The sequence below is a fragment of the Oenanthe melanoleuca genome, chromosome 9 (assembly GCF_029582105.1).
Source record: "Oenanthe melanoleuca isolate GR-GAL-2019-014 chromosome 9, OMel1.0, whole genome shotgun sequence".
In the NCBI taxonomy this organism is placed as follows: Eukaryota; Metazoa; Chordata; class Aves; order Passeriformes; family Muscicapidae; genus Oenanthe; species Oenanthe melanoleuca.
The window spans coordinates 13,737,571-13,981,170 of NC_079343.1; the positions used below are offsets into that span (position 1 = coordinate 13,737,571).

Sequence of the window (243,600 nt, forward strand, 5' to 3'; positions counted from 1 at the left end):
ACAGTGCGGTCTGGCAGTGCCAGCTGCACACTGGGTTGTGGCAGTGCCAATAGGACACGGGGGTGGCAGTGCCAGTCGGACACGGGTGTGGCAGTGCCAGCTGCACACTGGGATCTGTCAGTGCCAGCCGGACACGGGTGTGGCAGTGCCAGCCGGACACGGGTGTGGCAGTGCCAGCCGGACACGGGTCTGTCAGCGCCAGCCGGACACGGGTCTGTCAGTGCCAGCCGGACACGGGTGTGGCAGTGCCAACAAGACACTGGGGTCTGTCAGCGCCAGCCGGACACGGGTGTGGCAGTGCCAGCCGGACATGGGTGTGGCAGTGCCAGCTGCACACTGGGGTCTGTCAGCGCCAGCCGGACACGGGTGTGGCAGTGCCAGTCGGACACGGGTGTGGCAGCGCCAGCCGGACACGGGTCTGTCAGCGCCAGCCGGACACGGGTGTGGCAGCGCCAGCTGCACACTGGGTTGTGGCAGTGCCAACAGGACACGGGTGTGGCAGTGCCAACAGGACACTGGGGTTTGTCAGTGCCAGCCGGACACGGGTCTGTCAGCGCCAGCCGGACACGGGTGTGGCAGTGCCAATAGGACACGGGGGTGGCAGTGCCAGTCGGACACGGGTGTGGCAGTGCCAGCCGGACACGGGTCTGTCACTGCCAGCCGGACACGGGTGTGGCAGTGCCACCTCCTTGTCCCCGCGCTGTCGCGCTGCCGGCACGCGGCTCTGGCAGCTGTCACAGCCTGATTTAATCTGCGGGAGCCTCGCTGCCTCTGACCACTGCGCCGAGTCATTAACCTTGACTCGCATAATTGAATTCAAGGTTGATTGCCTGTGACCCTCCTCGGCGAGGTCCCCCAAATGTACATATTCATTATGAGGCGCGGGGCTAAATGGATTGCACAGGGAAAGCTGTAGCAATCAGCCTGCTTGGTATGCGAGGGGCGAGGAGGGCACTAATTGCATGTTAGAGCTGAGGATTAGATTATGAAAAGAGTGAGAAAATGAAGATAGATCCCTGTGACACTGTCAGATTAAGGGCAGCCGTGCACAGGAATATGACATTGAAAATTTACAGGGCTGTTAAGGGAGATTTGAAAAGGGGTGGTGGGTGTTTGTTTTTTAAAAAATTTACATTTATTTGCTCGGTTAGGAGCTCTTTAAAAGCACATAAATGCATATTTTGAATCTCAATAAATTAATGAATGCTGGAGTGGTTTAGATGTCTCTGATGGTTGCTGTAGGGAAGAACATTTTGAACATTCATCCCCACAGTCCCTACTTGTTGTTTAATACCACCCTGAGCAACCTGGAGTGGGGAAGGTGTCCCTGCCCACGGCAGGAGTGCAATGGGATGATCCTTCCAATCCAAACTATTCCATAATGATTCTGTCATCCAACATGTCCATTCAGGGACAAATATCCACAGTGTGACAGGCTCAGGATGCTCCAGGAATCCAGCAAAGCTCATCTTGGGAAATGGGGGGAAATGTCTGAGCCCCCAAAACTTTGCCTTGCCCTGATCCCAGCCAAACCTGGCTCTGCCCAGCCCCAGAGGGATGGGGTGAGGGGAGGTGGCCACCAGCAATTTTGGGTTCACATCGATGTTGTTGTGATAGCTGCCTAAAGATTTTCCCATGTTTTGCTGCAACTCCAGCCAGATGGGATTTTTTTTTTTTTCTTGAATTAAACGAAAGTTAAGTACAAAAACATTTTGCCCACAGGGAATTCAGATTCTCAATGTGCTTTTAATAACTGTTTGTGAAACATTTAGGAAAATCTATGGCAACATGTAGGAGGGGAGGGGGGAAATCAAATTATTCTTGCCTGAGGATGTTATTCTGGTATCTAAACTTTATGAATCATCCTGTGTGGCCCAATTTCTAGGCAGTCACACTGTGGAACAGAATGGAAGTGTCTGAATTTAATCCATGTAAAAATTTTTAATAAAGATCTTAATCACAGCCATTGGCTGAAAATCTATTAAGAGCTTTGTACTAATTTAGATGTCCAAACCTCTGCAGTCTAATAAAGCTTTAAGAGCCCAGTTTAAATTGATGTTCTTGTTAGAACTGATTGCAAGGGGTAGGCCCCAATTTTGGGCCACCTCTTTAAGGCTGCTCATATTAAAATCAGGCTTAAAATCACAGCATGGCCTTTACACAGGTGCAACCTGTATCTTTCCTTGGCAGCAATTTCACCTTTCATGTGAAACAAAAAAAAAAAAAACAAAAAACCAAACAAACCTCTTTTCACATTAAAAAAAATCCTGGAAAGCTTCAAACAGCCTGCAGAGCTCCTGGGATCTCTCAGCTGCCCCCATCGAGGAGCAGAGCTCTTCAGCTGGGCTCCAGGTCACTCCTGCTCAGGGCACATCCCTCAACCACCTCTCCAGAGCAGCAGCTCCATTAATTTGATTAAATTCCCAATGTCCAGACCTTGTGCTGTTGTAATAACAACGGGATTGGAGGTGGCAGCACATCCCAAAATTACCAACCTTGTGAATTGCTGGGGGTTTGGGGCTCTGATGTGCTGAGGACATAATTAATGGGATAACTTTGAGCTCTGTCCTGAAAGGAGGGCTCCTCACTAAATGATGTGTCAGGACCACTGCCAGGTGGGTATGAGCAGAATTTTGATGTCCCACTCATTAAATTACCACGGGCTATGACTTTCTAGGCACTGAAAGTCAAGGGGAATCGCTGCTGACTGACAGTCTGGGATTGCAGGTTACCAACAGCTGCCTCAAGTTGAGTAAGGCTGACAAACGAGTGCTCCTTGCTCCTCCTCTAATAAAATCACCCTGAGACGTGGGGGTGTCTGTGGGGGAGGATGGTGGCACCCACAGAAGGGGAAAAGGAAAATTTATTCATGGGGGGAAAAGGGTGAAGTTTCTGAAGTGCTCAGATCCCCCAGCAGCACGTTGGATCTGTGGAGTTACAGGCAGGCAATGAGACAGCTCAAATCCATTTGTCTCCAAAAATCCCTTTGATTTGTTTCAATTTATGAATGAGCTGCAGAGAGCGAGGCAAGTGCCCAAGGAATGTAAATGAAGTGGCTGTGCCATGCTCTGTGAAAAAGGCCCCCAGACATCTGAGAAAGGGAATTTTCCGTGAGGAAAACCCGGTTTGTTGGCATTTTGTGAATCCTAAAAATACCCCAAGACAAATAGTCTAACTCACTACTGCTGAAATTTCATTTACTTACCAACCACACTAATGAGGCACTGCAGAGGGACTTCTAATTAGATCCACTTTATTCCTGTCACTGAAATTAATTTATTTGCTTCAGCTCCTAGAACTAGTTTGATATTACCCTGATTTCCAAGCTGGGCTGCACAAAGCTGGGGCTGGCTCTGATGTGTGCAGGCTGCTCACCCAAGGCTGCAAGTGCAGCGTTTGCTGCTGATTTTGTCCCATCCGGGAGCTCTTTCTCAGCAGGTTTGGAGCATCCCTGTGCTGAGCAGGACACAGGGGGCTGGCTGTCCCCAGAGCCCCGGGCAGGGCTGGAAGGGAGCACAAATCAGCAATATTGTGCCACTTGGCGATTTCCTGCCTCATGCATATTCAAAGAGGGAAGAGGCTGCATGCATAATTCATCAGCCATTACAATTGCATTATACTATTTATACTATTACTTCGGGAGCTGTTTAAATTAAGGGTTACAAATGGCTCGTTTGTTTTTCCACGGCTCCGGCAAGAGGGTTCAGCCCCTCCAGGCTGCTGGGAGGGCTCTGGCCAGGGCCAGGGGCACACGGGGGTCCCCAGCCAGGGCACCCAGGAACTTTGCAAACTTTTTGTGCCGCTGGGATTTGATTTTCCAAGGAATGGAGCTCCCTGGGTGAAAGCCCAGCCCCTCAGGGACCCAGGAGAAGCTTGGTTGGGACACTGGGAATGCTGAATATATCGCAGCTGTGACAGTGAGGCTTGAAATCCTCTTCACACCCCAGAAAAACTCAGAGAAACATGGGAAACCCTCAGCTGGTAACTAATTGTCGACTAACTGCTAAACCCCGGGTCTGGCTGCACAGATTATGACTCTTGGTGCCTTTCCAAACATTATTTTATTAATATGAATAATATATTAACTATTGAACAGTCTGGACTGCATCCAAACCACTCTGTTGTAAGTGCTTTGCTAAGACTTACCAAGGATATTTACTTCTCTAAACAACAGGCAACATTTGTATCGGTTTTGGTTTTATTATTGTTTCACTAAATAGTTGTGAGAGCACCAAGAGGGGGATCTGAAGATTTTTAAAACGGTTTGAAAGATAGTCCATAAAGTGCTTTACATCTTGGTGAGTTTAAAAGGTGAATTACTGTTCTTTAATTATTTAAAGAAAACCCTGCAGAATGCATTTTGAAATGTATTTCCAGCTAAAGACAGGATCCTGTCCTGGGCTCTCATCACCAGGGGATCACGTCAGGATGAATCACAGCCGTGTAATCGAGAGCAGAGCTGCCAAGGGAAGAGCTGCTCCCGGGGGACACCCAGCAGATACCTCTGTTCATTACCCTGTGCCCAGGTCACAGGCCAGGGATGGATCTGATTTAGATATGACTTAAAATTCAATTTCTCAAAGTTTACTTAAAATTACTGCGACCCACAAACGCTTTTATAGAGGGGTGGGGCATGGAAGTGAGAGGGGCTCAGATCAGATGTGGGATTGGAAATCCTTTGTGGTGGAAGGTCCCAATGGAGCTCGGGCATCAGGGGCTGGACTCGATGATCTTTGTGGGTCCCTTCAAACTCAGGTTACTCTGTGATTCTCTGATTCTGTGAATAGGAAGGGATTGTTCCCTGGGAGGGTGTGAGGCCCTGGCAGATTCCCAGAGCAGCTGTGGCTGCCCCTGGATCCCTGGCAGTGCCCAAAGCCAGGCTGGACACTGGGGCTGGAGCAGCCTGGGATGGTGGGAGGTGTCCCTGCCATGGCAGGGGGTGAAATGGGGTGATGTTTAAGGTCCCTTCCAGCCCAAACCATTCTGGGACTAACATCCCTCCCACACCTTGCAGAGCTGCAGGACTCAGGGATCACACAGCAACAGGAGAATATTCCATGAAAACAACTGGATGTGACAGGAATCCCTCTCTGGGTCTGCAGGGTGAGGAACTTTGGGGATGGTCCCCACATCAGTTTGGGGATGGTTCCCACATCAGTTTGGGGATGGTTCCCACATCCCCTCCCCTTCAGAGCTGGAGCAGTTTTGGTGTCCAGCTGCTTCCCTCCCCCGGACTGGCTGTGACACGGGTGTGCCCAGCTCTGAGCATCCCTCGGGGTGACCCTGCTCTCTCTGCTCCCTGCACCCCCATTGATGCTCCATCCCACGGTGAGTTTAACCCTCTCTGAGCTGCACAGACACAAAAGCCACCTATAAACCCTCCAGCTCCCTCAGACTCACATTAACACTTCCCTAAGTGCATTTTTCACCCAGCAGACCCTTCAGGAAGGTGCATTTTGCCCTCCAGCTCCAGTTCCTCTGTTTTCCTGCCTGCTGGGGAGATGCTGTTTCACCCTTCCCGCCGGCTGGGCTGGCAGGGCCGTCCCCCACAGCAGGGTTGAGGCAGGAGCTGCCTGGCCAGCAGCGAGGATCCTCTTCCAGACAGCCCATCATGCACTAATGGGGCTGAAGACATTGCTGCCTCATCGGCAGGAGCGTAATGATCGCTGGGCAGGGAGAGACCCATTATCCATCATCCATCCTTCTCCCCTGGCTGATGATAATGATTTCTTAGCTCAACAGTGGTGCTCTGGGACCTCGGTGCTTTGTGCACGGCTGGGGTTTAATATCCTGATCAAGACAAATACAGATCGTGGCCGGGCCGTGGGGCCACTGCAGAGGACAAAGCCAAGAGGGGCTCCCTGAAAACTCAGAGGATGCACAAGAGCCTGAAAAAACCTGGGAAGTGCCTGGCTGTGTTTTTTATGGTGAGGAGAAAGTCACTCCCTTCCCCCACAGTGCACAACTTTGAGGTGAGGATTTGTGTGTAAAGAACCCAATCAACAGGCCAAGAGAAAACCTGAAAGCTCTGGAAAATGTATTTTTACTTCTCTCCAGTTATTCCCCAACTCAGATCACTCTATAATTGCATTGATTGAATATCGTCATTTCAATAATTACAACTCCTGGATTTAAACCAAAGAGTGTAAATTTAAATTGGGTATGGGAAGGAATTGAGGGTGAGGAGGCCATGGAATGGAATTCCCAGAGCAGCTGTGGCTGCCCCTGGATCCCTGTCCAAGGCCAGGCTGGACACTGGGGCTGGAGCAGCCTGGACAGCGGGAGGTGTCCCCATGGCAGGGGGTGAATGGGATGATTTTAAGGTCCCTTCTCACCCAAACCACCTGGGCATTGCTGGTTCTCAGTGTCACGGTGATGCTGAGCCGCTGTGCCCTGTCCCAGCCCAGGAGCTGCACTCCACCGGCAGGGAGAGGGTGAAACCCTCTCACCTCACCCTCCCTGCCACTCTCAGCAACTTCACCTCCAATAAAGGCGGCTCAGAAGAAACACAATAGCGAGAGCGGAGCCGCCGCTGGAAATTAAATCTGAAAGACGAGTATTTATTCTTGTCGGGGCTCCTCCAGGAGCTCGGGCACACGGGCAGCATGTTAAACACTGCTCAGGTTCAGCCAGACAAATGTCCAGGCAGCTCTGCTGCAATATCCATTTGAAAGGAGCTTAGTGCCACGAGCCTTTCATCTCAATATTCCTGAGGCCGGATTTGAAAGTGCTTAAGGTTAAATATTGCTCACTCTTGGAAAGAACAGCTCCATCTGTCTCATAAAAAAAAAAAAAAAAAAAAAAAAGCTTTCAGTCCTGGAGGTGCTCAGGGAAACTCACCCATAAACATGGTCAGGAGAAGATGCAGAGGGAAAAACTCCTCTAGGCCCTGTCCTGGAGTAATTAGCCCCTCTAATTCAGCAGGGATTAAGCCAAAAAGCCCAATATACAAAATACAAACTGTATTTTCTGTGGGGTGAGTGAGCATGACTCTGCCTGAACCAGTGCTGCACAGCTGGATCCTCACATCTGGGCATCCTGGAGAGTCAGGCAAGGAGAAGAGTTCCAGCAAAGCCATCTGAGCCTGAAAGGTCCCGGAAAGGCACCCCTGCCGTGGCCCCTGGCCTCAGGACAGAGCCTCTGGGTGCTCCTGCCTGGCTGGAAGCTGATCAGAGACACCAAGAGACTCTGGGCTGCTAAATGCCCAATTCACTTTTGAAAACCGGATTTAAGCGGCTGGTTTTGAACATCTGTGGTAAAAGAGAGACCCGAAATAGCATTGTGTGATTTGGGGTGAAGTGCCCCGAGGCCTGGTGATAATAATTGTAGTACTCTTTAAAAAGAAAAATGACATTTTTTTCAAGGCGGTGAAAGCCGCTGACGACATCCCCGGGGAGCTGGGGAAGCTTTGGAGAGGAGGAATTGTGTCTTTTCAGAGGCTGACAAATGACAGCGCTCAGCAGCCTGGAACTGTCTCCTGGAGTCCTGGATCAGAGTGAGGTGACACTGCCCTGGGTGTGGTGTCAGCGACCACGGGACCCTGAGATCCCGTCCAGCAGCTGGAACCAGCTGGGTTTTCCAGGGAAGCTGCTGGGAATCTCTGCTTCAGGAATCACTCCCTGCTCGTCCCCTGGAGGATGAGGTGCAGGATGGGAAGTGGGGCTGGTTCTCCTCCCAGCTGTGAATTTTCCTGAGTTGTCCCAAGCCCAGGAGGGGAGGTCTGAAAGGCCCCAATCCCTGCTGCTGATGGGTCTGTCTCAATAAAACTGATCCCAGCCTTAATCTGTGTTTAAATAACTCCTCATTCTATGAAAAACACTTTATTGTCCAGTTCTCCTTCTTCCCACCACCATCCTCATTCCTGCTGCATTTCCCTGCTCTGCTCAGCCCCCAACATGACCTGGGGTCTTTTGAACCCCCCCAAACTCCAGTGTAATGATTGACTGGGAAGGTGGTGCCACACTGGTCACTCCACGTTGCCAGGAGAGGCTTCCAAGGAAAACTGACTTTTAATGTATTGATCGCTGCTATTTGATTACAGTGGGAAAAAGGTCGGAGGGAAAATGCCAATAATGGTGCAAAACTTGAAAGCAAATTAATGTTTTTCCGTTGTCACCCTCCAGCCCTGCAGAGCAGCAGGAAGGAGAGACTTGCAGAGAGATTTTGTGGTCAGGTGTTCTCCTTCCCACTGCAGGTGAAGCAGGGAGAGATGGGGAGGTCTTGTCCTGATTAAATGGCCCCAATCTGTGCCCCAAGGTCACACCACTGAGATGTGGGTGCTGGGACAGCTCCTCAATCCCATGGAAACAGGAAAAAGGGCGCCAGGAACACAAAACAAAAACACTTTTTCAAAGCACTGGGTTTGAAAGAAGGGCTCTGATGTTTTAAGTGACTCAGGAAGGACAAGAACCCCATAAAACCCAGAGGCACCTACACTGTGGATATCCTTTGGGGGAAAGATTTTCCTGGATATTGGGATGTTCAGGAGCCACTGCCAGCCCACACTTGCCCAAAGGGGCTCTGTGGTGTGGGTGAAAAACAAACCCAGCCAGGAGGACCAATGAGAGATCTCACAGAAACACACAAAAGGGACCCAATCAATACCAATAAACTCCTTCAGATGGTGATTAATTAATAGCAATTAATTTTGAAAAGAAGAGGATATTGACTTAAATTGACAGAGGGGCTAACCTTTGAGCAATTCAGAGAAAATGTCTTTAAAGCACAGTGATTAAGTTGTAGAAAGTAATAAAAGGGCTACACTGCCTCCAGGACGAGCTGAACCCAGCTTGGGAGCAGTGTCAGGAGAGCTCCAATTAGACACTGGAGTTTGATAAGGTAAATTGATTGGCTTGCCTCTGCCAGGTGGGATTTAAAGAGTCACCTCAGCTGGGAATGTGTCCTTCCTACCAAGAGAGCCAAATTCTGGCAGATCATTAAAAAATGCCAGAAGGTTTTCAGGCTGGATGTGCTGCAGCAAGGGAGGTTCCATGGTGTCCCTGCCCAGGGCTGGAATGAGATGGTTCCAACCCAAACTATTCCATGGGCTTATGATCTGTGACACTTCACCTCCTCAGAGGTCACAACTGTTCCAAAACCTCTTTATTAATGAGAGAGCAAATGTCCAAATGTCCAAATGCCTCCAGATCATCCAGGCCCTGCTGCTGGGATAGGGGTTGGTGTTTTTCTGGTGTCCTGGTTTGAAGGGCAGGTGTCTGCCAATAAAGGCAGGAGAATGTAAACCCCCTTCCTCCAAATTATTATAATTGTGAAATTAAGGGGCTCTCAGGCAAAGAGATGGGAATTAGGAATAACAGTTCTTCACTAGGAACATTAAAATAGCAATGCAGTATTACACAGAACAATCCCAGCCCTGCCAGAGTCAGAATCCAAGCTGACACCCGTCAGTCAGTCAGGGTGTTGGCACAGTCCCATTCAATGGTGGCTGCATCCTCCTGCAGGGGCAGATGTGGTTCAGCTGGAGCAGTGCTCCTGGAGAAGGTGCAGTTTCCTCTGAAGCTCCAGGGATGATGTGCAAAGGTCTGGTTTTCCTCTGGAATCCAGTGGAAAGAAGGTTCCTTGGTGTCCCAAATCTCAGTTTTTATCTGGGTAGGAAAGGCTTGGCTGCTCCCCTGGCTGGAGCATCTCCCATGGGATGATGGAATTTTATCAGTCATGCCCTGGGACTCACTGGCCATGAACAGGAGATATCTCCTGGAGGGAGGATGGGCTGTGGGAAGATAAAGATGATTGCCCAGCTGGTTTAAAGATGGCCCATGAGCAGATAATGTGTGCCAGGAGATCAGGGGCACTGCCCCACTGGTTTAACAGATGGGGACAGAATTCACATTTCTGATCACATCCTGCATTGCAGCCCAAGACACCTGGGAAGAATTCAAGCAGTCCTTCCCCCATTCCTCAGAAGGTTTTGGCACCTTTTCCTTCTGATCCAGGCACAGTGAGTGAAGCTCCAGAGTCAAACCTGGGTTAGGCTGGGGGTGAAATAAATTAATTGTGAGCTGATGTTACAGACATGAGGCCTAAACTCCACTCTGACAATTTGCTGATAATTAATTACAGGTAACTGGTTGTTGTGGGGCTGCATGTGGTGATGGCAAGTGGGCAAAGCCCGTGGCCACAGCAGACGTGAGCCAGCCTTGGTTTTTCCTGGGAATGTAAATTATTGGAACACTCCTGGAAACGAGACAGGGACATCTGGTAGCTCTTTGTGGCAGGATCAGGAGACACAACAGCTCAGCAGGTCAAAATTGTCTTCTGAAGGCCTTAATTTCTTCTCCCTTTTCTTCCTCGACATCCTGAAGTCCTGGCAGATCATTTGAAGAGAGTCCTAACCATAATCAAGCAAAACCAATTTCCCAACCTTCAGAAAATGCATCCCCCAGAATGACCCTCCATCACAACAGGATGCTCAGAAATTCCTGAAATCTGCTCCTGCTGGGAGCTCCCCCCGGGCAGGAGAGCCCAGCTGTGGGTTTTCCAAGGAAAAGGCTGTTTCTTTTTTAAATAACTTTGCTCTACCTTTGTTCTTGAGTGGAACAAGGACTCAGGAGCTGAAGGAAATGAGGAATCACATCCCTGTTTGGGATGCAGCACGTGGGCTTGAGAATTACCTGATCACTCTGTTTGGAAAAATCATCTCCTTCCCCAAAATGTGCCATTTTTAGCTGGTTTTTACAGGTCTGGTGAGCATCTTCAGATCAGGCACAGAGCTGTTTACCAACAGTTATTCCCAAACAGATCATCAAAATCTGATTTCAACAAACCCTTAAAAACAGAGGCAATCTAGAAACCTTCTCAGCTCATTCTGAAACAGCTCTTTTAAATGTCAGCAGATGAAAACATCATCCAGCAACAGGGAGCTGGGCCCTGTTTTGAAAAACAAATAGCAGTGATTGGATTCAGCTGTGCAACAATGGGAAAATGCTGGAAAAGCCCAGGCAGGGCTTCACCCCCACGGGAGAGCCCCGTCCCTCCTGCTGGCCCCAAGAGGTGCCAGAGCCTCGTGGGGACCCCCCTTGTCATCCCTGGCCTGGGCAAAATGGGGCCACTGTTGTTGGCAGAGGTTTGGGGAGGTTCCCACGGCGTGATGGAGTTTCTCCCTCCGAGCTGAGAGGTTGAGGACAGCCCTGTCTGCAGCAGCAAATAATTATCCAGGCTCAGGACCTAAAATGACCTTGCAGAAATAAAAAAATTGTTATGGCAAGGGAGAAAAACCCACCCCCAGAGGGTCTATTGTTAGTGGCTGGCACAGTTATAAAGTTCACAATTGGTAACTTATTTAAAGGTTATTTTTCCTCGGATTTTTTGGTGCTTTGTGCAAATCTGACTTGAAAGGAATGCCATTCTCTCCCAACGCTGGTGTTTGCAGCCAGGAGCAGCCCCTCAACTTGTGTTTCAGCACTGAAGACAATTGCAGAAGCAGATCCAGATTCTTGATAGGACTTTTTAAAAACAAATAAACATCCCCCAGTGGGATTTGCAGCCCGTGGCTGCAGGGCCACGCTGATGAGTGGGAGCTGGAAATGCTCATTTCTCAGGGCTCACCAAGGAACCAAACCAGTTCTTGGCTGTTCCAGCAGAGAGTGAGAGAAGAAAACCAAGGAGATGAGATGAGGTTTTTAGATTTCTCTCAGTTATTAATCCTCAATGCTGCCTTTTAGCACTGCTGACCAACATTTTGATAGAATTTTGGCTGGCACTGCTCCCGGCGGCTGGGCAGCGATCACAGGCTGATTTGGGTGTGGGATTTTCACACATTAACGGCTGAGGACAGTGCTGCATCCCCCTGGAGTCAGCCAGGAGGATCCTCCTTGCTTGTAGGGCTGGAGGAACCAGTGAGACCCTTCCAGGGTGGTGGAGCCCTGAGCCGTGAAAATGAAGAAAGAAATAAAAAAAAAAAAAAAAAAAGCCAGTTGGAACAACAGAACATTGGCCTGTTCTAAATGTCAGTTTATCTCTGGTTTAAATATCAGGCTAATTCAGTTTTCAGTGTCAGGGCTGATTCTCCTCCAGGTCACACAGGGCTGGTGTGGGCTCTCCTCCCTGCAGAGCCCAGGGATGCTCAGCCTCGCTCTCCAAGGGCTCAGAGCCTCCCCAAACCAGCCAGCAGCAGCCTGGCTCCCCCTGAAACTGGGGAAAAGGAGATGTCAGATGTGGGGCAGAGTAAAGGATCTCATGGATCCCCTAAGTTGTGACCACAAAGGACAAATCTGCTCCTTTCCAACCACTCTGCTGGCTCCCAGGAACCCTCAGGAGCACTTTGGATAGAAAGCCATGGATTTTTTGGTCAATACTTGCAGCAAAGGGACTTTTATAATAATATTTTACTGGCTGTAGCATGCCTGGTATTACACGGGAAAGAACAAGATAGGAAACACATGTGCAGATATTATTTGCTGCAGAAGTGAAATTCCATCAAAGACCACAGAAATATCTACATTTCTAGTTTGTAATGAAAAACCGAGTTGTAATTATGGATTTGCAGAGGTGGGAGCACAATATCAGCACGGCATTTATTATAAAAAAAATATCAATTCCCAATCCTGAAGCCCCCAGTCAGAGTGAACCTCAGAAATACAGGGACACCTCCCTTCATAAAATCCCTTTTCCTTTATGACCCAACTCATGCATAAAGTTTAATAACGTTGTATTTGCTTTACCAAGGGCACTGAGTGCACAGATGTGGAGGGATGAAGAGAGAATGTCTCAGGAAGGGGGAAGATGCTCAGCTGCACCATGGGGAGGAGGGAGGTGGGATGTGGCTGCCCAGCAAAGCTCCAGAATTAAATCCTTGTGGCAGAGACTCCAGAGATTGAGGCACTCACCTGAGCCCTTGAGAGATGAAATCTTGTCTTGCTGAGGAGTCAGGGTTGGATCCCAGAAATCTGGGATTTTTCAGCTTTCTGTGCTTCCTGGCACTGACCCCCAGGAGAGCACTGCTTTGGACCTGAGGCCTTGGGGAAATGCAGAAATCACTCAAATTTGAGTGATGGAGTTAAAATCATGGGTGTGTAGTTAAATAGAAGTCTGTGATTTCACATGGTGAAGGGTTTGGAATTTAGTGTTTTTAAAATACAGTAATAGGTATGGGACAAGATAGAGGTTCTTGGGCATTGACTTTTTCTTCTTCATAATTTCAGGCAGTAGTTTTTAGTAGTGCTGCACTGCAGGTCAAAAATGTTTAGTTGTTGGGTCATAAGTATAAATAATATCAATGTTAACTTTTAATTAAATAGTTGGTCTTTATAAGACCTTGTAATAAACTCTCCATTTTCACACTTTTGACTTATTAACTAAAAGTACTGAAGAATTTTCTGTACTGTAAATAGGAATTAATAAACAACTAAGCCCAAACACAAAAAAAGAAAACAAGCCACTAATAAAATAATAATGTTGTATCAGGGATGGGTTTGGGAAGAGGCCAAGGGAGCATCCAAGGGATCCCAGCACAGGGACCATGATGGACTCACCATCCCTGGATATTTAATGTTTATTATGTTTAAAAAAAGCCTGGATGTGGCACTGGGTGCCATGGGTTAGTTGAGGTGTTAGGGCTGGGTTGGACTTGATGATCTTGAAGATCTCTTCCAACCCAAAATTCTGTGATTCTGTGAATTCTGGGGTTCTGTGAATTCTGTGATTTGTGATTCTGTGATTCTGTGAATTCTGTGATTTTGTGAATTCTGTGAATTCTGTGAATTCTGTGAATTCTGTGATTTGTGATTCTGTGATTCTGTGGATTCTGTGATTCTGTGGATTCTGTGATTTTGTGAATTCTGTGAATTCTGTTAATTCTGTGGTTCTGTGAATTCTGTGAATTCTGTGATTCTGTAATTCTGGGATTCTGTGAATTCTGTGAATTCTGTGAATTCTCCAAAGCCAGCAAAGTCCAGAGCCCAGGAAGTGGCTGCTGTGGCTGGAAGCTCCTGTTTGGTGACATTCACCCTTCAAACAGCATTTTGCACTCCCTTAGGGATGGAGGGACTCGATGCAGCTGCTCTGGTGGCCGGGGGAGCTCGGGAGCTTCTCCAGCCCTTTGGTGCTTTCTGCTGCCCTGGGAAGGTGCAAACGCCCTCCTGGCATCACCCGGGGGGGTTGGGGTGTTCACACACCTCCCCCATCACCCATTTGGGAGAAATCCCACTGCCTAGGGTGGGCTTTCCTGGGAGAACCTGCCAGCAGTGATCATCCCCAAACCCTGCGTTTGACAGCCCAGACATTATCAGAAATACTTTCAAAAAGGTTAAAATGAAGAGAGATGACTTTTCACTGCTCAGTCCGAGGCAGCACGACTATGAATAACTAAAATAAACTCAACTAATGAGCAAAAAAATCCTTGGCTATGGATGAGTCCAGCAGTGGTGACGACTCTTTATTGATTAGCTTGAACAGGATTGCTCTCTAATTATGTGACCCACTGATGCTCTAAAAATGTTGGCAAAACCTCAAAGTTGGAGCTGTGAGGCTGGTTATTAAACAAGGTTTTAGCCCTGGGTTTCCCTTTAATCAATCACAACAATGTGGTTGAAAGGAGTCACTGAGCACATTTTGTTTTTCCCCCGTTTTGCAGGAGTTGGGTGGCAGAGGAGCTGCCGCAGCCTGCAGACCACCACGGCTGCTCCAGGAATTACAAGGAGCTAAATTTCCAAACTCCAGCCACCTCCTTGAGTGGTGTCACCCTACAGGCGTTAGGGGAGAGCATTTTAATAATGAAAACCTTAAAAATTATAGATCTGTACGGGTCGAATAAGCTGTCACACCTTCAATGAAGATAACAGATCTGTACAAGCACCTAAAATATTCCTGCAGACTTTGGAATTTAGGCTTATGGCATAATAGCATTTGCACAATAATTCAATCTAATTGTGTAGGGAAGCTGTAAAACTGCTCCATCTCTGATGCTTTACTGTGCAGGGGGAAAAAAAAAAGGATGCTGTTCCACCTTTTTCGCTGACATCTAATGTTTCAGGTTTTTAAAAATATTGTATAAAGACTGAGATTTATTTCCTAAGATGTTTCATTAATGGTTGTGGCAGGCAGCTGGCCCGAGGTTTGACACACAATAAAATCCATGTCAAGAATATTAAAGATAGTGCAAAAGATAACTATGAATTTACATTCAAACAGGCTTTTGACAAAGCCATTGCAACAGGCTCCTAATCAGGTCTTGAGACCCAGCCTGCCCTCTCTTTAAACCCGTGATCTTGAAAAGGAGCTTTAAATTGGAAATTATTACACATTAAAACCTCAACATGGAGCGGATCGAAGCGGATCGATATCTTGCCGAGCACAATAAATCAGCTGCTGCTCTGCGGTTACTGTTTGCTGAACATATTTAAATTTTCTTGTAACAAATTAATTCCAACATTTTCTCTTGATTGAATTAGGGCAAGTGTTGGAGCTGTCACAAGTATTTCACTGCTTCAGGGAGACAAATTGCTCGTCTGGACATGGGTAACAAGCCAAAGTGTTGAGTCCCTGATAATCTTTCCACTAATTCTCCATTACAGCAAAATGAAGCCATAAATCACCGTGACAGCTGATCGATGCAAACATTGTTTCCGCCGTGATTGCCAGCGCTCCCCGCGGACCCACTGTCCTCTCACCATTCCCGGGAATTACTCCTGCCCAGGCTCCCCGTGCCACAAGTAACCATCTCATTTTGGGGCTCCAACCCACCCCCCAAACTGGGAATATCAGCTCCCTGCTCGGGGCAATCCCTTAAAACTCAGCACTGTCCCTCCCGCCAGCGCTCTTCCAAAAAATAAAAAAAATGGGATTTTAAACTTTCTGTTTTATCAAATGGTTCTGTGGGTTGTAACAACATCAGGCTCCAGCCTTGTCGCTTCCCCTTAACTAACTGGTGGCAAGTTGGATGAAATTACTTGACCCTTTATCGAGTTCTGCTAATGCCTTCTAAAAAAGAAATTAAAGGCGCCCGCGGCGCGGCCCCCGGCAGCTCTCCCTGCACATTTAATTCCAGGGAAGATGGATTAAGTAGTTCCCAGCACTAATTCACACACTGAGGTGGCTCTGTGGTGTTCCTGGACGAGGAACCCGGGAAGGAACCACAAAACTCTGTGTGGGTTCTGAGCCAGAGTGGGAATTCTGGGCTGAGACAGGGCTGGGCGATGCTCTGAGAGAGGAGGGTTCAGCACCAAGGGGGATGTGGTAAGGGAAAAGTGCTCCCAGGAAAGCCCCAGTCCCATGAAGGAGCTGAGGTAATGGAATAAAAGGGATAAAAGCAATGGAGAAGTGGTTCCAGGAGAGCTCTGGGATTGCTGGTGGAATGTTGTCCCCATGTGTGACCGAGATGTCACAGCCCTGAACTGCCTCAGCCACCAGGGCACCTCTCCATCCTCAAAAATAATTAAAAGCCCTCTCAGATGATCCAGTCCAACCATCCCCAGCTCTGCCAGGGCCACACTGACCATGTCCCCAAGTGCCACCTGCCCAGGGCTGTTAAACCCCTCCAGGCATGGCAGCTCCACAGGACAGCCCCTTTGGTGATGGAATTCCCCAAATACCCAACCTGAACCTGCCCTGGCACAAGCTGAGGCTGCTTCCTTTGTGCTGAGCACGGAGAGAGTGTCCCATGTCACTGGGACTCGAGGAACAACAAATGGGCTCAGTGCAAAGGCATCCTGCAGATCCTGCCAGGGAGCAACAAGATCCTTCCAAATATTAAAGTTTCAGAGCAACAAGATCCTTCCAAATATTAAGGTTTCAGAACAAGATCCTTCCAAATATTAAGTTTTCAGAGCAACAAGATCCTTCCAAATATTAAAGTTTCAGAGCAAGATCCTTCCAAATATTAAGTTTTCAGAACAAAATCCTTCGAAATATTAAAGTTTCAGAGCAACAAGATCCTTCCAAATATTAAGGTTTCAGAGCTGGATTATTTTAGGTATGAATGATGCTGTGTTATCAGCTCTGAAACTCCCTGTCAGGAGCAGGACAGGCACCACCTTCCCCTGGCTGGTTATGGATGAGTAAAAACAGGCAAAGCAGCACGAGGGTAACAAACTCCATTTCCTCACATCAAACACGAGCTGCTTCATCCTGTCAGCCCTGCAGCCTCCCCAGAGAATCCCCTGGAGGTGCTTTGGGATCTCCTGAGTGTGGAGAGCCCCTCCCAAGCAGCCAAAATTCATCCTGTGCCTGCACACAGAGATGCAGGAGCTCAGCCTGGGATTGGATGGGGAGGGGGAGAGGGGTCCAGAGCATCCATCAGTGTCCCCTGGAGCCATTCCCAGCTGGGATCAGTGAGGGATCAGTGAGGGATCAATGAGGGATCCTGAGCCAGGAGGTGACCAGAGAACAAACCCTGGGCTGGTGTTGGGGTGATGGATCAGAGGGTTTAAGGAGAGATTAAAAAAAAAAAAAATTAAGCCACCTCTGCATCACTTCTGCACTTCTGCATCCTTCCTTTCTTTTCCATGCTGCCATTCCACTTTGGAAACTCTTATTATTATTGAAATAAACTTAATTGAGACAATTTAACCGAGGCTAATTGAAATTCTGCTGCCACAGCAGTAAATAAAAAAAAAAAAAGAGGGGACAAGATCAGAAAGGATCTTTTCTTGATGTTGCTAAACTCCAGCTTGTTCTGCTGTTCCAAACTGGAGCGCTGCTAATAAAAAGCTTTGTTCTTTTGCAATAATTGTGCGTTTTCAAATATTGTTTCTAAGAAAAAAGAATCTCTTAAAACCAGAGAAACAATCCCAAAGAAATGCCAGTCAAAGCCATTAAGATGTTTTCACTGATGTGCTGCATGTAAATCTGATTTATGTTGGTTTAAACAGTTAAGAAATCCCCGAAATAACTTCATTTATTATTTTATTGCCTGATTAATGGTTCAGAGGAGCTGATTTGTAGCTGAAGTTTTACAGAACACAAAATTAAAATAAGAGCCTTTTGTAGAAACGTCCCGTATTTGTTCAATTATGGGTTCAAAACTGAAACAAATATAAAAACTTCAATAAATATATTTTCTTCCAAGGAATGACATGCTGTGGGTTTGCTGTTATTGTTGGGTTTGATGTTTTTGCCTCTAAGGAGGTCAGCAATATGGAAACATAAAGGCCAATTTAATTTGTGCATCTGTGGCTGCCAAGTATTTTAATTCCGACAGCTGTGACTGAAGAGTTAATATTTTACTTGTCAAAATCCAAAAGGAGGCCAGTGAATCACTCTAATTCTCATTAAGAGGCTTCCCCCCAGTAGCACCCTAATTCAAAATAATGAAAGTAGAGACTGAGTGCGATTCTAATGCCAGTTGAGACCTATCTTTTAATATTTCTCTGGTGATGGATTAGGGATCGGGGAAATTCATCTCAGATCATAGAGCCTAATTTAATAAGGGATCATTCCAAGAGTATTGCATTTTATAATAATGTCATTTAATGTGTCGTCTTCCATTTTTACTGTCCCATATGGATGCTTACACGATGGTGCCACAGGGATAAACTTTTAAAGAACCAGGCTCGTTTTTTAGGGTTCCCCCAAACGAGGAGGTTTATCAAGGAGATGGTTCATTAGCCAGCTCTGGTAATTGTGGTTGGTTAAAAGCAGCTTTGGAAGCCACCAGAGTGGTGACAGAACCCACTTTCCAACCCTGGAGAGGAGGGGAAGGGAGAACATTTAAAAGTCTGTTAAAATCTGATTTTAGTGCCTAACACAATTGCATGAAAAATGTGGGCACCTGCTTGTTTAAAACACATGGTAATAAAATCATTTCCCCCCATAACATTTCCCATTCCCTTCCTCAGTGTTTTCCTGGGATTATTTAGCTAATTGCTTCTTTGGGGGGTTTCATGCCTATTTCCCAATGTTCTTTTCCCCCCAAAACACAAAGATTTGCCACACAGCGATTTTCAACAACCATTAAAGGATTAGATGTTATTATTCTGCCTAAATATTTGGGCTCTAATATTTAATTCAATTTGTGTTTCTTGGCATTGCATTGAGAGGGAGTTTCTGGGTGATTGCCACCCCAAACCTGAGCTGCTCAAGGTCAAGGAAGAGCCCAAACATCAATAGCTGGTGATTGCCAGGAGCTGTAAAGCTGCAGCCTGAGCTTTGGGTAATCACACAAAGCCTTTAGGAAAAATGGGGCTATAATGAGGATTTTTGTTCCAAATCCATTGGCGTGATTAAGTCTTTATTTTCAGGTAGCAACTCAAGGGCTGCTCTGCAAGGTTTGACAGAATGAGATCAAACACAGCCAGGCTGAGCAGGAGGCAGCTGAGGAATAAATAACCTGCTGTAAACAATAATCTCATTACAGCAGTTTTTCCAGCGTTGGGATGTGGTGTCTGCAAGGGAACACAATTAACACAAAATGAGGGTTTTCATATTTTCTCTTCCCTCCTCAGTATTTTCACAGTTTTGTTGTCTTTAGAACGTTGTAAATCCTGGTATTTCTTCCACTTTTCCTCACCCAGCTCAATTTTTTATTCCTGCCTTGTTGAAATTATTCTTCCTTGGCATTTCTTTTGATTTTCTGCTTTTCTCCTTTGACATTTTGCATTTCTCTTTTAAGTCCCCATTTGTTTTCTGACTCTATTTATTCTTTTCCTTTGCCTCTTTCTTCCATTTTATTCCACTTCTCCCCAGTCCAGTTCTTCCACTCTGTTTCACATTTCATTTTTGAACTGTACCTTTGCTTAAACCAACATTTGTAAAACTCTTTGTACAAACTGAGAAGTTTCATTGAAATTTTACAGATGGATTTTTTTTTCTTCTCACCATGTTATCTCTTCAACTGTCAGTGTCCTGTTTGTCAAACTTGCTGCTTTGGATTCAATATCCAAAGTTCTCCCTGCAGTAGGAATGTTACAAATGTCCATGTCTGGCATCTGGAACCACTTTAGGGGCTCCATCAGTTTGCAGCAAGAAAATTATATTTATAACTGGTTTAAATCAGAAAAAAAAAGGGCTCTGCTTGCATCTAAAATAATTAAAACTGACTAGTTTGCATTAAAGAATTAAAAACAAGCAAACAGAAAGTTAAACAAACAGGGGTTGGGGACTGGTTTTTTAATCAGCTCTGCCTGTGGGAGTGACCTTTTCCCATTTCCACTGCTCATTTTTCCTGTTCCACCTGCACTCCCACCCCTGGAAGGGTCCAGGCCAGGCTGGACAGGGCTTGGAGCAAACTGGGATGGGAGAGGAGCTCCTCTGGAAGGAGCAGGGGGTGTGGAGGGTCCCTGGAGGAGGGGGAGCACCATCAGTCCCTGGAAACTTTTTGGAGCTTCCCTCTGGAAAGGAGATTCCCAAAAGAGATTCCAAAAAGAGATTCCCAAAGGAAAGGAGATTCTCAAAGGAGATTCCCAAAGGAAAGGAGATTCCTAAAGGAGATTCCCAAAAGGAGATTCCCAAAGGAGATTCCCAAAGGAAAGGAGATTCCCAAAGGAGATTCCCAAAAGAGATTCCCAAAGGAGATTCCCAAAGGAAAGGAGATTCCCAAAGGAAAGGAGATTCCCAAAGGAAAGGAGATTCCCAAAGGAGATTCCCAAAGGAGATTCCCAAAGGAAAGGAGATTCCTAAAGGAGATTCCCAAAGGAGGCTGTTCCAGGGCAGCTGATTTCAGGGAAGTTAAGCCTGTCCCAGCTGAGCTGGGTCTGAGCTGGCCCAGCCCATCCATCCCAAGGTGCTATAAATAGAAACATCCCAGTGGGAAAAGCGGGACCAGCCAGGGATGGGCTCCCAGTCAGGAGAAATTCAGAAATTCAGCCCCTGCCAAAGACCATAAACACAGAATGTTTCCAAACTGAGTCATTCCTGCTTCCATCCCTCCCTCAGCCCCCCTCCCTCTTCTCTTCCATCCAGGAGTGCCCATCCCTGCCTCCAGCTCCTCCTGGGGATCTTGTATTTGGGATTTTGCCTCCTGTCACAGAGCTGAGCTGCTGAACCCCCAGTTCCAGCCTTGTGGGCCCTCTCACAGCAGAAATATCTCCAAGAGGACATTTGGGAAGGAACTTTCCACGATGTCTCACTGCAGGTTTGCCCTCCTGCCTTGTCAGCCCTGCCAGGGGATCCAGCTCAGCTCCACCTCGGATCAGAGCTGCTCCCACCCACCTGGAATTGGGACCCCCACCCCTGGGAGTGTCCAGGGGCAGGCTGGAGGGGATTGGAGCAGCCTGGGATGCTGGAAGGCATCCCAAGGCAGATGAGGTTCCCCCAGCCCACTCTGGGATCCCAGGATCTGTTCACACATTTCCAACCAGACCATTCCCATCCATGATGTCATGTAGTAGCTCATGGTTTTCCTTTTGTTTCTTTCTCTTCCTTAAATTAATTAGAATTCATTTTTAATCAGAAATTCACAGTCAGTTCACTACAGGAATTTGAGAGTCAATACTTAGGATAATGGAATTGTGCAGTTAAGTCTTAAGGCATTTTTCTTTAGCTGTCTGGACAGGTATAAATCAGTCTCCAGAAAAAAACCCCAGGCTGCCACAGCAAATATTCTTTATTACAATACAAAACTGATTTTCAACAAATAAAATATGCTGCTGTGGTCAGGACTGCCCCGGATCTCTGCCTGCTAAAGGATTTGCAGACAGCAGGCACGGGGAAAGACAAACACCCCGTGAATTGATGCTTTAAAGATCAACCCCTCGTACACAGCAACTGCCAATAGCTTCACTGGGCAGAAACCAACATCAGCTAAAATCCACCACGTCCTTCAGAAGGTTGGCTTGTTCCTGGAGCTCTTTTTTTTTTTTTTTTTTTTTTTTTTTTATCCAAATGTTGATAAAGTGATGGTAGAAGTGGAACCAGAAATGTAGCCGGAGCACTCACTCTGTTCTCTCTGATACTGAGCTGATATTTTCCCGTTTGCAGATACTTTATTAAATACCATTAATTTTATATCCACTTCTCCAAGGATCTGCCCAGTGGGGAGTGTCTGAACACAATTCTGAGTTCAGAGGCTCTTGCAGCCCTTGGTGCACTGAATTCCAGCACTGCCAGGATTTTGATGCACTTCAATTCCCGTGGATCTCACGGCTGGTTCCCAAGGGATGGGATGAGAAGAATATTCTGGAAGGTCCCTTTGGGCAGCTGCAGCTCTGCTCCCCTCCAGGAGGAGAAGGGCAAGACGCTGGGATTCGTCTCCAGCAGAAAGGAGCTGCTCCAGCACGAGCCTTAAGATCCCAACACGTCCTCCCAGCTGGAATCCTCTTCACATCACTCGAGCAGAGCCTGTCCTGCTGCCCTGCGCTTTGAGAGGGAAATAAAGGCGCTGGGAACGACTGATCCGGGGATGTTCCCCCCTCTGAAATCCCCCACGGAGCCTACAAAGGGCTCCTGGGTGCCCCTGGAGCCCGGGGCTCGCTGTGATTTTTTGGCTGCCGAGCTGTGTTTAAACACAGGCGGTTCAAACAGGGTTTGCACGGCTCTGCCACGGCCACGGGCTGGGAACCCGCTTTGATCTCTGCAAACAAATGTGTTTGGGTTTGCACACAAATAAATGTTAAACCAACAGTTTGTTTTGGGGAGCCAGCGGCTCTGCTGAGAGCTCCAACATAAGTTGTTACTTAGGTTTGAATTTTCCTCAGAACGGATGGCAAAATAAAAATGATCCTTTGTGAAGTTCCACTTACACAGAGCTCCAGCTCAGTGAGTGCTGCTCACGAGACTTCCCATGGAGTCACAACCCATTGGAATATCATCCATGTGCTGCAAATGAGGGAATTCACTTCTAATTACATGGTATTTTGTATTAATTGTGTTTAAACACTCACAGTTTGCTGGTAGCCCGGGTGAGGTTGGCAGTTCCTGTGCCTCTCTGTACAAATCTTGGTGGAGGGAAAAAATATTTATGGAAAGCTTAAAATCTTCTGTCTTCCTTTCCACCACTGCACATCTCCTGTCCAGCCAGGTTTCCATCGCCCTCACTCTTGGAATTGCCTTGCTGGTGATTTGGTGAGGAAGAGGATGATCTCCATGCCCTTCATCAGCTGAGATCCCTCCAGAGAGCCCAAACTCCCCAGTTTTGTTTTCCCTGTCCCTGGGAATGATGGAGTCAGTGGCCATGAGTGGAATATGGATTAATGGAAAACAGGAAGATTTCATTTCCTGGTTGCACTCCATGATTCAGATCCTCCTGTGGGACACAAATGTGTACAAGACAAGGATATTCCAGGGGCAGACTCTGGATGTTCCTTCCCACCTCCTCCTGCTGAATTTCCAGGATCTCTCAGCACTGTCAGCCTGTGGCACACACTGCCCAGGCTCTCTTGGCTTGTTCCATTTGGGAAAAAATCTATGAGTGAACAAAGCATTCCATGAACCCATCAGGGTTTATTTCCAGCCAGGGGACCTGGAAAAGCTCCTGGTTTTGCCCGTGGCTCCCACCCTGCTGGGCAGTGATGACAAACTCCCCATCTGTCCTGGGTTACAATGAAAAGATGTGCCCAAAAGTCCCCATCTGTTAACCCAGGTGGGGCAGTGACCCTGATCTCAGTGGAGATATCTCCTGTTAATGGGCCAGGTGTTAAAAACAGCTGGGCAATCATCTTTATCTTCCCACAGCCCATCCTCCCTCCAGGAGATATCTCCTGTTCATGGCCACTGAGTCCCAGGGCATGACTGATAAAATTCCATCATCCCACTGGGAGATGCTCCAGCCAGGGGAGCAGCCAAGCCTTTCCTACCCAGATAAAAACTGAGATTTTGGACACCAGAGCTGCCCTTACCCACTGGATTCCAGAGGCCAAGAGCTGCCAGACCCTTCTACAGGATCACTGCTTCAACAAGACCCCTTCATCTGCACTGCCAACACCACCCTAGCAGGGTGTCAGGTTCTATTCTGACTCTGTCAGTGGTCTTCCTTTTGTACTATTGCATGTATTTTATTTTCATCTTTTTTCCTATTAAATTGTATTTCTGACTTGGAGTCTCTCACTGGTTTTGCTTTCAGAACCATTACACCATCCCCATTCCCAGCTCCTTCCCTGCTTTCCTGTCCCACACCAGGAGCTGCTCACACCCCCATCCAGGCTCAATCCCAGTTTTTCCCTGTCTGCAGGGATTGGTTTCTGCTGCTTTGGCCCCTCTGTCCCACAGGGAGCTCTGTTGTTCCCTCTCCCATTGCAGCAGAGCTGGGATGTGGCTCCACCACCCTGGGCATGGCTGGGCTGGATCTGCTGCACAGCACACACAGGGCCCCAGATTTTGGGGTGGAATTTGGAGGAATTTGGTGGAATTCACTCATTTTTCATTCCTGAACGTTGTCACTCAAGGATCAACAGCAAGAAGTGTTCTCAGATTGTTTATTTCCAAGGGACACCAAATCCCAGATGAGTTTGGGTGGGGAGTGACCTTAAGAACGATCTCATTCCCCTGCCATGGGCACAGGGACACCTCCCCTGTCCCAGGTGCTCCAGCCCCATGTCCAGCCTGGCCAGGGATGCTCCAGGAGGCTTCTCTGCAGGAGCTGGAGCTGCACTGAACAATTTTACACATTTTTCATCTGAGCCTGCTCTAAAGACTGCTCACGTTTTCTGCCTTCCCTGGTGTCCCAGGGCAAGCACTGGGAATCTCAGAGCAGGAGAGCTGGGATGGGCATTTGGCCTTAAATTATTCCCCAGGACTTCAGCGATAAGAGCCACACTCAGCCACCATCCAAGAGCCTTAGGCTGGAATTTTCTTAGATCTTTGAAGCTAAACAAGGTTGTGCAATTGGAGAGCTGTACAGAAATCAGGAAAAATGCAATTTGTGGGCAGTGTGTTTCTTCTGTGCCCAAATCTGATTTTTTTTTTTTTTTTCTTTTTAAATTTACATTCTGCAGCTCCTTCTCTGGAAAGCCTGGCTGGAGGCCACCCTTCCATCCTCCTCCTCCTCCTCAGAGCTCAGGACCAGGGGGTGCTGCCCACAGAGGGACCCAGTGCAGCCTCGTGCAGAATTCTTGTGGTTCTCTTTGAATCTTTGCAATTTCAATTCCACATTGAAATTGTGACTATCCCAATTTTAAAGGTGTTAAAATACAAAAATCTGAGCATTTTTCAGGTTGGACTGGGCTTGGAGGAACCTGGGATGGTGGAAGGTGTCCCTGTCCTGGCAGGGATGGACTTTGAGATCCTTCCAACCCAAACCATTCTGGGATTCTCTGACTTTTAATTGCAAGTGGCAGAACAAAAATTCTTCTTTCTGCTCCAGTTATTCTCTTGCAGTTGTTGCTCCAGTTATTCTCCAGCATTAATCCACATCTCTGCTCCAAGTTCTCTGAACTTAGCCAAGACCAAACTCACCTTTTCCTCCTTGACAACATCTGAGGTCCATTGAACCCCCAGAGATTTCCCCACATTAATGACCAGTGATTGTATGAGCACACAGGAAACAGTTAAACCCAAATCCTGATCAGAGTTTGTTTTTATTTTCCTGAAAACTGAGCAGGACACTTAAAGAACTTATGCACAACTTGAAAAAAAAAAATCAAATTAATTATTTCTTTAAAGAGCCCTGGAGATAAATCACTCACAGGAACACTTCACACAGAACTCAGCGTGGCCTGGGCCATATCTTGGCTAATAACAATTGGTTTGAAGTATATATGTCCCATTTCTGAGAGGAGGATTGATTCATCTGTCTGCAGGCCCAGAGCAGAGCTGACACCCTGTAAATCTGCCTCTCCATTGTTCCACAGACACAGCTCAGGGCAGATGTTGTGCAAGAGAGCTCAGGGGGAAAATCCACAGGCATTTCCCCAGCCCAGGAAAAGAAGTTCTTGATTACAAGCAAAATGAGTTCATTAGAAATTAATCCAAATTAATTACATCTGAACGTAAAATAATGTATGAATTGCAAATGCTCCTGTTTCCTTCAGCAGTATTAATGTGCTGCAATTAGTTTTGGAATTCATACAGAATCCTTTACCTGGGTAGGAAAACATTGTGAACAGCTTGTGTAATTAAACTGATTACACATGTAACAATTGTCATCTGCCTAACGTTGCAAAGCTCTTTGTCAGCTGCATGGAACAGGGACAAAACCCCCCAAGAGCAAATGGCAGGACAGAATTTCTGTCACTTCTCGTGCTGCTGCAGCTTCCAGCAGGTCAGGAACTGGCCTGAAAAGCATCAGATCCCACCAGGAAATGCTCTCCTGCAGCTCCAGCGTGTGGGAATACCCAGATCCCACAAGGAGCAGGAGCTAAACTGGGCAGGGATCCTGTGGCTCACATCCTGTGCAGGGCAGGGATGGGAGCTGCTGCCACGGGGTCTCTGTGGATTAATGGCTCTTCAAGTGACTGGGGCAATCTAAGCCAGGTATGAGATGGCAAAGGGTAAATGGGATATTGGGAAGGAATTCCTGGCACAGGGTGGGCAGAGCAGCTGTGGCTGCCCCTGGATCCCTGGAGTGCCCAAGGCCAGGCTGGACACTGGGGCAGTGGGAGGGGTCCCTGCCATTGGGGGTGGGATGGGATGGGCACTGAAATCCCTTCCAAACCAGTCTGGGATTCTGTGATTTAAAATCCATCAAACCCAGCTAATTCCTTACCCTGTTGCTTCTTTTTTTTTCCACCAAAGTCACTGGAAGCATCCCTGAGTTCCTGCCCAGGGACAGCAGGAACATTTCCATGTGGTTCCCATTGTCCTGCATTTAACCTCTCCGAGATATTTTTGGGGCAATTCTTTATTTACATTTTCTTTAACAAAGAATATGTTTACCTTCTTCCTAAAGATTACCACATGGCCAAACACTTCCAAATCCAAATATTTCCTAAACGAGAATCTGCATAATAATTAAAATGTGTACATTAAACTGAGGAGTGCTGAAAAAGATGTTCTGAGTGTTCACAGGGATTTTGTAAGGGGATCCAGGCAGGATCTCAGTTTCCAGCAGATTGCCAATCTGGGGAAGTGCAAGCCAAGTTTCCACTGCCTAAATATTTACTCAAAGGACAATGAGAGGGTGGGAAGTGTGTTGTTGTTAATAATAACAGTTTGCACTCTGATGTCTGTGCTGGGGTGCCAAAGCCCCTCCTGGACCCTCTGGCACTCTGGGAGGAACAGGGGAGGCCACCTGGGCCTGCCCTCGTCAGCATTTAGTCACTAAATTAAAATAACTCCCAGGAAAAGTCCTTCTGTCTTCTTCTGGTTGCTTCCAAATTCCAGATGCTTTTTGTTAGAGTGTGTAGAGGCAGGGCAAGGGGGGGGTCAGTGTGACCTCACAGCCACCAGGTTCCCATTTCCCATTGATAGGAAACAACTTTGTGCAAACCCAGGGAGCCAAAAGGCTCAAGTGACAATTCTGGTGCAGGGGACACATGGAACTGGGCACCCCAAACACCAGCAGCTGCATGTGAGCAGCTCCTGACCAGCTCAGCAGATGTGGGTGCTCCTGCCTCCTCCAGGAGATGCAGAACCCAAGGTGGGAGCTCCAAGGAGCTGGCAGAGGGAGGGGGAGTGCAGGAACCAGGGGGCTGCACAGACCTGGGGATGCCCTACAGGACCATGGTGTGACCCCACACACCCTGGGGATGCCCTACAGGATCATGGTGTGACCCCAAGGGACCCCACACACCCAGGGGATGCCCTACAGGATCATGGTGTGACCCCAGGTGACCCCACACACCCAGGGGATGCCCTACAGGACCATGGTGTGACCCTAGGTGACCCCACACACCCTGGGGATGCCCTGCAGGACCATGGTGTGACCCCAAGGGACCCCACACACCCTGGGGATGCCCTACAGGACCATGGTGTGACCCCACACACCCAGGGGATGCCCTGCAGGACCATGGTGTGACCCCACACACCCTGGGGATGCCCTGCAGGACCATGGTGTGACCCCACACACCCAGGGGATGCCCTACAGGACCATGGTGTGACCCCAAGGGACCCCAAGTGACCCCACACACCCAGGGGTGCAGCACCACGGTGGTGTCACCCTGCCATGTGTGTGGTGCAGCTGCACTCCTAAAAGCATTATTAAAACTGTTCTCCATTGCCTAAATGAACTCGAGGAAGATGCTCATAAAGCTCTGGCACTGTATTTTACCAACCCCAGCTTCGTATCCTCGGTGCTTTCAGGGTGGCTGTGGCTGCTGAGGTGGCCAGACTCGTTCCCTTTGTGCATTTTTGCACATTTTGGAATCCTCCCCCAGAACTTTTCCGCGGGTGATTTTTACCTGTGTAAAAGGAGGCTGCAGAAAGCAGGGGGGGTGTTCAACGCGGTGCGTTTGTTAGGAAGGAAAACATTCCCAGACATCTCTCCCTGATCAGAGAAAAGCTTCCCTTCCCTCTGTAGGACAAGTTGAGGCTCTGGAGGGCACGAAGCAGGAGCAGAGGCTGCCCGTGCCTGGAGCTGGGCTGGGCTCAGCCCGGGGATGCTCACAGGCACGGATGATTCTGCAGATTCCCGCAGATCCCGCAGGCAGCAGCGCCGGGCACTCCCAGAACCCAAAATCAGCCTCGCACCGGGAACGGGAGGGGCTCGGGGGCTCCTGACCTTGTCAGAGCAGAGCCGGGGTTAAATGCTGAGGTGTCCCTCAGGATGGGGCTGGTGCTCTGCTGGTTCTGCTGCAGGGATCGGGGCAGCACCAGGTGAGGAGGAGCTGGCACAGCAGCAGAAATGCATCCCAAACCCCAGAGTGTGCCACCGGAGCTCTGGGACTGCTGCCGAAAATTCGGAGCGTTTCCTTCACTCACACCAAGTTAATTGCCCAAAGAACACCTGGAGAGAAGGCTGGGAGCTGGTGTAAAGTGTGAGTAGTGACAGCTGCCGGGGCTGGGAACACTCACTGCATCCTCCAGGAGAAAACCCTGAATGCAGGAAAGGCTAAAAAATGAGCACAACTTTTCCAGCTTCCACAACTCTGCTGCCCACCTCAGAACCACCAGAGTGATCCAGACCTGCTGCTTTTATTCCTTCAACCTGCACAGGACGTGACCTTTGAGGTGCCCCCCAGCGAGGGAAATCAGGCTCAGAAATAGCAAGGGGCTGAGGATTCAAGGGCAAACAGCCACAAAATTGACCAAGTATCAATATTTACCGGGCACAGGGTGTGCTGCTAGCACAACTCATCATTTATTCCGTGGCTACCCAGCCACAGCTCCCTCCTCCAAAGCCTCGGGTGCTTTTCTGATGCTGCTCCTCCAAAAGGCAACTTGGAAAGCTTAGCCTGAGCAGTGAGTGAGCACCGGGTTTGTCGGCAGGATTTTGCACGGGGTTTTCTTCCCTTCTCCTTTCCAGCAGGAATTTGTGGGGTTGGAGCTCCCTGCCCCTCTCTCCTCACTCGTGCTGCTGCAGGGACACAACAAAATGTGGGAATTGCTCCTGCTGGGAGCAGCCTCACCTACAGAAACAGGTGGGTTTTTTTTTTGTTGTTGTTTTTTTTTTTTTTTTTTTTGTTTTTGTTTTTCCTTCCTACAGGATTTCTGGATCCCTTCTCCAAACCCCCTTCTCGGGCCAGCACGTCTCCCTGGCAATCCCACGAAATTTTTCCTGCAAAAATTTTATCTGCAGGAAGCACAGATCGTGAGCACTGGCTGGTTTGTGAAATGTCCATAATTAAATTTGGGGAAATTTACGGGGTTTTAGAGAGGTTCAGACACTCTAAGAAATAAAATAGAAACAGAAGAGTCCTGGCCAACTTCTGTTGGCCTGCAGACTTATTAGGGATTCCAATCCAAGGAAACCAGGAATGTGAGTGTTCCTGTCCAAAAACATCCCGTTAAGAGTATTTTATTTTAATCACAGCTGTGCTAAAAACCACACAGTTCTCTCACACCATCCAATCACCTTCCCTGATAGGGGGAAAACCCATTTTTCCTGACTTTTTATTACAAGAATCTCCAAGACAGACACGCCAAGAGCTGAGGGGGGGTTTGAGGTTCCCGTTGCATCCACCACGTTTGTGTTACACCCCCAAAAACCCGCCCAGGGGTTTTGGGCAGCTCCACCCGAAGCAGCTGTGCTTTAAGCAGAGCAGGTGGGACGTGACAGGTTAATTTGGAGGAGGGAGAGGTGTCTGAGGCCGCGATGCTCTCATGCACATATTAATGAACTGCTCTATTCGGGATCAATCGACACCACCGCTACTTTCATTGACTTTATAATTAGCACTATCTTACTTTTGCTGGAATAAAGCTGGTTTTGCCTAATGTAAAATCTATCATTTCCAGCCCGTTATTAGCATGGGGACGGCCGAGCTGCTTTGACTCTGGGCTTTGCCGGGAGGGCTCTGATTGTCCCTGTCCCTATCCCTGTCCTTATTCCTGTCCTTATTTCTGTCTTCATCCATGTCCCCATCCCAGTCCCCATCCTTATTTCTACCCTTATCCCTGTCCTCGTCCATGTCCTTATTTCCTTCTGTCCCTATTTCTGTCCTTAACCCTGTCCCTATCCCTGTCCTTATTTCTGTCCTTAACCTTGTTCTTATCCCGGTCCTTATTTCTGTCCTTATTTCTTTCTGTCCTTATCCCTGTCCTCATCCCGATCCTTATTTCCGTCCTTATCTCTTTCTGTCCTTAACCCTGTCCCTATCCCTGTCCTTAATCCTGTCCCTATCCCTGTCCTTAATCCTGTCCCTATCCCTGTCCTTATTTCTGTCCCTATCCCTGTCCTTGTTTCTGTCCTTATCCTTGTTCTTATCCCGGTCCTTGTTTCTTTTCTTATCCTTGTCCTCATCTCTGTCCTTAGCCCGGTCCTTATTTCTTTCTGTCCTTATCCCTGTCCTCATCCCGATCCTTATTTCTGCCCCTATCCCTGTTTTTATCCCTGTCCTTATTCCTGTCCCTATCCCTGACCTTACTTCTGTCCTTATCCCGTCCTTATTTCTGTCCTGCCGCAGCCGGCCCGGGGAAACCTTTCCCAGCCCTTCCCAACCCTTCCCAACCTTTCCCAGCCCTTCCCGCCCCTCTCCCCGCGGGGTCTCGGGGGTTGCACATCCCTCTCCATCCCATCCATCGCTGCCCCCGGAGCGGCTCCTCCCGCCGGGATCTGCCGGAGCTCCGGGAGGAGAATCCCGGCTGGGGGAAGCGCGCAGCCCGCAGCGCTCGGGGGTCGCTCCCGATCCCCCCGCATCCCTCCCTGGAAAAGATTCCGAGCCGTTCCGCTTTCCTGGCTTTTATTACCTGAGGGAACCTGACAGAACTCGTAAAGACGCGATCGCTACGGAGCTTCCAGTGCCGCGTCCCGGTTCCGTTCGTGCGGCCGAAACTCGGGAAAAACTCGGAGAAAGTAGGGGGGGAAAAAAAAATAAATAAATTAAAAAGCTGCGCGGAGGCGAGCGGCGCTTCCTCGTCGTGCTGAGCGCTCTCGGCGTGTCGCGATATCTACGGAGCAGAAAGAAACGTGCGAGCTCTACAGGAGGTGAGAACAAGGTAAAGAAAAGAAAAAAGAACATCACCGATGGCTGCACAGCGACAGTCCCGGCACCGTGCCCCAAACCGTCCCCCTTCAGTCAATAGGTCGCAAAGTGTCTTAAATTCATTACTTGGCACTTATTGAAATTCGTGACGTCGAAAATGGATTAAAAAAGGTGAAGCAAACCTGAGTGAAACAAAATATATTGTACTGACAACAAATGCAATGAGATAACAGCATCTTGCTTTCTTTTTTTTTTTTCTTTTTTCTTCTTTTTTTTTTTTTTCTTTTTAAAATAACTTAAAATACACTAGAAAAAATATGGTCAATATAAATAATTTTGTTTTCATGGAGAACAAATAGATACAAAGCCCGTCCATACCAAAGTTCGCGTAGAAGAGCTTTCCCTCTGTCTTGGCAATAAGCATGAGGGTCAGATGGCAAAATCTGGGATAACAATCACTGACTGCAGGGTACCCCAGCTTAAATAGCTATACGTCTCTCAAATAATAATAATAATAACCAAAAAAATCACAAGGTTACGTGAATAGATACACCTTTATGAGATAAAATGTAAATGTTTGACAGTCAACTATCAATTCACAAGTTATAGCCAAAATAAACTTTGTTCGTGTGTATCAACATATTTTACATGTACCCAGTACCTCTTATTGGAATTTGCCGTGGTGTCAAGTAGTGGTTGGGAATTAAATACTCTTTTTTTTTTTTTTTTTTTTTCCTTTTACTTTTTTTTTTTTCATTTACTTTTGCCCTCGGGACAGGAGAGACCCGGCAAAGGGAGGCAAACTCCGCTCTCCTGGCGCTTTCCTTTCCCTTTTATTTCAGAGGTGGGACAGCAAACGACCAACAAAGATGTGAGAGTGGAAAAGGTAGCGCTTGATCTGCCTCTCTCTGCCTGCTTCCCTCCGAGATTAAAGGCGAAAGAACCCAGCCACGTTTGTTTGTTTGGTTTTGTGGTTGTCTTGGTTTTTTTTTGTTTTTTTTTTCCTACTAAAGATGAGGGTGAAGTGCAAGTGAATCAAAGTACTCCATCAATGAAATACAAATACATGCAACCCGGAATGCTGCTGGAGGAAGTATCCCGGACAGTTTCCCATTAGAAATTCGCAGAGAAATTATTGTCTTTTTTTTTTTTTTTTCTGTTCGTTGTCATCTTTCTCTCTTCATTTTTTTTCCTTTTTTTTTCCTTTTTTTTTTTTTTTTTTTTTTTTTGTCGCTATTCCAGACGTGGTTGTTAAACTCAAGTACCTGATGCAACGTGAAAGGAGGCCCGCCTCTCTTATCAAATTTCTTGTATTAAAGTGAACTTCGCAGAAAAAGGTCAGTTTCAAAACCTGTGAACTTCCCAGCTGCGCGTCCTCTAATTCCTTAAATAAGTATATATCTCCTGTCCGTTTCTCCTCTCCCTCGTTTCTTTTTTTAACTCTTTTCCCCCTTTTTTTTTTTTTGCCAAAAAAAAAAAAAAAAAAAAAAAAAACTAAAGTAAAGAAAAGCAAGCAGCAGCGCGGTCACAGCCCCAGGGCAGCAGCGTGTTTCTTGGCCTTCAGGCGGAGGTCGGCGATGCTGGAATTCTTGCTGGTGGTCTTGGCGGCGGCGGCGGCGGCCACCACGGAGGCGGCGGAGGCGGACTCGGCCAGGGTGGCCAGCGGTAGCCCGAAGGGGGGCGCGGGGAACATCATGTAGGGGGCGTGGGCCAGGTGCGGGTGCAGGTGATGGTGAGCGTGGGCCACGGCGCTGTCCAGCTGCAGCTGCGCCTGCACCTGCGGGCGACAAGCGGAGGGTGGCCCGTGTCACCTCCCCTACCCCCCCACCCCAAAAAAAAAAAAGCCACGCGGCCACCCAGCCGCCCACACGTACCTGCTGGAAGGGCATCCTCAGAGCGCCCACGTTCACGTAAGGAGCCACCCGGCAGGCTTCGAACTGCGTGGCGGCTCCGATCAGCACCCCTGGGGAGGGAGCGCGGGTCAGCGTGGGGACAGCGAGGGGACAACGCGGGACCCCCGCACAGCCGCGCCCCCCGCCCCGCTACCTTTGTGCAGCTGGTTCTCCTGCTTCCGACACTTGGCGCGGCGGTTCTGGAACCAAACCTGCGGGCAGGGGGACAGGGGTGGGACAGGGACCCGAGAAACCCGCCCGGAATAACACCAACACCACCAATAACAATAAAAATAATAATAATAATAATAAATTCCCAACGCTCCCAGACAAAGCCGCGGGTGCGCTCCCCCCTCCCGGGCAGCCCCCGCTCCCCAGCTCCGAAAGGGAAAAGAGCCCAAAATCTCCGAAAATCGCCAAGCGCGCAGTGCACGCCCCAGGGAAATGATTTCTCCTCTTTCTGCATCGCGCTCCCAAAAGGCTGAAATCGCCCTTGATGCCCGCTACTAACGGGCGAGAATGGCCTGAGGAGCTCGTGCTCATTAATAAATTCATTAATTAGCTGTATCTTGCAGAAAACCTCAACAACAACCGGGTTTTGTGACTTTTTATCTTATTTTCTTTTTCGGAGGGATGTCGGGGTTGGAGGAGAATTACGGTCCTAAAAGCTTTGCTACAAAAGAAGTTTCGAATTTCTCTGTTCGCTGGAGAGTAGCACAGAAGCGGAATAATTATCTCATTATCATAATAATCTAATTTGCTTGCACCGAAAAGGCTGCCCCGTTAGACAAGAACATACTTTTAATATTGGAAATGGAACCGTTAAAATAAATTCCCAGCCTTAAGTTCTGCTGGTTTGGAGAAAGGAGGGAGGGAAAGGGGGAGAGCCGGGCTTTAAACATCTCCGTTTTAACCCAGGGCTCTGCAGCGCATCCCAGCAGCCACAACGGCCAAGGAATCCTTCCCCCGCCGCCAGAAAAAAAGAAAAAAACGAAGGTAAAAATTGCATTTTTTTTAGGTCTTACTCGAAAAGAAGAATATAAACGGGAATTCCTCCCGCCCTGTCATTTTCTCCAGCCAAGGAAAATCTGCCCAAGAGCCACGTTCGCCCTCAGCCTCCCGTGGAAACAAACGCGCCTTCCATCATTTACAAATTAGAGCAGATACGAGGCAAAATATTATTGAAAAGCGGTTTTTTCTTTTTTTTGTTTTTTTTTTTTCCGGGAGGATTTCTAGGGAATGGGTTTAATCTATGTAAATCTCCAAAAGTTATTATGCACCCTGCGATTTGGCATCATGGGAGCGCGGATTATGCGCCGCCGCCGCCTCCTTTGTCGAGCACCTCCCTGCTCCATTTTCCACAGCCAACAACTTTTTTTGCCTTGGTTTTGTTAAGGTTTGATGAACAGAAATAAAAAATAAATGTAAAAAAAAAAATCTACGAACAAACGCAGTTAAAAACCAACCAACCAAAAACCAACCGAGCAGCCAGGGAAAAAAAAAATAAAACACAAATAACCAACCAAAAAAAAAAAAAAAAAAAAAAAAAAAAAAAGGGGGGGGAGAGGGAAAATGAAGACTTAATTTTTTTTTTTTTTTTTTTTTTTTGGTGGTTCAGGTTCTGACAAAAGCTGCTCATTTTGAGTTTTTTGGTTCCCCGTGCCGGCTCTGCTCTGTCCTCACAACCTTCCACGATGCACGGAAACCCCCCAAGGACTGAGCGCATACTTGGGTGCAGATGGTGCCTGCGAGCACAAAGATTGAGGGGGAGTATCTGTTACAGCGATACTTTCCACCAGCTGCAGATGTTCGGGGCCTAAAACTTCTCCATGTGTTCCAACAAATAATGACCATCATTTTCTCTTCTTTTATTTTCAGAACGGAAATACACCGGAGCAGCTACATTTGTTCTCATTTGAGGGATCCCCTTCCTCCCCGGTCCTCAGCTCATCCCGACAGAACTCGCAGAAAGCAGCTCAGGAACCCGTTTGGAAAAAAACTTTGGGAGGGTGCAAAGCTCAGGTTAAACCCGGAGAAGCCGCGGCTTCCCTGGAGGGGAGAAAGCTCAAAGTATCTCGGGTTAATCCCAGACTTTCTGTATTTCATAAACCCCAACAAAGCACCTCGCTCAATTTTCGTGCCGTTTCAACATTTAAGAACTACGAGGAGAAACGGACTGAAAACAGATCCGATATCATTGTTTCACTTGGCTCTTTCTAATTCAGTTTATGGTCGCGACATCCATGTCGGGAATCGGTGTGTCCATGGATGAGGCGGGCAGCGGGAGCGGCTGCCGAGGCAGGGATGGAATAACAGCGGAGCTGGGATAAAACACGGCAGAACGGAGGGACGGGGACACGGGGGGAGACAAATCCCGGGCAGGCAAAAGCCTGCGAGGCCGTGAAGTTGGCAGAGGCATGGAGCTGCCTCCGCTCCCTGACAGAAGGATGGGGCTCGTCCCCATCATTTTCCCGGCTCTTCCCGAGCTGTCCCTTCCCCCGAGCACCGCACCCCGGCTACCTGCACCCTGGCCTCGGAGAGCCCCAGCCGCTGGCTCAGCTCCTCCCGCATGAACGCGTCGGGGTAGTGGGTCTCGTCGAAAAGCCTTTCCAGCTCGTTCAGCTGCTCCAGGGTGAAATTCGTCCGGCTCCTCCTCTGCTTGATTTTCGTCTGCCCTTCGTCTTCCATCGCTTTCGCATCCTCCTTGCGCTCCTTCAGCTCTGGGGACACTGGGCACGACAGAGCAGTCAGAGCGGCGGGGCCGGGGCACCGGGGCTCTCCCGGTTCCCTCCGCTGCCGGCGGCCGGGGGGATGCGGGGGGATGCGGGGGGAGCCCCCCGGGGCCGGGGCAGCCGAGAGCGGGGCCTGTGCGCCCGGGCCGCGCTAGGCCGCTGCCGTTCCGAGCTCCGCCGCTGCCTCCGGTAACCTCTGCGGGCAAACCGGGGTCCGCACCGAGCCCTCCCCTCCGGCCCGCCGCGCTCCCGGGGGATGCGCAGCAACAGGTCCCGGAGCCTCCGCCGCTCCCTCCGCGCCCCGCGCTCCCCCGGGATTCGGTTCTCCCCGGTCAGCTGGCGGCCGGAGACGCGCCCCGGGCCGGAGAGCGGGGCCCGAGCACCGAACCCCCCGGGGCCGCCCGGCCCGCTCCGGCCGCGGCTCCCCCGCGGTACCGATCGCTTTATTCCAGCATCTCCCGTTCGGGGATGCTCCGGGCGCTCCGCCGGTCCGAACAAAAGGGCGGCAGCGACCCGCGGGTCCCCGCAGCCACGGGCACGGGCCCGGCCGCTTCCCGCAGCGCCCGAGAGCGGCCCCGGCAGCGGAACATCCGCGGGCGGATCCGCTGGAACCCCGGGGCTGAGCGTGGGCAGCGCGGCCCGACCCCACGCGGGTCCGCGCAGCCCGGGGCCGCGGGGAACGAACGGGGCCCGCGGGGCCGGGCTTTCGTTGGCGGCGCGGCTTCCCGTGGGATGCCGAACGGGAACAAGATCGCGTTGTGAGCAAGTTAAATCCGGGTTTAAATATTTTAATCTAAAAACTTCGAGGCTGGCCGCCGATCTCCCACGGATGGGAGAGCCCCGGGCAGCCGCCCATCAGCGCCGGGCGCAGCCTCCCCGCGAACCCCCGTCCACCCGCGACCCCGACGGGGGAAGGGGAAAGGGAACGGGAGAAGGGGGAGCCCGCGGTGCCGCCGTTACCGTCGCTGAGCTTGGGGGTGGCCGCCTCGGCCGCTCTCTCGGCGGCGGCGTCGGGTTCTCGCGGCGGGGAGCGCCCGGCCGGCCGCCCCGCGGGGCTGCCCGTGTCCTCCCGGCCCGGCTCCGCCGCCGCCCCGCCGGGCTCCCGCGGGCCGCCGCCGCCGCGCAGGGGCCCGCTCTCCAGCACCTCGCGGTAGGTGATCAGCTCCTTCTTCTCCTTGGCTTTGGGATCAAACGACTTGGAGACAAACGCCGTCAGCTCCTCCATGGCTCAGGGGCGCGCTGCCCCGGCTCCCCGGGCGGGCATCCACGGGGCGGGGAGGAGGCGGCGGCGGCGCCCCGGGCCGTGCCGAGCCGGGCCGGGCCGTGCCGCCCGACGTGCAGGGCTCCCGGGGTCTGATAGCGACGCCGCGATTGAAGTGGCACTATTTATACTTTGCAAAGCCGGCCCCTTGTTCCCGGCGAATTACCTCCCCTCGGAGCTCTGAATGGACCCCTTCCTTCCTCCCTTTTCCTTCCTCCCGTCCTCGCCGCTCGCCCGCCCGCCGCGGGGCACTGCGGCCACGGCACCGCCCGCCCGCCGCGCGCTGCGCCCTAATTAATTTAATTAGGAGCGGGGACCGTGCGCGAGGTCCCGGGCGAGCGCGGCGCGGAGAGGGGCCGGGGCGGCGGGGGAGTGGCCACCGGGACGCGCGGGGGGGCGGCGGGGGCGCGCAGGCTCCGCGCACCGCCCCGCGGCCCCGGGCACGGCCAACCCGAGCGGCCCCGGCCCCGCGGGAGCCCCGAAAGTTCCTCCGTGGGCGCCCGAGTGCCCCGATGAACGAGGGGATGGATGACAAGCGAGGAACGCGGCCGCGGCAGGAGCGGGCGCGCAGCGAGGCATCAATTACAGCCAAACACGCCAATATCGCTAATATTGTTTTCTCTTTGTATTTTTAAAATCCCACCACGGAGCACTTTTCGTTGACGGAACTCGCCTCTCTCCCACCTTTGCTAAATTCTAATAAATTATTCAGAATTGTTTAACTCTTGCCTGCGTATCGATTTTTCATTGACCTCTGGGGCGATGACTTCACATAACGGAGCGTTCATTTACCGGGGCAGGTTCAGTACCGGGGGTGGTACCGGCGTTTATTCAGAGCCTGTCGCGACAGGCAGCGAGTCCCGATCCCCCGCGCCCGGAGCCGCTCCCACGGGGCATTTTCGATGCCAGGGGCATCGGGCACCGGGGGATTCGGTGACACCGAATTTGGTGACCCTCCCCGGCCCCTCCGCCCTGACATTTCGTTTATCCCCACGCGCGTTTCGCCATTCCCGTGGCGGGGGAGCGCGTGCTGGGGAGCTCGCGTTAAACGAACCAAATTGGGTGAGAAAATCGAACTAAGCGAAGGTATTAAATCGTTCTGTTGTATTTCTGGTCATTGTCCCGGCTCCGTCCGTGCCCACCCGAGCCCGGCGGGCACGGCCGCGGTGCGTAAAACCCCGACCGGGCTTTAACTCTTCGGGACGGAACGAAAACCGCTCCGTGCCGCTGTCACCCGCGGCGGGACGCGGAGCGGGCGGGACTCGCCGGTGGGTCGCCGTGTTGGGCACGGTGCAGACAGCGCTCCGTGGGCTCTGCACCCCCCGTGGGCAGCGGGACCACCCACGCTCCCCTCCTGCCCGTCACCCGCGGCGTGTCCTGCAGGGTGCAGAGAGGGCTCGGTGGGCTCTGCCCCCCCGTGGCAGCGGGATCCCGGTGCCGGTGCCGGTCCCGCGTGGGCGCCGCCGCCGCTGCGATCGATGGCTCGGCGCTCGCCGTGCGGCCTGGCCGCGCTCGGCGCTGCACTGGCGCTGCCTGCCCGCGCCCCGGAAGGCGCTGCGCTCGAACCGGGGCCGCGGCGGCTCCGCCAGGTACGGGGGACAGGGAGGGGGAAAAGGGGACACAGGGGGACACAGGGGACAGCGGGGACACGGCACACGGGGCACGGGGCACGGCAGAGGGATCGGCGGCCGCTGCAGGGCCGGGTGTGCTCAGCGGCAGCGCGGCCTCCGCTGAGGGCGGTGCGGGCCCACAGCGCCGGGCGCGGCCGTGGAGCCCCTCACGGGGAGTCCGGGCTGCACCGGGGATTGCAGTCCTGGGGATTGGAGTCCTGGGGATTGGAGTCCCGGCTCACCGGGGATCGGAGTCCCGGCACACCGGGGATTGGAGTCCTGGGGATTGCACTCCCGGCTCACCGGGGATCGGAGTCCCGGCTGCACTGGGAATTGCAGTCCAGGCTGCACTGAGCATTGCTGCACCGGGGATTGCAGCCCCGGTTTAGGATTACAGTCCCGGCTGCACTGGGAATTGCAGTCCTGGCTGCACTGAGGATTGCTGCACCGGGGACTGCAGCTCCGGCACACCGGGGATCGGAGTCTTGGCTGCATTGGGGATTGCAGTCCCGGGTCTGGTTTGCAGCCCCGGTTGAACCGAGCATTGCAGCCCCGGCTCTGGATTGCAGTCCCGGCTCAGGATTGCAGTCCCGGCTCAGGATTGCAGTCCCTGCTCAGGATTGCAGTCCTAGCTCAGGATTGCAGTCCCGGCTCAGGATTGCAGTCCCTGCTCAGGATTGCAGTCCTAGCTCAGGATTGCAGTCCCGGCTGAGGATTGCAGTCCCGACTCTGGATTGCAGTCCCGGCTCAGAATTGCAGTCCCGGCTCAGGATTGCAGTCCCGGCTCAGGATTGCAGTCCCGGCTCAGAATTGCAGTCCCGGCTCAGGATTGCAGTCCCGGCTGTACCAGGGATTGCAGTCCCGGCTCAGGATTGCAGTCCCTGCTCAGGATTGCAGTCCCGGCTCAGGATTGCAGTCCTAGCTCAGGGTTGCAGTCCTAGCTCAGGGTTGCAGTCCCGGCCCAGGATTGCAGTCCCGGCCCAGGATTGCAGTCCCGGCTCAGGATTGCAGCCCCGGCTCAGGATTGCAGTCCTAGCTCAGGATTGCAGTCCCGGCTCAGGATTGCAGCCCCGGCTCAGGATTGCAGTCCCGGCCCAGGACTGCAGTCCCGGCTCAGGATTGCAGTCCCGGCCCAGGATTGCAGTCCCGGTTCTGGATTGCAGTCCCGGCTCTGGATTGCAGTCCCTGCTCAGGATTGCAGTCCCGGCTCAGGATTGCAGTCCCGGCTCAGGATTGCGGTCCTAGCTCAGGATTGCAGTCCCGGCTCACCAGGTATTGAGGAGAGGCAGGGGAAGGAGCCCCTGGAGCTGCTGGTTGTGGTTGCACCCCCTGAGCAATCTCCGGGAGCTGCCCAGGCAATCCCGGTGTCACCGGCCTGGCCTGGGAGTTCCTGAACGGGAATTCCCCCGGCGCAGATGCCGTGAGCAGAACGGGGAGGATGTTCCTTGAGTCCTGCAGCTCCCGGCAATGCTCCAGGAGTATTTCTGTGTCCTTAATGGTGAATTCTCCTTTGTTCTGCTCCAGGCTCTCCCCGCTGCATCAGGAGGTGCTGCCAAAAAGTGTGAGGAAGGGCAAAAGTTTGGATGGAGGAAATGAGCGAGTTGGACCCGTCTGTGCTGGGAAGAGGAGGAGCAGAGAGGGGATCGGGGCTGGAGAATTCCTGAGGGAACTGGGAAAGGGGCTCAGCCCGGAGAAAAGGAGGCTCAGGGGGGATTTCTGGCTCTGCACAACTCCCTGACAGGCGGGGGCAGCCGGGGAGGTTGGGAACAGGGACAGGAGCACCTGAACCACCTATTTTTATTTTCCTATAAACATAAACAAACACACCGCAGCCAGCAGAGCTGCCAGCTGGGAACGTGTGGGTGTTTTCTAGGTCGAGGATGGGCCGGCGCTCCTCGGACACGGAGGAGGAGAGCAGGAGCAGGAGGAAGAAGAAGCACCGCCGGCGCTCCTCCTCCAGCAGCTCCTCGGGCAGCCGCAGCTACGGCCGCAAGAAGGCGGGCAGGAAATCCAGGTCCAGGTCACGCTCTCGGGATCTCCAGTCCTGGTCCCATTCCTATGAGAAAAGGTGCACTTGTGGGAGTTTTAACAAGCTGGGCTCTTCCACGTTACAGGAAGCTGGAAGGGTTGGGATTTTATGGCACAGAGTGTTCTGAGCAGTAAGAGATGTGAAGAATAAAACCCCCACCACCGTGACCAGAAATACCCACACCTCCCTCCCCACCCGGGAGAATAAAGCAGGGAATGTGCAGATCCAAAGGAAACTTCTGCTTTAAACCAGGGAAACCCCAGGAGATAAAATAACTTTTCCTTTCTTCTCCCAGCAGGGATAATTTCCACTGCCCTAGGGTGTTCCAAGCTCATCCAGCCTGGCCTGGGACACTTCTAGGGATCTAGGGGCAGCCACAGCTTCCATCCCAGCCATTCCTAATTCCCAGTAGCCCATTCCTAATTCCCAATATCCCATCCATCCCTGCCCTCTGGCAGTGGGAATTCATCCCCTGCGTCCTGTCCCTCCCTCCTTTGTCCTCTCCAGCTCTCCTGGAGCCCTTTAGGCTCTGCAAGGGGCTCTGAGCTCTCTCTGGATCCTTCTCTTCTCCAAGTGAACATTCCCAGCTCTCCCATCCTTGGCGCATTTCTGGGGCTCCATCCTGTTTGCCTCAGTCTGGCTTGTGCTAGTGAATTTACTGGGAAGTGGAGCTGGAAAACACTCCTGATATCCTGTAAATCCAGGAGGAAATGCTCCTGCCAAACCTTTCTGGAGTGGCTGCAGGGTGTGCTGAGTTTTATCAGGGTTTTATTCCCAGTCCTTTCTCCTGCTCCTTCTGGGATTTCCATCCTCCCTAGGGTGCCATGGGCTGTGATCCCAGCTATGAGCAGCTTCAATCCCATTATTCCAGCAGAGCCATGGCCAGTTCCCAGGAAAACCAGAGGGGATTTGGGCTGGGATGGACACCAGGACACTCAAACTGCATCCAGGAGAGATCCAAGGCTCTGCTTTTGGGATCTTGGCTTTGCCCTTGGAGCAGGGCATTTGCTCTGGCAGTTCAGGCTGTGTTCCATGTTGGGTTTATCCCTGACCCTCAGGAATCAAGGGCAGCAGTTTCTGGGATTCCTATCCCTCATCCTGCAGGAGCATCTCATTCCCATCACATTCAGGGGATGAACATCACAGGGTGAAGTTCTTCAGGTGTAACTCTGTTCTTCAGCACTCAACCTCTGCATCCCTTCCAGCATTCCAGCTCCTGCACCCCTTTCCCTTATGCTGGATAATCACTGAGCACATCCTGAATTCCAGCAGCTTTTCTGGGGTGTTGTATTTTAATATTAATCTCATGTAAAGGCCAAAAAGTAGGGAGGATTGTAATTGTTAATTAGTTAACTACTGAGGAGATGAAGAGGAAATGTTGATATTTGGATTTTGGGTTTAATATCTTTTCTTTCATCTTTCTCCTTGGTGTAGAAAAATTTATTCTTTGAATAAACAAAACTAAGAGGAAGGGAAGGGACCCTTTGGATTGCTGATTGCACTCAGGAGGGAACTGCCCTTAAATGAACTCAAATGAAATAAATTAACCCTGATTTACTGTTTACTACTGATAGTAGTTAAGGTCCCCACCCAAACTTTACTTTTTGCCTGGGATGTGGAGATTGGAGGACCAGCCTTTTAGGGCAGCAGTGTCCCTGTGTATGTGAGTTACTTGTAGGGGAACAGTGGGACTTGAGGCCTCTGGAGCACCCTACAAACCCCAGGTCTGTACATGTTTAGTCAGGAACTGTTGGGGTTTGTCCTGGGTTTTTGGGAGCAGAGCCACTCTCACCTGTGGCTCTGTTTTGTCAGGCATTGTTGGGTACTTGTTCTTGTGTTTTGGGGTTTTTGGGGAGCAGTGCCAGCCTCACCCCAGCTCTGTTTTCTCAGCAATCACTGGGGGTTTGTCCCTGGTTTTTGGGGGCAGTGCCAGCCTCACCCTGGCTCTATTTTCTCAGGAATTGTTTGGGATTTGTCCCTGTTTTTTGGGGTTTGGGGAGCAGTGTCACTCTCACCTCTGTTTTCTCAGCAGTCACTGGGGGTTTGTCCCTGTTCTTTGGGGTTAGTACCAGCCTCACCCTGGCTGTGTTTTCTCAGCAATCCTTGGGGGTTTATCCCTGCTTTTTGGGGGTTTGTGGGGGCACTGCAGCCTGACCCTGGCTGTGTTTTCTCAGCAATCCTTGGGGGTTTGCTCCTATTTTTGGGGTTTGTGGGGGCACTGCAGCCTGACCCTGGCTGTGTTTTCTCAGCAATCCTTGGGGGTTTGCTCCTATTTTTGGGGTTTGTGGGGGCACTGCAGCCTGACCCTGGCTGTGTTTCCTCAGCAATCGCTGGAGGTTTGCTCCTATTTTTGGGGTTTTTGGGGGCTCTGCAGCCTGACCCTGGCTGTGTTTCCTCAGCAATCCTTGGGGGTTTGCCCCTGTTTTTGGGGTTTTTGGGGGCTCTGCAGCCTGACCCTGGCTCTGTTGCAGGCGCAGACACAGATCCAGCAGCTCCTCCTCCTACGGCTCCCGGAGGAAGCGCAGCCGCTCCAGGGGCAGAGGCAAATCCTACAGATCCCAGAGGTCCAGGTCCAAGAGCAGAGCCAGGAGGTAAGAGACTCCCCAGGAAAAAAAACCAGAGTTATTGCTACTGCAGAAACACTCCTGGAAATCCTGAGCCTGGAATAAATGGAAATCATGGCTGCAGGTGATGTTTAAACCACACATCCCTTGAAATCCCTACTTTGGGATCTCCTGATTGTTTTCCACACATTGAATCTTTTAGTTACCCTGGTGAAATAATCTTGTAGGCAAGATATTTATTTTGCATTTGATTCAAGCAAAAAAAAGGACATAAACAGGGTCTATTGGTGTCATAGAATAATTTGGAAATATCTTGTGAATTTTTTTTGTTCCTGCTTTCCATAATTCCCACACATACCAGTGGCTCCCTGAAATTCAGAATAAACTGATTTTTCTCACCTGTGTTCCTCTTGGAAAAGGATGAGTCTTTAATTATGCAATCTTCTATTAATATTTAAGGATGTCTACAGTGAAAGTTTGCATTCATTGGTTTGTGACAAACAAATATCCCACAATTTAAATATTTAGATCTTAACTAGGAATTGTAACAGGTATTATAAAACCCAATTAAAAGATGCTCAAGTTGTGTTTGTGTGTATTTTTCAATTAAGAGGTTCAGCTGAAGTTTATCCTGGATACCAGCTTTCCCATTAGCATTTTCTGCTGATTTTAAATTAATTATTGAGTGGATCAGGCAGATCAAAGCAGTTTGGGCACATATTTAAAATCTTCAGCCAGGTGATTTTGTGTGCCTGCACTAAGAATTTTTTCAGCCTTTGGTTTCCATATTAAAACTAGGAGATGTTGCCTCTAAATACTGAAAAATTGTTGTTGAAAGATGTGAATATTCCACTTTCTCTTATTTCTGTTTGCCATGATTTATTCCCAGCTGTTCATTGGAAGAGTTGCTTGGATCCTTTATTGCTGCAGTGCCTTTGTAGTAGAAATTTGATTATTTAGATTTAAAAAGAAATGTAGAAATTAAACTGCCTGACCTCTCCTGGAGTATCCTCCCCATCAGAGCTGTGAATATCCACTTCTTTTTGCTAAGAAAATCAGTTTGAACCCACAGAAATGTCAGAAGAATGAGATGAAAAGGAAGATTTTTCAGTGTGTCACATACTCAGTGCTAGGAGCTGTGATAAATTAATTTAAAATGCTTTTTTATTATAATAAAACAATATATACTAAGTCACAGACCTCATTAGCTATGGTTTAGATGATATAAAATAATATTTAATAAATATAAATTGCAGATCTCACTAGCTATGGTTTAATGGTCACTTTTCCAAGGGATTTGATTTTAATCATGGTTACAATATATGGAAATTAAGTGCCTAAAATCTTGAAAAATGTGGCTATTGCTAGAAAATACTGTGTATCAAATATGTGAGGTATCAGGTATTTTATATATCAAATATTTGAGGTACCAGGAATTTTATGCATCAAATATTTTATGTATCAGATATTTGAGGTACCAGATATTTTATGTATCAAATATTTGAAGTACTGGGAATTTTGTGTATCAGATATTTTATGTATCAGGAATTTTGGGCATCAGTTATTTTATGTATCAGATATTTGAGGTACCAGGAATTTTGTGTATCAAATATTTAAGGCATTAGGTATTTTATGTATCAAATATTTGAGGTATAAGGAATTTTAGGTATCAAATATTTGAGGTACCAGGAATTTTGTGTATCAAATATTTAATGTATTAAATATTTCATGCATTGAATGTGCAGCACTAGAAGGGCAGAGCTGCACATTCCTTTAAATGCTTTAAATATTCACACCCACAGAGGGCAAATCTTGATAAATAACATCCTGAATGATCCCACAAGAGTCCAAAAACTTAAAATTGAACCAAACAGAACACTTTCCATCCTTTATGGTGATTTTTTTTTTTTTTTCTGAATCTGCTGTAATGTGGCACTGAGTGACTGTGGATTAATCTGATTTTGGAGAGTTAAATCTTAGTTTTGCACAAAGCTGCTACTCCAGGCCTGTGCTTGTCCTAGTTGTCAGTGATGCCAAAAAATCTCTTTTCTGCCTCCAAATCACTCAACCCAAGGGCTCACCAGCTTCCCAAGGACTTCAGGATTCCTCAGGCTGGAAAAGAGATTGAGGGCAATGTCATGGAAAATGTATAAAAATGTATTTACAGTGCTGGCATGGAGTTTTCATTAATTCCATCTGTAATTCCTAATTTATTTCTTTTGTTCAGGGTGGGAAAATTTATTTTCCTATGATTTTTTTCAAGGTAAATACTGAAGAAAGCACTTGTAAATAATGAATAAAAGGATGCTGAGGAACTCTTGAGTCTGCCTCTAGAAAATGATCTTTCTGTTGGAAGTTAAGGTCTGGTCTCTTTAAATCCCTGGAATTGTTTTGGGTATAAATCATGCAGCTGGCACAGATTCTGTATCCTGGAACATCTTTTCTCCCCACAATCCTCTACCAGCTTTTAATTTGTTTTTCAAGGTAGTGAAGGTGTTAAAAGTAATGTATTTTTTAATAATTTCTCTAACACAGGTGCTTTATTTGAGCAGATGATTTACAGATCTCCAGCACTGCAAAACACAGAGAGATCAAATTTTACTTTGAAAAGTTGGATTTTTATAATGACATGCCTAAAATATTTTAAATAGGTGTTGTTTGTAACCTAAACTGATTTCTGTGCTTTATTGGAGAAGAAAAGTTGTGCATATAATGATTATTTTATTTTCAAGGCATTTTTAGAGTGAAAAAAGTGGAGCTTCCTGCTAATGGTTGTGTTTAATTTGAGAAGCTAAACAAAATTGTGTGTGGACTATTTTATTTTAGATGCAGTTTTTAGGCTTCCCAGTATTGTTTGTATTTTATTTGAGACTATAAGGAAACTTGTGCATATTATAATTATTCTATTATTTTAGATGCTTTTTTAGAGTTTAAAAAATTGAGTTTCCCAGAAGTGGTTGTGTTTTGGTTTGAGAGCATAAGAAAATTTGTGCATATTATAATTATTTTAGATGTATTTTTTGAGTTAAAAAAGTGGAGCTTCCCAGTACTGCTTGTACTTTATTTGAGAAGATAAGAACTTGTGCATATTATCATTATTTTATTTTAGATGCATTTTTTGGGTTAAAAAAGTGAGCCTTCCCAGTGCTGCTTGTACTTTATTTGAAAGCATAAGCAAACTTGTGCATATTATAATTATTTTAGATGCATTTTTAAAGTCAAAAAAGTGGAGCTTCCCAGTAATGCTATAAATTCCAAGCTGTCCTACAGCAGGGGAGTACAATGCAAATAGGACTTAATAAGATCACAAACTGAATTTCAGCAGAAACAACCAAGATTTACATTAAATTAGGAATTTTAAAACCGATTTAGTTTGTTTTACTGAGCATTTGCTTAATAACATTTTGCCTCCTTGCAATCTTTTTAAAGCCAATAATTCCTCTGCGAAGCGTGGGCACATCCTCCCCTGGAAAAAAAATTGGAAGCAACAGCTCCCTCTCTGCAAGCAGGCAGCCAGAGCTGGGAAAAGAAATATTTCAGCTGCACAGAATTTAATAAATCATCCCATTTCCTAATTTGATCATATTAGATGCTGATGTGGAAGGAGCATTTCAAATAGCAGCTCCTCATTAATATACATCAGGCTGGGGAATAGCAGGGAATACTTATGGAGGGATGTCACAGTTCCTGTTCCTTAGTTTACTAAGTGGAACAGGTTGATGTGATCCTGGGTGTGATTTGTCACTGTCTTGCTAAAATGGTTTGGGTCGAGTTATGGAGTCCAGAAAGAGGGAGGCTGATAAATCAAAAGTGGATTGAGTGGACAGCAGGCAGTGATTGATACTGTGACAGGATATGAAGAAAGGAATCTTGATAGGAGCATGCCTGATATTGAATATGAGAAGGAAAATGGCCCTGGAGTATGGATATTATTCAAGGAAATGAGAATAATAATATCATCTTGAAATTATTGCTGGGTGAAGATTAGGAGAGTTCTTATTAGAATATTCTGCTGCTGTGCTGTGCAGGAGCTGGGCTCTCCCAGGATTCTGGGGAGTGCTGGGAGAGTTTCCATTCTGATTGTTCTGGGAGTTAATCACATCTAAAATACTCTGCAGCAGAACTTGCAGCACAAATCTTCTAATTCACGGAGATTTAAATAGAATTAACCAAAAAATGTTGACCTTTATTCTCCATTTCATCCAATCCTGTGATTACAGAGCATTCCACTGGAATTGCCTGTGAATATGCAAGTTTGCTTTATTGTCTGCCAGATGTCTTTGGCTTCTCCCATTATGTTAAACTGCAAACTGCTGCTTTAAAATATCTTTAATGCACTTCAACTTAAAAATTGACACTAAACCAGCAAGTGCATCTGTACATATTGAAGAAAAAAGGATTTTATGGGAAGTAATCCTGCCTGGAGAGCTGATCCTTGGCAGTGTGGCTGAAGGAGGTGCTTGAGCAGGTTTTACATCTTATTTCCTTACCATTCCTCCAGTGTAATTAATTTAATATTGAAATGTTGTTGCATCCAGGGGCAGGGGAGCTCTGCTTGGGGCTGCCTTTGCAATAGGTTTGGGTTTGGGGTGCAGGAGCAGCTGCCATTATCCCAGCAGTGTAACTGGAATTAAAACCTGGGCTCAGCCCTCCCAGCCTGGCAGAATTCTTTGTGTTTAGCCATTAATTTGTACTATTTAAAACTCAAGTGCAGTGTGAGAAGGGTCATTAAATAACTGAGAGTAAAACCCCACTGATTATGGTTTTGTGGGTTCTTTGAGAATTTCCTTTCTTAATACCTTCTTAAAAAATTGCTGTTAGATATTTTATTGCAGGGCTGATAGTGCACAGTTTGTAAGACTTTTTAAAGATGTCACTGAATGCTTTTGTATTTGTGTTACTGGTACCTGACTTCAGTTAATCTCCTTTTTTCCATACAATTATTTCAGTGCTGGAGTCTTTGCACATTAAATCCTGGCCTGTCAGACCTCACAGCTGATAAGAACTAGTGGATCAAAACACAATTTGCAGTAATTTTGTGTTTGTCTGTCCTCAGCACTGGTGGAGATTTTTTTCATGGATTACAGAGCTGGGGCTTTATTATGAAAACTTCAGGAGGGATTTCCTCAAACAGCATCAGCCTAAAAGGAAAATAAAGATTTTTAGGAGAGAGGAAATTAAAAGGGATGGATGTTTTGAGTGGACAGCACATGAATAAAGGATAAAATTGTGATGGGTGAATTTGCTGGAGAGTTTATGGAGGAGCAGGAGGATTTAGAGACTGATTTAAAAAAAGGAATAAAAAGGAATGGAATGTTTCCAGTGGTGGCAAATATCCACTGAAGTTGTGTGGAGTAAGAAGCTGATTTTAGGGGTGTTAAGGTGTGAATTTCAGGGTGATGCAGCTGTGGGACTAAAGCTGGTGATGTTCCAGGTGAGGGACTGAGCATTCTATAGTTTTTATTCTTGTCATTAATTTTTAGAATTTTTTTTTTTTGCCTGTTGTTGCCACTGGAGTTACTATTCCTTTCAAGTATTGATCTGCAGCTTAGGATATTTTTTCACCCCATCCTCCTCAAGTTAACCCACTCTGGTGCAATTATATGAGGAATGAGTGTAAATATTACCTGTTCCTCTCTCTTTTTACTGCTGGGAAAGTTTCAAGCCTTTGGCCCATTAGCAAATAGATGTAATTAAGATATTGCAGCATTTCTTTCATGAAACTTCAAATAAAAGCTTGGGGCAGGAAGGTGGAATTGCCATTGCTGAGTGTGATCCTGCTGATGGTAATGTCAGCTCATGTTTATTTTTCCCCCAATAAATCCAACCTTGCAGTTTTTATTTAGGATCTTGTTGCATTCCAGGTTATATCAGCACCAACCTCTGAAAATATCTTTTTTTTTGTTGTAATAACTGACTTTTTTCAAGAGGAACAATCAGTTTGTTCTTGGCTGTCCAGGAAAGGCCCAGAGGTGGAGCAGGAGCAGTGGAGATATCCTGGAGCACCAAGCACTGCTCAGCTCATTGCCCAGCCCTAATTGATCACTTTGGGAAATTAAACTTCACAAGGCAATGCCCAGGGCCCTGCAGTTATCAATAAGGCCACAGAGCTGCCTGTGACATTTCCTTTGATGCCTTTCATTGGTATAAAACAAAAAAAAAGAGCCTTTAAAAAAGCTCTGAGTGCATCAGTGCTGTTCTGGAGCTCAGGCTCGAGCCTGATGACACAAAAGTTGGTTTTTTGTGCAGCCCAGGTGTTATGTACACACAGGGGGTTTAAAATTAAACCTGCTTATTTCTCTAGAACCTTTCATTGGTTTGGGAAAAGGTGTCTTTGCAGGGTGTTGGGTTTTTTTAGTGCTTCAGTTTTCTGTTTGGAACAGGAACTCAAGAAAACAAAAAAACAACTCCCCTTAGTGGGGAATTGCCTTTTTGATTTCAGTGTATCTACATTCTAAACCAGTATGTATTTTAAGTTTTTTTATTTAATTCTCTTTTTTCTCTGTTACCATGAAATAGAATCTGTTATTTCTTTGCTGATGTTTCTTGAGGCAGCCCTGCAAAAGCAGATGTCTAAAGGATGCCCTGGTGCAACCCAAGGCCCTCTTTGCTCTGAAAATCATTCCAGGGTTCATTTCTAGGAGTGATTTTTCCTGCTGTGAAACACAAAATAATAGAATTTAGCAGTAAAAATGTACTCTTTATTCCCATCTTTCACTTGTTCTGATATGCATGGCAGGAACAGAATCTGGTTAAAATAATGAAGGCAGAAAATGTGGATTTCTGCCACAGAAGGGATGTGGAATGGTTGTGTTGGGTGTGGAGTGATAGAGCCAGGGGGGAATGAATTCCCACTGCCAGGGGCAGGGCTGGGTGGGATTTTGGGAAGGAATTGATCCCTGGGAGGGGCTGGGATGGGATTCCCAGAGCAGCTGTGGCTGCCCCTGGATCCCTGGCAGTGCCCAAGGCAGTGTCCCACTCACCTCAACCCCTGAGCTTTGGATATTCCCAATTTCCAAAATTGAGGCTCCCAAAAATTCCAGAGCAAGGTGTAGAGCTGATAATCCACCTGCTCCTAAAAACCTCAGCCCTGTCCCAGCCATGGCAAAGCTGCACTTGACTTCAGTGATTCCAGAATTTCCTGAACTGGGATGTTCTGGGAAGAAAAGGTTCCCAGAAGAAATGGGATAATTGCAGGAACATGCAGAGCTTTTGTCCTTTTGCTGTTAAAATAGAATGTGAGCAACTGAACAAAATATTTAATGTTAAATAGGTGGTGATGTTAATAAAAAGATGGGAAAACTCAGATTTGTTTTTGCAGAAGACAGGTGTATTAGGTATACAATGTATATTTAAAAAACTAAAATCTAGGAAAATATGGGAATTTAGTATCTATACTGTAATTGTAACTATAAAATATTTTGATTGTACTCTTGTAGAATTTGATTTTAAGTTTTCTTGCAAAAGCCCCCAAATCCTGGGAAATGTTTCAATAGGGAATTTCCTTATCCACAGGTATTATTGTAAGATACTCTCCAGTTGTGTTTTTTATTGGATCATGTCCATATCTCTTAGGAAGGCAGCCTCTCAATGAATTTAAAGGGTCAGGTCATGCTGAGCTCAAACAACTGATGTAAATTCTGGTTGTAATTCTGTGCTATGGATTTATATCCTAGAAATGAAGGCAAGGCCAGCAGTATGGGTTTATTCTCTTTAATTCTGTATAAACTCTTAGGTATCTATTTTTCTTCTGTGGTTTTTGGTTCTCCTCTATGGAAACATGCAGGGATAAATGAATTGTGATAGGATTTAAATTAATCTGTGGCACAGCACTGAAAATCTGTTCCCAGTCTATATCAAAAAGAGATGCTAAAAGTTTTCCTGTTAAAGCTCTGAGCTTCTTGATTGGAGAATGGGTTAAAAAAAAAAAGCAAAGCCTTTTCCTATTTTTCTCCTATATAGTCTTCTTGAAGTTCTTCCAAATTAGATTTTAAATGCCAATTAGGAGGTTGAATATACTAAAATAAAAGCAAATACAACCAAAATGGCCTCACCTTATGGCTAGTTAGGCTTTTTCTCTCAAAAGCAGAACCTTTGCTCTGAGCATGGCTTTGAGAAAGATATTCAGCTTAATGAACACATTAATTAGAACCATAACTATTTATAAGATAATTAGAAACGAAGCACGGTAAACTGGGCTTTTCCTGCAATTAATGGAGGATTAATTACTGGAGGTAATGAAGTGGATTTTTAAATGCATTAAGGTGAAGTACAGAGATGTGCAAGGCTTTGTGATAGTTGCATAATTATTCCAGGCTGTTTGAGCAGAGCTCCTATGAGCTCGCTAATAAGCATCATTGCATCATTATGTATGCACTTAAAAAGACTTACCACCAAAATGACTGCCTAATTATTTCTAATTGGCAGGACTCTGTGTAGTCATTGAGCTGTTTGTAGCCATTTTAAGGTTCATTTAACTATCCTTGGGGCCATGTGAGAGATGGAAAAAAGCTCCCGCTCCGCGCTGGCCTTGGCCGGCGCCGTTAATCAGCCGTGGTGGGCTCCAGTTTGAAATGCATTTGCTCCTGCAGAGGTCAAAACCTGAAGTAGTCCAAGCAAAGTTTGGCTTTTTGAAGCCACTTGACTGTATTCATTAGCAATTAGTAAAATAATTGTGGCTGTGGCTGTGTTTGGATTTCTGTGCTTTCATCGCCGGCCCTTCTTGGGGCACGTGAGCTTCCTGGGAATGCAAACCTTCCTCCTTTTGGAGCTGCAGTGCCATATGTTCACCTGCAGCACCTTTCCTCTGGCATTTGTTCCCTGGAGCAGCTCCCAGCATTTCCCCACCAGCAGGTCCCAAGTGGAAGTTTCTCCCCCAGGACAAGGCTTTGCAGGGAATCTCCGAGGAAAATCAGCCCAGAGCGTGGAGAGAGGCAGCCAGGAGCAGCAAATCCTGCTCTTCCCAGTGCTGGGGAGTTTGGGGCATCCATTTCCAAGCTGTTGACAGCTCTGATATCCAAGGACATCTCCCAGCAGCAGGAATAATCCCAAAAAATCGGTGTTGGCTCAGTGCAGCGCAGCCACCGAGAATTCCATCGGAAACGTGCGAGTCCATTCCCCTCTCCAGTGTCTGGAGAAGTGGGATCAGCCTGGAGGGGTTGGATTTCCACATCTCTGGCAGCTTGAGCACGAGATGCCACAAGGAAAGAGTTGTGGGTGTAATCACAACCATCTGCAGGGTGCTGTGAGCTACAGGAGCCACTCCTGCAAACACTGGCAGCAAATTGCAGCCTGGGAGAAGAAAGGTCAGCTCTGCCATTTTGGCCACAAAAAATGGGGTTTGAGGAATTTAAATTAATGAAGAACCCAAACTGTTATTATGGTTAAAGTGTAAGGTGGATTAAAAAGTGTTATTCACCAAAAAACCAACCAAAATCTCATTTCTTTATGAGATATTGGTTCAAATATGAGATAAAGGATTAAAGCAAATGAGCTGTGGCAGTGGAAACTCAAATAAAAACAAATCCTTAAGGAAAACTTCAGAATTGTTCAGTTTTTTTGAGAACTGGTTTAATTGTGAGACTTCTCTGAAAGTATTTTTTAGAGCACTCTGTAAACAAATATTCAATACAGAAAAATGATGTAAAATACAAATAACTTCTTACTGATTAGGGATTTTATTTTATGGAGTCCTGTCAAACCCAGTGATGGAAATTGCTCTGTAGATTATCAGGACTAGGAAATGCACTACAATTTTAATTACACCCATATCATATGGAAAGTGGGAAGTTAATTTAAATTAGACTTTTTAAAGTCTAAAATATTAAAGTAAATACTATGTGTGGTGTTGAAGTAGTTTATAAAACAGTTTTCTTTAAGAACAACATGGGCTAATAAAGTATCTTTTAATAAGTAAACTACCTGCTTAATTAAATAACATCCAATAAAAACACCTACTACTGATATACCAGTTACCAACACTGACTGTAAAAATTAAAAACCACAGCCCAAATTAAAACTTGTAAAAATAATAAATTAATAAATAAATTAAAACCACACTAAACCACACATTAAAGCAAAAAAACCCCAAATGCTCTAAAATAGCAAACACAAAAAATACCCCTATAAAACAGTTCCTAAAACAGAAAAAATAGTTTATAGAAAAGTTTGAAAGTATATAATTCTATAAATATGCAACAAATTTAAAGAGCAGGTGTGCTCTTAACTGAATAATAACCTTTTGCTTTATTGTTTATCTGGTGTTATCTTTTATTAAACCTTTTAAAATCTACCAGAAATTAAACCTGGTTTTTCACAGGCTGATCCAGGGACTGGTGCCACCCCTGGGGTCCCTCAGTGCTGGGGGGATGGAGCATCCAGGAGTGTCCAGAACAGAAATCCCAGGGACTTGCAGCTTGAGCAGCAGCAGGAACCACCAAGGGAGGGAGAAAAAATTGGAGAAATATGAAAAAATACATCAGTAAAAAAATTAAAAATCCACAGCAGTAACACCTGAGGACAGCAATGACTCCTGGAGGTGTGTCAGACAAATTTCCTGTGGTTTGTACATTGTTAATTCAATTTAAATTACACATTTCAGTTCTAAAATCCTGAAATATCTAAAATATTCCTATTCCCTCCCCTCCAACATCCCCAGGATGGTGTTAATGGTGTTAATTAACATTTGGTGGTGTGAATCTTCCCAGAGTTGTGGGAACAGAATTATTTTTGGAATTCCTCAACTGCCTGGTTTGGGGTAATATTCTCAGTGGTGGAAATAATTCAGTTTTTATTTTAGTTTTTGCCTTCAGGCTGGAAATGGAGGTGAGTGTGGCCACAGCAGAGTCAGGAACCTGTCACTGTTTCCTGGGTTAGCTTTTCTTTTGTGCTTTAAACAAAAAGCAGAGCTTAGAAGGAAGTTCCAGGAGACCCTTTTTTTAACAAAGGGTATGTAGAAATCACATCATAATTCACCTTTATTCCCCTTTTAAATTAGCACTGACACCAGCCAGTTTGTGCTCAGCATCATCAGCTGATCAGAACAGTCAGAACACATTTTGAAATATAATTATTAAGTATTTCTGTTGCTTTATGTATTTTTTTAAAACAATCCAGATTTCTGGTGTGATTTATTTGACAATATTTTATGTAACTACTGCATGTTCCATGAGGAAAACACTAATTTTTAGAAAATAAATGAAATATTCAGAGTTTCTTCCCTGGAGTTTTTAATTAGCCAGAAGAATTGGGCTTTGGGATGGACAGGGTTAGAGGTGGAAATTCCCAATAAAGGAGATTTTTGGGGGTGATAAAGTGGCAGCTCCAGGAATGGAACTGTTCAGTTTTCATCCAGGAGAAAATTAAACCCAACCCCTGCTTTCCTCTGCCTGCTCTGTGTTTGGTACATGCAAAATGTTTAATGGAGAAGCATCCAACTTGTATGGAAATGATAAAATTATATCTGAGATAATGATAATTAATTATATTCATTATATACAATATATGTTATATTATATATAATTATATTAATAATTAATATAATAATTATATTAGTTACATATATTATTTTATTATTAATTATAATAAATTATAGAGGGTGCACTGGAAAACAGACACAAAATACCCAAACTCTTCATGTTGTTCTCTTGTCCCTCCACAAGATTTGGAGTGTGAAATATTTCTGCTTTAATTGTGTGTTTTTAAAGCGTCCTCATGACTTAATTTGTGGAGTCCAGTTACAGCAATTTTCATTAAAAATGTTGAGTTTATTTTGGGTTTTTTTTAGAAAAATTATATATTCTAAAAATATTTCCATATTCTTCATAAACATGAAGATGCTTAAAAGTACAGGTCAAATATCTTATTTTTTTTTTGTTTACATCTCATAAAATTTAAACCTCAACCTGTCTGGTTATCACTGAATTTTAAAAATTTATGTTGTAAAAAATTGTGAGCACAGAGAATGAGTTCATTTGTTTTACTGGGGAAAAAGTAGAGACACAGCTTTTCATCCAGGTGTTATTTATGAATCCAATCAGTCTCAATATTCCCAGTTTGCCAAACTTGGTAGTTATTTTTAGGAAGTGCCTTAATCCTGTCTTTAAGCAGTTTTTGTGGGTTTTGTTTTGTTTTGTTTTGTTTTGGCTTTTTTGTTTTTTGTTTTGTTGTTATTTTTTTGTTGGTTTTTTTTTCCCTTTTAAATAGTGTTGCAGTGTTGAACAATGAGGAATATTTAGATTTTTTCCCTTTTTGTTTCATTTTTGGCTCCATGCTGGTGTCACTTTGAGAGCTCAGTTGCCAGTGCTGGTGCTGCATGACCTAAATTGAGATTTTTTAGGCTTTTTTGCAGTTTCTGAGAGCAGGTAGTGTCCTGATGTGTAAACTGATTTCAGATATTTTTTTGGTTAACTCTATTCAGCTGCCCAATGTCAGTTATGGGATGTAAGGGCACACAAATATTACAAAATCCTTAAGCTCAGACCATCACTGGGGCTCAATCTTGGAGGTTTTATGATCCCAAAACCTGAAATATTGGGTTTGTCCCAGGCAGCCAGAGGAGCAGTGTTTACCTGTAATTAATCTGAGGCACAGGGGACGTGGAAAAGCTCAACCTGAAAATCTCTGTCTGTCCTTTAACATTTTACCATAATATCAGAGGTGTTGTCAAATTTACAACAAATAATTGCCTGGGTGGTGATTCCATCTGGAAAATGAATTTCCATGGCTCTGGGATCCATCCAGGCCCTGCTGCCAGGGCAGAGGCAGAAAGGAATAATCTGGGGTGTTTGTCCAGAGTCCTGCCAAAAAGCTGCACCTTTGTTTTTCCAAATAGATTCCAGCTGTTTGGAGAAGGGATCAACTGCACATGTTTGTGAGAATTAATTACAGGGTCTGATGGATCTGCTTCTGATAGAATATGGTGCTCCTTTCTTCCTGCAGAATTCAAGTTTTCCCCTTTTTTCCTTTTTTTTTTTTTTTTGAGAAAATGTTAAAATTTTTCCTCCAGGATTGCAGCATTTAAACTTCCATTCAGCCCATTGTTTTTTTTCCTGGTTGCTTTTTCCTCAAAACACAGCAAATTCAGTATAAAATAGAATCAAACCTCATCACAGAACAATGGAAATATTATCATACTGATTTAATAATGATAAGCAGTGACAGTTCTGGGATTTTTCTGGCACAGGAAGGAATTTCCCTGCTGTATCTTTGTGTGCCAAATGAAAATCTCTTCTGCCTTTGCCTCACCTTGTGCCTTCATTTTTTTGTACAGCCAGAAAAGTTGGGTGCTCTCAACCCAATTGAGTTTTTTTTGTTTTGTTTTCAGATTATTGGAATATATTTAACATTTATTTCCCTTATCAACCTTAACTTTGGTTTCAGATGGAACTTTCTGTCTAATTCCCTGCAGCTGGGTATTGACATCTTTTAGGGGTGTGTGAGGTTTTTGCCCTTGAACTCCAAGACTTGGAATGAGAAAGGACAAGGAATGGGAGAGACTTTTGGCTGTTTCTTTAATAGGACAATGCACCAATTTCTGTATTAATTTGTCTCTTTATTATTTTATTCCCTGAAGATTATTAGAATTAGATTCCAGATTTTTCTGCTCAGTCATGACATGGCTACAGGAATAGAGGGTCAGAATAAAGTCCTGCTTTGGGACACACTCTGAGAAGGTGTGAGGGGATTTCACATCAGGTAAATCCAGGTGGGTTCTGATCTGATTGTCTCAATTTGAGGTTGAATTTTAGGAAGGAATCTTTATGTAGATTAACGAGGGAAATAAATGGTTTATCTCCCTGATGGATAGCAGCAGGTTATCCATGATTTATCTCTCAGTGATATCTATTTTTGGGTTTAGTTTGGCCTGGATTCCATGGAAAAGCAGGGAATTGTGTCTGGATTCCAGGAAAAGAGGGAATTGTGTCTGGATTCCAGGAAAAGCAGGGAATTGTGCCTGGATTCCATGGAAGAGCAGGGAATTGTGTCTGGATTCCAGGAAAAGCAGGGAATTGTGCCTGGATTCCAGGAAAAGCAGGGAATTGTGCCTGGATTCCAGGAAAAGCAGGGAATTGTGCCTGGATTCCAGGAGAAGCAGGGAATTGTGCCTGGATTCCAGGAAAACAGGGAATTGTGTCTGGATTCCATGGAAGAGCAGGGAATTGTGTCTGGATTCCATGGAAGAGCAGGGAATTGTGCCTGGATTCCAGGAAAAGCAGGGAATTGTGCCTGGATTCCAGGAAAAGAGGGAATTGTGTCTGGATTCCATGGAAAAGCAGGGAATTGTGCCTGGATTCCAGGAAAACAGGGAATTGTGTCTGGATTCCATGGAAGAGCAGGGAATTGTGCCTGGATTCCAGGAAAAGAGGGAATTGTGTCTGGATTCCATGGAAAAGAGGGAATTGTGCCTGGATTCCATGGAAAAGAGGGAATTGTGCCTGGATTCCAGGGAAAAGCAGGGAATTGTGTCTGGATTCCATGGAAAAGCAGGGAATTGTGCCTGGATTCCAGGAAAAGAGGGAATTGTGCCTGGATTCCATGGGAAAACAGGGAATTGTGCCTGGATTCCAGGAAAGGAGGGAATTGTGCCTGGATTCCATGGAAAAGCAGGGAATTGTGTCTGGATTCCATAGAAAACAGGGAATTGTGTCTGGATTCCATAGAAAACAGGGAATTGTGTCTGGATTCCAGGAAAAGCAGGGAATTGTGCCTGGATTCCATAGAAAAGCAGGGAATTGTGCCTGGAATTGTGTCTGGATTCCATGGAAAAGCAGGGAATTGTGCCTGGATTCCCTGGGAAAGCAGGGAATTGTGCCTGGATTCCATGGAAGAGCAGGGAATTGTGCCTGGAATTGTGTCTGGATTCCATGGAAAAGCAGGGAATTGTGCCTGGATTCCCTGGGAAAACAGGGAATTGTGCCTGGATTCCATGGAAAAGCAGGGAATTGTGCCTGGATTCCATGGAAGAGCAGGGAATTGTGCCTGGAATTGTGCCTGGATTCCAGGAAAACAGGGAATTGTGCCTGGATTCCATGGAAAATAGGGAATTGTGCCTGGATTCCCTGGGAACTCAAGTTGTGTCAGAGCAGCTGCTGCAGAATTCCAGGAGTGTCTCCTCCTGGTTCTTCTCTCCATCTCTGCTCTCCACGCTGCTTTTCCAGTAGCTGCATCTTTTCAAAATTACAATTATGGGAATTTTACCTCCTCAAGTGTTTGGTAATGGAATTACCAGAATTTAAAAGTGGAGAATTGCTGGGCTGAGCTGGTGCTGGTGTTTGGTGAATCCATTTCCTCAGCTCTACATTTGGTATAATTTCCCACACGAGGCAAGCAAGGAAATTCCTTCCTCTGCCAGCCAAATCCCAGAATTTCTGAGTGTGTCCCAAAGTAGGACTTTTTTTTCAACCCTCTATTCCTGTGGTTGTGTCATGACTGAGCAGAAAAATCTGGAATCTAATTCTAATAATCTTCAGGGAATAAAATAATAAAGAGACAAATTAATACAGAAATTGGTGCATTGTCCTATTAAATAAACAGCCAAAAGTCTCTCCCATTCCTTGTCCTTTCTCATTCCAAGTCTTGGAGTTCAAGGGCAAAAACCTCACACACCCCTAAAAGATGTCAATACCCACCTGCAGGGACCTTAGAAAGTTCCATCTAAAACCAAAGTTAAGGTTGATAAGGGAAATAAATATTAAATATATTCCAACAATCTAAAAACAAAACAAAAAAAGCTCAATTGGGTTGAGAGCACCCAACTTTTCTGGCTGTACAAAAAGTTGGAAGCACAAGGTGAGGCAAAGGCAGAAGAGTTTTTCATTTGGCACACAAAGATACAGCAAGGAAATTCCTTCCTGTGCCAGAAAAATCCCAGAACTGTCACTGCTTATCATTATTAAATCAATATGATAATATTTCCATAGTTGTGTGGATGATAATTTTTTAAATCTGAAATATTCTCTTATTCTGAAATATGTTTTGTCACTTACCAACTGTCCAAACTGCTGGTTTGAAAGAACTTTTTCCTCCTTTCATTTCAGGTTTAAACTCTGACTCTGCTGCTGCCTGGTTTTGTTATCACTCACCTTATATTGAACAGTAAATTTTAAAAAGTAATATTATGATACATATTTTCTATATTTAACTTCCTCAAAGACATGCATTTTAAAATTGCAAACTAATAGTGAATTGCAATGTTTTATAGGGCCAGCTAAATTTGCTTCATACACACATATTTAATAATTTCTGCACTCTGCCTGCAATTGATACCTGAAATTATTTTACCTTTCCAATAACTCCTACCATGATTTTTTTTTTTTTCCTTGTGGTGAAGTTGAGTTAAACAAGGAACTTTCTCTTAATGTGTTTTGAAGGAGAACATGGCATTTTGCTGCAATAATTACCTGTGTGTTTGCACTCTGGCTTTATTGCCAGTCTGAGCACCCAGCCTTGATGCAGTGCAGTTGTTCCATTGTTCCTTGGATTTATGGCTGAAGAATTCAAGAGCCCTGAATCTGTTGGCTTTTGTTTGTGGCCACTGAGATGAAAATAATCTAATGAGGCTTGTGGCAGGTGAGAGATGCTTAGAAGAATTCCAGGGGAGAAGTTGACATCTCAGCTCTGTTCTTTGGAGTGGGGCTTGCTGTTTGCCTAGAAAACAAAATTATTTTTACAAAACTTTGCCTTTCCTGGAAGAGCTCAAAGGGAAGAAAACAAACCCTGTCTTGGGTTTTGAAAAAGTCTCTTTTTGCAGTTGTAACCTTTTGAAGAGATGAGGTTGGACCTCTAAGATAGAGTTCAGTGCTTTAGTGCAGCATAATTGGGGAAATACTAAACGCCACTGACCTCATTTCCTTCAGAACAATGAGAATTAATAGTTGCACGTTTTATTAGGCTGATATTCCAGATGTAGTGTACATTTAATTAAGTGTAGTTTCCTTTTGCTTATGGTATGTGGCTCTGCTTTTTGTCGCAAATTCTTTCTAGTTTTACAGTTTTCCACATGTTTTCTTTCACCATTTATGATTTTTTCAAAGCAGGGGCTATAAGGATTTAAATCACTTTAGCATGCAGCAAAACAGTTCCCATTCAAACAATAAACGCCATTTTAAAAAGCCTTTAGATCTTCTGTCACTTCATAAATATAAATGTATAAAAACATTATGCAGTTGTAGTGCCCACCTGCTAATTAAATGCAGATTTCCTCAAACTTGTTTTAAAATCCTCTTATTTGTTTCAACTCAGTCTCTGCTCAGAATACATATGGCCCTTGTGAAACTAATTATGCTTATGGAGCAGCTGTTAAATTTAGTGCAACTAATTTTATCCAATATTTTACATTTTAATTGATTACCTGTGAAGAAATTAGCAAATTAACACTTATTGTGCAGTAACTGAATGGGCTTTTATGGAGACTTTCAATTTTTACAAGGGGCCCGAGTGTTGATGGAATAAAGCCATTTCTTAGGGTTTCAGATAGGGAAGTTATTGGTGAGCCTTGATTATCTGGTGTGAGAATTTAGGGATCCTGAGTGATGCCAAGCATCTGTGTGTTCTGCAACTTAGACATGAAAAGCAGATTGGAAAGTAATGGCTTTTCACAGAATTTTGGGAACATATGGGCTTATCTGGATCTAAGAACTCTTTGAAGATCTTTGAACTTGACTAAATGACTTAACCTTTGGCATGGTGGGTGGGTGTTTTGGGTGTTGTTTGGGGGGGAAGGGGATCCATGCTGGAAATCTCCTTTCCAGCTTCATTTTTTGGTGGGTGTTTTTTTTTTTTTTTTTGTTCCCTCTGGTAGTTCCATAATTTGAACATTTGGGGCCTTACTTTAATAGGACTAATTGTGATTCTTGTTATTTTTCAACAGCAGATAAAATAGAAAATCTGTCTTCTCTGCCAGATCTGTGGACTTTTGTTGTGGTTTGGTGATGAGTTGGGGACACAGATGACTTTGGAGAGCTCCATTTCAGGAAGTTTAATCTTGATTTCCTGTCCTGTAGATTTGCAAGGTACTTTAATAGGAATTAAGGAACAGGAGAGAGATGGGAATGGCCTGAAGCTGATGGAAAGGGAAATTTGGGTGAGATTTTGAGAAGAAATTCATCCCTGTGAGGGTGCTGGGACATGGAAGCTGTGCCATCCCAGGGAGCTCCAGTCCCTGCCCAGCCTACCAGGGATGGAGAAAATTGATGCAATAACTCTTTTTAATTTTTAAAAGCTGTTTCCTGTGTATAAATGTCACCTGCCACCAGTTCTGCATAGACATGGGAATGAGCAGGAATTGAGCATCCAGCCTCCCTGAGCTGAATTTGTTATTTGCACCTGCAGAAGGTAGAAGTGAACTCTAGATTTGAGTTGAGGAACTGAAATTCTTTAGCAATCAATATTTTAGATTCCTCAGTTATTCCTGGTGGGAGGACTGTGCCCTTAAGTGAGGATCAATTAAAGGTGATTTGTGTTGCTACAGCGATTGTTTGTTTGGTTGGTTTTTTGTTTTTTTTTTTCTGTTTTGGACTTACCTGCAGAGTTCTGAGAAATCAGGGTTACCTGGGAATCATGGATTTAGGGCAGTGCTCTTTAATTCTCTGCTGCCTCATCATGATCTTTGTAAAAACATCTGTGCCAACCAAAAATTAGATTTTCTTAAGTCAAAACTCCCTCTGCTTGAGGAGTAAGGATGGATGGACACTTTTACATTTGTGATGACACACTAAAAATCCATTTTGAGCCAGCAAATGTTCTCCAGTTAATAACACAGCAGTGCAGTGGTAATTTGATCTATTAATTAATGCTCCTGGAGGGAGCAGGATGGAGAGCTGCTGGTGGAAGGTACCAGCTGCTGAAACAGGAACCCAGCCCTGACCCCTGGAGCTGCTCCTGGCAGGAACAGGGACCTGAACTCCCATGTGCTGGACAAATTCCAGAAATGTAATTTATTGCCTCATCTGGATGGAGGATTTTCCTTTCCTCAGTCTATTGTTGAGTTTTATTAAGCAGTTGTTGTTTCATAAAAGGAGGGATTTTTTTCTGTGTGATTTGACACACTCCAAGAGGTGCTAAAGAAACTTTTTTATACTGTTTTAAAAATTTCCCCATTTCCCTCAGTACTTAATGAAACTTTTGCATGAGGTGCCATCAGAACTTCTGAGGGAATCATGGGATGGTTTGGGAGGGACCTTAAAGCCCATCTCATTGCATCCTCTGGACACATTCCCAAGGCCAGGGTGCTCAGGTGAGAGAACCCAAGGAAAAACTTGACCTGGTTTTTCCTAAATATTCCTTGTCTACTCAGGTAGAATTGATCCATGATAAATTATTAAATAAAAATCAGAAAATCTTCTGCAAGAAACTCAGGAATAATGAAAGCGTTTTGGACACACAAAGAACCAGTCCTAATACTTCTTGATCTTTTTTCCATTTTGCTAATGGATTAATCTTATGTTGTGTTCTTTATTTTACATCTCTTTTTCAGAGCAGGAGCAATGTTTTCTCTCTTTTTTTTTTTTTTTTTTTTTTTTTTTTCTGAATTGTCAGTTTAAAAGTATTGTAAAATGTTACATTGTGAAATGCATTAAAATTTAATAATAAGATTTAACTGTTATAAGGTTGAGGTGCAGTGCTGATGGCAAGGGTTGTTCTGAGGATGAAATTTTGTAACTGTGAAAATAGGGCAGTAAGATCTCTGAGATTTTCACTCTGGACCTTTACAGCATCTAAAAAAAAGTGTTTTTATTCAGGGCTGAGGAGCAAAAGCTTCTAAAACCTGGAGATGAAACTCTTGGTAGCAAACTTGGCTTAGTGATGCCTGAAGTCTGACTTCACCCACTGTGGTTTTTGGAGACAGAAGTGATCTGGATGTCTCTGTGGAGGAATTGCAGGTGGTCTTTTCTAGATTAATTTGGTATTTTACACTTTGGGGGATCCTTTTTGTCTGCCTTGAAGCAGCCCCTTCTCTCTGTAGTGCAGGAGTCTCCTTCCTTCACTACCTGGCTGCTTCTCACAAGAGTTTTGGTGGCTCCTGTTCTGATTATTTAGGTAATCCAATAGATTCTGGAAAAGATAGAACCCTTTTTAATCAGAATCTCTTCCCCAGGTTATTTTTTTCCCTGTCAGTCTACTCAATTAGGATTTAGCTTTTATATTTTTCAGATCCTGTACTTGGTGTATAACTCTAAAACTCCGTGGCCTGTCAGCTCCTGTTCTCTCATTTTATTCAGACAAAACAGTTCCTGTCCAGGCCTGGAGCTCAAGGACACCTCGCTGTCTCAGGTCCTGAAAAATATAAAATAAAAGTGAGTTAGAGGGGAGCAGACTGGGGGTAAAAAACTTCATTACCTAAAGCTGTAACTGGGGAATTAACCCCTGATACGTAAATGGACCAAACTTATAAAAGTGTGAAAAATTCGTGACCATGTGGTGTCCCTCAGGGGTCTGTCCTGGTCAGTATTTTAATTGAGGACATGGATGAGGGGGTTGAGTCTGTAATTTGTAAATCTGCAGATGGTCCCAAGCTGGGAGTGTGAAAGGTTTTAGCCAGGTGGGGTTGGTCTCGTTCTCCAGGCAGAACCAGAGCACAGAGTCTTAGACTGTGCCAGGGAAAATACAGGTTGGATATCAGAAAAAAGTTATTTATGGACAGGGTGATAAAGTACTGGAATGGTCTGCCCAGGGAGGTGGTGGAGTTGAGGTCTTAAGTTTTAGCTTTCATATTTTCCAGATTTTGTACTGCATTAGTGTAGAACTCTGAACTCCACACAAAGTGTCCCAAGTTCTCCTCCCAGCTCAGGCACACACAACAATCCTTGTCCAGCCCAGAACCAAGGACACGCTGCAGCTCCAGCCCCAAAAAGTGCAAACAGAGAAAATTGAGGAGAGAATCTGGGAGGGTGGGACTGCAGAGCCTGGAGCTGGGATTGGACAATAAACCCCTGATGGAAATGGAACAAAACTGATAAAAGTGTGAAACTCATTATCTGGGACTCCCATTTTTGGGCTCCATCTGGGGCCCGTCTTGGGCCTTGCACTGCCCAAGGTGAATCCTTTGAAGGCCTTTTAATAAATTTAACTCTAAAGCCTTTAAATAAAAATTAATAAATTTTATTCCTTTAACTCTGTCCAGCCTCTGTTCCAGGTACCCTCTCCAGGTCACCATCCTGGATGTGTTTAAATCAGACTGGGTGTGGCACTTGTGCCATGGCTGAGTTGAGGTGTTTGGCCGTGGGTTGCTCTCCATGATGCTGAAGTTCTGTTCCATGTTGGTGGAACCTGGAGCTGGAATTGGACAATGAACCTCAAGATGGAAATGGAAAAAAACTTATAAAAGTGTGAAAATAGTGACTCTGGGCCGCCATCTTGGCACCTTGCACTGACCAAGGTGAATCCTTTGAAGGCCTTTTAATAAATTTAAGAAGTTTTAAAAAGAATTAATAAATTTCATTCCTTTAACTCTGTCCAGCCTCTGTTCCAGGTACCTTCTCCAGGTCACCATCCTGGATGTGTTTAAATCAGACTGGGTGTGGCACTCGGTGCCATGGTTGAGTTGAGGTGTTTGGCCATGGGTTGCTCTCCATGCTGCTGCAGTTCTGCCCCAGTTGGTGATCTGGGGTGGTGATCTGGTTTGTGATGCTGCAGTTCTGCCCACATTGGTGATTTGGGGTTGGTGGTGCTGCAGTTCTGCCCCAGTGGGTGATCTGGGGTTGATCTGGTTGGTGGTGCTGCAGTTCTGCCCCAGTGGGTGATCTGGTTTGTGATGCTGCAGTTCTGCCCCAGTTGGTGATTTGGGTTGGTGATCTGGGGTTTGTGATGCTGCAGTTCTGCCCCAGTGGGTGATCTGGGGTTGGTGATCTGGGGTTGGTGGTGCTGCAGTTCTGCCCCAGTGGGTGATCTGGTTGCTGATCTGGGGTTGGTGGTGCTGCAGTTCTGCCCACAGTGGGTGATCTGGTTGGTGATCTGGGGTTGGTGGTGCTGCAGTTCTGCCCACATTGGTGATCTGGTTGGTGGTGCTGCAGTTCTGCCCACATTGGTGATCTGGTTGGTGGTGCTGCAGTTCTGCCCACATTGGTGATCTGGTTGGTGGTGCTGCAGTTCTGCCCCAGTTGGTGATCTGGGGTTGGTGATCTGGTTGGTGATGCTGCAGTTCTGCCCAATTGGTGATTTGGTTGGTGATCTGGTTTTTGGTGCTGCAGTTCTGCCCCAGTGGGTGATCTGGTGGTTGGTGATCTGGTTGGTGGTGCTGCAGTTCTGCCCCAGTGGGTGATCTGGTTGGTGATCTGGTTGGTGGTGCTGCAGTTCTGCCCACATTGGTGACCTGGGCCCTGCTCTGTCCCCGTGCAGGTCCCGGCCGCGCTCCTACAGCCGCAGCAGCGAGAGGAGCAGCCACAGGAGAACCCCCAGCGGCTCCCGGGAGCGCCGCCGGCGGGACAAGGACAAGGACAGAGCCAAGGACAAGGGCAAAGGGAAGGAGAGGGAGACTCATGGCTCCAAGGCTGGGTAAGTGAAACACCAAATTATGGAGCTGGAACAACAACAGCTCCGTGTCTTTTCACTCTTGTATTCATTTCCTTTTTTGCCTTGTGTTTTACTTAAACAAAGTGGGAATTGGAACAAAACCAGTCAACAGCTCAGTGTCTTTTCACTCTTGTGTTAATTTTCCTTTTTGCCTTAAGTTGTGTTTTATGTAAACTGAGTGGGAGTGATTCAGAATGTTTGAAGAGTGGGGGTTTTAGGGTTTTGCAGTTCTGCAGTGTGGCAGTATTTTGCATTTACTGATGGTTTGATTTTCAACCCTTTCCCCCCACTTGGTTTCAGATGGGTTAAAGAGCTTTCTGCAGTTTGTTAGTATAAACATTATTCCTTTGTAATAGCCATAATTCAGGGGAGAAATGAAGAATATTGGAAAGCATGAGAGCTTCTTCCTAGGAGAAGATGGATTTCACTGTTCTCACACACCTGCACCTCCTCCCAGTGGCAGAAGTTCCTCCTGGGCTTTGGTTGTGGCTCAAAAATGCAGTTTCAGCACAAGCCTTGAATGATGGGAACCTTTGAGAACCTGCTGGCAGTCCAGGTTCTGCTTGGAATAACTTAGATTGTTGATTACAGATTTCAGGAAAGGCAGTGTCATTTTTTACATTTTATGGAATTTATGTAATTCCCTCTGCTTTATACACCAGGCTCTTGTGCAGCCTTTCCTGGGCTGTTTGCCTTTTCCCTGTTGGTCTGATCCCTTCCAAAGAAGAAAACACTGAGGTGTCACTTCATGACCTTCCCTTGGGTGGATTCCCACTGAAAAAGTCTCCTGGGGAATTTCTAGAGCAGCATCTTCCACCCACATGTGAACTTCTGTTGGCTTCTGGAATTTTCCCCTTGTTCCCTGAGGCAGCAGGAAAATTCCTGGTTAAGCTGGATCCAGTTTGGGCTCTCCAAGCAGATTAATTTCTAGACCTAGAGTCTAGATCAGCCCTGAAAATCTCATTATTCAGCAGAGCCCTTCCAGAACCTCCAGCATCAGGGAATCTGTGACCTCAGTATTGGAGCAGATCCTTCCTCAAAGGCACCTCAAGGACCAGGTCTGGCTCCCAGTTTAAATTCATGGCTGTTTGGAATGTATTTATTCAAAATAGCTGCTTTGGAGCTGTAATGAAGATCAGCCTGAAGCCAGATTGTGGGAAGCTGCAACATAAATTCTCAGGTGCTGCTTGACTTTATAGTTTAACTTTGCATAAAAGGAGGTATTTCAGCTTGGCAGCACTGCAGCTTATCTGAGAGTTGTTGTATATTTGGGGCTTTACTGCTCCTCCAAAGCTCAGAATCAAAATGCTTTTTTTCACTAATTAAGCTGCAAATTTGTTTGTGGCTCCTAATGATGATTTTCTGTCCTTGGTTTTTGGGGTGTGTTTGTAGATGTGAGGGGGAAACATCTGTGCTTGGGGTTTTTTTGGGGGCAGCTTTAAATTCTTTCAAGGGAGATCTTGTCACAGTAAACGTCTGAAGAGAAATTTCAGAAGTGAAAAATTAAAATTATTAAAAAAAATATTATTCTGGGCATTGTCCTTTGGCATTCCTCGTTTCAGTGGTGATTCTCTAATGTTGAACACAGAATTTCTGGGTTGTTGAAGTACCAGCTGTTCATGAGATGGGCATGAAACAGCTCAACTCTTCTCTTATATCCTGAAATGTTTTAAGGGATGTTCCCCCTGTCCAACCATTATAGAGGGAAATTGTGGCAGGAGCTGCTTGGAATTTGGGCTGGGAGCTCCCAGGAGTTCCCTCCACTCCCAAATCCCACATTTAGACCAGCAGCATCTCCATTCAGCTGTGAGGGCTGCTACAGTACTACAATGTTTTTCCACTATTTTATTTTTTTTTTTAACTAATCATTAATCATTTAACTAAGCATTACATTCATCTTTTATTTATGCTTTTTGAAATTGGCTTGTTTTAAAACAACCTGCACACGTGTCTTCATTGACCTGGTTGGGTGTGCTGTTGAATTTTGATGTTTCAAGTCTTGATCAGCTTCAAAACATGCAAATTCTGTTGTTTTTCATAAGATTCCTTGTTCATTGTTAAATTGAGGGGGGAAAATCTGCTAAAAACTTGTTTGTTTTAAATAACTTCTCCTGGATTTTTTGGGTCTCATTATTATTTGTGTACTAGTTTTTTGGATTACTTCTAACTACTTGGATTACTTCTTACTAATTTTGGATTACTTCTCTAAGTGATTTTGACAATTTTTAATGGAATAAATTAAGAGCAGCTCCTCAGTTCAGAGAAAAGAAGTGGTGAACCATTAAAACCTGACCACTGGTTTAATTGCTGATCCTTAATAAGGTTATTGATACATTTGGGCATTAATGGTTTCACAGCTGCTTAAATACTTTGACAGATCCCAGAATCCTGGAATGGTTTGGGAAATACCTTAAATCTCTTCTCATTCCAGCTCCTGCTGGGCAGGGACACCTTCCACAGTGCCAGGGACCCAGGGGCAGCCACAGCTGCTCTGGAATTCTATTGCAAGCCTCCCCACCCTCCCAGGGAACAATTCCTTCCCCAGATCCCGTCTATCCCTGCCCCTGGCAGAGGGAATCCATCCCCTGAGTCCTGTCAGAGTTACAGAGCTCAGCAGTTTGTTGTTCAAACACAATCTCCACTTTCCACACCTCAGGTCTGTGAGGTTTCACTGAGGTCCCCCTGGCCAGGAGCCCTTTTCCAGTGGCATGTCCCCAAATCCCTTCAGCTGGATCCATGCCATGGATGGGATGTGGCTGTTTGATGGCTGTGGATGAAACTTCTGCCATTTGCAGAAAACATCAGCAGTAAAGTGGGAATATTGGACTTCCCTCAGTCAGACTCTCCTGGAGCTTGGCACACAATTATTTTTCCCTTCCTTCTCTTCCCCCCAGTGCAGTGGGGAGTCATTTCTGGTAATTGGCCCTGGTTTGCAGGGGGTGGTGGAGCTGTGTGGGGCAGAGCACCCCAGACCTGCTGGGGAGCTGTGCTGGATCAAAGGGGCCGTGTGGGAGCTGTGTCTGACACTGAGCTGGGTGTGCTGCTTGCATTAAACATTTATCACCCTCCCAGCCTGCCAGCAGGGAGCTCTGGGCTGGGCTGACACGTTTGCATGCAGAATTCATTGGGGAAGATGAGAGATCTCATTGCCTTTCACCAGTGGAAGTGTTTGACTGGGAGATTCCTCTGGAATCTGGAATATCCCACGTGTTACACCAGGAACTGAAGGCTTGGAAAAGCTGATTTTTGTCTCTCCAAGACCTTTTCCTCAAATTCTTACCTGACAAAACCCATTTCCCAAGGAGCAGAAACGTGCAAATTGATGTTCAGGGTGCCACGACACTTGTTTAATTTGCACTGCTCAGGTCTCAAATTCAGGAGTTCTCTTTGGTTATTTGAATTCTCTTTGGAGTTTATTTCAAAGAGGCTTATGAGGAAAATAGAAAGTACTTTGTGTTTAGCTTGTAGCTCAGGAGTCCAAAAGGAAAATATATTCATTTTGGAAGTTTTGATCCCAAATATAATAAATAAGGATTGCTACTGGGCTGGAGCCTTGCCTGCCATGGTTCAACCTTGATCATGTTCTTGTTGTTGAGTTTCAGCATCCTAGAGGAGGAAACATTTCCTGCTTCCAGAAAAATGGGGGCAGAGCCTGTCCTGCAGTAGAAATGGGCTGGTGGGAATTGCAGATTCTTAAACATTGAAAATCCTAGAAAAACTGGAGATCTTCTTTAAAATCTGTTTAAAATTAGCAACTGCATTTTGAGTGCTGAAACCAAACTACTCCATCCTGTGGTGGAAAGGAGTTTGGAGCTTATAGCAGAAATATCTTTTGTTAGAGGAAAAACCTTTTCCTTAATCCAAGAGGGTTTATTTTGTGTCTGAGGATTTAACAAGAGCTCCAGTTGTGCTGCTGAGAAGTGCTTTACTAAAGTTTAAAGATTCTTGGTTCCAGTGATTTCTCTTGGTTCTTGAAGAGCAGCTTCTAAATTTAATGACAGGTTGATCCCCTTTGTCCATCCTGGGATGCTCCAGTGGCTTCCAGGCACCTGCTGGGACTCCAGGTGGGTTTTCCAGGATCTTTAGGATGTGTTCTCATGGCAGGGGAGTCACTTATCCACAATAAAACCAAAAAGCCTCTTCTGTTGGTTAATTAATTAATTTATTACTTATTTTGCCTTCCCTTCTACCTCCAGAGTCCAAACAGGGGGTGATGGAGAAGTCACCTGGTGGTGTTGGTGAGTGTTGGGTGACCTCAGAGCAGTGAGTTTAACCCCTTGCCTGCCAGGCTCCTGGTGGAGAAGGAGCTGAGCAGGTTGGGGTGCCCAGGGAGGGATCCTGAGTGCCCAGGCAGGGGGATGGATGAGGAGCCCCCAGCTCTGCTGGCAGGCAGCAGGAAGCAGCTGAGAGGCCAAACAAGGACAGTTTCCTGCCAGTAAGTCAGCCAAAGGCTAATGGGAAGCAGAGGAAGGTTTTCCTGAAAAGGACTGAGACCTCCATGTGCCCAGAGCAGCTTGAGGGTCACTTGCCTTTGACCGAGATTTGTTGCTATTGTTGTCTGAGCTGTGTTGGCCTTGTTTTTCTTTTTGTTTGCTAAAAATCCCCTTTTAGGACTCAAAAGACTGGCCATTTATTTAATAGGCAGCAGCATATGGGATGATTTCTTTTCCTTTCACTCCCAGACAGCTGGAAAAGCCAGCGTGGATGGGACACGTGTGTAAGCTGTGGAGCAAAACTGTGCAGGAGGTGCTGGGGAGCCACTGGCTCTGGGAAATAAATAGGTTTTAGTTCAGAGCAACCATTTAATTGTCATTCATTAAGTACTTTCAGTGCCAAGTACAAAAATCTGAGTGTTGTGTTTGAATTCTGTAGCTCAGACTGTCAGTTAGTGATGCCTGTCAAATGAGCTTCCCTGCTAAATTCATGGGCTATGTTGAGGGAATTATATTTCTCCCTATTTCCAGAAATAGGTTTTGGAATGCATTTGAAGGCAGTATCTTCAAAGACACACATTCTTTTAAGCTGTTTAAAATTTTCCAAACTATCTGCTCCTTAAAACTGCCAGCCACCACGATTGTCCCTTTATAACTATATAATTTGCATTATCCTGGCTTTTTAGTGGAATCATTCCTTGAGCAGGGAGTGATCCTGCTGGAAGAAGGTTTTGTTTGCCCTCATGTCCAAACACACACAGGCTCTGAATGTAAACATGGAGTTTTGGGTTGGTTTTTGTTTTTTTTTTTTTTTTTTCCCTGGGACACCTTGTGCTGGGAGAGCAGCTGACTATTGTTTTAATGGCCTGCCTTAATCTGGGCAGGAGGAATCCAAAGTGAATGATCCCGAGCTGTGCAAATCCAGTTAGTGTGAGCTGTAATCTCTTTAGTGGCTTTGAGGAGCTGGAGTGGCACCCAGACACCCTGCAGATACTGAGCAGCAGAGATACAGTAATCACCTCACCCTGCACCCTGCTCCTGCATCCTGCAACTAAAACCACCAGGGAAAACCCAGCCCAAAGAGCAAACTGCTCCTCAGACAGGTCACAAACAGCCCATGGAAAAGATAATGCTGTGGTGAAGTGAACCTGGAATTCACACTACAATATCAAACTCGCTGTTGCACTTCGTATTTTGGATTTTCTGGAATGAGCTTACCTGCTATGGAGATTAGAAACCATCCTTGGCTTTGGTTAGAATGGGAAGGAGAATCTTTGTTTGGACGAGGCATTTCTAATCCTGGTCTAATTTTGGACCTTTCTGTTGTTTGGTGTTATAAAATAACGTGACAAACTTAAATAATCTGAATTGTTGATCAGCGACAGGACACGAGGGAATCTTTTAAATGGAGAGAAGAGGGATGTGGATTGGATATTGGGAAGGAATTCCTGGCTGGGATGGAATTCCCAGAGCAGCTGTGGCTGCCCCTGGATCCCTGGCAGTGTCCAGGTTGGACATTGGGGCTGGAGCCCCTGGGGCAGTGGGAGATGTCCCTGTGCCCATGGCAGGGTGGCACTGGGTGGTTTTAAGGTCCCTTCCAGCCCAAATCTCTCTGTGATTCCATGATTTACTTCCAGGCTCTGGTTCTGTGCAAAGCAGGATGTTCCTACAACCCTACAATAACCTGTGCTTCTTGTCCTGCTTCCACACCCTTTCATTGGAGAAAATTTCCATTGAGCAGGGAAAGTTCTTGGATCTTCTGTGGAGAAGAGGAAAATCCAAATTTTCCAACCCCAATTTTCCATTCTGAGAACTTCTGGGTGGTTCCCATCAGAGATTTCCAGGTGCAGAGGGTGCTCTTGACCTTCATGTCCTTCTCTGTTCATTGAGAATCCCTGATCCCTTCTTGGCATCAAACACCTTCAGTTCCCCAGCAGAACCCATCAGCCCATGGCTTGTGACAGTAATTCAGCATCCTCTTGGCTTTATTCCCTCTTTTCCATGGATTATGGCAACCTGATGTGTTGTACTTTTTCTGGGGGAAAAAATCTAGGAATGACTTCCACTCCAGCCATCAATTTTTACATTATTGGCAGTGTAAAAACCAACATCTTTAAATATCCATGACAGATGGGGCTGGGAAATGCTTTGGGAGACTTCCAGGGGAGGAATGGGGAGACCCAGAGGGAACATCTTGGATTCTCCTGGATCCTGCTCCCAGCAGCTGAAGTTCTTGTAATACAAGGCCCATTTAATGGTGAATTATGTTGGGAATGGAATTATGACTGCAGTGGAAGCAGCAGGATCAGTCCATTCTCTCCAGATGGATTAAGGAATTGATCAGGAACGTCTGCCTGGGCTGCTCAGGTCAGAATCTTTTGAGCTTAATGGGATCATGCTGTGGCCAAGAGGGAAAAGGGGTTTCCATTGATTCCTGTCAGGTGGGCATTGCTTGTGCTTTGGAGAGTATCAGGGAAATACAGACAGTGCATTTCTGGGGAGTGTTCAGCACAGGAGTGAGAAACCTTCATGTGCCTGCCTCTGCCATCTCCATTTTCCTTTGTATTTCCTCCTTTGCTCTGCCTTTATTTCCTGACCATGCTGATCAGGGTTTAAAAAAAACCTGGGTGAAGGTTTGGATCATGTTGCACTGGGATTTTCTGCTGGGAGTTAATTTACAGGTCCCCTGTGAGTCAGGAGCACGAAGATGGAAGAGAAGGAAAGGGTTTATGTGGAGTGGGAGCCACTAAATCTGATTTAAAGGGTCTCAGTGTGTTTTTTATTGAGGAGGACAAAAGATTAAAGTCCATCAATTAATTTATTTTTAAAAAAACCAATCAAGTTTTGGGCCCCAGAGCTTGTTGGAAACTCCTTCCATGAGCTTTAAAGGAAATTTTAATAATTTTGCTGCTTTTCTCTTTTTTTGAACATTCAGGCTACAATAACTCAGTAAATTGATAATAGATAATTAAGTCTTGATGTTGTAGGCTTGAAATGTTACATGCTGTAGGTTTTAGCTATAATTTTTGAAAATTTTACTCTGCACTGTAAAATATTCTGACTCATGGAAGTGCCTTCTCATATTGCTACAGGAGAGAAATTTTCTCCTGACAAAGTTTCCCAGGTTCTGAAATATTTATTTGCTCCAAGCTCCAATGTCCAGCCTGGCCTTGGATGCATCCAGGAGCAGACACAGCTTCTCTGGGAATTCCTAATTCCCAACATCCCATCCATCCCTGCCCTCTCTCCATGTGGAGCCATTCCCTGTGTCCTGTCCCTCCATCCTTGTCCCCAAATCCCTCTCCAGCTCTCCTGTTGCCCCCTGGGGCTCTGCAGAGGGCTCTGAGCTCTCCCTGGATCCTTCCCTTCTCCATGGTTGGTTGGTTCTCTTCCTGCTCTGCAAGTTTTGGAGCAAATTTTGTGGTGGCACCAGAGGAGCAGGCAGGGACTGATCCCAGGAAATTCCCCCTGCCCAGAGAGGCTCCCAGGGAAAATTCCACTCCCTTCCCAGACTTCTGCTCCATCCTGCTGGAGCAGGGAGGTGCCCCAGGTGAGCTCTGGGCTCCCCCCCAGCCTTGCCCCTCCTGAGCCCAGGATGGAGCAGAAATCTGGGAAGAGCTGCAGTGATTCCTCCAAGGGAAGTGAAGGATGTGCAGGGATTGCACTGGAGCTGCTGGGAGCATTGCTGCTCACCACAACTTATGCAAAATTTTAAAAAAAGATTCCCCTTCAGTGCTTTTCACAGCTCTGTCCAAATGGTTTTTTTAGCAATTCTGAAGATTTTACTGGTCTTGGATGAATGATCCTTCCAGTAAGAGCCAGCACTTCTCTTCTGCTCCAAAACACCTTCCCATGGAGAGAGTAAGTGGTGAAATCCCTTTTCCAGCCAGGCTGGGAAGGGCCATTTTGGGAAGTCAGGATCCAGTTTCAGTGTGACACTTTCCACCCATGATCCCAGTGACACTCCTGGCTGCCAGCAGAAATCCAGGGCTCAGTTTTCCAGGCTGCCTTCCCCTGCTCTGCCTTTAATCTCAGGCTGTGTTTATGTAATGCAATAGAAATGTTGCTAACGTGATTATACTTTTCTATCTTATTAGCTCCAATACTGAGCACAATAAAATGGAAAACTGTTTAAATGTTATGTTTAAGTGCTTGAGATAAGAGTTCTTGTAAATGAAATGTGATTACATTTCTGTAATAGATCTTCTCTGTCTGCTCGGACTTTGTTGAGCAATGTAATTCTTTTGGGATTGCTTTTTCTAAGTTTGATTTCTTTTTTTTGTTTTCCTTTTAAATTTTGGTAGAAACAGCCATGTAAAATGTTACACACCAGCAGACAATGCAGAGAAAAGACAAGGTTTCCTGTGTGAGGCACAAAACCACCTCTCCATAGTTTCTCTTTGTGATAACCAATTTGAATTAAACATAATTCCCCAACATCACCTTGAATTTCCATCTGTGTAACCCCCGTGTTCTTAAGGGTTTTGCATTTACCTAATGCTCTGGGCTATTTGTGGATGGCAAACTGTGACTATCTCCAAACTGGAGGTGATATGAATAACAATTGTTGGCTGATCTTCCCCCTGTATCTCCCTGCATAACCTGCAGCCTGCAGAGGCTGAGGAAGTGGCAGATAGCTTTTGTCATCCCTTATCCAGGCTGTACACTTGTAAGGAAGAGCAGGGATAATCACCTAAATCTAATTAGGGGTTAAAAGAGGCCATGACTGTGATGTGGCAGTGAGACACCTTACTGTAGCAATCCTGTTTGCATTAGAAAAATAAGGTTGTCATATTGATTATTCAAATGAGCTTCTGTTGGCCATGGCTCAATGGCTGAGGCAGCTGAAGCACTGGAAGGTCCCAGCTTTGGAGCTTGTATTATGTGATGTCTTGTTTGCTAATTTAAGGCTTTAGAACTGAGGCTGAGGGAGTTTTCATGGTGAGAATTAAGGGTTTAAGTGACCACTGGAAAATGAAGTTGGGTGATGGTTGTGATTGCTCAAAGCCATTCAGTGAAGGCCAATGAATCTGCTTCTCATCTTTTATGGAAAAATCAGTGTTGGAGTTAACAGATCTTGTTTGTGCATTAATTGATGTTTAGTTCAAAGTCAAACTGAGCTGAAAAGAATAAAGTAATTGCATTCAGATCAATTCCACGTCCAAGAGATAGTGAATTCCCCTGGCTCTGGCTTTGGGGGCTGTGTTTTAATTTTTAAAAAAAATATTTATCTGGTGCTGGGCTATTACAGCTTCTCAAATATTTCTCAGCACTTGGATTTTTGTCATTCCCAGTCAGGTCTGTGACATCCTGCAAGTGCAGAAGATGTTTCAGGATGTGCTGATTTCAGCCTTCCTCATTACCTCATGACAGAAATGCCAGATATAGAATGGGAAAAACTGTTTAAAAAATTATCTTTAGCCCTTTTGTAGTACACCAAGTCCCACATGCTTTGCTGTGCTGTATGTACAAAACTGGACATTTTACTGCTGCTTTTACCATTGGTTTGTGCAGCTTCTGTCATTGCAGATTGACAAGGAAAAGCCCACCTTGAATCCAGAGATGAAGCAGAGTTTGCAAATTTTACAGTGCAAAATTTCAAATAGTTGAAATGATTTTACCTGTACTTTGAGCATTGTTGACTCCAGCTGTTGGCTGGGCTGGATTTCTGCTGCTGGGCCAAAAAAAAAAAAAAAATTACATGTAGAGACAACTGAAGTATTTTATCCTCTTGTACACAGGTGCAAAGTTTTCAACTTTATTTTTAAATTTCTTCACTTGATTCTTCCAATTTCTTCCATTCTCTGTGTTTGGTACTGGTGTAAAAGTTTCTCACCCAAATGCTGAGCTGGCTGTTGAAGCCACGATGACCAGAGGAAGGGGATTTTTTAAAAATATATCTATTTTATATATTATTTATTTACATTACCAGAACATCCTGACCAGTTTGAAGGGCCTGAGAGTTTTCAGAAAACATTGATTAACTCTGCAATAAGTTGAGCAGTGCCTTGTGCTGCCCTGCCTTTGTGTGAGAGCTCAGGCCTGAGCTTTGTGCTGTCTTTGCTTGCTTGGAACAGTTCCAGTTCCACTTTCTGGGGACCCCCCTTGGTGGCACTTCTCTGCAAGACACAATAATTTTATATATTGAAATTGCAGCTTTCAGCCCAGACTGAAAATGGGGGGAAAGCCAATATGTGAGGCTTCTTTTTTCCAACAGTAGCAAGGTGCTGTTTGTGCAGGTCAGTCTCTCATTTTGCACGTTCATTCTAAATTATGAAATTATTCATTGAATTTATGAAATTTTTTATTTTCTCTTAATCCCTTTCAGCCACAAGTATTCCAATGTTCCCTGTCACATTCTTCCACCAGCAGTTAGCAAAAAATTCAGATTGTTCTGATTGACATCAGTGAGATTGGATGCATTTCTTACAGAGAGGGAAATAAGACAAATATGAAGAGTGGTGTGATAGAGGGAAATCCTGAATCCTGGGAGCATCACAGGCAGAATTTCTACTATGGGGTTTTGGCTGCTCCTCCTTTCAGAAATGATAAAAACTCAATTCACACACGAGCTCAGCTGACTCTGGGCTGGCTGAGGTCACCACCCTGAAATCTGAGGTAAAAATAAATATTTGGATCTGGACCAGCTGCACTTGGGGCTTGGCTTAGAGCAGCAGTTTGCAGTGCTCAGGAATGGTTCCCTCTGATTTTTGGAGATCTTTTCCAACCTCAGGGGGTCTGTGAGAGCCAGGGGAGGTTCAGGTTGGACTTGGGGAGAATTTATTCCCTGGAGGGTTGGTTAAGCACTGGCAGGGGATTGTTGGATCCCAGAAACTTGGAATTTTTGAATTTCTCTGCTTTCTGGCACTGACCCCCAGGAGAACACTGCTTTTGACCTGGGGTCTTGGAGAAGCTTCCAGATTTGAGTGATGGAGTTAAAATCATGGATATGTAGTTAAATAGAAGTGTGTGATTTCACATGGTGAAGGCTTTTTGGAATTTGAAGGTTTTATAATATAATAATAGTTATGGGACAAGATGGAAGATTTGGGTGTTGTCTCCTTCTGTCTTCTTCTCCATGATTTCAGGTGGTTTTTGGTTGGACAGTCAGTGCTGCACTGCAGGTCACAGATATTTGGTTATTGGGTTAAAAGTATAAATAATACAGGTGTTAATTCTCTATTTAGCTTTAACAGACCTTGTACCCAGCTAAATTCAGCTCCATTTTGCTCACCTTTAGCTGGTAGCTGCAAATGTTGCAGAACTCTCTGTACTTCAGATAAAATTAATAAACAACCAATCCCAAACATGAGAAAATTCATTTTCTTTGTGTTTTTAATCCTGACTCTGAGTGCAGACAGAGAAAATGAAGACAAGCCACTAATGAAGTGATGCACGTTTACAGGGTGGAGTCACCAGCCCAGGAGTGATCCAAAAATTGGATCTTACATTTCCTAATCTAATCTAATTGTGGGGTTTGGTCAAAGGCTGGACTTGATAATCTTTGATAATCCTGGAGGTCTTTTCCAGCCTCACTTATTTCTATGTGTAAATATATCTTTTTAATAGAATATTTCACTTCACCTCCAAGATTTGCAGGTACAACAGGAAGTATTGGTTTTAACCATCAATCTCCAAATTCCTTAAGATCCAAGTTTTCTTGGAGCCTGCCATGTTTATGGTGCTCAATTCCTTCAGGAATCTCTTCACTCTGTACCAAAAAACAACATTTGGAGGAAATCTTGGCTGTAGAACGAGACATGTCTTATATTTTTGTCTTTTTCTGGCCTCATTTTGGTGGTAAATCAATAATGTGCAACACTAATTATTTTGATTTCATTGGAGAAACTCCAGAACACAAAAAATATTTCTGGGAGATGTGTGGGGAAGGTGTCCCTGCCTGTGTGTGTGAGGTGGATTTTGAGCTCCCTTCCAACCCAAACCATGGTCTGGACATTCCCTGGGTTTGTTCCATCCTGCAGAGCCCTTCCTGCCCTGGACACTTCCTCTGGGAAGTGCCAAAGCAAACAGATGGTGCTGGTTTTTCTGGCAGAGAAAGGGTAAAAACAGATTATTAAAGACAAGAGAAAGAAATGAGCAAGAGCACTGTGGTGTGGGAAGAAGTTTAGATTTAATAATTCTGGAAAAGTGGAGCCTGAAGGAGTTCTGTGTAACTCAAGGAGCACAAAGAGCTCAGCCAGCTTTGCTTGGTGGTTTGGGGTTTTGTTTTTTTTTTTTTTTTTAGGCTGTCAGATTTTCTACCAGAAATGCAAACTGTGATTTAGGGGAGCTTGCAGAACTTTGCTTGTTCTCACCAGGCTGTGTTGGGCACCAAACTCTGTGTTTGCTGCCCTGTTGTGTCTGAATCCTGGGAAAACCAAGGTGGGAATTTATGGGATCCCTTTAGTGATCCCAGCCCATCTCCTCTCCTCCATCAGCTCCAATTAGCTGGGTTTGATCTGATTTTTTTCCCTCTATTGTTTTTATTAATTTCAAAGCACTTCCAGGTTATTTCTATCACTGTCTCTTAGGCTTGGGTTTGGTCAGATGTGTTTGAGACATGCAATCAGTTTGTGGTTTTATTTAATTTTGATGAAATATTATTTCTTCCTCTTTATATGTGGCCAAGGAACTTGAGGAATTCCCCCTCAGCTTGAACAACTTCAGCTCTCCCTTTAAAAAATTTTATAAATTTGTCTTGCAGCACAGCCCAGCATGGAAGTTGTTAGAAGATAAAATTTCCTTCCTTACTGGAAGTGAGGCTGGGCTGCTTGGAATGACCATCTTGGAGAAACCAAGAGGATTCCAAAGGTTTTCCTTGGGGCTACATCAAACTGAGATTAAAAACCAAAAAAAATTGCAAAGGAAAGCCTGAAACTCAAATCTCTTCTTACCAAAAAAGGTGAGGTAGTTGAGGAGATGAAATATTCTCAGATCAGTAGATTTGCTCTGGAATAGGGAAATTTTTATTTTGTGTAGGGGTGAAAATCTGTCTGACCCACCTGAGACATTCTGAGATATCAGCCCAGGCTGGGTGGAGAAAAGGAGAGGAATTAAACCAAAGTCTGGGTCAAACCAAACTGGATTTTTATCCCCTCCCAGCAGGAATACCTAGAAAAGCACAAGGTTTCAGGGTGCTAAAATTGGGTCACATGCAGCCCCAGGTGCTGGAATTTCAGCAAATTTGGGGAATTTTTGGGGCTCAGCTGAACCTGACCATGGTTCCCAAAGGGCTGCACTCCTCTCCAGGGATTTTGGAAACCTTTTTTCAGATTTTGGATGCAAGGATAATGCTGGTCCTTCTCCTGAGCTGTGGAAATGAGTTGGTTGTTGGTTCATTGCATTTTTTAATCAATTGTTTATTTTTCAGCAGTGTTGGTGCCATCCTGCTGCTGGCTCAAGGGGAAGGGAGCACATCCCAAATTTCTCCTGGGCTTTTTGGGACTTTATTCATTTTCCTTAAGGTCCTGACCTGCTGTTTGAAATCTCACTTTTTCTTAATTTCTGTTTTAAGTGCAACATCTTGTGCTCTCTCAAAGTCAAAAATTTTAATTGTGTGAACTTTTAATTAAAATTTTTGTTTTAGATTCTTTTTTTTTTTGGGAAGGAGAGGCAGTAGAGCACCAAAACCAGCTGTACCCTGGTACTTCATAGACAGAGGCATTTAGGGTTTGTTAAAGTATTATTTTAATTGTAAGAACATATCTGTGTTTGGAAGCTTTGAAGAACAAAAATAAATCTGTAACTTGTAGTGGTTAGATTTTTCATAAAAGTCTGAATAGAAAGCAGCAATTTGCATGAGGAAGTTGTCTGACTTCTAGTGATGAGCTAGAAAAACAATCAAAAATCTGAGCTCTGCAAATAGAATAAAAGTGATGGCTGAGGTGGGTCCCTGGGTTTGAGGAGAGGGATTTTTACTGATTAATAAAGTAAATTAAATATATGTACAGCTCTGCATTGGTTATAGGTTGGATAAGCTGAGCTCAGTTCAGATATTAAATATAAATTTAGCTTTGTTCTCTGAACTGAGATCTGTGGGGATTAAAGAAAGAAGGAAAAAAATGGGGAAAAAAAAAGACTTAATTTGTTTCTAAAACTTTGTAGAATCCTTGAGGTTGGAAAAGATCTCCCAGATCATCAATGCCAACCTTTAAATACAAATATGCAGTAATAGAAAGAGATCTGTGCAATGGAACCAAGGCTGTGTCTTGTAATGTGAATTTTAAGCACTGAGCAAAAGCTTGAAGAGTTTTATTCACAGGTCTTAGTGGAAAGTGGGGTTGCCAGCAGATAAGTTTAAAATATTTAATAAACTTCTACAAGATTTTCTCCTCTTGGGAAGAAATGATGGCACAGAGTCTTAGAAAAGAATTCCAAATAATGAATTTACATAAACTGGAGGTTGCCTTGTTTCCTAGGCAGAGAGCCTTTAATTGGTAACTTTATTTTTACTGAATATTTAATGAGCAACTGGCAAATGTTTCTCTCAGCACAATTTCCACGAGCATTTCCTATTTTTGAGCAGTTTATAATGAATTTAGAGATGGAGCCATTCACACCTGATGGTGTTTCAGTGTGGTGTGAAGTATTTACCAAAGATTATTGCAGAACTTGTTTAATGAGCACAGATAGTTTAAAAAAAAAACAACAAAAAAACCCAAACTAAACAGGCTTGAGGTTTCCTTGTGGGATTTTTTTTTTTATCACCAGACTGAGGGCCTGAAGGAATAGAGGAAGTGAATGGACACCAATGTATCCAAATATCTCATTTTGCCTAAAAGCAAGTGCCGGCAGATAAATGCCCATAAAGGGATTTCTTTCTTAAGCCCCATGGATTTTTTTTTTTTTTTTTTTTTTTCTTTCCCCTGCAACTTTTTGTGTGAGTTTGAAATGAAAACCATTCATCCAGTGCCCCAAAGAAGGGCCTTATTGAATGGAATAACAGTGTAATGTAGCATTGAAGGCAGGATTGAAAGTGATTATCTTGTTAACTCTTGACAGTTACCGCCAGCTTGAAATAGAACTGGCAGCCTTGATTTGCAAATGAATTAAAGCTTTTTCATTTGGTGCCAGGATCATCTTTTTATATTCTGATATGACAGATGCTATGTTCCATGCTTTTGTTTCTCCTCACTCTCCTACTTGCAAATAAAAAACAAAAGATTATGATAGCGATTTTATTTGCATCTTTTCTCTAGGAGTTGATTCTTTGTCTGGAAGTTTTTAATCTTATATTTTTTTTTTTTCAACTGTTTGTTTAAAGAATAGTATTGTTCCCCCAGAATAAAATTTCATTAGGTTAAGTACAGTAGTAATTGGGTGAATGAGGGGGATTTAGAAGCTTTCAGCAAATGGAAAATTGATTGTACTCAAATTGTTTCAGCGCTTAGAACACTGAAATTTCCTCCTGACTTCCACTTGCATTTCATATTCCTCAGCAGCACGGGCAGAGGAGAAGCTCAGGTCTCAGATATTTCTGCTGCTGGCCCAGGGTGTGATCAGTGCTGCTGTGTTGATATTCTGCAGCCATCCCAGCACAGATGGGGAGGTGTTGGGTATGATAATTACTCTGCTCTCCTTCTATGTTCCTCATTAACCTGTAACACTCTCTACCAGTCCAGGGAGTTTTTCCCAGAGTTGTGCTTCCCAGCACTGCAACTTGCTGGCCTTTGTTTAATATTCAGCCCAGCCTTGTGGGCATTTCCAGTGCTGGGCTGGCTGCTGCTTTTGGGATCTGGTTTGTACCTGCAGCCTAATTAGCAACCTTCACTCCTGTCCATGGTGGAAATAATTTCCTCCACTTTCACCTACAGGATGTGTTTTAATTGAATATCTACTAAATAATATTACAGAGAAGGTAAACCAGGCCAAAGTTGTGTGATTTGTTGGGGGCTGGTTAACAGAGACATTCCTGATGTTTGATTGCTGGCAGTGCAGACAGGGAGGAACGAGGTTTTGCTGCTTGTGAAGGGAACAGGAGGAGAAATCCCACCCAAAAACAGGGAAAAAAACCCAACCAAGCCCAACCCCAAGGACTTGCAGGTGATGGAATCTCCAGGAACCTTGGAATTGCCAGGCTGAGCTGAGGAGGGGCTTTGAGGCAACCAGGGCAGAGGAATCAGAACATTTATGGGATTTCCATACCTGATCTGAGTCCCCCATGTGACAAAACCTGGAGATTTTGGGTGTTATTTTATCTCTTATAATTTATGAGATTTCCATACCTGATCTGAGTCCTCCATGAGACAAAACCTGGAGATTTTGGGTGTTATTTTATCTCTTATAATTTATGGGATTTCCATACCTGATCCAAGTCCCCCATGTGACAAAACCTGGAGATTTTGGGTGTTATTTTATCTCTTGTGGTTTATGGGATTTCCATACCTGACCTGAAGCCTCCATGAGACAAAACCTGGAGATTTTGGGTGTTATTTTCATATCTTGTGGTCATTTTTGTCTCTTGTATTTTATGGGATTTTCATTCCTGGTCTGAATCCTCCATGAAACAAAACCAGGAGATTTTGGGTGTTATTTTTACCTCTTCTGGTTATTTTTCTCTTTTGTTACTTACGAGATTTCCATACCTGACCTTGAAGCCTGCATGGAACCAAACCAGATTTTGGGTGGTTATTTTCCTGTCTTGTGATAATTTTTGTCTCTTGTAATTTCTGAGATTTTCATACCTAACCTGAACTCTCCATGAAACAAAACCTGGAGATTTTGGGTGGTTATTTTCATATCTTGTGGTTATTTTTATCTCTTGTAATTTATGGAACTTTCATACCTGACCTGAAGCCTCCATGGAACAAAACCAAAAGATTTTGGTAGGGTTTTTTTCTCTCCTGTAATTTGTGGGATTTTCATACCTGACCTGAAGCCTCCATGGAACCAAACCAGGAGATTTTGGGTGTTTTGTCTCTTGTTTACCTGAGAAATGCATGCAAAGAAATGCAATATTTTTGTAGGGTCTGTTTGAAAATCCTGCTTTTATCAACACTGTATTTTGGGGTTTTCCCTCTCTGTTTAGTTTCAGCATTGATATTGAATAAAATCTTGGATTTTACTCTCTGAGCCAGGGTTATTACATATTTCCCTCTCTTGAATATTTGATAAGGTCTCTTGGGTACTGGTTTTCCTTCTTTCTAGGATAACAACTTATGGAAATTGTTTCACCTCGTGTCCTGTTTAAAGTCCCTGGTTTTAGCATGATTCAATTTGGTTTGAATTATTTTCCACTGAGTTCTTGGCAGTTCCAAGTTATTCCAGTGTTTGTGTGTTGGGTTACTTTGAAATTTATCAATAATTGGCCAAACTTCTTATTGGTTTTTCCTGAGATAAATTATCTGAATGATTGGGAGTGAGGGATCCACTGGGTTTGGAATCTTTCCACTCCAGGATCAGCTCCAGATCTTACAAAGCTGATACTTGGTAAGAACAAAACAACATTGCACACTTTAAAGGAAAAAAAAAAAAAAAAAAAAAAAAAAAAAAAAAAAAATATATATATATATATATATATAAAATGGGTGTTTTTCCTCTCAGGGTGTGGGATTCCCAATCCATTTGCTCTTCTTGATGAGTTTGTTGTGCAGGAAAGTTTGGAAAGAGCAGCAAAAAATGATAAAATGACAAAAAAAAGTTCAGCAATGTCTCATCTTGGGATATCCTGAGGTAGAAATAAAGTGGTGGGATCACATGGAAACATAATTTTCTCATCAGGAACTCTGCACCCTCCAGGGGCCCTTTGACCTGAATTATGCTGTAATGTCCATAAATATATAATAATAAATAATAATAAATATATAAGTAACCCATAGGATTATCCTGCAGCCTATGTCTTGTAACCCAAAATTTGTGGCAAAGACAATTATTAGCTATTAATTAACTGTGTATTAGTTCTACAGTTCTTGGAACTGCTATAAATTCACTAGAAAATACATGTTGTGTGAATCTGAAGCTGTTTTTAATACCTAAATGGGAATTTTGAGGATAGTTAAATTTTTCAGCTCCCTTGATTAATGATGACTTTGATACAGGGAGTATTTTTAGGACCATGAATATGTTCCAGGTTAAAATCATGATTTCAGCAAGTCTTAGGGAATACTTTTAATTTAATTTACTGGCAAAGGAAGTCACACCAGCTCAGTTAGTTACTGTGGATTTAAGTAATCCCAAACCTGGCAAAACATGGAGAATCCCAGACTGGTTTGGGTTGGAAGGGACCTTAAAGCTCCTCCAGTTCCATGGAAATTCCTTGATTGAATTCCCAGCTTCTTCCTACAGGTCCTTCATGACCAGGATTCAAATGGAGCTGGAATTTTTTCCCCTGGCATCTTGGATGAGCCTGAGTGTGATATTTACTTTAAATATATGCATGTCAAGAAGTGTTTTACTGCAAATCCTTGACTGTAGTGGGGAAAAATTCTGAATTTTCTCTGATAGAAAAAAAAAAAGGAAATCTCAGGAATAAAGTCAAACTTGCCTAATGAACCAAAGAAATTAAGGGTGCTGCACTGGAGATGGTGTGAAAAGCAAAAATACTGAACTGTGGGGTATGAAATGGAGTAAAACATAATTACCTGGCAATTCATACAAATTAATACAGATTTATGGTTTCTTTTATGTTGTGAGCATTGGAATGTTGGGTGTGCACAAAGCTGCTCCTGGCTTTTATTTGTGGTTTTTTAATGGTTTAAAATTCTGCAGGCACTCAGGGCTGTGTGGGAGGCTGAGCTGTGGCCATTGGTGTGACTTTGTCTAAAACAACATATTAAATATCAATGGGAGTCTTATTTATATAATTTGATACAAATACCATAATTAAAATACGTGATTATTTTACATAATTATGCAAACACAACCAATTTGATAATACAATTTCCAGTATGTATTTAAAATACATAATTATTAGCTATACTTCTATAAATACAATTATGTAATGTAATGTATTGCATTGTATATATAATGTAATCCAGACTAGGCTACAGAATATAATTGTATGAGATCTCTAATATAATCTATTGCTTAACTAAAAGATAAAACCCTGCCATAGGCTGGCTGATTGATGCCCAGCAGCCTGGGGCTGGGAAGAGGTTTTCATTGGAAGTGACAGGTGCCCCAAGGTTTATTTAGGACAAGCTCAGCCTTGTCCTGCTTAGTTTGATAATGTTTTCCTTATGGATGTTGCAGCACTGCATTTCCTGTGTTGGGGCCTTGTGTTACACCAATATTCCTGTCTGGGCTGCCTCAACTACAAATTGGCTGAACAGCCCGTGACACTTTTTCAATATTATTACATTAAACCAAGTGGATTTTGATTGATAACCTAATATTCAACTAATGCAAAACATCAATCATGGCAAGTATATTAATTATTTAATATTGCAGCCTAATTCAGGAATCGATGTGCTGCAGGAGGGGAAGGGAAACTCGCTGTTCCCAGAAGGTTTGAGCCAGGGGATGATTAAAAAACAGCCCCACCAAACCCTGCTCTGCTCCCTGTGTTGGTTCGATACAAATCTTTATTCATTTGCCAATAATCTCCTCACATTTTCCACTTCAGGACCTTTTTTATCAGTTTTGAGGCCTGTAATTGAATTAAGGCTGCTTTCAGCACAGGCTGGGCTGAGGTGCACAAATATTGATGGCAGGGACAGGGGGCTCCTCCCAGCCCTGCCCTGCATCCTCTCCCAGAGCATCCCTTCAAATGGCAGGGAGCACCTCCAGAAGGGATCCTGGAACCAGGGAGTGCCTTGGGCTGGAAGGGAGATTAAATCCCACCCATCCCACCTGTCCTGGCTTGAAGGACAGGTCTCTGCCAGTAAAGGCAGGAGCTTCTCTGTGAAATGGAGAATGTAAACCCCCTCCCTCCAAATTATTATAATTGTGACATTAAGGGGCTCTCAGGCAAAGAGATGGGAATTAGGAATAACAGTTCTTTACTAGGAACATTAAAATAGCAATGCAGTATTACACAGAACAATCCCAGCCCTGCCAGAGTCAGAATCCAAGCTGACACCCGTCAGTCAGTCAGGGTGTTGGCACAGTCCCATTCAATGGTGGCTGCATCCTCCTGCAGGGGCAGATGTGGTTCAGCTGGAGCAGTGCTCCTGGAGAAGGTGCAGTTTCCTCTGAAGCTCCAGGGATGATGTGCAAAGGTCTGGCTTTCCTCTGGAATCCAGTGGGAAGAAGGTTCCTTGGTGTCCCAAATGTCAGTTTTTATCTGGGTAGGAAAGGCTTGGCTCCTCCCCTGGCTGGAGCATCTCCCAGTGGGATGATGGAATTTTATCAGTCATGCCCTGGGACTCAGTGGCCATGAACAGGAGATATCTCCTGGAGGGAGGATGGGCTGTGGGAAGATAAAGATGATTGCCCAGCTGGGTTAAAGATGGCCCATGAGCAGATAATGTGTGCCAGGAGATCAGGGGCACTGCCCCACTGGGTTAACAGATGGGGACAGAATTCACATTTCTGATCACACCCTGCATTGCAGCCCAAGACACCTGGGCACAGGGACACCTCCAGCCTGGCCTTGGACACTTCCAGGGATCCAGGGGCAGCTTCTCAGGGAATTCCATCCCAGTCAGAAATTCCTTCCCAACATCCCATCCATCCCTTCCCTCCTCCATTCCCTGTGTCCTGTCCCTCCATCCCTGTCCCCAGTCCCTCCCCAGCTCTCCTGGAGCCCCTTTGAGCTCTGAGCTCTCCCTGGATCCTCCTCCAGGCTCAGCAATTTGGGAGAAATCCTGAAGGGCTGAGAAGAATCAATTCTTCTTTCAATTTCAAACAGCAAAAGTATATTTTTGCCCCCCCCTCCACTTCATTAATGTCATTTAAATATGAAAAAATAGCTGCATAGCAGATTTTTGGTAAAGCTTTAGGAAATTATAAAAAAGTGCCATGGCAGTGACCCCCCTTCCAAGAGGTGATGTTGGACTGAGGTAGAACCTGGAGCTGATGGGAGCAGGAACCATCTCCTTGTTTGATGGGTTGGAATTTGGGGAATTAATTTTTTTTTCCCTTGGATTTCATCTTTTTTTCCATAGTAGGATGTGTTAAGGATAAATTTTCTCTCTGAATTTTTTTCTTTTCAGAGTTTTTACTTGGATTCTTTGGTCCATTTCTCTTTGCAGCTGCCTTTATGTAAAATTCTTCCCATTTTCTTTCTGTACATTTGGAGTTTTTGCAGCTTTCAGGAATTGGATGCTGAGCTCCAGCATGGCTGCCACAAACCATGGAATTAATCACAATTCCTTCTCTCCATCACCCTGGAAAGGGACACAGAATTTCATTGGAATTGGTGGCAAAACAGAACCAGGAGGCACCAAATGTGGATTTGACAAACAGCCCCTGCCCTGGCCTGGCTGGTTCCTTCCAGTGTAAATAGTGGCATAATTAGATTGCAAATGTTGATTTTAAATGTGCATCCTGTGGCATTGCTGCAGCTTGTAGCAATTTCAGGGCAGGTAATATCTGAGGGTTTAATTCTGCCATTGAGCATTAGGGTAATCAATTTTATTTAGGTGTTGCAGGTAAATATTTGTATTAAAATTAAAAATTGTCACACTGGAGAAATTACCCAGCTTTGCCATTTCAGAGTTAAACAGAAATCGTTGCAGACAAGGGTTTAGCAACTATTTAGAACTTTTGTTCTTCTCTTACAGGGACTCTGCAAACATCAAAGCTGGATTAGAACATCTGGTAAGTTTTAATTTTCTCTTGAACATTTGCATCATCTTTGATATCTGCATTCCAAATGAACACTTTTGAATGAGCTTTGAATACCTTGAATTGAGAAAGTCAACCATTTCCCAGAGGGTCAGGCTACTGTTATTATGTGAAGGCACTCACATTTTCATTTATCTCCCCATTTCAAGGGAATTTTAATTTTTTTAAATTACTTTTTTTTGATGTGGAGATGAAATAAACCGGACTACAATCCTTGGATTGATGATTGCCTTAATTATAAACAAAAATTGTTTGGTGTTGGATTTTTGGCATATCCTGATCTGAAAACAACAAACTTGTGATTAAAAAAAGTATAAAAAAAAAAAAAAAAGAGCCAGGGACACAATCAAATATTGCATGCATAAATATGGTGTGTTTGAGTCATTTGGAGGCTTTGAAAGAAGTGCACAGCTTTGTGTTTTCTCTTGTCTTTGCTTTATGAATAATGGATCGACTTAAATTCCATTCAGGGCTGCAGTAGGAAATAATAATTGAGGTGCAAAATATTTCTGGTTTAAGTAAACATATGAAACCCACAAGTGATGGCAAGCCAGGCTTAGCATTAAAAACTCATCAGTTGATCAAGACTGAGGAAAATAAAATCTTGTCACAAGTCAGAAGCTGGTTGGGCCTCACATGTTGGTACCAGCAATCAGTGGAACATTAAATAGTTGATCTAAAGTGATTATTAAATCCCATTAAATGAAAATATTCACTATTAATGGCACATCCATCCTGAGAAGGGTTTGATTTTTTTAATGGAATATATAAATAGTCCCTGCTGTTCCACAGAGCTGTTAAAACCATCATGTGTCATTGGACAGAATTGCTTTTCCTCTTGTTGCTTCCCATTTTGGGAATCACTGGGGAAGGATTGGGAGGAGCTTGGGTGCACCAATATCTCCTTGGAGTGCCTGAGGGATGGAGAGGGTGGGGATCGTGGTGGGGTGGAGAGAATGGAGATCCTGGTGGGGTGGAGAGAATGGAGATCCTGGTGGGGTGGAGAGAATGGAGATCCTGGTGGGGTGGAGAGAATGGAGATCCTGGTGGGGTGGAGAGAATGGAGATCCTGGTGGGGTGGAGAGAATGGAGATCCTGGTGGGGTGGAGAGAATGGAGATCCTGGTGGGGTGGAGAGAATGGAGATCCTGGTGGGGTGGAGAGAATGGAGATCCTGGTGGGGTGGAGAGAATGGAGATCCTGGTGGGGTGGAGATCTTGGTGAGATGGAGAGGATGGAGATCCTGGTGAGATGGAGAGGATGGAGATCCTGGTGAGATGGAGAGGATGGAGATCCTGGTGAGATGGAGAGGATGGAGATCCTGGTGGGATCCAGAGGATGGAGATTGTGGTGGGATGGAAAGGATGGAGATCCTGGTGGGGTGCAGGTCCTGGTGAGATGGAGAGGATGGTTTATCCTGGTGGGGTGGAGATCATGGTGGCATGGAAAGGATGGAGATCCTGCTGGGGTGGAGAGGATGGACATCCTGCTGTGATGGGCAGGATGGAGATCCTGGTGGAATGGAAATCCTGGTGGGATGGATCTCCTGGCACAGCTCTCAGGAGCTCCCCCTTTCTAACAGTGCCCTGTGAAATGTGTTGGGAATCATCAAACAGAATAAAGAGCAGAGTTCCCAGAGCAGCTGGACAATCCATCCTGTTTGCTGCTCCCAGGGGTGTCTCACTGTGGGGTGAATCCTTTCAGTAAATCTGGGGAAGGTTTCATTGCCCTGCTGGTACCAGGCAGTTTTTATCCAGTGGCTTCCCAGGATTTTTATAAAGCTGCTCCCTTCCTGACAGACTGACCATGGCTGGGGCTGGTTCTAAACTGGGGTTTCTGCCACAGCAGGAGCTGCAGGGATGATTTATAACAACAAAAAGTGGGAAGGAAGAGGCTCTGTGGGCTTGGAGTAGCCTGGGGAGGTGGGAAGCAGGAAAATAATTCAGTGGTGTTGAGGGTTTCTCTGGGATTGGGGCAGAAGGTGCTGGAAATGTCCCCTGTGGATGATGGTACCTGAAGTGCTTTATGGGTTACCTCTCAATAATTTGGGATAAAATTATCTCTTCATTAAATAAATTGGCTGATTTGTATTTAGAATCCCAGAATTGAGCAGGAAGGGACCTTAAAGGTCTCATTCCACCCCCTCCTGTGGACAGGGAACCTTTTCCTGAAAGATCTGTCAAACACCTCCAGATCTGAGAATTTTTTCCCCTTTTCCCTTTGATCTTACAAAATCTGTCCTGGGAATGGGGGCTCAAGGAAACAAACAGTTTCCCAAGGCACCCACAGGTAAGAATATTTGTGCTGGCAGTTGCTCCATACCTCAACATTTTGTTCATAAAGACCTTTTGGACTCCAATAAATTATAGGGATATTTCTCCAAAGATTTAAGCCACTATTTCTTTAATTCCTGCATCTCCAAATGCCTGTAAGGAAGTTTTTCCCCCCTTAAGAGTTTTAATCTTGATTTGACAATCTGTTATTGAATCCCTTCTGTAAAAACAGAATGTTTTACAGTTTGGGATTTATGAGAGTCTGGACTGACAGGATACAGGGAATGGCTTCAAAGTGAAAGGAGTAGGTTTAGGTGGAATACTGGGCAGGAATTCCTGGCTGGGAGGGTGGGCAGGCCCTGGATCCCTGGCAGTGCCCAAGGCCAGGTTGGAGCAGCCTGGCACAGTGGAAGGTGTCCCTGCCATGGCTGAGCTTTGAGGTCCATGTCTTTCTTTGATCTGGCCAACCAAAAAAAACCCCAAATCCCAACCAAGAGCCCTTCTCCTTTCTTTGGTGTCAATATTTGATCAGGTATTTATTTAAATTAAATGTCAATATTTATTTCCTGTGGTGTCCCTGCTCCGTGGCCACGGGGCAGCCACGTCTGACAGTCCTTGGCTTCCTAACGAGCTGTGAGCCCAGCAGCCAATTATTTGTGCTCACAAGCAATTAATTAACGCCCTTAATATGAGTAATTATGTTTGTCTTGCTGGCCTGGCAAAATTCCATGCTGGTCAATTATGCTCAGCAGGCTGGACTTGTCTCCTGTGTCTCTCTTGAATTGTTGTCCTGTTCTGAGGGGAGGGGAGTGAGGGTGGGGGTGGAGAGGTTTCCACCCATGGCCAAGGTGACATTTGTGTCCAGGGACTTCCCAAATTTCCCTTTGGATGGGCTGGAGAGCCCAGAGTGCCCAGTGGAGGCACCAAGGTGCTTTTTGAGGAGCAGTGCTGGCTCTGGCTGTGTCCCCCACTGACGGGGGACCCCCAGTGTCCCCAGCTCAACTTTGGCTGTGCCAGGGTTGGCATCCCAAATATTCCTCTGGAAAACCTTTCCTTGGAAATCTTTCCAGCTCCTTCAGGAGCTCTGGGTCAGGTTCAGATCAGGTAATCCCTGCAGAAGATCAATGGCTTATGAATATCCATGGAAAAATGCATCTTGTTTGGCTCTGTTTGCCTGCAGGGGCTGCTCCTGCAGAGGGGCCCCGTGGATCTGGAGGAACTGTGGGGCACTCAACGTGGATTAAATTCATGTGCATACTCCACTTTTATTTGTTCTGGTAGCTGCAGATGTGAATCAAACAACAGTGTGATCAAACCATCAGAGGCAGAACGTTTTCATGGCAGAATATTCAAAGGGTTGCAGCAGTTTGTTGTTCCAGCAGCGGCAAATTTTGTGGAAACTTTGTAAGAGAAGCGAGTTTTTCCCTGTCACTTCCCATTACTGGCAAGCTCTGAAACCAGAGCTGCTCCACATAAAACAACACTTTAATGTCCCTGTGTCTTTATTAAAAAGTAAACTTTGATCACTCTCACTTACCAGGGAGGCAGAGGTGCCCTGTGACCTTTCCTCCCCGTGCCCTTTGTGCCTTTCCTTTGCTTTCCCTCGGTGGCCCCGCTCACATTTACCCCAAAAACACCCTGAATTTGGGAAGGTGATGGAGCATCCCCGTTCCTCAGGCAGCCATCAGCTGGAGCAGACAAGGCTGTAAAGCATCCAGAGTGTGATTTTCCCTGGCACCTGCACGGAACCCCCGGCACGCGCGGGTGTTGTTCCCAATCGCGCCGGCGGTTTGTTCGCAATTCCCGTAATTTGATCGCGCCTGATGAAAAGCTGACAAGATTTCCACAGCGCCCCATTAGATGAAAGCAGCGTGAAACCAGAGGTTAATCTGCAAACAGATTTTCCTGCTTATTACTCTAATGATTCCATCAGATTTGATGTAGCAGGCTGCGAGGCGTCTCTCGGCAGCAACAGTGTGCCGGGGTTTGATCTCGGTGCTCATTAAATGATGGAGTAATTTGGGTGACCTCTGCCCAGGTGCACATCTCCTCATAATTGCACGGCATTCTGATGGGGAAATTACTGGCGAGAACCCCCGGTATTCATCCCGCTTTCCGAGCGGGAAAAACTAACAAAAGAAATATTGCATTAATTTTCAAATGATGATATTACATTTAGTGCCTGGGCCCCATATATCAAAATCTGAGAACTGCTCCAGTTACTCGCTGCTCTTAATCTTAATGGTATCTGTGGATGTCAAGGGCATGGAGGAAATTAAATCGGAAAGTGCAGATAGACCTAAGAAGACATTATCTCTTGATGATTGCAGTTTTGATAGGTATTTCAGTGAATTTCATTTTCGCAGAATGGTGGAAGATGAGTTAGCCACCAGATTTTCTCATTTTTCTTGCCCGTGATTTATGTGAGTTGAGCATAAAACTTTTTATGGGAGTGCAGTTGCGGCGGGTGGGAGGTAAATTAATGCGGCGGTTTCCATCTCGGCCCCGCGCGCCTTTGTCAGGGCTGTACATACGTAATGGGGCCCATCATTATTCAGGGTTGTTTACATTCAAAATATGTAATGAAATCTGTTCAGAATAATGAGGGAAATAAAAGTTTGGAAAATTGTAAAGGTCATGAAGTTTGAGAAATGATGCAATGCTCCCAAAATAACATTTAGGCAATATAAATTACATTATTATGCACCAACTCTGCCTTATAGAGACATGAAGATGAAGTGCTTTCGACGAGTAAAATGCTGTTAGTGCTCTCTGAAGTATGAGAATGTGTAAAATGTTTCTGATTTCATATTCTGGTTTTGTGCATATTGTGGGAAAATATATAAAGGAACTTTATGGAGGGCAGTGGCTGCTTCACCGTGCCCAAGTTTAAATGCATTTCCTGGGAGGGTTTTCTCCAGCAAACAAACATTTAGGCAGGAGGGTAATTGATTTTTAATCTAATTATTGAGGCCACCAGCAAATTTTTAGGGGGTTCTTTCTCCTCTTCTGAGGATTTTGCATGGAAATCTTTTGATCTGAAGGTGTTTTATTGCAGATATTGAAGAGGGATCTTGGCACAATACTGAGATGAAGCATAAATTTGCCCAACTCTCTGTGGTCTGCACCTAAAATACAAATCTCTGCGCCCTGATTTGATGCAGGTGCTCCCCAGAATAATTATGGTTTGCCCTGCAGATTTTATTTTGTATTTATTTGTCAGAAGCAGAGCCAAAAGCACGAAGCACAAGTCATTTTTGGAAAAGTTAAACCAGCAAATCTGTGACAGCCCAAAAAACAAAAATTGGTGCAGAGGGGGTGAGTTCATCATTGAAGCTGAGAGCAGACAGAGAATGTTCTTTTATTCCAAATATCTAATCTTGATTAAGTTCAGGTTAATTCCTGTGTAATTAAGGATGATTTGGGGTAGGTTATCAGATAATTTTGAAACAGATTGCTAATTTAGAACCCACTGGATCCTTGTGATACTTGAAATGCTTTTAATTTTCAATTTTTTTTTCATTATTTTTCAGTTGCTGCATTTCAATGCAAAGATTCCAAAGGGAATGAGATTCCCTTTTTCTGGAAGCTCTGATTTATTTAGAGAAAACTCCTCTCTTAGTGGAAAAAATAAAGCAGAAATTCAAATATTAACTGCTCCTTTTGTCAATTAATCCCTGTTACCTGTTGGTTGTGCTCCTGTTTCTCCAGCCTTGGCAGTTTATGCTGTGTTAATTAAAAATTTTCATTTCAGGACCTGCATTTATCTGCTGCTATTTTTATATTCTTCCACGACTTTGTTGCAACATAATGCAGCAGAAATTTGAAACAGTGATGAAAGATTAAAAAATCCATAATTAAGAGTTAAATATTAATAATTTTACAACTTTTGTAAGCTGTGGGGATCATTCTAACTGTAATTTTTAAAGGTTAAGAAATTGATGAATTTACAGAATAATGACCAGATGATGTTGATGCAGAAATCTCTGTTCTGTCAGCTCTTTATCAGAATGTTGAATTTTTGGGTGATTGTGGCTGTATTTCCATGCAAATGTAAATCTAAGGGATGATATTCCAGAGAGCAAGGAAATAAATAGAGGGGAGGTGATTTTTTAGCTTTTAGTGCAATATTATTTATATTTCCTCTCTTATTAAAGAACTCACACTGAGTTTTTATGGCTGTATAAGTTTAACACTTCCAGGAGTTTTTCCTTTTAAAAATACCTGGATTTACAGATTTTTTTTTTTTTCCAAATCTTATTTACAGCTCTCCCTCTTTCTGCTGAGTGTTTAATCCATTTTGCTGTATCCACTCCCTTTTTCCTTGCTTTTTCTCAGGAATATTCACTGAAATGAATCCACTATTGTTTTCTGCTCCTTTTAAAGGAGCCCTTGCTGCAAAAACTGCTTTGAATTCCCAAAATTTCCAATTTTCATCCATTTTTTAATTTGAAGTTTGATTATTTTCACTAAAAATTGATGTATTTTCTGCAAGTCAAACATGGAATTATAATTTCAGGTAGCAGATTTTCCTGGGAATATTGAGGGATGAGTTGGTTTTTATCAAAGAGGAAAGATTTGTGTCAAAACCCCCCAAAATTAATCACCATCCCCAGAAGTTTGTTGGGCTTTTATCCAGATGTTTTAAGACAGAAAAGTCCTGTAGGTAAATTTTACCCCAGGGATGAGCAGGAGGAGTGGAACCTGTCTAGTTTTAGCACATAGCAGACATTTTCCATATGAAATTCCATAATGATAATAATTCAGGAAGGCAGCATCCCAGCTCAAAATGCTGCAGCATCATGAACTGCTGGAATAAAAAGTTTTCCAGTGCTGCCAAGAGCCACATGCTCTGCCCCACAATATTCCCAGTGGCTGGGATTTCTCCAGCAGAAATTTGGACTCTGTTTATAAACTTGATGTTTCTCAAATAGTTTTCCTCAGTGTTCTCAAATTTTCACTTTAATATTTCCTCTGTCAAGAACTTTTGCCATTCATCCCTAATAGAAGGAATATTTAAAATATTCCTGGATGTATTTAAAAAAGACATTCTAAAGCTGAATTAAAGTGTTGGTTCTAATATATTAATTAATTGTGAAGATGATTCTCCCTTGAAATGGAATATTTGGAAAGCCAACCATGGTCTCCTGGCTTTTCTGGAGCTGCCCATCACATCAGCACTTATTTCCTGGAGCTGTGAGTGACAAGTAACTTGTGTGGGGAATATTACACAAAACCCCCCAAATTTAGAGTTGTCAGGCTGGTTTAGTGTAGTTTTATTAAAATAACTATTTATGAAAGGAGCAGAGATGGAATGCAGAGGATGAACTGCAAAGAAATACAAGTTAAGGATGGGCCACATCTGCATAAATCAGCTGCCATGAAAAACTGAATGATCCAATCCAATTTTTGTTTGAAATGTTAAAAGCAGTTTGGAATCCCAGGGGTGCTTGTGGGTGATGGTGTCCTGTGGTGTCCATCCTTTTCTGAACTGGATTCCAGTCCTCACTGGAATGTAAAATTCATTGCTGGGGATGAGCTCAGTTTGTAGAGTGCTTGTTAAGGAATTTTAGGGAATTCCTCTCCTTTTACATTTAGTGGGCTCCTTCACCAGCTGGCACCAGAAATATTTCTCTTTTTCCTTTTACTCTTTGAATTCTTTTCCTTCTGTGTTATGCTTAAGACCATGAGGGAAGCACAGGGATTTATTTTGCTCAATATCACTCTTGGTAATGTTTCCTCCACCAACCATTTCACCATTTTGAAGTTTCCTGAGGCTCTTGCTGAATTTTTTCCACTTAATGGTCCCCTAGATCAATACTGACCTGGGGTAGCTGTTCTCACACATTGCTCCTGGCTTGTGTGGGGCTCTAATTGTGGTTTTCAGCTGAAATCCTCTCTTTTCTCGAGTGCTGGCCTCACCCACCAGTTGGGGAGATGTTTTCTGGGGCCAAGCCAGTCACCTTTATTTCAGAATTCTCCTTTCACCCCTTGGTTAGGGGTTATTGATTGATAAAAAGGTGCCTGGGCTGAGTTCTCTGATGGGGAAATGATGCCCACGGAGTAATTAACACCTGGGGCAGGGGCAAAGGGGAAGATTCCCCCAGAGCAGCTGCCTGGGCTGCTCTGAGTGAGATATTGCTGAGGAAAAGAAGAATTGGAGTCTTCCCTCCCTTATGAGCAAGACACATCCACGATTCCATGGGAGGAGAGGGAAAAGGTGTTTGATTTGGGGTTGGAGAGTTAGGATTTGGAAGGTTGGAGGGTTGGGATTTGGAAGGTTGGGATTTGAGGTTGGGATTTGGGGTTAGAGGGTTGGGATTTGGGCTTGGAGAGTCAGGATTTGAGGTTGGAGAGTCGGGAATTTGGGGTTGGAGAGTTGGGACTTGGAAGGTTGGGATTTGAGGTTGGAGAGTTGGGATTTGGGGTTGGAGTGTTGGGATTTGGAAGATTGGGATTTGGGGTTGGATGGTTGGGATTTGGGATTTGGAAAGTTGGGATTTGGGATTTGTGGTTGGGTTGGAAGAGTTGGGATTTGGGGTTGGAGTGTTGGGATTTGGAAGGTTGGGATTTGGGGTTGGATGGCTGGGATTTGGGGTTGGATGGCTGGGATTTGGGATTTGGAAGGTTGTGATTTGGGATTGGAAGGTTGGGATTTGGGATTTGGAAGGTTGGGATTTGGGATTGGAAGGTTGTGATTTGGGATTTGGAAGGTTGGGATTTGAGCTGGGCATGGCTTGGTCTCGGTGCCACAGCCACGTTGTGGGATTTGGGGTTTGGGGTCAGTTCTGGAGGTTTCTCTGGTGGAATCTTGCAGGTTCCTGTCTGGGAGTGGCTGTGCTGGGTGGGCAGGAGCTGCAGGTGGGAGCTGATCCATCCTCTCTTGCAGACTCCTGCTGAGCAGGCCAAGGCCAGGCTGCAGCTGGTGCTGGAGGCAGCTGGTGAGTAAAAGAATCCTCAACATTTTCCTTCATTTTTGTGCTCTCAGGTGGGATTTTATCCCTTTGTGCTTGGCAGATGCTGATCCTGTTCTCCATAATTTTCACACTTAAATTTCAGGTTAAGATTAAATTGGTTTGCATTGTTGGCATTTAGAAAAGCCCTTTAAGGAAATTTTTAAAAGCCATTTTTTTACACTAAAACCTCATGTTTATTCTCTGACCCTTGCTGCTACTGAGGCTTTATTCTGTGCTCTCAAATATTTGGTTTTGTTTGTTTGCAATTTTCTTTATTTTTTGGCATTATTCTAAATCAGTATGTTATTTTTTTATTATTTTTTCCCTTTTGGAAACCCTCTGTTTTGAAGAATCTCCTCACATTGCTGATGTACTTTTTTTTCCAAAATCCATCCAGCTTTTTGCATTGTCTCTCTTCCAATACATTCCTTGTTCTCCAGAACTTTTAATAAATCTTTGAAGCATGTAATTATGAAATGGATGTGACAGCCCTGACCTCAAAAGCACAATTTGTGTATTCTGCTGCCATCAATCACATCTCATTTTTTAATTTCACACCTGGGAGATGTACAAAAGATAACTGGGGGTTGTATATCATCGTGACCTGGGCTCCAAAATTTTCCAAAGCTTATCAAAGGTCTGTGACATTGTTAAATTTAAATATCCACCATGGAGGGCTGGATCTTGGATTGAAGCTGCAAGTTGTTCATAAGGAGCAGAAGAGATTTAGTATCTTTGTGTCTCTTACAATCCAAAACACAGAATTAAGTTCCTTCCTGGTTTTATTTAAGTCTTGGTCATGCCAGGCATTGATGGGATCATCCCCCACCTTCTTCCCCAAGTCCATTACATTTAATTTTTATTTAATTGCTGTGAGAAGAGGTTGGAAGTGTTGTTTCAGCATATTTTTGTGTGTTTACTCCTTGCAAAATTAGCACCTTTTTGTCTTCAAATTTAAAAATAAATTTATGCTGAACTATTACCCAGCAGCTTGAGGAGCTGAGGATCAACAGGTTCACTGCTGCTGTGGTGATGTTCTATTTGAGTATAATTGAAATTAATTCTGTATTCCCCTATCTAAATTTCCCTTGTGGAGATATTTAGGATCTTGAGAAAATCTGCTTTTAGAATTTAACCTAGATATCATTTTAGGAAATAGGAACTGCTTTCTCTGAGAGGCAGAAATCAGCAAGTAAGAAAACAGGCTCTTATTATAGAGTTGTTTTTTCTCCTGGTGTATTTGGAGATGGGAATTGTGATTCTGGTCTCTCATTAGGAGAGCAGGTAAAATAAAAACTATTCACCTGTGTCTGTGGGGGAGGAGGGTAAGATGGCCATTTTTATATTTAGGTAATAATTGAGGTAATTAGTGCTGAGAAGGTTTTTCTCCGAGACCTGCATTCATGCTGACTTGGTTAAATAATTTTATTTCTCTTTAAGTGTAGATTAATGCCAGTATTTTATTCTCACTGAGCAGGGCGATATTGGGAGGCACCAAAACACTTTAATTCTCCAGACAGCTGAGTTTTGCTTTCTAAAACCCATCACTCCTCAGCAGTTGTTGCTCCCAGCTACAAATTCATATTTGCACCATTTATTGAATCAGATTTCTTAATTCTGAGGTGCCAGGGAGCCTTTTTAGGCTGCTCTGACACCTCCCACGAGCCGCCGTGCCCGAGCAGATGTTAAGCAGGCAATAGTTGAATGTTAATTTGGGCAGGGTGGGATGTTTAAGCCCATCTGAAGTATGTTCCATGTGGGCCTTCCAGACTGAGCCACAATGCTTTGTCTCTTGGGAGAATTTCCAAGCTAAACCTCTTTCTTTGCCTGGCTCTATATGGACTCTCTCAAGTCAGTATAAAGCAGATCATCCCTGGGCTAAAGCTCTGCAGCTTTTGTTAGCAGGGCTCTGTAGGGCTGTAATTAGGCCTCCTGGCAGGCCCTGCCGGCCAGTTCATGGTCATATGGAGTTTTTCTGAGGCAGCCTGGCTTTGTGTAAATCCTTGCTCACCATCTCCTTCTGGGTCACTTCCTCCCCGGCCGGGGCTTTGTGCCGCTGCCCCGCGGGCGGACGGGGAGCAGCGTCCCCTGACCAGCCCTGCACACCCCTCCTGGATAATCCCCAGTGTCAACAGAGGATTTAGCTCAGCTTCTGTCACTTACAGTTGCCAAACCACTTGGGTGTCTGTGATTTCTTTCCCAGACTTCATTACCGAGGGATGGAGAAGATCCGAGCCGGGCGTTTGTGTCCGCGCCGATTTTAGGGCAGAAGTTTTCAAATCTTCAGTGCCAATCTTAGGGCAAACCTCAGAACCTGAAATCTGCTTAAAGTATCCTGTAAATTATATGGCACCTGTGCTTTCTCTCATCAAGATTAAAATATGGGTGAATAATCCCAAAATGTCAATAAATTCCTATAAAACAGCACACGGATGTCTCGATAGCGCTGCCCCTTCCAAAGAGCTTAGGGCAAACCTCAGAACCTGAAATTTTCTTAAAGCATTCTGTAAATTATATGGCACCTGTGCTTTTTCTTATAAAGATTAAAATATGGGTGAATAATCCCAAAATGTCAATAAATTCCCATAAAACAGCACACAGATGTTTCAAACTGACGACAGCGCTGCCCCTTCCAAAGGGCTCAGGGAGAACCTCAGAACCTGAAATTTGCTTAAAAGTGCTGTAAATTATATGGCACCTGTGCTTTCTCTCATCAAGATTAAAATATAGGTGAATATTCCCAAAATGTCACTAAATTCCTATGAAACAGCACACGGATGTTTCAAACTATCGACACCACTGCCTCTTCCAAAAGGCTCAGGGCAAACCTCAGAACATGAAATCTGCTTAAAGTATCCTGTAAATTATATGGCACTGTGCATTTTCTCATCAAGATTAAAATATGGGTGGATATTCCCAAAATGTCAATAAATTCCCATAAAACAGCACGTGGGTGTTTCAGGCTATCGACAGCGCTGCCCCTTCCAAAGGGCTCCGGGAGCTTTTCCATGGTGCTGAGCAGAAATTTCTTACTCTCCATATAAAGACCATGACAAAAGCCAATTGATCTGGATTTTCAAAGGTCTAGAGTTGAAATAAGTGACTGATCTATTTTTGGGATCTGCATTTCAATCTCTGGCTGAAAGAGCAGTCAAGAATAGGGCGTTTTGTGCCAGGAATTCACTGGAGTTTATTTAAAGGAAACTTCAGGACTGAGGCACCAAATGTGAGGTGATGAAAATGGGGGAAAAAAACCCAAACAAACCCCAAACATTTACCATCTATCAGATCCAATTCTGGATATTTAACTCATTATCTTTGAATTTTGCTATCATGTCGCTGCCTTTAATTTTGTGCCCTGCATTTTTATTTCACTTTACATATTCCTCAAAGAGAAATTCATGGAATGCAACAAACACATCAGCCTTAACCCTGGTAAATACAAATGTTTTATAATTCTGACTGCTTTTTTTTTTTTTTTTTTTTTAATCTACCCATTCTGCCAGGAGTTACTGAGGATAAAAAGCCTGATTTGCACTCAGTGCTGATAAATACAGGCAAATATTCTCTGCTTTTGGGTACCAAAATGGCTCATAACAGATGTGGCTGAAAGGACCACATACGTAGACTGTATGATTTTAGTCTGGTGGAACTAATAGGATCACTTGCTACTTTATAGATCCTTGCTTTTCTTTTACTTTAATAAAAACTGTTTAGTTAAATAGGTTGGCCTCTGTTTTGCTCTTTTCTGGCTATGCAAAGCAGTCGGGTGGGCAGGTGGCAACAAGTATGAAAAATTTCCTTTTATTGGGGCTTCTTTTCAACTGCCAAATTTATCAAATGTGTATGGATTTCTGGTTTTGATGATGGTTTTCTTTCAGTTGTTCTTATTTGTGCTCTTTCTACTGAGAACTCGCTGGTTTGCATTTGAATTTCTAATTATGCAATGAATTTTAGAAGGGTGGATAACATGTGCTGTTATATATGCACAAAGGATGGAATAATATTTAAAATATTTTATTTGTTCTGTAGAAATTTAAAGCAGGTGTTAAAAATAATTCTTGCCCCAGAAACTGCAAGAGTTTGAACTTTTAACAAGCTCAAAAGTTCTGAATATTAAAAAAAAGATTAATTTAGTTGCCATATAAGTTTGATTTAATATAAAATTTTAATTTTTATTGATTTCAATTTTTTTTTTTAATAGTGGCAATTGAGACCTTAGATAAATTAATTTTACTTCTATTTATATAAAAATCTCTGTTTGGAGAGCAAAGGTGTCTTCATGAATCACGTTTTCTCTTTCTGGCAAATGTGGATGGAGATGCTACAAAGGGTTTTGAGGATGTTTTGTGGAGCCTTTCCTGAATTCCCAGTAAGGAGAGGAATTTTCATCCCTGGTGATCTTCACCAGTTTGGGGAGTTTGTTCTGTTCCCTGTGTCAAAGGAAAATGAACTGGAATTGCTCTTGGGAAGCCACAGCAAATCTGGGAATTCCCAGTTCCCAACATCCCACCCAGCCCTGCCCTGTCCATCCCTGTCCCCAGTCCCTCCCCAGCTCTCCTGGATCCTTCTCCTCTCCTGGCCCCACAGATTTATCCTGACCTTGAGCAGCAGCTAATTTAGGGAATCCATCTAATTATGGAGTTAATGAACCCAGTTTTTAGGTCAGCTGCTGATTCCTACTCAGCAGGTTTTGGTGTCAAAACTCATTTCAGTGATGGCATCACTTGAAAAATCTAACAGTAATAACAGAATTAAACAATTAGTTTAAAAATCAGGAGAAGAAGCTACTTTTTATATTATGTATTTGGTGGGGATTTCAGGCATTTTCAGGCTGAATTTCAGAGAATTCAGGAAGTTTTTGAGCTCACCTGGGTGCTCGACACCAATCAGCTTCACAGCCAAGCTGGACACAGACATTTCTTCAGCCATTCCTTGTCCCTGAGCTCTTGGCAAAGCTTCATAATCTCATTAGACTTCCAAAAAAATAACAATTTCTGCACACCAAGTGACAGCTGTAGAAAAAAGTCATTACTCCAATTAATTGCTTTATAAACATATTAATGGTGTTGTCTTTACAAAAGCTGTGATTTCTGAAGTGCAGCTGTTTGTGGTATTGGTGAGCAAAGTAAACACTTGGATAATAGTAATTAATTAAATAATTAATTTTAATTAATTTAAATGAATTTGCAGGATTGCTGAAAAAATACAGGATTTTAATTGAATGTAGGCAGAGAATAAATGTGTTTGAAATGCAGTAATTCACTTTTGCAATGTGTAATATCATTCTGTTGGTGTCTAAAAGCTGCTCACTTCAGGGACTTCTTTTAGGTTCTGACAAGAGACTAAAAAAAATTGCTTTGAACCATTTGTGTAGAATATCAATTTGTTTTTAGAGTAAGAAACCAATGAGGAGTTGTAGGGATGCCATAATATCAACCAGAGCCTATAAGTAGAATTTAGAGGAACTTTATTAGTTAATGAACATTTATTGCCTTCAGAAATCATTCTAAAGCTTTTAGAATTTCTATTTTTCTGTTAGATTTTTTTCCAAGGTCTTTTTTTTTTTTTTTTTTTTGTGTGTGACACCAAAAGTATCTCAGGCTTCCATGGTGCCTAATGGGTTTCAGTAATATTGCAGCATATGGGATCCAGGATTTTGATGCAAATCTCTGCTAATTATGTGCAGATGAATCTTGCAGGCCTGCTATTGATCTGCAGTCAAAGACAATTTTTCAGTTAGCTGAAGTTTTATATCAATTCATATTTAGCAACTTTGCTGTAATTTAATTATCCACTGGTTTGGCTGTGCAAACCATATGTGGTCGTGGGGCTCGTTGGTTTTTTAGCAAGTCTTTGGGGAAATGTTATTTCTTAATATTGATGGGGGAATATTTAATTCTCATGTTTTACATGATCTGTCAGAGCCTCTCTGTGCCCAGCTGCCCTCTCTGGGCTCTGCTCATCCAAGAATCCCAGGAATGGGTGTCCAGGAGCTTTGTTCTTGACAATTCCCCTTGAACATTTTTGGATGTTGAGATTCTCCACAAGTGAAAGTGGAGAATTTTTTTATCCACAGATATAAATTCCAGTGGTGGATGCCCAGAAAAAGGTTTTGAATTGCCCCATCTGCTCTGGCTGGTGCTGTTCTGGTGTTGGGGGCTCTCTAATTTCCACATGGGAAGTGTGCTGGAATCATCTTGCTGAAAGGAATTTATGGATTAGATTAGATTAGATTAGATTAGATTAGATTAGATTAGATTAGATTAGATTAGATTAGATTAGATTAGATTAGATTTAATTATGAATCCCAGTGAGGGCTGTGGCTGCCCCTGGATCCCTGGGAATGTCCCAGGCCAGGTTGGAGCAGCCTGGGGCAGTGGGAGATGTCCCTGCCATGGCACTGGCTGAGCTTTAGAGTCTCTTCCACCCCGAATAATTTCATCATTTTCTTAAAATATTTCACAGGGAGTAGAAATGAAGCCCTGCTGGTTTTGTGCTTTTCCCACCCACCCTTTCAGGAGGACCTGGAATGCCAGCACACCAGTCCAGCCCCTCTTCTGTGCCTGCACAGAGCTCCTAGATATTCATTTTTTCAGGGGCAGTATTTAATATGGGTAATAACCCCCTTGTTTCAGTTATTGAAAGCCCATTTATCACAACTTTATTAAGCAAGGAGAACTAAGTGTGCCATTTTGGCCAAGTGCTTTCGCTCGCTCGTGTTCTCTTTGTTGCCCCAAATGAATGAAATTAGAACAAACAATCTCAGAGTCATTTGTAATCAAGCCCTGATTAATGGACTTTGGTTTCACAGCCATTATTCATTCAAGAACACCTGATATCTCTCCCATAAACAAATCGTGTTTGTCCAAATTAAGAAATGAAATGAAGCATTTGATGAGTTTATGATTGACCCTTGCAGCTCGGAGCCCATTACTCAACGTCGTTATCATGCAAAGCTGCCTGACTAATGTGCTGCCTGAATGTGCTGTGTGGATTTATTGTGATTTCTGATTAATGCCTGCTGCAAGGCAAACCACGGGATTGGAATAATTCCTTGATTTTCATTTGAGTGCTCGCTGCAGATTTTCATCTGTGATGAAATGCATTTGTGTCCCATTAGATTTAGGGATGATTATGAGGTGTTGGCTGAATAAATCTTGGTGTGGAGCAGAGGGGGCTTGGCAAGGACTTTTTCAGTCCTGGTGGGATTTTTATGAGGCTGCTGCCTGTCATTGGCAGGGATTTTTGGGTGGTTCAAGGGGAGTCCTCAGGCTTTTATAAATCTGGGGGGTCATAGAGGCTGATAGAAACAAGATCCCAACATATTTTATAAGTGAAACATTTCTCCTCATAGCGGAAAGACTGATTAGAAAATTTGATTTTATTTTCTTTTTGTTGTTTACACACCTTTATTCTGTCAATATTTAATATCTGTATTTTCTAAAGCATTTTCTTGGGTGTGTTTGCTAACTTTAGTGACTTGGGAAGGATTTTATACAATGTTTTATGCTGAAATAATGCTGTTGAAAAGCAGGTGTCAGACTCCTGTAAATAGTAAGTTTTGCCACTCCTCCAAATGTGAAGCAAGACGAGTTCACACTGAATTAAATCTGCATCAGATGATTTGCTACAAGCCCATTAAAGAATCCACTGGAAAGGGCAGAACAGCATTGTTAGTAAAAGGCAGCAGTAATTGAAACCTGTGTCCTTTGCCAATCTCTCATATTGATCACCCCAGCAAGGAAAAAAAAGTGTTTCAAAACACAGCTTATGTGAAAAATCAAATTAGGTGCCTATAGCAGGTCCTCCCTTTAATTCCAGTTCTGTTTCTCTTCTCTGTGATTTGTTATTGAAGATTTCTCAGCTGCTTTGTTAAAGCCATTATGCTCTTACAACACCCACTAAAACTGTTTAATCAGGGAAGTTTCCCAAAGGTGTTGAGCATTTTGTGCTGCTGATCTTAAGCCCCTGGGGAGTTTTCTCTGAGAAATGTGGATGATTTTATAGTGATGAGCCTCTTCCTCAAAGATTGTGATTCCATTGGGCAGGGCTTGGAGGAGCCTGGGGCAGAGGGAGGTGTCCCTGTCCCCAGGATGGGATGGCACTGGGTGGATTTAGGGTCCCTTTTGGGATTCTCCCTCCCTGCAGCTCTGGGTTTGCCTCCTGTACATTCCCAACTTGAAGCAGTGCTGGATTTGTGGCTGGATTTTCTGCTCTGAAGTGTGGGTAAAGCTAAGGGGGAAAGGAAATAAATAAATTGGGAAGAGTACATGGAATTCCAGGCTGGTTTGGGTTGGGAGGGACCTTAAAGCCCATCTTGGACCTTCCATGGACCAGCTGCTCCTTGGGCTCCTCCAGGCCTGGGCACCCTGTGCCAGTCCAGTCAGAAATACATTATTTTTTATCAATCTCAATATTATCTTTGCACCTGCACCATTCCCAGGTTTCCCTGCATATGGACTGACTTTTTAAAGTTTATTTTCCAACTCATTCCCAAGGTTTTTGTGCCATTTCTCAGCGTGGTTGTCCCCATCCACCCCCTGCCACCTTCTGATGGATGTCCCTGAATCCCTGGCAGTGTCCCAGGCCAGGCTGGATGGGGCTGGAGCCCCTGGGACAGTGGAAAGTGTCCCTGCCATGGCAGGGCTGCCACTGGATGGGGTTTAAGGTCCCTCCCACCCCAAATTTGTTGGCTCTGCCTGGGTGGCTGTGCCTGCTCTGCACCTTTCAGCTGAATTATTGACATTTTATCCCAAAGCTCATCCTGTGCCCCCCAGCAGACAAATGTCCCCATCCAGCTGCTGGGGGTGATTATGTGGGGCTGCCACCAAAGACACCCTAAAGCATCCTATTAGCAGGGCCTGAGCTGGGAATGAAGGCCCCAATTATGACATTAATGGTGTCTTTATAACCTTTTTCACTTCTGCTGCCTCTGACAGAGCTCCACAATCACAGCCACAGCTTTGCCCTTGGCAAGCAAAACCTCATTTGGAGAGGATAATAAGTATTTACTATTTAGATGGCTGGCAATAAAATTTCTCTGAATGAGATTTTACCCACAAAACACAAACTGATTCAATTACTTCCTTTAATGGACTGGGGAGACCTGGAATAACAATTTGTGGAAGCTCCAAGTCTCATGTTCAGCTTTTTTTTTTTTTTCTTCCCTTTTTGTTTGGTTTTCTTTTTTTTTTTTTTTTTTTTTTTTGGTGTGAAAATGCAAACTGGTTCTTTTTCCAGAATTATATCATGGGATTGTGTCGTGAAATTATATCATGGAATCATTAAACTTCAAAAAAATCATCAAGCCAACCCTTTACTCAGCATTTTCACTGAAAAACTTAACCCAACTTTCCCCTGCATGTTCTGTGGATAAAAATCTCAAATGTTGATGTTGTTATGGTAGCAAAGAGTGTTGGGAACCCCTAAATATTTTTAGAAAGAATTCCTGTCACCTGGCCTTAGGGTGGGATGGGATATCAGTTTTGTCTTAAAATTAATATTTCCTGTAAACCCATTGAGCATCCACTCCCTCTCAAAGCTTTGTAAAACACAACTGCTTTAATAGCTGGGGATGTGCCAGCAGAAGGGATTTCCCAGGTGATGTGAAATATTTATGGGATTTAGGAAAAAGTCATTTTAAGGACAGGCATGAGAAATACTTACTGAAAGTTTTCTAATTTCTTGTATTTCTAAGCAAAAAAGCAGCTTGTGAAACTGATCTAAATAATGCAAATATGTATTTATTCTCTACATTATCCTAAGGCCAGCTGTATATTAAATAGGTAAAATCATCCTGATCCATGTTTTTAAAGAGTGTTTTATTTTATGTCTGGATCCTGGATGGATCTGCAGGAGAACCAAGTACAAATTTTGGAAATCTCTGAATGTGTGTCTGTACCAGACCACCAATTCCATTCTTTTCATTTATTCCGAGAATTCCAGATAAAATTAATTGAAATGGGGTGAATCCATATTATCTTATTTTAGTTTAAAATATTTCTGTACATGTGTATCTCACAATTTGCCAATTTTAGTGATTTGCCTCTTTTATCCCCTGGCACTGATGTGGATTTTTCTCTCTGCTTTTTGGAGTTTTTAATAATTTCAGGCAATCTGTGTTTGTAGCACTAGGGAGCACCAGGGACACCCCCAAACTTGGTTAGTGCAGCTCTGGAAGAAGACACAGGATAATATTTCCTTCCCTTTTTAACCATCACTCACTGCACGGGGCCAACAAATTCATAACCTCCTCTGTATTTGATTTGAAAAAAATAAACCCAACCAACTTTTGCTTTCCCCAGTTCAATAACTCCCTAGAAATGTGCTTTTATACAGTGTAGCTCATCCAGCCCTGCACAGGTTTATAAATTGAAATCCCACTTTTTTCGGACGTCCCCGCCTGGATGACTGATGGCTGTGTGTATTTGCCATAAAATTTTAATTATGACAGAGTTATGAATCACTGCTCTGGCTGGTTAAAGTGTTAAAAAATGATGGGTTTGTTGTTTATTAAACCTGGGAGGGTGGAGGGAGGAAATGGGAAAGGTTTGGAGTTGTTGGATCCCGAGCTCAGGTGTTTGCTCAGGAGCTGATTTTGGATGGGATTTTTGGCTGCTGCTGGTGACAAATGCCATGGGTTTGGTGATGAGGGTGACAAATGCCATGGATTTGGTGATCAGGGTGACAAATGCCATGGGTTTGGTGCCCAGGGTGACACATGCCATGGGTTTGGTGATCAGAGTGACACGTGCCATGGGTTTGGTGATCAGGGTGACACGTGCCATGGGTTTGGTGATCAGAGTGACAAATGCCATGGGTTTGGTGATCAGAGTGACAAATGCCATGGGTTTGGTGCCCAGGGTGACAAGTGCCATGGGTTTGGTGATCAGGGTGACAAGTGCCATGGGTTTGGTGATCATGGTGACACGTGCCATGGGTTTGGTGCCCAGGGTGACAAGTGCCATGGGTTTGGTGATCAGGGTGACAAGTGCCATGGGTTTGGTGATCAGGGTGACACATGCCATGGGTTTGGTGCCCAGGGTGACAAGTGCCATGGGTTTGGTGATCAGGGTGACAAATGCCATGGGTTTGGTGATCAGGGTGACACGTGCCATGGGTTTGGTGATCAGGGTGACACGTGCCATGGGTTTGGTGATCAGGGTGACAAATGCCATGGGTTTGGTGATCAGGGTGACACATGCCATGGGTTTGGTGCCCAGGGTGACAAATGCCATGGGTTTGGTGATCAGGGTGACAAGTGCCATGGGTTTGGTGATCAGGGTGACACATGCCATGGGTTTGGTGATCAGGGTGACAAGTGCCATGGGTTTGGTGATCAGGGTGACAAGTGCCATGGGTTTGGTGATCAGGGTGACACATGCCATGGGTTTGGTGCCCAGGGTGACAAGTGCCATGGGTTTGGTGATCAGGGTGACAAATGCCATGGGTTTGGTGATCAGGGTGACACATGCCATGGGTTTGGTGCCCAGGGTGACAAATGCCATGGGTTTGGTGATCAGGGTGACAAGTGCCATGGGTTTGGTGATCAGGGTGACACGTGCCATGGGTTTGGTGCCCAGGGTGACACATGCCATGGGTTTGGTGATCAGAGTGACAAGTGCCATGGGTTTGGTGATCAGGGTGACACATGCCATGGGTTTGGTGCCCAGGGTGACAAGTGCCATGGGTTTGGTGATCAGGGTGACACGTGCCATGGGTTTGGTGATCAGGGTGACAAGTGCCATGGGTTTGGTGATCAGGGTGACACATGCCATGGGTTTGGTGATCAGGGTGACAAGTGCCATGGGTTTGGTGATCAGGGTGACAAGTGCCATGGGTTTGGTGGCTTTAGCCCCCTGTGGGTGGCTGGGCAGGGCTTTGTCATCACCCCAGCCCTGGGATTGTGGCTTTGCACAGTCCTGCTCTTCCCTTGCTGAGCACGGGGATAAAACCAAGGGGATCACACAGAAACACCAAATATTTTAAAAACATTAAGGAGCTAGAACCAGACTTGTGCAGAATTTTCATTGCAATGTGGTTTTTATTAAAGGTGTCAGGTTTTGTTGCCAATTTCAGCACAAATTCCCTTAGAACATCACCACGCTCAGAATTTCCCAATATATTTTTTTTTCTCCCCAAATTTTAGGCAGCAGCACCTGATGTATTTGGCACGTGAGAGGTTGCTTTATGTAGATTATATAAATAATATATGTGCCATATATATTATAATACATTCAGCATATATTATATCATCCATATATTATTAACCACTAATATCTTAATCATACTGTAATATATATATTAGATATAGATACATTAATTATAATGTATATATAAGAATATATATGCAAGCTGAAATGAAATGAAATTATCTGTCCCTGCTCCCTGTCCTCTCTGTCACTGACCCTGTTCCTTTTTCCCAGACCCTGTTCCCTGTCCCTTTCACTGTCACTGACCCTGTCCCTTATCCCAGACCTTGTCCTTTTTCCTGTCCCTGTCCCTTCTCCCTGTCCCTGCTCCTTGTCCCTGTCCCTTTCACTGTCACTGTCCCTCTCCCTTATCCCACACCCTGTTCTTTGTTCCCATCCCTGTCCATTATCCCTGTTCCCTGTCCCTTCTCCCTGTTCCCTGTCCCTTCTCCCTGTTCCCTGTCCCTTCTCCCTGTTCCCTGTCCCTTCTCCCTGTTCCTGTTCCCTATCCCTTATCCCTGTTCCCTGTCTCCTGTCCCTGTTCCCTTCTCCCTGTCCCTGTTCCCTGTCCCTGTTCCCTGTCCCTGTCCCCTGTCCCTGTTCCCTATCCCTTCTCCCTGTTCCCCGTCCCTTCTCCCTGTTCCCTGTCCCTGTTCCCTGTCCCTGTTCCCTATCCCTTCTCCCTGTTCCCTATCCCTTCTCCCTGTTCCCTATCCCTTCTCCCTGTTCCCTATCCCTTCTCCCTGTTCCCTGTTCCCTGTCCCTGTTCCCTGTTCCTGTTCCCTGTCCCTTCTCCCTGTTCCCTGTCCCTGTTCCCTGTTCCTGTTCCCTGTCCCTTCTCCCTGTTCCCTGTCCCTGTTCCCTGTCCCTTCTCCCTGTTCCCCGTCCCTTCTCCCTGTTCCCTATCCCTGTCCCTTCTCCCTGTTCCCTGTTCCCTGTTCCCTGTCCCTTCTCCCCCCTCCCTGTCCCTTCTCCCTGTCCCCCTTACAGCCAGCTTGCCTTGGCTCCCCTCAGGCCAGGCTGGCAGGGCAGGGCTGTTGCAGCCCAGAGCACCTGGAGTTCCTGCAGGCTCTGCTCCCCAGGGATGCTCCAGGCTGGGCTTTTCAGGGCTGTGAGCACAACAGGTCTGTGCCATTTGGGCAGGGCAGGGAGGGCTCCTGGGGAATAGGGGATGAATGGGGAGCTGGGGCCATCAGTGCTGCCAGGCTGGGGGGGCTGGATGAGTTTTAAAGGACAAAGCTGGGGGATTAGAAAATCCTTTATGGTTTGATCCGTGTGGGATTGGGCCTGGTAATAAGGAACTGGAAGCTAAGGGGGAAAATTCCAAAATTTGAAATATTTGTCATTTATATTGTCATTTTAGGAGTAGCATCTTGTTTTTCTTTCTCCTGAATATGAAATGTTGTTTGACAGTACATCATATTTGCAATTATTCATATTTAAATGTTTTAGTCACCTGCTGTTGAAAGAAACTTTTAATAACAACATAAATAATTCTTGGAAGTTGGACTGGATGGCCTTGAAGGTCTTTTCCAACCTCAATGATTCTGTTAGTTTATTTTTAGTAAATTAAGTTTAAAATCAAAACTCAGCTTCATTATTCATTTTTGTTAGTCTCAGTGAAAATAACAGATGTGTGTGTTCATGATACTTTTTTAATTGATTCAGCTGGTAACAAAGTGTTGAATGTTACTGTAACAAAGGAAACTACCAAAATATAAAATATCGAATATTAAAAAAAAATTAAGGAGTCAATGTAAGGAATCAATGTCACTTTTAGGAGTGGGGCAGGATTAAAACCATTAACCTGGCTCGCCTCGACTCCCTCCCTCCGAGCTCAGAGCTTTCCTTTAAAAGGAGGGCTGGGGATCAATATGAAGATCAGTTGATAATGTTATATTAATTAGAGCAATCAAGCCGTGTTTGGAGCAGGGCAGAGCTCCCTGAGCTGCCACGGGGCCGCTCCCAGCTGCAGCAGGGACGTGGCTCTGGGGCACTGGGGTCTCCCCAAAGCTGTGCTCAACGATTGCTGCCAGCAGGGCTGCAATTACAGGCTCTGGCTGCTGGCTGGGGCATTGATCAGCCCAGAGACGGGAGGGGATCGATCAGAGGAGGCAGGAGAGCGGGGAGGGCGCTCGGAACGCGGGGATGGGGATGGGATTGGGAAATGGGGAGTGGGATTGGGAAATGGGGATTGGGAAATGGGGATGTGGGGATGGGAATGGGAAATGGGGATGTGGGGATGGGATTGGGAAATGGGGATGTGGGGATGGGAATGGGAGTGGGAAATGGGGATGTGGGGATGGGAATGGGGATGTGGGGATGGGAATGGGAAATGAGGATGTGGGGATGGGGATGTGGGGATGGGAATTGGGGATGGGGATATGGGGATGGGAATATGGGGATGGGATTGGGGATGGGGATATGGGGATGGGATGGGAATTGGGGATGTGGGGATGGGATTGGGGAATGGGGATGTGGGGATGGGAATTGGGGAGTGGGGATGGGAATTGGGGAGTGGATATGGGGATGGGGATGTGGGGAATGGGAATGTGGGAATGGGATTGGGGAATGGGGATGTTGGGATGGGATTGGGAAATGGGGATGTGGGGATGGGGATGGGAATATGGGGATGGGGATGTGGGGATGGGATTGGGGAATGGGGATGTGGGGATGGGAATTGGGGAGTGGGAATGGGGATGTGGGGATGGGAATGGGATTGGGGAATGGGAATGTGGGAATGGGATTGGGGAATGGGATGTTGGGATGGGATTGGGAATTGGGGATGGGAATTGGGGATGTGTGGATGGGATTGGGAATTGGGGATGTGTGGATGGGAATTGGGGAGTGGGGATGTGGGGATGGGGATGGGAATGGGAATGTGAGGATGGGGCTCAGGCTGGGGCTGACCTGTGCCCAGCACTGCTTCACTGCCTGCTCTTACCACGAGGACTCACACCAGCCTGGCCTGGGTAGTATTGACTGGGAGCTCTTCAAAGCAGTGGGAATCCAATATTGGCAGAAAATAGGGATTAAAGCAGTTAGATGGATTTTTGGAGGTAGTTATCACCCTGCTTTGTAACATTTGTAGAAATTGTAAAAGTAAGCTTTTAATGTTATTTCTGAAAATGTTAAGATGAAAGTTGTCTGAAAAAGGGGATGATTTTTTAAAAATATTTTTTATTAAATTTAAGGATTTAAGTTTCCTCCCAACCCAAACCATTCCACGATTCTGTGCTTGAGTGACTGAGCAGTGCAATTAAAAGTGTGGTTAACACAATCACCTTCATTAAAAAGCACAAATTCCTGAGAAAGGATGCCCAGACATCCCGTGGCTGCACGTCCAAGGTGAGCACCGAGTTCCTCCTGGTGGGTGAAGGATGATGGTGCTCAGCTGGTGCTGCCAGTCCCACACAGTTCTGTGCATTCCCTTTCCTCATGGCTAAAACCATGAAACACCCAATGAGGTTTTAACATTTCAAATTAGAAATGCCCTCTTGAAGTATTTCCCTCTCCCATCCAAAGTCAAAGCTGGCTGGAAATAAAATTGGAGCAGGTCTGTGGGACTTGAGGTGTTGAATAAGGCTGTTTATTTATTACTTTGCTACAGCTTTATACAAATATATGGATGCACGTGTGTCTGAGGGAAATGATGCTGTCCAGACTTATGAGAGCCAGTTGGGATCTCTCAAGGTTGCAGATGAGCTCTGGAAATGCACCTGTGTATTTTCAGTGCCCTTGGCACTGACTTCCTCACTGATGACAAATCTTTCTGCACTCCTCTTCTGGAAATCAGCTTTGGTGGTTTTCCCCTCTTGGATTTGTCTGTTTTCCCACTTGCTCTAATGGGCTCTGGTCGAACTTTTCCAAAACAAGCATTTATTTGAAACACATTAAGAAGCACAGCGCTTCAGAAAAATGCTTGATACCCCAAATTCCTTCCTGAATTATTGACGTGCCTCTGCAGCAAACTGTTTACTCAGGGCTGTGTGTAGTAGGGGTGTAGTTTTCCTTTAATGCAGTTATTGAATTGCAGCCCACAGAGCCTCTGGCAGAGCTCCAGGAGCGCTGTGCTGCGCCCAGCCAAGATAAATTGTTTGTTTTCAGCAGCATTTCTTCATCTTCATCACTTAATCCGCAATGAAATTTTACAGCCAGCCGCTGAATATTTAAGCAATATATTTACCTCTTTTATCCTGGGGGAGTATTTAATGATGCTGAGCACAGTAAATGATTAGGGGAGTTAAGGGTACAAGCTGGGAACTGGAGTTTCCCATCTTTTCTTCCCGCCGGGATGAGCTCGGCGTTCAGGGCTGGAATTCAGAGTGTGCTGGCATCGCCTCCAAGGATCTCAGATCTTTCCTGGACACTCACTCCCCCTTTTGGTGCCAGATGTCAGCTTCTTTTGGCTGCCTGCCTCCTGATTCCTCAGTAAATCCTTGGAGTTCACAGCATCTTCACCCCCGAGTTTTCCACCTCGTCCTTTCCTGATTTTCCAGTGCCCCGTTCAGCATCTTTGGGAGTTAACACTCCTTGGTGCTAATATTCTTTCTATTTAAATTCTTTAATTTCTTTTTCTTGGTGCTTACAAACTTTGAGGTTTTAATGAAAAACTTTCAAAAGAGCTTTTTGATCTTTTTTTGTGTTTTGTCGCTTCACAAAGGTTTTTTATTAACATCGTGGTCAAAATGGGGAAGGATCACACAAAAGGGTCAACAAATTCCCTCATTTCTTAAAAAAAATCCTCTAAAATGCTTCCTTGCACCACAATCTGCATGTTAATTGTGCTCCATTTTTTTTTAAATATGCTGGAACAGGAGCCATTACACATCTTTATTCCTTATGTTTTCACTCCTGATGTTTTTATTCAGTTGGGAACAGGAGCTGGAAATTCCCAGAGCCCCCCAAGGTGCTGGGGCTGCTTTGGCTCCTCTCAGGGCTGTTCCTACAATCTCCCTGCTTTATTGCTGCCTTCCCACAGCCACACCACTTGTCATCTGCTTGATTTCCACCTAACGTTGGGAAACTGGCAGATGAAAGAAGGGCTCGTTTGGAATCGAAGTTTTGGGAGTGAATTTTTCAAGTTTGCTGACAAGCTGTCAGGCTGAATTCTGCCCTTACCCCAGAAAGAAAAGCTGACTGTCATTGCCAATCTACAGCCTGCAATGACAATTGTATTTGAGGCACTGTGCCATTTTTTTCCCCCCAGAAATCATTTAAATAATTTGTCTCAGTGGTTATGTTTAAGTGAGGAAGTGTTTTTTGAATTGAAATGATTATTTGTGGAGTTAAATGGAGGAGCTGATAGGTTTTCATGTTGAGGTGAGTGGATAGTCCAAGATCAAGGTGATTTCTTGTGCAGATGCAGTGGGTGGCAGATCCCATGAGGATTTGAGTGTTTTTGGGGTGAGGGATGGGACACAATCCCTGGAGCTCAGCAGGGTGCAGAACCAGGGTCGTGGTTTGGGCTGAGGAAAGAGAGCACTGAAGTCACTGAGGGGGATAAAAGCAGCCTCAGTTTATCCTTCAGAATTTGTCTGAAAGCATTTGTTGTTCCATGGAGGCTGCAGGCCCTGGGCAGGGACAGCTCCCACCAAAAACCCAAAATCCATCCTTCCTCCTGCTCACCAAAGCACAGCCCTGTGCTGTGTCCTCTCCTCTCCCCACCCGTGGGTGCCAGGGGGAAAGAAACAACTCTGGCACAAATACTGGCTTAAGGACAATTTAAATAAATAAATGGAATCCAATTGGAGTTTTTCATAGGGACTGCTGCTTGGTTTTCTGGTTGAGCTGGGAATTGTTCCTGAAGGATACAGCACTAAGAGCACTTTTACTCCATCAGTTTTTATATATGGCCTGTATTTTTTTGTTCCTAAATGTTGCTGCTTCTTTTATCTCAGTAGTTTAAGGGAAAGTTTAACTCCAGCCCATCCTTTTACTTTCCCTAACTCTTCATTCCTTGAGGAAGAGGAAACTTTTCCTTCCTTATCCACTGCAGGAAATGGCCTCAAGCTGCTCTGGATTAGATTTGATGAAAATTTCTTCCTGGAAAAGGTGGTCAGGCTTTGGAAGGAGGTGCCAGGGCAGTGGTGGAGTGTTCAGAAAATGTGGATGTGGCACCTGGGGACAGGGTTGGGGGGACCTGGCAGTGCTGGACTGGATGATCTCAGAGAGCTTTTCCAGCCTTAATGATCTGATTCCCTGATTCCCCTCTCCCCCTAAAGAAACTCACCTGGAAGACTTCTGTTGGAGTTCTTATTGAATTATTGAACTGGAGTTTTTATTGAATTTATTTACTGAATTATTCTGAGAACTGATTTCCTCCCCAAGACTAAATACCTGAGGTGACAAGAGTCACATCCAGTTTTTTCTGCTGTTTTCCTGAGCTGGGAGAGCAGATCTGAAGTGAAACAAGGTTTGGTTAGGAGATGTCCAGGTGGATCAGGTACAACCTTTTCTGGGATGGAAACAAATCCTTGGAATATTTAAAAGCAGCCCCTGCAATGAGTCAGGAGCCACAGAAACCAATTAATCCTCCAGTGTTAAACCCTATTTATTTGGATTTTTCCTCCAGTGTGTGTTGGGGGGAAAACTGTAGGAGCAAGAAAGAAATTAGGGATGCACTAAATAATGGATGAAAGTACCTAGCCAAGATCTGCTGATTAAGTCTTCTTTAGGATTAATATTATAAATAGGGAGTGCCAGATCCTCAGCTGGAGTAAATGGGCTTGGCTCAGCCCATGTCAGTTGTGCCAGCTTGAATTCACTGAGGATCTGGCCCTTAATTCTGGAAAAGGAGAATATTTGGGGAGGAGAATGCTGGGGGCTGTGAAGTTTGGCGATGAGAACACTGTTTTCCTAATAATATCAGGGAAAAAAATGTAAATGACTATTCTTTTGAATTCTGTAATGAGATTCAAGGAACTACTTGATGTGATTTCATTAGATGGAAATGACTTTTCCTCCAAGTAGCTTCATCTTAACCCCCTGCATGTAGGAAGGGAATGTGCCTGGAAAAAGTGGATGATTGTCTCTTGCACCAGCATTTCTGCCATTCCTACCTAAAAATTGCCATCACATGTTCATTGGAAGGAAACAGGGATAAACAGAGTTGTTTGTGGAAATCTGTTTCCCACTCTGCTCTTGCACCAGGAGTGGGCTGGAGTTTTCAATTTCAAACCCAGCCTGGGGTCTTGTCTGGCTGCATTTTAGAAAGATTTCAACAAATCACATTGCAAAGCTGCTCATTTGGTAACTGCTGAAAAAAACCCAACCAACAATCCATTTCCATAGCAAGGGAAATGCACGTGGTGCAACAAACCTTAAAATTCAGTGTTTGACCCTCTAGAGTGGGCTAAAAAAATCCAGTTCTGAAATAACACTTTTTAAAGTGGAATATCTTGGAAGGCCTAAAAATAACATCATGGACCAAGTTTGTTATATTCCTAATTGTTCTGATCACAGAATTAATTTCTCATTCAGAGAGGGGCACAGATTTTACATCACTCTCCAGTGCCATAAAATGATAAAATCCAGAATTTGGAGTGGCCACATCTATGCTTTAAAAATAAAAAAAAAACCAAACAAAAAAAACCTTTTAAAGGGGGATTTTTTGGAAGGCCTAAAAATAACACAATGGAACAAGTTTGTTATATTCCTAATTGTTCTGACCACAGAATTAATTTCCTATTCATAGGGGGGCACAGATTTTTTGTCAATCTCCAGTACCATAAAATGATAAAATCCAGAATTTGGAGTGGCCATGTTTATGCTTAAAAAACAAAAAAACATTTTTTAAAGGGGGATTTCTTGGAAAGCCTAAAAATAATATCATGGACCAAATTTGTTATATTCCTAATTGTTGTGACCACAGAATGAATTTCTCATTCAGAGAGGGGCAGGGCTTTTTCATCATTCTCCAGTACCAGCATTTGACCATTTGGAGTGGCCACATCTATGCTTAAAAAACAAAAATAAAACCACTTTTTAAAGGGGGATTTTTTTGGAAGGCCTAAAAATAATATCATGGACCAAGTTTGTTATATTCCTAATTGTTGTGACCACAGAATGAATTTGCCAGCCAAAGGAGGGGCAGGGCTTTTTCATCAGTGCCAGGCAGGAATATTCAGCGTGTCACAGATGTTCATGAATAATGTCCATTTAGAAGGGCTGGCAGCGAGCTGGCGAGATGAATGAAATGTTGGGGGGATCTGACAGGCAGCACGCTGCTTTGTGATCATTCCAAAGTTCTAATAATCTCCCTCACCTTCCCTGCCTGCCTCTAATGAAAGAGAATAGGTGATTGCACCTCGGGCTATGTTCTGTGCCTAATGACTCCTCCAAAGGCGGATTTATGGAGGAAAAATTAACTTTGAATGAGGATTGAATTGGCCCTGACAGGCTGATAGACTGTGACACAGATTCTGTGGCAAAACAGACGTAGCCCTAATTGATTATCAATATTTTAAGCAAAGTGATGAAAATAAGCATTAAGTGATGAGAAAGGCAGTCTTAATACAGGAGGCAGTCACCAGGATCCGGGGAGTCTTTGGGGAGGTCGGGGAAAAGGGATTTTAACTGTTAAAAAATGGGATTTTGGGCTGCCCAGCACCCCCTGTCCCTCTGCAGCCTCCTCCCCTCCCAGATTTCTGCCCATGTTGATATTCCAGCCAGGGATGAAGTGCTGGTTTCACGTTGGGACTCCAGAGGGGCTCTGGCTGCTGGTTTTGGATGTTCTCTCTCTCCTGCTGGGCTTTGTGCCAGCCCTGTGCCATTTCCAGCAGGTGATCCCCAAACTGCTTCCTGACAATGGCAGCACTGGGGGGAAGTTGCCTGGTTGGTGGGAAAGGGTTTATCTTCATTATTATCTTGGTTGGGCTTGATATAAACAAATATCTTGGTTGCACAGAATAACTACAAATGTCTCTGTTGGAATAAGGCAACATTTGGGTTTTGCCTGTGTTTGTTCAGCTGGGTTGAGCATGGCTGGATGTATCCTCAAGCAAAAATTTCATATTTGGGAAAAAACCCTCATGGCTGTGAGCCTCGTGCTCCTTAGCTGTGCCATAATGGGACTTCTATCCCAAAATAAAGGATTATTTTCCAAAATGAGGAATCAGTGGGACAACATCACCCAAACACTGTGTTCCATCAGGAATTTGGAGAAGCTTAAAATAACCAGATTTGGGTTTCTGGGGAATTTTTAAGTGTGATTGGCAGAGCTGGGGAGGGGCAGTGAGCTCCTCCCTCATGCTCAGGCCTCCAATATCTAATTAGAGTCTGGTGTAATTAAATTATGGGGCAGCAAGGGCAGAGCTTCCCATGTTTGGGATTTTCACATTTAATTTTTGGGGAGTTTCATGTGTCATTTTAGGGGAGTTTCACGTGTAATTTAGGGGAGTTTCACACGAAATTTTTAGGAGTTTCACATTTAATTTTTAGGAGTTTCACATGTAATTTTTGGGAAGTTTCACATGTCATTTTGGGGAGCTTCACATTTAATTTTTGGGAGTTTCATGTGTAATTTTGGGAGTCTCATATTTAATTTTGGGGAGTTTCACATGTCATTTTTGGAGTTTCATGTGTAATTTTTGGGAGTTTCATATGTAATTTTTTGAGTTTCACGTGTCATTTTTGGTAATTTTTGGGAGGACAGGGCTGGTGGGAGCTCTCGTGGCACTGGGATCTCCATGGCCATGGACATGATGGGCTGGACAGGATTTAGGGAATCACAGAATTCCCTGGATTTATGGGATCATGGATTAATAGAATCATTTAGGCTGGAAAAACCCTCCAAGAATGTTGGTGATGTTTAAATTTTGGGTGAAGCGTTACCAAAGGCAAAAATACAGAAAATCAGCTTAAATCTGGGGTGACTTAAATTAAAAATTTAAATTTTTAAAAATTGTGTGGTGGTGTCAGCCTTTCCTCTGGAACTCAGAATTCCTGGACTCTGCTCCTGTCAGAGGAATTCTCTGAGCAAGTGGTTGTTTGGAGTTTGTGCTGGAATTTGTCAGGTGGGTAACAGATAATTTTCCACGTCAGCTTATGAATATTCAGCAGAGAGGATTTCCACCAGCCTCGATAAATTTAATATACCAGAGAAAAATAGCATGTAAATTAAACAGGGCCTTGTAAATTAATAATGGATTCCACTTGTATTTTTATATGTGAGCTGACTGAATATTTTATAAGTGCAAAAATGTTTGTGTTTAAAAAAAAAAAAAAAAAGGTGAAGTCTTTCTGATGAGCACTGTGGATGGTTGGCTGCATTTTAAATGGGATGTCCATGTGTGTTTTTACACTTTCTGGGCTTTTTTTCCCTCAAACACATCTTGTATTTTCAGCTTTGAGCAGTTGGAAAGTCCACAGTTATGTTAAATTAGTTTTTTTTCCCAGACCCCTGGTGGTTTGCAGTTGTGGGTGTTCTGACACTCCTCTCTTTTTAATTTTGACAGAAAATGAAATCTTAGTGAAGGGCTGAGTCTTTTCCCAAATCTCCCTTTCCATCCCCAGAACATGCCTTGTTCCTGCCTTGGGATAATTGATGGTTTTCCAGATTTCTCCTAATGAGCAGCTTTGCCTGGAATAATTTCAGCATCACCCACCCATCAGGGAGTGACTCTGCTTCCCAAACCTCCAGCACTTCCAGGGAATCCTGGAATTGTTCAGGCTGGAAAAGCCCTCCCAGGTCCAGCCCTCAGGTTGTGAAGATCTTTTAATGTTGTTTAATTGCAGCTTGGTTTGAGAAAAGTGAATCTCTTTTAAATGCTTTTAATGGTGCTTGGGCAGTGAGCAACAGTACAGTCACTAAATAATAATAATAATAATAATAATAATAATAATAATAATAATAGCAGCATTGAGGAGGAGAAGAAGAGAGAGGAGGAGGAGAAGATGAAGAAGAAAAGGAGAAGGATGAGAAGAAGGAAGAGGAGGAGGGAGACAAAAGAGAAGAAAAGGAGAAGGAGAAGAAGAGAAGGAGAATAAGAAAATGAGAAGGAGGAGAAGAAAGGAAGAAGAAAGAGAAAAATGAGAAGAAGGAGAAAAAAATGAGAAGAAGAAGAAAAGAAGAGGAGGAGGAGAAGGAGAATGAATTAGAAGAAAAGAAGAGGAAGAAGAAGAAGAAGAAAAGGAGAAGGAGAAGAAGAGGAGAAGGGAGGAAGAGAATAAAAGAAGAGGAAGGAGAATAAAAGGAGAAGGAGAAGAAGAAAAGGAGATGGAAGAGAATAGAAGAGGAAGAAGAAAAGGAGAAGGGAGAAGAAAAGGAGAAGGAAGAGAAGAAGGCAGGAGGAGAATAAAAGATAAGGAAGGAGAAGAGAAGAAGGAGAAGAAAAGGAGGAGGAGAAAAAGAAAATGAGAAAAGGAGAAGGAGGAGAAGAAAAGAAGAAAAACGAGAAGAAAAGGAGAAGGAGGAGAAGAAGAAAAGGAAGAGAAAAAGAAAAGAAGCAGGAGAAGAGAAGGAGAAGAGGAAGAATGGCCACACTCCTGTGCTGTTCCCCAGGATGACCCTGCTGGAGCAGGGAGGTTGAACCACCCTGACCACTGTGGTTCCTCCCAGCCTGGCCCATGCTGGGTTCTGCAGAAATGACAGAAAATGTGAAATGTTTGCAGAGAGCCCGTGGAGTTAAAGCCTGAGAGCAGCTCAGAGTTTCCAAGCCTGTGTTGGTCAGGGTGGACAGAGCCCTGTGAGCTCCAGGACTGACTGCTCTGGAGATTTATGGGCTGAGTTAAATTGTTGTTAATGAGCAATTTTGTGGGGAGAATTGTCCTCGTGATACTTCCCAAATTGCCCCATTGTCCCTCTAATGAACCAGGCCCTGCCAGGCCAAGCTCTGCCTGGGCAGCAGTTTAAACCTGACTTACAAGGGCTGGAAATCAGCGATCTCAAGTTAACAAAGACAAGCTAAAAATGTATTCATTGACCAGCACCATCTTTCCTGTGTGTTTTAATATCTTTTTGCCACTGAGATACCCAATGAATTGTTCCTGTGCAGCAACAAATCGGGCAGGAAGAACAAAGTAGCTCAGTGGAATAGATAAATCAAATTTAGGCCTGGTAGTTTATTGAATCTAAATTGTGCCCAGTTGGCCCACGAGCTATATGAGCAATCCATCTTGTGCTGATAATGGAGGGTCTTGAAATCCACCTGATGTTTGCATTATTAAATTCCAGCCTAATGAGCTCTGCTAATACATATTGAAGACAGTTGTAAGGAGCAGAATGGGAATGGGAGAGGGATAATTTGAGAGAAACATAAGCTGAGCATTTTACATGACTCAAGGGGTAGATCTACAATTACACACATCACCCAAATTGAATTGAAATGGAATTTCTATTATCCCTGTCCTCTTACCAAGGAGAATAAAGTGTAAATGAAGTAAAAGTCTTTAGAGTTACTCGTGGTTTGGTTTTATTATGGGATTTAATAGATTCTTGTAACCATCTTCAGTGGCAGAAAAGTTTTAATATTTCATGGCTTTAAATGTTGTGTAAATATGTATAAAAGTGTGGAGAGGGAAGCAGCTGTCTGTGCAGTCACTGGATCACAGCCTGTTCAGGTTGTGCATTTTAAGGTGGACTCCAAAAAGCAACGACCCCTTCACCCCTCCTGAGCTGAATTTGGTTTTCATAAATTGCTGCTCAATTCAGGAGGTGCTGGGATTAAATATTTTGACTCAGCTCTGACCATCCAGACCACAGTTCATGGTGAGTTTCCTCCCTGGGAAGGCCTGGTTTAAATGCTGCAATCCTGGTCCTTGTTGGTTCTTTTCTTTCTGGCCTGGTGATACTTTTGAAAACTTAATATTTCATCAAGTATAATGTTATTAGAGACTTATTCTCACTTAGTTCACTCATCAGGCAGTGAGATGGCAATAAAAGAGAATGGCTCCTTTGAGACATTAATGCTTTGGAATAAATGATGTGCTAGAACAGAAATTTAATTAATTTACAGAGTATATTGATAGTCCCTTGTTACTGTGCTGTATATTTTTAATCTTCTTTAACATCTGTAGGAAAGTGTTTGAAAACCCCTGCAGTTGAGCAACTGGTAGATAATTAAGTAATAAGGGAAGAGGTTTCTAGAGGGAAAAAGATTCTTTTTAAAGAAGATTGTTGTAACATGGATTAAGTGCTGCTGCTGTGATTTGGAGTGAAGAGAAAATTGTGTACTGCCTAATAAAGTCCTGTCTGACTCCCACTCTGAACAGAGTCTGCAGGAATATTGTTTTGTTTCTGTTTTATCCTCAGAATAGCTCTGATGGATTTCTCAGTGTGGCAGCAAATCTGACACTTTATGAATGTTCCACCTTTGGGTTGTTGAGGTTCAGTCTGGGGGCAGCTGGGCTGGGGAAATTGGGGTTTAGAGAAAGAAAACCTCTTAAAAGTCTCTTTAGGGCTTTGCTTAACACAAAATGAACGTGGGAATTTGTGTTGGATTAATGTTGCCTCTGATATTGACCTCCATGATCCCATTTATGTCATTCTTTAACTGTGGGATTGACTTTAAATTAAATAAATGAAGAAGCAAGTTGTGGTCTGCCATGCACGTGGATTTCATGGTGGGGCTGCAGAAAGGAACATGAAATTGGGTTGAAAGCCCAGGAAATATTTTTTTGGCAATAAAGTTGTTGCCAGCCCATTTTTGGGAGTGTCCCAGGCTTGGAGCAGTCCATGGAGGTGTCCCCATGGCAGGGCTGGCACTGGCTGGGATTTAAGGACCTTCCAACCAAAACCTTTCCAGGATTTGATAGGATAATTGAATTAATTCCAGCTCTTGTTCATTCTTTTTAGCTAAAGCAGATGAAGCCTTGAAAGCCAAGGAGAGAAGTGAAGAAGAAGCCAAGAGGAGAAAGGAAGAAGGTGAGGAATTCTCTTTTCTTTCATAACAAACTAACACCCAGGAATCAGAAATGATTATTTGTGAGTGTCCAACTCCAGTGGAGCTGATGATGGAATTGGGTGCCCTGAGCTCCTTTGCAGGTGGAATAATGAAACCAAAATGGGCTGAAGTGTCAGGGAGTGATGGGAAGGGACATTTCCAACTCCAGACACCCCCAGGAGCTTCAGGGTCCCTTCCAGCCCAAACCCTTCTGAGATTCCATGATTTACTTCCAGGAGGGTGCTTGGGGAAATTCCTCATTTTTGAAACCACAGCTGCTGAGAATTTCACTGAAAATCAAAATGTTTTAATGCTTAATTTATTTTTTTTTTTTACCTGGGGGGAATTAATTGGTGCTCCCAGTTAATTCAGCTTGGAGAAGGTTCTTGTGATACCAAAGAAGGAAATTTGAGTGGGAAAGTGGGATGGCCCAGATGTGGCAGGAGAGGGAGGGGACACTTCCAAATCTGACTGGAAAAGGGACCAAACCAACCCTGTTGTGATTCCTGGATTTTGGAACCATATTAAATTAAATCTTTAAAAAAAAAAAATCTAAATTACAGTTTTAAAAGAATTTTTATTTCTGGAATATTCTTTATTTCATTTCCCTAACTAAAACCCACCAAAAGGAAATTCCAGCCTGTGTAGGCAGCCCAGGAGCTGCAATAAAAATAATTCTACAAATAAACCAATCCTTTCCCAACTCATAAAAACTGGTTATTGCCCACCCCACAGCAAGGCTGTCTTAACATTCCTTTTATTGCCATTTTATTGCCAAATCAGGTGTGAGATTAGACCTTGGATGTTCCATGTAATCTGCTCAGAAATCAAATTATTTGACCTGCCAGGCCAGCGCTGCCCCTTCCTGCTGGTTTCCTGTTAAATATGCAGCATTTCCCCAGCATGAATAAAAAATTGAGGACAAATTAGAATTTACAGACAGCTGACCCCAGCTCCAGATTAGAGACTGGGGGCTTGTGCTGGTTTAAATGTTTTAATTACCACAGTCCCTCCAGCCTGGTGAAGGACACACAGCAAAATGCTGATTTTTTTTTTTTTTTTTTTTTTTTTTTAAGTGACTAAAAAGCAAAGAAAGAAAAAAGCTGCCCCCTGCCTCATTTGAATTTTTCAGTTTGATTACATTTGCACTTCCATTGGAGCTATGCTAATTTTCTGCATGAAATTAGGGCTATTAGCAAAAAAAAACCCACTGTTTTTCCAGGAGTATTTGCAGAGTTTGGTTTTTGTTTACTTGCTTTGAGACTGCCTGAAAAGTGACAAAATCCCAAGGGGATTTTGCCACCAAACTGGGTTTTTACTCCAGCCAAATTCCAAAGAGGTGGAAAAGAGGAAAAATGGGAAAAAAAAAAAAAAAGGAAAAATTGGAACACGTTGGATGATATTGGGGAGGTTTGGGGCTTGTTTCTCTTAATCTACCACAAATAATAATATTTTAAAATAAAATATTGAGTTTTAAATAGATCATGGCAGGGCCACATGTGGGGGGGAGGAGCTGGGGATCAATCAGAAAAGCAGGAAGAGAAGTTCTAAAATACAGCAGAATAGAAAAGATGGATTTTGGCAGTCAATCATTCCATAGGTGGATGGGATGGGCATTTTCCCAGTGCCTTTATACTGAAATTTGCATTTCCTGGTTCTTTTAACCTGAAATTTGCATTTCCCAGTGCCTTTATCCTGGAATTTGCATTTCCTGGTTCTTTTAACCTGAAATTTGCATTTCCCAGTGTCTTTATCCTGAAATTTGCATTTCCTTGTTCCTTTTTCCTGAAATTTGCATTTCCTGATGCCTTTATCCTGGAATTTGCATTTCCTGCTGCCTTTATTCCAGAATTTACATTTCCTTGTGCCTTTATCCTGGAATCTACATTTCCTTGTGCCTTTACCCTGAAATTTGCATTTCCTGGTTGCTTTATCCCAGAATTTGCATTTCCTGGTTGCTTTATCCCAGAATTCGCATTTCCCAATACCTTTATCCCAGAATTTACATTTCCTGGTGCCTTTATCCAGAATTTGCATTTCCTGGTTGCTTTATCCTGCAATCTGCATTTCCTGGTTGCTTTATCCCAGAATTTACATTTCCCAATCCCTTTATCCCAGAATTTGCATTTCCAGTGCCAGCTGCTGAATTGATTCATTCTGCCCCCCCCCCCCAGTAAACACTCCTACATTTTGATATACTCATGGGAAATAAATTTGGCAGCAAATCAGCACGAGTAGATTCAATTATCACTCCCAGAACCTTTCCCTTTTGTGGTTACTGATCCCTCAAACTCCTCTCCTGTCCTGGAACCTGCTCCCCGCTCCATCCCCTCCATGCCAAGCAATTAGTGATAAGCCAAGCAATTAATGCTTTATTGATTTTTCATCAGGGCAAATTCCAAGTTGATTTTTCCCCCCTGCAGAGGAAGGGCTGATTAAGTGTTTCCCGTGGGTTTGGTCCCGCAGAGCCCCGTGGCAGAATCCAATATCCTGAGGTCAACCTCTGAGGGAGATAATTCTGTGTGAGGGAGAGGAACCAGGGCTGCAGATGCAAGGGGAAATCTGTGCAGACACTTGAATTTGTTCCATTTATATGAACGAGTCGTGTGGCACATGCTTGGGAAATATCATTTGGGAATGGGCTTGGAAATGAGGGAGGGATGTGCCTGGGAGGGAGCTGGAATTGAGCAGGGAATGAACCCCATCCCTGAGGGGCATTCCTGGGCTTTACTGAGCTCTCTGTGCTCTGGGGTCACTCTGAAATTCTTCAGGTCCCACCAAACCATTCCATGGTTCTGTGATTTTGACTGATGGAGATGTCATGGAACTTAGAAACCTTAAATATTCAACTTTTAGAAAATCCCTTCATTATAAATTCTATAAACCCAAATTAAAACTTTCAGTTCTTTTAAAAATACTCAACTTTAACCTGCTGGCCAGGAGTTCTCACATGAAGAATCTCATCCATGGCCACCACAGAATATCCTGAGCTGGCAGAGACCCACAGGGATCGTGAGTCCAACCCAACCCACTGATTTCCCTTCCCACTTCCTCTGGAGGGAGTTAAAAGCCTTTCCCTGGGTGTAATGGATATTAAACCACAGCTTGCACGTGCCAGGAGAAGATTTGCTGGGGTGAGGTCAGTCTGTAATAAGTTAAAGTGCTTTACTCAGCCCTAGATTGGGATGCCCTTAAGTTCATCAGTTACTGCCTGAGCTCCTCGTTTATCTTCAGTAAATTTTCTGCAGTTCATTGTGGTGGCAAAGACCAAACTCAATCTGTTTAACCCCCCCAAATTATTTAATAATTTGGGTCTGCCTGAAAAGTGACAAAATCCCAAGGGGATTTTGCCACCAAACTGGTTTTTTACTCCAGCCAAATTCCAAATAGGTGAAGTGGACAAGAGAAGAAATGGAAAAAAAAAAAAGCAAAGGAAAAATTGGAACACGTTGGATGATATTGGAGAGGTTTTGGGCTCGTTTCTCTTAATCTATCACGAATAATAATATTTTTAAATATTGAGTTTTAAATAGATCATGGCAGGGCCACGTGTGGGGGGGAGGAGCTGGGGATCAATCAGAAAAGCAGGAAGAGAAGTTCTAAAATACAGCAGAATAGAAAAGATGGATTTTGGCAGTCAGTCATTCCATAGGTGGATAATACATTTCTATGAAGACACAGATTATTTTTTCAGCCTCCTCCAAGCTGGAATTTCCAGTGTTGCTGATTTTTGCAGGTTGGGAGCCCCGCCCTGGGTGTCCCTGGTGTGCCAGTGTCACTTCACGAGCTGACACCAACACCTGGTGCTGAGCTGCTGCTCCCAGGGGGCTGCTCCAGCACCTGGCACACACTGTCATCTCCTTTTATCTCTGTTTCATCTCTAGATTGCTGGGCTGGGATTGAAAAGGGGGCAGGAACGGATCAAGGGGAAAATCAAAAATGCCAAGTTTTGGTGCAGAGTGTGGCTTGTCAGGAGGAGCAGCCACGTGATGATGATGAGAGAGGGGAAGGGGAACTGGAATTTGGGGTCTTTGTGTGTCCAGAGCTGAGGGAAAGGGAGTTGGGAATTGATGGGTGCCCCCCATGGATAATGGCTGCTGCAGGAATCAATTCCTGGCTTTTTATTAAAGCTGCTGTAATTAATAATCACTTCCTTAAATTTCACCCTGCTTTGTGCCTGCCCATCCCCTCCTGTCCCTTTGTATTCCAGACTTGCCTCTTTTGCTTCCCTGAAGAGCCCCTGATCCCAAAGTGCAGGCTGGGAAATCTGGGAATGCTCCCCTGGAGAGGAGAAGGATCCAGGGAGAGCTCAGAGACCTGCCAGGACCTGAGGGGGCTCCAGGGGAGCTGGGGAGGGACTGGGGACAGGGATGGAGGGACAGGACACAGGGAATGAATTCCCACTGCCACAGGCAGGGATGGGTGGGATTTTGGGAATTAGGAATTCCCAGATTTGCTGTGGCTGCCTCTGGATCCCTGGAGTGCCCAAGGTTGGACATTGGGATTTGGAGCAGCCTGTGGGAGGTGTCCCTGCCATGGCAGGGGTGGGAATTAAATGGTCTTTAAGTTTTTTCCCACCCAAACCATCCCATGAATCTTTAAAAATATCAAAGTATATTTGAAGCTGATATTTGAGTGATTTTATTTTAGCAATCACAGCTTGGTGTCATTAAAGTTTTACTGTTCTACAAGTGAAACAGAAAAATTCATGATCTCCCGAACAGAGAAATTTATAATTTATTTTTACAAATTCAAAGTCTTGAAATAGTCTTCAAATTTCAAGATGGGAAAGAAATGAGATTTCTGTACTTCATTAATGTTGTGTGTTTCCCTGTCATCTCCATGGCATTTATTTGTGCTAAAGGAGAAGTCACTTAAGGGAATGGGGTTGTAAAAACCATCATGGAATTGGTTATTGGACTTCAGTCAGTTGAAACACAAATTTATAGCTGTGAATTGAAAAGCTGTTTCTAAAGGGCAAATAAACAGGGGTGTATGGGAAATAAACAGGGGCTTATGGGGAAAATAGGGGTGTGTGGGGAAAATAAACATGGATATATGGGAAATAAACAGGTGTATATGGGGAAAATTAATAGGGATGTATGGGGAAAATGAACATGGATTTCTAGGAAATAAACAGGGATGTGTAGGGAAAATGAACATGGATATATGGGAAATAAACAGGGATGTATGGAGAAAATGAACATGGATTTCTGGGAAATAAACAGGGATGTATGGAGAAAATGAACATGGATGTATGGGAAATAAACAGGGATGTATGGGAAAAATAAATGGGGTGTATGAGGAAAAGAAATATGGGTGTATGGGGAATAAATAGGGGTGTATGGGGAAAATAAACAGGGGTATATGGGGAAGATAAATAGGGGTGTATGGGAAATAAACAGGGGTATATGGGGAAGATAAATAGGGGTGTATGGGGAAAATAAACAGGGGTATATGGGGAAGATAAATAGGGGTGTATGGGAAATAAACAGGGGTGTATGGGGAATATAAATAGGGGATGTATGGGAAATAAATTGGGGCATATGAGGAAAATAAATAGGGGTGTATGGGGAAAAATAAATATGGATTTATGGGGAAACAGAATTCACATTTCTGGTGGCATCAACCCAAGACAGGTCAGCACACACTGCCAGGGGAGGAAGGAGCACTGGGCACCTGCCAGCAGCACCTTTTGAAGTGACAACACAAAGTGATCCCTGGAAAAGCTGGACCAATTCTCCCCCTGTGTCCATTGCTCAATCCCATTTTCCTGACATTTCTCTGCTGTTGGATCCAGCAGCAAAATCAGGAATTCTTGCCCTGCCTGTGTGGACAGATTGCTGTGCTGTGGGATCCCCACTGGTGAGCCTGCACCCCCAGCACAGAGGTTATTTGGAATGGGGCTGTGGAAAAGACAGGAGCAGGCAGTAATTGCCTTTAGGATCAGAGCACAAAGCATTACCTTGGATTTTACAAGGCCAGCGAGCAACAAAAGAGCAGTAATTTATGAGCTCAGCGTAAAAGAAGAGCATAATTGCATTAAAAATTAATGCTAATGAACACTAAAATGGGGAAGGTGGTTATGATGAAAGTTTGGATTCATCTTCCCCGGGTTGAATGATGGCTGGTGCCTTGATTAATGGCTTAATTTCTATCAATTAGCGGGGAGAAATCTCCACTGAGACAAGGGTAAATTGAGCATTGAATTACAGCCCTGGCCCTGTGTGCCCAGGAAGGAGCAGGGCAGTGACAAACCTGGGCTGGCCACAGATCCAGAAAATTTACTGAGCCGGGGCTGTCCCCACCCCTCTGCTGGCTGGGCTCAAAAGCACCCCAAAAACCCCCAAAAAAACACCAAAAAACACCAAAACCCCCCAAAAAACTCCAAAAAACCCCCCAAAAAAGCCCCCAAAATACCCCCAAAAACCCCAAAAATACCTCAAAAAACCCCCAAAAATACCCCAAAAAACTCCAAAAAAATACCCCAAAAAACCCCCAAAAGTACCCCCCAAAAGCCCCAAAAATACCCCAAAAAACTCCAAAAAATACCCCAAAAAAGCCCCAAAAATAACTCCAAAAAGCCCCAAAACTACCCCAAAAAGGGGGTGCAGGAGCAAGCAGGGCTGTGAGGAGGGCAGTGCTGAAGGAGACCTGCAGGCAGAAATTTCAGCTTCTTAAATTCCAAGTTCTTAAATTCAGAGTTCTTTAAACTGTGTTTTCTTCAGTTTAAGGTTCTTAAATTCACAACTCGCTTGCTGAACTTTCCCCTCCTGTTTTCTGCTGTGGTTTATTCCTAATTTCCCAGGTTTTTTAGTGTCCAGACTTGTTTAAAATCCTATAAAAATGAGGTTATTATCACTATAATGTATAAAAAAGTGCAAACTTAGGTACTCTCTGTAGTATTCTCTCCAGTAGGTACCACAGTGTTCACAAAATGTGATTTTTTAATACATTTTAATGGTAACCTCACTTTGACAGGATTTTAAAACAAGCCTGGAGAAAGTTTTTCTCATTAATTTGCATTTTTCAGCTGTAAATCCTGTGTAAATAATTACAGGGGTACTCCCAGCTTGCTCATTTACTAAATTTAATTGTATTTTTCAAGTGCTGGCAGTGGAGTTGGGAGCAGAGAAATGAACAGGCAAAGATTTCTCTGCCCAGTTTCTGGTTTTGGAGTTTGAAAAGTTCCTTCCCTGGAAATGCCAACAGATGGGAAAGAGTGAGGAGCTCAGGAATGGGAAATGGGAATGGGGAACATTGTCCTGGATCCCGAAATCTGGGATGGGTCCTGGAAGGGATGGATGGATGATGGATGGATGATGGGTGGATGGATGGATGGATGGATGGATGATGGATGGATGGATGGATGGATGATGGATGATGGATGGATAGATGATGGATGGATGGATGATGGATGGATGATGGATGGATGGATGGATGGATGATGGATGGATGATGGATGGATGATGGATGGATGATGGATGGATGGATGGATGGATGGATGATGGATGGATGATGGATGATGGATGGTGGATGGATGGATGATGGATGGATGATGGATGGATGGATGATGGATGATGGATGGTGGATGGATGGATGATGGATGATGGATGGATGATGGATGGATGGATAGATGATGGATGATGGATGATGGATGATGGATGATGGATGGATGATGGATGGATGGATGGATAGATGATGGATGGATGGATGATGGATGGATGGATGGATAGATGATGGATGGATGGATGGATGATGGATGGATGATGGATGGATGGATGATGGATGGATGATGGATGGATGGATGATGGATGGATGGATAGATGATGGATGGATGGATGATGGATGGATGGATGGATGGATGATGGATGGATGATGGATGGATGGATGATGGATGGATGGATGATGGATGGATGATGGATGGATGATGGATGGATGGATGATGGAGGATGGATGGATGATGGATGGATGGATGGTGGATGATGGATGGATGGATGATGGATGGATGATGGATGGATGATGGATGGATGGATGATGGATGGATGGATGATGGATGGATGATGGATGGATGGATGGATGATGGATGGATGGATGATGGATGGATGGATGGGTCCTGGCAGGATGGATAGATGGGTCCTGGCAGGGATAGATGGGTGGGTCCTGGCAGGATGGATGGGTGGGTCCTGGCAGGATGGATGGGTGGGTCCTGGCAGGATGGATAGATGGGTCCTGGCAGGATGGATGGGTGGGTCCTGGCAGGATGGATGGGTGGGTCCTGGCAGGATGGATGGGTTCTGGCAGGATGGATAGATGGGTCCTGGCAGGATGGATAGGTGGGTCCTGGCAGGGATGGATGGGTGGGTCCTGGCAGGGATAGATGGGTCCTGGCAGGATGGATGGGTGGGTCCTGGCAGGATGGATGGGTGGGTCCTGGCAGGATGGATGGGTGGGTCCTGGCAGGGATAGATGGGTTCTGGCAGGATGGATAGATGGGTCCTGGCAGGATGGGTGGGTCCTGGCAGGATGGATAGATGGGTTCTAGCAGGATGGATAGATGGGTCCTGGCAGGATGGATGGGTCCTGGCAGGATGGATAGATGGGTCCTGGCAGGATGGATGGATGGGTCCTGGCAGGATGGATGGATGGGTCCTGGCAGGGTGCTGCGCTCGCAGCATCCTCGGGCTCGGCCCCGCGGCTCCAGCGCTGATGAGTGAGGCGGTGCCTCCCTCTAACGGCGGGATCAGCTGCGGGAGATCCCGGGAAATCTCCCGGGAAATGTCCCGGGACAGCCCCGCTCCCGCTGGGCAGGGCAGCGGGGCCGGGAGTGCCGGGAATGCCGAGCCCAGAGTGCGGGACTGGGAATTCCTGGGCTGATTCCCTCGGTTTGCTCCGGTGTTTGGGAGGTCTCACCTCTGGAGCGGCTGCTGGGGCTCCAGGGAGGATTTCCAGGGGAGATTCCCAGGAATGATCCCCAGGGAGTTTTTCTAGGGAGGATCTCCAGGGAGGATTTCCAGGGATGATCTCTAGGGTTGGTCTTTCAGGGAGATTTTCCAGGGGGATCTCCAGGGAAGATTTCTAGGAGGGATCTCCAGGGATAATTTCCAGGGATGATCTCCAGAGATGATTTCCAGGGAGGATTTCTAGGGATTATCTCCAGGGTTGATCTTTCAGGGAAGTTTTCCAGGGGGAATCTCCAAGGAAGATTTCCAGGAATGATCCCCAGGGATGATCTCCAGGGATTTTTTCTAGAGAGGATCTCCAGGGAGGTTTTCTAGGGATGATTTCCAGGGATGGTTTCCAGGGATCATCCGCAGGGATGGTTTTCCAGGGATGATCTCCAGGGTTGGTATTTCAGGGAAGATTTCCAGGGGTGATTTCCAGGAATGATCCCTAGGGATGATTTCCAGGGGTGATTTCCAGGGTTGGTATTTCAGGGAAGATTTCCAGGGGTGATTTCCAGGGATGGTTTTTCAGGGATGATTTCTAGGGATGATCTCCAGGGATGGTTTTTCAGGGAGGATTTCCAGGGATGATCTCCAGGAAGGATTTCCAGGCAGCTCCCAGTGGAATTCCAGCCCTGGGGCTGGGAAGGGGATCAGGACCCTGTGGGATCAGGTTTGGGACAGCTGATCCTCCCAGACAGAAAGGGTTTGAGGCAGGAGCATTCCCTGAAAACCAGAGCTCCATTTTTTCCAGATTTTTCCTCCTTTTCCCTTCTGCTTAGTGCAGGATCCAGGATTTCCCACAGCTTTTTGTGTCATCACTTCAAGTTATCCAGGGAAAACTTGGTTTTTCTTTCATTTGTCAGTTTGTGCAGCTTGAGTCAAACTGGGATCAATTAAAAACCATGGGATGTGTGAAAACCCAGTTCTGTTGGAAAACACACAGCTGGATAAAAATATCACTTCCAATAGCCCCAAATAAAATGGGATCAAAGGGGAAATATTTTCTGCTGTAGCTGTTTGTTTAGTCTGGGATCTGGGGGTGTTTCTTTTAATCCTCAACTCAAAAGAGCAAGAAAAAATAGCAGCTTTTTTCTGTATTTCAAAGGTTTTTGTGTAAAATGTGTTATATTTTAAAATTAAATTAACCCCTTAAATCTAATTAGTAAAATAGGAAAAAAACCAGATTCTGGGGAATATTTGAGGTTTATTGTCATTGCTTTGATTCTGGAGTTAGGCCTGCTTGAAAAAATCTCTTTAAGTTCATGTTCATGGTCAGGATTATGGATAAGCAATGAATCCATAAAAATTTGCACTCAAAGATTATCCAAGAAATATTTAAAACATGTTTTTGCTTAATGGATCATTCACAAGATGTTATTGGTCATTTAATGCTTCTATTTCAGTGATTTTAAAACTCTTAGAGGAATAAATTTTGTCTTTAAGAAAAAAAAAAAAAAAAGAGAATATTTTGGGCTGAGCTCACAGGGAAGTTTTTTTTTCACCTGATTTGTAGAATCATAGAATTTTCTGGTTTTACTTTTAGCTGATTCTCTGCTGTTTCTAATTATTGTGTGTGTAGGGTTTCAGAAGAAGTTCTCAGGTGACATTCCAGATTATTGCTGATAAATTCCACAGGAATTTCCAGCTCAATGGATGGAAATAGAGAATTTGGATTATCCCTGCAGGATGTGATGATCCCAGTTAAACTGGGAAGCTCCCCCTGCCAAGGTGACAGGGCTGGAAATTGTTCCTGCTGCTGGAATCACCTTTTTATTAAACCCAGCTCTAATCCAAGATTTAGTTCCTTGTTTCCCACCCTGACAGGGTAAAAGGACTCACCATGCACTGAGTTAGTATTGATTTTTTTTTTATTATTTTTTTTTTTTGTCTGAAGCCTCGGAGCTTTCTGACTCCATTATTTTTGATTTTCCTATGAAATACAAATCCCTGGCCCTGACAGCTGACAAACAACAGCTGGAAGTCGTTTTATCTCCCAATAATGTGTTTGTCAGACCCCCCTGCACTAATGGGCTCCATTTCCCTCCTAATGTCACTGATGTCATTGGCAGCACTGAGGCATTTCTGCCCTTTCCTGATTTGTCATTCCCATCACTCTGTGCAGGATCTGGGTGGGATTCTGTGGGTTTGAAATCTGCTTCTCCTGCCTTTCCATCCCTTTCTTCTTTAATCAGGATCCCTTATTTACCCTCAGACCAGGTTTATCCAAACCCTCAGTGAATTCTGATTTCCTCTCCCCAGCAGGCATTGGGGTATTTGATTTATCCCAAAAAATCCTTGGCAATCTGTTTTAAGGATTGCAGCACCGAGGCAGCAGGACTTGCAAACACAAGTTTAAATGTAGAAAATTCCTTTTTTTTTTCCTTCCAAATCCCCCCCAAAAAATTGATGGACTTTGCTGTGGTGCAGCTCTTGTCAGATTAGAATTATGGAATGGTTTGGGATGGAAGGACCTTAAATCCCACCCAGGGGCAGGGCAGGGACACTGCCAGGGATCCACAGCAAATCTGGGAATTCCTGAATCCCAAAATCCCATCCAGCCCTGCCCTTCTCCATTCCCTGTGTCCTGTCCCTCCATCCCTGTCCCCAGTCCCTCCCCAGCTCTCCTGGAGCCCTTTAGGTCCTGGAAGATCTCTGAGCTCTCCTGGAGCCCTTTAGGTCCTGGCAGGTGTCCCTGGATCCTTCCCCTCTCCATTTACCCCACAAATCCTCAGGGAGCATTGGGAATGTTCCCACCTTCCCTGGTGTTATTTTTACTCAGTTTTCCCTTGTCAAAGAACATTTGGGGCATTTTTGTGTCCCAAAATCCCCTCCAGGCGTGGCTGGGGCAGGTCCTGGCTGGAGGATTTCACTAATCCCATAAAAAAATCCCATAAATAAATCTTATAAATAAATCCCATCAATCAATCCCATCAATCAATCCCATAAATGAATAAATAAACCCTGTCACTGTCCCCTGCCCTGTGCAGACCAGGCCACCCTCCTGGACCAGGTGAGGAGAGTGAAGGAAATCGAGGCCATCGAGAGCGACGCCTTCGTGCCGCAGAGCTTCCGCTCCAGCAAGGAGGGAAAAAAGGTAAAACTTCATCTCCAAAAAGGGAAATTTCATCTCCAAAAAGGTAAAATTTAATCTCCAAAAAGGTAAAATTCCATCTCCAAAAAGGGAAAATTCCATCTCCAAAAAGGTAAAACTTCATCTCCAAAAAGGGAAATTTCACCTCCAAAAAGGGAAAATTCCATCTCCAAAAAGGTAAAACTTCATCTCCAAAAAGGGAAATTTCACCTCCAAAAAGGTAAAACTTCATCTCCAAAAAGGGAAATTTCACCTCCAAAAAGGGAAAATTTAATCTCCAAAAATGTAAAATTTCACCTCCAAAAATGTAAAATTTAACTCCGAAAAGGGAAATTTTCATCTCCAAAAAGGGAAAACTTCATCTCCAAAAAGGGAAAATTCCACCTCCAAAAAGGGAAAACTTCATCTCCAAAAAGGTAAAATTTCATCTCCAAAAAGGGAAAACTTCATCTCCAAAAAGGGAAATTTCACCTCCAAAAAGGGAAAACTTCATCTCCAAAAAGGGAAAACTTCATCTCCAAAAAGGGAAAACTTCATCTCCAAAAAGGTAAAATTTCATCTCCAAAAAGGGAAAACTTCATCTCCAAAAAGGGAAATTTCACCTCCAAAAAGGGAAAACTTCATCTCCAAAAAGGGAAAACTTCATCTCCAAAAAGGGAAAATTCCATCTCCAAAAAGGGAAATTTCACCTCCAAAAAGGGAAATTTTCATCTCCAAAAAGGGAAATTTCACCTCCAAAAAGGGAAAATTCCATCTCCAAAAAGGGAAATTTCACCTCCAAAAAGGGAAAATTTCATCTCCAAAAAGGGAAAACTTCAGCTCCAAAAAGGGAAAGCTTCATCTCCAAAAAGGGAAATTTTCATTTAAAAAAAAGGATATTTTCATTTACAAAAAGGTAAAATTTCATCTCCAAAAAGGTAAAATTTCATCTCCAAAAAGGTAAAATTTCACCTCCAAAAAGGAAAATTTCATTTAAAAAAAAGGGAAATTTTCATCTCCAAAAAGGTAAAACTTCATCTCCAAAAAGGTAAAATTCCATCTCCAAAAAGGGAAAATTCCATCTCCAAAAAGGGAAAACTTCATGTCCAAAAATGTAAAATTTAATCTCCAAAAAGGGAAAACTTCATCTCCAAAAAGGTAAAACTTCATTTCCAAAAAGGGAAAACTTCATTTTAAAAAAAGGGAAATTTTCATCTCCAAAAAGGGAAAACTTCATCTCCAAAAAGGTAAAACTTCATTTCCAAAAAGGGAAAACTTCATCTCCAAAAAGGTAAAATTTCATCTCCAAAAAGGTAAAATTTCATCTCCAAAAAGGAAACTGTTCATTTCCAAAAAGGGACATTTTCATTAAAAAAAAATAAAAAAGGATATTTTAATTTCCAAAAAGGTACATTTTCATTTCCAAAAGGGACATTTCATTTAAAAAAAAAAAAAAAAAAAAAAAAAAAAAGGTGCATTTTCCTTTCAAAAATGGACATTTTGATTTAAAAAAAAAAAGGATATTTTCATTTCAAAAAAGGTACATTTTCATTTCAAAAAGTGACATTTTCCTCCCAAAAAGTGACATTTCCATCCCCTTCTTGCTGCACTATCCCCTCACAGGCAGGTGGGGGCTGCACTGTTGAGGATTTTCCATCTCTGGACGAGCTCTGCCCACCTTAAATCCACTGAATTCCCACCAGGGGCTCCCTGATGGGCTCAGGGAATTTAAATGGGGCAGAATTTAAGGAAATCACTCCCAGACTTTTTTTTAGGAGAAGAATTAAAATCCCAAAGTAATCAGATATTGACTTTGTAATTAGAGTGGAGATGATTCTGTATTTATTCCCTGGCAAGAAGCAGTTTGGTTTTTAATCAGCTTTCCAGAAACCCAGCAGGACACATCCACGTCCCAGAATTTCCCTGAATTTTGGCCACCAGCTCTTGCAGGGCTTGGGATTTTTTTTTTTTTTTTTTTTTTAATTTTGTTTTTTTTTTTTTTGTCAATTCATATCCTTTGTCCTGCTGAGGATGCTGAGAAATCTTTCCATGAGCATCCTTTCAAGGATGGGTTATAATATTTTTTATTTTAAGTTTTGTTTGGCCACATTTGGGAGTTTTTGGGGATGAAACCCATCCAGTTTTGTGTGTTTGTTCCTTTTCCAGTCAGCAGAAGCTGCTGAGCTCCAGCAGGAGCCTGTGAATGTGGGAGCAGGAACCACTGAGGCAGAAAAGGAGAAAGAGCCTCCAGCTGCCAACATCCCCACTGCCATCAAATACCAGGATGACAATTCCTTAGCACATCCAAATGTGAGTGTTTATCCATTTTTTAATTATTTTTTTTAGCCAGAATGGATCCCATCTTTAGCTTGAGAGCAGAGCTGTGTGACCCCCCAGTGCTGCTCCTCACCAAATCCCTGCTCTGGGACACAGCAGAACAATCCCTCAGGGAGCTCACCAGGAGTTTGGGAGTTATAAATTAATTTTATAGCAAAAAATATAATTATTGTTAGAATTAACAGTGGGGGATTAATGTTGTAATCACTGGGGAATGGTGTAATCACTGGGGAATTGAAGAGAAATAAAAATTCAGGACAAATTGGTTTCTGTAATTTGAAACCTGGTGGAAAACTCAGAACTTGTCCATTTTGCCAACTTGCCAAGTTTTGAACATGGGACAGACTTGAGATAATTTAAAATCCTTGTGGCTAAACTTGAGCAAATCCCTTTGGGAGAGCTTGAGTTGGAAATAAAAGGATTTTTAAGAATTAGCAAGTTAAAGATGCCTTGCAGTGAAGAACTGAGTGTGAGTTCTGCAGAATGCACAGAGAGCAGAGACCAGGACCTGCCCATGAATTCACTGAGCTTTGCCTTTCCCGTCATTATCATCTTTAAGACCCTCCCAAGCCAAATTATTTCAGGACTCCCTGAAAAGTCTCAGCTTTTATGGCTGGTTTTGGATGCCCTTTGCCTGTAGCCCCTGACTTTGCTGCGGGCTCTGGGGCAGCGGTGGCTGCTGCAGGAGGGTCCCAGGGCTGACTGTCCCTTTGTCCCCGCAGCTGTTCCTGGAGAAGGCGGAGGCAGAGGAGAGGTGGTTCCAGAGGCTGCTGGCGCTGCGCCAGGAGAGGCTGATGGGGAGCCCCGTGGCCTGAGGCTCCAGCCCCTCCCCAGCCCCTCCCCAGGCCATTCCTGCTCTTTTTGGGCTCTTCTTGTCTCCCAGGGATTTGGATGAGCAGGGCAGGTAGGGAGGGGTTCAGCTGGATAACCAGGAGTGTTCTGTCCTGTATCCATTCCTGGAAAACCAGAAATGTCCTGTCCTGTTCCACCTGGATAACCAGGAATGTCCTGTCCTGGTTCTCCTGAATAACCAGGAGTGTTCTATCCTGTTCCACCTGGATAACCAGAGATTTCTGTCCTGGTTCTCCTGAATAACCAGAGATTTCTGCCCTGTTCCACCTGAATAAACAGGAATGTCCTGTCTTGTTCTACCTGAAAAACCAGAAATATTCTGTCCTGTTCCACCTGGATAATCAGGAATTTCCTGTCCTGTTCCACCTGGATAATCAGGAATTTCCTGTCCTGTTCCACCTGGATAACCAGGAATGTCCTGCCCTGGTTCCCCTGAATAACCAGAGATTTCTGCCCTGTTCCACCTGGATAATCAGAAATGTTCTATCCTGTTCCACCATTCCTGTATCCATTCCTGGATAACCAGAAATGTTCTGCCCTGTTCCACCTGGATAACCAGGAATGTTCTATCCTGTATCCATTCCTGGATATCCATGGATGTTCTATCCTGAGTCCATTCCTGGATATCCATGGCTGTCCTGCCCTGTTCCACCTTTCCTGTGTCCATTCCTGGATATCCATGGATGTTTTATCCTGTATCCATTCCTGGATATCCATGGATGTTCTATCCTGAGTCCATTCCTGGGTATCCATGGATGTTCTATCCTGTATCCATTCCTGGATATCCATGGATGTTCTATCCTGTATCCATTCCTGGATATCCATGGATGTTCTATCCTGTATCCATTCATGCATATCCATGGATGTTTTATCCTGTGTCCATTCCTGGATATCCATGGATGTTTTATCCTGAGTCCATTCCTGGATATCCATGGATGTTTTATCCTGTGCCCATTCCTGGATATCCATGGATGGTCTATCCTGTGTCCATTCCTGGATATCCATGGATGTTCTATCCTGTGTCCATTCCTGGGTATCCATGGATGTTCTATCCTGTGCCCATTCCTGGATATCCATGGATGGTCTATCCTGTGTCCATTCCTGGATATCCATGGATGTTCTATCCTATATCCATTCCTGGATATCCATGGATGTTCTATCCTGTGTCCATTCCTGGATATCCATGGATGTTCTATCCTGTGCCCATTCCTGGGTATCCATGGATGTTCTATCCTGTGCCCATTCCTGGATATCCATGGATGTTCTATCCTGTGTCCATTCCTGGGTATCCATGGATGGTCTATCCTGTGTCCATTCCTGGATATCCATGGATGTTCTATCCTATATCCATTCCTGGATATCCATGGATGTTCTATCCTGTGTCCATTCCTGGATATCCATGGATGTTCTATCCTGTGCCCATTCCTGGATATCCATGGATGTTCTATCCTGTGTCCATTCCTGGATATCCATGGATGTTCTATCCTGTGTCCATTCCTGGATATCCATGGATGTTTTATCCTGTGTCCATTCCTGGATATCCATGGATGTTTTATCCTGTATCCATTCCTGGGTATCCATGGATGTTCTATCCTGTGTCCATTCCTGGATATCCATGGATGTTCTATCCTGTGTCCATTCCTGGATATCCATGGATGTTCTATCCTGTGTCCATTCCTGGGTATCCATGGATGGTCTATCCTGTGTCCATTCCTGGATATCCATGGCTGTCCTGCCCTGGTTCTCTCCAGGCTCAGTGCTGCAGATGGACAGGGCAGCACAGCCAGGGGCATTTCCTTTTTTTTTTTTTTTTTTTTTTTTTTTTATTTTTGGAGGGAATTCCTCAGGTGCAGAACACCTGGCAGCCCATGAAACATCACTGAATCCCTCCTAATCCAAAATATTGTATAGAGCCAGGTGGGGGCTGGGAGATGAATGGGAAACTGAGGCTCAGGGCTGGGACAGCCAGGGGTGAGTTACCAAATTATGGAATTCTCTCACAGCTGGCTCTGGGCTGTGGCTGTTCCCAGTTCCCTTTGGTCAGGTGGGACTTCCAAATAACGAAAATTTAGTCTGAACATCTGAATTTAGCCTGGATAAACTTCCACAGAAATCTGCCCATCATCCATCTCAGTGCAGGAAATCAAGCAAATCAAATCAGTTGAATGCAGAAGTATTTCTGCAGCAGCTGGAGGGAATTGTCACATCAGGAGAGAGAACTGAGCCCCACCTCTGGCTGTGCCTCCATCAGCATCCCCTGGGGATGGTTTTTTGGGATGGTTTCTCCTGGTTCTCAGGTCTGTGGTGATAAAAAAGTGGAGGCTGACTCTGGAAATGGACTTTGGTTGTTTTATTTTTTGTTTTAGATCCCAGATATAAAAGGCAAATGTATTGAATTTGCATTCTGACACATTTTTACTTCCTTTATGAAGTGTTACTTTGACTTTATGCTGCATCAAAATATTCCAAGACCTTGTCTGCAGGAAAAAGTGGGAAAAAATTTGTTTCCCTTGTTTCATTTCAGCATTTTCAGATGGTAAATATTTGTCATTGCTGTGTTTTCTAATCACCTTTTATGTTTTTTTCTTAGAAAATAAAATCTGTTTGATGTCCATGGAATGTCCAGGTGTAAATTCCTCTTTTCACACATTGTGTTGGATAATTTTGGTGATTTTATTGGATGTGAAGTGATTCCTTTTATTTGCAGCCCTGTAGAATGTTAGAAAATTTTACAATATGCTGTGAGTAGATTTAAGGTACAGTTTGTTTATTTATTATTTATTGTTTATTAATCAGCATCTAAATTTGCTGGACTAGAGTTGGGAGCAAGAACTGGAAAGAAAATGAAAATAACATTTAGATAATCCCAGCTGAATGGAAAATATACTGAAATTTTCCAAACACCCCAGAAAACGTGGAGCAAACCAGGATAAAGTTGATTTTTATAGTTCCAGTAGCAGCTGCATGATCAGAATATCCATCAACCCCTCAGGATTCTGCACTTTTCTTGGAATAATAACTTGGGAATTGCCTCAGATTCCAAACTTTGCTGTTCCTTGAGCAGCATCCTGGCATCACTTATTCATTTGATCAATTTTCAATTATTAGAGGAGTTGGAATAGCAGGAATGGGACAGGGGAGGAGGCAGCAGCAGAATCAGCTCTGCTCTGTGTGACCCTGGGGTTTGGAAGTTGATTTTGGAATTTTTACCCTGCTCTGTGAGACCCTGGGGGGTTTGGAAGTTGATTTTGGAATTTTTACCCTGCTCTGTGAGACCCTGGGGGTTTGGAAGTTGATTTTGGAATTTTTATCATTGGACACATTAGAAAGGGATTGTGTCCAAGGCAATGTGCCCTCCACCATTCCATGAGGAATTCCATTCCTCCTTTTTCCCTCACCTCATCAGGCAGGTCCAGATGAATTCATTAATTAATGTCAGCACCTGGCCATAAACCCCATCAATGTGTAAAATCATCCCCACCAGCCCTGCTGGCTCCAGCCCACACTTCTGATCCAATAATCCCACTCCTCCTAATCTCCTAAATCTTAACCTGTGACAATAATCCTGTGATTTTCAGCTCTGATGTTCTCACATTTTAGGACTCTTTCCTACAGAAAGTTCATCCTTTTTTTTGTATTTTCCACTTTGCTGCTGGAATTGTTTTATCTTGCTCTGTGAGACCCTGGGGGTTTGGAAGTTGCTGCTGGAATTTTTACAAGGGAAGAAGCAGCTGGGTGAGTTTTCCCTGGAAAAACCAGGATTTCAGCTGTGCTTTGCAGCCTGCAGTGCTGTGGCTTTGTCACTCAGCACTCTGATGCACAGATTTCCAAACTGCCTGGAGTGCAGGAGGGGGACAAAGTGTAACTGGAGCTTTTCTGCCTGCTGGGAATCAGCAGAGCCCTTTCCCCAGGAATTCCAGCAGCAAACCCATCCCTGAGGCTGCAGAGCAGCCTCCATTCCCATCAAACAGGGGATGGTCCCTGCACTCTGCTGTGGGCCTGCCAGGAGCTGGGGCTGGTTTTTCAGTGATTTTTGTACAATATTTTGCAAGATTTTGCTGCTGCAGTGGTGCTGTCACAGGGAACTCTCCCAGCCAGGAGATCAAGTGTTGCTCCTGCTGCTGCAGTCACTCCAGCAGGGCAGCACTGGCTGATCCCAAAGCTCTGTCCCTGCAGGAACCCAAAACCAGCCCCTCCTCATGGTGGCAGTTTCCATTTGTCAGGTTACAGGCAGGGAGTTATTTATAGTGGGGATCCTTGAACTCCAGAAACCTTTGGGAGCTGGAACTGGGGCTGAACCCAGGGCTGGGAGACTCCTCAGTGATACAAAACCCTAAAACCACAATTAACCAGCACTGAAAATGGAAATGAAAATGGAAAACCTTTCCATGATTCTCTGGGTCTGTGGATTTAATAGCATTTTTTATAAATTCTTGTAGTCTTTATTTCAGGCCTTGTACAAATTCCTGAACTGGGCAACTGGGACTTGGAGAGATATTTAAATCAAATATTAATTTCCATGTTCTTACACATCTCCCTCCAGTCCTTGCTTTTATCTGACATTTACCAAGAATTTATCATCAAGTGCCTTGGCAGAAGCTGATGCCACCTGTGGAACAGCACAGCCCAAAATGACAGAAAATGCACTTCAGCCCCTGGGAATGGCAGAGCAGCCCTGAGCCCACCTGGAAAGGAGCCCTGCAGGGAGGAACTGAGGACACCCAACTCTGCCATCCATGGGAAATGGAAATAGGAGCTGCTGGGATGGAGCCTCTCAGGTTTCCTTCAGCTGTGCTCCTGACATTGCTGGGCAGAGAACAGAGCAGGGCCCCCAGGTGCTCCCATTTTGCCCAAAATTGTTGGAAAACCCCTATTTTTACTAAATCTGCTGTTTCTCACTAGCTGGGTAAGCAGAGTTAAATGTTTAGAAGTTTGGGGCTGCAAGAAATGTAATTAAGAAGTAATTGTGTAATAAAAGCTGGGTTTGTTTTTTTTTTTTTCTCAAGTGAGCAGTGAAACCTCTCCTGGCTGATGAGAAGTGACAATTAATCCCTGCCCTCCTGTGAAATCAGCCAGAACCTGAGCTGGTAACTCGATGTTGTGATAACTTGTGCACTGAGTACACTCAGTTTGTCCAGGGCTAATTGGAACATGGAATTAATGAGATCTGCTGAAGGAGCAGGAGGCATTTTTAGCTGCAGCCTGAGGCAGGAGAGCCTTTGGAACAAACAGCTTGGCCTGAACTGGGACAGGTTTTGAACAGGGGCTGGAAGTGCCTTCACCTGGTGCCAGTCCCAGGAAAACTTGGATTTGGATCCCCATGGAAAAGGGCTCCTGGAGCCCTAAATAAACCAAGCAGCTCCTGCTGCCCAGGTCAGATTTTTTTTCAATTTTTTATTTTAATCTGATTTTCCAGCTTGAGGCTGTGCCAAACCTGGGCTCAGTTTTGATCACCTTCACCATTAACCTGAGACAGATTTTCCCTGGGCAAAACCTCCAAAATGCCCCAAAAATCCCAAATTTCTGCTGCTGTCTCTCTCCAGCTTTGGAGAGGAATCTGTGCCTTCCCACAGGTGTTGCTGTGCTGCTGAAGGAGGCACCAAAATCCAGGTGGGTTTTCCCTCCTCACCCCCTGCTGGAGCTGAGGCTGGAGCAGGAATTTTTTTTTTCTCCTCCCTTCCAGAGGCACAGAGAAGTTTCCAGGATTTCAGGAATAACTCTTGTCATCCCACAGATCTTCAAGCACCTTCAGTGGGTATTTTTGGGGGGTTTTTTTTTTGGGTTTTTTTTGTGGTTTTTTACTTTACTTTATTGTAATTTTTGGTATTTTTTGGTGACTTGGGAATGAGCTGCAGCTTCCAAAGGTTTATCCATCACCAGCTGCTGCCCATGATGGCAGCAGAGCCCATTTCAATAAATCTCAGTTTGGATCAAATCCTGGAGTCAGGGATGGAGCTCCCATTGAGCCAGCTCTTGGTCACAATGGTTTTAAAGAATATTTCTGTGCCTCAGTTTTCACTCTGCTAAACAAAACCAAGAGGAGAAGATAAAGGTCACAAAATCAGGGCTGATTAAAGGAAATGCTGGAAATTCAAGTCAGGAATTCATTAAAGCCCAAACCTTGGGAATTCTCCAATGGAACATTGCTGTAGAGATGATTTGAAAAGCAACATCCCAAAAAAATTCAAAGGGTTTTAAAAACCCCCAAAGTTTGTTCTGGCTGCTTTGGGCATGGGTTGGGATGGCAGTGATGTGCCAGGCTCTGTGTCACACCAGCTCTTGGGGACACTCTGGCAGTTCCTCACCAAAACCCAGCCTGGGTAAATCCCAAAGGAAACATCCCAGCTGATCCAGTTCCTGGTATTTTGAGCTCAGATTGGTGTTTCACATTGGGATTTCTCACCAATTCCCAGCTCCTTCAAAGAAACACAGCAAAAAATCCAATTTTCCCACTTTGCTGAGATGTTCTGGACACAGAAATCTCAGAACACCCAAAACAACCCCAGGATTGCTCTCAGAGGGCATTTGCTGCCCTGCCAGCATTAATTATTAGCTCATCCCTAATTGATAATCTCTAATTTGGGTGGGCTGGAGGAAGCTGGCCTGCAGGGAGCTATAAAAGGAAAATCAGCAGCAGCCTGCAGGAGTTGGTGACAGCTCTATTTATAGCCCAGCCCAGGCCCCAAAATGTGTTTCTTCCCCTTTTTTGGTGCTGCAAGTTCAGGGTTAGGAGTTCCTCCTGCAGCCTCTGAGTGACTCCTTTTATCAGCTGCAGACACACAAGGGTAATTTTTAGGGATATTCCCTAATTATACACAGAGAGAGGACATGGGGAGGTTTTCTGTCACAAGTTGTTGGGTGGGAATGGAAAAAGTTGAATAATAGTAAAAAGAAATGGAATTTTTTCCTCGGGAAAGGAGGAATTGTCTTTCCCTGGTTTGCACCTTATATAAAATAGGGTTCAGTTTATCCAGGTAAGGCTGGCAGCAGAATTCTGAGCAGGTATTTGCTATTTCATCAACAAAACCACCTCTGCCCAACAGCTGGCTCTGATTGCTCCATCTCCCTCATTAGGGTAATTAATTACCCAACTTTTCAACCTTGTCAGACCCAACATCTTCAGAGGAGACTCAGAAGATTCAGATTGGAGTTCAACAGGAAAATCTGCTGATAATGAGCTAAGGAGAATTCATTCTTTCTTTTCTCTTGGTTTCTTTGTGTGTACAAACCAGGTATTTCCTTTGAAATTCACTGTTTAATTTCCATCTGTATTTGTGTTTAAAAGGAGAGAACCTTGTTCTCTTGTTGTTTAATTAATTAATTCATTAATTGAAATCTGGCCAGCAGCATTGTGCTCATGCTCAGGAAGGGTTCTGGCTCCAGTTCTCCCAGCCCAGTTTGGCACTTTGCCCATTCAAACACACGTGCAGGAATGCAATTTTCACCTCCAAGTGTTAAAGCATCCCTGCTGCTTCCAAGTAATCCTTGGAGAGGAGTTGGAGTGGGTGATTTCCCAGAAAGGCAGAAATATTCCAGTGTCTTTTAGCAGCTGCACCAATGTTTCCCCCAGATTTTAGTGTGTTTTATATAAAAAGTTGATCACAATCAGAGACTTTTTCAGTACCACCAGAATGGATTTTTACTCTGGAGGGAACAGAAAACACAAATCCAAAGGGAAATGGCTGTGGAAATAAAAAGTCTCAGTTCAGAGAACTCAGGGGTTGGAAGGAAATGTTTGGGGCAGGAACCTGAACAGGGATCTTTGGAATGGAGAGAGAACAAGGGAATTACAAATACCAACAAAACATCAATGTGGCAAAATGACCTTTTGTTCTGGCTCAATGTGCTCAACAAAGCTCTGAAGTCTGGAGCAGATTTAAATAGTCCTATCACCAAAATGAATAAGAATTAAGAAGGTAAATTAATTCCTAAGGGAAATCACTGTAGATCTCATTAGCTCAGGAACAAGATACCTTAAAACTTTTAATTAAAGATAATATTTACTGCAAATGAATAAGAGTTGGCAGGTTTCAGCAGAAGCCATAATCTCATTTATGCAAAGTTTTCTTCTATTAAGGCAGACATCATTAATCTCATTGGAGATGCCCTCCAGCCTGGCAGAGCTGCAGCACGAGGAGTTCCTTCCAGAACTCTTTTCATCTGCACAAAGGAGCTGCAGCTGCACAGCCCCAGCCCTGGAGAAGGGCTGAGCAATTAAAGAGATCCCTGTGCAAACACAGCCCTGCATCCCTGGCACCCAGCATCCCATAATGAGCTCCTGCCAACAGCTGCCACAGGAGCAGGAGCTGCAGCCCTCATCCCTGGGTTCCTGCACAGCATCCAAAAAATGGGAGAGGAGCAGGAACTGCAGCCCTCACTCCTCAAATCTGCACAGGATCCAAAAAAAAAAAAAAAAAATTGGAAAAGGAACAAGCACTGACACCTCATCCCTGGGTTCCTGCACAGGATCAAAAAAATGGGAGAGGAACAAGCACTGCAGCCCTCACTCCTTAGATCCTGCACAGGATCCAGGAAAAATGGAAAAGGAACAACCACTGACATCTCATCCCTGGGTTTCTACACAAGATCCAGGAAAATGGGAAAGTGTAAAATCACTGCAGCCCTCATCCCTCAGATCCTGCTCAGGATCCAGGAAAATGGAAAGTGAAAAACCAGTGCAGCCCTCACTCCTCAAATCCTGCACAGGATCAAAAAGAAAAAGAAAAAAAAAAAATTGGGAAAGGAACAAGTACTGACATCTCATCCCTGGGTTCCTGCACAGGAGCCAGGAAAATGGGAAATGAAAAATCACTGCAGCCCTCATCCCTCAGATCCTGCACAGGATTCAGGAAAAATGGAAAGGAAAAAACCATTGCAGCTCTCATCCCTCAGATCCTGAACAGGATCAAAAAAAATGAGAAAGCAACAAGCACTGCAGCCCTCACTCCTTAAATCCCACACAGGATCCAGGAAAAATGAAAAAGTGGAAAACCATTGCAGCCTTCATCCCTGGGTTCCTGCACAGGATCAAAAAAAAAAGGGAAAGGAACAACCACTGGCATCTCATCCCTCAGATCCTGCTCAGGATCCAAAAAAATGGGAAAGTGAGAAATCATTGCAGCCCTCATCCTGCACAGGATCCAGCTGCTCTGGCTGGCAGATTTCATCCTTGGGCACAAAATGCTCCAGGGAAGTGTGGGTGATGTGGGGAAGTTCTGCATCCCTGTCCCAGGGTTAGAAATCATTTTTTTTACAGGGAATCACAGAATGGTTTGGGACTCATTCCCTGAGTCCTGTCCCTCCTTAGATTCCCTAAAGAAAACCTGCCTGGGATGTTTCCAGGGCAGCCAGGAGAGGAGACCCCTGATCCATCAGGATCCATCATCTCCACGGTGGTTTGGCCCAGGGTGGAGAAGAGACATCCAAGAGGAACAAACTGAGGCTGCAGCTTTGTGCAGATCCCAGTAATCAGGTGAGCATTGATTCTGCTCTCAGCTGCTGGAATTCCCTCAGATCCCTGGAATGTTTCTGGGGAGTGACTCCAGCTCTGCCTCTGCTGGGCTGTGCACAACCAGATCTCCTGCTTGGGATGGGTTTTATTGCTCACACACAGAATATCACCAATATTTGAGTAATCTCAACCTCTGCACTGCACTTAAAAGATTTTAGAACTGTTTAAAACTGCTCTGAAGGTAAAGTCTATTCACACTAAAAACACAAGCAGTGTGTTTAGTGTAGTGATTAAATCATTTACAGTGGTCATTTATTAATTACTTGTCAATATTCTGATGAGCAGAGATGCTCTGGTTGGTTTTAGGGCAGCCATTCCAGGCTGGAATGTTCACTTGGCACAAACCAGCCAGGTGGATTTTCTTTAACACAATTCCTGTATCAAACAGAAAATCCTGCCAATTCTCCTGCTCCTGAAACATCATCTTCCCAAAATGTTCCATGAGATAAAGGCTGGGAAAGATCTCCCAAATCTATGATTTTACTGAAACCTCCCTCTGATGATTATTCCAAACGTTTGCTGGGGGTTTTCCCATTATTTGCTTCTTCCTGCTAAAATGAAGAGTTCTTTTTTCCTTTTCCCAACCCAGAGCAGGCCAGGGAAGCTGCCACAGAGTCTTGGGAAGGGGATGTGCCCTGGAATCCTGATCCTGCAGCTGGAGCATCCCTGTCCTTCTCCATCCCTGTCCCTGCTCCATCCCTGTCCCTGTTCCCTGTCCCTGCTCCATCCCTGTCCCTGTTCCCTGTCCCTGCTCCATCCCTGTCCCATCCCTGTCCCTGTTCCCTGTCCCTGCTCCATCCCTGTCCCTGTTCCCTGTTCCTGCTCCATCCCTGTCCCTGTTCCCTGTCCCTGTTCCCTGTCCCATCCCTGTCCCTTTTCCATCCCTGTCCCTGTTCCATCCCTGTCCCATCCCTGTCCCTGTTCCCTGTCCCTGTTCCCTGTCCCTTCCCTGTCCCTGTCCCATCCCTGTTCCCTTTTCCATCCCTGTTCCCTATCCCTGTTCCATCCCTGTCCCTTTTCCATCCCTGTCCCTGTCCCTGCTCCATCCCTGTCCTATCCCTGTCCCTGCTCCCTCGCTCCGTCTCTGCTGTTTCCCAGCAATAGCTGGTCACGGATACTTCCCTCCAGCCTCTCGCTGCTTTTCCACGTTCCGCCAGTTCCCGGGGAGAAGCCGCAGCTTTATTTTACTGCCATCTACTGACAAAAAACCAGAATTATTTCTAAAATCGCCGAGCAGCGGGACGCGCCGGGGCTGTCCCCGCCTCACGCTGCCCAGCACCGGGGCGCAGAGCGGGGCCAAGGGAGGGGCAGCGGGGCCGCAATTCCCGAATTCCCGAATTCCCAAATTCCCGGAGTTTCCCGATTCCCGGGAACCTTCTGGAGCGGCGGCCCCGCGGTCGCCATGGCAACGGCGGCGCTCGGGAAGCCCCGCCCCTCGCGGCGCGCCAGCCAATGGGAGCGGGCGGAGGTGGTCACGTGCGCGGGCGGGGCGCGCGGCGCGGTGAGGAGGGGCCGTGCGGGGCCGGGGGCGCGCAGAGCGCAGCAGCTGCCGCCATGTTCGGGGGGTTCGGGAGGTGCTTTGAGGACGATCCCTTCTTCAGGTGAGGGGCGGGAGGCTGCGGGGAGCGGCGGGGAGGCGGAGGGGGATCGGCTGAAGGGGCGCTGAGGCGGCGGTGGGCTGCAATGGGCCGGGGCTGTGAACGGACGGGCGGGCGGGCGGGGTGCGTGTGGGGAGCGGCCGTTGGCTGAGGGGGGTCCGGATGTGGGTGGGAGGAGATGGGGCCGGTGGTGGTTAAAGGGATCGGTGCAGGAGGAAGGACTGTGTTGGACTAAAGGGATCGGTGCAGGTGCCATTACCGGGACTGGGCCAGGTTAAAGGGATCGGTGCAAGTGTCAGGGCCGGGTTAAAGGACTCGATGTAGGAGCGAGGAGCGCGTTCAGTGAGGGTTGAAGGGATCGGTGCCGGCGCAGGAGGAAGGAGCGGGGTCAGTGAGGGTTAAAGGGGTAGGTGCGGGTTAAAGGGACCGGGACCGGGTTAACGGGCTCGGTGCCGGTGTCAGGACCAGGACCGGGGCTGACCCGGGTTAAAGGGCTCGGTGCCGGTGTCAGGACCAGGACCGGGACTGACCCGGGTTAAAGGGCTCGGTGCCGGTGTCAGGACCGGGACTGACCCGGGTTAAAGGGCTCGGTGCCCTTTGGGGCCGTTTAAACGCCCCTGTGTCCGCACCCAGCCCCTCCCGAGCCCCCAAAGCCGTGCAGGTTAAACATCCTCAGCCAGGTTCAGTAGCGGAGACTGAGTCTGCCTCCCCTCTCAGCAGGGAGGAGTTTAATCCACGTTTCATACAGAGCAGAGCTTCACCTCCTTGGCTGCAGACTCTTGAGTTCGTTTGCACTTCAGTTTCCTAAGTGCAGGTTCTGAGCAGTGTAACTCCTCTGGCTTTATGTGTTTAATTCATCACTCAGCCACAGGCTGGCTCTGAACTTCTCCATGCCAGCCCTCCTTAGAACACCGGCTGTTCTTCAGTTAAGACTTTGCTGATGTGTGTGTGAGAGCACTGATGGCACATTGTCTCCCTGTGCTCATTTCCCGAGGGGACGGTGCTGCTTTAGCTCAGCTTGTCCAGGGGAGCTGTGGCTGCCACATCCCTGGAATTGTTCAGGGTTGGAGCAGCCTGGGCTGGGGGAAGGTGGAACAGGCTCATCTTTAAGGTCCTTCTCAGCCCAAACCATTCTGTGATTCTATTTCCACAGCACAGTGGTGGCTCCTGTTTGTGTATTCGAGTCTGAGCCCAGTTTATTTATTATTTGCCACTGGGATCTAAATTTAAGCAATGAGTGGTGCAAAGGCTTCTCACCTCAGCCAGAGCTGCTGAATTACCTGGTCTGGCCCCATTTCGTGTCTTTGGTCAGAAACTGTAATTTGTAGTGGATGAAAATAGGATCAGAGCACTCTTAGGAGCCTTGATTATTATTTTAAATCTTTGTAAAAACTCCCAGGGATTTAATTAGCAGCCAAGATAAGGGGTGGGTGAGGAAGGGAGCAGCAGGCCCTGTGATGTGGTTTGTTGTCTGCATCTCCTGGTTACCAGGAGCTCTGGCTGAGGCTGCTTAAAGGAGAATCTGCTGCTGAGCCCCAGCACATTCCAGGAGAATTCCCAAAGCTGGGCCACATCCATTAGCACTCTTGGTTTCTAGGAATATTCTTGCTTTTATAACATCTTGGGAGTTCTGTGCAGGAAACTCCCTGTGCAGATCCTCTGCATGAAATTAAAGTAGTAGAAATTAGAACTTGTTTGAATTAACAATTGCTTATTTATTAATTTATCCCTTGTTATTGTAGCCAGTGGTGTAGGGAAAAAAGGATTGCAGGAGGTGGGGGCAGGGAGTGTGTGTGAAAGATGAGCTGGAAATTGAGACACTTTTTCTCAGCACTGTCCTGTCAGTCTGCTTTGCATATAGAGAAAGAGATGAGCTGATTACCTCAGATAAGATTAGCTTCCAAAATAGTGTCATAATAGGCTCCAGCTGCCTCATAAGGACAGGGTTTGGTGCTGGACTGGAAATAGTGCCTGGGCTGGGGCCTGAGTGAGCAGCTGTCCCAGGGAAGCAGCAGTCACTCACCCAAAGGTGCTGGGATCCATCCCTGCAGTTGTGATTCCTGCCAGCTGCACACTCTGACTGAATTCTCTTAGTTTATGTGCCAGGTGTTCTCTCCAGCTGTAGCATTACATAACTTCCTGAGTGGGGAAAAAAAATCTAATAATTCCATCTAATATCTAATCAAAAGAATCACATCTAATACAAAGTACAGCTTACAAAGTAATAAGTGGAATTTATTGTTCTAGGACTGATTTTTCATGCATTGAAGTGAGCATTAACATTATACTTGCATGTTTAATGTCAGATTAATACATGTTAGACAATATTCTGTTACTGCAGAGTTCTGGAACAATAAATGTATAAATTGTTTGTCTCCATCCAGAATTTAGTTTTAAAAATAATTTCGTGTTTAACACGTGAAGGGCACAGATTTGGTGTGCAAACCCTCTCTTTCTCCTCATCACTTTTATGCTGTAACAGAAATCACATCCTTCTCACCAAAAGTATCTTCCCTCCCAAAAAAGGTCATATTTTAAGTCAATAATTGTTAAATTAGAGTGTCCTACACCTGCTGGCATCCCATAAAATGTGTGCTTGGAGCAAGGATCTTAAAATCCTGCAGGGATTGAAAATGCCCTGCAGAGACTTTGCCTTGTTCAGTACATGTGTGTTTGTCAGGGTGAGCTCCTCCTCCTGGAATTCTGGTTTGAATTCAGTCATTGGAGCCATCAAGGTTTAATTCCTTGGGAACTTTGTCTTCCAAATGGATTTTCTGTTCCCTTTCCATTGGTTTTACCCTGCTCCAGATCATACCAAAATTGGGATGTTTCTTTTGAGGCTTGGCAGCATTAGTTCTTTTTATTAATTACTCCCTAAAATTGGGAACTGGGAGCCTTCCCTTCTGTTCCTAAGCTGGAATTCCACAGTTTGGATCTGATTTCCCTGTCCCTGGTACTGAGGAGCTCAAAGAGGGACAAATTCTTGTTTGATACCCAGACTCTGGGGTTTGGGTTCTGCTGGGATTGTGCACATCCTGAGCTGGTGCCAGTGTGATTCCCTGCCCTTGGCTCCTGCCAGGACTTTTTCCATCTGCTCTTCATCCTGCAGAGAGGGAACACAGCTCCTTATCACCCCAGGGCTGCAGCCATCACTAAAATACTTCAAAAGTCTCTTTTGGGCTGAGTTTAAGTCTGGGCACAGCTTAAAGGCATTTTTCTGTGTTAAAAAAAATCTTGTTTCAAGATGAATACAACCTCATGTTTGTATTTTTCACTTGAAAAGGAAATAAATGTTAAGTCAGACTTTTGGCACAAGATCAAAGTGGCCACGTGATGTGGGGCTGCAGATAAGGTGGGGAGCAGAAAAGCTGGGCAGAGATAACTGGGCAGGGAAAAGTCAGGAAGAGCCTGAAGCTTTTCCCCTGAGATGTCCTGGGAATGGCTCAGGTGTCCTGGAGGGTGTGGGGAGGGCAGGAATTGGGAGGAAGGAGGATGAGGTGTATTAAACCTAAATAACATAGCTGGGAAATGAGTGTTCACAGTAATGAAGTGGTTTTCAGTGGGATGGCAAAGAGGAAAATGAGATGGAAGGAAATGAACCAGGGGAATTTGGGGGGGAAGTGTTCCTTTTGTGGGGAAGTGTTTTGATTTTTTTTTTGGATGGGGGAAGTGTTCCTTTTGTGGGTGGGAAGTGTTTGGTTTTTTTTTTGTGGGGGAAGTATTCCTTTGCAGCTTGGCCCTTGGGCAGCAGCACTGCTCATACCCTGTACTTCTGAAAAATTCCTGCTTTGCTCCTCTTTTGGCCTTAATTGAGAAATATCAAGTCTTGTCCAACTTGGAGAGTTGGGAAGTTGAGCAATGTTTTCCTTGCAGGCCAAGCTTTGGGAATACCAATGGAGTTCTGTAGGTTTTTGGCAGAAGAGAGGAGGGGAAAAATAAGAGGAAAACAAAAATCCAGGGAGAATCTCCTTCCTAAGCACAACTCCACTACAGCAGATGGAACTGGCCTGAATTTACAGGATAATGGGTATTTTTAAGCATTGGGACAGGGAGAAGGAAAAGTAGGATGGGAACTGCCAGCAGAATAAATTGGAGGGATGAAGAAGGATCCAGTGGGACACGAGGAGTTCAGTGAATAGGGCTGTGCTAAGCTTTGGAAGATAGAGGGGGAAAATTTAAAATAAATTATTTTGATGTCAGGTGGTGGAGGTGGAAATAGTGATAAATAAAATATGGGTCAGTTTATGGTTCTGGCAGGTATGAAACACAGGCTGGAGTGAAAGGTGCAGCCAAGGAAGGATAAGGATATTTCTGGGGAAGATGAGGAAAAGGAATAGGGACACCCAGGAGAGCAGTGAGGGCAGCTGAGAGAAAATAGATCTCAAACACCCAACCTGAGAGATGGGAAGGGAAAAGAAAATCCAAGTTTATGGGAGATTGCCCAGCTGGGTCCTATTAAAGTAAAAATTTTAGCTGAAGAACCTTACAGAATATTAAAACCTGGAGTTTGCTGTCCATGAGCTGCAGTAACCCGGAGTCTCTCTGAACGCAGGGATCCCTTTGCTGCCCACCATGAGCACATGAGGCAGATGATGAGGAGCTTCTCGGAGCCTTTTGGGCGGGACCCGTTCCTGAGCCTGCCCGAGGGAAGGGAGAGACCCAGAGCGGAGGGCAGAGCCCAGCAGGGATCCCAGGTGGCGCTGCGGGGCCCTGGCAGGGTGAGTGTCCCTGGGCCCAGGGCTGCTCCAGCTGGGGCCATTTCCTCCCGTCTCTGTCCCGTCTCTTTCCCGTCTCTTTCCCATGTCTCTCTTTCCATTCCATTCTGTTTTTGGCTTTTCACAGATATTCAGATGAATGCTGTATGTATAACATTGGGAAACTTTGCTGTATAAATACAGTTTCTTTGAGTTCTGCTATTTACAAAACAGAAAAGTAGTGTGATAAATATATATTTTTGGACTGTAATAATGTGGTGTAAAAAGCTTTTGTTCATGTAGCTGACTCAGAGAATAGTAAAAAGTTAATCAGGAAATTTTTCACATTCTTGGATTCTCCTATCTGGATGAAGACAGGGGTGACAGCAGAACTCCAGGGAAAGGATTTATTGATCTCTGTTATCACTGACAAAAAGGAGCCACAAGGAAAAAAAAAAGAAGTAAAAATGTTGATTTACAGGTTTTTTGAATACTACATGAAAGGTCTATGAATGTACAACAGGTTGATGCACTTAAGGAAGGGTTCTCTGAGTTAAGGAGTGCTCTTGGTGGAAGGCCCTTGTAACCTTTTGCTGTATTATTCTCTTTTATTAAACTTTTTTAAATCTACCAGGAAACTGAACAGTTTTCCACACTGGGAACCAGCTTGGCTCTGCTCTTGAACCTCCTTCCAGCTGTTTCCTCACTCAGGAGAAGAGGAATGATTCCTCTGTTGGTTCCTGGCACATTCCTTATCTCTGCTGAACATCTGTCAGGGCTGCTCAGAGCCTGGGTGTTACTGATCACTGAACAGATAATATTTAATGAACAAACTGATCACTTACCCAATGCTTGCTGCCATAAATATCCTACCTTTAATGTGTCTGTTAGAGAAAGGCACTGAAAATGTCCCACCTTCTCTGCACATGTATTTCCTTTTTATGTTCACTTGACTTTAAAAGGAGCCTGGATGTGGCTGCCCTATCCCCCTTCCAACCCATTCCAAAATCCCATGATGTATTTGTGCCCTCCCTGTGCACTTCATTCCCTTGTGTGCAGCTGTTTCAGTTTGATTTCCACATGCCTGGCTTTCACCACCTCAGGAATATCCATCCTTGGGTTTTAAACCCTGTGTCAGCTTTGCAGCTGGGAATAAACACTTCATGCTCTAAATTTGGGCTGATTGTTAATATTCTCTTAGATACAAACCTGTAAGAATTAAAGCTCAGGGAAATTGGTGTGAAATGTAGTATTTCTATGTGTTACCAAGTGAAACTGATGATCTGTGTTTAATTAAAGTGTTTTTTCAGCTCTGGGCATGCAGGACAATCATATCTCTCCCTTATCTAGAGCTGTATTTATAGAGGGCAAACGTTGGGAGCTCCTTTCCCTGCTGATACTGAGCAGCTGCTTTAGTGAATCCCCCTGGATTTTCAGAGGCAGGTGACAGGGGCTGGTGGCCAGGCCAGAGCTGGAACAGAGCTGTCACCTGCATCTGCAGAGGGGAACTGGCACATTCCTTCCCCTGCTCATCCAATTCTGCCAAGGACAGAAACTGCATCCAGTTGGGGCAGGAGCTTCCCTCTGCTGGTCCTTAGGCCTGCATCAGTGCTGCCTGAAGCCAGACCAGTTTTTCCCTTTAGAAGAAGAACCTGTCAAAGCTCACCTTTAAAGCACAGGGGTTGTGTCCCTGTTCCTGCAGTGAGGGACAAATGTGAGGCCCAAACTCTTTATCTGTGGCTGCAGCAACAGTTCAAGGTGCAGGAGCTCTGTGTTAGCCTGGCAGGCACAAAAGAATTCCACAGCTGCCAAAGCCCTGCCAGGATCTGCTGCTGCTGCACTGAAGAGCTGTCAGGTGTCACACCAGACTCAGCACTGACTGCTTTGCCTTGTCATCTCAAACTGCTGCTCCACCAAGGATTTAAACCCCTAAAATTGTATTTTTGTGTAGGAAAAGGTGGAGCTTTGCCACCATGTCAAATACACTTCCTTCACATTACTCACACTGATGACTAGTGCTGAAATTCTGTGTTTAATTAAATTGCAGCAGGTCTAAAACTGCTTTAAAAGGAACCAGAGTAGCTGGGACAACTCCATGAGTGCCACTGAGGATTCAAATTTAAAACTGCTTTTCATTTCTCCAGCAGGTTTGCAGTTCAGTTTATAAGGAAGGAGGAATGAGCTAAAATATATTAAGAGATACTGTTAATTGGCTTTTTTTTGGATATCTGATTAGCCTGTATATCAGGCAAATGTTTAACAGCTTTTAGTCTCTTTTTAGTGTTATAAAACAGAGTATGCCTAATAATTCTTACTGGTGAGGACTTGATTCTGAGAGAAAAAATATATATTATTATTTGCAGTTCTGCCTAATCTGTCCTGACAGAAACCTGAAGAGTCCCTAAAGCTGTTCCAGAATTGGAGAATTCTTTCTTTTTCCATTAAAGTTCCTGCAGAGGGTTTGGTCTTACCTGGCTCTGAGTCTGGCTTTCCTGGAAACACCTCTGTGTTTCCCAGCACCTCAGTGCCCTGCCATGCAGGAATACTCCATCTCCTGGGATAATTGGTTGATTTGTTGATTGGAATCAGCTTTCAGTGCTGCCTGACTGGAATGGAGCATTGCAGGGTGGGGCCTGAAGTGTGGAATCAGCAAAAGGTTCTTGTGGGGTTCAGATGTTTGCCAAGCTCCAAGTGCTTTTCACACACACTTATCAATGTTTATTAGATGTGGTGGCAGTTGGCACTTTCTCATATCATCAGTACAAATATATTAGTTCCACATACCCAGGGATTAATTAATGAACTATCAAGTCCCTCCTGAGTGATTTTGATTAGATGGGAAATGTTTCATGTAATCTGCTGCGTATAAAAATAATTTCTGCTGTGCTTGATAATAATTCCAGATGTTGCTCCTTTTTTTCCAGGCCACCAGCTTTTCCCTCATGCCCTTTGCAGGTTTTGGGAGAGGGGTTAGTATCCCTGGAGTAGCTCCTGTGTAAGCTGTGTGTAACCAAAGCATGGCAGAGGCTGAGTCTGGGCTTGCATTGCTTTTGGTGCTCTTTGCAATGTTTCCCATTCTTTGGGAATGAGAAAATCCAGGAAAAAATCCTTCCTGGGGCATTAATCTCTGGATATGGATGGGATAATCCCTGGGGAAACTGTAAACTTTGAGAATGTTTTTGTGGGGGTGACACAAAACCACTGCTCCCATTAAGGCAGAACAGCCCCTAAAAATAAAATTACCCTAAAAATGGGATTGAAGTGGTTTCACCTGTGCTTTGGGAATATCCTGTAAAATACCCATCATCTGTCCAGAGTTCTTCCAGGAAGATTCCAATTTCTTGTACTGCAAAAATAACTTGAAGATTTTCTGTCCTTTAATTTGACTTCATTTTCAGCTTAAATGCAGCTTTAAGTTTGCAATGCTGAAAAACATAACTGTGGAAATTAATTTATATAGATTTAAACCCTGAAGGATCATGCAGAACTCTCAGAGCAGAAGCTGGTGAGGTCAGAAGGTTTATGAACACATTTGTGAAATAATTGGATATTTGAATATCCAGTGAATATTTTGGTTAAATAAATTCATTTTGTGGCCAGTGTGACATCTGAGTGACAAATCTTCCACTTTCATCTTCCCAATATCTCCATCTTAATCAGCTCCCTAAATTCCCTTTTGAAAAGATGCATTTTGGCATGTCTGTTTGTGAAGTGCAGTCTGAAAAGCTTTTTGAGTAAAAAATGCATGTGGAAACCAACTTCAGGACTGGGAGAGTTGAGACTGGTTTAATCATAGGGGTTTTTTTTCCCTTTTTAGCAGGATGTAGATTTTGGGGATCCATTTTCTGCAATGGACAGGATGATGTCAAACATGAGGAACAGCATGCTGGAAATGCACAGGAAATTTGTGAGTTCTTTTTAAAATTGTTTTCAAATTTATCACACTAGAGAGTGCCAGTTATTTCAAATATTCCTCAGAAAATAATGCCAAGAAAAATGGGATTAATCTCAAGGAGATGGTAAGAACTGAGGGGTTTTTGCCCAGATTATTTTTTTTTTTTTTATTCTTTGAAGATAAAACTGAAGTTTGACATGGTGCCAGGAGGGTTAATTTTGTGAAGGGATTTTTCCATAATAAAACAATAAGGAAATAACTCTTAGCCACAAGTTTTAAGTTGCATTACTGAGCCTGCCTTGCTTTGTAGGATGACCTGTCCATGCAGCCCAATGGAGGACACAGTTTCAGCTCCTCCTCCATGATGTCCTATTCCAAAGTGGGGGATGAACCCCCCAAAATTTTCCAAGCCTCGGCCCAGACACGCATGGCTCCAGGAGGGGTGAGTGATGCTGGACCCAGCACAGGAGCCACACCCAGCAGTGTCCCCAGCAGTGTCCCCAGCCACACCCCAGCCACACCCAGCAGTGTGTGCCCCAGCAGTGTCCCCAGCACTGCCCCCAGCCACACCCAGCAGTGTCCCCAGCAGTGTGTGCCCCAGCAGTGTCCCCAGCAGTGTCCCCAGCCCTGTCCCCAGCCACACCCCAGCAGTGTCCCCAGCACTGCCCCCAGCCACACCCAGCCATGTCCCCAGCCGTGTCCCCAGCCGTGTCCCCAGCCGTGTCCCCAGCCGTGTCCCCAGCAGTGTCCCCAGCAGTGTCCCCAGCAGTGTCCCCAGCCACACCCCAGCAGTGTCCCCAGCAGTGTCCCCAGGCACACCCAGCCGTGTCCCCAGCAGTGTCCCAGCAGTGTCCCAGCAGTGTCCCCAGCAGTGTCCCAGCAGTGTCCCCAGCAGTGTCCCCAGCAGTGTCCCCAGCAGTGTCCCCAGCAGTGTCCCCAGCCTCATCCCTGCAGTGCCCCCAGCAGTGTCCCCAGCCTCATCCCTGCAGTGCCCCCAGCACTGTCCCCAGCTGGTTACTGCAGTCACTGCTGGGATTTACACAATCCTGGCATTGCTGGGGTTGGATTGAGTCCAGGCTGTGCCCAAACCCCACATTGGCACATCCAGGAATTCCTTGGACACCTCCAGGGACACCTCCAGACCTCCCTGGGAGCCCCTTCCAGTGTTTAATAACCCTTTCCATGGCCAAATTCCTGCTGTTGTCCTCCCCTGGCCCAGCCTGAGGCTGTTCCCTCTCCTCCTGTCCCTGTTCCCTGGGAGCAGATCCCAGCCCCCCTGACTGCACAAAGAGAATTTAGGAGTTGAGGAAAACACAGGGCTCTCAACCCCTGCTCTGTATTAAAGGTCTGATTTCCTCTCTGTCATTTTGTGCTTTAAGTACACCCCAGAATAAATTAGAGGCCCGTCCAAGGCTGGGAAAATGGAGCACAGAGCAGCAATTTTCCAATGCCCTTCTCTTTGCTGTAATGAATCCTTTTCCTGTCCACTCAAACTGCAGGAGAGGCTCTGATTTATGCAACCCCTGCCTTCAGAGCACCCTTTGGCCAGGCACTTACATAACCCTGAGCTGGAGCTGCCTTGCAGCTGTTGTGTCTAATCCTGCTGGGAACTGGGAGTGGGAATGTGAACCTGGCATGGGCCATGAAAGCCTAGACAGGATCCTGAAGGCCAGGGCAGGATTGGCTGGGAATGTGTCCCAGCTCCAGCACACCCTGTTATCACAGGGTTCTAAAAATACCCCAGCACACTGATAAGGGGCAGCCTGCCATCCAAGCCACTCAACACCACAGCCAAGAATTGGTTGTTCCTCACTCTGGGAATTTTGGCAAGGAGAATATTGGAAACTTGGCTCTGCAGCATTTTCAAACTGAGGGGTTTTCCCCCAATAATTAATACCCAGTTTAAAAACTTCAAGTGTTGTTTAATCTTCCTCACTGGTGGCTAAAAACAAACAGGCTTGATTTGTGTTCTGTTGGTTTGTTTGCAGCCAACACAGGAAATGAGAGAACTGGGAAAGCCTGGAAAACCTGCCTTTTTTTAAAGGAAAGATACAAAACTCTTAGGGGAGGAAATAACCCTTTGCAGGGGCCTGGAGTGCCAGGACAAGGGGGAATGGCTTCCCACTGCAGAGGCAGGGTAGGATGGGATACTGGAAGGAAATCCTTCCCAGAGCAGCTGTGGCTGCCCCTGGATCCCTGGAAGTGCCCCAGGCCAGGCTGGACAGGGCTTGGGGCAGCCTGGGACAGTGGGAGGTGTCCCTGTGCCCATGGCACTGCTTGGGCTTTAATTCCTTCCAACCCAAACCATCCTGGCATTCTGTGAGCTTTTACCTCATTTTTACTTGGAAGGACACTCAGTTCCCTTTTTTTTTAACAGATTAAGGAAACAAGAAGAGCACTGAAGGATTCTGAAAGTGGTGTGGAGAAAATAGCCATTGGTCACCACATTCAGGATCGGGCTCATGTCGTCAAAAAATCCAGGAACTCCAAGACTGGGGATGAGGAGATGAACCAAGAATTCATCAACCTGGATGAATGTAGGTCTTTTCAGGCAGTTAATGGGCTTTATATGTTTCACACTCTTGATTTGGAAGTTCCAGCTTGAGATCTTAAAATGCACTTTTAGACTGAAAGTCTCTAAATGCAAATTCGTTTTCACAGATTCCCCAAAAAACAGTTACAGGACATGTGGAGGGTTGTGGACCACAAAGTTTAAAACCATTGCTCAACCCCCTAAGATTCATTAAATGTTTTTTCCTCTCTTTATTAACATTTCAAATAAATGAATCTGTTTTTCAGCTGAGGCTGACACCTTTGATGAGGAGTGGCAGAAAGAGATCATGAAGTTCAGGCCTTGCCGAAGCAGGGAAACTGTGGAAAACCCAAGACAAAATCCAAGAAGTATCCAATACAGCCCCAGGGAAAGTGGATCAAGAAGGTAAAAATGCAGGATGAGGAAACTGCAGCAGCAGAAGAAAAATCCAGTTCTGGAGCAAAGTTGCAAGGGGAACTGCAGGTTTTATTCCTCCTTTTTTCATGGAGATTGTGATCGTTGTTGTTCTTTTTCCAGAGAGAAGCCACTTGGAGCTCCAGGATCCAGAATGCCCAGGGATTCCTTGGAGACTCTCAATGTGAAAGGAACACAGCTCCCCCTGAAGGGCTCCAAGAAATAACTGTCCCATTGCCTGGGATGGAGGTTGCCTGGAGCAGTGCTGGTGCTCAGTGCTCGTGTCCGTACAAATACACCTGGATTTGTGACCAATCTCTGTTCTGTGTTGTGCCTTTGCTCCTCCTGCTTCTGAATGTCCTTCAGGCCTCAGCTCCCCACTCAGTTCAAACCCAACAACTTTCTGCCTAAAAGCACTTTATGGAATGTCTAATCCTGGTAAAACCAGCTTGGATTTGCAGAGTTGTTCTGCTCCAGCTGCACCAATCTCAGGCTTTACCAAGCCTGGTACTGCAGCTCCTCCTTCCCACTCTGAGTTGCACAGAAAGTAAATTTCCTTTATTTTGGGTTGCTGAAATAATTACTGATTTTCTAGGACTTAAATACACTATAAAGCACTATTATCTATACCTCTAAAATCATACTATAAATTGTTACAGAACCCCCACACTCACCTTGGAGAGGAAATGCTGAAATAGGGCAATACTTAAAATTTATCAGAGTTTTTATGTTGATAAGCTGTGCTTGCACCTCATTTCCTGTGCCTGAACTGTCAACCTTGCATTCCTGATCCTTTGTTTGTTTTCTGTGGAGTTGGCCCATCATTTTTCATTTTGAGCCTTGTCTGTAGTATTTAATTACTTTAATTATCCTGCAGTAATAACAGTGTCCTGAGATCAGCTGCAACTAGGAATTCCTCATGGGAAAAATTTGTGGGAGAAATTAGTTAAACTGGAATGATTTCACCATTTCTTGTGTTCTGAAGAGCCCTGGATACAGGAGCCCCTCTCCTTTCTGTGTTCTTTGTGTTTTACTGAGGGTAGAATGACCCCAAATCTAGTAGTTTGCTAGTAGTTTAGAAGAGCCAGCAGTGTCTGAGAGCAGGAAAATCCTGGGATTGCAGGTGTTCAGAATTATCCCTGTGGTGTAGCAGAAAGAATTTCTGTAAATTAAGTAATATTAAATAATATAAATTAATAACATTAAAGCATTATATAAATCAAGGCTCCATTATAATGTAGTCTTTAAAAGTACTGTTTGTATGATAAAATAGGGTTTAGTCAGTTGAGAGTAATACTTGTTTAGCCAAAAAGCCTCTAAATCATATTTAATCTTCCTGCAGTTTCCCAGAATATTTAATTTTGATGAATGAATGTTCATTAATGTGCAAAACCAATTAGCAGCACTTTTGTTGAGCTCTGAAAAGGGAAGGACAATTATTTGCTTCTGGTCTCTTCCTGAATTAGAGAAGTATCAGTGGCAATAAGTTGATGTGATCAATATTAATGGCAATAATTGAACCATTTAATGAGCAGTGAAGGTCAGGGGGGTTTGGACACCCCTTAAAGTCAGAGCTCAACCCTGGGCTTATCTTTCATCCACCATGGATTCTGCAATTAATTTATTAGATAATCTCAGTAATTAACAGCAGCAGTGTTTGCTATGCTGAAATTGGAGCAGGGATCTTGGAGAGCTGCTGCTGCTAAATGGAAAATTCACCTGACAACTCGGATTTTTGTGAGAAATAAAACAAGGGTTTTGAAATGACAGTGGGAAGAGATGAATATTCCCTCCTGATCCCTTTGCTACACCAAGACTGTTCAGTGTAAGGCACAAGTTGTGCTCTGTGAAAGCATCTGGAACTGCAGTTCTTTAATAAAGTTATTTATTATTTATGAGGTTTCTTGGTTTATTCTACACCACAGAGGGACTCGTGTATTATTTAGTTTGGGTTGCTTTGAAACAGCTCAGTGAAGGAAACCTGGGAGGTGTCCCTGCCCAGGGAGGGGTGGAATGGGATGAGGTTTAGCAGAACCACTCTGGGATTCTCTGGAAATCCCTCCGTTTCTGGAGGTAAGCATGTGTTTTCCACAAAAAATAAAGTTTGATGGAACCAAACAGAGCATGGAGAGGGCCTTTTTATTTCAGAGCCGTTCCTGGGGCCTTTGCAGCTCCCGGGGAATAATTTTATATCGAGAATATATTTTAACACTTAACCGCTTGTTCCAAACGGGGCCCTGTGTGCCACCCTGTCCCTGGGCCAGTTGTTTGTAATTCCTCATCATTCCCAAACTCCGGGGATGTGACCAGCCGCCGATCCCGGGCTCCGTGCTTTGGCTGAAACGGGAGAATTCCGTGTGAGCAGCCCGGGACTCCCCGCGGGGGGACCCGCATCGCCCCGGCAGGGCCCGGCCAGGGAGCTCCGGGATGGGCTCGGGGGAAGCCTCCTGTCCCTCATTCCTGCACGGGGCTCCTGCCGGTGCTGCTGCTCCGTGAGGGGCCGGGATGGGCTCGGGGGGAGCCTCCTGTCCCTCATTCCTGCACGGGGCTCCTGCCGGTGCTGCTGCTCCGTGAGGGGCCGGGATGGGCTCGGGGGGAGCCTCCTGTCCCTCACTCCTTCCCCGGGGCTCCTGCCGGTGCTGCTGCTCCGTGAGGGGCTGTGAGGGGCCGGGATGGGCTCGGGGGGAGCCTTCTGTCCCTCATTCCTGCACGGGGCTCCTGCCGGTGCCGCTGCTCCGTGAGGGGCCGGGATGGGCTCGGTAGGCAGCTCCTGTCCCTCATTCCTGCACGGGGCTCCTGCCGGTGCCGCTGCTCCGTGAGGGGCCGGAATGGGCTCGGGGGGAGCCTTCCCTCCCTCACTCCTTCCCCGGCACTCCTGCCCGGCGCTGCCGCTCCGTGAGGGGCCGGGCGGGACCGCGGCGCCTGCGCGGGGCCCCGGAAGAGGCGGGAGTGACCCGGGGCTGGACCGGAGCCGGAGCGGGGCCGCAGCCGCAGCCATGCTCAGCGTGTTACGGGCCGGGCTGGCCCCGGGCCGCCCGCGGCACATCCAGGTACCGGCGGCGGCACCGCCCCGCCCTGAGGGGACGGCGCTGAGGGAGGGCGGGGAGCGGGGAGCGGTGGCGGGCGGAGGGACAGCCCGGACGGGCCGCAGCAGCTGCGGCAGCGAGCAGACAGCGGTCACATGGATGGGGACAGGGAAACCGGGAGCGAGCAGCGGGCCGGGCGTGGGGCGGGCTGTGCCGGGAGCTCCGAGGTGACCCTGCAGAGTTCGCTCGGATTGAGGTGAGCGGGTCGCTCAGATTGACAGGAAGCCGTAGGGAAGCGGTTTGGCAGCTTAGCCATGGGCACTGTGAATGCCGGGATAACTCACCTTGGAAAAGCCCTCCAACACCATCGAGTCCAAGCCGTGCCCGATCCTCACCTTGTCCCCAGCCCTGAGTGCCACGTCTAGGAATTCCTTGGACACCTCCAGGGATGGGCGCTCCAAACCTCCCTGGGCAGCCGCTTCCAGAGCCTGAGCACCGTTTCCATGGGGAAATTCCATGGGGTAATTCCATGGGGTGTCCAAGCTGAGCCTCCCGTGGCACAGCCCGAGGCCATTTCTCCTTGTCCCATTCCTCATGTTGGATCCACCCCCGGCTGAGCCAGTGCCCTTCTCCTCCTTGCAGCTCCTGCTGACCTCCTGCAGGCGCTGCTCCTCGGGGATCCTTCCCAACGAGAGGATCAGGAACATCGGCATCTCGGCCCACATCGACTCCGGCAAGACGACGCTGACGGAGCGGATCCTGTTCTACACGGGCAGGATCGCTCAGATGCACGAGGTCAGCCTGAGCCCCTGCAAGGACTTTGCACCTCCACACTGTGCTGCCTTTCCTCTCTGCAGCAGGGATGATGCTCAGTCCATAAACATCACTCCTGCTCGTAGATTCACAGAACTGTGGAATGGGTTGGGTGGGAAGAGAATTAAAGCTCACCCATCTCACCCCTGCCATGGTTGGAGCAACCTTCCATAGATCAGGTTGCTCCAAGCCCCATCCAGAGACACTTCCAGGGATGCGATATGAATTCTTAGCAAACTCCTTGAACTAACTTTTTTTTTTCTTCTGCTAAGGTGAAAGGTAAGGATGGAGTTGGAGCTGTCATGGATTCCATGGAGCTGGAGCGACAGAGGGGCATCACCATCCAGTCTGCAGCCACCTACACCATGTGGAAGGACACCAACATCAACATCATCGACACACCAGGTCAGGGCAGGGCAGGGAACCCCTGGGAGGGCTGTTCTCATGGCCACAGGGCATGTGGGGCATCTCTGTGTCCCTGCTTGGAACAGAACATGGAGGGATGGGTTCAAACTGAGGGTTGGATGGGATACTGGGAAGGGAACACAGAGCAGCTGTGGTTGCCCCTGGATCCCTGGCAGTGTCCAAGGCCAGGCTGGATGGGGCTTGGAGCACCCTGGAACAGTGGGAGATGTCCCTGCCCATGACAGGGGTGGGATGGGGTTTAAGGTCCCTTCCCAAACCATTCCATGATTCCATCCTCCATCACTTGAGCTGATGGGACTCAGTGTGATTCTCTTGGCTGTTGCTCCTTTCCAATGCATTCATCATTTTAATTTGTATTTGTTATCCAGGCCATGTGGACTTCACCATTGAAGTGGAGAGGTCTCTGAGGGTGCTGGATGGAGCCATCCTGGTTCTCTGTGCTGTGGGAGGTGTCCAGTGCCAGACCATCACTGTCAACAGGCAGATGAAGCGTTACAACGTCCCCTTCCTCACCTTCATCAACAAACTGGACAGGATGGGCTCCAACCCGGCCAGGGCAGTGCAGCAGCTCAGGTTTTTGGCATTTACAACAATTCCTGAAATTCCATTCTCATGGCAGGTTGTTAGGAGCAATATTGGAAAGGCTGCTCTTGGGAGCTGCAGTTTGGAGAATTCCTGACTAGAAATTAAATCCTGATCTGACCCAGGACAAATCCCCATTGTCCCAAAAACCCCCAAATACTGGTGCCAGCCAAGACTTGCAGTGACCAAGGGCTGGGCTTTGATCTTTATTTTGCTGCTTTGAGAGCAGCCTCAGCTTTCCCTAGATCCTGGTGCTGCTGGAATTCCAGCAGGGAGCTGACATGGGGTGGTTTGGATTCCTGGAGGTCCTGTTTACTCCCTGCCTAATTAGATCCATGAGATAAACTATTAATACTCATTAAGGGAGAAGCTACTCCCTAATTAAGCAATCAGTCTCAAACTGGTTTCCCCTGCTGCCTTTCCCATGGGAGTTGCTCCCTGGGCCTGCTGGGATACAAAAGGTGGGATACAAAACCCTAAACCACAGCTGGGTGGTTTTTATCCATATTGGCAGATTTGGGCACATCCAAAGGACAAGACAGGGATTTGGTGGGAGGGAGATGTTGCTCAAAGACCATCTGGAGCACACACACAGAAATAACTTTTTTCTACAGTAATTCCTGTTTTCCCCTTTTTCAGATCCAAGTTGAAACACAATGCAGCTTTTGTTCAGATTCCAATTGGGCTGGAGGGAAACTTTAAAGGAATTATAGATCTCATTGAAGAAAAAGCAATCTATTTTGATGGGGAACTTGGGTAAGTCCTGGAAATTGCTTCTTTTCTAGCTGGAACTGGTTAAGTCCTGGAAATTGCTTCTTTTCTAGCTGAAGCTGCTCTTTGCAGGAGGAATTCCTGCAGTTCCTCTTCAGGGATGAAACCCAGCTCTTCTGGAAATTTGGGAATGGGCTTGTGCTGGGGCTGAGGGTCCTGCACTGGGTGGGGTGGCTGCAGCAGGACTTGGCTGCTGTGAAGGGGTGGTGGCTACACTTCCCACCTGCTCCATGATGGGATCCTGCAGTGTGTGTGGCTCCCTGGGATGCAGATAAGCTGTGGGTGAGGCTGTTGGGAGTTTTCCTGATCCCAGGAGTGGGAAGGACTCCAGGACTCCCCCGCAGCAGAGTGAACATGCTGATGTTGGCAGGGTTTTTCCCAGGGTGCAGGTGAAGGGGGCTGTTCTCAGTCTGGCTGGTGCTGTGGCACTCCTGGCAGTCCCTGTGTCACTGCTCTCAGGCAGCTGGTGCTGTGGCACTCCTGGCAGTCCCTGTGTCACTGCTCTCAGGCAGGCTGGTGCTGGGCACTCCTGGCAGTCCCTGTGTCACTGCTCTCAGGCTGCTCTCAGGCAGGCTGGTGCTGGGCACTCCTGGCAGTCCCTGTGTCACTGCTCTCAGGCAGGCTGGTGCTGGGCACTCCTGGCAGTCCCTGTGTCACTGCTCTCAGGCAGGCTGGTGCTGGGCACTCCTGGCAGTCCCTGTGTCACTGCTCTCAGGCAGGCTGGTGCTGGGCACTCCTGGCAGTCCCTGTGTCACTGCTCTCAGGCAGGCTGGTGCTGGGCACTCCTGGCAGTCCCTGTGTCACTGCTCTCAGGCAGGCTGGTGCTGGGCACTCCTGGCAGTCCCTGTGTCACTGCTCTCAGGCAGCTGGTGCTGGGCACTCCTGGCAGTCCCTGTGTCACTGCTCTCAGGCAGCTGGTGCTGGGCACTCCTGGCAGTCCCTGTGTCACTGCTCTCAGGCAGCTGGTGCTGGGCACTCCTGGCAGTCCCTGTGTCACTGCTCTCAGGCAGACCCTGAGGCTGGAGGAGATCCCAGCCGAGCTGCGGGCCGAGGCTGCGGAGCGGCGCCGGGAGCTCATCGAGTGCGTGGCCAACGCTGACGAGCTGCTGGGGGAGCTCTTCCTGGAGGAGAAGGTTCCCACAGCTGCACAGTTAAAGGTACCCTCCTTGTGCTGCCTGCTCCCTCACCTGTGGCTCTGTCCCCTCAATAAATGTATCAGGAATTCTGTTTGCTGGGGTTGTGTCACCTCAGCTGAACTCCAGTTCCCCCCATTCCCAATCCGGTTTTGCTCTGAATTGGAAAGAATTCTGGTTTTATGGAAAGCCCTTGTGTTGGGGGTGTCCAGGGGGCTGTGGGAGCAGCTCTTTGCTGCCCAGGAAAGCCAGGGAGTGAATTGGGCTGTGCTGCAGCAGGAGCTCACAGGGATGTTTTTCAGCTGGCCATCCGAAGGGCAACGCTGCAGAAATCCTTCACCCCTGTCCTCGTGGGGAGTGCTCTGAAGAACAAAGGGGTGCAGCCACTGCTGGATGCTGTCCTGGAATACCTTCCCAATCCTTCTGAGGTGGAGAACTATGCTCTCCTCAACCAGGGGTGAGTGCAGCAGCAGGAGTGACCCTGCCCATGGAACTGCACTGGACCCAAACCAGTCTGAGATTTCATGGAATAGTTTCAAAGCAGGAAGCATTCCTAACAAGATCCACAATCCTTTACCACTGGCATCAAACAATGCCACCAGAATTTGGCACAGAGTCCCAAAGCTCCTCTCTCATTCAAGTGTTACTCTCTGGACTGGTATTTTACCCATTCCATGTTATATTTGGACAGTGATTGTCAGATAATTCTTTAGAACTGATGGCAGCCCTTAAAGCCAGGCTTGCCTGGAGGAGGGAGCACATCCCAAGTGTGTAAATAGTGTTTTATTCTTCTGGACATGAATCCCTGAGGCTGGAAAAGAGCTCCAGGATCATTGAGTCCAAGCTGTGCCCAATTCTCCCTTTGTCACCCAGCCCAGAGGACTGAGTGCCATATCCAGGAATTCCTTGGACACCTCCAGGGATGAGCACACCAAACCTCCCTGGGCAGCCCCTTCCAAGACCTCACACCCTTTCCATGGAGAAATTCCTCCTGATTCCAACCTGACCTTCCCTGGCTCAGCCTGAGGCTGTTCCCTCTCCTGCTGTCCCTGTTCCCAGGGAGCAGAGCCCACCCAGACATGTGAACCCCAACAGCAGAGCCTGTAAATGTTTAGAGGAGACTCCTGTGTTGGTTCCTAACCTCTCCTCCCTCTGATCCTTGTTTTTAAGGGATTCTCAGGACCAGACCAAGTTCCTGTTGAACTCTGCTCGTGATAATTCTCACCCTTTTATTGGCCTGGCCTTCAAACTGGAGGTGAGTCACTCTGCTCCTTCCCACAGCTCATGGAGACAGTCCAGGTGGTGCTACCAAAACTTACCTACAGCAGACTTTGAAATCACTTTATACTGAAAATCGGTTTGTATTTGACTTCAATTGAAATTTAATTTACATTTTTAAAAAAGGCTTCAACCATAAAATGCACAAACACTGCCAATTTGGAACTTTAGGGTGGGTTCTGGACCTCAAGTATTTCCTGATTTTCTTGGTTAAACCTTGAACATCTGGGGGGTCGTTGGCTTAATTGAAATATTTTCAGGGGAAAATCCTGTGTCTGGAAACAATGGGATGTGAGAGAGTCAGAGAGGAAAAAATGCAGAGATTTAAGCAAATAAATTGCTATTTAGAGAATACTTCAGGATTTGTTTGGAATGTGGAAAACGGCTGGTAATTCCATGGTAATGTGTGTCTCTGTTGGGAATGTTTGGCAGTGAAAAACTGGTTCAGAAAACTGCCAAATTCCATCACAGAGCCAATGAAAAAAAACCTCCATTTCCATTTGTAGCAGTGCAGCTGGTGCTTGGAGTTGGTGCTGGTTCCCAGAATGAGATTTTGGTGGATTTTGCTTGCAGGCTGGCAGGTTTGGGCAGTTAACCTATGTCAGGGTGTACCAGGGGATGCTGAAGAAGTCAGATTACATCTACAACACCCGCACAGGGAAGAAGGTCAGGGTGCAGAGACTGGTCAGGATGCACTCGGACAACATGGAGGTGAGGGCAGCCCTGGGGAGGGGTCAGCTCTGCCTGAGCCCCTGGGTCATCCTTGGTGGGTCAGCAGTGCCCCTGGGTCATCCTTGGTGGGTCAGCAGTGCCCCTGGGTCATCCTTGGTGGGTCAGCAGTGCCCCTGGCTGGGTCAGCAGTGCCCCTGGGTCATCCTGGCTGGGTCAGCAGTGTCCCTGGATGGGTCAGCAGTGTCCCTGGGTCATCCTGGCTGGGTCAGCAGTGTCCCTAGATGGGTCAGCCCAATCCTGGCTGGGTCAGCCCTGCCTGAAGCACAGGATGGTGTTTCTTTCTTAACACCTTTGCTTCTTGTTTGATCCTGAATTAATCCAAGCTGAGCCCTGCCTTTTGTCCTTTGAATCAAAAGGGAGATTGGCAGGGGTTTTTATCCAGGCTGGGGTTTTCAAAGGAGCTCAGTGCCAAGCTTTAACACACTGTTTATGGATCTTTTATAATCCAGTGGAGTTTGGATGTGAGGGAAAGGCAGAATCGACCCTGGAATGGTTTGGGACTTTAAGGATCCTCCAGTGGCTTGGGCAGGGACACCTTCCACTGTGCCAGGGTGGTCCAGGGCCTGTCCAGCCTGGCCCTGGACACTTGCAGGGGCAGCCACAGCTCCTCTTCCCCCAGCCCTGTCTGAGCAGCAGTTTTCCTCCCCTCAGGATGTCAGTGAAGTTTGTGCAGGAGACATCTGTGCCCTGTTTGGGATCGACTGTGCCAGCGGGGACACGTTCACAGACAAAACCAGCACTGCCATCTCCATGGTGAGCCCCTGCCCTGGCTGCTCAGGCACTGGCAGTCACCAGTGGATCAGTCCAGGATTTGCTGGAATTTGTAATCATCCCCCTCTCCTTGGCACAGGAATCCATCCACGTCCCTGATCCTGTCATTTCTGTGGCTATGAAGCCTTCCAACAAGGTAGGAGCCTCTTCTCCCTGAGCTCCCTCCCTTTGTTGCTTTGTGATTTTATGGAACAGTCCAAGCACTGACTGGAAGTGTTTTATCCCAAATATCCAAGATTTTACCTCTGGATGCTGTCACTCAGCCAGAAACATGAAAATAAAAAATCCATAAAATAACCCCAAAGAGCAGAAATGCTCAGCAGTAGATGGGAAAACTTGAGGCTTTTTTCTTGGAATGACTCCTGGATGTTGAGTAAATGTTGCCTTGTGTTTCAGAATGACCTGGATAAGTTTTCCAAGGGCCTGGGTCGCTTCACCAGGGAAGATCCCACCTTCAGGATCCACTTTGATGAGGAGAGCAAGGAGACCATTGTCTCTGGGATGGGGGAGCTGCACCTGGAAATCTATGCCCAGGTAATTTGGGAAGCACATTCCATGGACTCTGCTTCTCCCATCTCCTCTTCCCCCTCCCTGTTCCTTCCTGCTGCTTTGGGAAAAGTTGAATTTTTAAATTAACTTTTGAAGGTTCTTTCTCTCCAGTGGTGCCATTCTGAAGGCTTCTAAAAGGAAATTTTGCCTGGAATATTTTTAAGATTTGGTTCAAATCCATAAAAACAGATTAAACACTGCACTTTGCTTTAGCAGCCTTTGCTTATAATAATTAATAATACCTAATTATAATTAATTTCTACAGAAAAAATCTCTGTTTCTGTGGTTTTAAATGTATCATTCCCTAATAAAAGGTGGTGTAGGGAGAAAGGAGTGTTTACAGGGATTTGTTTAATTCCAGTTGGTGTCGGTATTTTAATCTTGACACAAAAGATGTATCTTAAATATTGACAGAATAAAGAAAAAGGGATTTTTTTGCCTTGAAAAACCTGAATTTTAATAATACAATTAATGCTGTTTCCTTTTTCTGCATCTGAAGTTTCAGGTCTTGATGTAGAATAATTTGTTAATTTAAAAATAACAACAAAAAGCTCCCAAATCAATCAAACCCCCAACCAAAAAAGTGATGAATCCTGATGAAGTCAGTAAATAATTCCCAGTGGAATCACCCTAATCACTGTGTTTTTTTTCCTGCAGAGAATGGAGAGGGAATATGGTTGTCCTTGCACCATGGGGAAACCCAAAGTTGCCTTCAGGGAGAACATCTCTGCCCCTGTGCCGTGAGTATTCACTGCAGAAGTTCTTTGGAGTTCTCAGGAACACCCAGCCAGGTTTCATTTCATGTCTTGCACCGTGGTAGATCCTCTCTGCCATCCCCTCCTGTGCCTCCTGCAGGGCTGGCAGCTCTGGGGTGCTCAGGTGTCCCCTGCTGCTGGCCCCTGGCACTGGGACACCCTGGGGCCACGCTGGGGGTGCCACAGCAGGGTCACCTCCCAGGGCAGCACCTCCTGTGGGACACACAGCACATCAACAACCCCCCTCCACCCAGCCTGGAGCTCCCTCCATGGAAAACTGGGAATTAACCCAGGGCAGTGCTGGGCATCAGGAGCAGCAGAGCTGGGACTGGGAGGGAGATCCTGCATTGTTACAGTCAACAGCTTCTCTTCCCAATTTTCTGGGGTTTTCCTGTGAAAACACCTGCTCAGACCCCAAAATTCTGATGGAGAGTAGCCCAGGGTGTAAATGCTGTTCTGGGAGCCAGTTCCTGCTGGGGTTACTGGGATTGCTGAGGTCTCTGTGCTGGGCCATGGAGGCATCCAGAGCCCAGCTGGAACTCAGCTGAGCATCCAGGATTTTCCTTCCCTTTAGCCCTGCCCACTCTGGCACTGGGATCTGCCAAGGGAGAGCTGTGAGGGACCAGTTTTGAACCTCAGCCATTCCCAAGAAAGCCCCAAACCAGCTGGGAATTGCTGCTGCTGTTCCTGGGATGCTGAGACAGGCAGGGATGGGGACCTGAGCTCACCCTGCAGGATCAGATCTCTGTCTGAGCTGGTTCAAACACCCAAAAAAGGCTTTTTAGGAATAAAATTATTTACCTGGGACACCATTTCATGGAGTAGAACCACATAGTCAAACTGAAGGTCTTCATCACTTCTTTTCTGGAAAGACAGGATGCAAAGGAATGGATCTGGGGATTCTCCCACCTCAGAAAAGTGATTCAGTTCTCTGTGGTTATCACAAAAATTCCCTGATGGATTTCAGATAAGTCAGGATCACAAATGAAGCAAGTGGAGCTCAGGCACTGTAACAGAATTACAGCTCCTGGTTTGAATTCCTGTGCACTCCAAAACTGCACTGGAGGCACTGAATGTAAACTTTAAACTTCTAATTCCTGCCTTACAGAGACAGATCTGCCAGGAATTCTTTGGGATGGGAACACCTCATTCTAGAAGGTGTCAGTTTAACCCAAATAATCCCAAATAAAATTGTCAAGAGGATCAGGACACTCCAGAGGCCTTACAGTGAGTGACAGTCAGGGGTTCTGAGTGACAAAACAAACCCTTTGGAAGAGACTCTTTTCCTGTGTTTTTCAGAGAAAAGGGGACAAAATTACCCAGGAGAGATGGCAGCTGGGCTAGTTAATAGCTATTTGTCTCCTTTATCCTTAAATTTGTTAGAGAGGGATTGAAAATCATTAAATTTCTGCTGCAGCAGCTGTAAGTTCTCTAAAACACCATCAGAGGGAGCAAAACACTCACAAATCCTGCTCCCACAAGGAATTCCTGTCTTTGCTTCAGACCCAGAACCTCCTGGGAATTCACTGTCTGTCCAGAGGGGCAAAACTTTGGGAGCTTTTGGTTTTCTAAATCCTAAATCCTGCTGCTTTTTTCCTGGTTCCTGTGGGAAATTGCCTTGAATTTGAAGCTGATGATCACTCTAAGTTTATTTATAATTCAGATTTCTCTAATAGAACACAGCAAAACTGGGAGGATCTGTAGAATTCTGTTAATTTAATGAATTCTCCCTGCCACAACTGCTTGTGGCAACAGGTTGGATGGGCCTGGAGCAGCCTGGGCTGTGGAAGGTGTTCCTGCCCATGCAGGGGGGAAATGGGATGAGATTTAAGGTCCCTGCAGCCCAAACCAGTCTGGGATTCTGTTCCTGCTGGGAACTCACCACTTGCTTCACGTGTTTCACTTGGGCAAGGTGGAACTTGGTGTTTTCAGTGGAATTCTGCCAGATGACATAGCCAGAGGCTGCCCAGGCCAGCAGGTGGATGGGCTCCAGCTCTGGGGGAATGTTCCCATGGCTGTCTGCAACCAAAATAAACACTGGATGTTAAAGACAGCCCTTAACACAACATTATCACCTCACACAGGCCTTGTGCTAAATCACATCAAAGAATTTTCCTCCCACTTCACACAATCCTGGGATGGTTTGGGGTGGAAATGACCTTAAATCCCTGCCATGGGCAGGGGCACCTGCCACTGTCCCAGGCTGCTGCAAGCTCCATCCAGCCTGGCCTGGGACACTGCCAGGGTGATCTCCTCCACCTTTTTCTCTTGATATAAATCCCAGGTCTCAAAGGCAGGGCTTGCTCTGAGGTGAGAGCAGCCCCTGGCTGTGCATTTGGGGTGTTGGGTGTGCTGTGCCAGGACACAGAGGGAGCAGGAAGAGCTGGCAGTGCCAGCTGCTTTTCCAGAGCACTCAGAATCAGGAATAAATGCAGTGGCTGTGACTGCAGAGCCCCAGAAAGGGAAAGGGAGGCAGCAGGGGGAGGCCTGAGCCCTCTCCCAGCCCTGGGATGTACCTGGGATGTTCTCAGCCACCAGCTCCTTTTCCAGGCTCCTGATCCGAGTGTAGAACTCCTTGTCTGCTTCCTCTGTGCTCCTGAGCTCTCCTTGCACTGTGAGCTGCACATCTGGAGCAGAGCTTTTGCTGCCCAGGGGATAGAGAACCTCAGCAGTGCAGGTCACAGTCCTGTCCTGTTGCAGAGTTAATGGTGTGCATTATTATCTGATGGGATATGTGTATACCAGGGTAATCTGCTCTTCTGAAAATGGGATTTTTATGTAGTTGCTGTTTTCTCTGAGTCTGGCCCTGGAGAGATTTGTGATTATTTAAGACATGGTTAAACTCCTGGCATTCCTGTGAATGTTTAAGGGGGGGATTTGCTTTCTGCAGTGATGGAAGGGGCAGTGGTTGGGGTGCAGAATGTCCCTTGTGCTGTTGAAATGTCCTTGTCACCCCTGCAGCACTGTCTGCTGGTGTAGTGCAAGGTACACGTGCTCAGTGGGTTCCTCTGGGTTAAAATTCAGCCTTTTTGGGGCCTGACTGCCAGTACAGAAAAATCAGGAGCATGATTGAAGTATGAAGTGCTGTGTCCAGAGTGTGGAATTAAAGCAGTCTGACTCACTTTGTCCAGCACATCTTCCAGCTCCAGCTCCAGGTAGTACTTGTGCCCAACATCATCAATGTCCTAAAAAAGGGAAAATATTAATAACATTTATTTTTGGCTAATGTTGAATGGCTGCAGGGACATCTCCCACTAACCCAGGCTGCTCCAGGCCTGGGACACTTCCTGGGATGGGCTCTCTGTGCCAGGGCCTGCCCACCCTCACTTCTGTCCTTGGACCCCTGAATTGCCAATTTTGGGCTCCTGGCTGATTCTATCCCTGAATTTGCTGCTTGGTTAAATACTCACCTGAAAGCCTCCAGCACTTCCTTCTATTAATTCCATTTTGCAGGTTATTATGAATTGGATCATGCCATGTATTTTTCTGGCTATGAAAAAGGAAGCAGCTGGGGTTTGCTGTGCCCTTCTTGTACCAGATTTGCTGTGTCCCTGCAGTGCCATGATTGCTGTGCCCCTGTTTTGGGAGGGAGGTTGTTGTGCCCTTCTTGTGTCAGGTTTGCAATGTCCCTTCAGTGCCAGGTGTCCCTGTTTTGGGAGGGGTTTGCAGTGTCCCTGCAGTGCCAGGTTTGCTGTGTCCCTGTTTTAGGAGGGGTTTGCAGTGTCCCTGCAGTGCCAGGTTTGCTGTGTCCCTGTTTTGGGAGGGGTTTGCAGTGTCCCTGCAGTGCCAGGTTTGCTGTGTCCCTGTTTTGGGAGGGGTTTGCTGTGTCCCTGCAGTGCCAGGTTTGCTGTGTCCCTGTTTTGGGAGGGGTTTGCTGTGTCCCTGTTTTGGGAGGGGTTTGCAGTGTCCCTGCAGTGCCAGGTTTGCTGTGTCCCTGTTTTGGGAGGGGTTTGCTGTGTCCCTGCAGTGCCAGCTGTCCCTGCAGACCCGGGGCAGGCTTTGCTGTGTCCTGGCACCCACAGGAGCACCCAGCCTCCTCCTCCTGCCTGGGAGGTTCCCCCTGGCCCGGAGCCGGTGCCGTGCCCGGGCAGGGCTCTCTCTGCCCCGCTGTCACCAGGTGACACACACGGGGTGTGTCTGACATCGCTGACCCGCCCATGGTGACACCGAGCTCCTGCCAGGACCCCCAAAGGGACACGGCCTGGAAAGGACCTTGGGACATCACCCAGCCCAGGCGGGGTCACCTGGAGCACCCGGGTGGCTTTGGGATGTCCCAGAGGGGACACCCCAAACTCTGCGCGGCTCCCTGTGCTCTGCCCTCTCCGTGCGACAAAGCCGGGGCTGGGTCCCGGTTCTGTGCTGGGTTCTGCTTCCCGTGCTGGGTCCCGTCCCGGTTCCCGTGCTGGGCCCCAGTTCCTGTGCTGGATCCCGGTCCCGGTTCCAGTTCCTGTGCTGGGTTCTGGTCCCGGTCCCGGTTCCTGTTCTGGGTTCTGTTCCCATCCCGGTCCCGATGCCAGTTCCCGTGCTGGGTCCCGGTCCCGCTGCCGGTTCCCGTGCCGGGTCCCGGTTCCCTTCCCGGTTCCTTTCCCGGTAACCCATGCCGGGTCCCGGTTCCATTCCCGGTTCCCCGTGCCGGTTCACGTTCCCGGTTCCATTCCCGGTTCCCCATGGCGGGTCCCGGTGCCGGTTCCCGTTCCCGTCCCGGTTCCTTTCCCGGTTCCCCGGTGCCGGTGCCGGTTCCCGTGCCGGTCCCGCTCACCTGGCGCCGGGCGCTCCGCAGCTCCCGCAGCTGCAGCCCGCGGCCGGGGCCGCCCCGCAGGTACCGCAGGTAGCCCATGGCCACGGCCGCGGCCCGGGCGGCGGGGAAGTGGCTCGGGGGCAGCTCCATGGCCCGGGCAGCCGGGAGGTGGCTCGGGGGCAGCTCCATGGCCCGGGCAGCCGGGAGGTGGCTCGGGGGCAGCTCCATGGCCCGGGCAGCCGGGAGGTGGCTCGGGGGCAGCTCCGTGGCCCGGGAGCCGCTTCCTCCTCCTGCAGGAAGCGCCCGGGCGGGGCCGGGGCGGCGGGGCGGGATCCGAGCCCAGGGACGGGCAGCGCATCCCTCCCGGCGGCGCTCGGAACTGCGCTGGGTTATATCATATAGACAGATATTGTATTGATATATAGATTATATTGGCAATAAATATTGGAACAGGGCAGCACATCCCTCCCGGCGGCGCTCGGAACTGCGCTGGGTTATATCATATAGACAGATATTGTATTGATATATAGATTATATTGGCAATAAATATTGGAACAGGGCAGCACATGCCTCCTGGCAGCGCTCGGAACTGCGCTGGGTTACATCATATGGATAGATATTATTTGTTATATTGATATATAGGTTCTATTGGTAATACATCCTTCCCCGGAGGGTGGGCAGGCCGTGGCACAGGTTTTCCAGGAAATTTGTGGCTGCCCCATGCCTGGAAGTGTCCGGGTTGGACGAGGCAACCTCGGATAGAAGGAAGTGTCCCTGCCCTTGGAATTGTAAATTTAAATTCCCTTCCAGCCCAAGCCAGCCTGTGGTTGTCTGAAATGCAGCATGGGTTTCTGTGGTTGTCTGAAATGCAGAATGGGATGTTTTCCGTGGAAAGCTGTGCTTTGTGTCAGCAGTAACGTGGTGCTTGGGCATTGCTGGCTTTAGGTTTGAGTTCACCCACAAGAAGCAGTCGGGAGGAGCAGGCCAGTACGGCAAAGTGATCGGAGTGCTGGAGCCCCTGGAGCCAGAGAACTTCACCAAACTGGAATTTGAGGACAGAACCATTGGCACAAATATTCCCAAGCAGTTTGTGCCCGCTGTGGAAAAGGTACAGACCTTTCTCTGTGACACAGAAAATCCTGATTCCTGTTCTTTTCCTGCAGTGCCACCCGTTTGCTGTGCCTGCCTTGCCCCAGCAAAGGAGGCTTCTCCTGTAGCTCCAGTGGCAGCAGGATCACAGCTGTGTGGTTTTATTCCATGTCTTGCATTCCTGGGGTTTCCAGTTAATTCAGGAGCTGCTGTTTCTTTGGTGGTGTGTGTTGGTTCTGTTCCCTTGTCAGAGCCTCCTTCTCAAGCTGCTTTTTCCTGGCCTCTTCTGCTTCTGCTTGTGGCCCCACAGTTCTTCTCCCAACCCCAAAATATGTAACTTCTCTGAGGCCAGTTATGGAGGAAACTGTAATTAAGCTGCATTTCCTGCCTCAGTTCCCAAATTCTCTTCCTTTATCTCCTCTGTGACTGCCTCACTGTATAATTTATCACACACAGCTTTAATTAACCTCCCAACATCTTGGAATTCCTGTAATAACCTGTAATAATTCCTTCATTTTTCCATGGTGCAGCACTTAAATCCTAAAAAAAACCATATTCTTAAAGGAATCTTGTTCTCCAGGCAAGAGCTCTTTCCACACTGAGCATTCTTTTGAGGTTTGGCCATGGAATCCCTTAAAAAGGCAAATCCTGAGGCCAGGACTTTTCCTTGTTCTGTGATTTTTGTTTGTGAAATCAAACTGAGGGGCCAAGGGCTGGCAGTGCAGAGGCTGCAGATTCTGGAGGTGACCCTGGGGTGTGTTTCAGGGGTTCAGAGATGCCTGTGAGAAGGGCCTGCTGTCAGGGCACCGCATCTCCGGGGTGCGCTTCGTGCTGGAGGACGGCGCCCATCACATGGTGGACTCCAACGAGATCTCCTTCATCAGGGCAGGAGAGGGGGCCCTGAAACAAGGTACAGCTCCTCCCTGGGGGGTTCTGCTGCCTGGTTTCCCTTCCCCTTCCCCTTCCCCTTCCCCTTCCCCTTCCCCTTCCCCTTCCCCTTCCCCTTCCCCTTCCCCTTCCCCTTCCCCTTCCCTTCATTTTTATAAAGCAGAACATGTACAAGAGCTTCCAGAATTCCTGAGGGAGGCACAATAATTCCTGTGGCTGTATGAAGGAAATCCCCTTTTCCTAGAATTCAGTACAGCAACACCACCAGCTTCATCCTTACAGGGGCACATTTGGTCAAATTGAGCCTTTTTTAGGAAAAATTCCTTCACTGAAGGAGAGGTTAAACATGGAAGGGGCTGCCTTGGAAGTGGTGGGGTCACAATCCCTGAGATAATGTCTGGATGTGATATTTCACATTAGGGTTTAGTGAGCACAGTGCCATCAGCCAAAGGCTGATCTTGATGATCCTGGAGGTCCTTTCCACCCTTAATGATTCCGTGGCGATGGCTCCAGGAGCTGGAATTCCATGTGCTGCTCATGGTTTTTCCCTGGCATTAACCATTAACCACTGTAACATCAACTGGTGCCAGGTCTGAGACAGAGACACAGCACTCTGATCCATGTGACAAAAACCCCTTTATTGTTCTCAACTCCACCTTAAATATCTTTTTTAATGTTTGTCCTGGTTTGAAGGAGAGGTGTCTGCCAATAAAGGCAGGAGCTTCTCTTTGAAATGGAGAATGTAAACCCCCTCCCTCCAAATTATTATGATTTTGAAGTTAAGGGGCTCTCAGGCAAAGATATGGGAGTTCTTGACTAGAAAAATGTTGCTGAACTGGTTAGAAGTTGAGGCTGACCAACAGCTCCTGCAGCTGAGGCTGGAACTCAGTGGGTGAAATGCCTGTGTGGCTCCAGCTCTGTCCCATCCCGTTCCCTGTCTGTCAGACCAGGCAGCTCTCCAGCCTGCACTGTGACAATCCCTGTGCTGTGGGAGCAGCTTGCCCAGGCTCTGTCTGACGCTGGCTGTGTGCTCCTCCCCAGCCATGGAGAACGCTGCCGTGCGCATCCTGGAGCCCGTCATGGCCGTGGAGGTGACGGCTCCCGCCGAGTTCCAGGGCGCCGTGATCGCGGGGATCAACCGGCGCCGCGGGCTCATCACGGGCCAGGACGGCTCCGAGGGCTACTTCACTCTCTATGCTGAGGTCTGTGCACTGCCTGGCCTGGCTTGAGGGCAGGTGTCTGCCTGTAAAGCCAGGAGCTTCTCTGTGAAATGGAGAATGTAAACCCCCTTCCTCCAAATCATTATTATGATTTTGAAATTAAGGGGCTCTCAGGCAAAGAGATGGGAATTAGGAATAACATTTCTTTACTAGGAACATTAAAATAGCAATGCAGTATTACACAGAACAATCCCAGCCCTGCCAGAGTCAGAATCCAAGCTGACACCCGTCAGTCAGTCAGGGTGTTGGCACAGTCCCATTCAATGGTGGCTGCATCCTCCTGCAGGGGCAGATGTGGTTCAGCTGGAGCAGTGCTCCTGGAGAAGGTGCAGTTTCCTCTGAAGCTCCAGGGATGATGTGCAAAGGTCTGGATTTCCTCTGGAATCCAGGGGAAAGAAGGTTCCTTGGTGTCCCAAATCTCAGTTTTTCTCTGGGTAGGAAAGGCTTGGCTCCTCCCCTGGCTGGAGCATCTCCCAGTGGGATGATGGAATTTTATCAGTCATGCCCTGGGACTCAGTGGCCATGAACAGGAGATATCTCCTGGAGGGAGGATGGGCTGTGGGAAGATAAAGATGATTGCCCAGCTGGTTTAAAGATGGCCCATGAGCAGATAATGTGTGCCAGGAGATCAGGGTCACTGCCCCACTGGTTTAACAGATGGGGACGGAATTCACATTTCTGATCACATCAGCCCAACTCACTGCTCCTCACTGTCCTTCCCCTGGGTTGTGTCCTGCTTTAGGGCAAATTTGGGTGGAAACCTCAGAATGGGATCTCTTTAGGACAAACAGATTCAAGCAGTCCCTCCCTCAGCACTTTGGAGAAATATTTCCTCAGAGAGAAGTGGAAAAAAACCTGTTTATTTAATAGGCAAAGCAATTCCCAGCACAAGAATGAACAAGACTAAACAGAAAAACCTCTCTCTGCTCTGAAGAGATGACAAATTCAGGAGAGTCCCTTCTGTGGGTCACAGCCCAGCTCACTCAGGCTGTTTTTAGTTTCTTTGGCCCTGGGAAATGTCACAGCCCAGGCCAGGCCTGGTGGGCCACAGGTGTGAGCTCCCTGTGCTCTCTGGGTTTTCAGTCCAGAGCAGGTTCCAACAATCCCAAGAAAAAGGAAAAAATCACAGTCCAGGAGTTTCTTTGCCTCAGCTAGTTCAAAACTAACCAAGAGCAAAGGAGAGCTGTGTCCTGCTGCCCAGTGCAGACAGCACAGGCTGTGGGAAGGGTGTGGGGGAGCAAGTGCAGCCTCTGATAACAAACTCTGCACCTCTGCTCTCCCCCTTCACTCCTGGAACCAGGCTGAAAGCTGAAATTCAACATTCAGCACCAGCAGAACAGACCATGGGGGATACAAGCATCAGAAAGTCACCCCAAGGAATTTGATTCCCTTGTTTCCCTCAGTTTTTTTGGATACAGTTGTAGGTGATTCAATGTTCCTTCTTTTATCTCCCTCCTAAAAATGATTGGAAAGGATCACTGGGTGTTTTCCTGCTGGGTGGGGGGCTCAGGACAACCACACCCCTCTGCTTCCAAAATTATCCTTGGAGGAATGTCTGGAGATACCTCAAACCTTGCTGGTTGGCTCATCACTGAATTTAGGATATCCCAGTTCCTGGTGCACTCAAACTTTTTGAGGTTCCCTGCTGAAAACACACTGCAGATATAAACTAATTAAAATAACAGATACCTTATAACAGCAGACCATTAAATCAGAGCTGTTTATAGACAGAACTGACTCTTTATGTCATAATTAGGATTAATTAGCTGATAGCCCAAAAGGGATGGAAAAACCTCATCATGAGCAAATCTGTTTGGATTTTAGGTGCCACTGAATGACATGTTTGGATATGCCACTGAGCTGAGGTCTTGCACAGAGGTGAGTCCTGGTCCTTTTTGCTAAAATGTGTTTAATTCTGTAAGTTTGGGCTCATTGAATCATCCTACCCATGGCAGCTGCAGCAGGGAATGAGATCAAACAAACCAGAGCTGTGCAATTCTGGCCAAACAATTCTTCCACACCTGAGTTTTGTGTGGGTGGGATTGGAGAGGATCCCTGGGTGTTGTTACCTCACAGACAGGAGGTTGCCCATGGCCCATCCTCACTTTGTTTTTGCAGGGAAAAGGGGAATACACCATGGAATACTCCAAATACCAGCCCTGTTCAGCCAGCACTCAGGAGGAAATCATCAACAAATACCTGGAAGCAACAGGGAGACTTCCAGCCAAAAAGGGCAAAGCCAAGAACTGAAGGCATTCCTCTGAACAGTTTGTCCCAGGCTTCTCCAAGCCATGGGAGCAGCCCAGGCTGCCTGGGTAAGGTGGGATTTGGACTTGGGATTTTAGCATCAAAGTCTCCTCTGGCTGGCAGCAGCACCAGGGGATCACCAGGGATTGCTCACTGTACATGCTCTGTAACAAAGGTGTTCAAACACAGCTGATGATGTGCTTGAGATTTGTCTTAATTGATATATTAAAGTAATATTATTTTTTACTTGATACATCTTTATTTGGAAGTGTTAAACCAGGAGGCTGAGGTAAGAGCTGCTGGACAGGTATGGAGAGTGGGACATCACTGGAGCTTCCCTCCAGGGAACAGATGGGATTTTCCCTCCAAATCCTTTGGAAATGGCACAGGATCCCCTAAAGGCTGAAGCTACTGGGCAAGGCCATCACTCAGTGCTTGTCACCAAATCCATTTTCACTGGTGGCACAAGGATGGAGCTGAGTTGCCTCTTCCCAAAGCTGGGAACAAGATGGAATTACTGTGTATGGCTTGGGGATGGACTTTAATGGGCTTGGGCAGTGGATCCATGGTATGGACTTGGCTTTTGGCTCTTGGTTAGAAATCCAAACCAAGGATCCCTTTTCCCAGAATTTCACAGTCCAGAGGGTGTTAGAAATCCAAAGATCCCTTTTCCCAGAATCTCACAGTCCAGAGGCTGAGCTGCAGCTGATGTTCAGTCAGGAATCTCTTGACTTTGCTGACTCCAAGCAGAGATAAAACAAAGGGATTAGGTGAGAAGATACTCCCATAATTCTGTATTTTTAATTATTCCCAGAATGTCCACGTTGAATTTTCTTCCCTCCTTCCTGCCCTACTCAGCTGAAAAGTGTTTTTGCAGATTCCAGTAAACAGGGAGTGAAGTTCAGTTCAAACCCAGCAACATTCCTGGCACTGCACTGGGGCTGCTGCTTCCCAGACAGAAACAACTGGAGCAGCCAGGCTGCTCCTCCTCACAGGAGGATGGAAAATGATTTCTGGAAACCTTGGGAAAGGATTTTTCAGGGCCTGGAGCTGCTCAGGGATCCCAGGAGAGATGTGGGGTGTCCATGTGGTGCTGCCCTGGGACAAATCCATGATTCCTGCACATCCATGGCTTTGTTTTTGGAAATGCTCAGCTGGAATTCATTTCCAGAAAAGCCCTGCAGGTTCTCAGACATTTGGACGTTTGCTAAAACAAGCAAATGTAGCACTTTTCCCAAAATTTGGAGATGTCTGATAAAAGCAGTGTGAACACAGGACAAGAAACAGGGTGGGTATGATTTTATTTGTATTTCTGGGGTTTTTATTTGTGTTTCTGGGGTTGATATTTGTATCTCTGAAGTTTATATTTGTATTTCTGGGGTTTATTGCTGTTGATGGGGTTTATATTTATATTTATGGGGTTTATATTATGTTTAGAGCAGTTGTGATGTGAATTCCTGGCTGATGAGTTCTGCCAGATGTGCTGGTTCTCCACAAACCTGGAAAAGAAACAAACCCCAAGAATTTTCTGTATGATTTGAGGTTTTAGGCTGAAACTTTGGCCTAAAAGCAGCTGGGGGAGACTTTGCCTTAGAATTCCAACAGCTTTGTTACTTATCCAGAAGTTCCTGGTGAGTTCTTTACTGCTGTGAGTTTGTGAGCAGCCTGGTGCCTGGGAAGTGCCAGATGCAGGAATAGAGCAGGTGGCAAAAACAAGGTAAGGAGACAAAAGCAGAGCCCCCAAATGCCAAACCCATATTTCCTTGGCTTAATTAAAAAAAAAAAAAAAAAATCACCAGCTTCTTTAAGGAATGTTGGAGTTTTTCTGGTGGTGAGAAACGTTCTCCCAGCAGGAGGGTGGGGAATGCTCCTTCCCTGGGTTTATTGGGTGCTGAGGGAAAAGCTTCAGTCAGGAAGTCAGACTTGTGTAAAATGCTGGAATTTGGGAAGCTGACATCACCCAGCCCAAAAACATCCAGGGAAAGCTGTTGTGTGAAATCCTTGAGTTGTTGTTCCCAATTACAGCTCAAGGGTTGTGAAAACCACCCCAAATTAAACAGAGCAGCCACCCCAGAGCCTCTGTTCCTCTGGAACACGGTGTTCTTGGGAAGGATTTATTTATCCTGCCACCAGCTGGCTAGTGGGGAAAAAAGCTGAGTTTGGGCCAGTCTGGCACAACCCAGTGAGCAGAGGTGAGACAGTGGTGGGGCTGCTGGGAACCCAGCTGGGGAATCTGGACAAAGCCATGAGTGTGGTGGGACAGGAATAACACAGCAGCTGTTCCCAAATGGGGATTCCTCCTCAGAGAGCCCCCCTGGCTCTGCAGGTGTGTCTGGGCTTGAGGTGACAGAGAAATTTGGAAATTTGGGCTCCACAGCAGTAGAAAGAAAACCCAGCCTCGACCCTGAGTGATGGCATTTGGTTTATTGGAGATGTGAGTTAAAAATCAGCAGGATTCTAGCCCAAAACATGACAAAAAATTAGCAGGCAGATCTTTCCTAGTGACAGATTAAGACTTTGCTCACGATTTTTATCCAAATATATTAATTTTGTTTACAAACTCTTAAGTAACAGTTAATCAGTGACATCAACTGCTGTGTGTTCATCTGTGTATATATGGAGTAGCAGAGGGCTGAGGCAGAGTGCAGAACTTGAATCTTGCAGTTGAAGAAGTGACAGGAATGAATTTTGGCACAGAACAGATCAGTGGAACCACTCCCATTCACTGACTTGCATGGAAGGATGATCCCAGCTCCAGGTCTGGCAGCACAAGGATTTGCTGACTGGATCCATATCCACAAAACTGAGGATTTCACTTAAAAAATTGCTCCTTTTTCAGCTGCAGGCCCAGCAGCTGATCCAGATCCTGCCCCAGACCCCTCATCCCCAGGGTGGCTCTGGGCAGCACAGACATGTTTCACTTTCAGGGGGTGCCCAGGGAGCCACGTCAGGCGCATGTGGCAGGAAATGATTTCCTGCAGAAAGGATGGAAACAGATTTTATCACTTGTGCAGTTCATCTCTACTGCCAGGAGGGGCTGTTCACCTGCACTTACCTGGGTTGGGATTTCATGCAGTAGCACAGTGTAGTCAAACTCAACAAAATCATCTTTCCTAATCTGGGCAGGTGTAAAAAAAAGAAAAGAATTATCAGGAACACAGGTTAGTGTTGAAATTCCTGCTGTGATTTACTGGAGCTCAGGGAGGGAGGTGAGCAGGGCCCTGTGGCTGCAGTGAGAGGGGGTTTGATTGTGGAAGGATGGAACTGGGAGCACTTCCTGCATGCAATGTTTGAGGACACCAAGAGCTGTGTAGCTCTGCAGCCTATCTGCACTGAAACCAGGTGCTTATTACTGAATTTAACCCTCAGTTAAACCTGACAATTCTCTGACCCTCTCCTTCAGAGAGATGCTGAATGGCTGAGGGCCTCAGGGCTCTGCAAGTGCTGCTGGATGTGCTGCAGGAGCTGCAGCTGCTCCCCAGCCAGGGGCACAGGCTGCAGCAGCCACTCCTGCAGATCCAGCTAAGGACAATTTTCCCAGCCAAACCAAGTGCTGGTGCAGAGGTGCAGCTGCTGCTGAGGAGCAGCCCTGGGGTGTGGGGAATGTCCCTCAGAGCAGGGCTCTGTGCTGCCCCTGCCCCACTCACCCACTGCCTCACGGACTTCACTTGGGCCAGGAAGTATCCCAAGGTCTCTGTGGACTTCTGCCACATGATGGAGCTGCTGCCAGCCACAGCCAGAGCCCACACTGGCTCCAGGGCAGGCTCAATGTTGCCATAGCTGTCTGCAAGGCAAGGAGAAAGAGAAAATAATATTAATTCTGGCTGGCCAGCAGAAAAATGATGAAGCTCAGAGAGTTTTGCCTGGATGGGGCTCTTCCCTCTGACGTGTCACAGGGAGGAGGGAGGGGAATGATGCTGAACCTGCAGCTCCAGGGAAGTGTGAAGTGTGACAGAGGCATCCCCACGAGGAGGTGAGACACTCAAAAACCCACAACAATGGAGTCCTTACCTAGCTGGGAGAAAAGATGGGATTTTTCCAGGATGGAAAAACTGTGTTGGTCATTCTCAGTGAACATGTGTGGGTTTGGGCACTTGTCATTCCTGGAGGAATCTGCACTGACTGCCCTTAGAAGTGGTGCAGAGCTGCTTGTAAACCCAAACCACCCTCACAGGATGTGCTGAGTGCCTCTGGAAACACAGAGGGGCTCTGCTCTCCCAAAGGCCCTGGGAGCTGGGATGGCTCTGGGAGCTGCTGTCAGTGATGTGGCTCCTTTGCAAATGTCCTTCATCCCCTGGAGACCAAATGGATTTGGGAATACCTGGAATGTTGTTTCCAGTTATTGGCTTGCTTTGGTGCCTGATCCTTTGGTAAAGTCTGTTGTCCTCTTCCTGGATTTCCTTCTGGTCTTTGGTGTGGGAGCACCTGATGGTGACAACAGGAGGAGACTTTTTCTTTGGATACAGCACTGTAGCCAAGCAGTTCCCAGCATCTTCCTGTCAAGGGGGAGTTTAAAACTGTTATTTGTAAATCAAGGTTTTATTTACCAGCAACTCACTCTTTGCATGAAGCTGTTCAGGGGTTAGGAAATTGTCAAGAAGGATTTTATTTTTCTCTTTTTCCAGGAAAGAGGTTAAAACCACAAGGCTAGAGGGATTTAACAGAAGGTTTTAATTAATGCTTGTCCTGCTTTCAGGACATGACAATGCTCTAAGTCATCCTGGAAACATGTGAGAGCTCAAGAAACATTAATTGATAACAGGGACCTTCACTGTGCCAGCCTTGAAACAAAAATAATCTTAAGGCTTCACAGTAAGTTCTGAAAATCATTTGAATTCCACAAAATGTGTGTGAAGGAAGAGCACAGCAAAATGCTGCTGACAGCTGGGACAGGGCCAGTGGAGAGGGGTGGGATTGGAAAGAACAGGGAGCTGTCAACTCCTGATTGCCAGTTTGGGGTGGGGACAGCAGAAGGGGGAGCACAGAAGGGGAATGGGGAGCAGAGAGGGGGAATGGGGAGCACAGAGGTCTTTCCACTGTGGCAGATCCATCCAGGACACAAATGTCCCACTCTTGGAGCTGCTGAGGAGCTGATTCAATGCCCAGGGTGGGGAGGAAGAGCAGGAACTCACCCCAGTCCTGTAGTCCTCAGTGCTGAACTGCAGGTAATACTTGTGGCCAGACTCTGGGATGTTCTGGAAGAGAGAAGATGGTGCCAGCACTGGAATTAGAGCCAAAATTACAGTTTTTCTTGGGTTTTAGTTACAATTCTGGCTGTTTTCAGGACCCAAAGCAAACCTTTGTGTGTTATTTATCCAACCCTGAGCCCTCCTGTTCCCAGCACACTTTTTCCAGGAAATTTTGAATGGTATAAGGTGAGTGGAGTTTCACACCCACAGCAGATCCTCAGCTCAGCACCTGCCTGCCTGGAAAATGCAGGTAAAAAGTTGCTTTAGTCCCTCTGTTTTTATAAAATTCCCTCCTGGAACTTTAGGATGAGGCAAGTCCAGTGTGGAGCCAAATCCCACCAGGAAGGAGGTGCAGGAAACAAAGGATGAGCTCAGACTTTTTAATAATTTCTTTCTTCTCTGCATCCTCCTTCTCCCCTTCTGCCCTTTTTGTGCCTCAAATGGGGTATGGGCAGAGCAGTGAAAAGTGACTTTCTGAAATGCAGGATCACCAAAGGAGGAGTGAGTGCAATGAAATTCAGTTTAAAGGGTCTCATCTCGTGCAATAACCACATTTGAAGTTTAAGATTCTAAAGCCACCCAAGAGGTGCTATTGCTGTGGTTTACAACAGCCTTAATCTGATTAAATTTGGGAATTTTTACAGGGACTCCTGCATATCCTCAGTCCTGCAGGTGAGAGAAGCTGCAGTAGTCAGCAGGACTTTTAAAAGAGCACAGGATTCTGTGTTTCTGGGCCTTTTGAAGCAGATATTCCCTCACAGTACTGCTAGGAGGTACCACCACCCTCCTCCTGCTGCCTGGACAGCTTTCAAATGATGCTAAAACAAATATTTAGTCTGGTGTGAACACCTGAGGCTTCCTCAGCTCACCAGGGACAAGGGAGAAGCTCTGTTGGGCACTAAATAATTGTACAAAACTTTTATTTCCACTGTTTTTTCCCCACTCTCATCTCAAAATTGTTACCCAATCCCAGAGTGTGAGCTGAGCAGAGCTCAGGGATGTCTGGCAACCCCCAGGGAAGCAGCCAAAGATAAAAGTGTCCAAAAAGAGAAGAAAACAAGTGAGTAATTCATTTTTCCACTGGATATCTGGGTCACTGGATTCTTTTACTGCTGGGCTCCAAATTACTGCAACTTTCCTGACAGATTTTTAGTCAGAAAAACCAATTTCAGGTCCCCAGGGAATTAGTTTAAATCAGTTTAAATCAGTTTGCACTTCCCTCACTCCCCAAGGCACAGAAAGGGAGGATCCCTCTCTCCCCACATCCTGAAGCTTTTCATCTCTTCCCCTCTGTTTTCCCACCAGGATTTCCCCCCTGGAATCCGATTTGAGCAGGGAGAGAAGCTCAAGGGAAGGGAAAAGGAGTCAGAGCTGCTCCTGCCATGGGTTCTGCCTTTCCCACCTGCTGGAAATCAACAGAACATTTTTAATTGACTTCCAGTATCAGGGAGCAGAGCTGTGGTGTTGCACTGTTGGTGTGCAAATGTCCACGTGGGAATTTAAAAATGGCATTTTCCAGTCCAATTTAAGCAATGCTGCACGAGGTCACCTGGCTTTTCCCTTTCCCCTTCACCTCCCTACTCCTAAATTAGGATTTCCACAACAGCTTGGGATGGGAAACTGCTCCCAGAAGCTTCCCTTTAAATTCTGGGATCTTCAGCTGGCACAAACCAATGCTTCATTAGCAAAAGTGGATTTTAAAGTGCAGGACAACACCTCCAGGAGCTGCTGCTTCCTAGAAGATCATCAGTCAAGAAAAAATAAAGGACAACAAAAACCATCTGCATCCAACAGCAAGGTAAGGATTATTCCAGGTTTGGTTTTTTGTTGCCAGGAAAGAAAGTCTCATTTTACCTGAACTTGAAAGGTCTTTCCCATCTAAGAGATTTCACCAGCTCTTGGGCTAATAAAATTAATATTAAATCACAAAGCTCATTATTAAAAAAATTATCCTGATTTGATGAGATCCAGTAATAGAGTAACTAATAGGAAAATAGCCCACTTTCAAAAATAGTTAAAAACCAGACAAACCTGAAAAAAAAATCAATCCAAACATTTCTGCCCTTGCCTTCACATAATACAGCAAATTCCTTCCAGGAAATTCTTTTCATTTTTTTCCAGGGGAGGACAGGAAAGAAGGAAGTGCCCACTTTTAGTGCATTTCTCCTCTTGTTTTCTCAGAGTGTGCAAAAACAAAAGGGAAATGAACTGCAGAAAGTGGTTCCAGGGAGCTCACAGCACCCAGCACTAAGGAAATAAGGAGCAATTTCACTTCTCTATAATGAGCCAAATATTTTCCTTCCTGTATCAGGAGGCAGGTGGCTGATAGAGGGTGGAAAAACCCCTTTCCCTCCCCACAAATATTCACTTTTTCTTCAGCCAGGAACAGGTGTTTATATATGGAAATATTTACATGTAGACATATGCAAAGTGCCCAGGAAATACAGAAGGAGCAGTTTTGGAGAGTATTAAATAACAGGATTTCTGTCATAGGTGTTTGTAAGAAAACTTGAATTTCACAGGAAAACTTGAATATCCCAGGAGCCCTTCCATGCTCAGCACCCAGTGATCTCTGTAACACAAGGCTGCATTAATTAATGCACCCCAGATATTTCTTGGTTTGGAACACCTTTTTTTGAAAGGGGAGATTTAACACTACACCCTCTGACTCATTTTTAGGAGTTGCACAGGAGAAGTAGTGGAAGATCTCCAGATCCTGGAAAGGATCCAGTGGAATCCAGTGCTGCCTTTGGCACCTCAGACTGGGAACTCAGAACAAGCAGCCCTTGCTCTCAGGAGCAGCCCAGCAGAATCTAGAGTTTATTCTGGGAATTCAGAACAAGCAGCCCTTGCTCTCAGGGGATGCCCAGTAAAATCCAGGATCCAGAATTTATTCTGGGAATTCAGAACCACCAGCCCTTGCTCTCAGGAGCTGCTCAGCAGAATTCAGGATCCAGAATTTGTTCTGGGAATTCAGAACCACCAGCCCTTGCTCTCAGGAGCTGCCCAGCAGCAGCACACAGGGCAGGATTTAAATCCCATCCCTCAGCTCTGCAGGAAGGTGATGCATTCCTTCCAGGATCTACAGCACGGGACAAACATTCCCCACAAGTTTTTGCCTGATCCTGTACTTTCAGAAAAACTGAATAAGCTGTAAAAAAACCCCCAAATCTGGAGGAGGAGAAGGGCTGAACCCGAGCACCACCTCAGGCATCCCCGTGATGGGCAGGCTCCTCTCTGGGACTCCTGTCCCCTCAGTTCCATGTGGTTTGTGGAAGATGAAGGTATATTTCTTTTCTGATGGGAACTGCATCACTTTTCGATTAAGTTCGTGGTATGAGGGAGGGATTGCGGGGCAGCAGCTCCTGAGGAGAGGCAGAGGAAGGGAGATGGGACAGCGGTCCCTGAGGAGATCCAGGTGTCCCTGAGGAGGTGGGACAGCGGTCCCTGAGGAGATCCAGGTGTCACCGAGGGAGATGGGACAGCGGTCCCTGAGGACAGCCAGGTGTCCCTGAGGACAGCCAGGGTCCCTGAGGAGGTGGGACAGCGGTCCCTGAGGACAGCCAGGGTCCCTGAGGAGGTGGGACAGCGGTCCCTGAGGACAGCCAGGTGTCACCGAGGGAGATGGGACAGCGGTCCCTGAGGACAGCCAGGGTCCCTGAGGGAGGTGGGACAGCGGTCCCTGAGGACAGCCAGGTGTCCCTGAGGAGGTGGGACAGCGGTCCCTGAGGACAGCCAGGGTCCCTGAGGGAGGTGGGACAGCGGTCCCTGAGGACAGCCAGGTGTCCCTGAGGAGGTGGGACAGCGGTCCCTGAGGACAGCCAGGTGTCCCTGAGGACAGCCAGGTGTCACCGAGGGAGATGGGACAGCGGTCCCTGAGGACAGCCAGGGTCCCTGAGGAGGTGGGACAGCGGTCCCGGCTGTACCCCAGGATGGGGCAGCGGCTCCCGGGGGACGCCGGCAGGCGCCCGGAGCCCTGCGTGGGAACGCTCTAAACTCAGCTCCGTATAACACCACTAATGTAATAATTACTGTTAATTACACTTTCCCAGCGTCCCTCCACACCCCGCCGCTCCCCGCTTACCTTCAGCGTAGCCTTGCGGACTTGCCCGAGCGCCCTGAGCCCGCCGGGGGATCCCGCCTGGAAGTTGCGGTACTGCAGGGCCAGGCGCGCCGCCGCCGCGGCCGAGCGGCTGCCGGGCTCCAGCGGCTGCGCGGCGGGGCAGCCGCGGGGGAACAGCAGCACCGACAGCAGCAGCAGGGCGGGCGGCGAGGCGCGGAGCCCCGGCACGGCACGGAGCCGCGGCATGCTGCGGGCAGCGCGGGCACTGGGGCGGGCTCGGCCCCGCCGCCCTACAAATAGCGGCGCCCGGCCCGCTGCTCCCGCCCGCCCTCCGCCCGCTGGCAGCGCCCGGCCCGGCCCGGGAGCGGCTCCCGGCCCTCAGCACGGCCCCCGCGGGGCTGAGGGGAACCGGGGGCTTGAGGGGAGCCAGGACGTTATGGGGGACCCGGAGGCTTGTAGATGCTGGGGGGATTTGAGAGGGACCCAGGTATGGAGGGGAGCCAAGGGGGTTTGAGGAGGTTTGAGGCTTTTGAGGAGTGTCAGGAACTGAGGGGAGCCAGGGGCACTTGATGGGGACCGGGGGTTCTGAGAGGAACCAGGAGGATTTGAGGGTGACCAGGGGTTTGAGAGGAACCAGGAGGATTTGAGGGGGACTGAGGACTCGAAGAGCAGCCAGGGGGACTTTGGAGGGATTTTAAGGGGAGCTAGGGGGAATTGAAGGGAGCAGAGAAGTTTGAGGGAGACCAGGGATTTTTGGGGATCGGAGGGATTTGAGGGAAGCCAGGGGGGCTCAAGGGGGACCAGGGGTTCTGAGAGGAGGGGACTGGGGATACTCGAGTAGGGCTGGGAGCCAGGGGGACTCGAAAGATGCTGGAGCTTGAGCAGGACTGGGGGTTCTGAGGGGAGCCAGGGACACGGAGGGTCACAGGATTTGTCTGAAGGGAGCTTGCAGCTGGAGCCAGATGTGTAATCCTGACACAGCTCACAGCAAACACAGGTAATGGTTGGAAAAACGCAGTTAGCTCCTTCTCAGTGTTACCACAACTCAACACCTCCCAAACCCCAGAGCCTCGCTCACACCATGACACTGCGTGGGACACAGCTGAAATATTCCAAATATAATGCAGAAGAAGCATTCATCTCTGGAATAAATCTCAGTGAAGTTTTTGGAACCAGTACAGTCATGTCTTGGTAACATGAAGAAAATAGAGAAAGCAGCCAGATTTCCTTAAAATTATTTTTGGGATATGTGGACTTGTTGCCTTGCTCTTCCTGGAAGCATCTGTTTTGGAGAGACTGAATGTGGTAAAATGTAAAAGGCTGCAGCACTTCCTGTGTTAAAAAAGCTGATTTTTAATGACCTGCTCTATTGACTTCCAAGCAGACAGGGGTTTGTATGTGCAGCTGGGAATCTGTTTTTGTGCTCTGCATGAGTATTGGGGCAGGTTTCTGGGCTGGGACCTCAGAGAAGTAAATCAAAACTCTGGTTAAGGACTCAAACTGTCTCCTGTGAAGCTTTAAGTCTCTTTTTATTACTGAAATGGTTTTTCACAGAACTGAAAATTCAGTATTTCAGAGGCATTCCTAAGTGAGGGAAAGCATTATTACAGTAAAGGTATAATACCATTCTTTGTTAGTTTTTTATACCACCCAGCTAATTTCCCTGAATTTGTTGATTTTTTTTTTTTCCTCCTGAAATAGACTCTGTAATTAACAATTTGTATCTCTACATTCACATTTCACACAGGGTGGGCTGGAGGGGGCTTGGAGCAGCCTGGACTGGTGGAAGATGTCCCTGCTTGGTGTCAAGGTTAGCTGAAAAATCCTTTTTTCCTTATTGGGACACGTGTCAGGTTTGTCTCCAATATTTTTCTGGAAGAAGCCAACATTTTCTCATGGTGACAGCGCTGATGTCCCTTTCCAACTGAAATCCCCAGGCTGATTGCCCTGGGCTGGTACTGGGGGGGTTTGGGCAGTGCCAGCTGTCCCTGCTGTCCCTGCTGTCCCCTCCCTGCCCTTCCCTGGCTGTGGGATGAGTCCCATGGGAGCGCAGGAAGCGCAGATCCTTGGAAAGGCGAGCAGGGATGGCCGGGGAGGGACTTTGGGGCAGGATGTCCTTTGGGGCAGGGTGGGGTGAGCTGGGAGGGAGCGGCTGCTGCTGCTCGGGGAAGGAGTGAAACCCACCCTGAGCAGGGGTTTCACACTCTGTGATGCTCGGGGAAGCAGTGAAACCCACCCTGAGCAGGGGTTTCACACTTTGTGATGCTCGGGGAAGGAATGAAACCCACCCTGAGCAGGGGTTTCACACTCTGTGATGCTCGGGGAAGCAGTGAAACCCACCCTGAGCAGGGGTTTCACACTCTGTGATGCTCAGGGAAGGAGTGAAACCCACCCTGAGCAGGGATTTCACACTCTGTGATGCTCAGGGAAGCAGTGAAACCCACCCTGAGCAGGGGTTTCACACTCTGTGATGCTCAGGGAAGGAATGAAACCCACCCTGGGCAGGGATTTCACACTCTGTGATGCTCAGGGAAGCAGTGAAACCCACCCTGAGCAGGGGTTTCACACTCTGTGATGCTCGGGGAAGGAGTGAAACCCACCCTGAGCAGGGATTTCACACTCTGTGATGCTCGGGGAAGCAGTGAAACCCACCCTGAGCAGGGGTTTCACACTCTGTGATGCTCGGGGAAGCAGTGAAACCCACCCTGAGCAGCGGTTTCACACTTTCAGCTTCGGTGCCTTGGATGGGGGAGTTCCTTAAACAGAGGTGAAAGCCTCTAAACGCGGCTTTGTCACGAAAAGCCGAGCCCTGAGCGCTGCCCCATCCCTGACTTTGGATTCATTTCCTTTCCCCTGGCGTTCTCCTCCTTTTCCTGCTGTCCCGGGGACAGGGCAGTGTCCTTCCTCCCGGGGCTGTGAGTAACCCAGTCAGTGTGACAGGGGCTCTGAACCCCTGCGACAGAGCAGGGACAATCCCAGGGCAGCTCCCTACACTTCGCTGCTGGAATTTGCTGTTGATCTGAATTTACAAAACAATTTGACTTGGAAAAAAACCAAAAGCTCAGATGCTGAACAGGTCCAGGTCAAGGCTGGGGGATGTTTGTAAATGTGCACTAGCACGAGGTTTTGTGCTTCCACAACATTTAGGAAATGTATTTATTTTAAGCTCTGAGGGTTTTGTGCCCTTAAAAGCTGGAAGGGCATCCTCCAAGAGCCAAGGTTCCTTCAGGCTGTTTGGTGAGGGTGAGATGGAGCTCTGCAGTGTCAGAGCTGAATGACCTGACCTGAAGGGATGCAGCCACTGCTGCAGTGTGTCCAGAGGAGGCACCAGGATGGTCAGAGGGATGGAGCAGCTCTGGGAGGAGAGGCTGGAGAATGGGATTGCTCAGCCTGGAGAAGCTTTGGGGTGACCTCATCTGAAGGGGCTACAGTAAAGAATAAGGGGAACTATTGACAAGGGATGGGGGGACAGGACACAGGGAATGGCTTCCCACTGCCAGAGAGCAGGGATGGGTGGGATACTGGGAAGGAATTCCTGGCTGGGAGGGGCTGGGATGGAATTCCCAGAGCAGCTGTGGCTGTCCCTGGATCCCTGGCAGTGTCCAGGTTGGACATTGGGGTTTGGAGCAGCCTGGGACAGTGGGAGGTGTCCTGCCCTGGCAGGGGTGGGGCTGGATGGGCTTTAAGGTCCTTTCCAACCCCAACCATTCCCTAATCCCATGATTCTGTATATTCTGGTTAATTGGAAGGTGCTGCAGGGAGGTTTTGTCCTTTCCAGTATTTTTCCTGACCCTGCTGGTGTCAGCTCCAGCTCAGAGCCTCTCTCCCTCTCCCCTTCTCTGTTCCCCTTCAGGAACCAGGACATTCTGGGAAACTCCTCTGTGATTTGCACCACACTTGTGCCACAGCTGACTTGGACCCTTTGGATCTGGAAATGAGGCTTGGTTCAGGCAGTGGCTCTAAAAATCATTCTGAGGTTTGCATTTTCCTTCTTCATACATCAAGTGCTTGTTTAGAGGCCAATTATTCCTAATTAGTTTCATATTTGGAGGTGATTTCTATCCCCTGTATGCACCAGACCTCACTGGCTCACAATCATTACCAGCTGGCTGCAATTTAGTAAAGTGAATTTGGACAAAATTCACTTCATTTGGTTGTGCAACTTTTCCAGTTTTAACTTCACCATCTTGATGTAATTAAGAACAAGTTCTGTTTCTTGATTTTAACTGATTTGGGATTTATTCTCAATAATTAATCCAAATAATTTATTTTTAATTAGTCTCCAAATATTTTGCTGGATAAACCAAGGATGGGTCACCTTTTAATGCATTTCTTGACTGACCTTACCTATAGGAATAAAATATGGGTACTGATTTAGAGTGGCTCACTTTTTCCAGAAAAATTTGGGTTTGAAGGCTCCTGATTATTTTTAAATCACGGATAGGATTTTTTTTTTTAAAGAAATATTTGTATTTTGTGTCAGCAGCAGTTCTCTCACTCCAGGACCTCAGGACCTTACAAATTGTTTCTCCCCATCTTTCTTGTATTGGAAGGCCTTAATTAGGTCACCCCAGCACTTGACTTTTAAGGGATAATATTTAAATCAGCCAGGAAGGTCTGACTTAGCCTTCTGACCAAAACCAAAGCTCATTGATGCTGTTTCCATTATTTTGTGTATTTTCATGTTGGGTTTCAAATGTGTGCCAAGGTCCTGTACAATTGAGATGGCACCAGGGAGTGTCAGAGCTCCCTTAGCTGCTGCTCCCAGTGAATTTTCCTGCAGCACTTCTGCTCCTGCTGCTTGAGGCTCCTCCAGCCTGAAGGATGTTGGTGTAAAGTCACCTTTAATGCCCCATTTCACCCAATTTGGTGTTTTTTTACTGTATCAAATCAAAGCTTTTGCAGTGTCAGACATTCCCAGGCAGAACTAACCCCTTGTGAACCCAGAGAAACAGAGAAGCACAGAAACTCCCAAGCATGTGAGCATTTACAGGATCCTCTTTGACTGCACTTCCCCAAATGTTGTTTTGCAAGGAAATTGGAACCAATCTGCCATGATCTAATCCCAGGAAAGTGAAAGGACATGGATTATAAACAGGGAGTCAATCACTGCAGATGATCACTGTGATTCTGACAGTTGGGCAGAGACACAGAACATTTGGCAAACTTCTTTTGGATCCTTTCCTTTTCATTCTGGAGCTGCTATGGAACAGAGAAACCTTCCCAGACAAACAAATCCCTTCCATGGCCAGGGAGATCCCAACACCCAGAGCCTGGAATAAACACAGGCAGGAAATAATCCCTGTTAATTACCTGAAATCACCTCGTGAAGCTGTAACAAATGCATGTGGGATCATGCTCAGGCCTGTTTAAAAACAAACAGCAATTCCAGCAGCCCTTTGGAGCTGAGCTGTGAGGGCAATGTTTGCTTTTTGCAGTGCCTGATGGCTGTCACAGGGAGCTCAGCTGGGATCTTGGGTTGTTGGACAGCTCTTGCAGCAGTTCTGCCTCTCCAGAGATGTTTGGGCAGATCCCTAAGAGATGGGAGTGTGAAATGAAACCTCTGAGCAGATCATGGATGTGCAGCCACAGCCCCTCACCCCACAAAGCTTTCATTTGTTTGATGCTAACATTTACTTACCTGAAAGCAATAAAAACCCCCTTGTAAAGGTGACTTTTTGACACTGATTCTGTAATTAAATGAAAAAGATTCAGTGCATGTTCCTGGGAAATGAAGGTTACAACAGCACAATAACTTGGGAGGTGTTTGGTTGCACAATGTTTGGAGAAGACATTAAATATTTGCACAACCAGGGGGTGATGGCTCAGGGATGTTTGAAATAAGGTGAGGACAGGAGAGGGTTTCTCACCAAAATTCCTCAGCATTGTCTCACCTCACTTCTCTCTGCCAGGTGCAGTGGCCCCTCAGAGAGGAAGCAATTTTCCATGTCCTGCTCACTGGATCCCCTCCCTGTGCCCTTTTCCAGGATGGGGATGCTGAGCCCTGAGGTTGCTGAGGACAGAAAGCCCTGTGGGGACAGCCCTGCACTGCCACTGCTCCAGGCACCCCTCAAAGGTGATCCAACATCATTTATTCCATCATTTTTAACATCTCTTAGACAAACCACTAAAATACTCCTCACTGAGACCTTCCTTGAGTAGCTGGGGATGATATTTAGAGTGGGAAACAGGTAGAATTTATTGTTAATTCTGTTCTATGAAGAATTTGTGTTGCAGGGAGATTAATTCACTTAAATGCAGGGTTTTATCTTCACACATGAATTTTGTACTTAGGTTTTTTAAAGGTTTGCTCAAAGTTGCACACTTATAGCCTGTATTTATGTCAGTAGATACATAAATTACTCATGGAATTATTCATTGAACTTGATGATGTTGGAGATCTTTTCCAGCCTTAGTGATTCTAGGATTCTATTTCCCAATTTTCAGCTCACCCTGTGAAATGTGTGATGACAATTTGCAGGTTTTCAATTTTACTCTTCTGGAGGGTTTCCAGTAACCAGGTGATTGAAACAGATTGAGCACCCTGGCAGCAGGAAATGCAGGTTAATCTTCAGCAACTCCTACAGTTATTTCAAAGAACAAATCAAAATCCACATTGTGATCTGTTTGTATTTCAAAGTTCATGTCTGGTTCCTGTAGGCACCTCTTGGACTTAAAAATAACTAGGATTGCACTTTAATCTGAGTATTAGATGGACATGGAATTAAAACATCAGAGCAGCCATGTCCAGCTCTTTAAATAATTAATGTATATAAAATCTCATTTCTATACTGATAAATGGTTTGGTTATCTCATCTCTCATTGGTCAGTGAATTATCTCAAATAATCTCGTTTTCTTGGTTGTGAACTGCAAGAACTGCTCCTTTGTTCTCTTCTGCATCACTGTGTGTTCCCAGAACTTGTGAGAAAATGATCTTTTTCCCCTGGATTAGTCACGGTGTTTGACAAGCTGGCCTTCTTTCCTCCTGAAATGTATCAGCACCTCCGTGTTTATTTCTCCAGGGCTTTAACCAGCAGGAGGAGGGGGGAGTCCAGCTCAACATTTGGGTTTAAAAATCTGGTGGAACACCAGCTTTCCCAAAGTTCAGTGTGGTGCTTTTCGTGGGTAGTGCAGTGCCTGAGCTGTGTTTATCCTGTCCCAGCTCCAGGGACAGAGCTGTGAGCTCAGCCCAAAGGACTTGCAGCCACTGGAGCTCCAGGAGCAGCTCAAGGAGAGCAGCAGAGGGGCTCAGCCATCCCCAGCAGCCTGGATCCACCTGGAGGGTACAAGGTGAAAACTCTTCCACTTTCATCCCTGGGACAGGGGAGGAGTTGGTGTGACCTGGCAGAGCTCCCCCACATCCACACTCCCACCCCAGAGGGATTCCCTGGTTCCACTGGGAAAATGGATCTGAAGTGCTGGGATGACTCTAATGATCAGGTTTTCCTAAAGACTGAGGGTTTTCAGGAGAAATAGGGAAAAGTTTCATGTCTAAATGGCTATTTAATGTCTAAATGGTGCTTCTGGCTTGGAAAAGGAACCTTTGGCTCCTCACAGAACCATGGAATTCCAGACTGGATGGGCTGGAAGAAACCTTAAATCTCTCATTGCATGGGCAGGGACAGCTCCCACTGTCCCAGGGATCCAGGGGCAGCCACAGCTGCTCTGGCAATTCCATCCCAGCCCCTCCCAGGGAGGAATTTGGGTTATAAAATTTGGGTTTGGCTTAGAACATAAAACCATGTCCAGGATGGGTTTGTTCATTTATTTTTTTCCAAAGAAAAAATGCCTTCAGAGTTGTAGAATTTTATTCTCCCAGGTATTGGTGTTCTAGAATGTGCTGAACTATTTCTATGGATGAAATGAATGAAATTATCCCAGATTTAATAATTTGCTGTCAGTTAAGAGCCTGGTGCTATAATTTTTATAAGTATAGATCTCTTTAGATTGGTGATGTGTTCACAAAGAGCACAGTGCCACATGTATATAAATTATAAATAAATATATATATAGTGAGAGAGGTGTAACCCATGATTGAAGTGATTTTTGTGGCTGATCCCTGATATCATCCACCTTTCCCTCTGAAAGGATTTTTAACTGAGTATTTAATCCAAACAAATACAGAAAGTTTAAGGGAAATTCTTACATTGAGGAAAAAGGGAGAACTTTCCCTTTTTTCTGTGTAAGCCATTGCAGTTTCCCTGCAGAAAGCTCCAACCTGTATTGACATTTTGGTTTCCTTTTTCTCCCTAACCCTGGCTGCCCTTGATCCCAGAGGAGAACAATGGGAGGGGAGTGAGTGCTGAGGGTATTTCAAGCACAATCATGGGAAATGCTCCCATCACCTTTTCCTTCCCTGGTCAATCCTCAGGCTGTGCTCCAGCCAGATCCACAAGCCTGATCCTGAGGGAATTGCTAACAACAGGGAAAAGCTCCTGTGTTCCAGTGGGATCCTGTTCTGAGGGAATTGTTAACATAAAAAACTCCTGTATTCCAGAGGGATTCTGTTTTGAGGGATTTGTTATAATAAAAAAACTCCTGTGTTCCAGAGGGATCCTGTTCTGAGGGAATAGTTATAATAAAAAACTCCTGTGTTCCAGTGGGATTCTGTTCCTGAAGGAATAGTTATAATAAAAAACTCCTGTATTCCAGTGGGATCCTGTTCCTGAGGGAATTGTTACCCTAAAAATCTCCTGTATTCCAGTGGAAATCTGTTCTGAGGGAATAGTTACCATAAAAACTCCTGTATTCCAGTGGGGTTCTGTTCCTGAGGGAATTGTTAACAACATAAAATCTCCTGTATTCCAGTGACAGCCTTGGAATGGCACAAGGAGGCCTCATCCAGGGCCCAGGATCCTCTCCTGCTGCATTCAGAATGGAGGAATTACACTGATCTGAACAGCTCAAAAGGTCAGAGATTTATTTTTAATGAATTATTTTTCCCAGCTTTCTTAAATCTAATTATCAACTTTCCATATTTGTAGTGGTTGCAGGGTTTGAGAGGCAGCAGAGTAAACTTGGTTTAGGTATAAATTGCCATATTTTAACAAGACAGTTAAATGGAGGGAAGTGATATTAATATTTCACTTGACTGGGAGAGGAAAGGCCTGGAATTCCCAGGGGAAGAGTCACAGCACCTGTGCTGAACTCACCCAGATTTTTGGCAGGAATGATGCAATTGCTCATCATGAATGGAACAGAAAACAATTCTGATCCCAAGCAAGAGAAGCCTGGCTCAGGAGGTGCCATCACTGCAATCAGAGAAGGTTTCAGTGAGCTGGAGAAGGTAACAAATTGGTTGTGTGTTAAAAGAAATCTGAGGGGGTAGAAGATCACTCCAAAAACCAAAACAAATTAATTCCTTCTTTTATTTTTGCTGTGTTTCCATCTTTCCCTTTGCTGTGTTTCCTTTCCAAAGCAAGGAAGGGGCAGGAGTTTAGGAGAGTCTGGTTCAGGTCAGTCTTGCTGGAAAAGCAATTTGGGTGTCCCTGATCAATCTGTTTAATTAACTAAAAATGCAGAATTGAAGAAGTTGTTGGATATTTTTGCATTTTTCTGCAGTTGGCTGCAGGAGACTTTTCTCAGACTATTGGCTGAGGGTTGGGGTGTCCAGCCTGGAGAAGAGAAAGATCTGGAGAGATTTAATTGAGGCTTTGCAAGACCTGAAAGGAGTCAGAAAGAGCTGGAGAGGGACCTGGACAAGGAGCTGGAGTGCCAGGACAAGGGGAATGGTTTGAACTAAAGGAGGAGAGATTTAACTGGGATATTGGGAAGGAATTCCTGGCTGGGATGGAATTCCCAGAGCAGCTGTGGATCCCTGGATCCCTGGCAGTGTCCCAGGCCAGGCTGCAGCAGCTGGCACAGTGGGAGGTGTCCCTGCCATGGCAGGGGAGGCACTGGTGGGATTTAAGGTCCTTCCATCCCAAACCATTCCACAATTCCAGCCCAAAGAGAACCTGGTTATGGGGCCAGCAGTGTCTGGGGCTAAAGCACCTTCCCAGCTGTTGATCAGAACAGAACTTCAGACATTTTATCCCTGGTTTTTCTTGCTCATCTCTTAGCTGAGAGGTGATGGGAACAAGCAGCAGGAGCATCCCCAAGCCCTGGCAGTGGGACATTTTGGGAGTGGCACTTTTATAACCATCACTGGCTTTGTGGTTTATCCTGAGACAACAGCACCAGCAGTAAATTGTCCCTTCAGGGCCAGCATTTAGTGCCAGCTCAGAGAAGTGCAGGATGGCTGTGGCAGGTGAATAAATCCTGCAGGAGGATCCCAGGGGAACAATGCCTGCTTGCCAAATCTGTTTGCAGAGTGCACAAAGCAAGGAGGGAAACATTGCAAGAGCACAAAGGTTTTCTGACAGACCCAGCCCAGGCTGCTGCCTCAGCAAAGCTCTTTGTTGGTGCTTTTCTTCCAGCCCCAAACTGGGATTGAGCCAGCACTGCATCCACTGGGACTGGGATGCTGTGGCTGTAGGATAAACCCCAGTTATGCTCGTGGAACCCATTTCTTTTTCCTCATTTCCTTGAAGATGGGTGTGGGGAGCAGTGATTCATCCACTCCTATGGGATGTGTGTTTTTTTCCCATTTCCTGGAAGCACTCTGTGTTTGGGGAAGGTTGCTGGGCACAATCCACAGCCACTATCAGGCATTTTCTGCTGGGTGCAACTGCCTGAAAATCCCTTCAGCTTTGTAAGGAAATCACTTTTCCTATGGGACAAGCAGGGTGTGAGGCTGGCTCTGGGAAATATTCCCAGGGAAGAAAGGCTGGGAATGTGCTGACAGCAGCACTGCTCTTTCAGGTGTCAGTGTAAGAAGCTTATAAAAAGCTCTGGTTTTGCTTGGTGAGCAGAAAGTGCAGGAAAATGGGCTGGGAATGTGTGGAGCAGAAGCTGCAATGATGTTGGGACAGGAATGCTCAGCAGGGAAGGCACAGGCAGCCTTAAAAGGAAGAGAAAACTCCAGCATGTGAATTCTAGAGAAACAAATTACACAAAGCTGATGAATTATGACCAATTTGTGGCCTGACTTTGATGAAGTGACTTTGGAAAAGAAGGGTTTGGACTCCTGAGGATGCAGATTTGCCCCTGACTATCAGAGCTGTGATCTGAATTTTGGTGTTGGTGCCAGCCCTCCCCCCCAGCAGCCCCAGAGCAGGGCTCAGATGTGCCTGTCCCTCCCCTTATCTGCAGTGCCTCTGCTGGCTCTGATCCCCTGCACTGATCAGATTTGAAGGAGTTCTAAAAGCCTCCTCAGCTGTTTCTCCTCTTTTGGTGGGGATGCAAAGTCAGAGAAGCCAAGTACAACAGCCCAGTGGCTGCCAGGCCTTGGCCAGAGCTGGGCTGCATTCCCCCAGGAATGAGGAGAGTTCCCCAGCAGCTCCATGGGAACTGGATCCAGGGAATTCAGCTGCAGACCTGCAGCCAAGGCCTGCCCAGAGCTCTTATTGTTGGAGTGGAACACAAGAAGTGTGAGCTCATGCTTTGCCAGCAAACTCAGAGAAGGAAGCAAACACTCCAGCTGCAGGATGGGATGTTCTTCCTTGGCATGGCTCCCCAAAGCAGGGTTGTTATCTGTTCCCTTTCCTCAGTTCAGTTTCTCTCCCCATTTTCCATTCCTTATCACTTTCCAGAGCCCTGCCCCTGGCACTTCTTGTCAGATGTCAGATATTTAAACTTGGAGCTGTATTTTCTATGAGTGCTTTGTGGTTGTGGATCTCAAATTTCCAGAAAAAAAAAAAAAAAAATTGTATTTGCCTTCCAGATAAGAGGAAAAAAAAACAAAACTTAATTTAGTTTCTCTTCAATTTCTTCTAATCTGATTTCATCTCCTGGTTACCATGCAGGGAGTGGTAGAGTCCCCATCCCTGGAAGAGTTTAAAAATCCTCAGGATGGGGTTTAGTGCTGGGTTAACAGCTGGACTGATGCTCCTGGAGGTCTTTTCCAACTTTAGGCTTCTGGGATGTTTCTAAAAGGACAAAGAACTTGTGGTTCAAAAGGGTTTTCAGCTCCTCTGGGTGTCACCAAAGCAGATTCCACAGGAGATGTCCATGGCCAGGACAGCATGGTGGGATTTCCTTCCCCATCCAAGGAGAAATGGGTTTGTATGTGCAATTAATCATTTAAATATTAATAAAACTGGGAATGTTGCTCCCAGTGGAAGCAGGGAGAGGTAAAATCCCACATGGCCTTCCCATGTCTCTGGCATCCATTCCCTGGGATGGAATTAAGGATTTGCCTACAGGAAGAGGAAAATACAGAAATAAACCAAGTTGTGAGGGAAAGCACAGCACAGTTCCCACTGAAACCACCTGAGAACTTGCTTTACTCATTTCCTCCTGCTCCAACCAAAGAATTCTGTTCTTTTCTTCTTTTTCAAGGACCATGTGGAGCCCAGGCCCAGCTCTGACTCAGGTGGTGAAGGCACAGCACCATTTTTCCTTTGTGGCAAGAAGGTGAGTCTTGGAGGTTCCCAAAAAATGTCAAAATTTTCCAAGCCAAGGAAGCTGGAATGACCTTTCCTTGAAATCTTGGCTAGGAATAATTCCTTTCACATTTCCTGAGTGGGGATGAGCTGGCTGTGGTGCCAGGAAAGGGGAGGGGAATATTTCAGTTCTTCATCTGTAGGATTTGTATTTATTCACTTGTCATTTATGGGGAACAAGGTGAACCCACTCATTTCCTTCTCTCAGGCCATGAATAATATTGAGGAAATTGTTTGCACTTGGAAAGCACCAGGTGGGGAGCTCAGGGATATAAAAATGCAAAGAATTGTAATCTGAAGCTGTGACATCAAGTGTTGAGCAAGATGCTTCTAAAGGAAACAATATATTTTCAGAATTAGATTACAAATTATTTTTTTTCTGTGCAGAATAATTTCTCATTCACTCTTTGAAGGAAGTAAAAGGGAAGTTTGCATTTCATCTCTCTCTCCAGCCCCTCACTTGAACAAATGCTTAGGCAGAATTTCTTGTCCTCTAATTTGAATTATCAGTTTGTGAAATGGTTTTTCCTTCCCTCTCCAGCTTGTTTCCAATTCTTTGCCTATAAGAAAATTATTATGCTCCCCCTTTCCCACCCTTTTCTCTTTTCCTCAAAATCAGAGCTTTTTGTAATTTTTTTCCCCCATGGTATCACTTTCTTGGGTTATGAAGTAAAGCCTCATACTCTGAGATAAAGCTGGATATGTGGAGATGACTCAGGATTACTGGAATAATTCTGATTTTTCATTTTTGGTTTGTTTTAAATGATTTCAACCCAATGAGAATATTAAACAGAACCATGTCAACTGCAGGGCTAGAATTTAATTGAATTTCCTCAGATCCAAGGCATGGGAGAGCTGGTGAGAAGGAATTCCAGAGAGGGGAGGAATTAATCTGCAAGTGAGGGATCAGGTGTATCAGCAAAGGAATTCCAGCTCAGGGAACAACAGGACCACTGAGTCAAGTTGTTTGCTTGGAAAGTTCTCCAGGCTGCAGCAGAGAGAAGGAAAGAAATCCACCCCACCTCAGGCAGGTTTTGGAAGGTGTCCAGCAAAGTTCAGCACTCCAGGGCAGAGGAAATGCCTGAGGAGGAACTGCTGGGTGTGCAGCAAATGCTCAGGGCAGGAGAACTTTGGGATAGAGGAGCAGAGGGAGGGCACAGGGAGCTGAGAGGGGCAGCAGGAGCAGCTGCTGGATCCTTGGAGTGTCCAACAGGCTGGGAGCAGCCCTGCACTTGGGAACAGGCTCCCAAATCCCAACATTTCTGCTCACAGGGACACCACGGGGACAGCCCTGGCATGGGGTCAGAGGGAAGCAGTTCCCTCTCCCACCCATTTCTCCCTCTGCAGAGGGTGAGGAGCCCTGGTGACAATGAGTGACAATGAGTGACAATGAGTGACTGTGAGCTCTCCTGGCCCTCAGCCAGAGCAGGGAAGCAGAGCCCTTGTCCAGGGTGGGAACTTCCTTCATTCCCAGGGCACTGAGGTTGCATGGCACCAACCTCCAGCATCTGCTTCAGCATCAGAGCTTCCTGCTGAAATTCCAGGGCTGAGCTGGGAAATCCTTCATGTCCATCCTGCTGGAAGAAGCAGGAGAGTTTTAAGAAGTTTGAATGTTTTGGAAATGCATCTTTTCAAAGATGAACCAGGAAATGCTTTGCTTCAGTGCCTCTCAGGCTGCTGCTGTTGTTCAGTATTTCCACCAAATAACTTGAGGATTTTTAAAACTTAGCACTGGTAAGATCCACCAGGAGTTTGTGCATCCTGAGGAAAAGAGGCACAAAGGGAAAGTCGTGCATGGAGCCAAGTTCAAGTGTTACCTACAAATTCATTGCCACTTGAGGGAGCTCAAAGATAATTGACTTTGCAGAGCCACCTCCAGTTCCCTCATTCCAGGGAGACAATCTCTACCCACAGATAAAAGTGATAACTTTGGGAAGCAAAGCTAAAACGAGCCTGGGGTTGTATTTATCCTACTCTGTGGAACACCAGGATCTTTAGGATCTTTGCTCTCAGGCAGATTTATGGGGCAGAAAAGTTTCCTCAGCCTCTTCCCAGCACTTTGAAGAAATCAAACTTGCCTTGGGATGGTGCATAAACAGCCAACAGCATTTGAGTGAGACAGAGAGGTTTGTAATCAGCCATTCCTCAGCACATGGAGTGGTTAAAAACTGGTTGCATGCCTGTGTGTGACAGATCCTTCATCCTCTGGGGGGAAAAGGAGGAGATTTTCCTTCAGAAAGTGGATAATGGGGTAGTGATGGTGGAGCCAATTTAATCATGTGAAATACAATGGGATCATGTGAATAATTTGATCATGTGAATAATTTATTCATGTGAATTACATTGAGATCATGTGAATAATTTAATCATGTGAAATACATTGAGATCATGTGAACAATTTGATCATGTGAATAATTTATTCATGTGAATTACATTGAGATCATGTGAATAATTTAATCATGTGAATTACATTGAGATCATGTGAACAATTTAATCATGTGAATTACATTGAGATCATGTGAATAATTTATTCATGTGAATAACAGCTCTTGCTTTGTTGCAGTTTTGAAGCATCTTCCCAGAGACAGCAGTAACTGTGAGGAGCTGAACCTGAAGCTCATCCTTGTTTCCTGGGAGTGTTTATTGTCCTGAGCACTCCCTGATTGATCTGGGCAGTGCAGGGAGGGGAGGCCACAGGCACAAGGATTTTATGGCCCCTATAAAAGCTGCACACAGCTTTTCCTCCTTTTGCTGCTGTTAAATGCAGCATTTGGGATCATATGGCACTTTGAGTGCTCTGATTTATGGGGAGGCAGCAACTGCATCTGTAATAAACATTCTAAAGGCTGAGTTGAAGAGCAATCCACTGCATTTATTTGGGATATAAACACTTCCTGCAATGCATGTGGGAATCAGCCCGGGCTGAACTCACAGCCAGAGCTTCAAGGTCAAAGCCAAGGTGGAGGTGAGTGGAGAGAAAGGTAAATATTGGGAATTAGCAAATGGAAAACTGTCTTTTTGTCCTGTTAAATACTCTGGATGCATGGCTGTAATTTCTTACTCTCTGATAAAGAGCCTGGTGTTCCACAGAATAGGATAAATACAGTCCCAGGCTCCATTTAGCTTTGCTTCCCAAAGTTATCAGTTTTATCTGGATAGAAATTGTCTCCCTGGAATTAGGGAACTGGAGGTGGCTCAATTATCTTTGAGCTCCCTCAAGTGGCAATGAAACCTTGGAGTTTGGCACAGGAACCCTGGAATATGGAATAGAAATCCTTGAGTTTTTTACAAAACCCCTGGAGTTTGTCACTGAAATCCTGGAATTGGTCACAGAAATCCTCGAGTTTGTCACTGCAATCCTTGGGTTTGTCACTGAAATAATCGAGTTTATTATGAAACCCCTGGAAATTGTCACTGAAATTCTTTAATTTCTCACTGAAACCCTCGAGTTTGTAATAGAAATCCTCGAGTTTGTCACTCGACTTTGTCACAGAATCCCTCGAGCTTTTCACAAAACCCCTTGAGTTTGTCGCTGAAACTCTCGATTTTTTTACAAAAACACTGGATTTTGTCACTGAAATCCTTGAGTTTGCCACTGAAAGTTTCCAATTTGTTGCAAACTGCTTTTCCCAGGAAGCTGTGTAACTTGAGCCCGTGTTTTTCTCAGGGGCTGTAGTAAACTGAGATGTTCAGATTTCAAGGAATCGACACCAGCTCAGTGAACACGACTCGTTTAGTCACAGCATTTCTTTTGGCAGGTCTCTGAAAAGACGAGTGTCAAGTGAAATGAAGCGTTTGATGCAAGAGGAGTTTGCAGCTGATCCACAACATGATACCTGCATGTTTTCAGAAGTTGTTTTGACTTTCTTCTATGGTTCCTTATCAAATTCATGGCAAAGTGAATGTGGTAAAACTCAGCCCTTTGCTTTCTAACCTTGAAAAGGTAAATAAATCCTTTGGCTTGAGTCACAAGTGGTTTTGCCTCATTAAGAGCATATTTTATTCAAAAAGAGTATATTTGAATCAGAAAGCAATTGATGTGCACACAGGATTTGGGTCATTTTTGGTGCAAGAAGGTGAAATTTGATGGAAGACTGGAGCTTTTGACAGTAAAAAAGCAGCTTTTTACATCACCACGTTATAGTCCAAAAATATATTTATCACACTACTATTGCTAAATTTTGTTAATAGCAGAATTCAAACTCTATTCATACAGCACAGTCTTCCAACATTCTACATCCAGCATTCATTTGAATATTTGCATAAAGCCAGTAATATAATATATAGTTATAAGAGCAAGATAACAACAGTTATAACAACAGAAGTTATAAAAACAGTGATAACAACAATTATAACAACAGTTATAAAAACAGCTGACTGCGGGCTGCTTGCAGCCTGGCCCTCAAACTTCATTTACACTTATATTTACATTTACACTTACACTTACATTTACATTTACACTTGCATATTACTTAAAATTACATTTACACTTAGACTTGCACTCACATTTACACTTACATTTACACTTACATTTACACTTACATTTACACTTACATTTACATTTATACTTACAGGTGCATTTTACTTACAATTACATTTACACTTACATTTACATTTGCACTTACACTTTTTACACTTCTTTTTACACTTTTTACACTTTTTACACATTTTACTCTTACACTTACATTTACACTACACTTATATTTACATTTTTTCTATTATTTCACGTTCCCCTTTGCCCGGGCCCCTCGCAGGCCGCAGCCCAGCGCTGCCATGGCAACGCGGTCACGTGCTCGCCCCGTGACCGACCGCCCACGTGCGGGGCCGGTCACGTGCCCGGCCTCACGTGAGGCGGGCGCGATGGCGGACGAGGAGCGCGCCCTGCTCGGCGCTGAGGGCGGCGATGGCGGCGGCGGCTCCCCGGGCCCTCCCCGCGGCCTGGCCGCCGCCTGCGACCCGCGGCGCCTCCCGCACCGGCTGCTGGTGCTGGCGCTGATGTGCTTCCTGGGATTCGGTGCGGGCCGGGCCCGCGGGGCTGCGGGGGGGAGGTGCGGGTGCGGGGGGCGCTGCCGGGCAGAGCGTGAGGCCTCCCCTTCTCCCCGCAGGCAGCTACTTCTGCTACGACAACCCCGCCGCTCTGCAGACCCAGGTTCAGCGGGTGAGTGTGCGAGGCACGAGAGTGACCTTTGCTGTGGGCAGGGACATTCCCTGGGGTGGCAGAGCCTGGCACAGGCTGCCAGAGCAGCTGGAATTGGCCTGGGTCCCTGAAGTGTCCGTTTGGGGTGGGGGAAGGCGTCCCTGGGCTTGGAACGAAACGGGCTTTGAATCCACCCAACCCATCTAGGAATTCTGTGATTTACAGAAAATTGTTTCTACTTGATTCTTCCTGAGTATTTATTCAATGTCTCTGCAATAAGCTCAGGAATATTCATTTCTTATAATTCCCCTGTGTGTGTAGCACATGAAGGTGAACACAGCCCAGTTCTTGGGCTTGGAACAAAAATGGGCTTTAAATCCTTTCCACCCACCCCATCTAGGAACTCTGTGAATTACAAAAAATGCATTTGTTTCTACTCAGTTCTTCCTGAATACTCAGGAATAATCATTTTTTACAATTTCACATGTGCTGTGTAGGACATGAAGGTGAACACAACCCAGTTCTTGGGCTTGGAACAAAAATGAGCTTTAAGTCTTTTCCATCCCAACCCATCTAGGAATTCTGTGAATCACAGAAAATTGTTTCTACCCAGTTCTTCCTGAATACTTATGTCCCTGCAATTAGCTCAGGAATAATCCCTTTTTCCAATTCCCTGTGCTGTGCAGGACATGAAGGTGAACACAGCCCAGTTCATGGCTCTCTATGCCTGGTACTCCTGGCCCAACGTGGTGCTGTGCTTCTTTGGAGGTTTCCTGATAGACAGAGTGTTTGGAATCCGGTGAGTTCCATGTTTGTGTGCAAGGAATGATGAGCTCAACCTGCAGGTGAAGTTTAGACTTTATTATTATAAAGTTTTCAAGGTTGTAATCAGCTTTTTCAGTACTTTTCCTCCATGCAGTTTAGGATTTTTAAAAGCTTCCTTTCCTTTACAATTTAAATGAATTTATTTCAGAAACACCACTTTGCTTTCTATGGGAATTGTTGAGCTGCACAATTTAAAGGAGACCTTTTAATTGCCCATCCCCTCCCCTTGTTTCCCTATAATAATAATATTCCTGTAATAATGAAAACCCCATTCTGCAGGTCTAAAATATTGTTTTGTAGGGGGGAAAAAAATATTTTGGTTATGCATGAAGTGATTTTATTTTCTTTCCAGGTTGGGCACTATCATATTCAGCATCTTTGTGTGTGCTGGGCAGGTGAGTGCAGGGCAGGGAGTGAGGGATGGTCTGGGTCTGCAGTTTGTGTTTCACCTCACACAGCTGAGAAGTGGAACAGGAGAACCCTGGGTTGTATTGGGAAAGGGAACCTTGGAATGTGACTGGAACTGTGGGAAAGATCCACTTTTTTAATGTGTTTGATGTGAAATTGGTTGAGGATGACACAGTCCCAGATGAACAGCAGAAAGAGCAGGAATTGGATGTGAAGTATTTCTGGGGAGGGAAAAGCATTTTTGTTGCTGTTTTTCAGTCAGTTTGCTCTGTTCTGCACCTGAAATCACAATTCTCATTTCCCTTCACTCTGTTGGCAGGTGGTGTTTGCTCTGGGAGCTCTGTTCAACACCTTCTGGCTGATGGAACTGGGCAGGTTCATATTTGGGTGAGTCTGGAAGGGCACATTGTGCTCTTGGAGGTAAGGCCATCTAGAAAACTACAAAAACTAACCCCAGAAAAGTCTCCTAGCAAAGTGCTGCCACTTGGAGCCAAAATTGGTGGATTCTGAGATCTCTGAAGGTGTGGAATGCAAAATCACTTCTCCTTGTGTAACTTGGAAAACAGAAAACAGGATTTTGTAGGTGTTAATGCAAGATCTCCACTTTTCCTTGTGTAGCTTAGAAAACAAAAACCAGGACTTTGCAGGTGTTGCTGAATCAAAAACTGTGGCACCACAAATTCTTCTTCAATCACTGCAGTTCCATTTTTGAATCTTTGCTTTCTATTGCTTTGCATATATAAATATGTATTCAATCTGCCTGTCCACAGCCAGATTTCTCTGAAACTCTGCTCTTGCTCTTTGCCTGCTGCATTTGGGATGTTGTGTTTTACCTGCAGGATTGGTGGTGAGTCCTTGGCTGTGGCCCAGAACACCTATGCAGTGAGCTGGTTCAAGGGCAAGGAGTTAAACCTGGTGTTTGGATTGCAGCTCAGCATGGCCAGAATTGTGAGTTTGCAGCTGGGCATGGACAGAGGAGCTGTGCTCCCCTTTCAGGGCTCCTTTGGGGTGTTTAACACTGCAGCTGTTTCCTGCTGGGGCTGCTCACTGTGGTGGCAGCCCTGGGATTGCAGCCATGGATCCTTCTCAATTAACAGCTGGGAATCCTGCTGGATCAATAGATTTAATATCAATCAAACAGCTGGGAATCCTGCTGGATCAATAGATTTAATATCAGTTAAACAGCTGGGAATCCTGCTGGATCAATAGATTTAATATCAGTTAAACAGCTGGGAATCCTGCTGGATCAATAGATTTAATATCAGTTAAACAGCTGGGAATCCTGCTGGATCAATAGATATAATATCATTAAATGGTTGGGAATCCTGCTGGATCAAATAGATTTAATATCAATCAAACAGCTGGGAATCCTGTTTGATTAAACAGATTCAGTATCAGTTAAACAGCTGGGAATCCTGTTTGATTAAACAGATTCAATATCAATTAAACAGCTGGGAATCCTGCTGGATCAAATAGATTTAATATCAGTTAAACAGCTGGGAATCCTGTTTGATTAAACAGATTCAATATCAATTAAACAGCTGGGAATCCTGCTGGATCAAATAGATTTAATATCAGTTAAACAGATGGGAATCCTGTTTGATTAAATAGGTTCAATATCAATTAAACACTTGAGAATCCTGTTTGATCAAACAGATTAAATTCAGCTCAGTGTATGAGCTCCTGCACTTGGGTTTATTCACTGCTCAGATTTGTATAAAATTCCAATTAGTGATGTTATTTTTTTGATTAATGATTTTCAGTGATTAATTTGTTCCCAAATTTGGATCCTTTTCCCTGCTGGTTTAAGTTCCCTGGGTAACATTTTAATTACAAACACTCCTGCCTGATGTTGCTGGTGAATTCCTGGGGCTGGGAAATGCTGGGTTCTTCACATGGCTCTGTTGTGCCTAGGGGAGCACAGTGAACATGAACATTATGGGATGGATCTACTCCAGAGTTCAGGATCTCCTGGGCTCTGCTGGTCCCAGCACCCTCGGCCTGGCTCTGCTCATAGGTCAGTGATGTTTTGGGTTGGTGTCACCTGTGTGTGTTCATGATTTATTAACCACTTAAGAACATTTATTAGCCACTTTAGACCACTTATTAACCACTTTAGAGCATTTATTCACCATTAAAGAACATTTATTAACCACTTCAGAGCATTTATTAACCACTTTAGAACACTTATTCACTACTTTAGAGCATTTATTCATCATTAAAGAACATTTATTCATCATTAAAGAACATTTATTAGCCACTTTAGAGGGTTTGTGTATCACTTAAAAGCAGCACCAATCTGTTTGAGCCTGGGAGGAGCAATTCCAACACTTTTTGTATCATATTCTCATTTTCTTTCAGCTCACTGCAATTTCTGAAATGCTGTGGCATTTTTGGGGTTGCCCAATTAAAGTTTGTTTTTTGTGGAGATGAAATATTTCACATCCTGTGAGCAAAGGACAGGCTTGAAAATTTTTTCTAAGGAGGGTCAAAGCTTGCCTGTGGTTATGTGATTGTAAAAGTGAAATTTGAACAATTTTGGGGTGTGTTCCCTCAGAGCCATGGCTGTGAGATTTTGGTGTTGGGAATAAATTCAGGTTTGTTTCTGTTCCTGCAAGGTGCAGATGAGGAGCTGGGCTGTGCTGAGGGAGATGTTTTAAATAAAATAAATTCATGTACATGGTTGTGCTGCAAGGCAGGTGAAAAACCAAATTACTGCTGGAGCTTTCAGCTGAACATGTGGTGTTGCCTTCTTCAGGTGGAGTCACTTGTGTGTTCTCACTGAGCTGTGCTTTAATCCTGGCTTACCTGGACAGGAGAGCAGAGAAACTGCTTTGTAAGGAGCAGGGGAAAGCAGGTGAGTGCTGGGCTGGGCTGGGACACACTGCACTGGGCTTTGCCTTGATTCACTAATTCACTAATTCAGTAATTCAGTGCCTGCTGCTCAGCATCTTCACTGCTCCAGGCAGAATTTAGCTCATTTTTACACAGAGATTTACCTTTAATCACAGGCAGATGCACTGTCACCTGCTTTATTTATAACAATAAATAAATAAATAAATAAATAAATAATGTCTGCACCAGTTTGTGCTGTTGCCTCTGGTTCTGTAGTTTCCTGATTTCCTTCAGGAAATTGGCAAATTTAGCAGAACCAGGGAGCTCTTCCCTCTCAGTGTGGGGGGGTTGAGTTTTCCATGTGGGAGAACTCCAACCAATTAAAAACAAACTACTACATTAAAATTAATTTAAAATGTTATTAAATTTAGTTTTATTAAAATTCAACTATCTGAGATGCAGTGGAATCCCAGCCTGGTTTGATCTGTATGATCTGTGAGCAGTGCTTTAGGAGGGATTTGGGATGTTCTCCATGGGAATAAATCCCAGATTTTTATCCTGCCTGATTCCTGTGTCTCACCCCTGCAGGAGAAGTGATCAAGCTGACAGATGTGAAGGATTTCTCCTTGTCCTTGTGGCTCATCTTTGTCATCTGTGTCTGTTACTATGCTGCAGTTTTCCCTTTCATTGGCCTGGGCAAGTAAGTGCCCCTCACTTCTCCAGCAGTTCCCTTGGAATCTGGCCAAGCTTTTCACCAAAAGGTTTAAAATCTTCACATTTATCAACTGAGCCTTGTGGGAATTGCCACTCTGATTTCCTGGTTCAAACTGGGCACAGGTTAAAACACAGGGTTGGATTTGGTGTCCTGGAGGATTCCTTCTGTATTTACAGCCCAGTATCTCATCATTTGGGATAAATGTTGCTTATGGACTTTCCATGTTTTCCCCAAAGTATAGCTTGAATTATTTAAATTAAAACCTGTAGAGTCTGATAACAAGCTCCTAAATTAATTACAAAGGAGAATCTGGGATATTTATGTCAAGGCTCTATTTTTTTTTTTTTTTTTTTTTTTTGGTAAATGAGATTCTCATGTCTCTGTCTAACTTAATTTTGATTTAATGTCTTTCAACTCTACATTTTCCTAAATGTTTTTTTTCCTTCCCTCAGGGTTTTCTTTATTGAAAAATTCAGATTTTCCCCTCAAGAAGCTAGTGCAATTAACAGGTACCTTGTGATTAATTAAATAAGGAACATTGCCAGGTTTTAGGATCTATTTTTGGGCTTTGGGCAGGTGGGAAAAGATTTGGGATCTCCTGTGAGCTGCATGTAAATGAAGAAGTAATTTCACATAACCCAAGGAATAACTGGGAAACATGGATGTGTTTTTTATTGAAAACAGATGTTCACACTGGAAGGAAAAAGCTCTGAAGGGGTTTTATTTTAGTAGTTAGTTTTATTTTAGTATTCAGTTTTATTTTAGTATTTAGTATTTAGCTTTATTTTATTTTAGTGTTTAATGTTTTTTTTTTCTGAGTGATAAAAGCAGTTTATGCACAACACTAAAGGAGCTCAGTTTTGGTAGTTTGAGGATGAATTTGGGATGTGGCCAAAGCCCAGAGCAATAAAACCCCACAAGAAAAAACCTGCTGGGCTCTGTCACTGCTTCAGCCCTTTTGGGAATTCTGAATTATTGGGATTTTCTGGGGATTGTTTTTATTTCCTCTGGCCTCAGAGTTCCCAGAGGACTCTGGGAGTGCTGAATCTTGGATTTCCCTCTGTGCAGCATTGTGTACATCATCTCAGCCCCCATGTCCCCAGTGTTTGGCCTCCTGGTGGATAAAGTTGGCAAGAACATCATCTGGGTGCTGTGTGCTGTGCTCACCACACTGGGATCACACATCCTGCTGGCCTTCACCTTCTGGAACCCCTGGATAGCCATGGTAACATCTGGAACCCCTGGGTAGCCATGGGAGCCAGATATCAAACATCTGGAACCCCTGGGTAGCCATGGGAACCTCTGCTAAATAATCACCTTATCTAATTATAAAAGTACCACTTAGACCTATGAAGAGGAAGGTAAAGAAACCTCATCCCCAAAACCTTAATTTTGATGTTTATATATTTATTTATTATATATTATTTTATTTGTATATTAATATTCTGTCTATATATTATTTTTATTTTTATATATACATAATTTATATATTTATATAATTATATATTTTAATTAACATTACATATATTTTTATTTATTTGTTTTTATATATGTATATATATTTAGTATATTCTAAAACTTGAAATTCTAGCTTTTCCACCATGTGATGACACACTTCTATTCAAACTGCACACTTGTAATTCCAGTTTTATTATTCAGTTTTGGAATCCTTCTCCACATCCTCATGTTAAAAGCAGTGGTTTTTGGGGGTTCAGCACAGAAACTCAGAGTTTCCAGGAATGAATATCTGCACTCCTTTGGGTTGTGGCTGAGGTGGCTGTGCTGTGACCCTGTGTGTGTGTCCCTTGTCCCCAGTGCCTGCTGGGTGTGGCCTATTCCCTGCTGGCCTGTGCCCTGTGGCCCATGGTGGCCTTTGTTGTCCCTGAGCACCAGCTGGGAACTGCCTATGGCTTGTGAGTGTGGCTGGGCTGGGGGTCCTGGGGAGCAGAGGGGGGGGACAGCACCAGGGGTGGCTGCACAGGGACAGGGGCAGAGGTGGGGGGTACTGGGGTGTTGGGGTAACGGGATATTGGGGTGTTGGGGTATTTGGGTATTGGGATGTTGGGGTACTGGGGTATTGGGATATTGGGGTGTTGGGATGTTGGGGTATTTGGATGTTGGGATATTGGGATGTTGGGGTATTGGGATGAAATTCCTGGCTGGGATGGGATTCCAATGAAGTGAGCCTCAAAGAGCAGCAGTGGATGGGATGTTGAGGTATTGGATATTGAGGTGTTGGGATATTGGGTTGTTGGAGTATTGTGATATTGGGATGTTGGGGTACTGGGGTATTGGGATATTGGGATGAAATTCCTGGCTGGGATGGGGTTCCAATGAAGTAACCTCAAAGAGCAGGAGTGGATGGGATATTGGGGTGTTGGGATGTTGGGGTATTTGGATATTGGGATGTTGGGGTATTTGGATGTTGGGATGTTGGGGTATTTGGATGTTGGGATGTTGGGGTATTGGGATGTTGGGATGTTGGGGTATTTGGATGTTGGGATGTTGGGGTATTTGGATGTTGGGGTATTTGGATGTTGGGGTATTTGGATGTTGGGGTATTTGGATGTTGGGATGTTGGGGTATTTGGATGTTGGGATGTTGGGGTATTGGGATGTTGGGGTATTTGGATGTTGGGATGTTGGGGTATTGGGAGGAATTCCTGGCTGGGATGGGATTCCAATGAAGTGAGCCTCAAGGAGCAGGAGTGGATGGGATTTTGGGCTGTTGGGGTGTTGGATTGTTGGAGTATTGGGATATTGGGATGGAATTCCTGGCTGGGATGGGATTCCAATGGAAGGAGCCCCCAAGAGCTGCAGAGGGCCCTTGGCCAAGGAGCAAGGGGCAGTGGTTTAAAGTAAAGCAGGAGAGGTTTGGCTGGGACATTGGGAAGGAGTTCCTCCCTGGGGGGCTGGGATGGAATTCCCAGAGCAGCTGTGGATCCCTGGATCCCTGGCAGTGCCTAAGGCCAGGCTGGAGCAGCTGACACAGTGGGGGAGCTCTAAGGTCCTTTCCACCCTCATTCCCTGGTTGCTGGCACCCCTGAGGCACTGGGCAGATCCAGCCCATTCCTGGCCAGCTCCTCCAGGTCTGGGGCAGGAATTCCTGCCTGCTTTGGGGTCTGGGTTTGGGACTGAGGCTTGGGGGAGGCACAGGGGGGCAAGGTGCATCTCCCATGGCTCAAGTGCCACTGAGGAGTTTTTTTTGGGAGGAAATCAAAATGCATTGTGCTGAGCAAAGAGCTGAGTGCTGTTGCTGCTGTCCCAGCATGCAGTCCATCCAGAACCTGGGCCTGGCAGTGATTGCCATAGCAGCTGGCATGATCCTGGACACCAGGGGCTACCTGTTCCTCGAGGTCTTCTTCAGTGCCTGTGTCTGCTGTGAGTGTGGGACACTGGGGGTGCCTTCAGCAAACTTCAGGGGGGTTTGGCCTCATGTTTCCTGGGAAACAGAAATCATTCCTCTTCTAGAGGTGTCAGTGGTGGGGTGAGCTCACAGCCTTGAAGTGTGAAGAGTTTCAGTTTAAAAATGCAGTGAAAGTAGACAGATAATGCTTTTCAAGTGTAAATTACAAGTTTAAAATGAAAATCCTTTCTGAATTCCCATGTGCTGTGAGCACAGGGAGGTTCACAAAAGCAGAAAACTGCTCTGAGTCACAACTACCACAAAAATCTTGGCTTTGAGTTAAACCTGTTCATTTATTTCTAAATGTACAAGTGTCCCTTTCCTTTTGCAGTGTCACTCATAGCTGTGGTCATGCTGTACTTTGTGAATCACCTCTCAGGTGAGTCTCTGCAGCTTCTCTGTACCTCAGTTTCTCCTTGTGTAAAATCATTCTCATTTCTCAGTGCTCTGAGAGCTCCTGTGGGGGGTTCTGATCCCAAAGGCACAAAAATCCCAGTTTAAAGATCTCCCATTGCTGCTTTACAGGTGGTGACCTCAACTGGTCTGCAAAGAAAAGGGCAAAACTGCAAAAAGCAGCTGCTTCAGAGTAAGTACAGAGCAGGGAATGTCAGCCCTGGGAAATGTCCTGCAGGGATTCAGGAGATCATTTCCCAGTCTGCTTTCTATTGGATTTATTTTCTTCCCAGTCCGTTTGAGGATTTCACATCCCTGCCTCCAGTGAATCAATATTTGAGGCAGCATTAGCCAGGTGTCCTTTCCTGGCTCTTCCCTCTCTGTTTGCCTTCATTTCAGTGGCCTCACAGCTGAAATGGGGTAGAAAATCACAATTTGGGGTCAGATCTGTCACAAATGCTCCTGGTGACAGCCAGAAGTTTTGATTTTTAATAAGAAAATGGGGCAGGATTTCTAAAAAAAATGAGATTCACTTCCTTAAAAAGGAAAGGAGCACTTGAGGTGGCAGGAGTGGTTGGAATAAGGAAATTTTGGCTGTTCATGGAATAATTTGGGTTGGGAGAGACTTTAAAGTTCATCAGGTTGGTTCATCCAATTAAAATCTGGTTAGTTATTAATTTAACATTTTTCTGTGGAAAAAATAAATCCAAGTGTGGCAAATCACAGCTTTCCAAACCACACAGCAGAATTCCAGCTGCTGCTGTGTGAAGAACAGGGAATTTTCCCTTTGGAATGTTCTGACCTAACTCAGCTCAGCAGCTCCCTCACATCTGGGAGGGATTGAATTTTCCTTTAATTGTGTTGGAATTCTTGATTTTTGAATAGGTAATTACATCTCACCTGTACATCATGCACCTTATATATAGAATTTATAGAATTCTATAAATTTGTAGAATTATATATTGTATAATATGTTTGATGCAGGGAAATCACTTCTAATAAGATATTTCTTACAAATGGATTTATTTTCCTGTAAAACTGAACTGTCTCCATATGGTGCCTACTTAAATTAAAATCCCAAGGCACCTGTGAGCAGAATATCCAGTGACTTGTGGGGTTTAATATGATTTTTTTGTTTTTTGTTATTTCCATACATTAATCTTCAGGAAAACTCAAGGAAATCAAAACCTGACTTAATTGTGATGAGTCTCCTTGAGCCAAAAGGATTTTTAATCATTTTTTTTTAATACAAACACCCCAAACCTCAGAATTCTGTGTCCAGACAGAGCTGCTTCTCTTCCAATTCCTGTGGGGTTTGGGATATCCCAGTCCCATTTTTGTCACTCCTGTGGAACAATTCAGGAATTCCATGGATTCTGTGGGGTTTGGGATGCCCAGTCCCATATTTGTCACCCCTGTGTAACAATTCCAGGGTTCCTCTGGGGTTTGGGATATCCCAGCCCTGTGTTTGTCACTCCTGTGTAACAATTCAGGAATTCCATGGATTCTGTGGGGTTTGGGATGTCCCAGTCCCATTTTTGTCACCCCTGTGTAACAATTCCAGGGTTCCTGTGGGGTTTGGGATGTCCCAGCCCAGTGTTTGCAGTAATTCTTGTCCCCTGTTTCTTTCAGAAAGGAAAGTTGAGTAGCAAAGCCCATCCTGAGGTGGGACCTTCAGCACCTCCCAGCAGCTCCAAGGAGAGTTTGGCTTTCTCTGCCATTCCCTGCAAGATCCATTCCCTGGGCTCAGCTCCTGCTTTGTTTTACCATCACCAAAATTCCATTTTTTTGCTGGGGTGAGGGCCCTGCCTGAGCTCTGCCCACAGAGCCCTGGACTAAAGCCTGACTCAGACCTGCTCACAGGGTGGAACTTTCTGATCCAAAATCATTTTTCTGTTCTCACCCAGAGCTCACTGCTGCTGCTTCTGTCACTGTCTTCATGCAAAAAAAAAACCACTTTTTAAATGTATTTCCAGCTTTGGGTTTGTTTCCTTTCAACACAATGGAAAAAGAGCCAGAGGTGCTCAAATGGACTTTTTTTTTTTTTTTGTAGGAGATTTCTGAATTCTGAGACTGCTGAGCAGTCTTTTATTGCCTTCTCCATTCTCTTTGTATTGTGATGGTTATTTTAAGGGATGAAATTTGTTTAATAGATATCAAAGCTGTTACAGGAGCTCCCTGAGCACGTTGTAATCTGCACAACCAAAAGGTTTCTCTTTCTGAAATCTTGGAATGAAATAAAAGGAACCTGCAGAAATCAGCCTCTCTCTTTCTTTACACTCAATTATTGATCCCTGCACAGCTCAGGGTCACTCACCTGATACCCCACAGCATTTCCTGGCTATTAAAACAATATTAAAATACTAAATAATATTCAAAAGCAATAATCCCCTGCTTGGCAGGTTTCCCTCAGGGCAAACAGCTTTTGCCACTTTTCTTTTGCAGAGCAGAAGAGCAGGAGAGGCTCAGAAGGCAGAATGAAGATGATTTGGCAAAATTGCTGCCAAAAGCTGATGCCTTTAGTTTAAGGAATAAATACCTGTCCAAACTTGGAGCTCAGGTATCACTCACAGGGGTTCTTAGTTAAAAACCAGAATAATGAGGGGTTTGTTTAAATAATTTGGCTGTTTTTAACAGCTCCACCTCTGAGTGAAACTCCTGGGATTTGTTCTCAGAGAGAAATCTCTCATTAATTAAAAATCTAATGAAGGAAAAGAACCAAAGGCTGGCCCAGCTCAGAAGTTGAGGAATGTCTTAATTTTATTTTTTTTGCAGCTCCCAGCTCATTACTGCTCCTGTTTCTCAACCCTGGCTCACAGAAGTGTGTTGAAATAGCAGCTTGGCCCTGTGGAAAAGCAGGAATACTCTGAATTTCAGCATAGCAGATGCTGCATGCTTAGCTGCAAGCCTAGATCCTAGATTTAAATATTGCCTGAAACTCCTCCCTGGGCAGCTCAGAGATGCTGGTGGGGAATTCTGGTCTGGTGGAACCTCTGAGTGCTGCTCCTGCCTCCTCTCTGAGTCAGGGCCAGGATCTGATCCGGGAAAATCCAACAGAGAAATTGCTGGGATGAGCCTGGATGGAGGTGAAGCTCTTCCAGCCTCTCCTCTTGGACACTTTTCTGGGAGAAAAAGGTGAGGAAAAGCTCCCAAGTGAATATTTCAGAGGGATCTCCAATTTCAGAACACAAAAAGTGCTCAGCTGGGATTTATCCCACTCAGGAACAGCAATAACCTCTCCAAGCCTGAATAATGTGAAAACTGATTTATTTTTTAACACTTAGTGACTAAAAACTGTAAAAAGAGTTAAAGCAAGAACTGAATTTTGCTTCCAGAGGGAAATCCTTGAATTCCATGGTGGAACTCATCATTTTCTCATTGTTTCAGTTCCCAGAGCTCCTGCAGAGGGCATTTTGCTTTGGTTTAATTACTCCTCGAGGTAATTGGATAAATCATCCCTGCACTGAGCTTTAAATGAGGTTTTGGAGCCCCAGGAGCTGGGGAAGGTTCCTGGGATGGCTCCAGGGAATCCTCAAAAAGCTCAGGAGCCTCTGAAGTGTTTGGCTGCAGAGAGGGGAATCTGTTAAATCAAATATTACATTTGATGTAGAATATTCCTAATTTAATGTTTTTAATTCAAGCAGAACTCACAAAGTTGGTTTGAAAAAGAGACTTTGCAGTGGAGATTTCTTTGATTCCTGGAAAACTCTGACCTTCCTGAAGGACCTTTGGGGTGAGAGTTGTGGGTTCTGAAGGACAAGGTGGGAAAGCCAAGCAGCACTTTGGGAGCTCTGCTGGTTTTTGTTGCTCCTTTCTGGGCTCAGAACCAGCACTGGGGCTTTCCTTGTAGAATTGTGAATTTGGGGTGTTTTTAAATAAAACCTTCTGTTGGACACTGGCACCTGTGGTTTTTGAGGGTTCTGGGGTTGCCTGTGGGGGTTGTTGGGGTGTTTTTTATTCCCTGAGAAGGGTGGAGAATTTGGGGGAAGTTTCTCTTTGAGGATCCAAAGACAAAGCTGCCCCCACTGCTGGGTTGATGATTTTTTTCCTTGGGGAGGGAGATAATTAAATTAAATTTTGCTCTTCACCTTCTGCTTCCCTTGAACTCTGACACATTTTGGTTGAGAAGCTCCTGTGCTGTTCCCCCATTTCTTGTGTGAAAAACATGAAACCAACCCTGCAGTTCCTCTTTCCCTGAGCTGGAGTTTCAGTTCTGAATTCTCTGCACCCTGCAGGATCCTGCTGCAGTCACTGGGTGATGGATTTACTGAAAATCTCTCCAAATCAGGAATTTACTGGGCCCAGTTCCTCAGAATCTGCTTTGTGCCACTGCCTGAGGATGTTGGTCATCACAAAATGAGAGAGCTCAAGTCCTGTAGGATTTCTCCCATGAAATTCTGAATTGTCAACTCAGGGTTTGTATGTCTAAGGGAAAGCTGAGGGTTTTTGACAATTTTTAGAGTTTGAAAATGTTGATTTTATTACAGTAAAGCTTCAGGTTCTTAAAACTATTTCCAACAAACTGCAACTTGTTTAATAGTTATGTGAACCAGAAACTACTCAGTTTGTCATTAATTCCTCAAACCTAACACAGACTAGGAGGAGGGGCAGGGGATGAAAAGGAGCAGGGGGAGGGGATTTTCCCCCCAGAAATCCTCCCTTTCCCAGGGATCTCTCACTAGAGGTCAGCACTGCCACGCTGCTGCCTCGGGAATGTTGGAAAATGGGGATAAAATCCTGCCAGGCTGCAGCTGGGCTCGGTTTGGTGCCTGACTGACACCCTGGGGTGGTGGAGGAGTCCTGCCCACGGCTGGGGGATTTCGTAAGGTGCTTTGGCTCCATGGAACAGAGTCCAACCTTTGGGAAAAGCACCTCAGTCCCTCACTTCTCCTCAACTGGATTTATGTCCAAGGTGGGTAAAGTCTCAGTTTGGTTTTAGCAGGGGAAGTTCAGGTGGAATCAGGAGGAATTTCCTCATGGAAAGGATGGGAGGGGCTGGAATTCCTGGGTGTGTCCCCAGGGCTCTGGGGTTCTGTGGTTATTCCAGAGTTCCTGAGGGGCCCTGGGCAGGTTTTGGTGGGTGAGCTTTGTCTGATGGATCTGGACCTGACCTTTGGAAGAAAACTTCCTCATCCCTTTGGGATTTGGGGCTGGAATCTCTCTGTCCTTCAAGACTGAGGTGGGGCCTCCCAGGAAACAGAAATAAAAAATTCCTGCTGTGATTCCCCTGCCCAAGCTGCTCTTCCTGGGATTTTGATTTTGCAGCTGTGGATCTCTAAAGGAGGGGCTGCTCCTCAAATGATCCCAATCAAGGTCAGCCCTTAATTAATGAGGTGTTGAGGTGCTCCCAGAGCTGGGAATGGCAGGGATGGAGCCCTGGTGGAGCTGGCACATCCCAAATTCCTGCTGGCAGCTGAATGGGGAGGGAACATCAAATAATCGGTTTAGGGCTGGGGCAAACCCAGAGGGACATCTCAGGTGTCTCCTGAATCCTGATGGAAATTTCCTTCAGCTGCAGACTTCAGGACTTTGTAAAGATCTGACTTTCTTCCCAGAACATCTGCAGGTGAGCATTACATGGATTTCTAACATGATTTGCTATTTTTAGATATTCCTTTGGGGTTTATTTCATAGTGCAGCAGTAGGAACCAGTCAGCTTTGATTTGCTGGACCAGAGGAGGTTTTTGGGGTGTCTCTCATTGCCCATCCTGCACTCCAGAGCCCCATTCATGAAGATGAAATCCAGAGCAAACCTTGATTTTCCACTCCAGCAGAAAATGCATTGCTTAGAAGAGCTCCTAAAGCAAATTCCCCAGGACCTGAGATCAAACAAATCCCTCCAAGCAGTTTGTGGTGAGACTGGAGGTGAGATCCCAGCTGATGGAGACACAGCTGGAGGGGAAATGTGCCATTCCACATCCACATTCCCAACATCTGCATGGGTGGTTTCCCTGCCAGGACCGACATGAGCACATCAGGGATTGGCCATCATGTCAATATTATTTTAGAGCTGACTCAGGAAGAATCTCTCACTGCTGGAATTTGGGATTCCAGGCTTTGTTCTGCAGGGGAAGCAAACCCCTTTCCTTTGGTAAAGGCTCTTTAAATGAGGGCTGAGGGCAGAGTGAGCTGGCTCAGGGCATTCCCTGCCTGGAATTGTTCCTGGGATGTTCAGGGCAGTAGAGGCAGAGCAGGGAGCACCTCCTGTGTTTGCAGCCCTTGGGTTGGAGCAGGGGCAGGGCTGGATGGGATTTTGGGCAGGATCTTCCCTGGGAGGGGCTGGGATAATTTCCCAGGGTGTCCTGGATCCCAAGGCCAGGCTGGACACTGGGAGGGGTCCCTGCCATGCAGGGGTGGGGCTGGATGAGCTCTGAGCCCCCCCCAACCCACACCCATCATTTCTGTGCCATTTCTGCTCCCACTGATCTTTTAAAAGTGTCACATGAAGAGCACAACACACAGACTCCAATTTTTCCCCTTTGCACGGATATTTTTTTTTCCCTTCTCCTTTCCTGCTGCATTTCCTGCTCTCCCTTTGGCCAGGGTTTGCTCATGAGTTTAACCCAATTACTGCCCTCAAGCAGAGGCTGATTGCCCTGCACATCCTCCTGCCATCCATCACTGCAGCCTTGCTGACACAGTTTGCAATTGGCCTCCCAGTGAACCACAAGGATTCATTCCAGCCAGGAATGTTTCACATCCTCAGAGTGGCTTTTCTGGGGGTTAATCTGCATTTTTCTGTCTTTAGTAGAAAACACAGTTTGGATTCAATGCAGCAGCTCCAGAATTGCTGCTGTGACCCTGTCTGAGCTTTTTCTGGACACCTCAGAGAAATTCCCTCTGAGGAGCTGCGGGAATCAGGAGCTCAAATGCATTCCTGGAGCTGCAGGGCTGGAAGGCAGGAACCTGGGGGGAACAAAGCTGGTTTTTCAGGGAAGCAGAGCTCCCCAAGCTGAGCTTTAACCCAGATCCCAGATGGATGGATGGATGGATGGATGGATGGATGGATGGATGGATGGATGGATGGATGGATGGAGCCTGGTCCTGGCCAAGCCTTGGGCTCAGGCACCTCCCAGGATCCCAGGGCTTGCAAGAGTTTTATAGAATCATGGAATGGCAGAGTTGTTAAAGCTGGAAAAGTTCTCTGAAATCATCAAGTCCAACTTTCAACTCAGCAGCTCCATCCTCCCATAAACCTCAGGTGTCACTTCCTCGTGTTTTGAACGATTCCAGGGATGGGGACTCCACGAAAATTTCCATTTGCTCAGAATTCTCTGGAATTCCTGTGGATGTTGGTGTAAAAACACAACATAAAAATCTGATTTCAGCCCTTCCTGGTAGGGAAATGTTCCTTGCTCCCTTTTCCAGACTCCCCAGGGAATGGGCTCAGTCCTAAGGCTCCCAGAGCTCCAGGAATATTTGCAGCTTTCCTTTTCCTTTTTTCCAGGAATATTATTTGTGCTTTCAGGCACAGGGTGGCAATGCTGGGATGTCCTGTGCAGAGCCTGGAGCTGGATTTTGATCCCTGGGGGTCCCTTCCAGCTCAGGATATTCCAGGATTCTTTTGTCTTTTCAGGGAAACAGAAGTGAAGACAAAAAGCATTTTTCCCCTACAGATCTTTCTATTTAGTGAATTCTTGGACAATAATATTTGGTTTAGGTTTCCTTGTGTGCAGCAGGAACCCAGAAAATCTGATTAAAAACTGGGACCAGCAGATTTCCATGTCCTGGCTGCTGCCACTGCAGGAATGTGAGGAGGAAACTGGGACAGGCTTTAAATTCTTCACCTTGGGCTGGGATAATGACCCAGGATAATCTTTCCCAGGAGAACTTGCCCAGAGGGATCTGCAGATCCCAGCTCTGGGAGGAAAATCACAATTCCTGTTTCTCCCTGAGCAGCTCCTGGGACTGGGGATGAATTAATGGCAGCTTGGCATCCTTAGGGATTAATGAGCTCCCTCTGATGGATTTTTCCTGGCTCTGTCACCATTCCCCATTTCCCAGCTGCAGCCCTGTGGGATCTCCCATCGTGTCCAGGGGTGAGTTCTGCAGTGTCACAGTGTCCCCACTCCCTGCCCATCACAAACCTCCAAAATAAAATCCAGGTCCCAGGGAACTGTGCTGTGGGGTGTTAAAGTCAGAATTTATTTGTGAGAGTGGCTGTGGGGGGCGAATTGGAGCAGGTTTGGTGCTCAGGCTGCAGAAAGGAGCAATAAAACATCAGAGATTGATGGTGATGAGCAGATGAAATGAGGACCCAGGTTACAAACTGAGTGTGAAAAACAACCTGGGGTCAGGATATTGGGGATTGGGATATTGGGGATTGGGATATTGGGGATTGGGATATTGGGGATTGGGATATTGGGCTGGGCCATTGCCAGGGGAAAAGCTGGAAGGGAAATTGGGATTTCCTGGGGGAGTGGGAGGTTCCATCCTGTGCTGGAATTTTGGCTTCTCCAGGTTTTTGATAATTCCTGCAGCGAGTGCAGGTGTTTGTGGGATGTCTCTGGAGTGCTGGATCAGCTGCTTGTCCATGGAAATGAAATTATTTCCATTCCCAGGGTCATGGAGGGACCTCAGAGCTTGGAAAGGCTCCTGGAGCCCTGGGGAAGTGCTTGGATTAAATTCTGTGCTTGTTTTTTCCTGCCCCTGGTGATCCCAGCATTTCCTCCTCTGCTGATGCAAGGAGGGGAAATGGAGAGTTGGTAAATGTGGAATATCCTGATTTATTAAAACCCAAACCCACAAGGTTCAGGTAACAGAGATGTGATGGAAGCAGCACTGAGAGAATTTTGTTGGATTTTTCCTGAGCTCCAGAGCTGAGAACTCCCAGGGAAAAGCTGGAATTTAGGGGAGACTCGAGTTTATCTCCTGATTGCTGGGGGAGATTTTCACTGGGGTAAAATCAACTCTGAATTCATCTCAGTGCACAAAACCCCCCATTGTCCCCCTGGGCCATCCTTTTTTATTTTTTATCCTCTTTGATTTTTTTCCTCTATTAAAAAGTTGCTTTTTTTTGTTTTTTTTTTTTCCCCTCCTGGGAGATGCAGATGAAATCTTTCAGTCCAGGAGAATTTGGGGAGGGAGGATCTGGGGGTTCAGCAGCCCTGGGGTGACCAGGGGCCCTTCAAAGGGGACAAAATGGGATTGAAAGGGATATTTTAAAAAATTTATTTATTTTATATTAAATAAAATGTATTTTATTTATTTTATATTATTTAAAGTGATATAAATTAAGGTGGTGATATTTAATATTTAATTTTAAAATGGTTTTTTTAGGTGATTTCTTTAAGGTGATTTTTTTGAGATTACATTATTTAAGGTGATTTTTTGGAAGTGATGTTATTTCAGCTGATTATTTTGAGGTGATATTATTTCAGGTGATGTTTTTTAGAGGGAATGTCTTTTGAGGTTACATTATTTAAGGTGATTTTTTAAAGTGATATTATTTAAGGTGGTATTTTTTAATGGGATTTTTTTTTTTGAGGTTGTTACATGCATGATTAATTTCTAATTAAATTGTAGCAATATTAGCAAAATTGTTGCTTTATAATTAACAGAAAAATTGCATTTAATTGTTATAAAGCAAAAAGGATAAAGGAAATGGTTCTACAAAGCACCCTAAATTATTGCTAAATTTTGTGTTCACTTAAATCCATGTAACTAATATATTTTGATTGCATTCATTTATATACAATTACTGTCATTAACAAATTGCTGGAACAATTTATTGGAATTCCAATAATGGGAACAATCCAAATCCATGTCCATTTATAACAAGGTGGTGGTTTTGAGGTGATTTTTTTGGTGGTGATTTTTTTGAAGTGATTTTTTTTTTTTGAGGTGATATTTTTGAAGTCATATTTTTTTGAGGTGATTTTTGAGGTGAGTTTTTTAAGTGATATTTTTGAGGTGATATTTTGAGGTGATTTTTTTTTAGTTAGTATTTTTTGAGGTGATATATTTTTTTGAAGTGATTTTTTTGAAGTGATTTTTTTTTTTAAGTGATTTTTTTAAGTTATTTTTTTTAAGTGATTTTTTTAAGTTATTTTTTTAAGTGATTTTTTTAAGTGATTTATTTTTAAGTGATTTTTTTAAGTGTTTTTTTTTTAATTGATTTTTTTAAGTGATTTTTTTTTTTTAAGTGATTTTTTTTTTAAGTGATTATTTTTTGTGGTGATTTTTTGAAGTGATATTTTTTGAGGTGGTTTGTTGAAGTGATATTTTTTTAGGTGATTTTTTTGAAGTGATCTTATTTAAGGAGATGTTATTTCAAGGGGGGCAGGAATTCAGTGGCTGTAAATCCTGGAATTGTCCAGGATGGGGTTTGGAGCAGTTGGGATGTGGAAATTCCCTGCACAGGGGATGGAATGGGATGGGCTCCAAAATCCCAAATCATTCCATGGTTCTGTGATTCATCTCTGCAGAAAAATAATAATTAAAAAAATGGAATTGGTGTTTCCTGGAGCTTCCTGGGACACTGGAACAGCAGCAGCCCCTGCTCACATCTGAGGGAAGCAGAGCTCTGGAATCATCCCCATAAATTACAATAATTGTGCCTGGCAGCATGAGGGAATTTAAAATGGATTCATCTAACAAGCCTTAAAGAGGAATAAATAATAAATAATAAATAATAAACATCCCCTGGCAGGGGATGCTGCTCCCTTCATCCTGCCCGGATATTAATTAATTAATTACTGCTGAGAGACACTGCAGAGATCAGGCTGGGATCTGGAATTTATTTTTTTTACTGGATATGAATATTTTTTACAATGCATGTGGATTTTTTCACTGGATGTGGATTTTTTTTTTTTTACTGGATGTGGATTTTTAACTGTACATGGATTTTTTTAGGATTTCCTGGGGCCGGCTCTGCCCCAGGGGGGTTGGATGTGCCCTGATCCACCCTGTGCCAGGAATTCCAGATTGATCCAGGGAAATTCCCAGTTTTCCAGCTGGGATGATTTGGGGAATTTGCAGAATGGACAGTTCCCATTCCCAATATTCCAGCAGGGATAATTTGGGGAATTTGCAGAATGGACAGTTCCCATTCCCAATATTCCAGCTGGGATAATTTGGGGAATTTGCAGATTGTCCCTTCCCATTCCCAGTTTTCCAGCTGGGATAATTTGGGGAATTTGCAGAATGGACAGTTCCCATTCCCAATATTCCAGCTGGGATGATTTGGGGAATTTGCAGAATGGACTGTTCCCATTCCCAGTTTTCCAGCTGGGATAATTTGGGGAATTTGCAGCCCTGTCCATGGCATGTTTGACCCCTTGCTTTGTTCCTTGGCTTGGCATTCCCTGCCCCTGGAATTTTTCCAGCCGTGTTTGGAGCTTTGGTTCCTGGCAGGAATCTCCATCTCAGCTGTGCCTGAGGATTTGATCCTGCTGGAAATATCAGGGATTTATTAATTTATTTATTTATTTATTTTCTTATTTACTTATTTATTTACTTACTTATTTACTTATTTATTTAGTTTATTTATTTTTGCCCTTATTTCTGCTTGACCCTTTGGTTTTGGGGCTGCAGCTTCTCCTGGGGTGTGGGTGCAGCTGGAGGAGCCTGGGATGCTCTGGGAATTATTTGGGAATTATTTGGGAATTATTTGGGAATCATTTGGGAATTATTAACCCTGGTTTGGGATTTTCCAGGGGAAATGGAGGAGCTGAAGGGTGAAATGATTCCTGGATTTTGGGAAGGAATTCCTGGAATTCCCAGAGCAGCTGTGGCACCCCTGGATCCCGGGAATGTCCCTGCCCAGGTCCCTCCCAGTCCAAACCAGTTTGGGATACTGGGATGCTCTGGGCTGGGCTCTCTGCTCTTCTGTGCCTCTCCCACGACTTGATCTCGGTCATTAATTCATTAATTAGCACTAATTACCCTGCCTAGGGGGGTGTGTTTGCAGCTCCTTTCCTTCAAACCCAAATCTGTAAAATTATAAATATAAATTATAAATTAAAATATCAGCGTTGAAACCGTGGAGATTTTCACCAAATGTATTTTTTTAAACCAAAGTATGGCAGTGACATTAATAAACCATTCTAATAATTAGTATAAAATTCTAATAATTACTATACCATTCTAATAATGAATAAACAATTCTAATAATTAATATACAGTTCTAATAATGAGTACACCATAATAATTATTATACAATTCTAATAATGAATGCATCATTCTAATAATGAATACACCATTCTAATAATTAATAAATAATTCTAATCGTTAATATACAATTCTAATAATGAATACACCATTCTAATAATGAATAAATAATTCTAATAATTAGTATAAAATTCTAATAATTAGTATACCATTCTAATAATTAATATACCATTCTAATAATGAATACACCGTTCTAATAATGAATACATAATTCTAATAATTAATAAATAATTCTAATCGTTAATATAGAATTCTAATAATACATCATTCTAATAATTAATATACAGTTCTAATAATGAATACACCATAATAATAATTATTATACATTTCTAATAATTAATACATCATTATAATAATTAATGTACAATTCTAATAATGAATATGCAATTCAAATAATTAATAAATAATTCTAATAATTAAGTTACCATTCTAATAATGAATACACCATTCTAATAATTATTATACCATTCTAATAATGAATTTACCATTCTAATAATGACTATCCAATTCTAACAGCAGTTTGATCCTTTCAGATAAAGAAGGAAAAGCAGAAGGGAAATGTTCTCCCAGCTGAGTTTAAGGTTTCAAGGGATTCTTTTGTTCGTGTTCAGAGGTTAATATTAATGTGAATAAAATCAACAAATCAAATCAATCATTTACAAATGTTAGTTGTATAAAATTAAGGCATTTAATAAAATTAAAAATACTGATAAAAATGATATTGTTTAGGAATTGTTCCAGTCTTGCCCACTGAGAGCTGCTCTGGAGTTTCACCCCTGTGTCCGTGAGAAAGAAAATAAAGCAAAGTTTTATTGTGGAAATAAAATTTCCTTTGCTGGAACTCGGGCTCTGTGTGTTCTTATCCTCTAAAACAAAAAAACCTTTCAGGGTTTCAGGCTCTTGGATCCTTTGCAGGATTTTGGGGCTGGTTTGGAATGATTTGGGCAATTTCCTGGTAAATTCCAGGGCCGGGTTTCAAATGCTGAAACATTTCCTGAGAGAACCAGGAAGAAAAGGAATGGGAGGGAATTCCAGGGAGGGAATCAGGGGAATGTTCTACAGAATCTCAGAGACATTCCAGGGAAATTCCAGGGGAAAAAATGTTTTAAAATGAATTTCTACATTTACTTTTACTCTTTATCATTTATTTTATTATTATTATAGTGCCATGTCGAGTTCTATTTAATTACAGAATTAAATTCAGGGGAGCCGTGGGGGGGTCAGAGGAGGGAACTGAGATGAGTGAGGACACAGGGGGCACTCAAGGTCACTTGGGGTCATTTCAAGGTCACTCAGGGTCATGTCAAGGTCACAGGGGTTACCTGAGGTCACTTTTGAATTCTTGAGTTTTCCAAGTCCCTGACCAGGGTTACTTTAGGTCACTTCAAGGTCACTTGGGGTCACGTCAAGGTCATTCAGGTCATTCTAAGGTCACTTGGGGTTACTTCAAGGTCATTCGAGGTCATTTCAAGGACATCTGGGGTCACAGGGGTTACTTGAGGTCACGTTTGATTTTTTGAGTCACTGACCCAGTCACTTGAGGTCATTTCAAGGTCACTTCAAGGTCATTTCAAGGTCATTCAAGGACATTTGGGGTCACGGGGTTACTTGGGGTCAATTTTGATTTTTTTAGTCTCTGACCAGGTCACTTTAGGTCATTTCAAGGTCACTTCAAGGTGACTTGAGGTCATTTCAAGGTCACTCAGGGTCATTTCAAGGTCACAGGGGTTACCTGAGGTCACTTTTGAATTCTTGAGTTTTCCAAGTCCCTGACCGGGGTTACTTTAGGTCACTTCAAGGTCACTTGGGGTCACTTCAAGGTCATTTGAGGTCATTTCAAGGACATCTGGGGGTCACAGGGGTTACTTGAGGTCACGTTTGATTTTTTGAGTCACTGACCCAGTCACTTGAGGTCATTTCAAGGTCACTTCAAGGTCATTTGAGGTCATTTCAAGGTCATTCAAGGACATTTGGGGTCACGGGGTTACTTGAGGTCAATTTTGATTTTTTTTTTGTCTCTGACCAGGTCACTTTAGGTCATTTCAAGGTCACTTCAAGGTGACTTGAGGTCATTTCAAGGTCACTCAGGGTCATTTCAAGGTCACTTCAAGGTCAGTTGGGTCATTCCAAGGTCACTCAAGGTCATTTCAAGGTCACAGGGGTTACTTGAGGTCATTTTTGGATTCCTGAGTTTTCCACGTCCCTGGCTGGGGTTACTGTAGGTCACTTCAAGGTCACTTGGGGTCACTTCAAGGTCATTCGAGGTAATTTCAAGGACATTTGGGGTCACAGGGGTTACTTGAGGTCATGTTTGAATTTTTGAGTCTCTGACCAGGTCACTTGAGGTCATTTCAAGGTCATTTCAAGGTCATTTCAAGGTCATCCAGGGTCACTTGGGGTCATTTCAAGGTCACTTCAAGGTCAGTCGGGTCATTCCAAGGTCACAGGGGTTACTTTGGGTCATTTTTGGATTCTTGAGTTTTTCGAATCCCAGGTCGGGGTTACTTTAGGTCACTTCAAGGTCACTTGGGGTCACCTCAAGGTCATTTGAGGTCATTTCAAGGACATCTGGGGTCATTTCAAGGTCATTGTGGGTCACGGGGTGACTTGAGGTCATTTCTGATTTTTTTTAGTCTCTGACCAGGTCACTTTAGGTCATTTCAAGGTCACTTCAAGGTCACTTGGGGTCATTCCAAGGTCACTCAAGGTCATTTCAAGGTCACAGGGGTTACTCAGGGTCATTTTTGGATTCTTGAGTTTTTTGAGTCCCTGGCTGGGGTTACTTTAGGTCACTTCAAGGTCACTTGGGGTCACTTCAAGGTCATTTGAGGTCATTTCAAGGACATTTGGGGGTCACCAGAGGTTACTTGAGGTCATGTTTGAATTTTTGAGTCTCTGACCAGGTCACTTTAGGGCATTTCAAGGTCACTTCAAGGTCACTCGGGGTCATTCCAAGGTCACTCAGGGTCATTTGAAGGTCATTTGGGGTTACTTGAGGTCATTTGAGTCCCTGATAAATTGATGAAGGGCTCAGAGCTTGACTTGGGGTGTTCATTTCCATTTTTTTCAATCTTCTGTCAGAAATTGGGGTGGGGTTTGGAAAGCCTTTAAATTCCAGAGGGGGGAAATTCCCGGGGGTGTCTGGGGACCTGAGCTCCCTTTTTGGGATGGAAAGGGATTTCCCACCCCTGCTCCAGTGTTTGTGGTTTCTGCAGGAGCCCCTTTGGGTTCCTCTCCTTGCATCTCCCAAATGGGGGGAAAAATGGGGAAAAAAAAAAAAAAAAAAAAAAAAAAAAAAAAAAAAAAAAAAAAAAAAGGAGGAAAGTGGGGGAAAGAGTGGGGGAAAAATAAGGAATAAAAAAAAATAAAATAAAAAATTAAAATAAAATAAAATTTTCACTAATAATAAGGAAAAATTGAGGGTGGGGAGAATGGGGAAAAATAAAGGGAAATAGGGGAAATGGGGAAGGATTGGGGAAAAGAATGAGGGGAAGGGGGAAATAGAGGGAAATGGGGAAGAACTGGGGGGAAAGGAGGGAAAGAATGGGGGGAAAAGGGGAAAAGGGGAAAAAAGGAGGGGAAGGGCAAAAAGGGACAAAAAGGGACAAAAAGGGGGAGAAAAGGAGGGGGAGAAGAAAGTGGAGAAATGGGGAAAAATTGGGGAGAGAAAAAGGGGAAGACAAAAAGAGGAGGAAAGGGGAGCAAAAAGGGTGAGAAAAAAAAGGGAGAGGAAAAAGAGGGAAGGGGGAAATTGGGGGAAAAGTGTGGGACAAGAAATGGTGGGCAAGAAATCAGGAGGCAAGAAATTGGGGGGAAAGGGAGGGAAAAAATTGGGAGGGAAATGGGGGAAAAAGGGATAAAAAAAGGAGGAAAAGGGAGAAGAGGAGGAGGTAAAAAGGGGAGAAAGGAAAAAGGGGGAGAAAGTGAAAAAGGGGGAGAAAGGGAAAAAGGGGGAGAAGGGAAAAAAGGGGGAGAAGGGAAAAAAGGGGGAGAAGGGAAAAAAGGGGGAGAAAGGAAAAAAGGGGGAGAAAGGGAAAAAGGGGGAGAAGGGAAAAAAGGGGGAGAAGGGAAAAAAGGGGGAGAAGGGAAAAAAGGGGGAGAAAGGGAAAAAGGGGGAAAGGAGGGAAAGGGGGGGAAAAGGGTAAGAAAAGAAGGGAGAGAAATAAAAGGAGGGGGAGAAATAAAAGGACAGAAAAAAAAAAGGGGGGAGGAAAAAAGGGAAGAAGGAAAAAGGGGGAGAAATAAAAGGAGGGGGGAAGAGGGAAAAAAAGGGGGAGTAAAAGAGGGGGAGATTAAAAGGGAAATAAAAGATCCAGCCCTGTTAAAGACCCAACACACACTGAGAGCAGCCAGGGATTTGTTGCTCCTCACGGATCTTCCTCCCTCCCAGCCTTTGGGGTGAATCCCTTTCTCCTGGTTTGAAGGACAGGAACCTTCCTGGGATGGAAAATATCAGGAAAATACCGGGTTATAACGGTGAAATTATGGGTTTTTCGGACAAAAACATGGGGAAAGGAATGTCAGTTCTTTACAAGGATGTATCTAATGAGGAAAGCAAACAAGAGGCAAGGAAAGCAGAATCCCATTAATGACCCCACAAATCCTTCCCCACCCTTCAGCCGCTCTCCCTTGGTGCAGCTGTGGGGGCAGTGGGATGTCCGGGTGGATGGGGGCGGTTGGGTTAAAGTTTTGGGGTTAAAAACCCCAAAGCAGCAGCTGGGAGCAGCGGGGGCTGGGAGGCTCCGGGAAGAGGGAGAAGGGGGAGGAGAAAGGGAATTTTTGGGGTTTTCCTCGGCTCTCACCTCTCCCGAGTGATGTCCTGGGGGTGGAGAGGCAGCCGGGAGAGGGGTCAGGGATTGGGGTCCGGGGTTCCACTAAAGCACTGAACAGAGAATGAGAAATCAGGGATTGGGGTCCTGGATTTCCCCCAGGCAGAGGGAGAGGGGTCAGGGATTTGGGTCTGGGGTTCCCCCGAGCAGAGGATAAAAGATCAGGGATTGGGGTCCCAGGATTCCCCTAAAGCACCGAACAGAGGATGAGAAATCAGGGATTGGGGTCCTGGGTTCTCCCAAGCAGAGGGTGAGGGTCCCTCTGGAGAGAGGGATTGGGGTCCCAAGATTTCCCCTAAATCACCAAACAGCGTGAGGGATCAGGGACTGGGGTTCTGGGGTGAGGGATCAGGGACTGGGGTCCTGGATTTCCCTTAAATCACCAAACAGAAGATAAAAGATCAGGGACTGGGGTTCTGGGGTGAGGGATCAGGGACTGGGGTCCTGATTTCCCTTAAATCACCAAACAGAAGATAAAAGATCAGGGATTGGGTTCTGGGGTGAGGGATCAGGTATTGGGTTCTGCATTTCCCCTAAATCACCAAACAGAGGGTGAGGGATCAGGGATTGGGGTTCTGGATTTTCCCTGAATCACCAAACAGAAGATAAAAGATCAGGGATTGGGTTCTGGGGTGAGGGATCAGGGATTGGGGTCCTGGATTTCCCCTAAATCACCAAACAGGGTGAGAAATCAGAGATTGGGGTTCTGGGATGAGGGATCAGGGATTGGGGTCCTGATTTCCCTTAAATCACCAAACAGAAGATAAAAGATCAGGGGTTGGGTTCTGCATTTCCCCTAAATCACCAAACAGAGGGTGAGGGATCAGGGATTGGGTTCTGGGGTGAGAGATCAGGGGTTGGGGTCCTGGGGTGAAGGATCAGGTATTGGGTCCTGGATTTCCCTTAAATCACCAGACAGGGTGAGGGATCGGGGTTGGGGTTCCCACGAGCAGAGGCTGAGGATCCCCCTCTTTGAAAAGATCCCAAATCCCTGCGAGCCCAGACTCACCGGGGCAGGGGGAGCGGTGACGGGCAGAGCTCCGCGGTGGCTGCGAATCCCGAATTCTCTGCGGCCCCAAAACCATCCCTGACCCCGCCAGGGGAGCCAGCCCAGCCCCAAAAATCCCTAAAATCCCTAAAATCCCTAAAATCCCCGAGCTCCGAGCTCAGCCCCAAAATTACAACTGCGCCCCCATCCCAGGCACGCTCCTGTCTCGGAGCCCGTTCCCATCCCCGAGGCAGCAAAAGGGAGAAAAGGTTCCTGGGAGAAAGAAATAGAAAAAAATAAAAAAAGGAGAATTGTAACTTCCCCCAGCTGTGTCCCTGTGCAGCCGGGTTTGCACAGGTGGGATCTGGTTCCTCTGGGCGAGGAGGGAACGGCAGCACCAAAAACGCAGAACCGAGGGAGAGAAAAATCTCATTTAAATTAAAATATAAAGTATTAAAGAAGTCAACAGCATGTCCTTTGATGCAGGAATTAATCTGTTATTTAACATTAATTTTGTACAAAAAATGCTGCACCAGGGAGAGAAAAATCTCATTTAAATTAAAATATAAAGTACTGAAGAAGCCACCAAAATGTGCTTTGATACAGGAATTAATCTGTTATTTATCAGTAGTTTTCTACCAAAAACACAGCACCAAAGGACATAAGCACCTCATTTAAATTAAAATATAAAGTATTAAAGAAGTCACCAAAATTTCCTTTGATGCAGGAATTAATCTGTTATTTAACAGTAGTTTTGTACCAAAAACACAGCACCAAAGGAGAGCAACACCTCATTTCAATTAAAATACAAAGTATGAAAGAAATCACCAAGATGTCCTTTGATGCAGTAATTAATTTGTTATTAAATATTTATTTTGTACAAAAATGCAGCACTGAAACAGAGCAGCACCTCATATAAATTAAAATATAAAGTACTGAAGATGCCACCAAGATGTCCTTTGATACAGGAATTAATCTGTTATTTAACATTTATTTCGTACCAAAAATGCAGCACCAAAGGTAATCAGAACCTAATTTAAATTAAAATATAAAGAAGTCACCAAAATTTCCTTAGATACAGGAATTAATTTGTTATTTAACATTTATTTTGTACCAGAAATGCAGCACCAAGGGAGAGCAACACCTCATTTAAATTAAAATATAAAGTATTAAAGAAGTCACCAAAATTTCCTTAGACACAGGAATTAATTTGTTATTTAACATTTATTTTGTACCAGAAATGCAGCTCCAAGGGAGAGCAGCACCTCATTTAAATTAAGATATGAAGTACTGAATTAGCCACCCAAATATCCTTTAATACAGAAATTAATTTATTATTTATCAGTGTTCCTGTGCCATCCCTGGTGGGTCTGCCCCATCCCCAACCTGCTCTGAGCAGAATCAAAATGTCTATTTTAAAATAGATTAATTTTAATAAATAAATAATTTTAAAAATAAACCTTCTATTTAAACCCTGGCAATATTTGAACCACAGGTTATCTGTGATTCCAAATTTCAAAGCCAAACCAATCCTGCCACAGGATTTCTGTGCTCTGGGCTTGGCTTGGAGGGATTTTTGGTGTCACTGTGGCTTTTATCAAACCCTGCAAGTGCTGATTGCATCTCTAATTTGGCCTCAATAATCCAGGTTATTAAATAAATAAAAATCAATCAATCAATCCTTTAAATAAAAGGATTAAAGCTTTATGAAATCAAGCAGCCCAGGCTGCTGGGAAAGGATAACTCAGGGTGAAAATAACAATAATCAGCCAAGAGCAGCCAGGACTCCACCAAGAGCAGTGTCTGAACTGGGGAAGGGCAAATTCCTCACTGGAACAGCAGAGCTGGCACAAGGGCAGGAATTTTGGGGATAAAAAGGAATTTCATAAGGAATTTCATGCCAAGGGGTCATTTTGTGCTGGTGGTGCTGGGGACACACTGGGCAGCCCTGGAGTTTTATTTTTGTGGAGTTTATTTTTATTTCCTTTTGTGGGAAGGTAAAAATCAGCATTTCAGAATGAATATGAGGGGCTGGGGCTTTAATTCCATTTTAAAAATGTAACTGAATTCCAGAATAAACATGAGGGGCTGAGGCTTTAATTCCATTTTTCAAATTTAATCGAATTTCAGAGTAAAATGAGGATCTGAGGCTTTGGGGGTCAAGCTGCTGCTGAGTTTCCTGGGATGATGGAACATCCTGAGCTGAAGGGATCCACAAATCAGGATCCCAGCTCTGCACTGGAGTGCTCCAGGAAATTCCCTGCTCCTTATTTTGGGGTTTCCATGCCCTGAACTCTGTGCTGGAATTCCCCCAGATCCCAGCCAGGCTCATCCATCACTGGTAATTCCCAATTTTCCTTTGTTTAGACTGATGCAATCTCTGAAATGTTAGAAATCAGGAGGGAGCACTTATCTTATTCCCCAGGCACCACTCCTGCCTAATTAAACCCCCTAATTAACTGGAGCAGCCCATGAGGAGCAGCAGGAACAACATTCCTGGACAATGGGAGGAGAATTTCCTGCTGGATTTGCATCCTGAGGGCTGAGCAGGAGTAAATAAATTGATTTTTTTTATTATTTTCTCTCCAACATAAATATTTCATATTTAAATACTATTAATATTTTTTTTTCTAAATGAATTCTGGCTCAGAATTCCATTGGTTTTCCCAAAGCACCAGAGCCAATGGATACACTCAATTTTCCCAGGGATTTTTCTCACAACAACACCAGAAGTTTCAAATATTTTATGAATGAACCATGAATGTTCAGATAATTCCTCTCATTCCCTCACAAATCTTTGGAGTTTCAGCTCCTGTAATCCCTCTGCTCCTGCAGGGAAAGGCTGGAAAGGGAATTTTAAACAAGTCATGTCCATGGGAAGCAGGATGGGATTTGGGAGTTTTTCCATTTATTCCTCCTTCAGGCTGATGGATGCAATCCCTGGATTTCATTTTAGCTCTGTGAGAGTCAGGATTGGGTTTTAAGGGAGCCAGGACAGCTCTTTGTAAATAAAAACAGATTTTCCAAGAGTTCCACTCATCCTGCACATCACAAGGACAAAAATTAACATTTTGGGGGGATTTGAGAGCTAAAATCCATCATGCACAGCAAGAGCTGCTGGTTCTTGCTCTGGGAAGCCTCTGGAATGGGAAAAAAAAATAAATAAAAGCAGTGGGAAGCTTTAAATGGAGCAAAATCCACAATAAAACTGGGAATGAACAGACACAAGAGGTGTAGGGCAATTAATTAGGGATGATAAAGGGGAGGGAATTTGAGAAGAAATTAATGGGAATCTGCATAATTGCTGCTGCTTTTCCTAGGAAAGATGTGCTCTGCATCCCACAGCTCTGCTGGGATTGGGGTTTGGGCCTTAAATTTTTGGGGTTTGGAACAGAGGCATTGAAAATCCATCATTAATTCCAAAACTGGAATAAAAATGAATATTTTGCAGCCTGAAGCAGGGACAGTATCCAGGGAAATGCCTCTAAATTACCCATGGAATGAGGAGAATAATTAAGAAATATTTACTTCTAATTATATCCAATCCCTTTTTTTTTTTAATGCTGTGATTAATTAAATTCCCAGATTTCCTCATAGTCTCTGAACACATTACACATGGAAATTAATTTTCTCCACCAACTCATTAAGGGCCCCAAATGCTGCAGATCCCACTTGAATCAGTTTCTCCTTGCTTTGCATTGGAAATCTTTCCATGCACATCCCTCAGGCCCAGCTCCCACATGGAGCCATTTCCTGGGAATTCCAGGGAATTTATAGCAGAGAAAGTTCTTTTGGGGACATTGGGATTTATTAATTAACCAGGCAGGGCTGAAGGGGGAATTTCCAAAAGCCACCCAAAGCCATCTCCAGGTGTTTCCAAGGATAAATCCAATATTTTCCAAGTGTTTCCACAGGGTTTGATTTTAAAATAACTTAATCATTTAGAATTCTTGAAATTATATAATTTGAAAGTAAATCGGTGATTTAAAACTATTTAAATAATAATTAATAAGAATTTTTTGCTTTTATCTGGTGCATGAAATGGGGAATTCTCCATTTTCATCCAGACCAAGAATCCAAGGAAAAAATTGGAAAGTTGGGGTGGGGTCTCTGCTGGCTGGGCCATTGTGTCCTGTCAGGAAAGGTGGGGTTGGGATGGATCCCCCTCAATCCCATGGAAAAATTGGAGATGGGATCCCCACCTTAAATCCCATCCCATTATCCCATCCCATTATCCCATCCCATTATCCCATTATCCCATCCCATTATCCCATCCCATCCTATCCCATCCCATCCCATCCCATCCCATCCCATCCCATTATCCCATCCCATCCCATCCCACCCCTGCCTTTAGGAATTTCCATGTCCCAATGTCCAGCCTGGCCTTGGACATTTCAGGGATCCAGGGGCAGCCACAGCTTCTCTGGGAATTCCATCCCAGCTCCTCCCCACCCTCCCAGCCAGGAATTCCTTCCCAAAATCCCATGGAAATCCCACCTCCACACACAGGTCCTTCTGCAGTTCCCTGGATTTTCCTTTCTTCCCCTTCTGAAAGTAGGAATGATGTTGTTAGGCTTTGTTTTGCAAGGAATTTGAGGTTCCCACAGATCCCTCACAGGGAGCCACATCCAGGATTTCATTTTCTCTTGGATAAATCCATCTGGAAATGACCCAGCATGGGCAGGATGAGACAACTCCAGCTTAGTCCAATATTGGACAGAGGCAGTTCAAGAATTTCATTTTTAAATATCTGGGAATGTGTTCCTTGACATTTGGGGGAGGCTGTGGGAGTCATCCAGGAGCATCCAGGAGGGGGAATCCCAAATGGAGGCAGTGCTGGGAATTCCCAGCAGGTGTTTCCACACTAATGACTCCCCAGGGAGGGCAGGTTGGAGCAGGGGGAGCCAGCTCAGCTCTGCCTGTGCATTGGCATTCCAGGAGAGCAGAGCCTCAGGTCCTGGAGCTGCTCTCCATCTGTGATCCATGTGTTATTTACAGGGGCAGCTCTTGTGTGGCTTTAGTCAGAAAATCAGGTTTTAGTGCCAGGCCCCTGCTAGGCCCAGTCTTAGTGAAAAGCCTTGAACCACTCAGCCCTTGGGCTTGGTTTGGTGGGGGTGTCAGGGCACAACACCCGCAGCACAGCTCCTGGTGGAGCATGAGGAGCTTAGGCCTGGCCTAAAGACACACAAGGACTGGCTTAAACCCCCTTGGCTTTGACAGGAGACAGATGTGGCTCAGGAGGAGCTGCAGGTGTGCCCTGGAGAGCAGGTGGGATGTGACTGGGAGTTGGGAATGATGAGGAGCAACAGGGGTGGGATGGAGCACCCTGCTCCAGAGGGATCATCCTGTTCCAGGGGGATCATCCTGCTCCAGAGGGATCATCCTGTTCCAGGGGGATCATCCTGTTCCACATGGATCATCCTGCTCCAGAGGGACCATCCTGTTCCAGAGGGACCATCCTCCTCCACATGGATCATCCTGTTCCACATGGATCATCCTGTTCCAGAGGGATCATCCTGCTCCACATGGATCATCCTGTTCCACATGGATCATCCTGCTCCAGAGGGATCATCCTGTTCCACATGGATCATCCTGTTCCACATGGATCATCCTGTTCCAGGGGGATCATCCTGCTCCAGAGGGATCATCCTGTTCCAGGGGGATCATCCTGTTCCACATGGATCATCCTGTTCCAGAGGGATCATCCTGCTCCAGAGGGATCATCCTGTTCCAGGGGGATCATCCTGTTCCACATGGATCATCCTGTTCCAGGGGGATCATCCTGTTCCACATGGATCATCCTGTTCCACATAGATCATCCTGCTCCAGAGGGATCATCCTGTTCCACATGGATCATCCTGCTCCAGAGGGACCATCCTGTTCCAGGGGGATCATCCTGTTCCACATGGATCATCCTGTTCCAGGGGGATCATCCTGTTCCAGAGGGACCATCCTGTTCCAGGGGGATCATCCTGTTCCACATGGATCATCCTGTTCCACATAGATCATCCTGCTCCAGAGGGATCATCCTGTTCCACATGGATCATCCTGTTCCACATGGATCATCCTGTTCCACATAGATCATCCTGCTCCAAAGGAATCATCCTGTTCCAGAGGGATCATCCTGCTCCACATGGATCATCCTGTTCCAGGGGGATCAACCTGTTCCACATGGACCATCCTGTTCCACATGGATCATCCTGTTCCAGAGGGATCATCCTGCTCCAGAGGGATCATCCTGTTCCACATGGACCATCCTGTTCCAGAGGGATCATCCTGTTCCACATGGATCATCCTGTTCCACATGGATCATCCTGCTCCAGAGGGATCATCCTCCTCCACATGGATCATCCTGTTCCACATGGATCATCCTGTTCCAGAGGGATCATCCTGCTCCACATGGATCATCCTGTTCCAGGGGGATCAACCTGTTCCACATGGACCATCCTGTTCCACATGGATCATCCTGCTCCCTATGATCACCTTACTCCCCATGGACCATCCTGCCCCTCCCTGCTTTCTCTGGATCACCCCACCCCTGACAGACCCCAGATCCCAACCCCCAGAGCTCCCGAAACAGCAAATCCATGGCTGAGTCCAGCAGGTGGGAATGTGTCTGGTTAAAGCATCCAGGCTGCTGCAATTCCCTGTGTGGGTGCCCAGAGCAGCTCCGACATCACCCTGCAGTCTCAGATCCCACTAATTAGTGGGGTGAGGAAAATGATCCCTTTGGCTTCGTGGATTTAATTCCTGATTGGATTCCTGGGTTTAACGCTGGTTTCAAGAGGGTTCCCAGGCACTTCTGGGAATGCAGGAATCCTGGGTTTTGGCTGCTTTGAAATCTTTGCACGCGTTAGACCCAGAGCACTGACACTTTACCACGTGCTTGAAATCCTCAGAATTCCCTCTGGAAAATGGATTTTTGGCAGTATTAGGGGAAAATCCCTTAAGGAATTTACTGATGTGCCTGAAGAGCACCATAAACCCCAGTGAAGCCACTTGGATGCAGATTTGGGATTGGAATTGTGTCTAATAAAATTCCATTGAGGAGGGAATGAGCTGTTTGGAGTTTGTGTTGGCACCTGGGTTAATTTATGTAAAATATAAAATAGAAAACAGAACATAGAAAATAGAAAATACAATCTATAAAATAAAATATAGAAAATAGAGTCTATAAAATAGAATATATGATATAATATAGAATACATAAAGTAGAATATAGAAAATAGAAAATAATCTATAAAATAAAAAATATATAATACAGTCTATAAAATAGGATATATAACATAGAATATAGAATATAGGATATAGAATATAAAATATAGAAAATAGAATATATAAAGTAGAATTTATAAGATAGAATGTAGAAGACAGAATGTAGAATATAAGCTATATAAGATAGAAGAATATAGAAGACAGAATGTAGAATATAGAAAATAGAAAATAAAATGTAGAATATAGGAAAAAGAATATATAAGATAGAATATAGAATATAGAATATAAAATACAGAAAATAGAATATATAAAGTAGAATATGTAAGATAGAATATAGAAGACAATATAGAATATAGAATATAGAATATAAAATATAAAATATAGAATATAGAATATAGAAGGTAGAATATGTAAGATAGAATATAGAAGACAATGTAGAATATAGAATATAGAATATAGAATATAAAATATAGAATATAGAATATAGAATATAGAAGGTAGAATATGGAAATTAGAATAGAAGACAGAAGATAGAAAATAGGATATAGAATATAGAAGATAGAAGATAGAAGACAATGTAGAATATAGGGTATATAAGATAGAATATAGAAGGTAGAATATAGAAGACAGAAGATAGAAAATAGGATATAGAAGATAGAAGAC

At 45.4% G+C, this 243,600-nt stretch overlaps 8 protein-coding genes and 1 long non-coding RNA gene across 19 annotated transcripts; 6 read left to right on the top strand and 3 right to left on the bottom strand.

Annotated features, from left to right (window-relative positions):
• Positions 1-30,826: 30,826 nt before the first annotated feature.
• GFM1 (G elongation factor mitochondrial 1) lies at positions 30,827-182,524 on the top strand. The gene is made up of 19 exons (XM_056498435.1): positions 30,827-30,831; positions 164,254-164,310; positions 164,929-165,081; positions 165,372-165,504; positions 165,894-166,098; positions 166,747-166,863; positions 167,885-168,035; positions 168,314-168,468; positions 169,182-169,266; positions 169,863-170,000; positions 170,673-170,774; positions 170,872-170,928; positions 171,189-171,326; positions 171,999-172,081; positions 177,780-177,942; positions 178,689-178,833; positions 179,853-180,013; positions 181,856-181,909; positions 182,150-182,524. Exons 2-19 carry the CDS (start codon positions 164,257-164,259, stop codon positions 182,279-182,281), a joined length of 2,226 nt encoding a protein of 741 aa, XP_056354410.1. The 5' UTR covers positions 30,827-30,831; positions 164,254-164,256; the 3' UTR covers positions 182,282-182,524.
• Positions 31,087-37,905, bottom strand: SHOX2 (short stature homeobox 2). Its single transcript, XM_056498451.1, has 5 exons — positions 36,931-37,905; positions 35,759-35,967; positions 33,393-33,450; positions 33,221-33,309; positions 31,087-33,123 (listed from the first exon to the last, which is right to left on the bottom strand). The coding sequence occupies exons 1-5, from the start codon at positions 37,193-37,195 to the stop codon at positions 32,872-32,874; spliced, it is 873 nt and encodes a 290-aa protein (XP_056354426.1). The 5' UTR covers positions 37,196-37,905; the 3' UTR covers positions 31,087-32,871.
• Positions 37,744-141,234, top strand: RSRC1 (arginine and serine rich coiled-coil 1). Its single transcript, XM_056499134.1, has 11 exons — positions 37,744-37,856; positions 38,656-38,820; positions 40,715-40,909; positions 43,342-43,461; positions 65,770-65,925; positions 88,040-88,076; positions 97,265-97,316; positions 123,321-123,389; positions 135,344-135,450; positions 137,593-137,736; positions 138,486-141,234. Exons 1-11 carry the CDS (start codon positions 37,744-37,746, stop codon positions 138,576-138,578), a joined length of 1,251 nt encoding a protein of 416 aa, XP_056355109.1. The 3' UTR covers positions 138,579-141,234.
• On the top strand, positions 149,576-163,155 carry MLF1 (myeloid leukemia factor 1). Of its 7 annotated transcripts, none has more exons than XM_056498443.1 (8): positions 149,608-149,727; positions 154,277-154,442; positions 157,343-157,387; positions 158,236-158,325; positions 158,624-158,755; positions 160,691-160,850; positions 161,113-161,251; positions 161,384-163,155. In XM_056498443.1, exons 1-8 carry the CDS (start codon positions 149,681-149,683, stop codon positions 161,484-161,486), a joined length of 882 nt encoding a protein of 293 aa, XP_056354418.1. In that variant the 5' UTR covers positions 149,608-149,680; the 3' UTR covers positions 161,487-163,155. The 7 variants fall into 7 exon arrangements, with proteins under 7 accessions (XP_056354420.1, XP_056354421.1, XP_056354418.1 ...); XM_056498444.1 differs by having other exon boundaries at positions 158,239-158,325; XM_056498447.1 differs by lacking the exon at positions 149,608-149,727 and adding an exon at positions 153,098-153,171.
• LXN (latexin) lies at positions 171,772-177,393 on the bottom strand. Of its 2 annotated transcripts, none has more exons than XM_056498454.1 (6): positions 176,856-177,393; positions 175,218-175,281; positions 174,613-174,789; positions 173,979-174,115; positions 172,898-172,960; positions 171,772-172,267 (listed from the first exon to the last, which is right to left on the bottom strand). In XM_056498454.1, the coding sequence occupies exons 1-6, from the start codon at positions 177,060-177,062 to the stop codon at positions 172,217-172,219; spliced, it is 699 nt and encodes a 232-aa protein (XP_056354429.1). In that variant the 5' UTR covers positions 177,063-177,393; the 3' UTR covers positions 171,772-172,216. The 2 variants fall into 2 exon arrangements, with proteins under 2 accessions (XP_056354429.1, XP_056354428.1); XM_056498453.1 differs by having other exon boundaries at positions 171,772-172,309; positions 176,856-177,385.
• A 2,163-nt stretch (positions 182,525-184,687) lies between the features above and the next one.
• LOC130256644 (ovocalyxin-32-like) lies at positions 184,688-191,871 on the bottom strand. Its single transcript, XM_056498452.1, has 6 exons — positions 191,552-191,871; positions 187,411-187,473; positions 186,600-186,774; positions 185,926-186,062; positions 185,334-185,396; positions 184,688-185,253 (listed from the first exon to the last, which is right to left on the bottom strand). The coding sequence occupies exons 1-6, from the start codon at positions 191,774-191,776 to the stop codon at positions 185,095-185,097; spliced, it is 822 nt and encodes a 273-aa protein (XP_056354427.1). The 5' UTR covers positions 191,777-191,871; the 3' UTR covers positions 184,688-185,094.
• On the top strand, positions 189,366-208,768 carry LOC130256646 (uncharacterized). Of its 2 annotated transcripts, XM_056498455.1 has the most exons (9): positions 189,366-190,751; positions 193,278-193,340; positions 195,384-195,506; positions 198,694-198,814; positions 200,340-200,441; positions 200,699-200,817; positions 203,913-203,987; positions 206,580-206,981; positions 207,775-208,768. In XM_056498455.1, the coding sequence occupies exons 1-8, from the start codon at positions 190,689-190,691 to the stop codon at positions 206,583-206,585; spliced, it is 672 nt and encodes a 223-aa protein (XP_056354430.1). In that variant the 5' UTR covers positions 189,366-190,688; the 3' UTR covers positions 206,586-206,981; positions 207,775-208,768. The 2 variants fall into 2 exon arrangements, with proteins under 2 accessions (XP_056354430.1, XP_056354431.1); XM_056498456.1 differs by lacking the exons at positions 189,366-190,751; positions 206,580-206,981 and adding an exon at positions 192,364-192,527.
• Positions 208,769-208,831: 63 nt separating this feature from the next.
• Positions 208,832-221,635, top strand: MFSD1 (major facilitator superfamily domain containing 1). 3 transcript variants are annotated; one of them, XM_056498438.1, is made up of 17 exons: positions 208,842-209,030; positions 209,122-209,174; positions 209,840-209,952; positions 210,331-210,373; positions 210,706-210,773; positions 211,226-211,334; positions 212,301-212,403; positions 213,145-213,243; positions 213,810-213,921; positions 214,389-214,445; positions 215,005-215,161; positions 215,752-215,849; positions 217,204-217,316; positions 217,673-217,720; positions 217,867-217,927; positions 220,180-220,294; positions 220,510-221,635. In XM_056498438.1, exons 1-17 carry the CDS (start codon positions 208,877-208,879, stop codon positions 220,567-220,569), a joined length of 1,563 nt encoding a protein of 520 aa, XP_056354413.1. In that variant the 5' UTR covers positions 208,842-208,876; the 3' UTR covers positions 220,570-221,635. The 3 variants fall into 3 exon arrangements, with proteins under 3 accessions (XP_056354414.1, XP_056354413.1, XP_056354415.1); XM_056498439.1 differs by lacking the exons at positions 220,180-220,294; positions 220,510-221,635 and adding an exon at positions 219,367-219,994 and having other exon boundaries at positions 208,832-209,030; XM_056498440.1 differs by lacking the exons at positions 220,180-220,294; positions 220,510-221,635 and having other exon boundaries at positions 208,844-209,030; positions 217,867-217,931.
• A 770-nt stretch (positions 221,636-222,405) lies between these two features.
• Positions 222,406-230,746, top strand: LOC130256850 (uncharacterized). The gene is made up of 4 exons (XR_008841195.1): positions 222,406-222,646; positions 223,247-223,300; positions 229,392-229,590; positions 230,635-230,746. It is a non-coding gene; the product is annotated as an uncharacterized LOC130256850 (long non-coding RNA).
• Positions 230,747-243,600: the final 12,854 nt, after the last annotated feature.

Excerpts from the sequence above, each read along its gene's own strand:
- LOC130256644 (XM_056498452.1), bottom strand. The coding sequence starts at position 191,776 with ATGCCGCGGCTCCGTGCCGTGCCGGGGCTCCGCGCCTCGCCGCCCGCC. Across the intron at positions 186,063-186,599 it reads AACTGGAAACAACATTCCAG|ACAGCTATGGCAACATTGAG; the intron begins GTATTCCCAAAT and ends CTTGCCTTGCAG. Across the intron at positions 185,254-185,333 it reads TGCATGAAATCCCAACCCAG|GAAATCATTTCCTGCCACAT; the intron begins GTAAGTGCAGGT and ends TCCTTTCTGCAG.
- GFM1 (XM_056498435.1), top strand. The coding sequence starts at position 164,257 with ATGCTCAGCGTGTTACGGGCCGGGCTGGCCCCGGGCCGCCCGCGGCAC. Across the intron at positions 172,082-177,779 it reads AACATCTCTGCCCCTGTGCC|GTTTGAGTTCACCCACAAGA; the intron begins GTGAGTATTCAC and ends TGCTGGCTTTAG. Across the intron at positions 181,910-182,149 it reads AGCTGAGGTCTTGCACAGAG|GGAAAAGGGGAATACACCAT; the intron begins GTGAGTCCTGGT and ends TTGTTTTTGCAG.
- SHOX2 (XM_056498451.1), bottom strand. The coding sequence starts at position 37,195 with ATGGAGGAGCTGACGGCGTTTGTCTCCAAGTCGTTTGATCCCAAAGCC. Across the intron at positions 35,968-36,930 it reads CACCCCCAAGCTCAGCGACG|TGTCCCCAGAGCTGAAGGAG; the intron begins GTAACGGCGGCA and ends TGTCGTGCCCAG. Across the intron at positions 33,451-35,758 it reads TCTCCGAGGCCAGGGTGCAG|GTTTGGTTCCAGAACCGCCG; the intron begins GTAGCCGGGGTG and ends CCCTGCCCGCAG.
- MLF1 (XM_056498445.1), top strand. The coding sequence starts at position 149,579 with ATGGGAGCGGGCGGAGGTGGTCACGTGCGCGGGCGGGGCGCGCGGCGC. Across the intron at positions 154,443-158,235 it reads CGCTGCGGGGCCCTGGCAGG|CAGGATGTAGATTTTGGGGA; the intron begins GTGAGTGTCCCT and ends TTCCCTTTTTAG. Across the intron at positions 160,851-161,112 it reads ATTCATCAACCTGGATGAAT|CTGAGGCTGACACCTTTGAT; the intron begins GTAGGTCTTTTC and ends TCTGTTTTTCAG.
- LOC130256646 (XM_056498455.1), top strand. The coding sequence starts at position 190,689 with ATGGGCAGGCTCCTCTCTGGGACTCCTGTCCCCTCAGTTCCATGTGGT. Across the intron at positions 195,507-198,693 it reads GCTCTAAAAATCATTCTGAG|CTCCAGGGACAGAGCTGTGA; the intron begins GTTTGCATTTTC and ends ATCCTGTCCCAG. Across the intron at positions 200,442-200,698 it reads TGATCTGAACAGCTCAAAAG|GAATGATGCAATTGCTCATC; the intron begins GTCAGAGATTTA and ends GATTTTTGGCAG.
- MFSD1 (XM_056498438.1), top strand. The coding sequence starts at position 208,877 with ATGGCGGACGAGGAGCGCGCCCTGCTCGGCGCTGAGGGCGGCGATGGC. Across the intron at positions 212,404-213,144 it reads CGGCCTGGCTCTGCTCATAG|GTGGAGTCACTTGTGTGTTC; the intron begins GTCAGTGATGTT and ends TGCCTTCTTCAG. Across the intron at positions 220,295-220,509 it reads TGTCCAAACTTGGAGCTCAG|CTCCCAGCTCATTACTGCTC; the intron begins GTATCACTCACA and ends TTTTTTTTGCAG.
- RSRC1 (XM_056499134.1), top strand. The coding sequence starts at position 37,744 with ATGAACGAGGGGATGGATGACAAGCGAGGAACGCGGCCGCGGCAGGAG. Across the intron at positions 88,077-97,264 it reads AAGCTGGATTAGAACATCTG|ACTCCTGCTGAGCAGGCCAA; the intron begins GTAAGTTTTAAT and ends CCTCTCTTGCAG. Across the intron at positions 135,451-137,592 it reads CCAGCAAGGAGGGAAAAAAG|TCAGCAGAAGCTGCTGAGCT; the intron begins GTAAAACTTCAT and ends TTCCTTTTCCAG.
- LXN (XM_056498453.1), bottom strand. The coding sequence starts at position 177,062 with ATGGAGCTGCCCCCGAGCCACCTCCCGGCTGCCCGGGCCATGGAGCTG. Across the intron at positions 175,282-176,855 it reads TGCGGAGCGCCCGGCGCCAG|GACATTGATGATGTTGGGCA; the intron begins GTGAGCGGGACC and ends TCCCTTTTTTAG. Across the intron at positions 172,310-172,897 it reads TCCATGAAATGGTGTCCCAG|GAGGTGCTGCCCTGGGAGGT; the intron begins GTAAATAATTTT and ends TGTGTCCCACAG.